Source organism: Magnolia sinica, chromosome 1, assembly GCF_029962835.1.
Source record: "Magnolia sinica isolate HGM2019 chromosome 1, MsV1, whole genome shotgun sequence".
NCBI lineage: Eukaryota > Viridiplantae > Streptophyta > Magnoliopsida > Magnoliales > Magnoliaceae > Magnolia > Magnolia sinica.
In genome coordinates, this window is record NC_080573.1 from 5,456,553 (window position 1) to 5,718,787 (window position 262,235).

The window sequence follows — 262,235 nt, forward strand, 5'->3', positions numbered from 1 at the left end:
TTTGTTTGACTTGGCAATAAATGACGGATTCCGCGATCCATCTCTAAATCTTACAGCGAGCTGCGGTTCCGCAATTCATTGTTGGTTCAAACAAAAGGCCTATGGCTACGGATTATAACCGTAACTATATCCCGGCGGCGGCAACCCTTCTTTTCCTGTGGAATTTTCATTGCTTTTATGGGTCCCATCATGAGGTCTGTGTTATATCCAAACCGTCCATATATTTTTCGAGATCATATTAAAGCTTGAGACAAAAAATAATACAGATCTAACTCTCAAGTGGACCACACTGTAAAAGGCAGTGGGAAATTGCACGTCTACCATTGAAACCCTTTTAGGGGTTACGGAAGTTTTGGATCATTATGAAATTTGTTTTTCCTCTTCATCCAGGTCTTTGTGACCTTACGAATAGATTGGATGGAAAATAAATGTTATGGTGGGCCCTACAAAATTTTTAACGGTGAAAATCCTGCTCTTTGTGGTGTGGTCCAGTTGATATTTGGATACGATTTTTTTTTTTTCTGGATAATGCTCCGAAATGATCTGGAAATATGGATGAACGTTGTGGATATAATAAATACATAACTGTGTGGGGCCCATGTAACGTTGATCACTTTTGAACCGTTCGTACAACTCGGAGTTCGAGGAGCGTCAGCGCTCGACTTCGAGCACCAGCCGATCCGCTGGTAAAAGCAGGGGGCATTTTCGACCTTTGGCAAGTCGTCCGTACAGCTGAGATTCTTGGAAGGGGAAATGAGGTGGGTTTCCTCTCGTACAGCTGAAATTTCTCTTTTTTGAGGAGCATGGTGTTTCCTCAGTCTCTCTCTCTTTGATAAGTTCTAACGTTCAGCTAGTTGTAGATGATAACGTGCACCTACTTGAATTTGGGGCCCACAAATAGCATATTTATGAAATCTAATTCATCTATCAAGGTTGTTACATCATAAAAATAAGATGATCCAAAAACCATGCCTGATCTGATATCATGTGGATCACTTAGAAGAAAACAATGGACAACCACCAAAAGACCTTGATTTCATATGGTGGCCCACATGATTGTTGTATGACAATGATTCTTTGGTCATCGTATTTTCACTACGGACAAATCATATGGGCCAGTTGGATGCTTCAGATATACAATGATGGGACCCACATCTCCCATCTAGTTGCATTTATAATTAGATGTGGATGGGACCTTTCATTTTCATTAGTGGGTGGTGATACTTGGGGCGGTTCATTTTAGCAGGCATTTCGGAAGTACATCAATGGATAGAATTGAACATAAGAGCGTGGCCCACAGAGGCATCCAAGAGGCCTTGAATTTCACTGGAACAGATCTAGTCATGACCAACGGTTCAGATTTTCTCACACGTGGCACTTACAAGTACGCGTGTGAGAAGTGGTTCAATCGCCAGATATCAAACGCACTGAGAAAAAGGGCAGGGCAGCTTTTCTGACTAATGTACGCCAGCTGCATATTAAAAACAAAATGCTGGCATCCAAACACACCTGCAAAGGTTACAGTTTGCTAAGGTGCAGGAATCTGTACATGTGTGGTCCATGGATCAGCGATCCAGACCATTGATAAAATAGGTCCCGTTTCTGATGCTCTGATTATCTAACAGATTGGATGATCCTGACCGTCTGATTAGTGGCACATGAATAGTTTGAAAGATAAAACTACCGTCCACATTCAATTGGACATGGATCAAAGACCGAAGGATAGGATCTTACCATCTAGCCAGGCCCATCGGAGCAAATATCTGTTTCTCCTAAAGGTGGGCCCCACATGTATGGAATCCTTTGCCTCAGCCGACCATATACGGTCGCTGTAGCGGGGAATTTGATTATTGATAACCTGCAGTCGATTGGATGGTAACTTGTGCTATTCCATCTTTCCTTAATCCTATATAATGGTGATTTTGTGGAACATCCGCCAATAAAACGGTGGGCCCACCACCATGGAATCATCTGGCACAAAATCAGGCTGGCCCACTTTTTGGAATCAATGGGAAACCAACGTTCTGATTCATTATATGGGAGTGGCCCAATTAATTAGTCGATCAGCCTCAACTTAGACATGGACGATCTTCATAGTGGAGCCTAACATTTTCATGGTACGGATGTCCTACACAAGTGGTATGTTGTCAGGAAAATTAATTATGGTACAACCACTAGCCAGTAGGTGACCAATTCTACTTTTATTAATAGCGAAAATAAAGTACATACACATGGATCATTTTTCTTTTTCTTTTTTTGGGTTAGCTCGTTAGTACACACCGAAGTCAGTACATACACATGGATCTTGGTACTTAGAAAAATGAAAAAATAAAAACCCATCTGGTCCACTGAAATAAGTGACAGGATCTGTCTGTTCTCTTATGGATTGATGACAAAAAGAAAATAAAAAATACAACTGGGTCTTTGTATTAAGGGACAGTATCTCATCTTTTCTCTGAGCATTGCCAAAACACGTTGAGATTGGAGTCGGAAGGAAAAAATGCCCATTTCCTCCTGACATTCGGTGAAATGACTAGTTTGTTCCTCATGATTTCATTAGGAATGCGGAGAAAGGTTTAGCTTTAACTAATAGCAACACTACCATTGATTTTGGAGATCCATGATCAGTTGAGAAGGGCCCAAGATTAGTGGCTGAGATCTTCAGATATAGAGGGCTTTTTGGATCATTGCCCATAACAATGAACGAGTCAAAGGCGATGACGTTACCTTAGGCTCACTAATTTATGGTGGTGGTAATGGGTCCGGTCAAGTTAGGTCGATGGTAGGTCTAGGCTCTACTCATTAATTATCAAGGACAGATTTCAATTGGGTCAAGGTCAAAATAAGCTAACGGATTCATTTATGGATTGGCTTTGGTGTAAGACGGACCGGACCCTAACCATTTGAAGAATAACTCATCACATCAATAGTTGGTGGAGACGCTGGTTATGTAGGTAGAGAGTAAATCACATGAATAAGCTTTTAAATTTTAAATATAAGTTAATGGTAGAGAGTGTGGTTCAGTCTCACTTGTTACCATTGTTGTTATAAGGAAAAATGGACAGATCAACTATCTGTGGGCTAGGTCAGCACTTCAAACAGTAACAGGTGTGACCCAATTATCCGACCCATGTCTCCTCGACCAAGTGTAGACAAAGGCTGAGCTCGACCTTTGGACATAAGGTTAGGATAAGCGTTAACCAACTATGATATGAAAGAAAAGAACTACTCACCTCATGTCAGCAAGATCTATCTTTTGACGGATACAACCTGACCTCAATCGCATGAACCAGGTCGGCAAGACCCGCCCTCCACGGGATTCAACCTGAACTCTGTTTGATATGTCTATGATCTTAGCCGAAGATCCATGGAATCGGGCCCAATACGACTCTACCCAATATTCTAGCCATGGATCCAGAAAGATCCTCCACCCAAGTAAGGAGTCTACATCCTACTATAATTCATCCCTACCAAAACAGGGAGAGGCCCTACACGCCACTGCTTTTCCTCACCTATAAATAAGAGGACCCTCAATAGTGAAAGGTACGCAAAATCTTTAGCCAAAAACCCCTTACTCAATCAGACTCAGATTCCTCAACCTAACTGTGGCATCGAAGGGTTCCCTACTTTAGCCGGGGTCTCTCCTTTGTTTTCCTCTTGTACTGACACACGAAGGTCCAAGGAAGGCTAACCAGTTTTACGCATCAATAATTGTAATATAAAGATGGATCCTTACTCTTTCTCCAGTGGTAGACTCTTCGGAGTTTCAACAACCGGTCAAGGATTCGAGTATTCGTAGGTGGTGAAATCCCACTACGACATGAGTGTATGGGGGTGTGTGTGCTTGTGCAAAAAAAAAAAAAAGTAATATAAAGGAAAAGGACAATAATTACAAATTAAATTCATTGAGTTCTAAATAATATTTGCATTTGATTGTTGATTTTCATATTCCATTTATTGTTTAAAACCTATAATAATGATATTTTTTATTACTTTAATGTCAAATTATTACTAAAATATATTAATGTTATTGCTTAGATTGAGATTTCTTTATACTATGAAAATTTATAATGACTATAAATTTCATCACTTTTCTTTAAAATACATTTGTATTTGACTAATAATTCTTGTGTTTAATTTTACCATAGTAAATTTGTAAAGATGACACTTTCCCTTTCAATTACTAGAATAATTAGTGAAACAAATAAACCCTTGGAAACTACATTGTTGGATCTTACTAGAGTTTGTGTTGAATGGCAGGCTGCACAAGGTCTAAGTTGGTTAATTTTATATTGACTCAATTTAAACCCTTGTAAAAAGATTGGTCTTGAACTGTTCATGGTACTGGCTCATCCAGAATTGAAATTGAATCAACCGAACTACTACCGTTGTGACTCAGAAAAGATTGTTGCCATGTCCAAGGGCCTATTTATTTCACCGAATGATGATAATACAAGGAAAATGTGCAAAGATAACAAGTTATTTCATGGTCTCCTAAATAACATGTGCATTTGAATGCCAATTCTTATATTTATTTTTTAAAATGTAAAATCATAATAATGAAAATTTTATATTATTTTAATAATATTTTATTATTAAAATATGCTAATTACATTGTTTGAATTTAAAACTTTCATAGCAATATCATGAAAAGTATAATGATTAGCAATTTCATGCTCCTAATACATTTACATTTGACTAATGATTCTCACATGTCATTTTATGGTACTAAAATCATATATATGACGACGCTTCCCTTTTAATTACAGAGTAATTATTGAACCCTTAATTGTTAGTTGGATGGGGCAGGCTGGATGAATGTTAAGCTGGATTCATTTTAGGTTAACCAAAATTAGACCCATTAAAAAGATTGGTTGTGGACAGCTCATGATACCAGCCCATCCAGGACTGAAATTGAATCAACTCACCTGCTTTCTTTCAATGTGACCATGGCTCGAATCCATATCAGGCATGCGTCCATTGCTTGAATCGAAGTCATGGGACCCAATATGAGAGGTCATAGGGACAAAATCAAATTAATTAAAGAATCTTAGCCTTTCTTTATTAGACATTTGCTTCTTGTATTAAAGACCAATGACCATTTTTCCATTTCAACCGTCCACTAGATCTCCATAAGAACTGGTAGGGGTGTACATCAAGTCGAACTCGAACTCAGCTCGGCTCAGTCCTTGAGCTTGATTGGCCAGCTCGGCTCAATTCAGTCAGCAGCTCGGGCCAAGTTTGAGTTAAGATCGAGCCAAGTTCGCCATTGAGACAAACACCTAGACTGTACCTTCAAAATCTCTCTATATGTGAAACAGAAGCAATGGTTTTATATATATTTTATCAGACATCTTCTAAGCGACATAAAAACCAAGATAAAAAAAAAAAGAAAAAAAAGAAAAGAAAAGGGGGTCTTTGTTTCATGTACATGCCTTCCTTACCACCAGCCATACTTTATTAAGTCATTTTATCAAACACTTGGTGAGCAACATCAATGACAAAGTAATCCAGTCACCGAACTATTTCGATCTGAGTTCGATTCGAACCAGATTCGATCACAGTCGAGTCAAGTTGAGCTGGGGCCTGCTCAAACTCGGTTCAAATTTATTTTCGAGCTCGAAAAATCAGCTTGACTCGGCTCAAACTCAGCTTTGAACCGAGTCGAATTGAGCTTTTTCGAGTTGAGCCAAGCGAGCTAACCGAGCTAGCTCGGTTGGTGTACACTCCTATGAACTGGGCCAAAAATTGGTCATTTTAAATAATAGAAGGGGCAAAATTAGTCTTTTCTTCACAGTGAAAATAATAATAATAATAGAAATTGTGACGTGGAAAAGTTCAAAAAAACAGACGGCCCATAAAATCTCACGTGAGAAAGAAATTGGCGGCCATCATCCGATTTTGTCGCGTTTTTTCTAATCGGAAGCCTCCTAACAGATTACCTCAGTCAACTTAAAAGCGGCTTGAAGGCTCCACACGGAGCACACCTGCTGCAACGACGCGTGTGGAATATAAGATACATCCATGTGGTGTGGACCCCACACTTGAAGGAAAGCTGGTTCTTACTGTAGCGGTCAACTCATCAACGAGGTCCCACCGTACAAAACCAATGGACAAAAATTGCTAGCCGTCAATGTAAGCATGTGGCCCACTTGAGCATTTGACCGTACCCTCCATGAGTTGAAGTTTGCGGTGGTGACCTCTCGGTGCCGCGTGGTTCCTGGAAAAGCTCCGTATTCCCACGTGACTATGTATGTGTTGTATCCGCACCGTCCATCTATGTTGTCAGCTTATTTTAGGGCACGAGCCAAGAAAGGAGACAGTTCCGAGTGTCAGGTGGACTATACCACAGGAAGCGATGGTGATTAAATGGCTACCATTAAAGACTTCTTGGTGGCCACAAAAGTTTGGATCAAGCTGATGTTTGTGCTTTCCATTTATCCATATGAACTAATCAACATGTTAGATGGGAAATAAATATTACAGTTGGCCTTAGGAATTTTTTAATGGTGAACGTTTAATCCACACTAATTCCTGTGGTGTGGTCCACTTGACACTTGGATCTACATTATTTTTGGGCTCGTGCCTTATAGTGATATGACAAAATGGATGGAGGGTGTAGATAAAACATATAAATCATGATGGGTCCAGCCCATAGAGCTTTTCCAGCACCCATGATGGTCATGGAGGGGTCACTCCCGAATCCGAGTCCATCATTGACACTCATGGATGTATATGCTCATTGATCAGGTCCATCCATTAGAATCGCTAGTTCTTGGATAGACGATTGCCCTAATTCCAAATTGATTGGACCTCCAAACCATGCGAAGATAGCATATGGTATCCATTAACTGGACGGTTAACATAATTTTAATACCAGTTCATTTCTTGACCGTTGAATTAATGGACACTATAGGCAACCTTTTCAAGGTTCTCATCATCTGATCAATGTGGGTTTTGGGCAGTGGCTGACTTAAGAGGTGGTCATTCTAATCTAAGGCTAGATCATGAGCACTTTAACCGACGGTTCACAAACTTCACTAGCTTGGTGCGAGGTTATGGAGATAAAATCAAATTGATTAAAGCAGTGTAACCTTTCTTTATTATGTTGGAATATTTGGTTGAAATAAATAGACTATTAAAAAAATGAAGAACCAAAAAAGAAAATAAAATTAGAGATAGAAAATTTATATATTTGAGTCGGGGCGTGACCTGAGTCACTCGGCTTGAAATCGAATTTGTACCCTTTGGACAGCGTCCTAAGTGCAACAGGTTTCAAGAGCAATCGATCTCTAGGATACAACGACTATGACCCGGTCCCAATGGTACACTCACTGTACGCGAGCTCGAACCACTTGCAGTTTAATCCAAAAGTGCTGAGTTGACTCAGCAACGAACTCAGCAATCAAAATTTAGAATATCAGAGAGAGTTTTATAAGGGAGGAAAATGATTTTTGTATTTTCAAATATGAATTGGAAGTCTTTATATAGACTCTGAAGTGTATACACCTTTTAGAAAGGGTTAGGTCCGTGTGCTCCGCGCCCACGCCCAGCACGTCCCGGACCTGGCTCGGATCGGCGCGCGCGCGCGTGTGGTCAATGGCATAGATTAGAGCTATTGATATAGCCCCTCACAGGACCAAATTCACATGCCCCTGAATGGGCCTCAAGCCCCAAGGCAACACACCTATCTTATACGTAAAATGTTTTTCTCTGTCAAATCCGAGATAGAACAAAACTCACAACTCAAAAGCATCAAATATTTCAAATATGGAGGGAAACCAAAATATTTATAATTCAATTTCATATAAAATTTGAAACAAAGTGTAGCATATTAGACATTTACTTGACCACCTTTTCATTTCAACCGTCGACTAGATCTCTATGAGAACAGGGGCAAAATTGGTCTTTTCTTCACAGTGAAAATAATAATACTAAATAAAAATTGTGACATGGAAAAGTTCAAAAAGACAGACGGTCCATAAATTCTCACGTGAGAAGCAAACTGGCCGCCGTTAGCAGATTTTGTCGCATCTTAACTACATCGGAAGCCTCCTAACAGGTTACCTCAGTCAACTTAAAGCGGCTCGAAGGCTCGACGCGGGCGAGCACACCTGCTGCACCGACGCGTGTGGAATATAAGATACATCCATGTGGTGGACCCCAGATTTGTAGGAAAGCTGGTGCTTACTGAAGCGGTCAACGGTCCAGACAAAAATTGCCAGCCGTCAATGTACATATGTGGCCCACTTGAGCATTTGATCGTACTGGAGAACTCTCTGTACCGCGTGGGTGCTGTAAAAGCTCACTGTTCCCACCATGACGATGTATGTGTTGTATCCGCACCGTTCATCTATGTTGCCAGCTCATTCTAGGGCAAGAGTCCATAAAGGAGGCAGATCCAAGTGTCAGGTGAACTACACCACAGGAAGCAGGGGTGATTGAATGGCCACCATTAAAAACTTTCTTGGTGGCCACAAAAGTTTGGATCCAGCTGATGTTTGTGTTTTACATTCATCCACGTCTGTTTGACCTAATCAACGGGTTAGATGGCAAATAAATATTACACTAAGCCCTGGAAAGTTTTCAATAGTAGGCGTTTAATCATATCACTATTTCCTGTGGTGTGGTCCAGTTGAGACTTGTATCTACATCATTTTAGGCTCATGCCTTATAGTAAGCTGAGAAAATGAATGGACAGCATGGATAAAACATATACATCATGGTGGGGCCCACATAGCTCTTCCACCACCCATGTTGGTCATGGAGGGGTCACTCCCAAATCGGAGTCGATCATTGAATCTCATGGATGTATATGCTCATTGATCGGGTCCATCCATTAGAATGGTCAGTTCTTGGATAGACGACTATCCATAATCCAAATTGATTGGACCTCCAAACCATGCGAAGATAGCATATTAACTGGACGGTTAATATTATTTTAATACCAGTTCATTTTTTTGACCGTTCAATTAATGGACACTATAGGCAACCTTTTCAAGGTTCTCATCATCTGATCAATGTGGGTTTTGGGCAGTGGCCCACTTAAGAGGTGGTCATTCTAATCTACGGCTGGATCATGAGCACCTTAACCGACGGTTCACAAACTTCACCAACTTGGTGAGGGTCATCAAAACCGTCAGCTAACTTTTCTCATTTGTAAACGATAGAAAAGTAGGTTCTGAGAAAATACTGGGCGCACCGAGTCGGTGCAAACCAAATGCAGGCCACCAAAAATGCTAGCGTGGCTGAAAGATGCAATATCCAAGCCATCGATCAGAAGGGTACCATTATGTAGATTCTCCATCCAAAGAATCAGGTTGGTCCACTAGTCAGGTGGGCCACAATTAACTAACGAAATGTACGGTTGTGAAAAAATCATCCCAAATTTTCTAATGCATGGACTTTACATCTACACAGTGAGGTTCTTCTGATGGATGGCTTGGATATTTCACCTGTCTGCCACGCTGGCCTTATTTTCTATAGCCATCCTTTTTCCATCCCTTGGATGGAATGGCTACGATTACTTAATCATGTCCCTTCATCCACCTGCTTGTATATTAAAAGCAGTGTTATGTATTTATATATGCATGTCTGATGGTTGGCCAATCAGGAACCAATAATCCCAATGTTGTATTCATGTCCATCCAAATTCAGCATCAGCACAACCATTTGATTCCCTGTCCTTCAAGGAGATGAAAATCATATGATCTTGTAAACCTTGTGTATTTGGTGCACTAACACTCTCCCACATAAATCAGACACATAGCATGATCTGGACCATTCATTAGGTGTGTCCCACATTGGATCATCCATGATATACAATAATCTTACTAATTGAAGAACCTTTGCCATTTAATCAGTGACCTACAAATGGGTGGTAGAAAAGAATATTGGAAACAGTCGGCTATGAATGGGAAAGGCCCACCAATCAATGGGCAGGATAGTATAGCCTATGCAATTTTCAGATAATGACCCATCTAAGAGCAGACTGACCCGATTACCGGTCCAGATCATGTGCTGGTATACTACATGTACAATTTTGAGTACAGCAAACTAGATAAGCCATGTGTCCCCACCTTTTTTGAGATGTGTGGCTTATTTTTATTCTTTTTTAAAAAATGAGAATCCAACGTATTTTAATCAAGCATCTATTTGCCTAGGATCATGGACATGAAGCGGGCCACATCTAATGTGGAATGCTTATGGATGGAGGGACATGATTCTAATCCACTGCTTCTTTAACAAATCATTTAAATGGCTGTTGTCAGTGCTGTTTGTTAGATGGGAAACATAGATTTATCAATGCATTGGAATGAATAGACAACACATATATAAGTACAAGAGATTTAAAAAAATCCCAAGTTCTATTATTCTCACACGCATTTATAATCCCACACACGTGTCGTGAACATCAATGTCCCATGTCAGGTGGGTCCCAACGCCTGGAGCCCACGGCCAGAAATCCCTACCGGTCCGGTCGTCAAGCGGGCCATGGTGCACAAAACAAACTTGTGTTTCACAAGGCATGGGTCTTCTGATTATTTATTGGTCTGATTTTAGGGCCATAGCATGCAGGTCGTGGGGCCCAACTGATGGATTGCTTGGATCATGCACATATGGGCCAAATCGATAAGTGTGACCGTGTGTGAGTGGTAATGCATGGATTTCTTGGAGCTATCCAAAATCATATAAAATATGTAAAAAACGGACGCCCGAGTGAAAATTCCAGGCCCGTATTAGACAATTTGGTGGTTGCCAAATAAGATAATGATACCTAAATGTCACGCGGATCTCTTGATTATTAGCGTAGGTCTAACAAAAGAAGGAAGTTGACCGAGAATAAAATAACGCTCCATCTTAGTTGTATTCTTACCATAAGACTCTTGGTTATTGGCATGTATCAAGGTTTCAAAGCTCCTAGTGCTAGTTGCTGATAATGGTAGATTTACATGGACTGTCAGATCAGAATAGAAGTATTTTGGGACAGGTGATCCAATGGTCAGTAATTCTTATCAGTTGCCAGGGGTGGATGGATCCAAAGCTCAAGTGGGCCAGTAGAGATTCAGTGACCAGTGTTGAAACATTAGTATGGATTAATTCGTCAAATTAATATATTTAAAACATTTCAGAAGTTAGTTGACAAACTAGTCGTTCTATATTCACCATTAGTTTTCCAATATTCAAACTTTAGGTTCAGATTTCATATTTAACAAACAGGCTATTAGCATGGTTCACCTAATTATTACACTGGCCTGATATTAAGAAAGGCATCTACAAAGTTACACCCATCTTATTAGTGGCTTGAATATTCTACACGAGTGCTGTGATTCCATGTGTGAGATGCAAATTCCAAAATAGCATTGCCCAACAATGCGAGGACGTGCATTTAGTGATGGTTGGTGATTGCCGTGGGACAATGGCGGACTGGTGGGTCATTTTTTTCCAGTGTGTGATGTTCATGATAGTAATATTCCATAAATCGGCCGCCACGGAGGTGTTGCGGTGGGCGAGCGGTTGTTATCGGCGGGCTGGTGGTTGTTGATGCATGCGACAAGCATGCAATGATGGTTGGTGTTGAGCATGATGGGGAATGGATATGAGCGATTGCCATCCACAAGGACGGTTGCATGGGCCATTGCAGTGGGGCAAAACCAAGCAGGATTGATGGCGAGTTCTGGTAGTTATCTGTGTGGACATACTTTTGCTTTGTGCCATATTGGTCCATGTGTCTAGCTAAACCACTATTAATGAATGAAATTAGTCCTTGTTGGGCCATGTTTGACACATATATATATGTTAGAATAACAAATGTAGTTTCTTTATTTGGGTTTGCTTTGATTTCATGTCTTAGGCACAGGTGAATTGTTTCTGCAAGGCTCTTGTTAAGTAGGTCATATGCGATTATCAGCTTAGATTTGACCATTAAATTGCTTAGATTGAGCAATTCAGTGGGCCTCACAATAATTGTGATTATTACATAAGTTTGAGATAGAATACTTATACCATGGTCTCTATATGTGGTTATTTAGCCAGATATAAAAACCTACATAGTTAAAACTTTATGAGGTAAAACTGTGGTGGGTAAGCTTCTTCAGCTCTCTTTCTTATAAATACATGTATTTTCTTCCCTCAATAATATAAACAGACAAAAAACCATAGTTTCATTGAAAAGTTTTTATAAAAGTGTAAGGTGTAAATGATCTAGAATTACTCTTCATGACATTGCGGCATTAGAAATGCCTTCCAACACGGATAAGCATTTAAGAATACAGTATAAAATCTCCATTAATCATGTATAGACAATTTGCGATTCATTTATTCAACCATTCAATTTACAGGTCCTATATTTTGGTTACACAAAAACCCTATAGAAATGTCTTTCTTCTCATTTAAATTGTTTTCAAACACTACCAGCAAGACAAACATAGCTAAGATTTGAAAAATCTTGCGATAATATTATAAGAAATACGTTATATAATATTATTGCAAGATTTTCAAAATGTCATCAACTTTTAAAATATCATATTTTTATTGCGATATTAACGCAAAAGTTAGTAAAACAAATTAAGGCATTTGCTCTATAAATATGTATATGTGTATTGTTAATTTATTTAATAGTTTCACTAAAAATGGTAAATTATGTTATTTTGTGGACGCCTCTTTATTTTTAACAAGTTTTTAAAAATAAACGTAAAGGTTTATACCAGATCATTTATCTGGAAAGAAATTCATATTTTATTAAGAATTTATAAATCATAACCCCACTCTTATTGAACTTACATTCTAAGTACATTTTCTTAAAATGTTTTCATTAAACTATCTCATGTTTTAAATTAAATTTCATTAAGCTATCTTCCTTTAGATTCTAATGAGAACAATATTAACTGCTTATTATTATTATTATTATTATTATTATAAATGACAAAAGGTCCTGCTAATGAGAATACCCTTTCAACAAACAATGTTCACATGCGGGGACTAGAATGGTCCAATCGATCCTACTTTGGAACTTTGGCTTAAGTACAATGCTCTCTGCAATTTAGCAGATTTTGATTTTAGTTAAGCCACTTGCGCAATTTAATGGGTACTAGCTATCATCTTCTTAGAAAGCATCTTAAAAAAAAAAAAAAAATCTTTCTCTCCCATATTTTCTTCCGAGCAACACATCTCATCGTAGCTAAAGGTGGTGTTCTTGCAAACAACCGAGCACAACGTAAATAGACCTTCAAATCGAAATGGGCACATTCAACCCAAAATTGAGGTAGGTTGCGCCATAGGAAACCATTGGAATGGACACATTCACAATCATTTTTGTGTATGGTTCAAATTGATAGACCCAATCATAACTTGAATGGATTTTAATCTAACCAAGTCCTAAAAGGCCTGACCGGAACCCAACCTGATTTTGTTGTAGGTAAAAAAGTGACCTGGACCCATTAAAATAAGGTTACATCCATCTGATTTTTCTCACACAAGTTTCATACAACACATGTCATAGTTCCTATAATACAAGCCTCAAGGGGTTCACCTTGATGTTCATGTGAAATCTATTTTGTTTATGAATTTTATCTGCTGGTGTTAAGATGAGAGCCCAAAAATGAAATAAATCCAAGACCCAAGTACACTACACCATTAGAAACGAGTCCATTTGAGATATCTCCATGAACCATGAATATGTAAATGAGTTTTCAGTTATAAAAAGAAGGTCAATTTTGTCATTTTCAAAAATATCTCACTTAATCTAACTATCCTTAGAAAAATCTACTAGAAGGTAGCTTAATAAAATTAACTTAACCAGTAGTTCAATAAAAACATTTTTTTAAAAGGTACCAAAATGTAAATCTCATTTTAAAAAATGTAGTATTTTATATAATTCTCTGTTTTGATTTCCATAGATATTTTAAAATTTTGTTACACTAAAATATCCAAATGAATTACAACTAGATTCGGACCATGATGCATGTGCACCCATTCATTTTTTTTTCTCTTTCACCAATTTAAGATTTTTGATTCATGTGTTTGGATGCACTATTGAATTGAATTGACAATATTAGTCCACAAAAGTGGAACTTTTAATTATAAAAATAAAAATAAAAATAAAAAAATCTCCTTAATAATCAAGGGTCTGTTTGGATGCATTAATTGTAAAAATTATTAGAAGAATCACAATGCTAATGAAGTTTCCGAGGATTCAAAACAGTATTAAGTAATCGCATCCATTTCACTCTTGAAAGCATCGCATTCACAACTGCAAGTTGGAGCCCAAACTCTCAATTTGAGTGCTAATTACAATTTCGTTACTCACATTTTATTAGGACATGGCATTGCAATTGAATTTTATAGTGCATCCAAACGTGCTTTGAAATCCGAATTGCCGACCATATACGTGTTATGAAAGCCAAGAGAGCTCATTGATTTTGTCATTTCCTATTGATCAAAATAAAAGTTCGCAATTCAATTCACCTGTGTATCCAAACGCGACCTAAATCATTGTTATTGATGCTCTCTTCATTCTTTTTTGTAAATGGATTTGTGAAGAATGAATTTGAAATTCGGGTGGGTGTGGGTTTGCCCGAGCCCGGCCCATTTATTTCAATCACCTCAATGGGCTGGGACTGTGACAGCCCAGGCCCAAAGCTAGATCACCCAACCCTGGTTAATGAGAGTGGTTTTGTCTGACTCTGGATCAGGGCCCGTTCAGTGGCCCTAATCTGATGAATGGTGGATCTGGCACACGTATGCCACATTGGCACGTATGTTGCAAATTCCAATTCCCCTCACGTGGACTCAAAAGGAATCCACCAGGAAAGTTTACACGTGCCAACAAGTCAAACATGTGAAATTTCAAGGCAATTCATCAGTTGGGGCCAACCCAAACTAGACATGGACCAAAAAGCAGGCCAGACCATTGGTAGGGGTTGAAGGGTTAACCGGGCCTGACCCGACCTCATGAAGCCCCAACCAGGAACACGACCCGACCGACACTCTAACCAAGGGAAACCCGAAATCCTGGCTCAACCGAAGACTGACCCCAACACAACGCAAATTCTGGCTGGGTCAGGTGGGTTCTGGTTGACCCGAACCCGAGTTTTTACTTTTGAACGATCCATTTCTTTTTATCCATGAGACCATTAAATCTTCAAAATGGGCTTCATCTGATGAATTGTCTGGATCTCTCACATGTGTGCCGTGTTGGCACGTGTACGGGAAATATCCCTCTTCGGTATTGAGTATGACGTGTCTACTTTGGCCTTTAGCCTTTAGCCTTTCAGATAAAGAAAGCAGCTGCATGAAAGCGGGGAAAAAGGCGAAAGCAGATAAACACCCTCTCAGCCCATCAGACAGGCACGAGTCACGTGGGCCCACTTACGCCAGAGTATCGCTAATATGCAGCTCGAGTGATAGCAGGCCTATGTGCTTCCCTTCTCACAACATACACGTGGAAAACATGTAAGGTGATCGGGATTGTTGATCTTGTGGCCCACCGTGTTAACAGACTAGCAAAAATTTGCAGCAATTAGGTAATTTTAATCATCTGACTGTTACGATTTTCCGGTTGAATGTCCACCATGCAATTTCAGGCAACGAATAGGGTTCAATGCCCTTTATTTATAAAAATATATAGTATTCACGTGGTGGTCCACCAGACCAACGGTCCAGATCACGACGTTTGCTTTCCAAATATAGCTCGCAGAGGAAGGTGCGCAGTACTTTTATCACGTGAGGTGCTTATTATCTTTCCTCTGGAATTCTCCTGAGACGTAAGACGACAAACGAAGGATCACATCATTGAATGTTTGATTCGCCTCAAAGTAGGCGGACTGCATACCGACCACTCGCTACTGGTTGGTGATATGTGGGCCCCACCATGATGTATGCTTTTTATCCCCTCCGTTTATCGATTTTTCTATATCATTTAAGGACATTATACCTTCACATCTTAGGTGGACCACACCGTAGAAATGAATCACACCGTAAGAAAGATTTGATCAATATGATATTTGAGTTTTCCCTCTATCCGGATCTATGAGCCCCATCACGACGTAACGTATGTGTTCTAACCACATCCATTCGAAGATATCGTTTGAAGGTACGAGCTGGACGGCTTGTTTGATTTTCGAGAGCTTGTGTAATTACTCCTATAAATAGGCAATTATTACTATCTAGTTTGATTTTCAAAGAAATTTTTACTTTGGAATCCGGTTTAAAAGAGTTAATTTAAATTTGTGAACCACAATGCAACAATGTGTATTATGTATCCATTTTGTCCATCCATTTTATCAAAATATTTTGAGGCATGATCCAAAAAATTAGTCAAATCCAACACTCAAGTGGCCCATAACAAAAGAAATAGTGGCTCCTAGAAGTTTTTAACGGTGAGTATTCGATTTCATTTTTCCCATGGCGTGGTCCATTTGAGCTTTGGATATGCCTTATTTTTTGGCTCATGCCATAAATTCAGCTGGCATAAAGAAGAACGGTGTGGATGATCAACACGCATTACAATGTGACCCACGAATATTTTATAGCCTTCTCAGTTTTCATGTCTAAAAAGCCGCTAGTCAAATCAAGCACTAGTAATAGAGTTATAAATATAAGGTGAAATAATTATTTCTCATTTATCGGGTATTTACCACTAAATTGAAAATTCAAATAAACCCTAAGAATAAATTCAATTCAAAGCTCAAGTGGACCCCACCACATAAAATAGTGAGGATTAAATGATAGATATTTGTGTTTTCCCTTAATCTATATCCGTAAACTTATGAACATACTCGATCGCCTGAGGAAGGTTTCAACAGTCCCAACATTTTCTATAAGGGGTCCACTTGCGCTTTGGAACTGCTTCAATTTTTGTCCTCAATGTTTTTTGTAACCGGTCCACCTAAGCTTTAGATTTGTTTCAATTTTTGGCTCATAACTTAAAACGATGTTTCCGAATGAATGAAATGTATAAATATAACACATACATTATGTTGGGGTTCATAGAAATTGGTGCCATCATTTAAGCTAAGAATCCACATCTAAGAGAAGTAATTACTTGAAAAAATCAAGGAAAATTTTTAAAACAATAGACAGGCATCTCTCTTTTTTGGGTTTCATAGAATGCATCCCCTAAGCTAAAAACACAGCAGGTTACATTTAAATTATTATTATTATTACATTTATATTTCTTCACTTATACACATGTATGCACAAACGATTTTCGCTCTCTCCTCTTTTCTTCTCGCCCTTTCCCCTGCTCTATTCTATCTCTCTCACTTCTCTCTTCCTCTCCTACGTACATATCCCAACACCCCATCGCGCTCTTCTTAAATAAGAATTAAATAAGAAAAGGGGAAGGCAGTTGGGGCAAGCGTGCAACACCAGTTGGCACGGTGGACCCCACTAGGTATTGCCCATGCTAACCGGGTGCGGAGTAGCTACTGACAGGTTGAGTAGCGACACTAGCTACTGAAGTGACGTCACCAAGTTCGGTGGGCCCACCATGATGTATGTTTTGTATCCACACCTTCCATTCATTTGGAGAGATCATTTTAGGGCAATATTCAAAGAATGAGTTAAATCCAAATCTCCAATGGACCTAGTATAGAAAACGATGGGACGAGGCCACCATTTAAAACTTTTAAAGGGCACAAAAGTTTTAGATCCAGCTGATATTTGTGTTTTCCCTTATATCATGTCTTTATTAACTTTTGGACAGGTTGGATTTCAAATAAGCATTATGATGGGCTTTACGATAGTTTCAACTGTGGGAATCACTCTCCCCACTGTTTTCTTTAGTGGGGTCCATTATAGATTTTAATTTGCCTCATTCTTTGGTTCATATCCTAAAATGATATCTAAAAATGGATAGACAGTATGAATATAACACATAAATCATTAGTGGGGCCCACAAAACTTGGTGACATCACTTCAGTAGCCGACTCGTTACTCAACGTGTCAGTATCTATTCCGTGTCCCTGCTAGCTGTGTGAGCATACGTGCCCAACAAAACCCACCTAATAAATGGCCACAAGTCAGCGTCCACACCTCTTTCTCTATACTTCTATATGTTCGATCACATCATTTTTCTTAGGACCAAGCATTGATTCATTCACAATAAAAACCAGTTCGCATTGCACAATACACACAAGCTTTCCATAAGAACAAGTGGTTTCAAAATCCCCACAAATTGCATCAAAACATGCCCCATAAACGTTTCTAAATAATCATCCCTTATAATAAATGAATAGAGAGGTTTCTATTTGCTTGAGGTCGGACAATTCATTTAAATTGCCATAAAATCACATTCAATCGTTATTTCCTCTACAAAATTGCATTTCATTCAAAAACAACTAACCTAACCAAGGATCCTTTCTCCTTTCTCTTGCTTTGGTGGAAGACTTTCAAAAGTTTCAACACCCGGTCAAGGGATCGAATATCCGTAAGTGGCGAAATCCCACGGCAGCGTGAGTGTGTGTATAAAAATAATAATAATAACTAACCCATCCAAACACATACACACACCATCGAACTAGGCCGCACTTTCCTCGATCGGTCTTCTCGTGACCCGAATGTAGCAAAAGACCACTGTAAGCGTCGTCGTCGCAAGCGCACCAAGAATCACATATCCCCCAACAACAGGCTTACAACACGGTTGATGATGACCGCCGAATCGCCGGCTTGTAGGTGCTTCTGCAACTTCCCGCTCTCGACTAATTGGTGCACTTGAATTAGAGGGTCCCAACATGGTCTGAACCATTGGTTGAGGTTCGTGTTCCTTGGGCATGGCTAGAGCTGTGAAAATATGAGCCAAAATCAAGCAAAGAAAAAAATGACTGGACATAGGCATGCCTGATGAAATGCTCTGAATGAGGAGAAAACCATAGTCTTGTTATCTTAATATAGGTTGAAATCTATTGACTAGATGATTTTGATAAGCCCACATGTGTGTAGACTTCTGCCCATCTATATGAAAATATATGTGCTAATTTGTAACATGTGTGCGAGATCCTAACTTTCCATCATATAGACCATGTGGGTTAGATATGCCGGATAAAAATCAAGTTCTTTCATTACTCAAGTGGGCCACAACTTGTAAAACAAACGGACGGTTAAAACCTTTTTGGCTAGCCATCCATTTGTTATGTATAATGTGGTCCACGTGAAGACTGAAATAGCTCATTTTTAGAACAGAGGATCTAAACATTGGGCTCCAATTTTATGGAAAGATCAGATCTTTAACACGTGTCACGTATTGGCACATGTGGTTGTGCGTAGATTGGCAAGGCTGGGCGCGCGTGTGGGTTAGCAAACCTGTCGCCGTCTTTCTTTATTTTCGTCGTTAGAGGTGACACGGTCCCGCAGACGATGGAAAGCGTTTCCTTCGTTCAGTTCTCACGTGGATCACATCCATCAAGGCACACATCGAAGGACGTGTGTCGCAGGAAATTCCTGCACTCGGAAGCCAGTGGGGTCCACCGTGATATTTGTGACACATCCACCACGTCCATCCGTTTTTACAGCTCATTTTAGGACACGAGAGCAAAAATGAGTTGGATCCAATACTCAAGTAGGCCAAACTAGAGGAAACAGTGGAGAAAGAAATGCTCACCGTTGAAACTATCTTAGGGTCCAAATTAATGGTTATATGCCATCCAAACCGTTTATAAGGTCAATCCAACAGGGATGAATTGAAAATACACAAAACTTAGCATGATTCAAAACTTGTGGCCCAAGAATGTTTCAATGGTGATTGTTCAATCCCCACTGCTTACTCTCGTGTGGCCCACTTTTGATTTGGATCCTCCTAATTTTTGGTCTGACGTTCTAAAAGGAGCTGGAAAAACGGATGGATGGGGTGGATTTCTCTCAGACGTCATAGTGGACCCCACCTAGCTTCCTATCGCAGGAACTTCTTCTTACACCCTACCCCGGCATTCCCTGTCCCACATCATGTGTACACGTGGCATGCATTCATGTTAATCTAAATCAGATCATCCACATTGTAGATGGTGCATGGCCCATGAATACACTAAAAAACGATATCAAGGGTTAGACTGTACCTACTGAGTATTGAACCACAGACAACTTCCCTTGGCAGCCGTCTATATATGGAGACCAATCTGATGGCCGGTCTTAGCTGATTGGTTGTAGTTTTAGAATATACACTTTAAATACTGTATCTGATAACTTGGACGGCCTAGATGGAAGTATAAATGTGCCAAGTATAGGGAGGATGCATTATTGAGTATGATGTAACGTACCCCAGCCGTCTATCTTCGACGATCAGATGGACGGTTGGTCAACATTCTCTTTCCAGGGTCGCTATTTTTCGGCACTTTATTTACTCTGACGTTCTGACCACAACGTCAAAGGTCTTCTTTTGAAAGTAGGCTCTACTGGACGGGGTCTGGCCAGTGAGGCTGCCACTAGCCAGGTGGCAATTGGTAGGTGCTCTGTGGGCCCACCATGATGTATGTGTTTTATCTACACAGTCCATTCATTTTTTCCAATCATTTTAGGGCTTGATAACAAAAATGAGGCAGATATAAATCACAGGTGGACCACACCACAAGAAAACAGTAGTGATTTAAATTTCCACCATTAAAAATCTCCTAGGGCCCACTGTAGTGTTTATTTGACATCCAACCTGTTGATTAGGTCATACAGACCTCGATAGATGGAAAAAACCAATATCAGCTTGATCCAAAACTTTTGTGGACCCACGAGTTTTTAATGGTCTACATTCAATCAACACTTTCCAATGATGTAGCTCACATGAGATTTGGATATACCTCATTTTTTGCATCATACCTTAAAATGGTATTTAAAAATAGATGGACGGAATGGATGAAACACATACATCATGGTGGACCCCAAAGAGCAACGATCATTAGCCACCTAGCTTGTGGCAGTGTCGCGAGCCAATCCGCGTCCCGGCTCTGCATTGAATGCTTTTACTTCTCGAGCTCCAAGGGAGCGGACCAGGTGTATGCATGTATTCTATATCCACTTCGTCCATCCGTTTTTTCTTATTATTTTAAGATCACCAATCCAAAAATCAAGCAGGTCCAATTCTCAGGTGGACCATACCTTAAGGAAACGTGATGATTGTCCATTAATGGGACATGCAAGTTCATTTGACCTTATCAACAGATTTGATGGGACTGAACGTTACCGAAACATTACAATCGCACTAGGAAGTTTTTAATTGTATGTCCTTCAATCACCGTTGTTTCCTATGGTATGGCCTACCCGAGTTTTGGATGTCTTCATTTTTTTTTTTTTGGTTCAAACAGATGAGCGGCATGGATGTAGAGTACACACGTCAAGGTAGTCTCCACAACAAGGGTTACACATTATCAGGTGAGGCAACCTTCTCGCTGAGGCCCGAGCTGCACCTAATCCACTCCCTGCTCCAAGATAGCAATGGTGTGCGTTGCCAAATCACGGGCAAACTCGTAGCATACATGTTGTTAGAGCTGTACACGAGTTGAATGAGTCGAGCTTGGCACAACTCGACTTCGCTCAGCAGATAGCTAACACCAACTCGAATTCCGCTCGGCTTGTTTGGCTAGTTCAAGACCTTGCAATATTTTTTCAAACACATAAAATGCATCTTCAATTTATGACGGAATGCTAAATAGTGATAACTCTTTACAGATATTTCATCAAATATTCGGCGAGTAAAATCAAAATCAAGATATAAGAGCAGGTTTATAATGTAAAAATTTTTTTGTAGTAATTTGTTTTGTATCCATTCCTTCCTCACCACCAGTTGATCCTGCGGAAAATGTATGCACCATGACAGAACACTTCGTTGAGTCATTTCATCAAACACTCGTGCAAGCAACATCAATATCAAAATAACCGATTCACCGAGTTGATCCGATCCAAGTTGATTTGAGTTGAGGTTCAATCTGAGTCGAGTCGAGCCCAGGTAAGCTCGAACTTGGTTTGAAATTTTTTCAAGCCCCAAAAACCAACTCAACTCGGTCCGAATTCAATTTCAGACCGAGGCAAGTTGAGGCGAGCGAGTTAATCGAGCTAACTCGACTCATGTACAGCTCTACATGCTGTGTACTATTTAGTCAAATCGGTATTGTATTTTATTTTTTAATAAAATAAAAATATTTTTTAAACAAAGGTTTTCAAAATGGTTTTTAAAAAAAATCATTTATCTTGTCCCAAATTACTTGGGGAAGGGAAAAGAAAAGAGAATATAAGTGGGGGTGTGGTGAACCTTACTAATTGGGTAAATCTGAAGGAGCATGGAGGCATACTGCAACATCCTGGATTTTTCACTGTTTGGGATTTTCAAAAATCCTTGAATTTTTTTTATGGAATTAAATTATATTATCACTTATTGACCATTAGCACTCAATGTTAGTTTAAACATGGGTGGAACCAGTAGAGAACCGCACAAGTCCGATTAATCAACCGTAGGAAGCCAATCAATCCGCCCGATCACTTGAACATCAAGTTTAGCCCCACGGTTTACTCACACAAGGCCCAAATCTAACCGACCCATCGCTGACTAATCAAGACAATCATAACTAAATTAAAGATTTAACCGAAGCCGAGTCAGATAAAGCCCGGATCTTGACTAATAGACCAAATCAACCCCGTTACTCTTTTAACCTAAAACCGACGGTTCAGAGTAATCATGACCAAATCTCCACTTTCACTAGTTATAAATAGGCCACACTATGAATATAGTTAATCCAAACCTTAATCATTGTCTACAAAAAATCTCAATACCTAATTTATTCCAAAAATGACCTGATTTTCCGAACAAGCTCTAGACCGCTCACTGGTGGGCCACTAGTTCCAAAACTATAGAATAATGTCCATCATACTGGGCTCGACATCTATCACAGGAGTCGAACCTAGGGATTGTCCAGAACCTCTCAACTTGAGCCAAAAGACGAGTGCATAAGAAATTCAAATACCCTAAAGGAAGAAGTTGAAACTTAAGTGAATTGGGTCGTCCACTCTTATTCAAAGTTGAGAATTTCAGACCATTGGTTTACGACCAAACTTCACACGTGGAGTAAGGATATTTCTCTTCTCATATCCGTATAGCCGCGACCCTGATCGACCATCGGTGACCGTTGAATAGACTTCAAATCATATCTGTCGATCGACGCATTCAAATGGCAGGCCGATCATATCCATACATAAATCATCATTAGGGCTAACTATCTTACGGTGTATATCAATATGTACGCCCCATAGTGGGCCCTAGACGTTAGAAAGGTCCTCCCATAGGGCTAATATAGTAAAAACCTAGCCCTTAGGGCCATTTACACCAAATCTGGCCCCATATAAAGGTTTCATTTGGGCACCCCTCTCCCCATACGAATTTACCCTAGAAGAGAGAAAGAGAGAAAGAGAAGAAAAAAGAGGAGAAAGAGAGATGGAGAGCTTGGAAGCATAAGGGTTTGTGCACATTCACCCTCTCAGCTCCTCTATAACAACATTGTCCTTCATTGGTGTCGATTCAGCAACAATTGAAGGTAAGTATTGAGTTATGTTTATATGTTTAGGTCTTGTGTTTAATCTCTTTCAATTCTTACAAGCTTGTATGTTTATTTACGCATTTCAACGATGATTTCCTAACAACATAACCCTACGGGTGCTGTAAATCGAGCAGTTCGTTACAAGGTACGGGCTATTATCCTTAGGTGGACTAGCACCAATTTTACTATGAGTTTAATGATTATAAATGTTGGGATAATGTGCTTAAGTAATCTAGACAGAACCTAGCCAAGACCCTATATGATAGGTCCCCCTAAATTTCATGAAATGAATAAGTGTTGTTTATTTATTCTTCAACATATTTGGGTTTGATTTTGGTGTGGCGTGTTCATCCTATATATGATTTTACTAAATTCCATAACATGATTTAGTGTTGTTTATTTACTCTTCAACATGATTAGGCTTGATTTGGTATGGTATGTTCATCTTATATGCGATCCTAGTATAACCTTTCTTATGGCATATATGATTGTATAAATTCTTATTGTATGTTTGTCCTATGAATGATGTGTAGCTCTTGTTCTCTTCGTTAATCCCACACAACATACATACACATTTATTTCATATTATTGTTAGTAGTTGCAATTGTAGAAAAATCTAAGTTTTTATGTTTGATGTGTGAGTGCATGACTTCACTTGGATTAGAAGACAAATCCTGAATTGTTGGAATATTATTGAACGTCATCAAATCCCTGGGTTGGTCAAGGAACTGAGGTGGGAGAGGGTGGTCTCGTTGGTAGGACCATCCTACGGCTAAACCAGCGGATTTAGGCGGGTGCGAATGGGCGACAGTAGTTGGACTACATGGGTCGCTTATATTCGATGTTGTTCGTCACGTACTCGCCTGAACCGGCACGATTTAGTTCGCTTACTGACCAACCATGTTTGTTAGCCATGTCTGCTCATGCCTATATAGAACCTGGAACACCCTTCAACCACTGAAGCCTATCGATAACCATTTGAAACCAATCCACTGACTTGAGAGTTGATATGGTGGAATTGGACACTATATCCGAACTGTCGGCCTACGCTGGGGTGATGAGCCTCCCCGTAGTGACCGCGAGCGATCCTTCTTCTCAGCAGTTCCCATGTGCTTGAAATCTGGGATGGGGAACCCGATGAGATCAATGACCGTGGGATCGTGGCCTCGCACATAGATGGGCTTTAGCGTCACAACCAGTTGAGGGCAATGATACGTGGGGTGTACCAGTTTCCTCAATTCTGGATGAACGGAATTAACTAAATACTCGGCTAATATTATTCACGCATCGTATTAGATAGGATTTAGCGACTTGGCAATTGAGGTCGCAATGAGAGAGTGTTGGTCATGAGCGATCATTAGACGAAGTCTCTCGAGGGAGTTTTGTTGCGACGTTATGCATCATATCATAATACATGCATATGCATTAACAAGACTATTTAGGGATCTATAAATGTATATCTTTCATTAAATTCATCATATAATTACTGCCTGTTGTAACTTAATGATAATAGTAACCACTGAGTTAGCTACTCACTTTCACTCTGGGACAGTGTTTTGAAACACCAACTAAACCGTTTACTAGATGCAGGTGAGGCAAAGCTCGACGAGCTGAGCAAGGTGAGCAAGGATAGGGAAGAGGAGCTTCCCTGCTTCCAAACTTTCGGCGGATCCTTCTAGTCTGAATTCAGGCTACCGCAGGATATAGGTCAGGGCTCTGGTCACTTTGGGTCATGTATGGGTGGGACTAGTCCCCTATTTAGATGATTTTGGATTCATGATTTGAATATTTTTATTTTTAGTAGTAATTAATATTGCTTATGACGTACTTATGCTTCATGCCTTGCTAAATTCTCCACTATTTATGAGATCATCCAAATGTAATTAAAATATGAAGCCCATTAGGGCACCCGTGGCACTTGAAAATTTGAGAGTCAAGTTCTTACACAGTCCCATGAAAACCCGGGATGTTACACATATGTGCTTCAGATAGCACCGGAGCACATGCATGCACGAGCACTGTGGTTGTAATATCATTAGTTAACATACTTTGCACTTTGCACATGCGCATTGTGTATCCCTTGTGAAACGGTGCGAAAGTAGGAAAAAGGCTATCAAGTGTGACTAAGAACCTTATATCTAAGGTCGAATTTTATTTATTATTACAGAGATAACCATGGTGCATTAAACAGTCATAATTATGCAAAATTTGTTATATTAAACAGCAACCATATAACGATTATGACTATGAGCCGATGGTTGCATGCAATAGTTAGAAAACGGTCATAAATGGCTAATTTTCCAATAGTAAAAAAACAACCATAAACAGCTAGTTTCCAACATATAAAAACACTCATATTACTTATGACATGAGTCGCAACTCCTAATCCCAGGTACCTATATAAGCAAGGCTTGTTGGGATCATTTCAACAACAACAAAAACAAACATGTCTCCTCTGCTCTCTAGCCTTAAACACATCACTTCTATGGCTCACACATGACTCAGTGAATCAACTCAACATATTACTTTGTGAGTTAACTCAACATCTAAGTCAGTGAGTCAAATCAGAACCCTAACTCAATGAGTTTATAAACTCGATGACAACTTTTTTCTATTCATTCCCATTAAATTAAAACTAAAAGTAAGAATCCGCTAGGTAAACTATGTTGAACGAGTTCATACAAGGATATTCTTGTGATTGCTGCAGCCAAACCCCATTAGGCTTGCTGTATCCTTAGATAATATTTGCCAAGTAGGTGGTTAGCGATCTTAGATAAGAGGGAGCAAATAACACTTTAAAGATAACGTATCCAATATATGCTTCAGCCTCGCTGTTATTAAATTATAATTTAATTAATTTTTTTAATTTTTTAATTATAAAATATTTCAACAATGGATGGTCGCACGGGTTAAGAAAGGCTTATATTTAATCAAATGCGTGCGATTAAGATAATATGAGTGTGGTCTTTACTCATATATTAGTGGTAGATTCACACGACTTTCAACGCGAGGATAAATGCCAGGTAGTCTTAATATATAATCTGTGAGTCTGGATCCTCTGTTATCAGGTCAACAGAGAATTCCTGATACCCTAATTCTCATTGGTCCACGTCACTACTCACTAAAAAAATAAAAATAATAAAAATCAGCTTCGGAAGCCAAACCATTAGGGTAATAGGGATTCTCTGTTGACGTGATAACAGAGGATCCCGACTCATAATCTGTACATACTGCGTCTGACAATTTGGATGGCCTGGATGGAAGTATAAATGTGCCAGGTATTGGGCGGATGCAATGTTGAGTATTGTACAACATACTCCAGCCGTCTATCTTCGACCCTCAGATGGACGGCTGGTAAAAGTAAGCCAGTCAACAATCTCTTTTAGAGTCTTTATTTCTCTACACTTTATGTAGTCTGATGTTCTGACCACAGAATTCAAATCTCTTCTTTTGAATTCATCCTATACGTTGGCTCCACTTCCATTGCATTTCCTTTTCGAGTTCCACAGATATGTTATTGTGTGCGTTGACCACATCTTACAAGACATTAGCAAGCTAAACATAGAACATATAGCATACACGTAGTTCTATCTAGACCATCCAAATCATGTGACCCACTGAGGATGATGTATATCCTGAAAATCAGAGTGATTAGCTAAAATTAACCGTCACTTTCTTACCAGCAAATTCTAACCTCAAATCGATTTCTTTTTAACCGTCCATTCAATGGCCACCATTTAGTTAGTTTGTTAATCCTATTTTTACAGATTATTTCGGGGCATTATATTAATAATGAAGCAGGTCCAAATCTTAGGTGGACCACACCACAGGAAACAGTGGTGATTGATTATTAATAACTTTTTGTGGGCCACAAAAGTTTTGAATCAAGCTGATATTTATGTGGTCCCTTAATCCATGTCTTTGTGACCTTATCAACGTGTTGGATGGAAAATAAACATTCCGGTGACCTCCAAGAAGTTTTTTATGGTGGGTATTCAATCACCACTGTTTCCTTTGGTGTGGTCCACCTAAGATTTGGATTTGCTTCATTTTTGGGCTGAGTATAGGTGTTTTGAGCCCAATGACTAAGGAGAGCAAGACAGGGTTTGAGTTTACATGATAATCATAGTGCGGTCCACCTTTTGGAGGGAGTGGATTTTCTACAGACGTTGCTTGTTTCCCCTTTACTGGTTTAATGGGAATTGCTGTTGTATTTCCTTTCTGTGCCATTTCTTTGTTCCCATCCAGGAGGGATCTCTTAGGAGGGGGAAGTTCCTTCGGCACCACCATGATGTATGTGTTTCATCCATGCTGTTTATCCATTTTTAAAGATAATTTTAGGCTTTAACCCAAAAATGAGAGGGATATAAGTCTTAGTTGGACCACACCACAGGAAAACAATACTGATTGGATATCCACCATTAAAATCCTCCTAAGGCCCACTATACTGTTTATTTGGCATCCAATCTGTTGATTAGGTCATACAGACTTCGTTGAAGGAAAAAAACAAATATCAGCTTGATCCAAAACTTTTATAGGCTCCAAAAAGTTTTTAATGATAGACATAATGTGGTCCACTTAAGATTGGGATATACCTAATTTTTGGTCTCATACCTTAAAATGATCTAAAAAAATAAATGAACGACATGATGAAACACATACATCATGGTGGGGCTCACGGAGCACAGACCACCTGCCATTGGCTGGTGTTAGGGGAGTAGCCAATCCCAGCCAAGGAATTTGTTGTTGTGTTGACGTCACTAAGTTCTATAGTTCTATGTACCTCTCCATGAGATATGTGTAGTTGTCCGTACATTTTGCAGGATTGTTCTAAGGGTTGAGCCCAAAAATAAAATTCTCCGGGAAGCCCGTCTTGAGCTGTCCCTTGTTTGAAAATCTGAATATGAAGGGTCTCTACATCTCTGCTCCAGAACTAAAGAGATTTGTTATAACCAGTTGTTACAATTCCAATGGGTGTGAGATTTCCATCTCCGCGCCGAGTCTCGCATGATATTTATCTGAAAACACCAGCACCAGTCGAGGCAATCATCGATTTTGAATATATGGACGTGCATAATTTATCGGCTTCGAATGGCCGTGATCCATCAAGGCCTTCATATGGAGGGGTTAGACCGGATTAACATCGTTATTGCACAATGATTGCATGTCATGAAATACTTATTTCAACCATCTAATCCCATGTTTGGGATTAAATTCTTGCTATGGGAAAACACTAGATTAAGCAAAATCCTGTTGGGGTTCACTTGTACACATATGTAACTAGAATGTCATGTGTAAATGGTATATATGGATGGACAGCATGGATAAACGCCTGTGTCAATGTGAGGCCCACATGTGTACAGAAATCTCGCATGGACGAGATGCAATTCCATCCCACCTAATCCCAACCTTTCTCATCCTCTCCAAATGCTAGATGGAATTTGCAAGAGACCAAATGCAACTCTGTCCCACCTAATCTCATCTAATTCCCTGCGCCAAACACTCCCTAACATTGTCTAGTAAGTTTCTCAAGGTACTTATTCCTATCTTTACCGTTCATCTAGTGATCCATCTATCCTGGTCACTTCTACTTGGATCCAACAACATGAAAATCAACCTCGTCTGATGACTGCATCCATCCTGCTATTCATAGGGGTCATTTGGCAACTTGGAATCTGTAGACTAGAATTCCCAACTTGAAATTTGCAAGCTAGCTTCTTCTGAGTTGGAAAGGGGGCTTTACTTAGGAATTCAACTGCTAAAGTCTCAAATTCGAGGATGCCAAACACGAGAATTTGGGCTTTGCTTAGAAATCCAATTTCAACAGCCCCACATTCTGGGTTGCCAAACAACCCCTTAAATTGTTGGATGGACTTGATTATTCGATCATATCGACTCCCTGGGCCACTTTGGGGGGCTGTCAATAGGCCGGACAAGTCGATAGGTTTTCGGGTTAAGAGTCGTAGCTAGCTCCATTCAAGCACGGTTCACCGTTGTCAATGAAATCGACAGCGAAAAATGGTCTAAACAAGCAATCTAGCCAAGATAAAATAATTGCAAGTGGGAAGGTTCATCATTTTAGACCATTTTTGTTGAGATTGTATGGTTTCTAGATACCCACACTAGACTGTAATTGAATTGAGCTAGTGATAACCCTTGTATGTGCATTTGATTTGTTTTGAGAGTTGAATCAGACCACTATCTTTGCAGCTGGCCTGGGTTGAAATACTAGGCCAGAGGGCCTGAAATTTAAGCCTGTTAATTCGGCCTAAGAGCCCATCAAGCTGGCCCAGCCCATCCACCCGTTTAAGGCAATTTTGTCAATATCATGCATAGATAGGCTTGCCAAACTAACAGCCTAGACCCTGCACAAAAGAGGGTGACCGGACTCCGGCTTGTGCTAGACTTGGGCCTGCACTATGGGTGATCACCATTGGCTGGGCTCAGGCCTCTTTATTTTTGCCCCTCATGAGCCACGCTGACATGGGCCTGGTTTTTACTTTGCAGGCTAGGCTTGAATGGACCTTGGACCGCCCAGCCCATCGACAGTCCTAAATGGAATCCTAGTTTTATTGGCATCAACTACACTACGTCTGCTGTTATTGGAAACACTTTTTTATGATTCATGAAGATTGTAGGAATCAGTTTCTCTATTGATATCTTACTCTTTGTTTCTTGATTTCATGTGGTTAGTTTCTTGCGACGCACCAATGGCGGTCGCTACAGATGGTAGGAATCACTGTTGACAACGTAAGAAACAATAGGGAATAATATTGGATCAGGCTGATATTTGCAAATTCCCTTCATCCCGGTGAGAATCACCGTATGAACGGGGTGAGGCCTATGCCCACCAAGACCTAGCTAAGGTCAGATGGTCCTTGTCTATCCATTTTGATATATGAATTTTAGGTATGAGCTCAAAAAGAAGGCAAATCGAAGTCTTGAGTGGACCACACCGCAGGAAGCAATGGTTACGATATTATAACCACAATGACACCCACCTTTGATATCTTCCCAGGGCCCATCATAATGTTTATTTGCCGTCCAACCTCTACATAGGTTCACACAGACGTGGACGAAGGCAAAACATAAATATCAGCTTGATCCAAAACTTCCATGGCCCAAATGATGTTTTCAACAGTAGGTGTTCCATCCCCACTGTTTCCTATGGTGTAGTCCACTTGAGCCTTAGATCGGCCTTCTTCTAAGGCTTATGCCTTAAAATGATCTATCAAAATGGATGGACGGCAAGGATAAGACACATACATCAAGGTGGGTCCCATAAAGCCCCTACCAGGACTGTTCATCTCTAGCTAGTTTGGACGGGGTACTACCCAATCGGTGTAGTGTTCAATCCTCTTGAAAGCTTCAATGCTCAGCATCTAATCCCTATCAATGAGCCTTGGATCTGGATCAATTTTCGACTGACGTCCTAACATGAATAGGCAAAAATTAATGAATGTCACATGAACATCTTAGTGGGTCCTAGAGTTTTGTGTTAGTGGTCCATATCTTATCAAAATCAACCTCCGTCCATCCAAACGTGGTCTAGGATGGGATTTTGTCCAATCACCAACCATTTCAATCCAAACACAAGCACATCACAGCTTCAGGGGTACAGGCTAACTCAGTAGGCTTCATCTTACTGAGTAAACTCCGTTGGGCCCACTGTGAATGTATGTGGCTAATCCACACAGTTCATCCAAAATTGAAGCATATATCCAAAGCTCAAGTGGACCCCCACCACAGGAAACAGTGGGGATAATGGAAAATATCTTCCCATGCCTATGTTAAATAGAATATGGAGTGATGTTTGGGTTTCTGATACTCATTATATCATATGCATGTTTTCTCTATTCTTCCTCTCTCAATCTTGCATCCTCCGTGGGATCTTGATATTATCTCTCTTTCTCACATTTCCATTTGTTTTTCACGTACTGTTACTTACATCACTATCTTTGTTAGGTGGAACTTATTGCGTTTTGTTTTCTTTTCATTTTCAGATGTGGTTTTATGATCTATTTGGCAACACCAACCTGCTGTTTGTTGAAACACCAAATTCCATATGAATGGGGCCCATGGTTTGGTGATCCAAATGGTTGAATTGATGAACCCCACTGTAGATGGGGCAACCCCAATCTTTTTGGTCAGTACCCTCCAAAGGTCCTCGTTCTCTTGATAACAGGCCAAAGAATAAAGGGTTGTTAATCAGGTTGGACTTTGGGTCAGTCCATCCACATCACAGCTCGTCATGCCTGGAAAATGCCCGGTCGGACCACTGACGTGGGAGTTAATTGATACTATTGTTTGTTGAAACAGGACTGGTGGATATTTTTTTGTTTTTAACCATGAATAAACGTACAGTAAACCAATATTCAGATAATCAAAATCAGCTTTATTTCCAGTTCATGATACATCAAAACTAATTTGGACAGTTTAATTTGAATTATTTCTATGCCATAATGTTTTCTAAGTAAAGTCTAAGCTCATGATTCATTCATCCCACTTCTAGAGTTTTTCTCCTAATCTTAACTTCTATTTACCAAGCCCAGGCTGTGGCTACTCATTGGGGGATGAGCTGATGCAAACCTAGGCCTAACACATGAGACTGAAGGCTCAATACCAAATAGAGTTGTACTTAGGCTGGTGAGGCCAGTGGGGCCATTAATAGCTCTGCTCATGGCTCTACTTAGATACTTGCTCATGGCTCAGTGGTAAACAGCTTGCATTTCAAAACTAAGGTCATGAACTTGAGTAGCTCATATCATGTATGTGGGTGTAAGTGCATGTAAAAAAAAATAAAAAATTAAAAGACGAAACCCTACTGTTCCTCGTCTACTTAGACATCCAGAACGTAAAAAGTACATCTAAGTGCAACGAGCAGATGGCAAAATGTTGGCTCTATGATCATTTGCATTTAAGCTCATCTCTTCAAATAAACTTACACACACAAACTTCACTTAAATCAACTTACCGTGGGGCCCATTGACAGCCTTAGTCAGCCACCTAAGGGAGCGGATTAGGTGCGGCCTCACCAAAGACGGGGTGGCCCTTACCGTGGGGCTCACCTTCATGTATATATTCAATATCCCTACCATCTATCCGGCTCTTCAATCATTTTAGAGCATGAGCATAAAAATGATGAAGATCCAAATTTCAGGTGGACCATACTAAATGAAACAGTGGTGATTGAGCTCCCTATCATTAAAGACTTGCTACGGCCCACTGTAATGTTTATTTTCCATCCAACCTGTTGATGACGTCATATAAACTTGGATGAAGGAGAAAAAAAATATCAGCTTAATCCAAAACCATCGTAACCCATTAATAGTTAATCACCACTGTTTCCTATGGTATGATCCATCCGAGAATTAGATCTACTTCATTTTTGGGATCATCCTCTAAAATGATCTAGCAAAACAGATGGATAAAGTGAATATAGAATACACACATCAGGGTGGGCCCCACAATCAAGGCCACATCATCTTGGGTAAAGCTGGGGTGGCACGTGCTTCAGGGATGCACGGCGAGGTGGGTCCACCTTGCTTATGAGGAAGACCTGGGCTCAAGTCCTGCAACTAATGATTTCAGCGCGGCTCCGCCTGAAAATGTTAACAATATATGACCCTTATAAACTTGCCATATTTTGCTTTGCTGCAAAAGTGCAACTAGGTGTCTACTATTGTAACACCCCGGATTTTCAGGGGCCGTGTAAGAACTCGGTTCCCGAATTCTCAGGTGTCATGGATGCCCTAATGGGCTTCATATTTTAATTACATTTGGATGATCTCATAAACACTAGATGATTTAGCAATGCATAGAGCATAAATACGTTATAAAGCAGTATCAATTACTACTGAATAAAAAAAATATCCAACCCATGAATCCAAAATCATTTAAATTATAATTATGGGTCGCACAAGGCGTTGCCCAACAAAAGTACAAAAAATGGTACGTCCAAAGGAATGATTCGCCAAGTCCCCTACTTAGCGATACAAGCTCGCCCGTAAAACTAGGGCGAGCCACCCATCAACTGGAAATAGAACAACTCGTCCTCCTCATCCAGACTCATGTCGCATGCTTCTCGTACTCTGCGTCACCTACATCTACTGAAGAGTCTGGTTGGTGTTTTAAAACACCGTCCCAGAGTGGGAGTGAGTGCTATTAATCTTAAGTTATATCAAGCATCAATTATATTATAAATTTAATGAAAGGCAAACATTCATAATCCTTAGTTAATCTTATTAATGCATATACATGACAGATGATATGATGCATGACCTCGCCACAACACTCCCTCGAGCGACTTTGTCTAACGATCGCACATGACCAACACTCCCTCATTGCGACCTCAACTGCCGAGTCGTCAAATCCTAGCTAATGCAATGCATGAATAATGTTAACCGAGTATTTTGTTAGTTTCGTTCATCCAGTAGATTGGAAAAACTGGTACACCCCACGTATCAATACCCTCAACTAGTTACGAGGCCAAGGCCCCTCAACGTACGAGGCCAGGACCCCACGATTCTTGATCCCGTCGGGTTCCCCATCCCCGACTTCAAGCACATAGGGAGTGCTGAGAAAAGGAATCGCTTGCGGTCACTACGGGGAGGCTCGTCGCCCCAACATAGGCCAACAGCTCGGATACAATGTCTCATACCACCATGCCCGGCTCACGAGTCGGTGGATCGGTTTCAGTTTGGTTATCAATGGGTTACAACAGTTGAAGAGTGATCCAGGTTCCATGCATACGTGAGCAGACAAGGTTAACAAACAAGGTTGGTCAGTACGTGAACTAGACCGCGCGGGTTCAGGCGAGTACGTGACGGACGACACTGGGTACAAGCGACTCATGTAGTCCAACTACTGTCGCCCATTCGTATCCACCCAAAACCGTCAGTCTAGCCTTAGGAAAGTCCTACCGGCGAGACCACCTTCTCTCACCTTGGTTTCCTGACCAACCTAGGGATTTGAGGGTAATTAATGACACTTCAATAATTTTGAATTTAACATCTAACATAAGTGGTGTCATACATTCATACTTCAAACATGAATATTCAGATTTTTCTATAAATGCAAATACTAACAATATTACAAGATAAACGTGCATGTGTGTGGTGTGTGTTAGCGAGGAGATCAAGAGCTATACCGTTCATAGCACAATTATGCAATAAGAACTAATGCTAGCATAACATACATTTGGGGGCTTACGCAAGCACATATATATAATAAGGATTAATGTAATATATAAGCTATAGGGGATCATCACAAGGATCAAGCAATAATGAACATGCATCCACCAAACTTATGCCCAATCATGTTGAGGAACAACAAACATGCCATAATCAATCCATATTAATTGAGAAGATCTAAAACATAAGGTCTAGCTTAGGTTTTCTCTAGATTCTTCAAATACATTATCCAACCAATTATAATCATTAGATTTATACTAAAATTGGTATTAGGACACATAAGAATAATAGTCCGCACCTTGTGACGTTTCGCCTAACTCATAGCGCTTCTTGGGTTAGAAAATTGGGGAAAATGATTCTTATATCAATTTAAAAGCAATTAGGTAAGATTCATATAATTTATTTTAGAAAAACCTAGGTTGGGGAGTAGGTTTTGTTTCTTACCTTCCAACCGCAAATGAGGCCGATTCGGTGGAGGGAAATAATCGACGTTAGCGCCTGATTGAAAGGGACCGATGAAGGGGAGCATTAAAGCCTCCCCCACCCTACTCTCTCTTCTTCTCTTCCTCTCTCTCTTCCTCTTTCTCTCTTTCTCTTCTCTAGGGCAAAATCGTATGGGGAGGAGTCCCAAATGAGGCCCTTTTATAATGTCATATTTGGTATAAATGGCCCCAAGGGCTAGGTTTTTACTATACTGGACCTATGAGAGGGTCTTTCTAAGCTCTAGGGCCCACTATAGGGTGTATATATTGACATACACCATAAGATAGTTAACCATAATGATGATCTACGGATGTATATGATCGGCCCGCCATTTGGATGCGACAATCGACAGATATGATTAGAAGTCTTGTTCAATGGTCATCGATAGTCGATCAGGGGCGCGGCTATACGAATATGAGTAGAGAAATATCCTTACTCTATGGGTAAAGTTTGGTCATAAACTGACGGTCCGAAATCCTCAACTTTGCATAAGAGTGGACAGCCCAATTTACTTAAGTTTCAGTTCATTCTTTTAGGGATTTGCACTTCACATGCACTCGTCCTTTAGCTCAAGTTGAGCGGTTCTGGACAACACCCAGGTCCGACTCCCGCGATGAACGTCAAGCCCAATTAGACGGATATTATTATATAGTTTTGGAACTAGTGGCCCACTAACGAACAGTCTAGAGCTTGTTCGAAAAATCGGCGTATTTCTGGAATGAATCTGATAGTGAGATTTCTCGTGGGCCATGATTAGGGTTTGGATTAACTATGTTCATAGTGTGGCCTATTTATAACTAGTGAAAGTGGAGATTTGGTCATGATTACTCTAAACCGTCGATTTTAGGCTAAAAGAGTAATGGGGTTGATTTAGTCTATTATTCAAGATCCGGGCCTTATCTGACTCAGCCCCGGTTAGATCTTTAATTTAGTTATGATTGTCTTGATTAGTTAGCGATAAGTCAGTTAGATTTAGGTCCTATATGAGTAAATAATGGGGCTATACCTGATGTTCAAGTGATCGAATGGATTCGTTAGCTTCCTACGGTTGATTAATCAGACTGGTGTGGTTTTTTACTGATACTACCCTTATATAAACTAGCATTGAGTGTCAATGGTCAGTAAGTGATAATATAAGTTAATTACTAAAAAAAAAATTAAAGGATTTTTAGAAATCCAAAACAATGAAAATCCAGGATGTTACAACTATCTATAAAAGCATTAAATCTCTTTTGAGGCAAGGCTAGTAATGGTTTGATTCGACCCAGCAACAAACCAGCCTAGCCACTTAAAAGATGGGCTTAGTTTGAGATCATTTGGTGTAAGGTAGGGCACAGCCTATTTAATTATATGGGTTTGGCTTAAGTTTGTCCTTTGCCCAAGCTAACCTACCCATGTATCATATAATATTAAGGAAGATGATATTTTCCCTTGTATATATTAGGATGGATATAAAGTTTATATATATATATATATATATATATATATATATATATATATATATATATATATATATATATATATATATATATATATAATGGTCTCCCGCGAACCATCCTGCAGGCTACCTTGGTGCGGTCCAATTCTTGGCCCCACCGTGATGCGTGTCGAACATCTACCCCATCAGTCAGATGCACCATTCCATGGTGGGCCTTGGGCTTGAAAATCAATTCAATCCATGACTTGTGTAGGCTACACCACATACAAAAGTTGAGAGAGGTTACCCTCCCATTAAAACATTCATAATCATTTGTTGGGGAGATGTGGTTCACAAATCCAGACCATCCATTATGTGTGTCCCACTTGGATGAGGGTCAGACCAAGTTTCACATGCATCCAAAATTTTACGTGGGCCCCACCAAGTGTTTTTATATGTTTTAGGCATGTCTTCGCATGATTTTAGATGATATAGCCCACCTGAGTTCCGTATACGGCTGATTTTTGGGATATCCCATAACATAAAGGGGACCCATCAAATGTACGGTGTTGATATTCAACAAGCATCACAGTGGGGCCCACACAGCTCGAACTCATGGGAAGTTCTCATGAGGTCGACAGTGTAGAACCATCTTTGTGTGCGTGTGCGTGTGTGTGTGTGTAGGGAGAGATTACTTTGTTTAAGTGTAATTTTATTTTCATGGGTCATTCTCCTTGTATTTATTGATAGAACGAACATGAGTAGAGTTCAACAACCGTGTGCTTGCTTTTAAATGGCTTTAATTGCTTAAAGGTTTAGCTGGCCGTGTGAAGATGGTGCTATTGTGGTGGCTATGTTCTAGCATTTTAGATGGTCCAAATTGATGCCCATAGATATTTGGGACGAGGCCAAGTAAAATCAATATTTTGGATAAGCTTGGCCCAACGAATTAAAAATCCGGGTATTAATCAATAACATGCCCTAGATGGTGGTGATTCATCCATGGGTAGCCAACTGGTCGTAGCCTTGTGTGACTTGTCTGAGTTGACCCGGAGTTTGTAGAGTCTGATCTGGTTCGGTACCACAAGTTACCCTCCTTGATATCCTATGAGTTGACCCAACTTGACTATGGGACGAGTCGTTTCAAGTCACCGAGTTAGAAAACCATGGATTTATCCACTGACATGTATGAACTCATGTGCACACATGGACATCCATGTGCCATATAAGGCATTGTCTGGTTATGGAAGAACCATCAAAACCATTTAACCTCTCCTTACTGCTTTTAGATAGGTATTTACTTAATCTGGATCCTCCGATTGTTACAAACAAAAATTTCATGTTTATAGCAATGTGATTGAGCTATATTATTTTAAAGGGCGTAGCAATGTTTTTTTTTTTTTTTACACGCACGCATCCCACACACTCACGCTAGCTGAAACTCCTGAGAGTCTACCACCCGAGCAAAAGTAAGGACCCACGACGTAGCAATGTTGTTCTACATTTAATGCAGCAATGCTGGCAATATCATGCCATGCACCGATCATAACAAAGGAAAACAAAAAAAAATCCCTATTCGTAGCAAGTAGAGGATCAGGATTCGTATTTACCATATGTTTTGACCAGCTAGATGAATAAACCTATTTGATTAGTATTAGTTTTGGCTACGTTCTTTACAAAGCAAGATCTAAGTTTTCAGCCGCCGAGGCTAACTAACAATGTGCCATACTTATGGTAGATGAATTATCCCTCCTCAACTAGGCATGCAAACCTGCCGCCATGATCCATCCGTGGAAAAGACCATGTAAGTCTTATTCAATGTTATTAAATTGCCTAAGCGATTGCTTATGCAATTGCACAATCACATAAGTGATCATACAACATTTTTTAATTAAAAATTTATTTTAAAATATACTTTTTTTTGAAAAAATCTGATTTGTTTTTTTCCATGAAGACTTCAATACTCCCATAAATTTTCAAATTTGTTTATGAATACTAGTAAGTATATTACCTGTGCTATCTAAGCTATTAACTAAAAATTAACAACAAATTATCAATAAAAATTAATACATTTATTGATAACTAAAATCTACAAAGTACAAATTACTAATATACTAATTAAAATACTACATGTATTGTCCTCTCTCCCATTGTGGTATATCATCACCATCACCATCGCCGTCGTGGTCATAGTTCTTTTTATTTAACGTACACTTTATTTTCTTATGCTTCTTCGTCATCTATCCGCATAAGTTGCTTATTTACTTCTAATGATCGAGTATCTTCTTCCTATACTACTTCAATTTTAATATTATCATCATCTTTTCCTTGACTACTATGCGTAGGCCTGCTAATACTTGCCCCTCCAGCTTCTCTTTTTCACTATTGAGATTGAGAACCTTTGTTGGGTGTCGATTTATAAGCGATGTCTTCGGCTTAGGCCCATATCAGGGACTTGTCAACAATGAGTGAATCATCTGTCTCCACAAGTCACTCATTATGTGCCTCTAAATCATCTAGGTTGATAGTATCATAGAATTCAAGCTTTTCTCACATAGCTTAGAATCTTTCTCGCAGCCTCTGGTTATACTAGGTGAAGACCAGGTCGTTGAGTTTATTTTGTTCGAGATGATTTTTTCCATGTGAATTTGCATGTCATTAACATTTAGAATATGTAATATTAGTAATTTAGCATTGAAATTTGAAAGTAATTGAACTTTAAATTGTAATTTGTAGACATGGGACCCACATTTTAGATTTTTACTTTCTTTTGTACCATTCATCACCTAGTCCTAAGTATCAATACATTTACGCCATATGTGCATAAGTTTTATTATTATTATTATTTATCTTGCCTACCTATCATCTTATTTTTTTTATTATGGAACGGCCCACCTAATCATCGGCTCCATTTCATTTTTGAAATATTGCCTACCGTGATCCAGTTATGCCTGATGATCGAAGTAGATCATTCTCCTGACTCTTATAGTAGACCCTACCCTGCCGTCACAAGCAGCCCACGCCCATAAATTTTTATAAAATAAAGAAAAGACAAACAAAATGATTTATTTATTTGAATTTGAATTTGAATTTGAGAGAGATAATCAAATCTCTCTCTCTCTCTCTCTCTCTCTCTCTCTCCAGCCCCCAACAACTCTGCCTTCTTAAGGATGGAATGATCAATTTTTTTTTTGTGATTAGAGTAGTGGGCCCCATCATAGTATATATGTTATATATTCACCATCCAAAGTGTTTGGAATGCTAAGCAAGGCCTATGATGAAATCTTATGATAGATCTGAGATCTGTGTGGTCCCGACCAAAGTAGAATAATGAGATTATATGTTGGGTTCTTTTAATCATTGTGAACCCCACATATTTTGTTTGAGACCAAGATTTTTGCCCAGCGATCACTATAAGGGTAATAATCATATGGACAAATAAAATATTACACAGATACTTATAGTGGACCTAGTAATAAATGAGAAAGAAAAAAAATCATTCCCGCATTGAAAGTTGGGTATTACTTTGGGTTTTGGGATTGTGGATACCACCATATTGATGTATGGGTTAGATCCACACCTTTACCAGGGTTTAAACCCATAAATAAACTTAATCCAAATATCAAATGGGTCATGTTTGCTGTTTCAACATGTAACATTACAAAACTCATGAACTAAAAAACAAAGCGAAAGAAAAGTTGAAAAGATCATTTTGACATTGTTCTTTTCAAAATAACAATTGAGATAAAAATACTTTTTACCCATGCTTTCAATCCTATTTACACTTACGCCATCATCACTTTATAAGTATGATTTTCAACTTTTTTATACTAATTCCATAATCACTTCATAAGCATGACCCTTGCTAAGAGTCCAATTAAATCATGTTTATTGTCGTAAATTAAATTATAATTTAAATAATAATACTCGGGTTATGTTTAAACTAAGTAAAAGTTTAGTCACTTTATGCACAGAACATAACTTTTACATATATACTGACTATTTATATGGTGCAGGTAATTACACTTTGTGATCATATGGACATTAAATACATTTGTTTATAGAAACAGGTAAGTGATCCCAACATGTTTCATATTCAATCTGGTTGGTGTATTGACATCAACAAATTATGTGGGTCCCATTATGAGGTATGTATTATATCCCAACTGTCCTTTTATTTGGAGAGCTAATCCTAAGGCTTCAATCGAAAAGTAATACGGATTCAGTGATCAAGTGGACTACACTACAAAAAGTTGTGGGAGATTGAACGTCTACCATTGAAACCCTTTTTGAGGGTCACAAAAGTTTTGGATCAATATTATATGTCTTTTCCTTCTTCATCCAAGTTTGTGTGACCTTTATGAAAATATTGGATGGAAAATAAACACTATGGCGGGCCCTACAAATGTTTTAACGTTGAGAATCATTGTCCTCACTGCTATTTCTGATGTGGTCCACTTTAGATTTGGATACTAATAGATTTTGGTATCATGCTCTAAAATGATCTCACAAAATGGTTGAACAGTGTGGATATAACAAATACATCATTTTGGGCCCATGTCATTTTGATATCCTTTGAACCGGTTGTACAACGGTCCACTATTTCTAGTGCACAAGAATGTTATGTGGGGCCCACAAAGGTGTTTGTGAGAAATTGACCTGTCCATCCGTCTTGAGTATTCATTTTAGGAAATGAGAAAAAAATATGAGGTGGATCCAAAACTCAAGTGGTCACACCATGTGAAATTTTGGAGAAAGAAATTCCTACAATTGAAACCTTCCTAGGCTCCACCTTAATATTTATATGCCATCTAAACGGTTTATGATGTCATTACCACGGGGATGAAGCCAAAATACCAAAAAATTTACTAGACACAAAAATTTTATATCTCCAATAGTATCACAACAATTTACACTGAATCCCCACTATTTCCTCTCGTGTGACCCATTCAAGTTTTGAATACAAATCATTTTTGGTCTCATGTCCTAGAATAAGTTCTCAAAGAGGATTAACGGGGTTGGAATTCTCAAAAACATCGCGTTGGCCCCAAAACTTCCTACTAAAGTCTCTCCCAGAAATCCTCGTCCTTGCAAAACTACACACCAACTATATAGCTGGTGTATCGACATTAGCAAGTTCTGTGGGTCCCATCATGAGTTATGTGTTATATCCAAATCATCCATCTATTTTTTGGTCTCATCTTAAGGCTTGATCCGAAAAGTAAGACAGATATAAAGATCAATTGGACCACACTGCAAAAAGCAGTGGGGATTGAACGTCTACCATTGAAACCCTTTTGGGTCACAGAAGTTTCGGATCAATATGAAATTTGTTTTAACTCTTCATCCATGTAACCCTATTAACAGATTGTATGGAAAATAAACGTTATGGTGGGGCCTATGAATTTTTTAACGGTGAAAATCATCATCCTCGTTGCTATTTTCGGTGTGGTCCATTTCAACTTTAGATATGATTCATTTTTTGTAGAATTCTCTAAAATGATCTCGAAAAATTGATGAATGGTATGGATATAATAAATACATCATTGTGCGACGATGCATCTTTGATGTCTTTTGAACCGTTCGTACAACTGGGAGCTCGAGGAGCATCGGCCCTCGTCTTTGCACGACAAGTATCTGGTCAGGTGTACAGCAGGCGTGTGATACACCAGCCAATCTGCTTCCACACGACACCACCCACACCAGGTATACCTGCCAATATCGCTTCCACCCGCATCCAGCTAGAGACGGACAGTCCTCCGTGCTCAATGGGTCCAACGTGATTTATATACCGTTCATTTTTATTTTTTTTCCATATCATTTTTTAAATATTATAAGAAACGAGGCAGATTTATGGCTTAAGTGAGCCACCGTAAGAAGCAATGTGAATTAGGTACCTATCATTGAAAACTTTTTGAGGCCATAAAAGACTCTGATGAAGCTGATTTTTGTGTTTTTACTTTCATCACTGACTGTGTAACCTAACCTTACAAACATAAGAGGTTAGATGTCAAGTAAGCTTTGCAGCGGACCTCATCAAAGTTTTACCGGTAGTGATTTAATTTCCACTACTTTCTTTGTTGTGGTTGATTTGAGCTTTTAATGTACCTATTTTTTGAAATCACGCTCTAGAATAATACAGAGAAGTGGATAGATGGTGTGGTTCTAACACAAATCATGGTAGGCTTAAAAAAGTGCCACACATTAAAAGTTGATTAGTGTATTATACAAAGAAGAAAATCTCCACCGCAAATGTCAATTTTGGATAATTATTATTATTATTTTTTAAAAAATTCACCAAGTGCATTACGAATAAATTTTCATGATGTCTGTGACAAATCCACTCCGTTTCCTTGTTTTACCACCAAAACACAAGCTCAAGTGTGCCAAACGAATATAAAACACACTTGCCGTTGAAATATTCATAGACTATGACAAATCCAAGCCGTCCATATATTTTCCCGGATCATTTTATGACAGAGGACCACTCTAGAAATGTCTTGGGGCTATCGCGTGGCATATGCTGAGCTTTGGATCTTACTTAGTTTAGGGCGCATACCTTAAAATAAAATGATGGTAATACATATGGATGGGATGGATTTCTCACAAACTACAAGGTTAACCCACGTACTATCAAAAGTAAGGTAGGGAGATTGCCAAGTGCATTAAAATGAGTGCAGTCAGATCAATACTAAAATACATTAACCTATTCATACAAGTACATAACAGCAGACGTTTTATCGTATAAAGCTGAAATTTATAGACGGATTTTGAGAAATAGTTTAAATGACCGAAGTTCTCGGTCCATAGCCGAAAAGGCTGCCGGCCATAGGAAAAATTCCCCAAAATATCGCATACGCAATCGTCTCAGGAGTTAGGCGGCCCAGTGTCCGTCGCCAGCTGAAAATACCGAAAAGCGTCAGGAGGCGTCAAAAATCGATTTCTCTTACTTCCTACACGGCGTCATAGTGCTCCCTCTCTCGTCACTCTCCACCTCGTCCCCACCTCTCTCTCTCTCATCACTATATTGATTGCTCTCTCTCTCTCTCTCTCTCTCTCTCTCTGGATCTGAAATCTGCATCTCCCGATCTGATCCTCCTCAGGTACTCTCAAAATCCCCACATTTCGTTGCAAATCTACTATTTTCTTTTCGATCAAGATCCTAGCTATATTTTCAGATCTGGTAGATCTCTCCTCGACGATTATTAAAACATCTCTCAATTGTAGATTTAGTTTCCGGGTTTCTTCTGCTGGTAATTTCAGCTATGGATTTCATGAAAGTCGTTGATCAAGCGGTCCGAGAAATGTGAGTCTCTGAGAAAGACGTATTTTTCTTAGATTTGTGATTGCGATTGTTTGAACGTCGGAAAATACAGTCTTGATTGGTTTTGGATGCTCTTTTGCAGAAAGAGGGAGGTAAACATGAAAGTCCTCAAGGTTCCCGAGATCGAGCAGAAGGTAGGCGATCTTTTCTTGAAATTTGAAGGCAGCTTGCTGTGGAACTAAATTATTAGCTATGTATGATGAAAATTACATATGTGGATGCATACATATAGTGACGTGTCTGCGTGCGTGCATCCAGGCTATCAATAGCTGGATTTGTGGACCTCTAAAAAAGGCTGGATTTGTGTATCATGTATCTGCCATGCGATCGATGTCTGCTGAGAGCAACTGGTGCAACCAGAAATCATTGGAATGCGATTAAATGGTAAAAGATCTAGCTAATGAGCTAAGATCGATGGCAGCACATGCTGTTCAATGCAACACATGCAAGGGAATGGATATTTTTCTCAAAAGAGAAAGAAAACTTTTATTTGCAAATGACATAATGAGACTGATACAAACCCAAAAGGGGAAGCAAATGGATCAATAAGAAAAGAAAGAGATTGCAAGAAAAGACCCAACAATCCTCTAGCCGAATGCTAGAGATCACGAATGCAAGACTGAGCAAGCTCAACAGTCCTCTAGTCTTGAATTAGAGATCCCCCCAAATACTATAGAGAAAATAAGAAAACTTCATAAAGAGAATTTCATTCAACTTGTCTTATTATTCCATAGGCCTTATTTATAATCAAACCTTACGATTTGTAATAAAAGCTATGAAATCTAAAAATAAGAGAAAATAGGGAAACACCTAAATAATAAAGCATTGTAATTAAGAAAGTGCCTAAATAAGAAGATAAATAAGAACAATCTAAAATTATTCCCTATCTAATAAAAATATATGAAAGAAAGAGGAAATTTCATAGTTTAGAGATTTGAAAGAAAAGCAAAGTAGTGATGGGCTAATAAGGGAATGTGGTCCGTTTCTTGTACACATGTGCGGAGCCTGCACATGTGAGATGTGGGCCTTCTCTTCAAATCTTATCAGTCGGCTTGTGCGGCCATTTGGTTGCATCAGAGACTAAATGACGAAGCGCTGAACAAGTTCTATTTAATTCCTAAAACGAAAGGAATAAAACCCTAATGATAATGGAAGGACTAAAAATACTTTGCTTGCTTATTTTATTGTGGCTTTAAGCGGAGAATCTTGGTCATTACAAGGCTTGAAGGAACACAAACAAAAGCAAATACACTAGTACTTAGGCTAGTAGTAAACTGCGTGCCCAATCCACGTGGTAAGCACATTGGGTTAATGGGCACTTCATCTATGTGTTGGGGCCACCCACCTGATTAGCAAACCTGTGACATATATATATATATATATATATTGAGAAGACATCATCAAAAGTTTTGGAATTATGAAGGCTCAAGAATCTATATGGTGGGCCATGATCAAATCATGATCGGATTTGATCCTGTAGAAGTGTTGTCACATGTGACCTTAGATATCACAAAAGTGTGCTCACCTAATTGCAGTTGCAGGAATCAACTCAATTATGGTGTTTTAAAAAAATAAAATAAAATTCAATAAATGCGACTCAATTATGGTGTTATTTTAATTCAATAAATGGTGATGGCTTCCAAATCTACACCTTGCATGCATGTATATCGGATCTAGACTATCCATATCGCAGGTCTAACTACGAATGGATCATGGCCTTTCAATTGCATTGAGATGAAGTTGGAAAAAAAATTGCATTGAGATGAAGTTCTCAACAATTTGATTTCAAGCCGGCAAAACACCTTTGGGACAAGGTCAACAATTTGATTTCAAGCCAGCAAAACAATTTGATTTCAAGCCGGCAAAACACCTTTCGCTTGGAGGCTGCATCACCCTCATAAAAGCTACCTTGTCTAATCTTCCTTTGTACTTCATGTCACTCTTTAAATGTCCGCTTTCAATGCTCTCAAGAGTCAAGGCTTGAGAAACTGAGACGAGATTTTTTATGACAAGTTGTGGAGGAGAAAAAGAAATTTCATTTGGTTAGTTGGAATGAGGTGTGCAAACCTTATGAAGAGGGAGTAGGCATCAAGGATCTCAAATCCACGAACTTAGCTTTACTCAGGAAATGGCTATGGAGATTCGGAGAGGAAGAGAATGCACTTTGGAAGGTTGTAGTTAAAAGTAAATATGGTTGTTTTGATGGGGAATGGTGGGCTAGGGAGTTGTTGGCTTATAGAGCTTCCAGCATTGTGAAAAGGGGTATCCTCAACAAAGACGGCATTTGTGGGAGGAGTCAGCTTCTCGTTGGGAAATGGTGGTAGAATTTGGTTTGGAAAGATGTTTGGGCTGGGTCTTCTCCATAAAAATAAAATAAAAAATAAAAAAATAAAAACATTCTTAGGATTTATCGCTTGGCCCTGGATCCTTCCATTCTAGTGGCTGACTGCTTCACTCACCATGGCGAGTTGAAGTTGTGGGCCCCCCCTGCAGGTGATTCCTCCGTGATGATGAGGTTGCCAAGTTTGCCGCTCTCCTAGAATGCATCCACCTCTATGATCCTTCTAAAGGTGAATCAGATAGGATGATGTGGATGGCCGATAGTTTTGGCCTTTTGTTGGTGAAGTCTTTTTATTCACTTATACGTGAGAAAGTCTCACAATCCCCCCCCCCCCCCCCCCACAAAAAAGAAGAAGAAGAAGAAGAAGAAGAAGAAAAGAAGAAAAAGAAGAAGAAGTTTGCAGGCTTCGGGTGGCTTGTGGTAACTCATGAGTTAGTTGGATCCTGGTCATTCGGTTGTAGGGCCTGCGTGCTGCCTTAGCCTGCCACATGGGCCTTAAAATCAGCCCACAAATGCATTCTATAACTGCCATAAGTGACCCTGACCCATGCTTAGGCCTGACTTAAATCAGAAAGGTTGTCAGATTGGCCCCTTGCCCTGAAAATAGGCCCAGGCTGGGGTGTGGACCTAAAATTGAGGCATGAACCCAGAAACATGTCAGCCTGACTTGACCGTTATCTGTACACGAGCCTGCATATTGTCTCGGTGCTATGAGGCTGCTGAACTAACTCGAAAAGCATAATGAAACTTCTCTTTCCCTGCCTTTTCACATGAGGATTTGATCACTTCTTGGCAATATAATGTTGCATATGAGGATTTCATCACAACTTCTTGGCTGTATGATGTTGCCTTAAGAATTGTCTGGAAGTGTTCTATTTTTACACCACATTCTTTTTCAGCATCAGTCCCTCTGGTGTCCTCAGAATTCTATACTAAGGAAGTGTGTGATGCAGGAGAAAATTCTCAACAGCAAGGTTTTCAGAGATGCATCAAAATTTAATTTCTCTTGAACTGATCAAAAGTTCTAAATTTACATCCAAAGAAACCATGAATGATCTTAAAAGCCCAAGTCTTGGTAACCAGGAAACGACCCAATTGATGCATGACCAGATTCTTTTATTAGTTGAGCATGCAAAGGACAAGGTATCAGAACCCAGACCAAAAATGTCATCACAATTTACAGCCCACAAACATCAACAATGCACTCATTGTAAGTACTATCTGAAACCATCTTGAGTAGAACTGAATCACATTGAAATTGTTACAGATACACTAAGGCAAATTTTATCTGATAACTTTTTCTAGCTTTGACCACAAATAAGCTTTTCTAGTCACTGGTTCATTGATTGTATAAATTGTTGGCGAGACAACTGTAACTGGTTGATGTAGGACAATTAACCACTTACTCTAAAAGCTCGAACTATTAGAGTATGACAAATTAATCCCTTTATTTCATAACCCAGGCCCCAAATCCATGGGTTAGGTCTCCGGCCGAACCCTCCTCGTGAGCCCCAAGTCCATGGGTTCTGCCTTCTCGTGGGCCCCAAATCCATGGGTTATGCGGGCCACCACCCCAAGTGCCACCCCACTCGAACCCGGTGTGAAAACACTCCCATATTAATCATCCCCGGTGAGGAGTCTCGAACACGAGACCTTCCGCTCTAATACCAATTTGATGCAGGACAATTAACCATTTGCTCTAAAAGCTCGAACCGTTAGAGTATGGTGAATTAATCCATTTATCTTATAGCCCAGGCCCCAAATCCATGGACAAAGTCCTTGGCCGAACCCTCCTTGTGGGCTCCAGGTCCATGGGTTCCGCCCTCTTGTGGGCTCCCCAAATCCATGGGTTCCGCCCTATATGAGCGACCCGCCTCACACAGGCCCCAAATCCATGGGTTATGCGGGCCACCCTCCCCAAATATGCCCCTGCATCCCACAGGCCACCCCACTCGAACCCGGTGTGAAATTGCCCCCGCATTACTGGTCTTCTAGCAAACTCACTAGTCTGATCTTCTTCCATATTCACCACCCCTTTCTCCAACCACACTCCTGATCAAAAGCAAACCATCCCACAAATTTGCCCACCCCAAAGATCCAGACTACAACTTGCTCGCAATCGTCCAACTTTGTTTCTTCTTCAAGCATTACAATGTTCCACATTCACTGTCAAGTCGTTTGTTCTCAGCTTAGGTATTAGATGTGGGTTCATAGACCTTTTCATGAGTTTTTAAGAGTGTTAGATGTGTGGAATGTCATCACTGCTCAAATGTGGTTTCATAATTTGCATTAGTGAAGGTATGGTGAACTTTCATGGGCAGCAAATCTAAAACTTTTGAAGTTTGGTGGTGTTGCACTTGGTTACTTTGTTCTATACTGACTGGCCCATTTGGGGGCATTTTTACATTTGACAGGTTCTTGATGCAACCAGTAATGAACCCTGGGGTCCTCATGGGTCTGCCTTAGCAGAAATTGCACAGGCCACCAAAAAATTGTAATTTCCAACTTCTGTGTTCTTTGAGTTCTATCATGCGCTTAACCATGTAGCTTTACATTCCTCTTGGGTGGCATGACATGCTGCTTATGTTATGAACATGAATTATTGTCATTTTTTTTTTTTTTGTTCTGTTCAGCACTGAATGCCAGATGGTTATGAATGTACTCTGGACAAGATTGACTGATACTGGCCGAAACTGGCGCCATGTTTATAAGGTAAGGCTACTCTTTCGTGCCACTTTCCATGTCTTGCATGTCTATTTTTATCATTATCTTTTATCAGCAACCAAAATTTTTATCAGCAACCAAAATTTTCTTTTATGTGAAAAAAGAATGATATCCATATTTATCAATGCAATGGTCCAGTTCAAAGCTTCTATTCCTTTCTCAGACTTCATTCTTTTCAAGAGTTTATCTCTTGTATATCAACTGTGAGAAACATCTCCCCCTCACAGGCATTGGCTGTAATAGAGTATTTAGTGGCAAATGGATCTGAACGTGCAGTTGATGACATCCTAGAGCACACTTTCCAAATCTCAGTAAGGCTTTTTTTATATTTTGCTAATTGCTGCAGTTTTCAATTCTAGTGACATTGATTGTATTTGTTTTCCTGATTTACTCTTATTTGTGAAGTCAATCTCAGGTTTTGAATATGTTGAGCCTAATGGAAAGGATATGGGAATCAATGTGCGAAAGAAGGTTGAAACCATTTTGGCCCTTTTGAATAGCAAGGATAAAATACAAGAAGTCAGAAACAAAGCTGCTGCAAACCGTGATAAGTGAGCATGTGGAACCCACATTTAGATAGATATTTTATTTGAATTGTCTGTAGTCAATGGATGAGATTCACAGTTGCTGCTCTTTTCAGGTATTTTGGACTGTCCTCAAATGGAATAACTAATAAGTCAAGTTCAGCCTCACATGGTAGTAGCAGTTTCTACCGGGATGACAATTATGGAGGCCTAAGTGGTGCAAGAGAGGGTGAAACATTCAAGGATGGATACAAATCGAGAGACCGATATGGTGATGAAACCGACTGGAATCATGGCGACAGAGATGGCTTCAACAAAGATGGTCATGATAAGTCTCGACCACGAAGCAACCTTAGCAATGAAAGTGAAGGGAGCAACTTGAAGAAGGGATCAACAGGCCACAACAGGTATTTACCCGTGCACTGTTGTTCATGGAGTGTCTTGGTCAATCATCTCGGACATGTTGTGGTTTTCAGATCTTGGATAGAAGTGTGGCAATCCTTTCATGTTTTACCCTTGCCTAAGGATGCTATGCCAAACTGCAATGGAAGCTATTGATGTATTTAATCTAGAACTCTGTGAATATGAAGAGATCTAGAGGTTGTGTTGATTTTGGGTGCTGTGTGAGATAATGTTGCCTGCATGCAATGTTTTAAATATCGTTATCGGGTAATGTATCGCAGCCTTGGGATACGGATACATATCGGTTATCGCATGGGATATATTGGTTATATTGCGTAATGTATCACTGTTGTTGGGGAACATGGGAACATCGGGAAATTGGTTGAATTTTTCATTGAAACTTTAAGGATTGTTGAAAAAGATGTCAATACACACTTAGAAATCAAAACATTACAAAAAAAAAAAAAAAAGTGCACATAATAGGGTTTTCCTTTGTATGGGGTCCTAATACATGCACTGTCCAACCGAACTGATGCAAGTATATTTAAAGTCTAGTCATATAATTTATAAACTGAAGAAGACATGTATGGTAATACAAGCAATACATTCAAAAGCAAAAGAAGAATCACTAGATCAGGTTACATGCATGTTTGATTTTGTGTCTAGATACAAAGATTGGAACTGATTTGCGAGAAATTGAGAAATTTCGATTTTTCTCAATTTTTTGCAACTTGCCCCACTCTCTCAAATTTCAAAATCGCAGCTCCAAATTCATGATTTTTCATAGAAAACATAAAGAATCATAGATTTGTAACAATTTGACAATGATTTAATGTGATTTATAGCACACCAAAAAAAGGATTGAAAATTTTAAAAAAATGCTCATTGGATCGAACAGGTGGGATATATCGGCACTACCTATGCATTTCGTATCGCACATGTGGGATACAAGATATATCGTGGGATATATCGGCAGATATCGTTGATATTTAAAACACTGCCTGCACGTATGAAGTGGAGTTGGTCATAGGAAAAATTTTGCATTAGCCTAGTCTATTGGTGCGCAATATGAGCATGGTAAAATGTGACTTAAGGATGCGTAGTCTATCAGGTATGCTTATCATCAGTTTCTTGAAGCATGAAATCCAGCTGCCCCGTACTACAGGCTGTGAGCATGCATTGGACAGGCAGAACTCACAAGATATTCAATTGTCATACCCAGAGTGAACCAATTGACACGTGGCTTAGCCATGTTCTTGTGCTTGTGTGCTGATTAGCGTTTTTTTTTTTTAATGTTTCTATTTTAACTTGATCAAGGAACACACTATAATGTTTTCCTAATTCCGGTATTTTGCCTGTAATAGGGGTCAAGATGATAACTTTGGTCCTATCCCTTCTTCTCAAACCTCAAGTGCACCCCCAAATGATACTGAGGATGACTTTGATGACTTCGACCCACGGGCATCGTCCACTGCTGGTAAGTGTTCAGCATATATACTATCGTGGAGCAGGGATGTTATCCTCATCTGACTCAAAATTCAGTGCTTTTATGTGCACTTTTCGTTGATCTTCTCTTGTGTCTGTCTATCATCATAGTATATCATCCACGCCTAAGTAAGAATCTTGACAGATGTTATCTTAAAAAAAAAAGAAAAGAATCTTGACAAATGTTTGTTTGAATGAATTTTCTTAAGCTAGCTACCATGCTTATACATACTACTTTTTCACTGAAAAAAAGAGAGAAAAAAATAGAGAACAGTACCTTCTACTGATGATTCTTAGTTATATGAATTTCAATGGATTTCTAAATTAAAGAGATCAAGGACAGGAAGCACAATCTTGAGGTTTAGTAGATAAAAATGGGTAAGGATTTTGCTTTGCCTCAGAAATGGCAAATAGCTGTTTGATTAGTTCACATAGGTAGTGGGACTCACATGTTTGAGAATATGAATGTCCTACCCTTCTTAATTGGCTTGACTACCATGTGACCAATCGAGAGGCAATTTGCCCCTTTTAGTTACTTGTGAGTAGGTATTGACTGGGTTTTCTATTTGCTTGGAACCATCATCACCACCACCACCACCATCATCATCTAAGCCTTATCCCAATTACTTGGGGCTGGCTACATGAATCCTTTTCCTCTATTCCACTCTATAACCTTTAATTAGACCCAGTACTGAAAGACAAGTATCTGGACTCAAGACTTTGAAATCAATCTTTCAATTTTATCCTTCAAAAAATAAAATAAAACAAATCTTTCAGTTTTAGTTCAACTCTCCGAAGCCAATGAAAAGCTCTGCAAATTTTAAAATTATTTGATGCTGCTGAGTTTTATAACTGAAAATTTGACTCAGTGCTTGGGTCTGGCTAGCCTGAGTTATTCAGCCGACTTCTACATCACTAACCAATATTTTGGTTGTCAGTATAAAACAGCCCCCCATTTACCTATTACAATGATTTCAAATTCAACTCTCCTAAGCCAATGAAATGCTCTGCAAATTTAAAAAATATTTGATGCTGCTGAGTTGTAAAGCTGAAATTTTAACTCTGTACTTGGGTCTGGTTAATCTAAGTTAGTAGGCTGAGTTCTATGTCACTAACCAATTTTTTGATTTTAGGTATAAACGCACTTTTACCAATTACAATGATTTGATGTATCTATTGAACAAGATTTGTATGCACCATCTTAATCAAGAAAGTCCAAAAATATTATCCGCTCTAAGTTGTTTGATTGAGCTGATTTGACAGGATCAACTGCTGGAAGATCTAACCAAGTCAATCTATTTGGTGAAAGTTTGATTGGTGACCTCATGGATGCTCCTGTTCCAACCAAAAATACTACCACAAACAGCAATGCCTCGACCGATGTCGATCTGTTTGCAGATGCAACTTTTGTGTCGGCCTCACCTAATGTAGAAGCACACTCTGGTTCTCATACTCAGGTTATTTTCCTTATCACACTTGTCTTAGAGTTCATATAGTGATGTTAGTTCCCCTCTGCATAAAAGAGACCTTTAGCGTGTCATGATGCAGTGTTTGTGTTCTTATCTTCTCTAGCTATTCAGGGGATTAATATTTCTAAGGTCCGTCATATGAAAACCATAAACAAAAAAAGCACAGGCAAAGCACCAATAACCAGCCAATTTCAGCTGTCATGTGGATAGTGTTGTCAAAGTGAGGAAGTGCTGTTGTCCTTTCAGGAACTTACTGCAATACCCAGCATTTGATTAACATCAAATTCAAGAATCTAGGAGTGCTTTCTGGAGGCCCAAAAAAGGGCTGTCAATGGGTACTTGGGTCCTTTTATTCCGAAGTATTAGATCAGATTTAATTGGATCTGGATCCAGATCTCAGTCTGAACTACTAATTAGGCTGCATTCATGACCAACAAGTCATGTCCAACTAGGCATCTAGTCAGGTCAGGCACCCATCAGCTAATGGAATATATTATTTTTTCCCCTTTGTTTCATTCTAGATTTAATTATACTTTATTATTTAAAACCTTATGGAAAATGAGCCCACATCCGGACCCAAACCTGAATCTGGACCTGATTCTAGACTCGAGTTCGTATCAAAACCACATTCCAATTCCTAATTTATGCTCACAAAACTAGACTAGACAGGGCTTTATGTTTTTTTTCTTTTTCAAGGCAGAGAATTATATTAAATAAAATGGGAAAAAAAGAATACTAGCGAAGAACCAGAAAAAGAAAAAGAAAAAAAAACGCAGAAAAGAAACAACCCCTAACCAGGGGCCCAATCCCTGAGAAGTCCTATCAACTGCTGGCTGAACAGACCGAGAAGAGTTTCTGAACCAACAGCCATTTCTCACTCCCCAAATGGTCCACAGACCAGCAAGTAGAGCCATCTTCCACTTGCCTTTTGCGGAACTAACAGGGATGCCATCGTGCCAAGCTAGAAACAGACCTTCCACTGTGCACGGCATCACCCAGGGAATAGAAAAGAAATTCAGAATACCATCCCACAGGTTCCAAGCAAATGGGTAGAGAATGAAAATTGTGATTAACTGATTCAGCGTCTTTCATACAGAGTAGACAGACATTCGGGGGAACATTCTCCTCTGGCGCAAGTTGTCGACAGTCGTCACTGTATTCTTTCCGACAAGCCAAGCAAAGGCAGCTATTATGGCGGAGCTCCATACATCCAGATGTGGCCTGTGAAACCGAAACTAACAAAGGAAGAATTCTGGTGACCAATACAGAGATTTCACCGAGAAAGCTACTGATTGGTCTTTCAGCCAAACCAGAGAGTCAGCCGCACCTGGAGAAGGCGAAATACCCTCTAAATGCTGCAGAAGCAGAATAAATTCTGCTTCTTCATTCTCGTCCAGGATCCGGCTGCAGGGGGGAAACCCAGACACTGTGAGCTCCATTGCCAGAAAAACAGCTTGCAACCGAGATGTTATCGGTGGGGCAGAGGGATGTTAAGGAAATCAGCATGCAGCGGATGGTCCCCAACCCATATTTCATCCCAAAAGCTGCTTCTATCACCACTGCCCAGGGAGAAACTGATTCCCTCCCAGACCTTGTGTTCCATCTGGGGCACCGATTTCCATAAGGATGATGCTCTATACAGAGAAGACAATCTAATTTTCTCCAGCCAAAGGATGATATCTTGTACTTGCCTTTGATAATGGTTCTCCACAGGTTGGTTTCTTTGTTACTGAAGCTCCAAATCCATATGCCTACTGAGGCTTCGTTCATGGCATCCAGTGGTCTGATTCCAGCACCACCTTCCTTGTAAGGTTTACTAGGAAGGTGGAATTTTCTATTGGAAGTTGCTCGCTACCAAAAGAAGTCTCTTCTCAGCTTTTCTAGATAGGGCCTTATGTTATACCAGAATCCATGCAAAGCCGGTTGATGTAGGATGCATGTGTGGATGTCGTGTTTCATAGGAGATTATTCAAAGGACAACTCAAAGCATACAGGTTATGGGCCAAGCCCACTAAACAATAATTTCAGCAAAACAGTTCACTAAACAGTAATTTCAGCAAGCACCCCCACATGCACACGTTCATATAAAGATTAAATCGCGGGATGTCAAGGTTGTCAGAACAACCCCTTAGCACCGAATATCAACAAAATACTCACGGGCAGATTCATACACACATAGAATTTACCATACTCATTCACCACATAAACTATGTTTAGAAGAGATGAAGATCATGTGGGATATGGGGTGGGATAAATCTGTAATTTGAGAATTGAGGGTTGTGGGAGGAAATTGGGAGAGGGTCTAGGGTAGGTTTTATGTGGGAGGCAGGGACATAGGGTGTCGAGGTTTTGGGCGCAATGGATTGAAGGATTTAGGCTAGATAGGATCAAAGAGGTGTTTTTAAAGGAGTAGAAGGAGAAAGAAAGACCATACCTTGCAGAAGATAAACACGTGAGCAAGTCGCACGCCCACAAAAAGATGGAATCTCACCACCTTGCTCCAAGTCTCATGGAGGGTACTTCCAAGTCGCATGGAAGAAAGAAAAGCCTCTCTTTAGAAAACAAACGTGTACTCTTTATTACCCCTAGGGTTGGACGTTTCCCCCGCTTAAATAGAGTTTTACATTAAAAGTAAAATGACCAACATGCCCCTTTTTAAAATCTAGCAAAGTAAGGGCTCATTAAGAAATCCAAACCAACCAAAATGTGCAGAAAAATAACAAAACATAAATGGACACTAAAAACTTAAAAAGGACTGGATCACATGGTGGGCCACCATGTGATCGGACGCGATCCAATGGTCGGATCTCAACCAAAACTCTCAAAAACTATCCTGGCACTCCAAATAATGCAGCCCATGTGCATCTCCCTAGTTTGAGGCCTTCATGATGCTCATCCTATGCACATGGGGTCTTCAAAGTGACCCATGAGCCAGGCCCAAGTAGTGATCACCCAGATAAAGTGTGGGCTGGGTTGGGCCAGGGCCTAAGGCTCTCCTATGGCGACGCTGGTATACTCTGATGTCCCCATCACCGGTTATGTACCTCATATATGTTACCTGTATCTAAACCCTACAGGGCATTCAGTTCCCATAGTTAGGGCTAGAATCTGGATATGGTACACTAGTATCTAACCCAAATACAACCCATTGACAGCCCTACCAAATAAGTTGTTGGAATTTTGCATGAGCTCAGTTTGGAGTGTGGATGTTTTATAAGCTCCTTTTCACAGCTTCTCCAATAGAATTGGATTGGTTAACCCGATTCATTTCATTTCAAGCGGTTTATGGAAACTTTGAAAAAAAAATTGGCACCCCTTTTAGCATGATTTCCTTCAGGAAATGGATGTTTTGGAGAAACCAGACATTCACCTTTCAGATTCAAGAAGCCCTTTAGCTTGCTCATCGAATGCTTCTGCACACTGGATAGATCCATCCCACACTGGATAGATCCATCCAGTGGGAATGGAGACTGATCCACTTAAATTGGTTTTACTTTGGCTTGTTTACTTTATGAGAGATCATTGAATTAATCATGCAAAAATCGGAGAAAATTTTGCCATCTGTTGATGGTCTGAGGGTGGATCATTATACATCCAGGACAGGATGTGCATTTTCTTTCCCTCTGCTTGTCCTCATATTTCCAAGTGATAATTTTATTATTTATCCGTACTTGCATTTTCTATTAGAAAATCATGAATGTTTTCATCAAGGTACTTGATTTTCTTTTTCTTTGAGGATGTTGCTTCTAGGTTTCTGTGACATGAATCATAGATTTTGGCTAATTTAGGGTCCATTTAATCTCTTGCCATTTTCTGAATAAAAGAATGAAGGTGTTTTTGGCTTGACCCTTCAGGAAAAAAAAAAAGGTGTTCTCAGCTTGCTGTTTTGTGTCGTATTTCTTACGTATCTTTTGTCACTTGCAAATCATCTTAGCCTTTCTCACAGAAATTTGGGGTTGGCTTTTCGATGGTAGATAGGCAAAAGTTTTACGATTGGCTGCCCACCAGACATCAACCTTCGTTTCTTATCTGGGCTCTTGGGACAGACCATTACAAGCTTACATTGACACAGCCCATGTACGAAAACAGTCTCACCCCATATTGAACCCCAGTCCTGAGTTGGAAGCAAAGTGAGGTCATGGAGGGGCACTTGCTAAGCCAAACCTCTATGCGTGAAGCACCCACAAACATGAAAGGGCATACTTGAGTAGTAGGCTGGTAAAAAAAATCGGCAAACCCTCTCATGCCTGATTGTCAACACAACTTACATGCCAACATGGCCCTACACACCTTAGCACAATTCTTACACACCACCCAAAAAGTGGACGTTGCGGGCAGTTGATGTTCTAGAGCACGCAGTGCAAGATGAACCTGCGTGGTTATTCATTTTGGAGAAATAGCAGGGATTTGGTCATCTTTTTATTCAAGTTAAAAAAAACTTAATGCTTTCCTCAATGCGAAAATTTCTTCTTGCCCTTTCTGCAGGCTAATGTTGATCTCTTTGCTCAGTCTGCCTTTCCTGCTGCATCGTCTTCAACAATGGACTTTTTTGCTGCACCAGATTCTACCTTGCCAACTGAAACTAAGCCACCTAAGCCTGAGCCCACAAACCCCAACAACATTGATCCATTTGCTGCAATGCCTCTCAACAATTTTGAAGGATCCGACCTCTTTGGTGACTTCACTTCTCATACCGGCCCAGTGTCCACAGAACCACCACAAAATTCTGCCAATGAAGGCCTCAGCATCTCAAATCAGAACATCTCAACACAGTCTAAGACCCCAGCCAAGAAGGATACTTTCCAGGTCAAGTCTGGGATATGGGCAGATTCGCTGAGTCGTGGATTGATCGATCTAAATATAACTGCTCGTAAGTTGATCTACTTCATCATTGAATTATTGCATCACATTACTTTCCTCTATCACCATATGGAATTGTTTGCGTTGTTCATTAAAAATGGTTGATTTTGTCGAATTTGGATCTAACCAACAAATCTCCCTAAATTTTGGTTGTTAGAGAAGTTACCCTTCTAAGTATCCGAACCTTGTGATTACACGCACTAACTGTTTTGCATGCATTAGGCACAATGCTTTGGGGAGAGTGGAACTTGATAGATGCATTGATGGAATTCTTAATTGTGCATAAGAACATGGAATTATCAGAAGGCTTTTACCCTACTAATGGGAAGCACTCAGCTAATGGAAAATGGTCCTGAGAACATCTGAACATTTTCTCTGTACTTTCACAAGGAAAAAATGGAAATAGAAATCCTTAAAGAGTAGTAATCCGACATGGATACTATATCAGACATGCTGATCAAATGTCAAAACATTTACTTGGCCCTTTTGGACCATCCAAAACATTGGAAGCCCTTGCTATTATGAAAATTGTTTGGCTGCCTTTCCACTAAAACCAGAACTAAATTTCACATTGAACACTTCCTCTTGATTTGAACAGACAGTGGAAGAATTGACACATGCTACCTGTCTTGTCCACATACTCAAGCTATAACTGTAAACAAAATGGTATGTTATCATACTTTAAAATGCAAATTAATCATGTTGTGTATGTCTATTTTTCAAAGTATCGTTGCTGTTGCCAAGCTTCTCTCTGAAGGTTACTAGTTCCCAATTGTGATCTACAAATATCCAAGCGTTCATTGTGCGAGCCACTGTAGCTACATACTGGTCATGGAGATGGGAGGATGGATATTCAGCTTGTATCTCTAAGCCTAGCAACTTTGGATTTGAAATGCAGGTGGCAAAGTGCAGTGGCACCTCTAGGCTGTTGCTAGAGCATGCAAGTCGACACATGATTCATGTTCAGGGAGTCGGGAATCGGTGCCTATGAGCTGGCCCCATGTGCAATGTACTAGACAGCTGTTTGGTTTGAGGCAGAATGTTGACCGTTTGGGTGATTAGGGCAAAAGGAAAAGGCCATTGTTTGGCCTGGGTCATCACATTGCTATTTTTATGCCTTGCTTCTTTTTATTGAAGATTCCCTCTCTCTCTTATTGAACCAATGTTTTACTTGATCATCCTCGTCAGTGTGCCGCCATCATCATCTTCAACATTGCCATCATCATAACCATCTTCTTCATCGTCATTGTCATCTTCGTTGCCTTCTTCTTCATCATCGTTGTCGTCATCTTCATTGCCTTCTACATCATCGTCGTTGTCATCTTTATCATAGGCTTATCCCAGCTGTTAGGAGCTGCGTTATGAATCCTATCTTGCCAATATTCCTAAGGGCCAGCTTGGACACACTTGTGCAAAAAGGGGGTTTCCACAAAAGAGGGTTTCAAGTCTATTTTTCTGGTAAACATGATGAAAACCAATTGGTTTGGTTCTTGTCGAGTCGGCATTTTAGTGTCAAATTTGTCGACCAGGATGGTGAAATATGGGTTTTCGAAGTGCATCCTGGTCGATCTCCAAATAAGCAACATACAAGTTTTATTGAAAGAAAAAAAGGAAGAGAAATAACTCTGCGTAAAGGCAATGGAGAGCGATCTCTAATTACCAAAGATGGCTTAAGAACACAATCTTTAGCAGGAGCATCTGCCAATGAATTTGCCTCTTTGGAATTGGAAGCAATACTAAAACGGTAAGGATAAGCTGCAACCCTCACCAAGATTCTTTTAACCAAAAATGATCACTTCCATGGAGCCTTACTTGAGGTGGATGCAAGAAACGACACTCCTTGACTCTCCTACCACCATGAGATCTCTTGAAAAGAAATACCGAACCCGCTTAATCCCCCTTACATCAGCCTCCAACTCTGATGCTCTATTTGAGTCATTCTCGATTAGGCAGTTTCATAGAAATCGATCCTAAAACAAAGCTTGGAGAGGAGATGGGGGTTATCAGAGTTAGGGTGCGAAGGAAAAAGGGGAAGATACTTCCACCCTTCATACATGTTATGGCTGAGGGAAGAAAGCTCCTTCTCCCGATCCAACAAGAAAGGAAAGATGATCTAATCTCTCGTTGGGGTGACATTTGGAGGTCCAAAGGGTTTGAGTCACCGACGGGTGCAGATAGAGAAGATAGAGTTGAAGATGAAGGTGCACGTCTTCCATGCTCTGGAGGAGCACACTCCCTGTGTGTATCAGAGGGTTTGTGTACTACTGGAGCACCAATCCATTCGACAGCCACGTGTCGCGATCTAGAAGGGAGTAGCACATTTGCGAACGGTATAGATATCATCGAGCCACTACAAAGATTATCACCTTATTCGATCGACATGTGTTCGAAGCAGAAGAAAGATATCCTAGCCCTAAGTACACGAATGGCGGAGATGATCCCACGTACGTCAACCGGTTACGGGATTCGAAACGATCGTCAAAACATTGGGGTAGATGGTGAGCCTGGTAGCCTTGTAGGGACGCGTGTCAGCTATCGGGAGGATAGACAGGATCGGGAGCATACGAGCCAGGTGGCTTGGAAGGCACAAACTTCAAAATGCCGGAAGGTTCGAGAGGATCAAATTTCGAAACGTAGGCTCGGATCCTTGGTGTCGGCTCGGGAGGTGAAAAGCAGGCTCAATACGCGATTCGGGTTTGACGTGGAAGCTTCGGACGTTGCAGACACACTTCCCAATATTCAGAGAAATGATGGTACTAAAACGTCGAGGTTCGAGATGGAGACACATGTCTGCGACTTTAATGGTTCGAAATATCATCGCAAGATTTCCTTACCCTTTCTATCTCCGTAGAGAAGGGACCCTACCGACTACAATCGATCCAACCAACCGAGCGAAACATTCACCAATATCATGGTAGGTGATGATCTTTCAAAGTGTGGTAGAGACTTCCACTCCTGGTTTTTGGCATGTGAGATCTCCCCCGCATGCCTGTCACCATTATCCTCGTCCTTTACAGAGGGTCTTTCAGATAGAGGTCTCATTACCCTCTTCTAGGAAGATAATGGAGATTAAATCACAGAAGTAGAACCCCTTCAAATCAAAGTGGGTACAGTCTCAGAAGATATGGGAAGATCTCAACTGGTTAGGACGGATTTTGAAGAACATAGGGCGGAGCTGGTTAACATCATCCAAAAGAAAAAATGGATCAGGGATGTGATGGGTCACGTGGGAAGGGCCATAGGATTATCTTTCGACGACTATCCAGAGGACTTTGTAGCCCTATTTCACTGCATAAAAGCCCGTAGGCGATCACTAATGGCTTCGAGAATTCCAAAAAGGTCCTCCACCAAGCCGATCAACAAGAGGAAGCCTCATAGTATGCAAACGACCCCCAGTTCGTCCAACGGAGTTCGTCGGAATTGCGTCAAAGGAGGATCTCCGAGCAGATCAGTTTCCTAAATGAAGATTATTTCCTGGAATGTTAAAGGGGTGGGATCCAAACATAAAAGAAGGATCATCAATGATATTTGCTGGAGAAGAAAATTAGATGTCATCTGCCTTTAGGAAACCAAGGTCCAGAATTTCACTGATTCTCTGTTAAATACGCTCTGGAAGGAAAAAGATGCGAAGTGGGTCGCTTTAAATGCTATCGGTAATGCTAGAGGAATATTGGTGGCGTGGAAATCTTCATCTTGGTCTCTTCTCCAAACCTGGAATGGAACATTTTCAGTATCGATTGTTCTTAAAGAAATTGCCTCTGATATCACTTGTCTTATTACAACAATTTATGGCCCAAACCAGGAGGACAAAAGGAAAGCATTCTAGGAAGAATTGAATGATGCCAGGCTCAAATTCAGTGGCCCGTGGTGCATAGGGGGTGACTTCAATGTTACGAGATATGCGGCAAATAAATCTAGTGGGGGCAGAGTTACTTCTTCCATGCGCTCTTTCTCACAATGGATCAACGATCAAGAATTGGTGGACCTCCCGCTATCAGGTTACAGATACACATGGTTGAATGGTAGGGCAACTCTGATTCTTGCTAGGTTGGATCGTTTCCTCATCTCGGTTGAGTGGGCCTAAGCCTTTCCTATGGTCTCCCAATCTCTCTTGCCAAGAGCCACCTCAGACCACAGCCCGTTGGTCCTAGATGCTGGGTACGAAAATTGGGGGCCAAAGCTATTCAGATTCGAGATTTGTTGGTTGAAGATCGAAGGTTTTCAGATTATGATCAGGGATTGGTGGACATGGTTCAATGTCGAAGGGTTTGCGGGATACAGGCTATGTACAAAGCTGAGAATGCTCAAGGAGAAGATCAAGGGGTGGAAAAGCAATGAGCTAAGGAAAAGGGAATCGGAAACTTCCCAAATTCTGGCTAAGTTGTAGTCGATTGATTGCATTGCTGAAGATTCTCGGATGTCAGCAGAAACCCGCCTTAGAAGAATTCAGCTTACTCAAAGCTACTCAGCTAGTGTGCTTGAGGATGAAGTCTCTTGGAGACAAAAATCGCGGACTAAAGGAATCAAAGAAGGAGACAAAAAATACTAAGTTCTTTCACAGTATCGCCAGTGCTCGGGCTAGAAGCAGCAGAATCAACAGTCTTTTGGTAAATGGGGTTCGCACAGAGGATAAGCACATTATCTCGGAAGAGGTAGTTCGGTTTTATTCTGATCTCCTCCACAACGAAGGTTGGCATCGTCCCAAGTTAGACTTTGGCCAGTTCGATCGTATCTCTGAAGTGGAAGCCAGGGGCCTTGAAGCGCAGTTCTTGCCTGAAGAAGTCAAGGGGGCAGTGGATGCCCTGGGAGGTGACAAGGCTCCCGGTCTTGATGGATTCCCGATCACTTTCTTTCAAACATTTTGGGAAGTGATAAAGGAAGATGTAATGGCCTTTTTTTCAGAGTTTCGTGCCAGAGGTCGATTATCCACAACTCTAGGGGCATCCTTCATTGTTCTTATTCCTAAGATTTCGGGGGCAGATTCGTTGAAGGATTTTAGGCCGATCAGTCTTTTGGGCAGTTCATATAAGATTCTGGCTAAAGTCTTGGTATCACGATTGAGAGGGGTTCTAGGTAACATTATATCAGATAACCAAAGCGATTTCATCCCGGGAAGGCAAATCATTGATAGTGCTCTTATCGCCTATGAATGTTTGGACTCGAGTCATAGATCGGGATCTAAGGGTCTTCTTTGCAAGCTATATATAGAGAAAGCATATGATCATGTAGATTGGGACTTTCTCCAATACATGATGCATCGGATGGGTTTCGGGTCCAAGTGGAATGGATGGATTAGAGAATGCTTACGGTCTGCCTTCTTCTCGATCCTTCTCAATGGATCCCCGAAAGGCTTCTTTAGCAGTTCGAGAGGCCTTCGGCAAGGAGATCCGTTGTCTCCGTTTTTATTCCTTATCGTCGGGGAAGCTCTATCCAGAGTGTTGAGAAAAGGTCAAGAAGAATGTATTATTAGCGGCTTCAGAGTAAAAAGTATGAACAATTTCATATCCCACATCCAGTTCGCAGACGACACTCTCCTTTTCCGTGAGGCAGATTTTGATAAAATCAACAACATGCAAACCATCATCAGATGTTTTGAGGCTACTTTAGGCCTTAAAGTCAATTTGGAAAAATCAAAGATGCTTGGAGTGAACATGAAGGAGGATGAGCTTCAACAGTTTGCCGAATTCTTTGAATGCTCCATGGGAAATTTTCCGAACACCTTTGTTGGCCTCCCCCTCTATATAGGCAAGCCCCCTAAGCTCTTATGAGACAAAGTTATTGACAGGTTCGAAAGGTATTTACCTAGATGGAAATGCAGATATCTATCGCTTGGTGGTCGGCTCACGTTGATAAAATCAGCGCTATCGAATCTGCCCTCGTATTTCATGTCGCTCTTCAAATGCCCGGCCTCGATTCTGGCTACTCTAGAGAGATTGAGAAGAGATTTTCTATGGCATGGGAAAGAGGAGAAGAAAAAATTCCACCTTGTTCAATAAAAGGTGTGCAAACATGTTTAATTAGGAGCAGGGGTCAAAGATCTAAAACAAATGAACCGGGCCCTACTAGGAAAATGGACCTGGAGGTTGGGCAGAAAATGGGACTCTTTGGAACACGTTAATCAAGTGCAAATATGGTAGTTCAGCAGGAGGATGGTGGACCAAAGACTCCTCAGCCTATCGAGCCTCTTCTCTTTGGAAAGATGTCTTATCTGTCAAAAAAAGAGGTCCTTAAAGGAATCGGATTTCTTGTTGGGAAGGGAGAGCACATTCGGTTCTGGGAAGACATTTGGGTGGGACAAGTGGCCCTAAAAGACAGTTTTCCTAATATATTTTGTCTTGCCCCAAATCGATTCACTTCAGTAGTCGACTGTTACTCCATTAGCGGGGACAGAAGAATATGTGGCTCTTCTGGGGTGCATCAGCAATTGTAATGTAGATCAGTCCGGAGAAGACAGGTTAGTTTCGAGTTTCGACAATTTGGGAAAGTTCTCCACCACGTCCTTATACAGTTCTCTCTGTAGTATTCCTTCCCCCTCGGTAGACTCAATGACACATCACGTGTGGAAGTACAGAGTCCCCCCAAAGATAGTAGTTTTCGGGTGGTTGGTGGGTAAGAAGAAGGTCCTGACAGTAGATGACTAAAGAAAAAAGGTGAATGATAATCACAAATGTCTGCCTGTGTTGCTTGGCTAACGGCTAACGAAGAATCGGTAGATCACCTATTCATTCCCTGCCCCTTCTTCAAGCGGGTTTGGATGGCAACCTTACAGTTGTTCGGTGACCTTCCCTTGGAAAGGAAAAGACTATAGTATGGAGAATGACCCTCTTGGCCATTTGGTGGGCAATATCTCTTATACGTAGGGCTGAAAGTTGGGCGGGTTCAACCCGACCGACCCTTGACCGACCCGACATTGGGTTGGGCTTGGGCAGGATGTATCGGGTTTGGTCTCGGGCTCGGGCCATACAAACGCCAACCTGATAAAACTTGGGTTGGCTCGGGTTGAGGTCTTGGGTTGCCCGACCCAACCCGAACCCGATCAATATACAAGTTCCTTATAAGTTAATTATAATTGAGGGCGGATCATCCGTGTTAAAGGCACAAGAAATCCTAATGCCGTTGGGTTTCATTGGTCCACATCATTTCCAATGACTCAATCTGACAAGATACACCGGATTTCTCTCTTCCAAATAGATTGCTCGATACACAATATGACTTTAAAGGAGTAGTTGTCCTATATTTTAGCTTGTTTGTTTAGAAAAAAAAAATTTACGATAAATAACTACATATATAATTAATAAAATTATAGGTATAAAAAATAAAATTTGTATTGAAAATATAGTAGACTAATGTAATAATGAAAATATTAGCATATATCTACCTGACCAACCCAGCCAACCCGACCGAACCCGATTGGGTTGGGCTCGGGTTGAGAATTCCCAACTTGAGGTTGGGTTGGGTTCGGTTAGGGTTGAGGTATAGGAACCTTGAGTTGGGCTAGGGTTGAGCACCAACCCGACCCAACCTGCCCGACTTTCAGCCCTACTAATACGTCAGGGTCTGTCCGGTGCAGAGTCCAGCATTATATAGTAGAGTGGGCCTCTATCTGTGTTAACTTAGATGGTTGTAATTTGTTTTCTTTAGAAGGGTGATCACCCCGCTACTGCAGCGGTCTGATCTCCTCCCTTCTGTTTGTGTTTTTTTCCTTTTCTCTTTTTAATAAAGAATTTGTTATCTCTCCAAAAAAAAAAAAGAGAGAGAGAGAAGCACAATGTTGCCTCCTAATTGCGCAACACTCTACTCAACACTCCATAGGCAAATTTCCATTTCATCGACCCAGCTCCGGTTCAAAATAAGTTTGTTTGAAACATCATTTTGAATTATAGAACCATCGAAACGAACCAAATTGCTTTGATGAATCTCATTCCTATTAATTTAACTAATGACCTGCCTCTTTAACTTTTCCTAAAACCATCGAAAAATATGACTCACAATGGAAATTGCCAATTTGGTTAATCAAGTTGTGGATATTCAACTTGGACTCATCACAATTATTCCCCAATTTAAGTTACTTGATTTCTCGCAATGACATGCTTCCCCAAAATAAGTAGATAAACTAGGGGCCTGTTTTGGCATACCTCAGAATGAAGTTCAGAGAGACACCCTCCCATGTGCATCTTGGGGAAGTGGAGCCTCTTTCTGCAATGCTCTAAACATGGATGGCATGATGATCTAGATGCTACCGTCCATGAAATGTGCCCTCATATGAGAATCTGGTGATAATGTGCAGGACTTTTTATCATATCATTCTCATTATGGAATTCCGGCACTTTGTCCATTGCCTTCTGGAGAAGACCCAAACAGGCTGTAGTTTTGAAATCAATGGGGGAGTGATGTTTTGTCTGTAACCTAGAAACCCATGATTTTTCTTTCATGGAAATGGTAGCATAGACTTCTGTAGTTCTACTGAGAAAGCTTCTTCTTTTTTTGGGTCTTTGCTTTGAATTCAATGCGCAGCCAAGAAGACATCTCTAGCAGAAATTGGTATCGTCGGCGGGCTGAGTGATGGGACAGATGAGAAGGAAAAGGGCCCATCAACTTCGATATACAGGGGGAGAGCCATGGGCGTTGGATCAGGTATTGGTAGATCAGGGTTTACACCGCCACCAGCAGGAGGAATGGGAATGGGAGGAGATGTGAGCTTCTCAAAACTAGGCCAATATCAGTTTGGAAGCTTCAAATGATTTCTTTTATATATATTTTTTCACAGTCAATTGATTCGGGGTTGTTAAAATCCCTCGAGTGTTTGGTGAGTTCCATGTTATTGTTCTAATATACATTATGCTGGGTTTTGATTACTGTCAAAGGAAGTGCTCGTCTCATCGTCAAATTTTCAATAAAGATGGAAATACTCCTGTGAAGTCTATGAGAAACATACCCTATATATTTTTCTATTTTTAGTAAATCCCAGTTGGTTTCCCCCTTTTTTCATGGGAGTTATTTGACAGTGGCTGTGAATGACCATCGATACACGTGCACTTGGAAATTGTAAAATGTGGCATGCATCAACTCGAATTAAACTGATTAAATTGTGGATCCCACTGTCATGGAGCCATATTACCAAAATCAGATTAGTTGAACAATCTTAAACTCTTATCTATGGACATTTGTTTGTGGAAAGAAAACCTTATAGATATTTTTCACTTTTAAGTGTCCAATGAATGTCTCCAATTTGATGGTGAGAAGACAAAATGAGCGTAATTGTTGTATGTGGATGGAGGTCATAAGAAAAGAATTACTGACCTATGATCTAACTGAAAGTATGGCCCTTGTAGGGTGGAATGACAGAATAAGATTATGTAGCCAACCCTAAGGGCCTGTTTTGATTTTTCAATGCAAGCGTAAATACCCATTAAATGGGTAATTATGACACTTTAATCCATTTGGAAATTTTTGGGAATTTCTGCCTTGGAAACCGGTTCAAAAGTGCTAGTTAAAATTTTTGAACCTCACGGTGACGTATATGACATATCTGTTCATAGATCCAACACTCAAGTGGCTCACACCAAAAGAAACAGTGGCCCTTAGAAGTTTTTAAGGTAAGTGTTCGATTCACTTTTTCCTGTGGTGTGATCCACTAGAGCTTTGGATATGCCTCATTTTTTTCGCTCATGCCATAAATTCAGCTGGCATAATGGATGAACGGTGTGGATAAGCAACATGCATCACTGTGGGACCCACAATTATTTTGCAACCTTTTCAATTTTTTCATCCAAAAAGTTAGCAGTCAAATCAAATACACAGGAAAGAGTGCCACTACGCATTTACACTGCATTTACCACCAAATTAGAAAATCAAACGAGCCCTAAGTTATTGGGATAAGGCTTAGATGATGATGATGTTGTTGTTGATACCAGTTAAATAGAGAATCCCACCAATGTCTATTCAGAGGCAACGTTTGTATCGAGATTGTCACATGTATCGCTGGCTGGGGATATGAAAATGTATGTATGTTGTTGAAATTATTGCTATACCTGGAAATATATTGCTAATTAAGGGAAACATTGGAGAAACATGAAGAAATTATGAAATTTCTTGATGAAAATTCAAAAGATTTTAAAATGCACATATTTGCATATTTTGGAATTAAAAATAAAAAATAAAAAAATTCAAAGATGCATACATAATGAGTTTTTCTTTAATGGGGTCTAAAAGCATTTAACACCGACTCAAGAAAATATTAGAGAAATATGGAAAAAAAAATTGTGAAAATTTCCATTGATATTGTAGAAGATGCTAAAATACACGTTTACATATTTAAGAATCAAAGAAAAGTGAAAAAGATGCAAGAAAGCAGTTGCGCGCACAATACGATCGATGCATGCATACATTTTTTTTTACACCCTCCACCGGGGCAAGAGTAAGGACCCATATGCATGCATACATATATACATATATAAACATGCATTTCCGTACAACCATGCACCTATAAAAAGCATACAAATACGTGCATGAACCATTCATCCATGCATGCGTGCATACACAAACACACAGAGAGACACACATCCATCCATCAATGCATGCATACATATATAAACATCCATTCCATCATACAACCATGCACCCATAAAAAAATTAAAATATTTTTTTTAATAAATAATTTTTTAGCGATATCATTACATTGGCAATATTATCGAAATATTGTTGATACATTGGCGAACACCTAGAAATTACACAGTCGAAAATATTGACGATACAAGCAACATCTGGAATTTACACAATCTAAAATATTGGTGATACATTGGCGATATCAATACATTGGCAATATATCTCCGAAACCTAAAATTCTAATACTACCAGTGTTATTGATATCCCATCTGGCCGAAACCTAATTTTTTTTATACCACCGGTGTTATTGATATCTCAAGTTGGAGACACGAATAATAGCAGGGATATTATCGTTATTGGTCACTTGCGTGCTGAAGCCCTAAAAAGGGTAGGATATTCATCCCAATACCTTGGTGAACCAATCAAAGGGCTATTTGTCCCATTCCTGAGGCAAAGCATAATCCTTACCCATTTTTTTCAACCAAACCTCAAGATTATGCTTCCAGTTCTTGATCTCTTTATTTTAGATCTCCATTGAAAATTATTTAACTAAGAATCATCAAGCGGAACCGTACTCTTTATTTCTTTATTTCTTTTTTCTCTATTTTGAGTGAAAAAGCAATATGTATAAGCAGACATGATAGGCCGTGTATCCTCAAATCATTTTTCATCAATATCATCAAATCACGTTTTACCATACTCATATTGCATAAGAATAGGCTAGGCTAATGAAAAATATAATTTTCCTATGCCCATCTCCACTTCATACGTGCAGGCAACATTATCTTACACCCCTGAAGCACCTAAAATAAACACAATCCCTCTCAATCTGTGCGGGTTTTGCTTCAAATTCTCACAGGTCTAGATTAAATTCATCAATAACTTCCATTTCAGTCTGGTGTAGCGTCCTTAGGCAAGGGTAAAACACAACAAGATTGCCAGACTTCTATCCAAGAGCTGAAAACCACAAGTTCAAGATGATTGACAAAGACGCTCCCATGAACAACAGTGTGCAAGTGTAAATACTTGCAGTGGCATGCTGATCCATTTTCCGAGTTGCACAGCGATCTAGCATCCACAGGGGCTTTTTTACATCTGACAAGTTCTTGTTGAAACAAGAAATGAACCCTGGGGTCTCATGGGTCTGGCTTAGCAGATATTGCACAGGCCACCAAGCTACTTTAGGGCTTTTAACGGTGTATTTGAAGCATATGGGTATTATATTTGACTGGAGTCGCCACTAACCAATTACTTAGATTTCCACGGTCAGCTAAACTCTGTAGAAACCTTAGGAGAAGGAGTCGTTTGATTCCCTGTCCTAAAATGACTCCTAATCTGCGACTGAAAATTCTGGATAAGGGACCACGGTTATAAAGAGGGAAAGTGTTAAGTACCCCTTCTTTGCTCGTACGAGTGTATGGTCTCTACTTCATAGGACAAAACAAAGTATTTGAGATTAGATTGACTCGTGCATTGATGCTGCAAATATGTGTGCAATGCAGTGCCTGCAACAAGCGATGGCCCATGTGAGATAAATCTACCCTAATGCACCACTTGAAGAAGCGGTCAAAGCCTAATCAATCCAAGTTTTTTATGGGCAAGATCTAATATTCCGTGAAGCCGTAGAGCATACACTTGGGCCAACTAGATCAACACGTGGGTTAGAATGGAGAGAATGATGAACGATGTTAATGCAAATATAAATGAAATTGATTAGAGCTGGACGAATGGGTGTATAGGTTTGTAGCAAAGGTTAGCTCGAATGGACCAGATCGACCTCCAGTGACCTAGGCGGCTGAGGTTAGGACTTGGCTAAATTGACATAAGACTAGATGGGTTTCCTCTCTTGCACTCTCCCTCTCCTTGGTGGAAGGATGAGCTAGATCCCACTCTCCTTTGCTCGTTCTTTTCCTCCATAAGCTCACTTGGTGAATGGTGAGTGATTGAAGGTTAAGAGATGGTTTTAAACTGAAATGGGGAGGGGTATTTATAAGTTTATGGTATGGCATTTTGGTTATTTTCAGAAAATCAATGGGTAAAGGAGGCTTCAAAGGTTGGAATTGGTTACTGCTACGTCACGCAATCAGGGTGATTGGATCGAGGGGCAAAGCCGTAATTTTGGCCAAAGGTAAGGGCAACAAGGTTTTTTCCACTTCCAGCGCATTTGCCAAGGAACCTTGCTGAGGTCACCACCCCACCTAACCTCCCTATAAAAGATGAGGCTTGTCCATGGATGGCCCACATTTTTTGTAAAGGGTCATCTAAGGTGACATTCTTCTCCCTGGTCCGCCTAGTTTTGCCTTATTGTGGTCCTAAATACTAATAGGCCTGTGCATGGGCTTGAACTTGGCTTGGATTCAGGCCTGAAGACGGGCTTGATTTTGGGCTAACCAGGTTGACTGGGTTTGACTAGGTTTGAACAGGTTGATTGAATTTGATTGGGTTGACTAAGTTGACTAGGTTTTTAAAAAAAAAATTATTTATTGAAGGTGGAAATCATTCCACCTGATCTTTATTGATGAAAGACTGGGATGCACAGCCATTCGGGCAGGTCCCAACAAAAAGGATCTGTGACTAAGTTGACTGGGTTGTTGTTCCTACTACACTCTAATCAACTTATCAGCCTTGGATGGGGTGTCTACACCCCCAAAAGGCCCATTCGGTATAGAACAAAGTAATTGAATGCAATGCCCCTAAGCTTCGAAATTTTTAGATTTGTTGCCCGTGAAATTCCACTATCTTTGCTAATGCAAGAAGTTCTGAAACCACATCTGAGCAGTGATGACATTCAACACATCTTACACTCTTATCCACGCCTAAAAAGTCTATTAATCTACATCTAATACCTAAGCTGACAAAAAACGACTTGGCAGTGAAAGTGGAACATCATAATGCTGGAAGAAGAAACAAAGTTGGATGATCCCAAGCAAGTGGTAGTCTGGATCTTTGGTCTTCCATTCTAGTTGGGAATGTGGTTGGAGAAAGGGGTGGCGAAGATGGAAGAAGATCAGACCAGTGAGCTTGAAAGGTAGTCTCATCAACAATTTATAGACTCAATGAATTAGTGACTGGAAAAAGCTTATTAGTGGTCGGCGCTAGAAAAATGACAATTTCAATGTGATTCAGTTCTCACTCAAGATAGTTTCAGATAGCACTTACTATGATGATCCAAGAGATCCCTCACTTCATCTGACCTTCCTGTCTGACGAGATCAATGAAACAGGCCTATCAAGAGTTTTACTTCTCCCTCATCGAAACAAAGCAATCTCAGGCTTCTTCTAAGAGGCCAGAATCGTCACAAGCTGAAAGAATAGCAAGATGTGTCATGGAATTTGGAGTAATGCATCATTCTCACCCTTTGTCTCCTTGAACTTCTCTAGAGCTTCAACTCCATGCCTGCGAGTGCCATACGCATCAATAATGTTGGTCCAAGAAACCACATTTTTTCTTACCAATCTGCCTTATTCCTGTCCATGCAAAACATATGAAGCAATTTCAAGCTTCTGGAATTAGCTGCTGCACTTGCCAAGGCTGCTGTTCGCATAAGTCCAGCCTTGTGATTGGATCAGCCCCACTTCATATGTTCCGCACAAAATCAGATCAGTCCACTCATCTGGTCAAGCCGCACTTGAACAACCAATGTGCACATCATCTGTTTTTTTCCGTATGCATGTGTGGCTTTATGAGCAATCCAATCATGATAGATTTGTTCTCAGCATCCAATGGCGACCCAGCTGTCTCCTGCTAAAATCTCCATTTCAGCATTCAACGGAACCCAGCTACTTCCAGCCTCCTTTCTAAGCCCTTTCTCTCTCATTACCCTTCTCAATTCCTCCACAGCTTCCCATCTTCCAACAGCAGCATAAAAGTTCGATAGCAAGACATAATTCCCCGGATTCTCAGGTTCCAGCTCTAATAAACCCTTTGCTGCAAACTCTCCTCTCACAACATCGAGATTAGTTTTACAAGCATTGAGCAGAGCTGCCCAAACTGCTGCATGTTGTTTTGTACTAGTACTCATATCACAGAAGAGATTCCACACTTCATCGATCCGGCCCGCCCGTCCCAGGAGATCAATGAAACAGGCATAATGCTCTGGACCAATATCAAGACTGTACTTCTCCCTTGCCGAAACAATGCAATTCCTTGCTTCTTCCACAAGGCCAGAATGGCCACAAGCTGAAAGAATAGCGAGAAGTGTCACGGAATTTGGAGCAATGCCACTGCTCCCTACAGTAATCTTCTTGAACATCTCCACAGCTTCAACTCCAAGACCGTGAATCCCATACGCATCAATAATGCTGGTCCAAGAAACCACGTTTTTCCTACCAATCCGATCAAAGACCAAATGGGCAGATGTTAACATCCCACATTTTGCATACATGTCCAATAATGCATTACACAATAAGGTATCAGACTCAAACCCCTGACGGATTGCCACGCAATGTATCTGCTTCCCTTTCGACAAATCCAAAAGCTCAGAGCAAGCATCAAGAACACTTGTCAGAGCGATCCTGTTTGGCTGCATCCTTACCAACATCAAGAATACTTCTTCGTACTTCTTATTCCGAACACACCCAGAAAGCAAAGTGTTGTAAGTAGCTTCATCCTTAGTGCAGTTCATTTCATCGAATACTCTGAATGCATTCGCAATGAGACCGCATTTCGAATAGAAATCAACAAGCGCAGTGCTCCAAACGACTGAATTGCAACCTCCAACAACAATTGACAGAGCATGAATCTGCTTGCCTTGCCGAAGAGCTTCTAAAGCAGCACACGCTTTCAGCATTGAGCAGAGCGTGAAATCACTGAATCCTATGCCGTCCTTCTGCATTTCTTGGAAAGCACCTACAGCATCAATTGCTCGGCCATGCCGGATGAGCCCCGATATCATGGCATTCCATGCAACAACATCTCTCGATCTCGTCTCTCTGAAAGCCCGGACTGCATCATCCAAGCTACCGCATTTGGTGTACATATCAACAAGGGCAGTGTTCACAACGGTTTCCAATCCAAGCCCAGTTTTAATCAGCAAAGAATGAGCTTGCCTACCTCGTTGTGCGTCGAACAGTGCAGAACAGGCGCTAAGAACAGGAGTGAATGTATATGTATCAAGGTTGAAGTCTGCACGGTTCATGTGAAGAAAGAGGAGCCACGCGGCATGTGGGTCACCATTGCGGACGTGGGTGGAGATGCGTGCGTTCTGAGAGATGGGGTTTCTGTGAGTCGTTTCGTCGAACAGAAGGTATGCTTCTGTGGAAGGTGTTGTGCTGGTGCATTTATAGGGGTTGAACAGATTAAATAAATGGGAGGCGTTAGTGTACGTTTTAGAGATTTGGAGAATGGGGAGACAAGAGGATAGATTTTGATCTGGGCCGTTGTTGTGGTAAGAGTTGCATCGAAGGAGGGCCCCACTTGCAGTTGAGAATTTAGATGCTTCTATGAAACCCTTGCAGTTGAGAATTTTCTCCAACATCACCCACCTGGGAAGCGGATTGGCTGGTGTACCTCATACCAGCAATACAGCTGCTGTAGGTACGTGTCGTGCGAAGACGAGCACTGACACTCGTCGAGCTCGAGTTGTACGAACGACTCAAATGAGATCAAAGTTACATGGCCCCAACGGGAACGGATTGGCTACTCCCCTGACACCAGCCAATGGCTGATGGTCGGTGCTCTGTGGGCCCCACCATGATGTATGTTTTTCATCCATACTGTCCATCTATTTTTACAGATCATTTTATGCTATTAGACCAAAATTGAGGTATATCCCAATCTCAAGTGGACCACATTACAGGAAACATGGTTGAACGAGCGTTGACCATTAAAAACATTTTGGGGGCCATAAAAGCTTTGGATCAAGCTGATTTTTGTTTTTTCCCTTCATCTGGGCCTTTATGACCTAATCAACAAATTGGATATCAAATAAACAGTACAGTGGGCCTTAGGAGAATTTTAATGGTGGATATCCAATCACTATTGTTTTCATGTGGTGTGGACCACCTGAGATTTATCTACCTCTAATTTTTGGGATCAAGACCTAAAATGATCTTTAAAATTGGATTAACAGAATGGATGAAACACATACATCATGGTAAGGCCCACAGAGCACCGACCACCAGCCACGGGGCTGGTGGCGGGGTAGCCAATCCGTTTCCGGCCCCAACAGTGATGTATTTATTATATCTACACAGTTCATCTATTTTTAGAGATCATTTTAGAACATTGTCCAAAATATGAATCATATCCAAGGATCATCTGGACCATACCATAAATAGCAGTGGAGATGATGATTTTCACTGTTAAACAGTTTGTAGGGCCCACCATAATATTTATTTTACATCCAATCTGTTCATAAGGTCACAAATACCTAAATGAAAAGGAAAAGCAAATTTCATATTGATCCAGAACTTCTATGACCCTATAAAGGATTTGAATGGTAGATGTTTAATCCTTTAACGGTTTTTCCAGTGTGAACCACTTGATAACTAGACTGTCTTATTTTTAGTATCAAGTCTTAATAGGAGTTTGCGAAATGAATGGACAATTTGAATATAACATATACCTCATGATTAAACAAACCAAACTTGCTAACATCAATACAGCAGCTATATAGCTGGTGTGAGGTACACCAGCAATCCGCTTCCACCCACCTCCTAGTTGGTAGAATATAGGCCACAATTTAGACGGTCTGGATTAAGTTATGCCACGTATGCAGTGATGGGCTGCCATACACTACTGTACATATCCTTTCTTGGTCTCCTTACCTTGATAGATTGATCCACACCTATCTGGGGCATCACCTGTAGTGGCTGGTTTATGGTAATCTGGACCATTCACTATGTGGTATGCACCAAGGATGGACCCATACATTAGAAAAGCTCATTGACAGATCGCTAGCACTGCCCAAACAATTGATTATTCTACAGTGCATGTGAGACTTTGATCATTCTCTCTTGATCACCCATTACTGGGCCACACATGGTACAGTTGTCCACAAATGGTTTTTTTTTTAAGGCTATTACGCATCAACTATGCCGCTGAGTAAGCTTAATATATGGAACAGTAAATCATCCCATACATCAATATCATTTTTTAGCAATATTAGCCTCATTCAACTCTTTTGTGGGCTGTAGGGAGTTTTTAATGGTAGGCATTCAATCCCAACTACTTTTGTGGTATGGTCTTGTTGTGGATGTGGCTCATTTTTTGCCTTTTTCATAAAATGATCTCCCAAGATAAATGGATGGTGTGGATGTAACACATACATCATGGTGGGGCCACCAAATTCTGCCTGGTTAATGCACCTCCAACCATCCAAGTTAGTGGACATTCCAATGGATTTTTATGATTTGATAGCTTCATCTATCCAATCCGCTATAACGAGTCATGGGAGTTGATATGCATCTTACACTTTTTTTAAAGACATTTGATACAAAAAAAGGCTTATGTATTTGAGATTTACAACTAATTCCTTTACCCACATCACTTATGCAAGCGGAGTCCTAAAGGCAACATCTGCCTATTCTTGGTCAGCATAGTTTATAGTTGAAACTAGAATGGTTTCTAAACGTTTTCAAACTGACAACTTTCAATCTTGATTAATGAAAACATCTTTGGCAAATGTTTTTACAATGTTCATTTTAATAAAATTTATGTTTATCTAAAATATCCCACGTATGTAGAAAGTCTAAATTGCTACCACCCTTTATGTATCTTAATTGGTTACAGCTAACACAGGATTTATTGATATGTTCAAATTCAAATGACCCAACAGTTAAAATAAGTTAGGTCAATTTAAGCCATTGATCACGTGAGGCCCACTTAATAAAAATCTTACAGCACAACCTACTAGTCATTAGATTCATTAACATCATCATCCACACCTTGCTCGTAAAGTAATTTTTTGAGCTTCACGGTTTCCTCCAAATTCAATTCATAGAGGTGGGCCTAATGTTGATTAGATCATACCAAGGATTGAGACATGCCATCTACCGCAGCCCATCCAATGGTTGGATTCAACAAAGATGTAGCCCTAATCAGTGACCCATGGGCTCCACTTATACAAACTTAAAAGTATCATGTAAGTTAACAGGCTAGGCCTGAGTTTGGCTTCCGCCCGGATTTTGATTTTGCCTAACCCAAGTGGGGCCCGTCAGATGATATAATTCCCTGAATATCAATTCAGCCAATGATGGATCTGCTCATGAACACTCGTTCACCGAAACTCATATTGGGCAGATTGTAACCATTGATTGGAGGTCACAAATTCAATAGTCAATAACCAAATGGTCAGCCACTCAAATTCAGTAGTTGAAATCAGATTACTGAGAACTTCATTTCAGTTCAGTTGAACGGCCATGATCCATTCCTGGTTGGACTAGTGATTTCCATGGTTTGGATTTGAGTACATGTACATGGTGTAGAGTGTAGGAATGATCAGTAAGATGTTCTCAGGGTGCCCCTGATAACCAACGAATGGCAAGTATTTATCCTCGGGTAAATTCTATTTTAATGGGAACTCAATGAGTCGATCCTGCCACACGTCTTACTTTTATTGTTACATGGGGAGTTACCTCACGTATCCCCTATAAATCAGGTTAATTCCAGCGACATCATGACAATAGGCACATGTCAACAAGGTTTTTATTGCATTTTTGTAAATTTAAATGACTTTTTTTTTTTTTTCAGAATATGAAAAACTTTTGATAACTCGACTCAACATATAAAAAATCAAATATTTCACTATCAATTTTCGGAGAGAAAATGAAGAAAATTTGGATTTCTCTATCTTTTTTTTAAAATATATATATTTAAAATATATATATATATTTTCACCCCCTAAATGTTGATAAAAACTTTGGATTTTTTTTTTTTTTCCAATTTCCAACTTCCAAATGTTGATATTTTCAATTCAAATTCATAAAAAATGTATAACAATCATTTGTGATCTAGTGAAATTCATCGCAAGATATGAGATTTAAAAGATTTATTTCAAAATTTTCTTACCTTTTGGGTTCCAACCACTTTGCTATTAAGTGTTGATTTTTCTTATAAATCTAAGATTTTATTCACCAAAAGCCAATAAAAGTGATTGGTATTTACTTCATAACCAAATCATGGGAAAAAACATATAAAAAATATTCTTTAAATATTTTTCTCAATTTTATTTTATTCAAACACGATTTTCACACATTTTTCTCACAATCCCTCCATATTGGCGATAATATAATTGATATCATGGTTACTTGGCAACATGTGTATCAGGACTACAGTGATAATGTCAGACATACATGTGATATTGTGGACATATATAGTTGATACATAGGCATTTTTTATTTTTCATCGTCATCTATATAGCCATTGTAGTCATATTCATATTATCAACGATAATGTTTTTTGATATATATATATATATATATATATATATATATATATATATATATATACACACACACACACACACACAAAGAAACACTCACCTGTGAATCAATTCGTACGTACTACATAAGAACTTTTTTGAGAACCCATCATACGTGATGTGGATACAAAATCTGAACCATTCATGTGAAGCAGCACCTCGTGAAACCCCCTAGGACCAAGTTTTACTTTGATATAAAACTTTGATGGGTCATGAAAAATGAAAACAATTTTCTCCCTTGATTTGCATTTCTCTTTGCTATGGCCCACCATAATTTTAGATCGGGATGAAAATTTGTCACATGGGGTTTCATGGCATTCTACATCACATGGACCGTTCAGATTAGACACCCATGACACATGTGCAAAGGTGCACACGTGCGTAGGTGCGCAGGGGAGCATGACTATATATATATACACATTATTATTTAACAGCTTAAAACATTTAAATTAAGTGTTAGTTTTATATAATATTAGAACAAAATATAATATATTTTTCATTGAAGATATTATTTATAATGTGAGTAAGCACTCATTCACCATTACCTAGTATGTTTGTGTCATCATCTAAATCAAATCAATTGATAGCTTCATCCATGCAGCATAAATGGACGTGAGCTGAAAGAATAGTGACTGGCGTATATTGTCATGTCCCAAATCCGGAGATCGGACTCACGGGAATTCCGATCGCTGAATCTGGTGCCAACGGCCTCCGTAGTACCTCATTTTCAGCTTCTAGCGTCTATACGCCATATTTCGATCCTGAGATCCTATAAGTAGGATTTTCCAACGTACATTTTTTTTTCCTCGTAAGAAACATAATTACGAGTTTTACCCAAATCACAAAGGCAACATCATCATCACATATCCACTAATATAATCATTTGAATACAATGCTGAAAGGGAAATACATATATCGAAAATTAAAGCTCCAAAGGTCTGTTGCATGCTCTAAGCTCAACGTTGTTGCAACCTAACTTCACCTGCACGCATCTATTGTGCATAAACTTATAGAAAGCTTAGTGGGTGGTGAAAGTGTGTGCACAAGGTAAGTGTCAAGTAAGCAATATCAAAGTAATCAAAGTAAGCAGAAATACTGATAAGCCCATAAATCATACAATATCAGAAATACTGGCAAGATCATAGATCATACGATGTCAGAACAATATGAAAACATGCTGATAGGCCCATAAATACCATCAACGTTATTCAGGCTATGCGATGAATAAATATAATAAAAACAATATCATATACTGATGAGGCAATGTAAATCAGCTATGCAATGCAAGGACAGTAAGCCCAATATCAGATGCTGATGATGCAATGCAATATGCGATGCGAATGAAATGACCAAGCTGGAGTGAAGTCGGGATGATAGTACGTAGTATCGCTGGTTATGAGGTCTATCACAAGGGACTTCTATCCAAACCAGTCTCATACCTAAATTTGGATAGTTAGACTCAATGTGGTAAACTCCTGATCTCATGTTAGTTACGCGCCCAACCGAAATCCTTACCGTTACGAAGGTACACAATAATTAGTTGTGCACCACCAACATAAGTGGATAGTGAATGAATAAATATGCAACTCCTACTCGATAAGTCTACATATCAGTACGGTTTCTCTCTGAGATCATCGTCGGGGTTTATTAAATTTTATGCCAGTTTGTCACTCCTATCAAAGCGCACAACTGGGTAAGTGGAAAAGACTCCACTATCTGTCTACTGGTATCGGGCCTGGCTCGTCGATAGCAGACTCATTCCCCAAGCTGGTCAAACTCAACCTAGACATTGCCCCCTCACTCAGACGGGTAAGGTCACACCCCCTCTCAACCGACCACGACACAGTGAGAGACGCGGCCTACTGGTATACGGTCCTCATGCGCTCGTATATATATCCACTCGGTCTCGACGTTGGCCACGAAGGTTTTGGGATTTTCACCCAGGGACATCTATGGCGCCCGTATGCTAGAACCAAACATTTCCAGTGTCCCATTTGGCCATCCACGATATGTCTGTGGAGGCTATGACCCTGATATCACTAGGGCATACAATAGTCATAATCACACAGTGCAGGATGCATGAGTCATATAATCCAGTCATGTATCAATCATGTACATACCATGCGCTCATGTGAGATAACATCCACTTATCAAGGAGTCTCATAACAACCTGTCCAATGACATATGCAATGGTCGACCACATCTCATAACAAACATGCAGATGATGCGTATGGACATGTATCATGATGCCATGCTATCGCATATTCATAATCGGTATTAATAACTGGCATCAACAATCGGCCTCGACAATGTGAACATCTAACCAACATTGCCCCTAAGGAATGACCTACATAGAGCTAAACATATAACATGCCCACGACCTCACACAAAGGCCTAATATATAACACAACGAGCCTTACTCAATGGCCACATATACACAACAGGTGAGCCCTGCTCATGGGCCTCAAATACATGACATGTGGGCCCTACACGTGGGTCTCGAATACATCAAATGGGTCATGCATCATGGGCCTAATACATATCACAATGGGTCTTACCCATAGGCCACGAATACATCACAATGGGTCTTGCCTATGGGCCATGAATACATCACAATGGGTCTTGCCCATGGGCCTCAAATAGATCACAATGGGCCTTATCACATAGGCCTCCTATTCATCACATTAGGCCTTAAACACGGGTTGTATATACATCACACAGGCCGAACACACATCACAATGGGCCTCAACTACGGGTCGCATATTTATCATATAGATCTCGACAATCGGACTTGGCAATCAAAATCGGCCTTGATAATCAGAATCGGCCTCGACATACGGACTCGGCCTCGTCAATCGGCCTCGTCAATCAGATTCGGCCTTGACGATCGGAATCAGTAATCGGTCCTGGCCTTGTCGATCAGACTTGGCCTCGATAATCGAAATCGACGATTGAAATCGGCCTATACAATCAACCTCAATAAAATCGGAATTGGCCTCGATGCTCGGAATTGACAATTGGAATCGGCCTCGACAATCGGAATTGGCCTCGATACTCAGCCTCGACAATCAGAATCGGCCTATGCAATCGGTCTCGACAAATCAGAATCGGCCTCGATACTTGGCCTCGACAATCGGAATCAGTCTCTACAATCGGCTTTCACAAATCGTAATCGGCCTCGACAGTTGGAATCGGCCTATACAATCGGCCTCGATAAATCGGAATCGACCTCGACAAATTGGAATCGGCCTTGATACTCAGCCTCAACAATCGGAATCGACTTATGTAATCGACCTCGATACTCGGCATCGACACTCGGCCTCAACAATCGAAATTAGTTTATACAATCAGCCTCGACAAATCAGAATCGGCCTATACAATCAGCCTCGACAAATCAGAATCGACCTCGATACTCAGCCTCGACAATCGGAATCAGCCTATGCAATCGGTCTTGACAGATCGGAATCGGCCTCGACGGATCGAAATCGGCCTCGATACTCGGCCTCAACAATCGGAATCAACCTATACAATCGGCCTCGACAAATCGGAATCGGCCTCGATACTCGGCCTCGACAAATCGGAATCGGCTTCGGCAATCGGAATCGGCCGAACAAGGCCTAAGGGAAGGTCACAATGTGGACATCTAACCATCATTGCCCATCAATGTGGACATTTAAACAACATTGCTCCCAAGGAGTGGCCCACATAGGGGCAAACATATAGTGGGCCCACGGCCTCGCACAAGGGCCTAATATACATCGTCATGGGCCTCAATTGCATCACATGGGCCGAATCAAATGGGTCGAATTGAATGAGCCAAGTCGAATGGGCTGAATAAAATGGACCGAATCAAGTAGGCCAAGTCGAATGGGTCGAATCAAATGGGCCGATCGAATAGGCCGAATCAAATGGGCCGGTTCAAATGGGCCGAATCAAATGGGCCGAATCAAATGGCCCGATCAAATGGGCCGGTTCAAATGGGCCGAATCGATTGGGTCAATCAAATGGGCCGGTAAAAATGGGTTGAATCAAGTGGGCCAAGTTGAATGGGCCCAAACCAACCACACCATTCATCTATTGCTAGGGATTATTTTAAAGCATTATTTTAAGAAATGAATCATATCCAACGGATCATCTGGACCATACCACACCTAACAGTAGTGATGATGATTTCCACTATTAAATTCCAGTGGGCCCACCATAGCATTTAATTTCCATCGAGTCTGTTCATAAGGTCACAAAGACCCAGGTTTAAAGGAAAACAAATATCATATTGGTTCAAGGCTTCTGTAATCCTAAAAAAGGGATTTCAATGGTAGACTATCATCTCCATTGTTTTCTGTAGTGTGGTCCACCTGATAACTGGATCTGTCTTATTTTTCTTCACAAGCCTTGATGCAAGCTAGCCAAATGGATGGACGGCTTAGATGTATCAGGTACATCAGCAATGGGTCCCACCCATCCAGCGTACTGGACGGGGTGGCAAAGCCCATACATCACGGTGGCCCCACATAATTGGATGGGCTGTAGAGATACAACACATGCATCATTTGGTGGGGCCGTACCTGGCACATTAGATAGATGGACGGTAGGGATATAATACATGCATCCGCCGATGGGAATCCAGTCCCAACCAGGGACAGTGTGGATGAAACCATACATCACGGTGAGTCCCACCGTCCAGACTTTTGGATGGTGAGGATCTCTCCTCTCGTCAGGATATATATTATATAATAAAATATATAAACCATACATACATATATATATATATATATATATATTATATTATAATGTAATATGATATATCATACACACACTTGTGAGTGTGTGAGGGAGAGTGAGGTGCCAGTGTCCAGACTCTCTGGACGCTGGATGGACGGCTTGATGGTGGGTCTGCCTGCACCGTGTGGGCCATCTCCACAAGTGCAGCACATGTAGAGTGGTACCCACTCCCTGCTGTTGCATGATAGGAACGTACATCATGTGGGGTCCACAGATGGACGACGTGATGAAACACATATATCAGTGGACCACACTGTCCTCGGCTGGACGGTGCGGGAAATACATACATTCAAGTGGGCCACGTTGGACGGTCTGGATGAAACATATATACTACGTGGCCCACATGCGTGGGACCCACCAGAAATGAAAGGACGGTTTGGAGATAATACATACCTCGTGTAGGGAACCACAGAGCTTGCTGCGTCATTACAGCAGCTAGGTGCTGCTGGGTCCCATCATCTAGATTGACGGTGAGTAAAATACATGCATTATGCTGGCCCCACAGCACCTACTGACACAAAAGCAGCAGCAGCAGCATGTGGGGCCCATTGATGAACGGTGTTGATATAACGCATACCCATGGTCAGATGGACCCACAGGACACGATGACGTGGCAGCGTGAGGCACTCCGGCCAATCCATGCCCACCATCTATGAATTGGACGGTGGGGGGTGCAACGCACCAATCCAAGGTGGGGTTCACGTCAGTGGGGCCCACCAGCATCGAATCAATATGATATGTGTTTTCCATCGTCCAAGTCGCTGGGCGATCAGTTCAGCAGCACGGTGGACCCTGCCATCTGGACGAACCACGTGGATGTGATACACATCATGGTGGATCCCACATGAGTGGGCCATCCCTGCCATCAATAAAAAGAGAGAAAGAAAGAGAGAGATGAGTGGAAAAGCGGAGGGACCCTGCCATCATGAGCCCCTCTTACAATGCATACATCAAGATGGGTCCCACCACAAGTGGGCCCTCAATCAACGGTTGAGAATCCAAAAAATTAATAATTCACCCACCTATCCTTCTTCTTCCTCCCTAGCCTTCCAATGCACCACCTTCAATGGTGGAGATGACGATCCAGGGGTGGAGATGGGAGATAGGGTGGTAAGGAGTGGGTCACACAAAGCTCTCTCATGGAGCTGGCCTAGTCGTTAGGAGTTCTCGTGGAATTGCTTGGGAGTAATGAGAGAGAGAGGTGTAAGAGAGAGAGGGATGGGTGTGAGATGGGTAATGGGTGATGGATGTGTACTTTGTTGTAAGAGAAAGTTAACTTTGGGGAGAGGTGGTTGTACTTGACATTTGATTGATGGGTTGATGTGACGTGTTGTAGAGATTCTCTCGGTATTTATAACACGCGGTGTTTTCTTCGAACCGAACACGAGTTCATATCTCTTGGCCCAGGTATCGCCTAGGCGTGCGAGACGCAGTGTCGGAACCGCGACGACGGCACGGTCGCTAGGGTACAAGTTTCGGGTCGAGATGACTCTTGAATACGAGACACGACTCAGGGTTGCGCGCAAATGCCGAAAACAGGTCGCAGGTCACCGGAATTTGATCGGGAGGATCGCGGGAGCCTACGGAACGGTACAGGCTAGGATACGGGTCTCACATATATTGTCATGAAAAAGGTAACTAAAGTTGTACATGAGTCGAGTTACCTCGGTCAGCTCATTTAATATACCTCGGCTTGAAATTTGATTCGTACCAAGTTGAGCTAGTTTGAGCTTGCCCAAGCTTGACTCAACTCAAATCGAACCTTAACTTGAATCGATTTGGATAGAATCAATCTAGTGACTCAATTATTTTGATATTGATACTATTCGCTGAGTGTTTGATGAAATGACATCCTATGCGAGATTAACTGGTGGCGAGGAAATAATGGATATGAAACAAATCATTAAAAAAAAACTTTACATCATAAGACTATCTTCATACCTTGATTTCGATGATGCTCGCTGAGTATTTGACGAATACATGTAAAGTATTATTGTTGTTTTGCATTATGTGATAAATTGAAAATGCATCATATGTGTACGAGAAAATGTCATAAAGAGGCTCGGCTTGAACCAACTTGAGCTGTTGATCGAACTGAGCTGATTGGGCCAGACAGGCTCCAAGGACCCAGCTGAGCCAAGTTTGGGCTAGGGTTAGCTATTGGTTAAGTTGAGCCAAGCTGTACCTAGGGGTGTACATCGAACCGGTAGAACCGTGAAATTGGACCAGAACTGACCAAACGGTCCAGTTTGGTCCAGTTTTAGAGTGCACCGGTTCTGGTTCCAAAAATCAAAGAATCGATTACATCGGTTCGATTCTTGATTTGAGGGTATGTAGAACCGAACCGAATCGTGAACTGATTTGTAGAACTGAACCGTAGATCCGATCCGTAGAATCGAACCAGGAACTGAACCAAAAACCCTTTGATTGTTTCCATATTTGACTCATGATTTATGGTTTATAATGCACGATTTGATTGTTTCCATAAAGATATTTTTGTACACCTTATACAATATCTAAACCATTCATTAAATGGATCACAACATGAATGGAGATGGGCTAAATAATAAAATAAAAGATATAATTGGGCTGGATTATAAAAAACCTAGAACCGTGGAACCAATCTAGAACCGAACTGGTTTTAACGGTTTGGTTCCAGTTTGGTTCTAGGGTGCAAACAGTCCGATTTCGGTTTTGAATATCTTAGAACTGTTGGGCGCGGTTCATCTCCAATTTCACCCCAGAATCAGACTGAATTGACCCATGTGCACCCCTAATTGTACCAACTCACACCTTGATCCATAGCTCAAAGTAGTAGACTAAGTGAAAGATACCCCGTTTCAACGCCGAGGTCTTGGTATCGATCCCTAGTGGGGGTGGCTAACAGTGAAGTGTGAACTGACAGTGGGGTGTACTTAAAAAAAAAAAAAAAAAGAAAAAAAAGAGAAAAGAAAAGAAAACTTTACCAGCTCGATAGGGTTAGACTCCTGTAAAGCTGAGTGCGGGACGTTGGCGGAGTCGGTGCCTTCCGTACGACCACGACGTTGCTTATTTATCAACCAACTGGCCCACTGATCAGGTGGGGCCACACTGTACGATGTATAAATAACTGACAACGGTCCGTATCCAACGGACAAATGCAGGTCGCCCGATGATAGGATCGAGTCGATTCTTTGCAATGTAACGTTAGAGACGTTCCAATACTGGCCGGTTCGCACGTGCCTGCTGCGTGTGGACAGGGTTGCACGTGCGGCGAACAAACTTTCCATCCTATAGAAATATCCGACCGCGAAAGGTCGTCCCATTTCCGATTTCGAACTCTCCCGCGGCTTTTTTTCTCTTTCACCTGCAAACTTACTTCGCCAAAACCCTAAACCCTCGAATCTCTCTCTTTGTCCTTTGATGCTTAAACCCTCGAATCACCAGCTTCTCCAAACCTCTCAAATGCCATCCTTCCTCAATCTCAAGTCCGTCCTCAATCTCACCAAATCCATTTCCATCCCCAAATGTTCCCAAATATCCCAAACTCTCCGCGACTTCAGTTCTCCCAATGCCAGACCCTACCATTCCACGAATCCCCGCCATTGCGAAGAATCAAAAGCCGATCTCCAACACCCTGAAGTCTGGACTGGCTTCGATCCCGTCACCAAAGAACTTGTAACGAGACAGATTACCAACAATGGCGAAGATTTAGGCAGCAGAGAAGAAAACCCTAGCTCGGAAAAGCCCATCGTGAAGAAACCCGTCTGGTCTGGTTACAATTCCAATTTGAGGTCAGGAGGGGGTGTGGGGCCCCCACTGAGGAGGACGGGGAAGGTCAAGGTGCATTGGGTGTGCCAGGAGTGTGGAGCATCAGACGGGCAGTGGTGGGGGACGTGCCCGTCTTGCAAGGCCACGGGTTCGTTGAAGCAATTTGCGGACTCGGAGAGGGTCTCTGGGAGCAATAAGACAAGGGTGTCGTGGCTGCCGCGACGTCCAGCTGAGATGCATCCGAGGAGACTGACAGAAGTGAATAAGGGGATAAACAAGTTGGAGTGGAGAATTCCATTGTAAGTTTGTAATTTCAAATAATTCATGTTTAATATTTCCTCTTATGTATGGACCATTATAATCTTTACCATCTTTAATTGGCCCATTATTAATGGTATGTTTGAATATTCATGCAAACTGTTGAGCATGCTTGTGATTTCCACACACAATTCAAATGATATTTTAATCTTTGTTGGTATATCAGTCCTGTTTTGGTGTAAATGTAAAAATGGGAACCATTCCGATGGACGAAGACTATGTTTTTGGCAACTCAAAACGGCTTGTGAAGTGAATTGCTATCTGCTCAGCTGCAAATTCTGAACCACCCTCAATTTTGGGGACATCAAAACACCCTAAATAGCACAGTGAAGTATTTGATGATTGAAACTACAACAATAGCAATGTATGGAAGTCTTATGAATAAATACTCTCCGTCTGACATGACTGGCATGACTTAAGTTAAAATTGGTCTTCAAGCAATTCCTAAGATCCCTATTTATGGAGAAGTTAGTCACGGGTCTTATCCTTCTTGCATACAACTTTGAGGCTGATTTGCCCTCTTAGCATGTTCTTGCCTATATCAAAATCGCATTAAAATCTTGTTGGTCCTCTTTTGGACTTACTTGCCGTGATTTGCCTGATAGCACTAAACCTCATGGAGCTGCCCTGACTTGTATTGAAAGCTGGCCAAGTCAACTTGGTTGAATTTCGAGGTTAGTCCCTCTGTAAAGACTCGCCGGAACTAGGTCCACTTGGTCAACTCAACTTTCTAGATAGTCTAGTTAGGGGGATTTTTACAAAGAATAGTGTTAAAAAAAGGCGTTTTGGAAGTCCTCTTGTTCTTACCTACGTTCTAATAAAAAATAATTGATGGTCTAGTGTGTGATCATCTGACCATCCATGTACATGCATACATCTGTTATACATGTCGCCTACTTGTTCATCATTTTGAATCATTCAAACCATTTACTCCACTCTAGTTAGGGCTTTTAGCAGGCCGGACTTTGGTTGCTCAAATAGATCTGAGGGGATCCCATGCATGAAATTTAAGCCTATTTATTCAAAGCCTGTAGGCTTGGCTCAAGCCCATCCCTGCCCGACTCGTATAGGTAAGGTCATTTCCACAATTTAACTATTGAAATCTAATGATATCCCTAATTCTTCATCCTCTCCATCCCTATCCCCTACCACCACTTGCCCATCACCAGCTCTCTCTCTCTCTCTCACACACACACACTCTCTCTCTCTCTCTCTCTCTCTCTCTCTCTTAGTGTTAGCTAGACACGTGGCATGGGTGCCAGGGCTAAAGTCTCCTAAAGTGTCCAGCACGCCAAAATTCCAAAAACTAGGCACGGGGACACTTCCGTACACAAATGAAAATGGTTTAATTAAATAAAACAATGAAAATATTAAAGATGAAGAAAATGGAAAGAATATTCACATAATTTCAATATTAACAAATTACTAGTACTTTAAACTAACTAATAATTGATCAAACTAACATCAGTTTAAGCTAACAAGAGTAATAGAAACTAATTTCTAGTTACCTTTCAAAAAAGTAAAAAAAGAATAAAAGAAACTAATTGCTAGTGGTTTAAACTACAAGAGTAATGGAAAGTGAACTGGAATCTAGAGAAAACGAGAAGGCCCTCACAGGTAGTTTCTTTAAGAACAAGAGAATGGAGGGAAGCTTGAGGGTTAAGAGTGAGAGATCTTCGGCTTGACTAAAGAAATTTACATAACAAAAAGCTTGTTACATTTTTGGACACCTCACTTAACATACTGGGACACTTTGTCCATGCAAATTTTGAAGTGTTGTGTCATGTCCAGGAGTGTCCAAGTGTCCCCAAGTGTCGGCACTGCAAAATCCTAGAAAGTAGAAGTGTCCAAGGAACATTGCCTTCTCTCTCTCTCTCAATCTCTCTCAACACACTCCCTCCCCTCCCAGATGCCCCTTGGCCGACACCCCCTTTCATTTCTCTCCATGAAAACCCCTCTCTTGTGCCATCAACATGTAATGTAGGTGTTGAGGGCTCGTGCTGTGTGGGATAGTTTTGTGATCCGATTCATTGATATAAGGGGACCCACCATAGATGGGGAGATTGGAAGGCCTAACCCGTCAATCATCAAATGGGCATGTGTCAAAGATCTAGCCACTTATTAAGTAGTGCACACTGTGAACATGCCTTGGACCAAAATTACTTTGGTATGTTGATCAGGCATATGACAATTCTATAAGAATAATGGGCAGTTACTATTAATGTACTTATTTGTGCACCTTGTTTGTCAATCATGTGAGTTATTGTGTTGGGGGGTCGGTTGAGCCCTTGGAAGCTGAAGACCAAAGACATAAGAGGACATGAGCATCAATGAGTAAAGAACAGGTAAATGGGGTGCCTTGGTGACCCTAACCTTGACCCAAAACAACCCTTAGCCTTTAGATGATCCTAACCTATATAGGTAAACCTTGTTTGATCATCTATAACCTTAAGAGCCAAAATTAGAACATGATAAGTAAGGCTAAAAGATGTGCGGACTGCTGTAAAACAAACTGCCCAAACTATAGCCATCGATCGATCTTTTTTTAAGGTAAATCTGAATTTTGGCTGATTGATTGATGACCCTCGGTTGATTGACCGAGGGCAGCACAAATCATCCAACAAGCTTTTCTGGATATAAGCCAGATTTGGCCGATCTATCGACAACTCAGTTGATCAATCGACAATGTTGATTTCTGTCCATTTTTTGACCATTAGAACTTGTTTCCTTTATAAAGGGCATTCAATATTTGGGCATTTGGATGAGTTTTTGGTGCCATAGAAGTTTAAGAGATTCCCCACTCATATCCCACATTATTAGCCTCTAAATCCATAAGATTGGATTCATCTTCTTGATCTTAATCACTCTAAATGAGGATTCCAACATTGATGTTGAAGATGAACTCAATTTTCACCTTGTTCTAGAGTTTAGATTTGAATTAATAGTCAGATTCTTGTCTAAATTCTCTAGGATACCCATCTAGGTGAATCCCTTAGGATTCCAACATTCCCATGTGTTGCAGGAGATTCAACCAACCTCCCATCACATTGGTTTTCCATTAGAGCATCGCATGCAAAGTGTTTGAACTTGTAGCTAAAGCATCGACAAGCATCGACATCAATGATCGGGGGAGCAATTAAGGAGCCTATTCAAGCACGGGAGAGCTTTGAATAAGCGACTCAAGCATGGTGCGTCAAAGGGGCTCAATCCAACAAGTGTCAATTGTAGAGTCCGTTCACACTCCTTCCTTGTGTATGATTGAGTGTAGAGTTTGTAACCCAAACTCACATAGGTTATTGTGTAGGACAGTATTGCCACCAACACGGGTGAGTACGTGTGCAAGTCCTTATGTAGGCCACCGTTATGGGTGTGTTCGTGTGTAAGTCCTTATGTAGGCCACCGACATGAGTGTGTACATGGTTAGTCCTTATGTAGGCCACCGACATGAGTGTGTATATGGTTAGTCCTTATTTAGGCTACCGACATGGGTGTGTATGTGGTTAGTCCTTGTGTAGGCCTTCAATAGGAGTGTACGCTTGTATAGGTTAGAGGTGAACCTTATTTAAAACTTCTGATAGTGAATACTTACACACTTAAGGAGAGTGTGTCCGCGGAGAGTGGAGTAAAGAAACCGTGAAATTGCGTGGAATAAGATACCACGATTATAGCTATAGAATGAATGGTTATGTCTTAGAGGGGAGGTGATTAGGACCAAATAAAATGTATGCATTTTAATACAATTGTTTACATAAACTAATTTCCAATAAAAGCTAAGTAAGGCAATTATTTCTAAGGCTTCCAAGCCAATAGATGGTCCAATCACATAGACTATAATAGATGCGACAATCAAGCAACTAGTCTATAAACATGATAGTGTACATATGTGTGTGGGGTGTGCTATCTATCAACTCCTACCATTAATCTAATCATGCATATATATATATATATATATATATATATATATATATATATATATATGGCCAAGGCATATGATCACGTTGATTGAGATTTTCTTCTCTATATGCTTACTTGTATGGGTTTTGGGGCCAAGTGGAGAAGGTGGATTGTTGCTTGCATCGATTCGGCTCACTTCTCAATTATTCTAAATGGATCCCCTAGAGGCTTTTTTAAAAGCTTGAGAGGGCTGAGGCAGGGGGGATCCCCTGTCCCCTCTTCTCTTCCTTATCGTCGGTGAGGCGCTTTCTAAAATGCTGATCAAAGGGCAGGATCAAGGATCCCTCCGTGGTATTGCGATGCCTGGGTTGTTTGATCCCCTAACTCATATCCAGTTCGCTGACGACACCCTTATTTTCTCTGACTCCTAAGCAGAATGCATCGAGAATCTCCACACTGCCCTGCGCTGTTTTGAAGTGGTCTCTGGCCATAGGATTAATATGAGTAAATCGAAGATGCTTGGAATTAATGTTCCTTCTCAGACTCTCCAGTCTTTTGCAGTCACGCTTGGATGCCATATAGATACGTTTCCAACTTCTTTTGTTGGTCTCCCCCTCTCTGTGGGACCCCCGCCGGAATCTATGCGGGATAAAGTCATCAGCAAGTTCCAAAAGTATCTGGCCACTTGGAAATGCCGATACTTATCTATGGGAGGTCGCCTTACTCTTATTAAAGCAGCCCTTTCTAATCTTCCCCTGTACTTCATGTTGCTGTTCAGATGCCCAGGCCCGGTTCTAAAGTCCATCAACAAAATTAGAAGAGATTTCCTGTGGTTCAGTAAGGAAAACCAGAGGAAAATTCATCTGCTAGAATGAAAGAAAGTATGTAAATTGTTCAGGGAAGGTGGTGCCAATGTTAAAAATTTGAAAGTCATGATGGCGCTACTAGGTAAATGGTCTTGGAGACTAGGCTCTGAAAAGGAGGCCCTCTGGGCCTTGATTATCAAAGGCAAGTATGGCTCTTCCCAAGGTGGATGGTGGCCTAAAGATTCTTCATACTATAAGGCCTCTCATATCTGGAAAGGTATTCTTACAGCTAAGAATCCAGTGATCGAGAATAGCAGCTATGTGTTGGGCAACGACTCTTCTATTCGGTTCTGGGAAGACCTATGAGTAGGGAAAGAACCACTTAAATTTCAATTTCCTCAAATCTATCGGCTTTCTCCCGATAAAGATATCCTCATCAACAGATGCTTCTCTCTCACGCCCACTCAAATTGTTTGGGATATCAGATGTTCCAGAAATCTCAATGACAGCGAATTTAGGGAGTTCACGGCTCTTTAGGACTGCATATCTAATATAATGCCCCATAGCAGCCAGCCTAATAGCCTCGTTTGGAAGTTAGAGAAATCAGGATCCTTTTCCATCTAATCTCTTTACTCCTATATCTATCCTGCGTCATCCCCTTTGCATAACGTTACCCCGTTCATCTGGAAGTACCTAGTTCCTCCTAAGTTCATTTGTTTCAGCTGGTTAGCGGGTCGCAATAGAATCCTTACTATTGACAACCTGTCTAAGAGAGGCATGCAGATTGTTAACATCTGTCTCTGTTGCATGCGCGAGGCAGAGTCCGTGAATCACCTGCTGGTGCATTGTTCTTTCATTTATCAAATCTGGGCAGATTTTGTTCAGAGTTTTTTGGTCAGTTGGTGTGTTCCAGATTCGGCCGCCAATCTCCTGTCTTCTTGGAATGGTCTCAAGCTTGGGAAAGACAAATCTATCATCTGGTGCATGACTATTCTAGCTATCTGGTGGGCCATTTGGGAAGAAAGAAATGAAAGATGTTTCAATGATAATTCTTCTTTTGTTAAGGCAGTGGGATCCAGGGTTAAAAAGATGGTGATCGAATTGGCTACAAACGTCAAAGATTCGTATAATTTAAATCTTAGTTTTTTAGGCTGCTAGGGGCTTTCTGCTATCTTAGCAGATTTGCTTCTCTCTTTTCTCTCCTGTTTCCTTTTTTCTTTCTTTTTTTCTTTTTTCTTTTTTTTGTATCCCTTTTCCTTTTAGTTTAATGATTTTCAGTTTGTTGCCTTTAATATATATATATATATATATATATATATATATATATATATATATATATATATATATATATAAAATTCAACTAAACAATCACATAAACACAATTAAATAAGTGCTCAAATACAATCTGAAACACAAGCATATATAGCGGTTCAGTTTCTCTACTCCACTCTCGGTGGACGCACTCAACCCATGAGTGTACTGGATCTCACTATCGGAGGTTTTAAATCAGGTTCACCTCTAACCTTTACAGCCCTACACAAGGACATAGCGTACATTCCCGTCGGAGGCTCTCGCAAGAGATTAGTTGGTTTTCTATCGGCTAACCAACAGCTTCGGTTCTAGTCCAATGACCTACGTTTACTTCCTTCGGATGCTCCCATAGAGACTAACACGTACGCACCCATGTCCATTGAATTTAGCCATACACAAGAGCCTAGGTCTTACACAAGAATCTGTTGAGTTTGGGTCACGAATTCTTACCCTCAAACCTACACAAGGAAAGAGAGTATGGACTTACTAATTGACATTTGTTTAATTGAGCCTCGTTGATGTGTCGATCTTGAGTCGCTTCTTCAAAACTCTCTCGTGCTTGAATCCGTTACTCAAATGCTCATTCAATCATTGATGCCGATGCGCTTCCAATGCTTCAACTCCAAGATCAAACACCTTGCATGTGATACTTCGATGCACGCTCACTCTGAATGGTCCATTGTGATACATGGTAAGATTCCTTCTCAGTTCATTGACATTCATAGCAATCTCAAGAAACTAAATTTGGTTGCCTGGCTGCCTCTTCATTTGTGCCAAAGATCCATTGCTATATCTCAAAGTGGCAAGCATGCTTCAACCATATTTCTCCATTTCTGTAGTGGATTTAGAAACCATTGTTACATTGATCCACAATTCCACATTCAGCATGCATGCTCCAACCATATTTCTCCATTTCTATAGTTGATTTAGAAACCATTGTTACATTGATCCACATTCAGCATGCATGCCTTTTCTAGAATAACTTAGCTTTGTATACTGTTCAAAGGCATCATCAAATGGGATTTAAAAAATATGAAGGCCCTGAAACAATTGATGCCTGAAATTTTATAGTAAAAATTGATTAATAAGATTGCATGGGGTCAGTGGGCTTTTGATCATTATTTGAAGCAATTAACCAGCCTAGATGGTCTAATGGTGCAGCATTTAGGTTTTGTATGTTAGAAAGTCTTGCCCGGAAATTTGGCTTCCCTTTCCAGTGGTACTAAATATTCTAATTGGTATGCATGATTCTTAGGTTGGGAATCTTTGGAATGGAAGTTGCTAGGGTGCTTGGTGGTGGGCTTGTACCAGGTATACTGTTTGGTTTGTTACATTTTAATTTTAATTTTAATTTCTTATAATTATTCTTTTGTTGATTTTTAGTTGTTTATTGATGCCTTATTCTTTTGAATACTGTCTATTTCATGGTTTGAAAATTATGAACTGAAGATTATATTCCAAATTCACAGTTAAAAAAATCCAAAATTTCATGAGAATTAAATAATTAATGAGTACCCAACTCAAGTTACATGTTATCAAAAGCCTTATTGAATTGTTTAAACTTCCAAATGGATAAATATGACTCACTAGAAATGATAATTCAATCAGGTTATTTGATAGTGATCTTATTGAAATAGAAAATTGGCCAATCTTGACAGGTTCTTTCATAGAGCTATAATAAAATTTTGAGAGTTAGGAAACTCAAGCAAGAGGATTCGAGACAACTGAAAATTATGTTATATATATACATATTTGTAGATAAATGATGATTTAAAAGGAAAAAGAAAAGGAGAGATGGAGGAAGGTGTTCAAATTGGCTGAGTCACATCTGAGTCTGACTAGGCAAGACATTCCACTGTATGGAATTGGCAGAATAATGCCCCTGTCTTTACAATTTAAATCTTAGCAGAATGCTCTACCAGGAGGCTGGCCAAATCTGCATTTCCATAGCAGCTATCCTTTCCCAAGCTAAATAGTGCCCATGGTCCTGGCAAGATCATGTGCCTGTGAACCACTGGAATTGTGATGACATGGCAAATTATTATTTCTTGATGATGGGAATCAAGATGGACAACTTTTTCCAGTTAAGTTCGTCATGTCTGTTCCATTCTAGATGATCAAAGAGCACTTTGAAGTTTGTCCTCTATCAAATGGCAAAGGGATATACCTTGCCAACTTCGGTGTTTTGTCCCATGCTTGTAGTATATTTTTCAGTTGCTCTCACTGGTATCTAGATCTTTAGCTCTCATCATTAAGCTACATACAAAGTTGCAATGTGCAAATTTTGGTTGCATGTAACTTCGTTGTGATTTTATTTTATGGACAAAGTGCAAATCTTTTTGTGTGTGTTTCATTGAGAATTCTTTGAAATGGTAAAAAATGCCAACAATATGAGTTAAACCCGTTCTTTGGATTTTGTTATCAATTTCTGCAAAAGGAGTTGGTTCCCATGTGCCTGGAAATGTTTCCTCGGTCAGTTTGGAGTTGCCCCTGTAGTTGTTTCATACTAATCCCTGAAACTTGTACAGCCAGGGACTTGCATGGGGTAATATGGCCTCTTTTTTTTTCCCCCCTTGACTTGAGTATGTATAGTTTTCAGTTTATTTATGGTTGGCTGAATATACGTGTAATTATCTGTGAATGGGTTACTTCGATTTTTCCTGCTGACTTTGATTTGAGTTCTTTATAGGCTCCTTGGTTTTAGTTGGCGGTGATCCTGGCGTTGGCAAAAGTACCCTATTATTGCAGGTACAGCTTGATTCTCTATATCAATTGTTGAGTATTTAAGTGGGGTTATGTGGCTTGTAGGGCAATGTGTTTATGGATTTTGTTGTGAAGTGTTACTTATGCAAATGAATATTTAAATTTATAGCTGTTAGTAAGTCAGGTTGCTCTTTTTGAAGTGGACATGTCACACTTCTGTCCTACTTAATTTCTATCTGTGCCCTAGGAGTGTTACCGATATATTGGAAAGGTTATAAAGTGATTTTATATGGCATGGGTGGAAGAGAAGCATGAGTTTCACTTGTTAGAGTGGAAGGAGGTGTGTAAGCTACTGGGATTGAGTCAACGGAAGTCATGAAAAAAGCCCTAGTGGAAATAATGGCTATGGAGGTTTAGAGAGGACGATGATGTTTTGGAAGGAAGTGATTGTTTTAGAATAGCCCATGCTTTTCTTTTCTTAACAAAATTTTCAGTATTGTATCAAGTAAAAAAGAAAAAGAAAGTGATTGTTATAAGATATGGTATTCGTGAAGATGGGCAGGTTAATCCCAATTTGTTGCGGCATCGGAGTCAGGGGCGTGGAAATACAAAATGGGCAATATTGCCAAGGGGATCATGTTGGAAATTCGGCGTGGAATGGTAATCAGATTTTTGGAGGATAGCTAGTGTGGCTATAAGTCGTTTGGTAGTTCTTTTTAGTTGTGTTTATTTTCCATCTTTGCGGAAGATGCCAGAGTTATTGGCTGCTATGAGAGGGTTGGTAAAGTTTTTATGCATCATTATCATTATATGTATCACACCCTTGGGATATGGAAACATGTATTGATATCACCAATGATTTTGCAGATACTGGAGTATGTAACACCGTCATTCGGGAAACATTAGGAAAATAGTGATTTTTTTTTTTTTTCTTTTGATGGGTGGAATGGTGGAATTTTTTATTGAAACTTGAAGAGACGGTAAAAAACACATGATTACACACTTTGGACTCAAAATATTACAAAAAACAACTAAGATTATAGGTTTCCATCATACAGGGCTAAAACTGTGTGGTCAGACAAAATGTGTAATTACTTAATATGATTTTAATGCATTAAATACTTTAAAACACCCCCATGAAGTGATCCCCCCAGCCCCACAACGCAAAAAATAAAATAAAAGAATTGGTTTTTTTTTTTTTTTTTTTTTTTTGAATTTATGGAAATTTGCAAATATTAATGCCAGTATCATCAATATATGATAGTTGAAGATATCGTCAACATTATCAATAATAGTGGCGATAACATGTAAACTGTGTATTTACCCAAGTATCTGTATCGCCAAGGTTTGATACAACAATATTGGCCAATTTTATTAATAATATTATCGATGATATTTTGGACACTAGGGTTGGGAAATAAGTCGTTTTGACCACTGTTTAGATTTTTTATTTTTTATTTTTTTGGGAGGGGGGGTTGGTCCTGGGGCTATTAGGAGTGATACTTGATCATTCAAAACATAACATGTGATTGTAGAAGTGGGAGTCTTCTATGCAGTTTTACCAAAAAAATAAAAAGAGCTGGCTAGGTAGTTTCCCATAAAATCCCTATATTGGAAGTTGATGTATGGATGGGTTGGGCTCACCGTACATTGTGGTTATGGGTAGTGAAGGCACTGCTTCTAGGTTCATTGCATTTGGTTGGTTGGTTGGTTGCAAGAAGTGTTAACAGCAATCATCTTAGGAACATGAAATGATAATATTAAATGTGTGCTTTGTGTGTTTGAGTGCTGATCGCAGGTGGAGAATTTTTATGGAATATTTGTCTATTACCATCTGTGTTTCATATGGAAAGAAAGAATAATAACTCTTTTAGCAATAAAAGTGAATCAATCTCCCGGGTGAATGATAGAGTTAGATGCCTTGTCAGCTCTTGGAGGGGCAATTTCGAGAGGGCTGGGGTGAGTGTTTTATTGCTATGCCTTCATTGTTTCTTTTGTGAAGCCTTCAGGCTTCTTTCTTAATAAACATTTTCCAATCAAAACAGAAAATAGTTATCACTGTTAGGTTCATGAATGTATCCTTTTCCTCTCTCTTGATATAGTTAATGATTGAGATGGTTTTGTTTTGAAGATTGCTGCAATTCTTGCCGAAGGACGTGATTTTGAACCAGCTCCAGTAGTATATGTTTCAGGTGAAGAGGTCAGTTTCATTTATATATTTGTTGTCAGAATCTGAACAATATGACATTCCAAACCCCTTGAAAGACTGGAATGGCAAAAAAGGGTTCAAGTAGCCGACCCCACTTAGTTGGGATCAGGTGTTGATGATGATGATGATGAATCTGTTCTGTGGCAACGCCCTTCTAATTTAGTTTCCATACCATTAAAGGTGGTTCCTGGGCTTTTGGACTCACTGATGCCTTTCATTTCCATCTCTTTATTTTCCTTGCGATAAACTTAAAATTGTTTCAATATGTTATGGCAGAGTGTTGAGCAAATTGCAAACAGAGCTGATCGTATGAGAATTGGGACAAATGACCTTTTCTTGTATTCGAGTACAGATGTTGAGGTGCATGCTTTTGAAACTCAGCTTTCTTGTGTGTAGGCTTTGGTTATTGGTCCTACAATCTAATTTTCATTCTTGTGATAAACAGCTTGTTGCTCATAGGGTAGTTCTGTGAATTCTATATTTTAGGATAATGCTGATGCAATGAGTCAAACTCAAGAAAGCATGTCTAATGAACTTTATGATTTTTAATTACATTTCAAGCATTCTTTTGGGGGTAATTCGTTCATCAAATGATTGATATTCTTGGTTTTATTTCAGGACATATTGGAAAAAGCTCAAGGGCTCTCTCCTCGAGCTTTGATTGTGGATTCTATTCAGACTGTTTATTTGAGAGGATTGGATGGAAGTGCTGGAAGTGTTTCACAGGTCGAATTATCTGAAATCGTTATGATCTCTATTTAATTTGAGAAGGAAGATACATATTACAGTTAAAGAAGATTAAAATACATTGATAATCTGAACTTCCTTTAGAGTCTCTCTCTCTCTCTCTCTCTCTCTCTCTCTCTCTAAAAATAATCATTTTTTTGGAAAGATTGCTCAACATGCTAGATATATAGTCGGACTCGTTGTGTCATTGTCAAACACAAATGCATGTTGTTAAGCTTGGTGGCTTGAAAAAGTCGGATTCATGACCTATTCATACAAATAGTGTAAAATATCAACACATTTTTAAATATATATTTTAGTTACTTGTATGTAAGGAAACCCCAGATATAAAAATACTAATTAGCCTAAAATAGGTTATATATTTGTGTGCACACGCATGCGCGTGCATGCGTTACAACAAAACTTGGGCGGAAAAAGCAAATACAACCTGAGAAGCTAAAATAGCTGCTACCCGAATACACTAGACAAAGATGAATTAGGCAGTACCATTAAACAGGAAACCCAACCCGTTATATCAAGATTTGACCTTGTGAACACCTCCCAGATTGATCCACACTTATTCCTAAAGCATCTATTATTCCTTTCCCCTCAAAGGGCCCATAAAATTGCCAGAAAAATGAGGCTTCACAGCATCCTTCTTTCTTAGCTCCTCCATGCCATAAAAAAGGCACCTCAATCGAACCCGACATGACCCATGGAACTTTGAGTAAATCCAGGAATTTCACCCACACTGCCCAAGAAAAATGGCAATGGATCAAAAGATGGTTCACCGACTTAGCGTTGTTGAAGCATATAACACAAACATTTGGAAGCACCATCGCCCTTCTTTGGAGATTGTTTATTGTAAGCACTATGTTCCTCTCCACTAGCCATGCCGCCATCGCGGGGGGAGCACCATAGTACCAAACTTGAGCACTACAACAATTCCTCTTGACCACCTGGGCCCTCTAATTGGCTTAAGGAATAAGCAAATAGAAAATTGATCGGAACCATCCAACCACCAAACCATCTCATCTTTCTCATCAACCATGGGACTAACTCTAGAGTCACGCCAACAACCTAGTGACTTCATCCACTTCCTCTTCCTTCCAGTTCTTTCGACAAGCGGGTGTCCAAACTCCAAACCACCCCACCTCCTGAGATGGAATAACACTAAGCTATGGGGATGTTCATATTTGGAGACAACTGTGCTAACCTTAGAAACTTGGACTGGGACGACCCTTCACCAGTCTAAGCATCCACCCGGAATCAAACCCTCCCAGCATCTACACTACCTTCTTGAATTTTGCCTCCAAACTAGCGACTGCCTTCCATAAGCATGAAGCCCTATATAAAGAGGACCTCATAACCCACCATCCCTCTTCCTGAACCCCGTACTTGCTCACAATAACTTATCTCCTCAAGCTCCCTTCCTCTGTACCAAACCTCCATAAACATTTACCCAAAGAGCAATGTTCATTATTTCCAAATCCCTTGTTCCCACTCCCCCTTCTTCGTACGGCTTGCATACCTCTTCCCATTTCAGTAAGTGGAATTTACGAGCCTCTACTGCACCTTGCCACAGAGAATTTCTCCTTAACCTCTCCAATCTATCCAACACCACTTTTGGACATTTACAGAGGGACATGAAATAAAGTGGCAAATTAAACATGCCCGCTTTGATCAATGTAATTCTACCTTCCAATGAAAGATGCCTACTCTTCCACTTCGAAAGCTTCCTTTCTATCCATACAATCACGTTATCCTAAAAATACTTAGGTGGTTTTCTGGTGCACAGTGGTAAGTCAAGATATTATGAGGACCCTTAGCTACACCCAAAAACCTCCGCCAAACTTGCCGCCTCATCCCTATCCATACCAATCCCCCAAAGCTCACTCTTGCAAATATTAACCCTCAAGCCTGAGACCATTTTAAAGCGCCTCACAATTTTCCTAAGATTATCCATCATTTCCTTATCTGCATCATAGAACAAGATAATATTGTCCGCAAACTAAAGATGAGAAATTTGAACTCTCGCTTCCTCCACATAAAAACATGGAATAAGACCAACAACTTGGCCCCTCTTAAGCATCTTGCTAAGTGCATTAATGATCACTACAAACAAGAATGGAGAGAGCAGATCAACTTGTCGGAGACCTCTCGAAGCTTAAAAAAAATCCGTTGGGAGACCCGTTGACCAATCTTAGATGACCTTAAATATTCTCGCACCCACTTTCTCCATTTCTGCCCGTATCCTTGTTGACCTAGTATGTAGTCAAGAAAATCCTAGTCTCCGTGATTGTAAGCTTTCTCAATATCCAACTTACCGACGATGCCCTTTTTGCCTTTTACTATCCTTGTGTCTCAAATCAATACACACTTGAGCTATAAGAGCATTGCCAAGAATCTATCTATCTACTACAAATGCACCTCTTGAGTATTAGAAACAATGTTTTAAATAGCGGTAGCATGTTGTGTAGTGTTCAACCATCTGTAGCATGCAACATAAATATCGTAGCGTATAGCTTAAGCTACACGATACTTCTATTTTTTAAATTTAAAAATAGGAAAAATATGATAAATAGTAAAAAAATAAAAAATAAAAATAAAAATACTTAACAAATGATTCATATTTTCAGGCATAAGCATGTTCAAACAAGTTATTAATTATCATTTATCAAAAGCTAATCTACATATATAAAGTTATAAAACAAATCAAATAATTATCGCATCAACAACTTTCTAAGCAAACCACTTTAATAATGTCTAATTGAAACCACAAATCACAATTCACAAGCATGAAAAGAAATAAAAATCCCATAGGTTAGAAGTATTAGGTGCAATACAGATGCCATCCATACGAAGAGGGGTTTTCGAAAACCCTCTTTTGAAGCCCTTTTTCATTTTAGTTTTAAAGGTTTTTTAGTGTGTGAGTTTCACACCAACTTTAACAAAGGATCACCACCATTTTAAGTGAAAGTAAACATAACAGGTTGGTTTTAACTTTACATCTATTTATTTTTTATTTTTTATTTTTTAAATTTTTATGATGTGAGTTTTACACAATTTTTTTAAAATAAAACTTAAAAGAAATAAAAAATACATTGTAGCATACGCTGTAAACCTTCACGCTACAAGGGATTTATTCTATTTAGCTACACTACATGGTGCTACACTACTGTTGTGCTACGAACGATATTCGAAACATTGCTTCGAAATAGTATTTCCAGGAACCATTCGAAACCTGGAAGTAAGAATTTTGGCCAAGATCATGTATGGACTTCCTACGAGACTGATTGGCCTAAAATCTTTGAAACATCGCGTGCCTTTGATTTTTGGGATAATGGCTATAAACGATGCTCCAAGATCGCCTCTTTCAAAGAATTCAGTTACAAAGTTCACATCGCCCTTCACCACTTCCCAAAACACTTGAAAAAACACAAGGTAGTCATTAGGACCTGAAGCATCCCCCTGGTCTTTTGAGAGAAGCAATTTTCGATTTCGACATTTGACCAATCAAAATTAGATTATTTATATGGGAAACGATACCCAAAAATAAAAGAGCACGCAAAATCAATTACTTTATGGGCGGGCGATGTCTAGGAGCATCGAACATTCATATCTATTTCAATGCATGTCAACATAGCACAATATCTTGTATTGTTTTGTAGGAAACATAGCATAATATCTGGTATTGTTTTGCGGGTTACTAATTGGTAAAATCTATTAACGAGTAAAAGTGGTGCCACAATATGATAACTAATTTGACTATTTGAAATCACAACAACTCATCATTTTAAACAAATCTCCCTTGACTCTCAACACATGTCTTGATGTAGGACCGATGCATGAACCAAAGAACATGTAAGATCAAGTAGTAGAATTAAGACAATTAACAAAAAAACACAAGCATTGCCATAATCATCACAAATCCCATGAAAACCAAAAGAACATCATGCATAATCCTAGCCTAAGTTACCAACATCGTCATATAAGATCATTAGATAAGAAGAAACTAGGATTTAATGGATGTAGGGACATCCAATTGGCATAGGGTATAGTCTATTTCAAAGTAGAAAACCTACTACAACCTAGGGTAAGAATTAGGGTTTGGGTAATTTGGGAAAGTAGGAAAGTTAGGGATTTAGATTTAGAGTTAGGGTTTCGGGACTGGAAGAAAGGGGTTTAGGAGAATACGAAAGGTTAGGTTGTGAGAATCGAAGAACTTGAAGACAATACCTTGATGGAGGGGAAAAGAGATGGTTATGTGGGGATAAATAGAGACATCGCACCTTCGTTGATGAAGATTAGTCTCGCACCAATTTCCCTTTCAAATCGCATGAAAGCATCTTTAAATCGCATGGAGATGGAAGAAGAAAAAAGTAAGAGCCTTCTCTCTCTCTCTCTCTCTCTCTCTCTTCACAAAACCTAATGAGGGAGAGGGTCACACGCCCACTCTCTTTTTATAGCTTTTAGAAAGTTGAAAAATTACGATTAACACCCTGTTTTGTGAATTTTGACGAAAATAGCCCTAGTCAAACCAAAATCAACTAAAGCACTCATAATGATGTCCAAACATAACATAAACAAAACTAAATCCTATAACGCTGATAAAATCTAAGAAAACTAGTGTGGATAATCCATGATCAATGGCCCGTTCATGTGATCCAACGGTCCAATTGTCACGTCCATTTGATCCAATGGTCTGGATCACTCCATAAACAACCCATGTGCATCTTCCCAGTGTGGGGTCTTCCAGTTGCTCGCACATGCACATGGGGTCTTCAGTACGATCACGAATACTCGCCTAGCCACAGGAAAATCGGTGCTGCTCGCCTCCTCTGATACGTACGCAAGGCTGTACGTGAAGTGATGTCCTCATCATGTCTTATTGTTGACCTCATTTCTTTGAGCATATTAAAGTGGGGATGTTTTGGAATATCTCACATGTTGAAGATTGCTTCCCACGGAAAACCATTGACAATTCATCTAATGTGAAATAATGGGATCATTGTTATACCATATCATCTATTGTGGCCATTTTGCTAAGGGCCTATTTAGTTCACCAATTACCACGATAATATAAAGGAAATGTGCAATGATTACAAATTACTTTACCTGTCTCCTAACAACATTCGCATTTGATTGCCGATTTCTGTGTTTAGTTTCTTTGCACTAAAATCGTATTGATGGCATTTTTACATTACTTTAATGTCAAATCATCACTAAAATACACTGATGTCGCTGTTTGGATTTGAGATTTTCATGATAATGCCATGATTACAAATTCCTTTACCTGTCTCCTAAATACATTTGCATTTGACCGATGATTCTCATGTTTGGTTAGTAGTGATAAAATTATAATGATGCCACTTTTTCTTTCAATTACCTGGGTAATTAGCGAAACAAGCAGACCCCAAAGAAAGTTACTGGAGAAATTATTTCAACTGCTTTCATTTGCTGTTCAGAAGTCCAAGTGGCAAGGCAAGGTAGGATAAAATTAGGAATAACTGCATTCGAGGGATCTTAGAAGTAGCATCAATATTAATGGGGTGAGGGCTCAAAAGGACATGGGTGGAGGTTGTAAGAAAAGACTTTTTGTTTTAACTAATGATATGGTCTGTGATAGAGTGGAATGGCGTAACAGGATTCATGTAGCTGACCTGAATTAGTTGTGATAAGGCTTAGATGGTGTTGCTGGTGGTATTCAAAAGTCCTTCAAGCCTACAAATGTTCAATCGTGGCCATTGTACATTAGCTGTAAAAGAAAAGGTTTATGGATATGGAATCTCCTTTATATTGAGTCTCCTTATGTTGTGGAAGTTCTAGTATGTGAGTGATAGGCATAGTTTGATAGAAAGTCTCAATCCCTTAATATGCTTTTGCAATTTTAAGTGTTGAAGTGAACTGCATGCTGTAGAAATGAGTTGTCCATGTGTTCCCGTTGTGGGAAGCACACAATAGTTCTGCTAAGATGCATTGTGGGGTGTGACTATGTTGACATGTCAGTAATGTGTCAACAGGTTCCTTGCCATTTCATCCAGCTGACTATTTGAGCATGATCTTCCGTGTATGATGCAGCACAACAGAAGAATTGAATTAAAACTGATCAGGATGTTTAGTATAGGTGTTCCAAAAGATGAGTGTGGAGTTATCAAGTTCACCATCTCAGGGTCAGTTGTGTGTGGGCTTTCAAATTGAGCAGAATTATTGGTGATTAAGATTTAGTGGAAGTCCTTAATTGCACGATTCTTCTAACTAGGTGTGGCTCCTGCTTCAAATTGCACTTCGGACTCTCTCTCCTTCTCCCACTTCCCATCTATTTATACTTGAGTTTTTTTGAAACTGATGCTTCTCTGCTCGCACACCCAAATCTGTTGCTGCTTTGCTTCTTCACACTTGGTACAACTATATTGATATCTTTGTGAATTTGGTTAGTGACTGTCTCATTGTTGAGGGTATTCGTCTTTTGCTATTGCTTGGGCTTTTGGGATGCCTTATCTTCCTCTGAATTTAGCATCTTAAATGACCTAAAGATGAGGTCACTTTCTATGGATGTTAAAGAAAATCATGTCCTTAGGAGAGGCTGATTGTATTGGAGATGTCCTTGGTAAGGAAGAGGTTCATAAGTCTTCTCTTTGGTGATTCTTACCCATTGCTTTAATGCATTTTGTATTTTTTCCCTTCTTGTTTCTTTTAATGAAGTAGTTACTGATAAAAAAAAGAAAAAAAGAAGTTGCGTGATCAAGACGATGCTATGCTGTTCTTCTAAGTTTGATCTTTTGTCTCTGTTTATCCTGTCTTTTGCTTAAATTTCTGTTGATTGTAACAGGTGAGAGAGTGCACCTCAGCCTTGTTGCGCTTTGCAAAGCAAACAAGTATACCTGTGCTTTTGGTAAGTTAACATCACATGGAGTCTGCTGATTGATTATTGAATCTCAATGATCTTTTATTGGCTTGTTTATACATTGGATTTGACTATTAAGGATATGATGACATGATACAAGTAGTAAATGAAATACAATTTCCAGTAACTAAACCGTAACGTACTTGGGAGTTTAGGAGAGGAGTGTTCTTTGAAGACTTAATTCTAAACCCACATTCCCGACATCAGGTTTGAACTTTAGTTGCAGGATGCTTCCATTTACCTAACTCTTTCGTTTTGAACTGTGGCTTTGCACTTTCAATTCAGATTCTTGTACGAACTGCAATTATTCTCCTAATGATTCACGCTTCCAACTCCTAGGAACTGCTTTTCCATATATATATATATATATATATATATATATATGACTTTGAGAAAATTTTGGTACTTTACTTTGGCAGTGTGATGGATAATACGTAGGCACTTAGAAATTACTTAGGAATTGCATATGCTGCATACGAGCAATTCAAATTAAAATAAACAAATTTGTTGGTCCCAATTTTGATATATCGTGTACCAAAACTTGCGCTTGCTCAATTACCTGACTATCAGATTTGTGGACATTTATTGAATGGTTAATAGGGAAAACTATCCAGTGGTCATATTTCAACATGCACGTCCAGCAATCAGAGGTTAGGATTGCACAACAATTCTGCTTTTGGGACTATTGAATTATCATCAATGGGTTTCATTATCTGTTTAATTTGAGTTGTATGCTATGTGCACACTTCTTGAGTGTGTGCATATCAAGTGTCATTCACTGCCAGAGTATCAAATAGCCCCCCTATTGCTATTTATCTCCTATATACATGTGGGGGTCACTCTTTTGTCGAAAAAAGATAACAATTCATATAGCCTTTATTTAAGAATCTTAAGATTAATCATATGACTACAAGTTTTTTTTTTTTTTTTTTGATCGGTAACTATTAAGTATTTTTCTTGAACAGTAATATTTAAGAAAATCTAACTTAGCTTATCATTAATAACCAGAGACACTCATTTTACAATATTATATAATATATTTATAATAGATTTATGGAGGAATGCTAATGTCCTCACCTTCATGGGGACATTAGCAGCGTCCTAAAATTTGTTAAGCGATACGTGGCACATCTAATCATCTATCCAAACCGTTCATTCATTTCATGGTGAAAAAAGTAGGCTGGGTTGGATGATCCTATCCATCCAATCAATAGCATGAAAAATGGATATTCAAGATCGAGAGGGAAGAGAAACAAAACAGGTCCAATCATCATCTTGAAACATCTATTGAATAGGTCTCACCATGAATTGCTTATGATTCCAAAGAAGCACTTGGTATGATGATGCTAACCTTAGGATTTATGACTCATAAAAAGGGAATCCTTGTAACGAAGTGCCCACATTTTAAGGGTTAATGTTTTTCAATTGGTTTTCACATAGATTTCCACAGATTGTATGAGTGAATGGACGATTTGGATCGTGGCACATGTCACTTGAAAATTTTGGGGCGTTTTAACCAAAACTTCTGTTGATTGGACTTTGTTCAACTCATCAGTTGTGTTGGTAGCATACTAGTTTATTAAACCTCATTAGCTCCATTAGTCGAACTACATGACATGCGCTTGGGTGCCATGCAGGATTTTGTCATGGGAGAAAAATAGGTTACTAAAGAAGGGAGTGTAAGTCTAACAGGAACAAGCTGACAAATGATTTCAAATGTCATGTGGGAAGAGATTGGAGAGGTCAATCTACTATAAGAAGACAGCATGGGCACTCAATAATGCATAACCATGCACTATGCTTCTCCAGATGGCACTTCACTTCATGGCAATGTGTTGAAAGAGTTTTGTTTAGAATGTAAAGTAAGACTGGGTCAGCGAGTGAATGAGAAAACTACAAGTCCCTTTTGGGGCATCCGTTGTCTATATGAGATGGAGATCATGAATTATATCTCTGACAGAGCAAAAGAAAAATAATATAACAGAAGAATCACTGTTTTTCAATGACAAAAGTGCCCATGAATTACAGTTTTGGCAATTGGCACAACCTTTGAAGCTAGAGTGGGAATGCAATCATTCCCAGCTCATCTCGAAAGAAATGGACTTTCATCCGTCTTCTAGCTGTTTCTGTTCATGATTTGTCCACTGATTTTGTCTGCCATTAGCCCATGAAGGGGTTCACTTCTTTTTGGCGGTTCACCTTAGTGTCATGTGGTTCTTCCCATGTCTTAACATTGGAGAAATTCCAAATTTGGGGCGGTGCTTGAGGCCAGTACCAGGATTATATGTTCTCAAAATCTATGGAAGTTCAACACTAGATTCCAAAATCAATGGCACAAGCCCACCCTCTCTTTGTTTTGTAACATGAGATTGATCACTTCCTTATCTTGTTACCTATAATAGAGAAATCTTGAGACCATGATGTAACAAATGCTCTTCCACTAGAATCTCCATCTTCTCCATCATCAGACACCAAAGGCTTATCTATTCACGTGGTCTCTGAGAATGTCCCAACCTCGATTAACAAAGAGAGGTAGACTTCCTTCCTCTCCATCTGATGCAAGACAATTAACCACTTGCTCTAAAAGCTCGAACTATTAGAGTATGGCGAATTAATCCCTTTATCTCATGGCCCAGGCCCCACATCTCATGGGTTAGGACCTCGGACGAACCTCCCCTTTATCTCATAGCCCAAGCCCCACATCTCATGGGTTAGGACCTCGGCCAAACCTCCCCCCGTGGGCCCCAAATCACATGGGTACCGCCTCACATGGGCTGCCCATCCCGAGTGTGTCCCCGCATCCCACAGGCTACCCCACTCGAGCCCGGTGTGACATGCGCATTAATCACCCCCGGTGAGGAGTCTCGAACACGAGACATCTTCCGTGGGCCCCGCCCACCCTGAGTGTGCCCCGGCATCCTACAGGCGACCCTACTCAAGCCCGGTGTGGAAATGCCCCTGCATTACCATCCCCTGAAGGAGATAAAAAGGATCGCACAAACCCCAATCCCATCACTGATCAATAAGAACATGGAAGCAAACATTTACAGCCTTCTTATGGATTGGTCTAAAATAAATGTCCAGGACATTTTGAATTAGACAAAATACCTAAGCACAATGGCGTAATCCTGCCCCTTTGTGTTACTGCCTCCACATTCGTTAAATATGGTAGAAGAACACTCACGTACCGATGGAGAAAAGAAAAAAAGAAAACCTAAGCTTCTGATTGCCCTAGAAGTCTCATCAACGATCATTATACTTTTATAAGAGTGGTTTCTTGTCAACTAAACATGCCATAGGAGCATTCTGTTTTTTTTTTTTTTTTTTTTTAAAGTGAGGGGAAAAGAGGCCTTGCCTGTTAGAATTGTTATGTTGAGATATGTCCCTGACTTTTTGGTTACATGGTTCATATTCAGCTTCCACTTGACCTTTAAATTGTTTACTGCATATGGATAGATTTAGGTGGAGCAACAATCCTAGAGGCTTTACTTTTCAGGAGTGTATGCCATTTATTTTCCCCTCCATGAATTTGATATTCTTATGAATTCAAATTATAGTCATTGAAGAAGTAATGGTTCTCACTTGAAATCAGGGCTCTCTAATATTTACAATAAAACCATGACAAGTGACAGAAAACCCAAGGCTTGATAGGAAGAACATGCTTACAAGGAAACCAAAAATCACCATCAGGTAACCGATAAATGTTTCCATTAAAGCACTCGCCAAACATGTATCTATATTCAGCGGATGGCTTACCTATACTGATTATATTGCTAGATGGAAGTTTCTATTTGCTAGAGCCTTTTGTGAAAGCGTTCCCAAACAGATATTTGTATTTAGTAGTGCGGTACTCGCTACACTGACTGATTTCAATTGCTGGAATGCCGTTTCCATTTGATTGCCAATCATCTGGTTTTGCTCATGGATGAGGGCATTATCTATATACAAATGATTAGTAGACCTGAGATTGTTTATTTTATTTATTTACTTTTTTTTGGTCTTTTGCATAGTCTGATGTTTATTGGACTTATAGTAGTTTGTCTTGTCATGGATTTAAAAGTTCACTAAGTACATATCACTCACAGTATTCATGTTGCAGCTGCTCATTGTATATGAATGTCTCAGATGTAGCCACACATTATTAGTTTCTTTTTCTCCTTTTCTTCAGATTTTTTGTGCTATATTTAAAGAATTTCATGTCCTCATCTTCTTCACTCATTTCAGATAGGACATGTGACAAAAACTGGAGATATAGCAGGGCCTCGTGTCTTGGAGCACATCGTGGATGCTGTTTTATATATGGAAGTTGGTATCATGTTATTTCGAAGAATCTCTTTCAATATGATTGTTGTCATAGAGAAAATGCATGTTTCTGTGGTTGTGCCCTCAAGGGACCCTAGACTCAGCTGTGCTGTTAACTCTGCTTAATTCAAGACAATAACTGCACAAGAACACAAATTAATGATATTTTATGTTGTGAATTAGGGAGAAGGTTTATTTTGCTATTCGATTTATTATTATTATTTTTTTTAAAACCTAAAAACAAATAGCTTGGTTGTTGCATTTTTAAAATTCAATGCCAATCAATCTGCATATTTATCTTCAGGGATTGCTCCTGCCTGGAGAATTGAGGTTTTGTTTTATCTGACTGTTAATATGTAATAGAAATACATTTGACTGACTGCAAAGCTACATGACATGGGGCTGTGGCCCTTAGAACATAACTAGGGAAGTGCTTCTCCTATATACTCTCAATGCTTGCTTTCCCTTATATACTGATTTCATGTTTGAATTTTATTGGTATGATTTTCCTTATTTGCCAATATATATTGAAATCATAACCTGATTGTATTGTATGAATAATGAAAAGTAAACAATGTTGTAATCATTTTTTTTGCAAACTCTTAATAGTCCACCATTTATTTGCTTCCATATGCATATGGTGATTCTTAGTTGGTTACCAATTCTATAAAGTGTCAGACATTGGTCAAATGGAGCAAGTAGAGACTGGGAAGCAGAATGATGCGCAGATTGTTGGAAGTGAAAGTGTTAACACTATTGGGTGCATATTTCTGGCCATTATACTAATAGCTGCAAAAGATTGTGAGTCACATCTGAGCTTTGAGCCATCATTTAATTAAAAGAAAAAGATCTTCGTCTCATGAAAATTAACGTGTTATATAGGGGTAAGTTGTTCTAGTGGGACGAAATGGCAAAACAGTTTGGGCCTTAGTTGTGGGGACCTTACCTGGATGCTGCTTTTGCTTCGAATCGCGCTTCTGCTCCTGATTTCTAGTTTATTTATTTTATTCTTGCTAACATTTTGAAACGATTGCTTCCAAGCTTCCGTATGTGAATTTGTTGTCACTTTGCTTTGTGCCTCATGCTTTAATCTGGCCATGTTTTCCAGGGGTAATTGGTAGTTTGGTAGTTTTTTAGTTATTGAAGTCCATTCAAGGATAGATTGGTCATTAGAAGGGTCATTGAAATTGTTTTATCATTAATTGGGGTTTTCTGGGCAAATTTTTGTGGCCTTCAGCTATGGTTCCTGGATTTGTATATAGGCTTGGAGTATTGATATTCAGGTGATAAGATATCAGTATGGGAACAGGAGATAGCATGATATGACCGTGGTGTATCTGACTCATCACTGTCATCATCTTAGCCATACTCCTAGCAGTTTGCAGTTGGCTTTTATGATACAACAACAACAGTTTTACAACTGGCTGGCCAACAAATATTAGGCTCCCTCTTTTACTTGGTATATTGGAACTGGCTGTTGTGATTATTTGTCTACTTTTCACAAAATTAATGGTGATTACTGATCCTTCCTCACCCACCCAAATACAATCACCCTTGGAGGGCCCATGTAGGATCACTATTATGTATCTTGAAGGCATAAAATACCAAAATTTGGAAGGATCATTTGTCTATTCTCATATAATCAACTATCAGTACGTTATCGTTCCTCATCAACCACCCAAATACAATCACCCTTACAGGGCCCATGTAGGACCTTATCAGAGCTGCTAAGGTCAACTCCCTCTTATTGGCCCTATTCAAGGTTTTTTTTTTCAACACACACACACAAACTCATCCGCTCCATGAGATTAAGGGTTCCATCATTTCTTCTTTGCTAAGGTTCCTTAGAAAAGTCAGATTCCATACCACCTAGTCCTCTGCATAGTTATAGCACTGATAGACCATAACTTCATTCTCTAAGTGTCACCTGGTACAAGCAAGTTTAGGCAATATTAAAAGGTCTATCACCATGCCAAACATCCTCCTAGAACTGAAGCTGTAAACCGGCCCCAATGTTGAAGGCAATTTCCTTACCAAAGATTTTTTCCACCCCAAAATTTACAATCCACAACCTAGCCACCCTTTAATGTGACAAACCTTGGTATGCCATCCTCCTCATGAGTGTCGTATTTACATGACATCTTTTGCTTCCATGAGCTTCCATCTTTTGACCCAAATCTTCATAACCATTTCCTTGCATATCAACAGCCATATCCTTCAATGATTTAATTGCCACTCGCTCTTGCATTTTCAGCCTACACAAAATTCTTAGTCCATCCAATGGAATTTATGGCTTTCTTCTGTTCCTCTCTAGATATAGTTCCTTTGCGTTCTCTCCAATATGTTTATCATACTTGCATGACTATGGGAAAGGGACATAAAGTAAGCCGGCATGTTGTTCACCAATGATGGTTTTAGCTTTTAACAACGTGACCCTCTTGCAAGGACAGGTGTCCACTTCAACCGGAAAAAAAAGAAAGCGTTTTGCTGGCTTCTTGGAACAAAGAGGGAGACCGATGGTGGGACTGTGATTTGTCAACTCCCCCCAATTTGACTCCTAAATCCTAATAAGTCATCTTTGGGAAGTTTTTCTACCCTGAAACAGCCTCTAAGCACCTCAAAATCTTCTTCAGGTTATTGCTATGGGATGTGTTTGAATCATATAATAGAATCTTGTCATCCAGAAAAAAAATGTCGGTGGGAGACTTGGAAATTAATTTTTTCCACCCTCAATCCACTAAGAACAACTTCCTCTCTAACCTTCTCCAACATTGTGCCAACTGCTAAGGGCCTCGACAGCCACATCAAATAGGAATTGGCTCCTCCTGATTCAGCCCCCAACCATGGTCATAAATATCCATTATGATACTGCTGTATTATGTCCTTATCATATCTTTATCAACCTACTCTGATACGTGATACGAGCGCAAATTTGTTTGCTTCAATACATATATTTGCACACACAGGGGTATCAGCCAATACATGCCGTACTGGTGCTGATATGGGGCTAATACAACTAATATAGGCTGATTTGGCCATGATGGCCCCATTTCAGAAAAAGCTTTCCAACTTCTACTTATATTTCCACTTATTTCTCATGTTAACCATAGAGGAAGTTTAAAAACTCATTTTATACTAAATATAGGCTTAGTTTGGAGATCAAAACACAAGATTTGAGTGATGTTCGATGAATTAAAGTGGAACAGACCATTTTTGGGAAAATTTTGAAGGAAAATAATATCACCTTTTCATTTTTGTATCATCTTTTTATTGTTTTTCAATATAATGGACCCTAATCTATTAATAATGCTTGATTTGTGTCTGATTGGAGCCTATTTGGTTGATATTCAAAATATCAAGCCGACAGACTATTCTTACCAAAGACTGGTTTGATACACCACTGAATCAGTTAAATCGCTTATGCTATGTAGCCTGTAGCTTACACTATATAGCTAGCGTAGCCTTCACTCTACACACCACGTGAAAATAGCTCAATGCTCAATGCTACAGGAAACATTACATAAGCTATGTAGCGTACTCTAATCACTATGTAGCCTATACGCTATGTGATGCAGGACAATTAACCACTTGCTTTAAACGCTCGAACTGATAGAGCATGGTGAATTGATCCCTTTATCTCATAGCCCAGGCCCCACATCGCATGGGTTAGGACCTCGGCCGAACCCCCCTCGCGGGCCCCACATCACATGGGTACTGCCTCATATGAGCCACCCGCCTCATATGGGCTGCCCACCCCAAGTGTGCCCCTGCATCCCACAGGCAACCCCACTTGAGCCCGGTGTGAAAATGCCTCTGCATTACTATGTAGCATACTCTAATCACCATGTAGCCTATACGCTAAGTAGTGTACTCTAATCAGTATGTAGTTTACACCACACATTTCATTAAAACAATCAATTAATATTTTCAATGATTTGTTACATTTTGCTATATTTTACTAAAAATTAGTTAATGTTTTCAATTCTTTTAGTGTCATAATATGAGCAACAATATTAAATAAATTCTGTGGCTATTTTTATTTTTGTATTTACTTTTTGGCCTATATTTCTCATTATTTTAGTTAAAAATCTAGATGCATCGTGGAGCTTATGTTACACTCTACATAGCTTATGCCTCGCACTTCAGAGAGGTGAACACTGCACTGCAGGCAATTTGCTAAAACACTGGATTGAATACATGTTAAAAACATAAAATTGGGATAGATTACAGTGTTTCACAGTTTTTCCTATTTTTGATAAATTTTCAAAAAAAGTTATGAGGAAAAATGGGCCAATACAGTACGATCCCCTTATTGTATCATTTTTAGCGCAATCAATACACCAATACGGTCGGATATTCAAAACCATGCCTTCTACCCCCCTGTAGAGTCCCTTAGGTGTCCTATTGACCAAAACAGGAAAGTATATGGAGTGTGGACTACACATTCCAGTATGTAACTTCTCTATTGATCCCCAAATCCAATCTCAACTTGTAGAATGGGAGTTTCAGTTCACATAATCGTAGGCCTTCTGCGTGTTGTGTTTAGAAATAACCTGACGCCTGAGCTCTCCGTGCCTTGAATTGATATATTCATGAGCGATGAAGGCCCCATCGAGAATCCAAAGAAAGAATGCAATACAACTTGCAAACCGATGAGTTTAAAATATTTTATTTTATTTTTTAATCTTCTCTTTATATGTACATTTGTCAATAGGACTACTCAAGTTTTTCAGTTTGTAATCTATAAGCTATTTATAATTTTGAATTGTACATCATAGTTATGCATTCATCTTACTTCATTTGCAAATGTTTTCCTGGTCTCTTCATGTAGTCCATTAAAAGTTTCTGAGTTCATTGTTTTGGATCCAACCTCACTGTTACATATCATTTTACTTTTTCAGGGTGAGAAGTACTCGTCTCATCGTTTACTGCGATCAGTGAAGAACCGTTTTGGGTCCACCGATGAGGTCTTTAATGCTATGTTTTTTTAAGGCGGTCTCAAGTCCAATGGTTTCCATCCACCCAGAAGATTACTTCCAACATATTATGTGGATATGACATCCAACCCTTCCAATAAGTTGGTCCCACCATGAGGATCACCTAGTGCAAAAATTAGCCACATTTACTGATCAGGTGAACCATACCATAGAAAACAACATCTAGCCATTGATAAATAGAAAAATAGAAGTGTGGTCCTCTCAATGAGAAGATATGTCTGATTTTTACACCTGGTGGTCCACATGATGGGGCCAACCTATTGAATGAGTTGGATGTCGCCCACGCATGAAATGATGGAAGTTATCCACTGGGTGGACTGTTACTTGTAATCCAACCAGCTGAACTTCAGACCACCTCTTTTTTATTAAGCACTGTTCCTTTTTAATGTTCATCCCCATGGCCATGCATGATTTGGTATTTCTCCCTTACACAACCATTTGGATAGGGTTAAAGTAATAATAATTTATATCCCTTTTTTTTTATACTTTAATTATATTCTTGACTTAACCATTGCTTTATGATGTCTTTGAAGGCTGCATTCTGTTACTGTGACTTCATATGCTTTCGAGGTCCTTATAACATGCCATGTGTCTATATTTATTTTCTTCTTTGTAGTTTCTATATATTTGAATCCTCTGTATCAGCAGATCTTTTTGTGTTGCCTCAGTTATATGTTGTTTCTTATTGGTATTGCCTCAGTATATGTTGTGTACTTGTGTTGTTTTTATCAAGACTTCTGTTGTCCAATGCCTTTGTTTTCCTTCTATGATATTCACCAATTTCATTTTTTCCCCCTTTCTGTATGACAATTCATCTATAGGTTCGTATTTCATCTATACTTTACAATTTTTTTTGGCTGAAATCTGAACCTATCAATTCTTCATGATGCAAAAGACAACAGTGACTGACAAGGATTACATTCCATCCTTTCTTTCATATCCTCATCAATCAATCACACATGCCCGCAGACACTCTACTATGTGATGTTGTTTGAGGCCACGTAGGGTAGTAATTTGATCATCTGTGAGGGCTACTGCCCTGGAAGCAGATTGCATCCTGCCCCCACCTGGACAGAAATCGGTCCAGGCAGGGGCTTGTGGGGTCCACCGTGATGAATGGGTTTTATCCATGCCGTTCATCCAGTTTTCCAGATCATTTTAGTACGAGAGGCCAAAAATGAGGGAGATCCATTGCTTAAATAGACCACACCAAAGGAAGCAGCGGCGATAATGATGCCCGCCATTGAAACCTTCGTAGAACCCACCGTGATGTTTATTTGTCATCCAACATGTTCATAATGTCAAATAGACCTGGATGAAGGAAAAATACAAATATCAGCTTGATCCAAAACTAGCGTGGCTCCCAAGAAGTTTTTAATGGTGAGTGTTCAATCCCCACTCTATGGTCCACTTGAGCCTTGAATCTGCCTCATTTTTTGGGTTCATACCCTAAAATGATCTTTCAAAATGGATGGACGGCCTGGATAAAACCCATACATCATGGTGGGCCCTGCAGAGGGGCACGACGCAATCCGCTTCCACTGCCCCCTTGGCTCACTATTCATTATTGTAGCCTAAATTTTGGGTTCAGTTTTTGTAGCGCTTTAGGGTAGTAACTTCTTAATTGTTTTAATTAGTTCCTTTATTAATTTTTGGGGGGATTTTGGAGATTACCATGAAATCTTTCTTTGTGGAATTGGAGTACTATTTATGGGATTTTTTTATTTTTCATTTTATTGAGTAACCCTAGTAGAAGAGATCTAGATGCTTATATCCTAACAAAAATTGATTCAGGAGTATTTCTCCTCTAAGCTGATAAACCCTTTGCATTACCTCTCTAGTTGAAATGTATCCTACAAATGCTCCATCAGATTATCAATAGCCATGGGATCTCTCTTCTACTTGTGTGACTAACAGATTTGTTTCTTTCTTTCAGCTTGGGGTATTTGAAATGTCACAATCTGGACTGCAAGCTGTGTCAAATCCTAGTGAGATGTTCTTGAGTGAAAATTACTCTGATTCTGAGGTTTTGGCTGGACTTGCTGTTGCTGTAATTATTGATGGGTCTCGAACTTTTCTTATTGAGATTCAGGTATTTTTACCAATGCCTCACGCTACTTTATAGCCTGTTTGGAATGTATAAAGACTTCTATCTTGTTTGAGCTCTTGTTTTGCTAGGAGATGATTTCCAGCTCCTTGTTTAATAAGATTATCTAATTAAGTCCATCTTTTCTAGCTTTTTCTTGAGGTAGAAGTAACTTTCTTTTTAATAGATTCACCCACAATGGTGTTTACTAGAATGGCTTCTTTTGGATAGAAGTAAGTGAGAGGATCTGCTGCTATAAAGATTATCTAAGTTATCTAGTATTCAATATGTGTACACGCGGTGCCATGTACAAGATTGGGCCTTTCATCTATTGGACCCTACGATGGCGGTTTTACCCCTGAAATCAGAGAGATTGAGCATTCTGGGCCATTGGATTAGAGGAGTATCAAAAACTACAGATAGGTGTTTTGGGAAAATTGTAACCAGCAGTAAGTAAGAAGAGCCTTCCAGCTGATGGTGGGACATTTAGCTCTTCTCTTTGCCAGGGAGAAGATGTGGGTTCGATCCCTGCTATCCGCCCACGGTAAAGTAATTTAATATGATACGTGATTCAGTATGTGGTGTTATTTTTTGGCATGTGGCTTTCCACAGTAGGGAATGAAGAACAGTCTGGATCTCAAACATAGCTGCCAGTTGTAATGATATTGATTGCTTGATAACTAACTCAGATATCAGCCTTTAGCACTGGATACTTTCTTTAAACTTAAATTCATGATTATGATTTCTTTTCTTACTATAAATTGTATGGAGGAACTAAATCACAAAAGTCTCAAATTTGTTTTGGTGCCCATTTCAATATGCCTGCTGAAACAGTGTCCTGGCATTTGGTTGGCTTGGCGATTCGTTTTGGGAAAAACTGTGACAAAAGTATTAGATAAATGAAAAAAATTGAATAAGTTGCTAAGAAATTGAGAAAAATCTTTGTAACACAAGCTCACATAAACCAATACCATTCATCAAAATCACGTTTAACACCAAAATGAAGGCACATGAATCTAACCAAACTGTGATGAAGCTGCTATGTGAGAGCTTATTAAGTTCAACACATCAAAATGTAACCACTTTCATCTCCTTCATTCCAATTGTAATTTTCATCGTCATTTCCTCGTTTACTTCTCTACTTATGTTGATTGTTAAGGAGATGTCATCCTAGATACTTATGCCTTGACAAAAGCATGTTCTTCACATGCTCATTCTTGCCAGCCTTGGAAATAGAAAATACTTCATTGAAGCTTGAGATTGTAACAGATACTAATGTCTATACCTTTTGATGGAATGGATATGCTCAACACATTCTTGAATCTTCGCTCCTGTTGAAATTGTCATCATCATCCTCTAAGCCTTGTCCCAACTAATTGGGGTTGGCTACATGAATCCTTTTCCTCCATTCCACTCTATCAAGGATCATAATCATGTTTTACTTAACGGTAACGGTGGCAACTGTTATGCGCAGTGTTTTAAATAGCAGTAGCGTGTTGCGCAACATTCAACCCTCTGTAGCGTGTAGTGTAAATAGCGTAGCTTATAGCATAAGCTACATGATACTTCTATTTTTTAATTTAAAAATAGGAAAAATATAATAAATAGTAAGAAAGAAAAACAAACAATATAAAAATGCCTAAAAGATTATTCATTTTTTAAAAAGGTATAAACATGTTCAAACAAGTTATTAATTATCATTTAAAGCCAATCTACATATATAAAGTTACAAACCATATCAAATACTTATCACATCAACAATTTTCTTAGCAAGCCACTTTAATTAATAATATGTCTAATTAAAACAACAAGTCACAACTCACAAGTATGAAAAAGAAATAAAAATCCCACAAGTTAAGAGTATTAAGTAAAATACATATGACATCAATACTAAGATGGGTTTCCGAAAACCCTCTTTCGAAATCCTTTTTCTTTTTAGTTTTAAAGGATTTTTAGTGTGTGAGTTTCACGCCAACTTTAGCAAAGGATCATCACCATTTTTAGTGAAAGTAAACAAAGAAAGGTTTGATTTTTTATTTTTATAAATGCGAGTTTTAGACAATTTTTAACAAACAAAACTTGAGAAAAAAAATAAAACACTGTAGCGTATGCTACAAGCGCTACACGCTATGTAGCTGTAGCTTACACTACAACCTCTGTAGCATACGCTACAGGGGATTTACGCTATTTAGCTACGCTACGTAGCGCTACGGCTACACTATGCTCTGAGCGCTATTTAAAATACTGACACGTTACTATGTCGTCATGGCCGTTACGGAATAAATGCTCCATAATGGTCCGTTACGGGGCCAATATAGGTTTCCTTAGGAAAAAGAAGAAGAAAAAGGTGGGAACGGTATTGTAACGGTAATGGTAGTGGCCGTTACAGCCACTGTTACTGTTATGGAATACCTTGGTCATAACTTCAGTTAGACCATAGGTCATCAAGTCTTTGTTACTATCTCCAACCATGTCCTTTTAAACCTTCCTCTTGCCCTTTTAGAGTCTTCATCTTGCACCTACCGAACTCACTCCTAACTGGCACAGTCTTGGTCTCTGTTGCATATGACCAAACCATCTAAATCTACTTTCCCTCATCTTGTTACCTATTGGTGCGACTCATAAATTCCCTCAAATGTAATCATTTCTAATTCTAACCTTCCTTGTCTTGCCACTCATCCATCTCAACATCCTCATTTCAGTTACATGTCCTATGACGTGCTGAATTTCAGGGAAACCAAATTGAAGTCTTGTCCACCATTAAAATTACAAAAAAAAAAAAAAAAAACAAACTGAAAGTTTCATTCTGCAGAAAGTGAATTTAGCTTCATATTAATTTGTCTGGTACCATCAATTCTTTGCTTAAGCATGACAAGGGTTCTCCACATGGTGCACCTCAAATTGAGGAATATCAATGCATGTATTCTTTCATAGTTCTCTCACTAACTGCTGATCTTGGTTTCAGTTATCTGCTTGTATTCTCTGTATCTTTTCTACAGACTGCTTTTGAAGAATTGGCAGGTTTTTTATGCAGGCGTTGTGTTCATCTGGCTCAATAGATTCAAGGCATGTCAATGGAGTCCCAAAAGGAAGAGCTGACATGATTATTACTGTGAGTGGTTGTTTAGCTAGGGCTTTCAAGAATATGTCCAAATTGTGCTAACAATTTGCCTTTTTTTTTTTCCCAATGCTTTTTCCCTTGTTCCAAATGATTGAGAACTTCTCCAGATGTTGAAGACTAGTAAATGATCATTTCATGCACACCGTTTTCACATGGCCACATGATAATCTCTTTCCAGCTTGCTAGTATTTGTTATATCAGCATATGCATAATTCAAAACCAGGCTGATCAAGTGGGTCTCACTTCCATGATGGTGGCACCTTTTCCAGCACTCAGGAGGCATGTGCAATGAGAGATCTTCTACGGAAGAGGGTGCAACGAAGTCTGGTTATATGGGATGGCTGAACGTCGTTGGATAAGTACTGGGAGGGAATCTGCTTGAGAGTCACGATGATAGTGGCATGCCACTTATCTAACAGTAGATTTGGCAAGAAACTTCTAAAGGCAATTGAGCCAATGTGTGACACTGATGAAGTCCTCCTAATGGTTGAAGTGGGATTTGATATGAAGTGAAGTGCCTGTATTGGTTGACCGGAGCAACCAATAGGGTGTTCTCAAATAGAAGGGACAGTTGAACAGAATTGTTATGAGAAGCACAGTGGCCTCCTGATTTGAATGATCGAAGGAAAATCAGCGTCTTTTATTTCCTTTTTTCCTTCTGCATATTTTCTGATTTGTGGGCATAGAGAATCTCATATGCAGTGCGCGTGGATCAGAAATGATACCCTGGTGGATGAGTACATAATCCCTTGCTGGGGAAGGAGAGGTCTTAAGTCGTCAAATGCGGGCCAGGCTGATTATCTTGAAATATTTTCCAAGCATGCCGAGGACAGAGAGGGCTTGTCTATAATCAAAATGATAATTAATCGAAGCTAGCTGAGGCTGATCTTCATTTCAAATATATAGTCTTGAGCAGTTGATGCACCCTTTTACAGTTCTTTTATTATGTGCCTAGAACTAGTTGCATCAGTTTGTGCTTCTGATTGCCAGGAGAGGCATGTCTCAAATGCTCACCACATTGCATGAGCTGTTGGCATGTAGAGAACTTGAGCAAGGATGTCCAGTGATAGCATGGAATTGATCTGGGCAGTAATCATCTGATCATGATTGGCGCATGCCTCATATTCAGCGTTAGGTTCAAGTTGAGTGGCATGTTTCTCACCTCCATTTACAGTACATGTAGCTTCAACATACCAAGAAGGGAGTTAATGAGCCATTGGGATTACTGCATGATTTGGCTTTTCATGGAATGTAGTTGTTGGTGTAGAGTTTGATGGAGACAAATTGGGATATGCACTGGATTGTTTGTTGCAGGTGTGGGTGACCCCTAGAACCTTACTAGTTAGTCACAAACTAGTGATTTTGATCTCCCTTTCTTTCTTTTAACAAGAACAAAAAACAAAATGAAATTTTATTATATCCAAGAATGAATGGAGTTACACACCCATGAGTGCCTTATAGAAGCTTACATAAAGAAAACCCTATCGATATGCAAAATACATAAAATGCCCTCGCTTATGGTCTGCTGAAACACAGTTTTAAGTGAGGATATTTTAGTCATTTTTATTAGGGAGCGCACCCTTATTTTAAATAAACATAAAACTGATAAAATTAGAAAATAACTCTTGCCATCCCATGCACAATCATGACAAACTTTGAAAATATTTATTCATTTCCGTATCTCTACTCCATATCTATGCAAGGGAGGGGCTAGCATAAAGGATTGTTATGGAGTTAGCATGAAGGATTGTTATGAATATATAGGGAGCATTGTTGGTTGGAATTTCTTGTGTTTTGGAATATAAAGGATGAGGAAACTGAAAGATTAAGGAGCTTATGTGCATGCTAAAAGAGGTATTTTTCCATATAAATTAGGCAAGAAGATTTGGATGGGCATGTCAAATGGTGACTTCTCTTCAGAGCATGGTATTAAAAAAGGTCACAGCTGTTATGTAATGGTGACTGTGGGACCCGTTATGTGATACAGGGCCATAATGCCCATTCTGAAAAGAAAAAGGGCCCGTAATGGGCCTATTCCTCCTTTATTTATTTTTATTTTTATTTTATGGCTACCGTTACTGTTATGGAATACCTTGCTTCAGAGTCTCGATGGTACGGAAAGCTATCAGCAAATCGAGGCCCATTGAGATGACAAGTGGTGCTATCTCCAAGGGGGGTTGCCTCATGGGAAGTGGTCTGCCGTTTCCGGTCGAATGCGATGTTCAAATGCATTATTTGGATCTATAGGTTCTTCATTTCCCTCTCTTTCCAAGTCCTTGCAAAACGGGGGCTGGGTTGAAGGATTGTTATGAATATACAGTAGGCACTATTGTGTGGAATGTGTTATTTCCTAAATCTAAAGTGAAAGATGAAGAGGTTATAGCCATGTGAAAGGAGGTATTCATTGTGTGAATGAGCACCGCAAGATTTGGAAGGGCACCTCAAACAGTGACTTGTCTTTAAACTCTTTTCTCGTTGATCACTTTAGACACCATTGAGTGTTCTCCACATGCAAAGGTGTTAGGGGAATTGCTTAACTCTGAGAATGGAGGACTTTGCTTGGATTCCTTCAGCTAAAGTACACCTCCCAATAACTTGTGAAAGAGACCTAACCTTTTCTAGCATTTACTTTCTTTGGTGAGGAAGAAGTGGAAACAACTGATCTTATTTTCATGCTGTGTCATTTGGGAAAGAACAACTTTTACCTCTTTGGGATTTGCTGGATTTAATATGGCTCTTTCAGAGAGTGAATACAATGTTGGCGGGATAGAATCTTTGCAATTAGAGGTGTCATTGTTTGGAGAATGGTTCTTGATTCCATAATGTGGGTTTGTGGAAATAAAGAAGCCGTAATCCATCAAAAGAAGAGTTGTCTCTTCTAATATGCCTATGGGTTGGCATTTGTGAGACCAGAATTTAATAGGGCACCTAGGATGAATTCCTCCATTATTGGAAAGCGGCCATTATCTTCAGATATAGGATTCCAAGAGTCTAAGCCTCTTGGTCTCCTTCCCTCTCTTGGAATTGCAACTTCTATGGTTGCTTGGCAATCCGGGTTCATCCATGGTGGGATGCATATTGTGAAATAAGAAAGGAGATATCATTTTCTCTTGGTTATGTGGAATGATTGGCTCCAACCTTCTAACCCAGATGCCTCTCCCTATTTGAATCACTCTTCGTACTCGCAATCCTGCTCTCGCTTATGAGCCATTTATACTTGCTAACAGTTTTGAACTCCTACACCCAAACATCTTGCCACTTTCCTTCACGCTATGTGCAACTATATTCCAATGAGACAGAAGCTCTAGCTCTTCATGAGGGCTTGAGCATTTTCAGTCTCTCATTTTTTTTTTTTTTTCTGGGGATTGATGGTTGGGGTCGACTCTGGTTACATTATTAAATGGATGTTTTCTGCGCAGCCAGCACTGTGGAATGTAGCTTTGATTACTTTTCAAAGTTAGAACTCTCGCTTCTTGCTTTAATGGATCTACGTCCAACTATTCCAAGTGATGCAAATGGTATAGCCAATTCCCTCGAGAAAGAGGGAGTGACGAGAGGTCACTCGTTATAGGTGCCTCCTTTTCATGTGTAATTTTTAGCCTTTTCTACTTTTACTAAATCTCAGTTATCACTAAGAAAAAAGGATTTTTAAGACTGAAAAAAGAAGGGAAATTTTAAGAAGAAGAATTTAGAGTTTTAGAGATTACCATTTGTCAATGATGTCAGCATGAATATTGGAGGGGGCGACTCACACCGTTGTGTTCCCCAACTTTCCAAACAGCCTTTTAGCCAGATCTTCTTGCTTGCAATGTGGTTATCAAAAGCTGTTTAGAACTAGAGCAGTATTGTTCACATGCGGAGAATTTGGATTCTCCAACTAGAGTCCTGTGTTGCTTGTTAGTACAGTTCCCTAAATGTTATTACATGGTTCGTTGACATGAATATGCAAATCTCTGACTTTGTAGTAATATCATGTATCCTCGGGTATCTATGAAGGTTAACTTGTCATTGCAGTCAATTTGTTTCTTTTGTCTGTTTCCAGAAAATTCCGATCAGAATCGTATCATAACATTGTAGTATTCATAAATAGGTACATGCTTATTCTTTTTTAAATTCTGTTTGATTTTTGATAATGAAGTACACAACTTTGACTTTGTAGGTTCTTATGAAGCAAGCTGGCCTGAAGCTCCAGAACAGTGTAAGATTGAGTCTGCTCATCTTTTTCCTAGTCTTTCCTTTTATGATCACATTTAATGTTGCAATAATGAGATGATTAGTTTAGCCATCTTCTGTGCTTTTCGTAAAGCCCCCTACTGATTTATTATATTAGTAACAAAAATTTTGATGCTCAAAAAGAAAAGGAGGGACCTATGGGATATACCATTACAAAGGACTGATTCCTTTGCAAGAGAATCTGCCAGGGAATTAGCCTCTTAAGAAACCTCCTTGAACACGACTTGCTTACATCCAACCATAGCCTTAATCTCCTTTATGATACAAGCCCTTTTCAATGGCACAGGGATAGACTTAGGACTCGTTTGTATCATAAGTCGTTTCGCTTTAGCTACTTATTTCTCAAGTAGCTGGTCTCGGTTTCTGCTTATTCAGCATATAAGGGCATGTTTGGATTACCAATTACCATCGTAATGTAATGTAAAACACGTCATTATGACCTTTTGTCATCATTTGGATAGAAGCAGCTTTACCCATTAAGGAGCTGCCCTTTTACTACCATGAAAGACTTGCACATCTTGAGATAAGTATTTTGACTTTCTGTTCTTCATTAAAATCAGCCAAAAAAAAAGAGACCTTTTCAAGCTTCCAAGCCCCCATTCTATGAGGAATACCTACGATCCAACACCCTTCGGAATTGCCATATATGCTACTAGTGACATTCCTCCATGACACTCCAGATTCTTCCCCAAATCTCCATCACCATTTCCTAAGCATAGCTACATTCTTGTCTCAAACTCTTTCAATCCTAGCACCCGCATCCCTCTCGGACTTTTGAACCTTATCCCACTTAACCAGGTGATATTTATTACCTTCTACCTTACCATCCCACAAAAAGTCTCCTCAAAACTTTTTTCGATTCTCCTCATAATCGTGGACGGCATCATGAACAGGAACATGTAGTACACAGATTGTTGAGCACCGATTTAATGAGTTATTCTGATGCCCAGAGAGAGGAGATATCTTCCACTCCAATAATCTATTCTCAATTCTTTCAATGATGGGATTCCACAAGGAAGGCGTGGCAATGATAGAAGATAGCATCTCACTGGTATATGTTGTCTGAGTATGCATATTTGATAAACTTCGTTGCTTGGTTTTCTCTTTGCAGGCCATTTTCTTGAATGTTGTAAGTGGACTGGCTTTGACAGAGACTGGAGGGGATCTTGCAATAGCAGCTGCAATTTGCAGCAGGTATCTGTTCTATTATGTCCTCCAGCTAGGTTACAATGTAGTGCAGTATGATGTCTCACTGTGTCCCATTTTTATTTTTTATTTTTGTGCAAAAAAAATGAATGGATTCTCATCTCCTTTCATATATCAGCTTCCTGGAGTTTCCCATTCCCAATGATGTCGCATTTATTGGAGAGGTCGGGCTTGGTGGTGAGCTTCGCACGGTATGCAAATTTTACCAATCTCTAACTTGGATTTCTAGAGCAAAATTGCTCTGAATAACTTTTGAAACGGCAGTAAATCAATCATGTGGCAATATGAATGGTCCTTTTAAGCCATTTTCCTTGTAACCAATGCAATGTGTCAGTCCAGAGATTGTTGCATTGTGCGGCAAGCTGCATTGTAACTGATTTAGTGGAACCTAAGGCAAGTTTGTCTGCAGAACCTTGTTCCATACTTGCTTAAAACTTAGTCGATACTGGATACATAACACAAATGGATACCAGATGAATAGGTCACTCATTTGGTCCGATCAACCTACACCTGATATGCAAGTGGAGTGTAATGCATGGGTTAGATTGCCTTCAAGCATTGAAATAACTGTTCTCTATCAGGAAGTTGACTAGCTATTTTGACTGCAATTTTTCTCCTATTGGTTTTATTTTGATCATCCATCTTACTCGGGCCCACCTCTTTCTGTTTTCTAAGGTTCCCAGAATGGACAAGAGGGTGATTGCTGTAACTAAGTTGGGGTACAAGAAGTGTGTCATTCCGAAATCGGCAGAGAAAACTCTAACTTCTCTTGATATGGGGGAAACAATGATTGTCGGCTGCAACAATCTGAAAGACGTAATCAACAGAATATTTCGTGCAGACTGAGATATGGTGTTATTTGCTCCCCTGTATGTGTATTACCATAAATCTCTTTAATTTAATGAAGAAGAATGATTGGATAGCATTGTTTTATTATTGAAGATTGAATTGTCCTATAACTAAATATAGCTAAATCCTTTTAGAAGAAATCAATGAGAAAATTTTGGTTGTTTAGTGAAAACCAGGACTGAAAACTAATCACGTACTGGCAAGGCTACCACCTGTGGTTACTGTATCATCTTTCACACCAACATGACACTGGTCTAGGGCATCAGAACCGTGAAAATTTTAGTACCCACCATGTAGATTATCCATTTAAAAAATCAGGCTGATTGACACATTAGGTGGCCGACCACTGCAAGTTGAGTTGGACCCTCAGTTATCCAAAATAGGTCAAGCTGTCTGATGGATTCAATTGGCCTCACTGCTGGAACATTCAATCTCTCCATTTATTTAATTTATTTTTAATATCCGCTGAAAGATTGCTAATGCAATGACCATAGTTGCGTCTGTGACTTTAGGATGATTAGTGCTGATTACCCATCCAAAGACTGGAGATTGAGAAGAGGTAGGGACGAAGATGCTGGCTTAAGGTATGGAGCCTTGCTTGTGACAGCTGATTTAACAAATTCTACAGTTACCAAAATCACTTTACCTTTTTTGAGTAGAGTTGGCCCACTAATCCAGTGGGGCCCATGCTGACAAGGCCATCACATTCATACTTTTTTTTTCTTTTAATTCACTTGTGCCAATGTATTCTGTTGGATGCTGAGCCCTGCAGGTGGGCCCCACCATGAAATTATCTTGCATTGCCTTTTCAATTTTTGATTTATTGGCTGTTCCATCTGATTGAAGATCTCAAGCTTCTTTTTTCTTTTCCCAGTTGACGTGGGCTCTGCATCTCTGCCCTCTATTCATGCCAAAAATCAAGAAGTCGTGATCATATCATCAAGGATACTTGCTGGAGCATGGTCCATCCATGGGTGGCCCAACAGACCAATGATGGGGGGGGGGGGAGGGAACAGTAGTATATATAATCTCAGGTGGAGAATCCCCTTTTATTGTATCAGACGGAGATCATCACGTGCCAAACTTTACACCCTTACACCGCATACTGCATCAGGAAAAAAATAAAAAATAAAAAATCTTTTAATATACTTATTTTGTGTCTCCGAGAAATACAAGCACAAGGTAAAAATACAGTGACATATTATAAAAATACTCTGCTACTGAAAAAGGTAAGAGTTTAACGAAAAGAAAAACATCAATCTCCTCTTTACCACCCATCCTATCTTACCTTCATCCATGCATTTCTCCCCATCCAATAACATTGGCTGTTTAGTCCAGCAACAACCTCGCGCCCATCACATCCACCCACGGTTCAAAAAATATCAACACCTTAATCTTCTCTCAACCAATCAGATGCATTTTGATTATTGAAAATTTAATTGAATGAATCCTACTAACAATCCACACTGAAAAAACTGTTTCATCTCCACCATCAATATCAACAGTCCCAAAAATACAATCAATAGCATGCTTTTGTCAGCATGGATGCTTTTTTTTTCCCCATAAACTATAACAGATTCCTTTCTGTGCAGTAAGAAACAGTTTAGGACGACAGGAAACGTGTTGTAGTAGGTTGTAAAGCGGATCACTTTTTCTAAGACAGATTCCCACTTTAGTGAAGGAATAGACAGAAGATAGGTACATTCAAGCACCTGGTTTGCACTAGGCAACATGAAACCTGGATGGTCAAAATCATCGATCTGGACCGTCCATATTTGCTACATTTTTCGTTGGCCACCATGAAAACTTGTATTGATGAAAGGATGGTAACCTGGGAAACATAAGCCTTGGTTTTGCCAACCCACAGATGGGATCAAAATGGTTTTCTTGCAGACAAGTTATCCAAAGTGGGACGGGTAAATGGACAGTCCAAATTGATGATTCGAGCATCCATGTGTCTAAAAGCTCATGTAGATGATATACGTGCCAGCATGGCACAAACGTGAGAGATCCAATCCATTCATTCCAGGGGAGCCACTCTGTGGATGTGCTGGCTCAAAAATTAGGTCAATTCATTAGTCAGGTGGGCCATTGTTTATTAAAGGAATTCACAGTTGTGAAAAACTTAGCTAAAGTTTTCTAATCTGTCCCACGTGCTAATATCAGGGCCCAAAAATCAGATTGGTTAAGACTGTCCTGACCTCTGATTAGTGGACCTTTTTCTTTTAGAATTTGGACATTAATCATCTATTAAATGTCCAACAATCAGCCATTTAGGATCATACTTTCGGTGTAACATATGGGTTATCCTGGTATTTTGACTTTGGACGGTTCAAATTTGAGGTACATGCACATGGGCATTACATATGAAGTGGTTGTATGATAGTGTTGGTACATGTCAGTAAAGAATTACCAGGGTATTCGATCCGACGCCTTACAATGTAAGTGGGGCTTATGAGTCAGTAATCCAGACAATTGGTCTGTTGCATCCACCATGGAGGGAGTTTTTTTTCTTTTTCTTTTTTTTTTTCTTTTTACACACGCACACACACCCCCACACACTCACGCCACACGCACACACGCACGCCGTGGGATTTCACCACCGTGGGTACTCGAACCCTTGACCCGGTGTTGAAACTCCAGGGACTCTACCACCCGGGTAAGAGTAAGGACCATGTATATATTCCCTCTGATCTTGGGGCATTTTTCAGTTGAATCCGTACCTTTTTTGTATTTCTCTTAATTGAATGGTTACAAATTTACAATCGTCCTTCCATGGTGGGATGCAAAAAACTTGCAGTCTAGATCCTACAACCATGGACCACACTCATAATATGTGGAGTGGACACATGCTCGCACTTGCTCATACGTTATATACACATCAACAAAACAAGGATCATCTTAACCTGGTGTCCAATTTCTTTCCGGTGTATGAGTGCTGTATGAACACACCTTAGTTAGATTTCTGCCTTCTTGGCAGGTTTTCCCAACTACTACTTTTAGAGGTGTGTACGGCCTATACATAGTAATACATCAATTCTAGAAAAGAAAAGATCTTTATAAACTTTACATAACCATTCTCACGGCCTGTTTGGGGGGGTGGATTTGGAAACCCCTGAATTTGGAATCCTCCCGTTTGTGTTTAGCACCCTAGATTCAGAATCCCTTGTCATTCAAAATTACTTGTGCATGGTATATTTACAAGGGTTTGAATTTAATTACTAGTTAATAATAAGCCCCTTGAAATATATACATTGTCCGAAAATGATGAAATTTTAAGTCTCAGATGGGCCACAAGCACATGATCGCATTTGAGTGACTAACCAACAAATTTTAACTGTTAATTTACATGGACAATGTTTAGACAATGCAAATTATCCTATTAAAATAACTATAGTGAAGTAGTTGATAATATGATAGTTATGGGAAATCAGCAATGGGCCATGTCCCCAATAGATTATTAGCATAGGGAAACACATGTGTAAGCAACTCTTAGATGGATCCCCAATTATTTGATGGTGCCAAACTCTCAAATCTTTCCAAATCCATGGTGCCAAAAGACCCCTTAAGATTAAACTTTTCGGGTGAAAAGACACTTAATAATCTTTTGTTTTCACTTTTCTTTTATTCATTCTTTTTTTAAATACCACACGATAAAATATCAAGTATCAACCTTGGATTTCAAACCCCCTCTTTGAGGAGATTTGAAACCCCCAATTATTTGATGGTGCCAAATTCTTGAATCTTTCCAAATCCATGGTGCCAAAAGACCCCTTAAGATTAATCTTCTCGGGTGAAAAGACAATAATCTTTTGTTTTCACTTTTCTTTTATTCATTCTTTTTTAAATACCATATGATAAAATATACTTATGTTTTAGTAGTTAAGATGGTTTTGGAGTTCTCATTTGATTTTTTATTTTTATTTTTGGTCTAGATCAAACAAAAACCTCAACGTTGTGAACCTTGCACGTGTAAAAGAACCATGGGTCACTTCTCGCTCATATTGACGGTGCTGATGAGGAGATAGTATAAGACTTAAATTGGTCAAAGGTGGAAATCACAGTGATAATGTATCTTTACAATGACTCTGGTTCTTTCTGGCCTCACTCTCCCTATTTTAGGAGCTGCCATGAATTCATGCATAAGCTGGCTTGGATGGAGTAGTTTGCATTGAACTGCTTTGCTTCTCCCTGAAAGGCCCCCGGGGTGGGTGGGATCCCTGACCGTGGGGCCCACTGGGATCCAAGCCGTCCATCTGTTTTGAAAACTCACTTTAGAGAATGATCCCAAAAATAAAAATGAAGTAGATCCAAATCTTAGGTAACCCATAATATAGTGGTAATCGACCGTTAAAAACTTAAATGGGCCTTATCAAGCTGATATTAGCTAGTCTCTTCATCTAGCTCTTTGTAACCTTAACAATAGTCCACCTTATCAAATAAACATTCCAGTAGCTCCCATGAAGTTTTTAATGGTGGGGATTTAATTGCAACTGATTCTTGTGATATAGTCCACCTAAGATTTGGATCTACTTCAATTTTTGTTTCATGCCATAAAATGAGCTTTAAAAATTGATGGATGTAACACATGCATAAAATTCTCTACTCTTTCTATTTTAGTTTAGTTGGCATTAGCATATCTTGTGTCACGTGGGCTTACTAGGTTAGGGATTATTGTTTTCATTCTTATTATTAGTTGATTTCAATGAAATTTGAACTTATATTTTAAGTAGCTTCGTCTAACTTGTGTGCCAACTTGGCCTGAAAATGAGTCGGTTCCAATGCTCAACAGGGGGGAATTTGGCATCTTAACCGTCCATTTTCTTGTACAAAATTCTGGATTTGGCTAAGCCTAATACAATCCAGGAAATGGGAATCAACGGTGGAGAGATTCATTGATAATTTAAGAGAAAGTCGGAATTGCAATCTAAGGCTTTTTACATCAGCGTCGACGTAAAAACAGAAAAGCAAAAAATGAAAGAACATGGAGCACATGTTTTTTTTTTTTTTTTTTTTACAATGTGTGTGACCATAAAGCCCATAAGCCCTTCTGCATTTTTCCGCCCCACAGAAACGACAGTTTCTCATATCAACATCACCGACGCTCGCACTCGGGAGGCACGGCAGGAAACCTAGCAGAGTCAGCACAGTAATCGTACACAAGGTGTTTGGCGTGGACCCACATTAGCTGATGGCTCTGATGCACGCTCAGCTCCGACATCATGGGCTCGTCCCACCAATACTTGCGGCCCTCGATGCTGCTGCACCGCCTCGTGTTCTCTCCGGGGGGAGATGATGTAAGGGCTTCGCAGGAGTCGATCTCGAAACCCTTGTAGGATGCGATGAAAGGCGCATGGCTCCAGTCGGTCTTCACGCGCCCGCCCTGTGTGGCCCAGTCGTCTGCGTTCCAGATTGAGCTGTAGACGCCCATGGGCTGGTCTTTCGGGAAGGGCACCCCTTGCTTCTCTTTGTTCGTGTAGACGCGAATCGGCGTCTCGTCCACAAGGAAACTATACAATATACGGAAAGTTGTGTGAGCGCCACAAGACAGAGTAGAACAGGTGATGCGTGGCCCACCTAGGAAAGTGTGGCCCCACACCCGTTCGCACACGTGATAAGCTGACAAGTCCGTGAAGAGAAACATGCTATCTGGAGTGCGGAATCCAGCCGGCCATGGATAGGTGGCTATCATGCGCAGAATGGCTCATGCCATTCTAACATGCGCCGGATAAGGAGGCCCAGCACGTGCACGAACAAATACGAATACGCGATTATGAGCAGGGGACCTGGGGCTCCACCGGCGCATGGTAGCAAACCACATTACTCAGAAACGGAGTGTTTTCGCTCGGCGCATGTTAGTTGTATTGCTAACATGTGCAGGAAAACATGCCAGACACGATTCAATCGGCGCATGGTAGCAATCTACATTACTAGAAATAGAGGGCCGAAGATAAGTAGCTTACACGACTTGTCGCTGGTTCCAGAGGATAGAGTAGGAGTGGAAATCGGTAGTTGGATCGAACCACAGATTCAATCGCTGCTCTCTGTTGCCGACGCCATTAACGTAGATGTTCGTCTGCACCAGATAAGGCTCCCCGGTCGTGTTCCCGAGGAACTCGAAGTCGAACTCGTTGTGATTTGGACCGTCCGATGACATCTGAACGATCATTTAAAAAAAATCCCTCTCCAATTTTAAAAAATATATATGCGCAGTAAACTGCTGTAAACGTCACATTCAATGCATTTCGATAAACAGTGTCTGAAGGCATGACTGCCAGAGATTGTATTAAATGGCGTCCTCATAGCTGTCGATTTCAGTGGCCCTAATCTCATGATATCGGCCTTTCAAGTGGAACACTCAACGTGATATCAACGTTGGTGGAGCTGCGGAATACAATTTCAGCTAGTCATGCGGGCTGTATTTATAGGTTCTTACATAGAAGGCAGTCACAGTTCCAGCAGAGTCTCCTCCAACGAGCTTGATCTGGACTGTGGTTTTCCCAAACATATACTTGCTTTTAGAACCAAATCCAGCACCTGATGAAATCAACGCCACAGATTCATTAAAACAAAGGATAGATAAGAGCAGATAGATAATAAAATACAGGCAGTATCAAATCAGATACAGCAACAGTAGCGGAACACATCAGGAACTAAGAAAAAACAGCTGAAACTGCAGAAATCAGAGGGAAGAAAGGGAGTATCAGAACTCCGAAAACGTCACAGATATCAAATAAGATCAACTGAAAAACAGGATAGATTGATGAAGAAAACAGAGCAAATACATCAGAATAAACGCAGACGAAGCAATAGCAGAAGAAAGGAAAAACATAGAAAACGGAAAAACAGTATCCATGGAAAAAATCATCAAAGAAAAAAATTTTAAAAAAACGGAACAGAATAGAAATCTGAAAATGAAATAGACATCAAAGATGATCGTCTGCCCAAAAAAACAAAAGGCCAGTCCTCAGCAGAAACGATGAAATCAAACAGAGATCGAAGACGATACCAGAGAAGTTATCGAGCTTGAGCTTCAGCAGTTCTCCTTCGTACATCACATGATCCAAGGCCCAGCTCGGCTCAAATAGCTCATCGAAACTCGATGAGCTTCCCAAAGCAGCAACGAAAACTAAGGAGAAGAAAACTGTGAGTTTCAGAGACGAAAATGCAGCAGAAGTGGCCATTAGAAGAGAGGGAGGGGAATTTCGATCTCAGTTTCAGCTCACTTGCAGAAGCTTCTGCTCTCTGCGACCGTCTTATATAGCCACTCGTTTGGCTTCCATGACAAGCTCGGAAATGCCACGCCAGCTGTATGGCCCGTCTTTACTGCCATGTCAGCAGACACATCGGAGTACGGAGCTCGAGGAAAATATCTGAAAGTAGCCGTTGCCACGTCTGCTTAGCTGGCCGCTGCTGGGAGTGTGGGGAACGACCCATGTCCGGTCTCTGTCGAAAAGCTGATGTCAGGTGATTCTCCAATGAGTTATCGACACGTGGCGACTCACAGCTGTTCGAAAGTAGAACAGTTGTCACTCACAGTCGATAGTTAAAAAGCTCAACTCGGGGAACGTTTTCTTTTGAGGTACATGCTACTCAGGCTCCATAACGCTCGATACGCAGGCAATCAGAAATGTACACGTGGCATATAACAATTAAAATCAAAAGATTAGTTTTCTTAGCCCGTAGCCGGCATATCACAATCGCAAGAACAGATTGATAGAAAATCCTAACTTTCGATTCGTGGATGCTTGTGGAAATAGGACCATCATATAAGTTTCATTTTACACCGTCCAATAAATTTCCCTCAATCTAACTTTCTGATGATCAGATAAGATCTGATATTGGGTGCCATTATTTGGCCAGTTTAAGTCGACTAATTGTTCGCTACGTATGCAATTTCTCAAGGCTGTGTATCATCCACCATACGCTCCCAGAGTATCAAAGATTTAATATCAGCTTTTACTTTTGCTGACGACACACAAGCCAGCTGGCGGAAAGCATCCTCCTCACTTTCGGGTTTTCTTTTTAAATTAAGGACGTGACTCAGTGACCGGTCCCTCATGCTATCGAACGGAACACGTGTCGGATATCCGTGTAAATGAAACACACGTGAGAGATCTGACCCATTCATCAGATACACAGTAGCCTAAGAATCCAATGTAAGAAAAAAAAGTACTTTATTTAACAAGTCTCCAGGATAAAATGTTTACGATAAAAAATGGACGGCTAAAGAAAATATTCAAGGCTGAAAGTTCAACATACATGAATCTCTACTTATTACAATAAAAATTTCGACCTATGAGATTGTTATGTTGTGTCCTACCATATGAATGATTCAGATCACTGCCACGTGTTTCGTTAGCAATGATCTCTGGCACGTATTCCGGTCCACTCACATGAGGGGCCGCTCACTGAGTCAAGAGACTTTATTTTAATAGTTTATAGGCGTCTTCGAAAGTCGGGCCGAATTATTCCGGTTTTATGGTGTCCAGTGTCCACAGTATATAGTGACGAACGGGACGCTCCGGCATTATTGTGCATCTTACCCTGTTTTTAATCCCGACCGTTGGTGTGCAGAGACCCATAGTAGATGAGACTACATCTTACAATCTACGAATTTTGAAAGTTCACCTACACAATAATGGTTGAGAACCAACGTTGAATAGGTCCATGTTTTTAATAGAATCCTAATAATGATCATAGAACTCTCCATCCACAGTGGGCCTCAACAGATGAACGGTATGGATTACGAAATCACGCAATCTATTTGTCAGATTTAAAAACCCGAGTATACTGAGCTTATATGAACGCAAGTATCATATGAATCAGTGACGCCCACGCACCTCGAGAGGCTAAAATGAATGAGAGCGAATTAGGTGCGGCCCCGGGCCCACTGAACACGATACGGCCCTGATGGAGGGGTCCACTTTGATGTATGTCTAATTAATCCATGCCGTCCATCTGTTTTGGCGTATTAATTTCCATATGAGATTGAAAACGAAGCAGCTCTAAATTTCAGACTTACCAACACTACAGGAAACAGAGTTGTACGACCATTAAAAATTTTAATAGGCGGCAACAAGTTTGAATCAAGCTGATATTTGTTTCTTCTCTTCATCTAAGTCTCTGTGATCTTATAACCAGATTGGATTGAAAATAAGCAAATAAACATTATGTTGAGCCCTAATGGTGAGTGTTTGATCATCGATGTTTCCTGTAATGTAGTCCACCAGAGATTTAGATCTGCTTATTTTAATATTACAAGGACTAAATATATCTGTAAGAACAGATGGACGGCGTGGATATACTACATATACATCAAGTTGGCCCCACGGCCAGGGTCGCACCGTGTTGGGTTTGGCAGGTGCCGCACCTAATCCGTTCCCAAAATGAATGGCCAAAAAAAAAAAAAAGAAGAAAAAAAGCAGACCCAATAAAATAACCTCTTCATTTTTCAGGAAAGATTGACCACAACACCCCTTTAAGCAGCTGACCCCTTGGGGGAAACGAGTTAACTTGCACGAAATCTACACCGTCCATCAGGTACAATAGCCCTTATCTCGCCTTCGTTTCAAAACAAGAGGCTGATTTTTCCCTCAGGTGGGCCATCCCATAAAATATATACCCAAAACTCTGTTTTTATTTAATTCTTTCATCCTGTTGAGACAAACCAGATGAAGGGGTTGGATGGCTTACAAAAACACCACGGTGAGCTCCACATAAACTAATGGTTGGCGTTCTATCCCATCTAATTCTCATGTTGTGGCCACATCATTTTCAGGATCAATGGTTAACATAAGGCAACGTACCTGATGGACGGAATGGATCTCACGAAAGTTCCACTAACGCGGCAGCCAGTTTGCGAAAATAACCCCATCCGTCTCCAGCGCAAGGTACCCTAGTTCTCACATGAATTAACGCCTGCACAGAAAAAGGACACAGGAGACCCTGGCTAGCGCAGGGGACCCTCCGATGCCCAAGTGAGGCCTCGACTCGGGGTCTTAAAGTATTGAAAAGTCTTTTGGAGGAATTTGTTTTCGTACCTCTCAAGGTGAGGGCCCCCCCTTTTATAGCTGCTGGGGCATTTAATCGTACGAGGATTCTCTTCCTGGTATTGTGCGCGAGATCTTCTCCCGGGATCACGGAATCTTCTCCTGGGATCACGGAAACAGGATCGTGCCCGTCTCATGCCTTCATCCGATCCCGTGAGCTTCGGGATCGGGAATCTTATCCCAAGACATCCGGAGTGCGGCTTCATCTTGTGACGGTCGATCCGATAAAGAGGTCCGCCCGAAGCATGCCCGAGACACTGACGACCCTGCCGACCCGTCGGGGCCGACTCAACCTTTGCCTCGGTCTAGCGAATAACTCCTCGGATTTGACACATCCTTTGGTGGCCCGAGGCATTTAGTCCGAGTCTGCGGACTTGTATGTTTTGTCCCCAACAGTAAGCCCCCTTACTCCGAGTGTTTTCATATGACACTGAGGAGTAGCGAGTGCTGAGTCGGTTCATAACTTAGTCCGAGACGAGAAGTAGTCGTTAAGCGCATTCATTGAGACCTTTGATGGGGGACGGTTCAGCTTCTGACATCGTATGCGCCGTCAGCTATCAAATCGCAGGTCCCGCCAATGAGGATTGGACACGTAGTAAAGCTATTATTGTTGCTAGTCGGCGTGCTCCACGTGTCGAGTGGGGGAATCGATGCAGGCGTCGAATCATTTCCCCATTAATGTCTCCGCCGTAGGGCGACCTTATAAAACGTCAGGGGTCCCACACTTCGAACTTTTACTGCTCTTGCCATTCTCGCTCTGCGTTTTCTCTGGGATTTGCGTAGCCTTTCATCTCCTTCCTTTCTTCTCTCTTTATCGTCGGCACTTCTTTCCGCCACTGTTCCTTTCTCTCCGGTGAGTTTCTCCTTCCTCTTTATTACATAATAATAATGGCGGATAGGAGTTCTCGACGCCCCCAGGGGGGAGTTTCCGGCGACGACGGCGAAGCGCAACGTTTGTGGACCGTTGCGGAATCGCCCTCATTACTAACGGAGATAGCAGCGGATGCCAACGCTGCTTGTATGCTTGAGAGAGTCACCGACGATCAAGCGGAGCGCTTCCGTCGTTCCTTCCCTTGGCGGGTCATCCTTATTAACCCGCCCGGGGAGGCCCAACTTACCAAGGGACATGGAGGAAGATGAAGAGGAAGAAGATGAAATTTTAATCGCCGGAGGAACCCCGACCGATTCCTGGCGATGAATCGGCGCAGCCGAGTCGAAGGGGAAGAATCGGGGAAGATTTAAGCGGTCCGGTTCCTTCAGTCTTGACTGAGGCGGACTTGGACAGAATCCGAGTCGGGTATCATATCCCCGAGTCGGTCATCACGTATCTTCCTCGCCCGAATGACCTGCCAGATCACCCTCCTGCTGGGGCAGTCGCAATTTACCAAGTATCGATGCAGTGCGGCTTGCGTCTGCCCCTTCAGACCATCGTTCGGGGAGTTTTATCTCGCATACAGATTGGCCCGGGGCAGATAGTCCCGAATGGGTGGAGGAACTTACTCGGATGTGCGGTGTTGTGGGCTGAGATGGAACAGCCACCGCTCACAGTCGACGAGTTTCTCCACCTGTACCAAGTGCGGGTAAATCCGAACTACCCTGGCTTCTACGTCTTTGCTGCTTGGCGAGGCGGAGGCGGTTCCCTGATAACCGACCCTGCCACTTCCAACAAACATTGGAAAGAGCGTTGGTTCTGGGCATGTGGTCGATGGGAGACGGACGAGTCCGGGTCTTGCGAGGCTCGTGTCCCTCGGACATTTCAGAGAGCAGGTGACTTGGGTCTTCTCTCCCTCGCCCTTTTTCATTTTTTTTTTTTTTTTTTTTTTTTTGTATTAAGGACTTGTGTTTGGCGAATAAGAAGCCGAAGCTCGGCAGCACTGCCTCGGCTCGGATCAAAGAGTTGAAGTCGTTGGATCCGAGGGACAGGTCTTGGAAGGTGCTTCTTCAGCCGGAGCGCCTTCACCTTGCAGGTCTGGACTCGGAAGTTACAGGTAATTAAGAACGAATCTTCTGAATTTTTCAAATTTCCGCCGACTTACTTCGCCTTGCTCTCCCCCTCCTTTTTTTTTGTTTTTGCAGATCTGCCGAAGCTCGTCCCAACCTAAGGATTGTCCCCGAACCGGAGATGACTGGAGCTCGTCCTGCCCTTAGGCCAGTCACGAAGTTGAAGGCTCCTCCACGGTCAGTTCTTCTTTCAGAGCCTCGGCCACCGAAGAGGCAAAGGGTGCCGCGGAAGGAGAAAGAGCCAGCGAGCTCTTCTGCCCCTCCGGTCGTCGTGATTCCCGACCGCGACGAAAGGGCGGAAGAGACGGCGATTGCTGCTTCGGATCCTCAGGCGGCACAAGACTCGGCACGCGTTGAGACGACGGTGCCGAGTCGGGAAGAAGAGACCGGGGCCCCGACCTCAAGGGGGGAGGAAGAGACGAGGACTGCGTCCTCCCGAGGGGAAGAGACGAACCAGGAGGGGCCGTCAATCCTGCAACAAGTGGTGTCGGGGATGGTTCCTTGGGCCCTGGCCCATGGGTGTGAAAGAGAGTTCGTGAAACTGTACAACGCCCCGTCATCGCAGACCGTCAGCCACGCTGCCCGGATGCTTTTTGAACTCGCTCCTTGCTTAATCAAGGCCAGCAAGGAGCTATCCTCAACTCATCGGCTGCAGGCTCTTCTGTCTGAGGCCGAGATCCGGGTCGGCGTCCTGACAGGCGAGGCGTCTCTTGCTCGGAAAGCTGCCGAAGACGCGAGGGCAGAGGCGGCTTCTTCCAGAAGGGCCCTGGACGAAGCGAAGGCAGAGGTCGCTCAGGCACTGGTTCGACTCTCCAAAGCCGAAGAGGAGAATCAGCGAGTTCTGGCAGTCCATGCTTCGTGCGCGGATGACTTAGCTCGGGCTAAGCTTGAGGCGGCGGAGCGCATTCAGCAGGCCGAGGAGAAGACTCGGGAGGCCGAGACGGCTAGGGACCAGGCCGTCCAAGCATTCCTTGAGTCGGCCGAGTTTGAGGACGAGAGGGATCGCCTGTTCCAGAGCGGATATCTGGAATGCGTCAAGGATATAAAGAAGTCTTTTCCTGACCTTGACCTTTCAGAAATCGAAGGCGGGGCAGCCTCAGAATCCGAGAATCCGGACGCCGCCGCTGAAGACACAACTGCCGGGGACGGGGCCGACGCATGAAGACTTTGGTTTTTTTTTTTTTTTTTTTTATATGTAAATATTTTTTTTGCTCCGATGTATTCGGTTGCTTTTGTACTTACACGTATTCGGACGAATGAAAAAGCATGTCTTTAAACATCAAATAGTAAGCTAAGGATAGTAGACCTTGAGGTGTTCAGCGTTCCATGGATGAGGCAATGACTGTCCGTTTAGGTCTTCCAGCCGATATGTTCCTGGTCTAATGGTGCCCGAGACGATATAGGGTCCTTCCCAATTGGGTCCCAGTGTACCCGACCCAAACTCCTTAGTGTTGGAAAACACTTTCCGAAGAACCATATCTCCCCTTCGGAATCTTCTAATCTTAACTCGGGTATTGTAGAACCGAGTCACTTGTCGTTGTCGAGCCTCCGTGCGCAGCCTCGCCCTTTCCCTTTGTTCGTCCAGAAGGTCGAGTCCGAGTGCAAGGAGTTCTTCATTCTCTTCTGCATTGAATAAGGTGATTCGAGCCGAAGGTAATCCGATTTCGACGGGAGTGACTGCTTCCGAGCCGTAAGCGAGTGAAAACGGGGTTTCTCCTGTGGCCGTTCGGGTTGTAGTTCGGTAAGCCCAAAGAATTTTCGGGAGCTCTTCGGCCCATGCTCCTTTGGCCCGGCCAAGCTTGGTCCGAAGATGTTGCTTGATAATCTTGTTAACTGCCTCGACTTGTCCGTTGGTTTGAGGGTGATGCGGTGATGAATAAATATTCCTGATCCCGAGGTTCTTGCACATCTCACGAAAGCTCCTATTATCAAATTGCCTTCCATTGTCTATGACAATGGTACGGGGTACTCCGAATCGGCAGATAATGTTTTTCCATACAAACTCGGTGATCTTCTGCTCGGTTTTTCTGGCCATTGGTTCTGCCTCGGCCCATTTCGTAAAATAGTCCACTGCTACCACCTCAAAGTTGGTCTGCCCTTTTCCAATCGGGAGCGTTCATATGAGGTCGATGCCCCATTGTGCGAAAGGCCAGGGACCAGTCATCGGCGTCAGTGCCTCGGGTGCTTGCCTCGGAATTGCCGCAAACCGTTGGCATCTGTCGCATTTTTGAACGAGCTCACGAGCGTCGTGTTGGATAGTGGGCCAGTAGTATCCCTGTCGTAAGACCTTGTAGGCGAGGGATCGCCCTCCAGAGTGGTTTCCGCAGATTCCTTCATGAATTTCCCGTAACACATAGTTTGCCTCGGTGGGCACAGGAGGGGGCGTAGTATCCTTTCTTATAAAGGGTCCCGTTGAGTATGGTGTAACAGGAAGCTCGGATCTAATTCGTCGGGCCTCGGTGCGATCTTCGGGCAACTCCCTTGACGAAGGAATTGGCGGATTGGATCAATCCCAGGATGGTTCCAGTCGATTGTATTGACGGCCGCTAATTGGCTCGTCTATACTTGGTTTATCGACGTATTCGACGGGGACGGACCTGGGTATATCGTTTCTTCGGTAGGCGAGCTTTGCTAGCAAATCGGCTTTGCTGTTTTCCGCACGAGGTATCCGAGTTACACGACAGAATTGAAATCTGTTGATAAGTTCTTTCGCTTTCTCCATGTAAGCCCTTAGCCGGTCTTTCCGTGTCTGGTATACACCGGTAACTTGGTTAACAACCAACTGAGAGTCGCTGAAAACGCTTAGGTGCGTGACCTCCATGCTAGCGGCGAGTCGGAGGCCGAGTAGCAACGCTTCATATTCCGCCGTATTGTTCGACGCTTGAAATCCAAGTCGTAAGGCATACTGTATATAGGTGTGATCGGGGGTTTCCAGCCCCACTGGCCTTCGAGTTGGAAGAACCGTCGACATACAGATTCCATGGAATAGGGCAAGGGGAAGCGGTCGAGGCGGGCACTGCATCGACCTTCGGCGTATCGTTCACTGAGAGTTCGGTTGAAGGTGTTCCTTCGGCGATAAAATCAGCTACGGCTTGCCCTTTGATTGCTGCCTTTGGTCGGTATTGAATATCAAACTCACTCAGCTCGATAGCCCATTTGGTGAGTCGGCCGGAAGCTTCTGGTTTTTGCAGTACCTGGCGGAGCGGAAGGTCGGTCATTACAATGATGGTGTGGGCATGGAAATACGGCCTAAGCCGCCGAGATGAAGTTATTAAAGCCAAGGCAACTTTCTCCAAGCTTGGGTATCTTGTTTCTGCCGGCAGTAATGCTTTGCTGACATAGTAAACCGGCAGTTGCTTTCCTTCAGAGTCTCGTATCAGGAGCAACGACTCCCCTGGTTCGGGTTTTGATAAGAGAGGTGCAGAACCGAGATATGATTTTAATTGCTGGAATGCTGCTTCACACTCTTCCGTCCAACCCATCGCTTGTCTCCCTTTCAATTGATTGAAGAAAGGGAGACATTTATCCGTAGCTCTGGACAGGAACCGATTGAGTGCTGCGACTCGTCCGGCTAATCTTTGGGCGTCCTTAATGGTTTTGGGGGATTCCATATCAATCAGAGCCTTTATCTTCTCAGGGTTTGCCTCTATTCCTCGCTGACTGACTAAGAAACCGAGGAATTTTCCGGAGCCTACTCCAAAAGCACATTTACTTGGATTCAGCTTCATCCGGAACTTCCGTAGGATTAGAAACATTTCTTCCAAATCATTCACATGATCCGCCGCGTGTATGCTCTTGACAAGCATGTCGTCGATGTATACCTCCATGGTTCGGCCTATAAGTCGAGCAAAAATTTTGTTAACTAACCTTTGATAAGTTGCACCGGCATTCTTCAGACCAAATGGCATCACTCGGTAACACTAAAGGCCTTTGTCGGTGACAAAGGTAGTTTTTGATTTATCTGTTTGATGCATTACAATTTGATTATATCCCGAATAAGCATCCATGAAGCTAAGGAGCTCATGTCCGGCTGTGCTATCTACTAGCTGGTCTATCCTCGGAAGCGGAAAGCTATCTTTGGGGCGGGCTTTATTCAAGTCGGTATAATCAAGACAGACGCGCCAGTTCCCGTGGGACTTCTTCACAAGCACGACATTCGCGACCCACTCTGGATAGTGTATTTCTTCTATGAAATTAGCCTGTAGTAGTTTGTTGACTTCTTTCTCGATGATGGCGTATCGTTCAGGGCCAAGCGGTCGTCGCTTCTGTCGGATTCGGTCGATATGACGGATCGACGTTAAGTCGGTGAGTCACCACGGAGGGGTCGATCCCTTGCATATCTTCATGATTCCAAGCGAATACGTCGGCGTACTCTCGGAGCAAGGCGATCAGCTTTTCTCTCAAAGGGGACTGCAGAGATGAGCCAATTCGCACTGTCTTGGATCCATCTGTTTCGACTAAGGCGATTGAGACAAGATCTTCGACCGGCTGTCCTCGTTCATAATTCTCGACCCGAGGGTCCAACGATTCGATTGTTAATATGTTGGTCGGATTCTTGTCGGCGGCTCCTTTTACAGCTATCATGTAACATCGCCTTGCGTCTTGCTGGTCTCCCTTAACAATTCCGACTCCTGACTCGGTCGGGACTTTCATTGTAAGATGGTATGTGGATACCACTGCCTGGAGGAGACTCAATGAAGGTCGGCCGAGTATCGCATTGTATACCGAGGGTTGATCGACGACCAGGAAGTCAATCATCATCGTCGTCTGATGTGGAGCATTGCCAGCAGTGAGTGGTAATGAGACAGTTCCTTCAGGCAGCACCTGTCCTCCGAAAAAATCGATCAACGGCGTCCGAACTGGGCGCAGTGTGGATCGTTCGATCCCCATTTTGTCGAACGCCTGGGTAAATAACACGTCTGCAGATGACCCCGTATCGACTAGTATACGAAACACCTTTCGGTTAGCGATAGTCAGGGTGACAATCAATGCGTCATCGTGGGGGTGATAGATGCCTCGGGCATCTTCTTCTGTGAACGAGATGCAATATCTTTCTCTTTTCTTCTCATTTGATGGCCGATCTATAATCATGAGCTCGGACTGAGGCTGACTAAGTTTTCGTGCGTGATTCCTTCGCGCGTTGTTTGAGTCGCCCCCACATTGTGGACCGCCGATAATCGTCCGGATTTCTTCCATAGGCTGACTCTCGGTCGGGCGCGCCTCAGATACCCCAGCTTTGACCATATGTTCTCTGAGTCGGCCGTCTTTTATGAGTCTTTCGATCTCTTCTTTTAAGTGACGGCAATCACTTGTGTTATGCCCGTGATCGCGATGATAATGACAGTACTTATCCTTATCCCGCCGATTAGGATTACTCCTGAGCTGACTGCGCCAGCTATCAAAGCCTTCGTTTTTTATTTCCATCAGTACCTCTTCCCGAGTCTTATTCAGGGGAGTATATGTGGAAAATTTTCGATCCGGCCGTTTTCCTGACCTTCGCTCGTCACGTGCTTGATCCTCTTTGCGTTTCCTTCCCCCGGTCGAGTCGGCTTCTTTTCTGGCCGACTCTTTGGCCGAGGTTTTGGTTTCACGCAGGATTCGCGCTTCCTCAGCGTTGGCATATTTATCGGACCGTGACATAAATTCTGCCAGAGTATCGGGCGGAGTTTTGTCTAGAGATGCCAGGAATGGCTTATCCCTAACTCCTTGCATGAGTGCATTGAGGGCCGTTTCTTCCGAATGTTTTCGAACTTGAAGGGATTCGAAATTAAAACGCTTGATGTAATCTTTCAATAGCTCTCCCTGCTTCTTATGTTATTCAGATGTGCAGGGGGCTTTAATTTTTTCTTTCCGCCGATGAAGTTGGTGAGGAAGGCGTTGCTTAGCTCAACGAATGAACTGATGGATTTTGGCTTCAGCTGTTTGAACCACAGTCGAGCTACATCAGTCAATGTAAGAGAAAAGGCCCGACACATTACTGCATCCGAGGCATCATGGAGTTCCATATAGGTTCTGAAGCACTCAATATGCTCGGTCGGGTCAGTCTTGCCGGTGAAAGGAGTGATTTGAGGTAATCGAAACCTCTCGGGCAATCGGGCTTTCATTACCGAGTCCACAAAGGGGGACGCTTTCGCTTCGGACCCGGTTGAATATACATTCCGGCCGTGCTTTATGTCTGCCATCTCTTTTGCCATCTCTTCCCGCACTTCTTTTTTGAAATTTTGAATGTCGGCTTTCCAAGGTTTGCTGCTTTCTGCCGTGCCTTCCATGGAAGGGCGATTGCGCCTTCTTCGTTCTATTTCGTGCCGAAGATCAGTCGGGGGGAGGGAGGCGTTGGCTGACTGCGCTGGAGATGGTTCTGACCCGCCTTGGGGTTGGCTCGGCCGGAAAGACTGCGGCGCAGAAGGTTGAGGATCAACCGCCGCCGTCGGTACGCGCGCCGTCTCCCCTTGAGGATGCGGGAGTGGTTGCATTTGCTGCTGATACATTAGTTCCAGCATCTCTTCATCGTATTCATATCGGAACGGATTTCTTGAACCTCCTTGTCCAACCGCCCATCGTCGCGACCCCGCTGATTGTTGCTTGTTCCGGTCGCCCCTCGTCGGCGGTTGTTAGGTGCGTTCTGGGCTGGGGGAACGGCGATTGGACCGGGTGGCCCTGTAATCGCGTTCTCATTCAAATCTTCTTCTGGGACCGTCCTTCTAGTCATCACCATTGGACTCAATATAGAGGTACGGGATGGCTTTTTGCACGTTCCCACAGACGCAATTATCTGGTTCGTCCTCCTGGATCCTTGTATGCCTGCACCGAAAAAGGACAAAGGAGACCCTGGCTAGCGCAGGGGACCCTCCGATGCCAAAGTCAGGCCTGGACTCGGGGTCTTAAAGTATTGAAAAGTCTTTTGGAGGAATTTGTTTTCGTACCTCTCAAGGTGAGGGCCCCCCCTTCTTTTATAGCTGCTGGGGCATTTAATCGTACGAGGATTCTCTTCCTGGTATTGTGCGCGAGATCTTCTCATGGGATCACGGAATCTTCTCCTGGGATCACGGAAACAGGATCGTGCCCGTCTCATGCCTTCATCCGATCCCGTGAGCTTCGGGATCGGGAATCTTATCCCAAGACATCCGGAGTGCGGCTTCATCTTGTGACGGTCGATCCGATAAAGAGGTCCGCCCGAAGCATGCCCGAGACACGACGACCCTACCGACCCGTCGGGGCCGACTCAACCTTTGCCTCGGTCTAGCGAATAACTCCTCGGATTTGACACATCCTTTGGTGGCCCGAGGCATTTAGTCCGAGTCTGCGGACTTGTATGTTTTGTCCCCAACAAACATCATAGTCCAGCGCAAGGTACCCTAGTTCTTACATGAATTAACGCGTTGATGGTACGGATGCCATCTTAACCGTTCAATAGGTAATCGAATAGTGATGTGGCAGAATAACAAGTGAAGGGACACCCGAGGGTAGTACCCAAACCGAATGGAGAGGACAACCTTGATGAATTTATTGTATATCCACGCCGTCCATCATTTTTTTCATCTCAATTTAAAACGGTAGTTCAAAAATTAATCGGATCTAAATCTTAATTGCACCACCCCACTGGTAATAGTAGCGAATGACCTCTAGAAACTTTTTCTGGACCATAGAAGTATTGGATCAAGATTATCTTTATATTTTCCCTTCATCTACATCTGATTTACCTTATCAACAGCTTGGATGGAAAATAAACATTCCGTATTTGCTTAAGGTGGGCGCTGCAATGTTTTAAATGGTGGGCGTTCAATCAACATTGATACCTCTGGTGTGGTCCATATTATATTTGGATCTGATTAATTTTTTGATAAAACGTCCAAAACTAGTGTGAAAAGTGTATGGACGGCATGGATATCAACAAATCATCAAGGTGGGCTCCACGGAAAGGGTAACACCTATTCCGATCCCGGTGGTTCCACCGTAATTACAAATTGCCTTACCCGGACTCGGATTCGGCGCTGACACTGACACCACCCGTACCCACCTCCACAGTGGTCGGTGCTGGAAAGCTCTGTGGGCTCCACCATGATGTGATTTTCTTATCAAATCCGTCCATCCACTTTTTGAGCTCCTATTAGGATCTGAGCCAAAAAATGAGTCAGATCGAAATCTAATTTGGACCACGCCATAGGAAACAGTGGTGATTGATTTCTTACCGTTAAAAACTTTCTCCGGCCTACTGCAATGTTTATTAGCCATCTAATCTATTGATAAGGTCACACAGCCTTTTACTAAGGGAAAACATAAATATCAGCTTGGTACAAACTTTTGTGGCCCTTGGGGTGTTTTTAACGGTGGGCATTCAATCACGACTCTTTCCAACGGTGTGGTTCACATGAGAATTATATCTGTCTCATTTTTGAGTTCAGGACTAATATAAGCTCGCAACATTGATGGACGGAATGGATAGAACACATACAATATGGTGGGGCCCACGGAGCTTTTCCTTCACTAACCAGTACCGAGGTGGGTACTGGCAGTGACACTACCGAATCCGAGTCGTATCGGGACCCGTGATGTAAAATATAAAATGATGATGATCGCACTACCGAATCCGAGTCACATTGGGACCCTTGATTTAAAATATAAAATGATGATGATCGAGCTGATTTGGATTCGGGATTTTCAATGCAATGCAATCGGAAAAGTACAAATGATTACAAATTTTTTTCTGTTTGGTTTGGCAGCCGTGAAATTATAATCATGACAATTTCTCTTCACATTACCGGGTAATTGGCCAACCAAACAGGCCGTCGGTTGGGAATCTTGGCTTTGAGGGTTGACGTGTTTTCATGTCAGCCGTCTATTAAATGTCCACCAATCCGCCAGCTACAAAGTTAGGTCAAATTGATACATGCCGACGCGGATTGCTCTGTGGGCCCCATCATGATGTATGTATTTTATCCACGCCGTTCATCCATTTTCGCAGATCATTTTATTGAGAAATTGATTTAGATCCAAAAATCATGTGGACCACACCACTGTTTACGCCTACCATTAAAAACTATTTTGGGGCCGCAAAAGTTTTGGACGAAGCTGATATTCGTGTCTTCCCTTCATCGAGGTCCTTTTTACCCAATCAACGGGTTGGATTGAAAGTAAACATTACAGTGGGCCTTAGGAAGCTTTTAATGATGCGCGTTCATTAACCACTGTTTTCTTTCGGTGTGGTACGACAGAGATATGGACCTATCTCTTTTTTTTCAGCTCATTACGTAGAATGACAGGGAAAAATAGATGGACGGAGGGGATAAAATACATGTCATGGTGGGGCCCACATAGCACTGTCCGGTAGCCATCTTGCTACTGGCAGCGTCAGTAGGCAATCTGCGTCCGTGCATGCCACTAGTTGATATGTGAGTGCATGCGTATGAATCGTCAGTGCTGCCAGAGTAAGTTCCTCCGTGCTACTGCATTTCCATCAGTACTGCCGGAGTAAGTTCCTCCCTGCTGACATCATTTTGCATGATTTTGCAACCGTCCAGTGCCGAATTAGTGGCTGAGAAGTGCCACACATGTAAAGAAGGCAAGCATGTAGGTGACCTAGACGCTCATCAGCTGATCCCAATGTGTGGGTGCAACGTATTAAAAATCCACCCCACATTATTATAAAGGTGAGCCACAGCCGTACAAAGAGAAATTGGTCGAGGTTCCAAATTCCATCGAGATCTGTTGCCCACCTGATGATCAGATAGGCTTGGTTTTAGAGATGACATATCAACATGGTGTGGCCCACCTGATGAGCGGCTTCAATCTAGTCCACATTAGTTTCGTTCGGATGAGTTCTATGGACAGCTGATCTGATGGATCCAAATGTCTATAGATAGTGCCATATAGTGAGCTGCATCAGCTGAACGGTCTGGATCTTCAAGCCATGGCTCCAACTGGACCCCACACAAGACTCGAGGATGAGGATAATATCCTCGGGTCCAGGATCATATAATTCCTCCGGTGCCGCTGACTCATTATCCCACCATCGCCATTAAAAAAAATGGCAAAGAAATATAATCTTGTCGCCATACATTGAACACGTGTCCTACTAACGAGTCTTGCTTAAAATACTTAGCACGTGTGCTAATCCAACTGTCCAAATCATGGCCCATTGTGGATGGACCTACACATGGGCGGAAAATGATAAATCTCAGCCGTCGAATTACACTCGATTTATTTTGTTTGTGGGCCACTTTCAACTATCCTCTCAGTATCCACCATTCGAATAGTTGTGATCGGCCTGCTCAATTTGATTTTGGGACAACGGTCCATTCAATGTGGGGCCCGCATATTCGACGTTTTAACGGTTGCCGTGCACTGTATGCCACATATACGTGGTGGATGAGTTATCGCCAGTTCAATGAATTGGGTAATAAATGGACACTATTCCCACATCACTGAAAAAAATATCGTGATATTTTAGAGAGAAATCAACTAAACTCTCGCAAATCGAGATGTTTTTTTAAAATAAAGGAGCTATTTTTCGGGAATTTATAGAACATTATCCCGATATTAACGAGAAATTATTGAAAATTTAAAACATATTTATTAATTATCAATGTATTATATTTTTATCGAGATTTTCCGCGAAAAACTCAAAATCTGAAAATATCCCGAGAGATTCCCGAGAACGAGATTTGCCCCAATGCCCCGGATTGGAGGGTACGATGGTCCTTAGAATTTTTGGTCCAGTTCGTCGGACGCCATTTTCCTGCAACACCTGTTATTCATGGTTCCTATAGCTCAGAGATGTGTGGAGCCTGCCGCTATGTTCTTGTGATATCCGCTCCGTCCATCAGTTATGCTAGCTCGTTAAGATGTAGGGTAAAAAAATGAACGGACTCAACACTCAAGTGGACCACACCACAAGAAACAGTAGAGACCACCATTGAAAACTTCATGGGACCCACAGAAGATTTACATCACGATTATATTCCGGTTTTCAATTCATCCTGGTGGTAAACACCTTATGAATGGATTGGATGGCATATAAACATCACAGTGGGCCTGGAAAGGTTTCAACGATGGGTGTTTACTTTCCTACTCTTTCATTTGGTGTAGCCGATTTTCGAGTTGTATCTATCTCATTTTTGGAACCACACGTAAATATAAGATGAAGAATATGATGAACGGAGCGGATTTCACGCGAGTATATCAGTGGACCCTACAAATCTGTGGGTATTAGGAACTCATCCAATTCGTACTCTGTCAACATGGCTTTCTATGCCCCTCCTTACCGAATACCTATAAAAGCCTTTTTATTCCAGCTTTTTTGATAAAATATTTAAAAAGTGTACTATCTTATAGCAGAATGCTAAAGAATTGTGGCGTTATGACAAATACAGGGTGTAAATATCAGCACCAAAGAGAAGTTCGTACCATCATTATTGGTGTCCCGCCTGCTGTCATTTACCTCCGCGGCTCTGCCAGAAGTTTTGGTACGTTGGAAGAGTAAGTATATTCATACACATTCACTTCGAGTATGCACACGTGGAATTCTTACATCACAATCTAAACCGTTAAAATAGTAGTATCCACTGTCCACGTAACATAACTAACAATGCTATTGGTTGGAACATTTTAACATATATCTATACGATTGGACAAATGTATGCCACATGTACAGTTGATTTGTGGAGATGGCCATAATCTTTCATTCTACGAAATGTTTTTTTTCAACGGTAGAGTCGGGAGAATGGACGCGGATCGTCTGTGCTACTGTTGTCGGAAGCTGTGTGGCCCACAGAAATACCCGTGACAAATCCACTCCGTCCATCCGTTTTTAAAGAGAACAGTAGGTTAAGACTCTAAGAATCAGTTTGATCCACAGCTCATCTGGGCCACATCGAAGAATAAAGTGGGAACGGAAACGTCTACCATTGAAACCTTCTTTGAGCTGACTATGATGTTTAAATGTCATCCAAACCGTTCATACGGTTATTAACAGTCAGATAAACTGTAGGCACAAATATTAAATTGATAGAGAACTTCTGTGGCCCACATAAGTTTTTAATCTTCGTGATTTTTAGATTCCTGCCGTACCCCTACTGTGGTCTTACAAAACTTATGGACGAAGTAGATTTTATAACGGTCATATCTGTAGGCCCCATACAGTTTCCCCCACAACAGGGGCACCGGAATATGTCAGTGCCCGGGGGCAGAGGCAATATGGTTCCAGGAAGACTAGCGTCTGAAAATATCTTAATCGTACTATATTTTGCCGGAGTGTGGCCTGCCATAAGCGCTGGCAGTTACTTTACACGTGGCATGCATTTATTTCAATCTAAAGCGTCGGAACCATGGGCCCACTGATGATGGTTATCATATACCGTCCAAAAACCATTGATGGATAATGAGTAATGGTGGACCATGGTGGGCCATGGTCTGACAGGGCATGGGTCACTCGTCATTTTCTCACGTTTTCAGCAAAACGGAGCAGCTGTGAGCCTGTGAGTGCATGATTTCTTGCCGGTACGTGCTACTTTTAACCCCTTTACATGAGAGGTTTGTTACAATACATCCACACCTACTGCTATGGTATACATTAGACAGTACCCGTTGGATCTGGAGTCATATTCCAATGATCCAAACCGTTTAAATAATTTTAATCACTTTTGATAGGGTAAAAAAATAAAAAAACAAAAGAGAATATTATCTTAGGATATTTCGACATTACCGTTCGACTCTTAAGTTGGACGGTCTCTTAAAAATTCTGAAAAATCAGTTGATTGAAATTTCCTAAAATGGTTTTTTTTTTTTTTTTGTGTGGCCACCATCAGTAATGAGGACAATTATATAAACGGTTTGAATCATTGGAAAACATAATAATCCAGATCGAGCGGCTAAACTATTGCAATATGTGGGTATGCACACCAACAAACCTATTTACGGGAACCGTAATCAAAAGAAGATTTCAGAGAATCGAATTCGCGGTTTGGCGTCCGCTATGGGAAAGTGAATGTTACTGAGGAAATTGATACTCTGGCAGAGTGCGAGGACCGTACGCGTGTACAATCCACACGTATGGCATGGTACAATAAAATAAACCGTTCAAATTGTGGGATCCACATTGGATGGGCTATCTTTAAAAAGTGATTGACTTTGAATCATCCAACGCATCTGTTATTGGACAATTTTTATCATTTTGGACGTTGGATCATTTCAGGGGAATCCATTGGATGGTTTGGATCTTCGGTTCAGTTTAATCTTATATGACTCATATGTGGTTAGATCATCTATTTTAACGGTTTGGATTGGAGTAGAGTGTAAGCCACGTGCATGTGGATAGGACGTAAGCGTACGTCAGTGCAAATGTCTTCTCGGAAAGGACGCTTCTTCTTTCCATCGTTAATGGGAAATGAATTCAAAATAGTGTAGATTTTATACATCGAGGATGGATGAACAAGTGTCCATACACTCCCTCTATGCTCGCCTCACCAATTTTCACCGATGCACGCGTATTGAATCTACGCCGTTCAGCAAGCCCCGTGCTATAGTTGGCTATAACTGAACGGTTAAATCAGTAGATGGGATGATCATAACCATTCAAAATCCGGCGGTTGTGTTATTGATCCAAACCATTATTACAATGGGTCCCACCATAGATGAACCGTACACCGAGAAATCCAAGCCATGAGAAATAGACCATCTGTGGCCCAATTTAGCAACTGTGCCCCCGCGAGTACAAGCACCGTACATCTATGTTCAATGGATAGGATTTGCGATGGATGCGACGCACTAAGATGGGATGTGTTTCGTTGGTTGTTCCATCTAAACAAGCTAACGGAACTAATTTGGATGGCTGGGATCGTCAACGGTGTGTTTGGATGGGACCACAAGATGGACACTGTCCATACACAAGACCCGATGATGCAGAGCTGGAGAGTGGACGGTTATTCATCTATGTTCAATGGATAGGATTTGTGACGTCCGCTACTCTCGATTTTCCACGTAACCTTCTCTGGCACGTGACCTAAGCTTGGAATTTTGCGGAGACAAGGTATAACGACGGCGGTTCACGGAAAAGATGAAAGCACGTGACCCTTCCCATGCATATTTCTAATACGTAGTAATAAGGGCCACGTGACTATAGTGGTCATCCGTATCATACTATCCACACGTGCCACTGTGGCAAGCGTAGCAGTGATCCAGGTCTCTCATTCTGTGGATCTTATGATGTATGCCAGGTGGGCCAAAATCCAATCCGGTATAGTCATTTCGCAGGATACCTCTGTATGATATAATTGGACGGTTAGATGGAAATACAACGGTCCGGATTTTTTGTACCGACATTCGATCACATAGCTGCATCTGTTTCGTGCCACTGTGTATGAATCAGTGCGGCCAACCTAATGAACGGTCCAGATATTTACGCACGTGCTAAATTGGCACGTGCGGGTCGAGTTGCCATACACGGCGACTTGAGCGAGTAGAGACAGCACTGCTAAAAAACAAAACAGAGCGAAATTGGAAGATACAAGAATTGAGGCTTTGAACATGTAATCCAGACCGATGAGCTTGTGTGTCCCACCATTGATGGTTAAGAAGAGAAAGTAAAAATAAAAATAAAAAATCACAACGAATTAAAGAAAAATAGTCCAAAGACTGATGGTTGTGATTTTCTAATATGTGAAATTCTCGGGACGTGGTCCATCAATGTTCGAACTCAAGAGCGACGGTCTTCATGGTTGAAAATGGACCCCACTCGTCAGAGTGAAAACTCGCGTATGTATCTAATTTACGTTTGAGAAAAACTTTGATACTCTGGCAGAGTATGAATGATTATATAAGCGCACTTAAAAATTAATTAAATTTTGTAGTACATTCGAAATTAAACCGTCCAAATTACTTGATCCACTTTAGATATCCCAGAAGCAAATTTTATATATATATATATTTTAGGCAACTATTAGATTGGTGGATATTTATTTGACGGTAAAATTGAAAAATAACCATTGGTCTTATTGAAACAAACAAGTGTCCATGAATTGAGGTTGGGTTTGTTCAGGCAATCTGATTTTTTGGATTCTAAATTAACGGGAGAGATTATTTCATAATCCATTCGATTGGGTTTGAATTTATACGAAGTGTAACATTTGTAAGTGCCTGCATATCAAGCGTCTTACACAGCCAGAGTATCAAATATTTCCCTGGTTGATCCCACCGCACAGCTATGTCGGTTAACCTCTAATACAACATGCGCGGGGTCCACCGCGAAGGGTTCATGACATTCGGTCTATCCATCGTGTGGCCCCCTCATGCCATCCAGTCCTTTCACAGGATGCAGTACATATGGACAAACATATACCCAAAATATCAGGCCATTCCAAAACTCGCTGTGGGCCACCCCACGTAATTTTAGATATTTAAGGCATGATTTTATAATGTCCGTTCCCGCATGGTTTTTGGATTTTCCTGAGGACGGACATTATAAAATCATGCCCGAAATATCTAAAATCACGTGGTGTGGCCCACGTGAGTTTTGGAATGGCCTGATATTTTGGGTATCTGTTTGTCCAGATGTGCTGCATCCTGTGAAAGGACAGGATGGCATATACGGAATACAATAGAACTCCACACAATCATAAATAGGGGGAGCATGATGGACGGATAGGATATCATGCATACATTAAGGTGGACCCACACATCACCTCTTAGGTTAAGCCCAACGTACAAAGCTTTTGCAGCTGATTGGCCTCCGGAATTATAGGCCTCAGAAAATGGACAGTCGTACATGAGGGGACCTTGCACGGGCATCCTCGGCTCATTTACATCACAGTACGTCGGGTCACATCATCAGCCGTCCATTGATTACAGTGGCGGGCCACACGGATAACCTAATTTGTCTGACTGACATGCCAGGTGAACTTGCCCATTGGATTCGGACGCGGATTGGGTACCAACCCCACCAGCACCTAGCTGGAGGGGGAGCGGTTTAGGTGAGATGACTAACTGTGGGGCTCACAGTGATGTATGTGCCTTAAATCCACACCGTCCACCATTTTGAAAGCTCATTTAAAGGATGGACCCAAAAAAATTGAAATTGACTCAGATGTTAGGTGGAACACACCGCAGGAAAAAGTTATGATTGAATCTTTACCATTAAAAACTTCATGGATTCCACGGGACTGCATGTTTTGAATCATGCCCTAAAATGACTGCGGGGCCTACAGTCAGGAGTCCACCCACCATAGTGGATCCAGCGTCTCGCCTAATCCTCTCCCTAGCTAGAGGCGGACGGTCATTACATGGCTCTGAGTGGCAGACGGTGATGTGTGTGTTTTATCTACGTTGTCCATGCACTTTTGACACGTCATTTTATAACATGAGCCAAAAAATGGAGCAAATGGGCCCTAGCCGTTCAAAACTTCTTAAAGGCCACGTGTTTTGAATGAAGCTGATATGTATGTTTTCCCTTCGTCAAAGTCTATGTCACCTTATGAAGGTTTTATATACCTTATAAACATGTTAGAAAACAAATAAACAACACAACGGTGGGCATCATTGCCTCCATTGTTTGGTGTGGTGTGGTCCACCTACCTTCTTTTTAGGATCTTGCCCTAATATGTCAAACTAAGTGGATAGATAAAACAAATGCATCACGGTCTACCCAAAAGGGCCACTATCAGGACTGTACGTCTCCAATTAAACCCCGGTGGGGATGGTACCTCGATACCCCGTCAGGCCAGGCCATGACACCATTTTATTAGCCCACCGGACACCATTTCAGATAAGGTCTACCGAACCATGTCTCACGGGCCAATAAAATGTTGCCATGTCACAGTCTAATGAAACTCAGTGTTACCACTATTGCGAGTGTTCGTTTTGCCTCTGTCGTGGCTCGGGATCCAGCGTCTGTCACTGGCCCACTAAGACCCAGAGCCTGAGTAAATAAATGATTACAACCGTCCACGTTGTAACTCTTATCCCATATGGACCAACCATAAGAAATATACACTAATGAATGAGTGTGACCATCTTTGTTTTAGAGATGAATTTACAACAGTTGAAAAGAAATTCGTGGGCTCTCATTCAATTAGAATCATGATTGAAGCGTGATATTCGCGGTACGGTTGAGAATATGGACAGTTCAAATCATCCGGAGTGTGGGGCTCGGTGGGTGGTGATTGGACATATCAGAGTGTGGGCCCCAGTGGGTGGCGACAGGCTGGATACTGAGTCGTGACAGGAAAGCTCAGTCCAAAATAGAACTTGAAAACCATGCATGTTGCATGGATTTCATTTCTTGTAAGGAGGTAGTATGCAATGGGGCTGTAACTTGGATTTGGGTCAACCCAAACCCGACTGACAAGACCTGAATTCGGGTTTGGTTGGGTCCAGTTGTTAAGGTCCTCAGGTTGACAAATGCGAACATGATTGAATGTGGGTTGGGTTAGGTGAATAATCACATGTGTTTAGGTGGTTAGGTTGAATACATAGGACTTTGGGTTGGGTTCGGCTTCGGCACAGTAGGTTTCATCGGATCGAGTAAACTCTGTAAGCCCCAACGGGAATGTATGTGGTTTATCCGCACCGTCCATCCGTTTTTCCAGCTTATTTTAAGGGTTGAGCCCAAAATTGAAGCGTATCCAAAGCTCTAGTGGATCACACCATAGGAAAGAGTAGGAATAATGATTTCACAGTTGAAACCTTCCTAGGCCCCACATTGATAGTTATTTGTCATCCAACACAAAGATCACAAATATCAGCTTGATCTAAAACTTCCATGTCCCCAAGAAAATTTCAACGGTAGAAGCTCAATCCACATTGTTTCCTCTGGTGTGGTCCACTTGAGCTTTGGGAAATGCTTCATTTTTGCGCTCATGCCCTAAAATTACCTGGTAAAAGTATAGATGGAGTGGATAAAATACATGAATCAGAGTAGGCCCCACAGAGTTTACTTAGTACGCAATCCGATTCCTAGTATGCAATGATGGGCCGAAAGTTTTGTAAAAGCAGGGCACATGTAGAGGTGGGCAACTTGGGCCCGATCCGATGGATTCGACCTGATCAGACCCGACTCGGTACCGTTCTGAACAGAATCGACGGTCTGATCGGGCCTGATCGATTCTAATCGTCCAGATCTGATAGTTTTTCGGGTCGAATCTGGATAGGCCCTGTTCCGAACCGACCCGACCCGAAAACCCGATCCGAACCGTATATATTAGTGTGTGTGTGTGTGTGTGTGTGTACTTTTACCGCCTAGGCTTTAGGTTCGGTGCCAAAAAATCCTGCCCAATGTACACTTGAGCCTCTTTGTCTTTCTCTATATCTGTGATTTTCTCTTCATTTCTGTTGAAGAAGAAAGGTAGCTAGATGTTCTGTAGATCAAATCCTTTTCTTTTAGCCGTTGAGTTTTGGAGCTTGAATTTCTCTGTTGGAAGAGAGAAAGAGGGAAAGAGAAAGTGGACTGCGGACAGACAGGGAGACTGGAGAGTGCGCGAATAGCTGGACAAACATGGAGATAAAAAATAAACGGCAGAAACTAGTGAGAGATGATACAGATGACGAGGTATGTTTTATATCCAAACTGTCCATTCATTTGGCGATCTCATTTTAAGGCTGGAGACAAAAAATAAGACAGATCTAACCATCAACTGGACCACACTGCAAAAACTAGTGGGAGATTAAACGTTTACCATTGAAACCCTTTTCAGGGTCACAGAAGTTTTGGATAATATAAAATTGGTTTTTCCTCTTCATTCAGGTACGTGTGACCTTAATGAAATTTATTTTTCCTTTTTAATCAGGTACTTGTGACCTTATGAAGATTGGATGTAAAATAAACGTTATGGTGGGCCTATAAATTTTTTAATGGTGAAAATCATTATCTCTGCCACTATTTATGGTGTGGTCCAGATGATCTTTGGTTATGATTCATTTTTTGGATAATGCGCTAAAATGATCTCTAAAAATAGATGAATGGTGTAGAAATAATACATACATCACTATGGGGCCCATGTAACTTTGATCTCCTTTGAACCGTTCTCACAACTCAGAGCTTGAGGAGCGTCCGTGCTGTCTTCGCACGACATGTGCCTAGAGTAGCTAGACAGCTGGTGCTAGCTACGGGCTAGCTACAACCTACAAACAACTTTACTTTTACAAAGCTTCTTCAAGAAGCTATGTGCGGGTGTAAAGCTTCTTTAAGAAGCTATATTTTTTTTATCTCTCTGAGTAAACCATGTGGGGCCCATCTTGAACTTTTTAGTTGATCCACACCGCCCATCTTGAATCCCTAACTGTGGTTGATTTGTTGTTGTTCTTGCATTTTTATTTTTTTTGGTCTTGAATCTGGTGTTCTGTGCATAATTCTAGTTGATTTCTCAAGTTCCTGCATGATCTTAACTCCAATTCTGTTGTTGGCATGCATTTATTCATAGCATTGATTTGGTTTTGGAAGGATTTGACGAAAACCCAGATACATAATGTGTCTTTCCATGATTGTACGTTATTGCTGTGTCTATTGTGTAGTTCAATCTCAGATCTGTAATGAATTACCATTCTCAGACCTGTTGAGTTGTTTGTTTTCAATCTATGTAGCATCTCCACTGTAATGCATCACATGTCTAGGGAAATTGGATTTATTTATCTAGTGGGCTTGTACATCAACAATAAACATGATTTGACAATCAAAACGAATGTAGGGTACTCAGCCACTTGTTCTTGCTCAACTTTCTTTTAATGAAGCAAGGTCCTACTTCCATGACTTAAGGGTAACAGTTAAGTTTGACCGCTGTGATTTTTAGTGTTCATCTATTTTGATAGATATCCACACCGTTCATTTGTTTTGACAGGTATCCACGCCGTTCATCTATTTTGATAGCTCCCCTAAAATGAGGCATGTCCAAATCTACGGTGGACCACACCACAGTAAACAATGGTTGTTGAATGGCTACCATTAAAAGTTTCATGGGGCCACCGAATGTTTATTGTTCGGCAATCCGATCCGACTTAGTTTTCCTAATTGAGTCGGACTCGGATCGGTTCACACCAACACATGTTCGGGTCGGACCGAGTTAGCTGACTCAGACTCGGTCCCGGTTCTGTCTGAGTTCGGGTTGAGCCATGTAAAATCCGGACCTGGTCGGGTTGGGCCAAATCCAAGTCGACTCGATCCGATGCCTAGCTCTAGGCACATGGTTCCGTGATCCAGACCATTGGGCCCCACCAATCGCGATGCCAACGTATTCTATCCTTCTACTTCGATTTCACATGAACTGTGCTGCATTTTCTTTCTTAACCGCCGCCTATGTACACTGTCCACTACTTGGAAGTGCTGGAATTTTTCCAGTTAGGGCAATATTTGGCGTATGGACCATCCATGGCGGATCCCATCATATCAACGGTTCAGATCTTACAATCATGGGCCGCAAATAGTAGAATGTGAAAACCCAAGTGTGTTGTCGATATCCCCGGATGAAGATAGTATGTACTACTAAGGAAAGTGGGCTCCACTTGTTTTAGCCATATATATATATATATATATAGATGGTGAAAGCATGTGGGACCCTCTTCCCCCACCCGTGTCCCAGTTCTTTCCTGTGTTTGTTTCACGGACGGAGAACGTTCGGAGCTGCTTAGAATCTGTTGTCGCGAAAATGACAAAATCAGGTAGGACGATTTGGAAGCGGATTGCGTATTGAGCTCCACCATGATTTATATACTTTATCTGCTCCATCCATCTATTTTAAGAGATAATTTTAGGGCTTGAACCAAAAAATGAGGCATATCCAATATTCAAATGGACCACATCACAGGAAACAGTTGAATTGAACATCTACCGTTGAAAATTTCTTTAGGGCAACAGAAGTTTTGGATCAAGCTTATAGTTTTTGTTTTCCCTTCATCCATGTGTTTATAATCTCATGAGCATTGTGGATGACAAATAAACATCACTGAGGATCCTTAGGAAGGTTTCAATGGTGGAAATCATTATCCCCACTGTTTCCGTTGGTATGATCCACTTGATCCTTAGATATGCTTCAATTTTGGGTTCAACCCCTTAAATTAGTTGGAAAAACGGATGGACGGCGTGGATAGACCACATACATTCAAGGTGGGCGGGCCCAACTGAGTTAATTCAGTACAATAAAAGCGTACTGAGTAACTCAGTACGCAATCCGATTTGGGACGATTTAAGGGTGCGGCTTCGGTGGATGCCCGGATCCACCTAGGTGGGTGGGACCACCGACTGTGGATGGAGCACACCGTGATGTATGTGACTACATCCACGCCGTCCATCCTTATTGAAAGCTCATTTTAGGGCATGATGCAAAAAAAGCAGATACAAATCTCAGATGGATGATAGTACAGGTAACAGTGGTCATTGACCATTACAACCATCTCGTGGGTCACAAAAGCTTTTGATCAAGATTATATTTGTGTGGTCTCTTCATTTAAGGTCTCTGTAACCTTATCAACAGGTTGGATGGCAAATAAACATTCCGGTTGAATCCATGAAGTTTTTAATGGTGGGGATTCAATCATGACTGTTTCCTGTGTGGTCCATCAAATATTTGGGTCAGCTTCATTTTTGGGATCATGTCTTAAAATGAACGGTCAAAATGATTGGACCGTGTAGATTTAAGGCACGTGCGTCACTGTGAGTCCCACTGTCAGGGGTCGCACCCACCTCGGATCCACCGAAGCCGCGCCCACGATTTAATTGAGGATAGATGGAAGAGTGGGACCCACAGAAGGTCACATGCTTATCACACGTGTCCCAGGGTGCGTTTTGAAACGCCACGCCTACACAGGGCCAGGCCGTGGCTGAGATGAACCGAGACGATTCTTAATCTGTTGAAGAGGACATTCACTGCACACGTGCCAACCTATATAACACGATGAGTTCTCATCCACCCATCAGCTGGGGCTCAACATGAAGAAGCATGGCCTGAAAATCAGGCTGGCTCACTCATAAATACCATACAAAATGGACCACTGATTCCTTCTTTCTTTCTTTTCTTTTTTCTTTTTTCAAAAGAATCTGCACCACACACTGTGGCCAACATGATCAATGGCTTGGATGTTCAATACGTGTGCCACATGAAGAAAGCCAGCTTAGAAGATGATGAAATTCAACCAAGTAGCAACAAAATCAAGTTACAATATCATCAAGCAAAATTTCAACAATACAAAGAAGCAGAGAAGATTATACGAGTGCTTACAGTTTGTAAGATGTGAGGCCCATGGTGCAGTGATCCACATCTACACCATTGGTCTTCTGGGCCCCACTGTAGAAGGACCTCGCCAATATCTCCTCTATATAATAATCCTAACCTTCCAATTTGGGCAGGTAGGCGGTTAATAATAGAAATACAGAAACAGGCCACACTGAACAAAGGCCCAATGTTAGTGGTCAGGAGCTTCGAACCTGGGAGACTTGCTCGGCCAATCAATCTACAGTGATTGATGGTTGTGTGGTGATGGGGCATCAGACCAACGGTCTGGATCAATGAACCAATCACCCCAATCGAACAAACTAATAACCAAAGGATGGTATTGCATATACCCTTGAATGGCGATTTTCAGTTATAGGAGAATCTGCTTTCCTTAACCACGCTTGCTGCCACAGAAGAAGGTATGTTGTAGGCGGGCGCCGTGCTTCCAACATGGTGAAAGGTTTCTGAAGGGGCCTGAAATAAAACCCAAGGAGTTTAGTTCAGATCTGCTGTGAGAAGGGGAGAGAAATTTATGGATCGTTCTACGTATCCCTGATTAGCAGGGGGCATTAGTCAGGTGATAATTGGCACATGCAAGGTGAGACAGTGGATCTGGACAGTCCATCTAATGCATCCCACCTGTTAAAAATCAAATGTATCGACTCACCCTAGTCATACGTACATTGGTGTTACAGACAGGGAAAAAATTGAAAATAAGTGATGGTCGACACCAGAGGTAATTCTGATCCTAGATCATTGAGATTTTGAACCATGAGCTGTGTATGGACAAGACCCACTGGATTGATGGTCTAGGTCCACCACCTCTCTCTCTCTCTCTCTCTCTCTATATATATATATATATATATATATATATATATATAAAGTAGATTGTACACTATGTTGCACATTGGATGTATTATACTATGTTTGGGCCAAGAGTTAGTACAGGATGTTTGGGTTTCCATTTTTTACAAGTGTGCCTACAGTTCGACCATTCAACTTTAAAATGATGGAGCTCAGCATAGACAGTTAAATGCACCGAAAATGACCCAGATTGGAAGATCCCAGCTATAGAATATTTGGTGTATGGGCCAACAACATCAAGTCAGGTAAAACCAATGGTTTGGATGACTGAATATCTGGCCACACCTGTACAAACTCAAAACCCCAAAGGTACTGTACAAACTGTTGGACATATGTTACCTCTTCTCTTTTTTGGGTTAGCTTGTTAGTACACACCCACGTCAGTACACACACTCCATGTTGGACATATGTTACTTAAATAACCTGAACATTGGCATATTGATAGTAATGTGGGCTATACATGCGTTAGAATTTCAGTTTGTGGAATTACAAGATCCTCAACACAGCGCTATGCACTGTATTTGCAGCTGTTCAGTTGTATGAGTAGGGGTCCATGATGAGTGATCCATACCATTGACCTGTTGAATCTCACTGTTGATGATCCATAGGATGATGTCATCTATAAGACAATCTTGACCTTTCATTTTGTGTGGCCTGCAAATATACAGCCAATACAGGAGCTAAAGAAAGGCTCAGGATTCGCTAGGATCCTCTCATCTAGGAGATTCTGAGGCATGGTCCATCCACAGTACGACAGCCCAGGCACTGTGCATATTGTCAGTTGAGGATCTTACAGTTGATCTTCCCATTGGGGGTGATGGGTCCTTTTATTCATCATTGTCCCTAAACCTCAGTGTGGAATTCCAAGATCAGAGCTACAGAAGTAAAGACAAGGATTCGAGTTTATTTTCACAAGTCCATTTTTCTAAATACGAAGCCAATATCACAAGACCAACCTGCAGTTTTAGCATACCAAGAAAATGGGAAAACTGAGTTTTGCATGGTTTGAACACTTGTGTTAAAATAAGCTAAAGGCCAAAGGAATTCAGTGTTTATGTTCTGATAGATTAGTTAGATTAGAGATAAGTCATAGGTAAATGTGTGAGATCTGGGCAGTTCATCAAGGTGGACATGTCTGTGTGTTGTGGCCCAAATCAGGCCAGCCAAATCATCAGGTAGCAACTTGTGCATGAAAAGAAATGAATGGTCGAAAGGAATTAACCAGCGTTCCCCAGTCGACCTACGCATGTGGGCTACCAGATGACAGGGTTATATTGGCACACATGGCAGAGTAGTATTCTGAAATCAACTACAGTGACTAGCAGCTCTTTAATAATAAACTATAGTTCTGGGGATGTTTCTTTTGTTTTCATGAAAGATCTTAGCCAAACATGTGCACTCAAGTGGGTGATATCTATTTGTTTGACAATAAATACCAGAGTGCATATTACCTAAGATACTCGGAATCATCCAAATAAGTGTTGTAGCCATATACAATGCTTCAGTATTAATTGTAGACGTTTGCTCATCCCACACATGCATGATGCAGCTCTCCTCTACATGTCCCCACACGTTCCAACCTGGCACATGTGCGAGGACTAAACCAGTCCATCAAGTGGGCCCAACTCTGTAGATGACATGGCCCAAGAATTAGCATTCTTCCTTATCAATTTGGGAGCACCAGTATGTTGAATCTGGACAATCAGCATGACTTTTTTATTGTCTGTTTCATATATCGTGGCCAACCTGATTAACCATCCTGATTCTTGGGCCAGAGCAACTACAATCTGGGACCCTCTGATGGACGCTTTCATCTTGCATGTGTGCCACATTGGCACATGTGGGAGGCACTTATGCGACTGTGCTAGACATGCGTGTGGGACAAGAAAAGATTTAAAAAAAAGTGATAAAACAAATGCAATTTCCTTTTTTCTTTTTTATTTTTTGAAACAGTAAATTTATTCCGAAAAGGCTAGGGGCTGAAAAAACAGAAAACAGAGAAACAAGAGAGAGAAAATGAAAAAACAAATTTTAGAGATTATCATTGTAAGTAGAGGACCATATTGAAAAAACAAATGCAATTTCGGCTTCCCAAAAGAAAGAAAACACATTTCCATGTGCTGAAGTACAGGATTCAGAGATTATCATTGTAAGCCTTCTAATTTTTTTTCAGGATTCAGAACTTGAATAATTTTTTTTAAAAAAGTGCATTTTCCACAATTTCCTAAATAAGGGTGGCTCAGCAGTCATCACCATACATGTGTACATCAATCCAGACCATCCAACCCCAAATTGCAGGTTACACTGTGGACGGAGCATATTATAAAATCACACACAGATGATTCTATCCATGCAATTAGTGGCCATCAAATAGATGGTTTAAAATAATAATAAAAAAAACAATTGTCCAAATTCAATGGATGATATCATATGGCCATCCACAGTGGGGTCCACAATTTGAATGTTCTGGATTGTCAAGTACGTATGCAACATATACAATGACATCACACCACCATTAGAAGTGAAGGAATAGTGAGGGAAGATCCACTGGTTAATCTTATAGCCTAAAACATCAAGATAGTAGAGGCACATGAGTTTCAACAGTCATGTACAAACACAATTGTACGAAAGTAGGTGAAAAAAATAACTGCTTACAAATTGCATACCTCAGCGCATGCCGAAGATCTCTTCGGGAGGATCGTAAACATGCCGATCTGGAAACATCTCCTCAAAATCTTGTTTGACTCTGTTTCTCAACAGCGGATGTGGGAGGAGCCCCTTTAACAAGATCCTGAATGGCAGTTCCTCTGGCGGGTCTGGCGATTTCTTCATATCCTCATAAATATTCATGGCATCAGCAGGTGAGCCATATTTCAAGAATCCCCTGATTACTTCAGCATATGTCTGAGAATCAGGAAACAGATCCTCTTTCCTCATACTCTCCCACACTTGCATTGCATCTTCCATACGTTTAGTCTTTGCTAATGCAATGATCAAATCCTTGTAGAGAAAGACATCAGGCTTATACCAATCTTCCTTTTGAATTACTCTAAACATCTGAAAACCCAAAAATTTGTTACTTGTTAATAAGATCAAGTCCGATTCTCTTAATCATCCCAAATACAATATAGCAAGAACTAGTCAAGAAACAAGGGTTTAATCAGGTGCTAGGCAAATTACCACAAATACAGTGCTACAGTACATGGATTTAAGTGGTTTGGAATGAATTACCACGGGATTGAAATTGGTGAGAATCACACCGTTTCGGTCCATATCGTTTCATTCCAGTAAGTTTTGCTCCCATGTTGTTCTGTTTATCTGTACCGTTTTGGACTAAAACCTATACGACTTGGATGATACCGAGTAATATTTGGATAATTTATAAATCATGTTGTACATACGCACATTTACCTCAAATCTAAACCACCCAAATACTGGGAGCCACTACAGATCACTCATATCCCTAAAATTGGGTTGATTGAACGTTCCAAATCCCTAATGAATAGACATTTGTTTGTTGAATTTGGACCACTGGCTACTTCTTGCTTTCAGCGTCATTTTTAGGTCATACTATTGATGGTTTTGGATTAAAGGAACATGCAATGTGTAAGTGGGGGGGTTGTACCGCTGGAATGTAGTAGTGGTACAACAGCCAGCATCCCATTATTCAGCATTATAGAATGGAAAAACTGAGCATTTGGGGCTGCCGCTCATGAAAGCCTGCAAGGAGACTATTCTGGGTGAATGTTACCTAAATCACCAAACCTCCTACATTTCTATCTGAACGTACGACTAGATTATGGGTCATCTACTATCCACATTGTTATTTTTACCCAACCAAAATCATGGTTCTCTTTTAGTGTTCATTACATCATAACTTAAATTTATATTTTAGAATGCAAATACTTTGATTTATGCAATAGCATGCATATAGTATAAAATATTGTACTACACATGCATGAATTATAATAATAACATTCATCATTGCATATATAAATCATATTAACTTGTACATGAAACTATATTGCAAATACTTAGTGGAAATACTAAGGGACCTATATGATCCAACACCTATCATACAGCATGTTGAAGGAAGTAGCGTACCAGATAATGGTTCCTGTACCATGTGCTGGAGCAATCCACAATTCAGGCAACGTTGTTCGAGGTTGTACCTCAAGAGAGCAGGCATTATAACCAACTCGGCCATTCCTTAGGGTGGATTTGGAAGTTGCCGCATTTAATAGATCCAAGTCAGAGATGGACAATAATAGAAACTTGGGAAGGAGAGAACGAAACCTTGAACACTAACCTAGATCCCTGAATTCCAACCTAATATCCTCCAGAAGAACTTAAATCAGGAAAACAAACAAGATGTGCAAAGAGGAAATATACAACTATCAGCCAAACTAGAAGTGTTTTAGGTTGGGCCATAGTAAGGTTGTGCCAGCATCACTCCATATGGGCGGGACCCACTTTGAAACCAGACCTTAAGCACAGACCAAAGGATCTGAAATTTTCAAAAAGTAAGTATCGATTGAAAAGGCACGGCTCGACCTCCAAGATGATCCTTGAAAAAAAATATAAAAAGAAAGAAAAAGAAGAAGAAAAGGGGGAAAATTTTTTAAGGAGAACAAAAAGAAGAAACTGGAAGAAAAACACCTGAACTAAAAGTCAACCTTCACTTGAAAAAAGAACCTTGGAATAAAAATCCAAAATCAATTCCCCTTCCATAATATTTGTACAATCTTTAAAACCAGAAAATTAATAATCTTTTTTATCAAGAAAAAGTAGTAATTTATACTTTTTCCTTTTTCTTTTTCTTTTTCTTTTCTTCTTCTTCTTCTTCTTCTTCTTCTTCTTCTTCTTTTTTTTTTTTGAAAGGTAAAACTAATAATTCATTCATAAAGCCATTTGACCAGTTTGATGAGAAAACAAATGTCAAGGATATGTTTGGGTGTACAATTTGATTCATATTGTGATGATTAAGCTGCAATGAAGTGGAAGTCAATATGTTCAAAAAAAAAAAAAAAAGTGGGTGTCAATTGCCATGACATATTTATGAGTAGGAATGCTAGTTATATTGCAATTAATTTTGTTTCAATTCCAAGTTAAAATGAACAAAATCAGAGATTGGGTCATCTATTCACTTGAAAGGACTAACCTAACTTTAACATTAAACTTTGTTGTGGCTCATTTCTCGGTCTAGGTCAATTTTGCATCCAAATACATTACGGTATAAGCTAAAAAGACAAACCAAGAGATTAAACATCAAATTTACTTTTGTCAAAAAAAAAAAAACAAAAACAAAAACAAAAATGTAGCACGGTCCACCCTTTTGTGCTATCTATATTAAGGTTCAAAATACCATCTGGATATATCATCTTGTTGTATGAATTTATTGTGATACAATCCCAATATCATACCAATATTTTTTATATTCTGAATCTTGGTATGATATTGAATTCCATTAAAAGCATCTGAGGAATATATCGATGCATTCTGGTGCATAGCATTTGTATCAGAATGCACCAACTCATTCTGATATGATGCATTTTTATAGGGACATATTGTAAATACAAACAGTTAAAAATGATGCCTTATGGCACAAATCCAAATTCAAATACAGACGTTGCATTGCATCAGAGGATGAATTTATCATAATACATTCATGATACAAAAGGAGCATTCTGATATTTTGAACCCTGATATAAAATATAAAATAAAAACCCAACAATCTATTGAGGAAAGGATGGAGTAGAGTGATTGTTCCCCACCATTTTCTCAGCTTCCACCTTACACATTGCATCCATGTACAGAATTCATAGACCATCCAAATCATGGGCCCACGACATGGATGGATCATGGACCGGAAACAACACCGATCAGACAATCTTAACTACCTGATTTGGCCAATTGAGATTTGCACGGATAACAATTTAGTTTAACCGTCCATTAGATAGTAACCAATTTGATGGCTAGGATCATTCCATCATTGAGATTTCGAAGCTAGACTCCATCCACAATAGGCTCCATGAATTTCTCCATGAAGACCGTAGTACATGTATTCCACTAGCTTAACGGATAAATCACCGCCATTGAATACCACAGGCCCACAAGCAAATAGTCTCTTTATTTCAAAAACCCAATTCCAGAAATTGCAAAAAACAAATAAATAAATGAAATCAGAAACATCTCAGAAAATGCATCAGAACGAAAAGTTCGAACATCAAAATCCTACCTTGAGCGCCAACATCACCTCCTCCTGCCTTTCAAACTCATTCAAGACAGCAATCATGTCCATCTTCAGCAGCCTCTTGACGTGAGATTTCACGAACTTCTCGAGCTTTTCTTCATCGTCTTTGAATCTCTTCAAGCCCAAAATCACGAACAAAGCTTCCTTTCCTATCATCTTCTTTCCTTTCCAAAGCGGCCCCCTCGGCCTCCCATCGTGATAGAAACGCCTGAAATCGGATGTGGGTCCATTTGGATGGATTTCGTGATTTGGGCATTGAGATTTGATGGGATTGGATGGAGAATGTGATATCAGGGATTGGAGGATTGATGGAGAGAAAATGGGGATTTTTGATCGAGTGAAGAAGGCTCGAATCGCCATTGAAGGCGTGAGAATAGAAGCATTTCCACTGCTAAAACCCTCTCTTCTGTCCCTAAAACCCGGGAGCGGATTAGGTGTTATGCGGGTAACACCTTAGTGGGTGTTACTGTGGGGCCCACCTTGATGGTTTTATGTATATCCACTCCGTACATACGTTTTCTCATAAAATATTAGGATGTCACATAAAAAATGAAAAAAATATAATACTTATATGGACCACACCAAATAAAACATTTTTGATTGAACGTCCACCATTAAAAACTTCCTAAGGCTTACCGTTATGTTTACTTTCCCTCCAACATGTTGACAAGGTGAAGCAGATCTGTATGAAGGAAAATTAAAAATATCAACTTGATCCAAAACATTTGTGGCCCACAAAAAGATTTTAATGGTCATTCGCCGCTGTTTCCAGTGGTGTTGTCCACCTTAGATTTGGATCTGGTTAAATTTTTATATCACTCACTAGAATGATCTGAAAAAACAGATGGACGGTATGGATATACAAAAAATTCATCAATATGATCCCAACACGGTAAGGGTAACAACTAATCCGTTCCCACTAAAACCCTCTACCATCTTGCGCGCGGATTCGGTGAGGGCAGGGTAATCGCTGGGTGAGACCCTGACTGTGGGGCCCACCTTCATGTATCTGTTATATATCCACACCGTACATCCGTTTATACAGATCATTTTAGGGCATGAGTCCAAAAATGAAGTAGATCCAAATCTAAGGTGGACCACACCACAAAAAACAGTGGTAATTGAACGACCACCATTAAAAATTTCTTGGGCCCACCGTAATGTTTATTTTCCATCCAATCCAACCCGTTGATAAGTTCACACCGGCCTGGATGAAGGGAAAACACAGTTATCAGCTTGGATCGCGCTCACAACAAGGTTGACGATGGGTAGGGTACCTGACCAGAGCCACCATTGGGCTGGGCTTGGACCCACTTAGCTTGGCTTGTGGCTAGGTTAGGCCGACATGCATGTGATGTAAGGCTGTCAACGAGCAGGGCCTGGGGTAGGTTTTGGCCCCGATTTTGAACTGTTTCGGGCCGGGCCATCAGGCAGAGCTGGTTTAAAATTCTGATTTTTCAGGCCTGAGCCCAGCCCATTGACACCACTACATGCATGACCTGATCAATGTTTGGGTTAGGCACCTGCTCAGGTCACTTTAGCTTGTCCAATCCCAGCCCAACATTATATTATGTCTTTATTAGGTAATCTATCCATCTTGAATATAGACTGTTGATTTCATTCCTCTAAATTATCTAATATTTTGTGCACGTGTGGTCCACATGAACAATTGATAGATTATAGATTAGGAACAAGGAGTGGATTAGGCGTTACCCTTACCATAGAGCCCACCTTGATGTTTTGTTGTATATTCATGTCTTCGAATTGTTTCTCCAGTCTATTTGAGGATGTGGTCTCAAATATTAAGTAGATCCAAATCTCAGGTGGACCAAACCACAGGAAAAAGTGTTGATTGAGTGCCTTACCATTAACAATTTCAATGACCCATTGTAAGAATTTCTTAATATTTATTTGCCATCCAACCCGTTAATAGTATCAAGAAGATCTGGATGAAGGGAAAATACTGAGATCAGCTTAATCCAAAAATTATGTGGCCACAAAAAGTTTTTAATGATTATTCATGACTGTTTCTAGTGGTATGGTTCACTTGAGATTTGAATTTTCTTAATGTTTGGGATTGCATCCTAAAATAAGATTAAAAAAAATGGATGGATGGTGGGGATATACAACAAATGCATCAAGGTGGGCCCACACAGCAAGGGTAACAGGTTATCCTCGCTTGGGAACATTCAAGTGGAAAATAGAAAGTTTACCAAGTTTTTTCGGGCCAGGTCGAGTTGGATTTGACTCAACCAATCTTTTCAAGCTTGGAATTGGCCCATTGTGGTAGGCCCATCTTGGGTTTTGGTCTTAAGTGTCATGCCTAGCCCAAGCCTAACATGGCCCAGCCCATTGCCTCCCCTAATGGATAGGGCTGCTTTTGCACTTCATTGCTCAGCAACCCATGTGCCTTTCTTTTAAGAATTCAAATCCTCAGCTTATCACAAGCAGAAAAATCTTATTTTTATGTATTGTGATTGGTACAGATCATGATTGACATTGTTAGCATTGTTGCATTAAATGCAGTGTGTAATGATGTGGCCCAATAAAATTGCATTAACCAGGATTTTCTAGCATATAGCAAGCAGAGGATCCGGATTCTTCTTTTAAGCAGTGGATTCATGCACTTGCTCTAAGAATGCATGTGTGTCAATCCACAATGTGGAAATTGTGGCCCTTTAAAGATGGATCATAAATCCAATTTATAGTAATTGGACAACCAAAAGTCCAGTAGGTGCCCATAATTTAATGGGTGGCCAAAGCATAATGGTTGGCAAAAGTATATGGCATTTCCGGACATTCCATGTCATTTTGGCACACGTCACATGTATATGCGATCAAGACCGTTAAGTTGGTATTTCCAATATTGAGTCATCCATGGTCCAAAAATCACAATGTTTGTGTGACTGAAATCCTTTAATCATTAACATATAAGCGAACATTAGAAGACAGAAACCAGCAATGACTCCACTCATTTGTTAGATTATGAATGTCAAACTCGTTAAGATGGAGCCCATAGATGTCTGGTTGGGTCGTCATTGACATATTCCAAGCATGCAATATGGAGAAACAAAAATGCATGCCCACGTAGCGAGTGCCTGGATGGAAGAGGAGATTGTTTTCTATTCAAAAATAGTCCTTAAATTCATAAGAGAATTTTTTAAAAATAATATTATTAATTGAAGTTTATTTACAAAGCCCTTCTATTTGTAACATTTCTAAAATAGTAAAGTTTTCTAAAATAATAAACAAATTCTAAACAAATTTGACTTTTTTTTCCTTCCATCATCTAAAAAAGGATTGGAAGTGGGCTCTGCAAACAATAAAATATTTTAAAATACAAAAATCAAAAGTCACTAAAATATGTTAAATTTTTTAACTTAAAATCTAAAAATAATCTCTTAAACAAGTTGTTTTAAAAAAGTACAGGCATTGCTAGCATATAGAGTTCATTGATGGCTTTCCAACAATATATTATATATGTAAAACAGATGACTAATTAGAAAAGTTATGACCATTGGAAGTTATAATCGTATTTAAGTTGTTTTTATCTAATCAAGGCATCTCAGAACTAAATTTGTGTGATCCTGATTCTTTATCGAGTCATCCTTTCCTCATCTTACATCAGTCTCCTATATTATTGTGCATGTGAATGGATGAATGCAACCCCTATTATACATTTCACCAAGTACCTTAAAATGAAGGTTTGTTCAATAAACATTGTGATTAATTTAGAATTAAACAATGTTAGTATTGTGTTAATAGGGGACGCTTAGGTGATACAAGAGAAATTTTGTATTAAAAAGAGAAGAAAAAAAAAAAAGAAAAGGAAAAAGACTTTTGCTAAAATAAATCTCGATGATTGCAATATGATATGTCGTGACTTTAGCCTTTGAATCAAAGTTATCTTCCAATGATCCCAGCCGTTTATGATAAATATCACTTCATATGGTGGAAAAATTATAAATGATAGCTCACAATTGAATTATTTTAATTTTTGATAATATGACTCTTTTCCTTTAAACATGACCATAACCTTTTTATAATCAATAGGTTGGGATATTCAAATTGAAATTTTTTTAGGGCATCTCCTATCTAAGGAAAGTTTATCAAATAAACTATTCAAATCATTGAAAAGGCCCAAATCCAGTTGTTAGATTCTCAATGCATCTTATTATAGTACATAAAAATAAATTCGAGCAAACCTCTAGGAAGAATTGCTTACATATCAGTACTCGAGGCTTTATTTGAGTTATGTTAAATGCATTGACTAAATGGCATAGCTAATTAATTTTTTAATTGATCTGATTCTTTGACCTTTGATATGCCTTGACAGGCACAAACCCATAACACCATGAAGATTGAACTAAGTTTATTGATAAAGATAGACAGGGTAAGTTTTTGAGTAGCAACATTTTCCAGGCATCTATGGAACAAAATCAAATTTTGAAGAGGTTGTTGCAAATTCTCACACCAATGCTACATTATTTGCAATCCACACATAAAAATATATGGTTTGCAAATAACTACATTGATAATTCATCATTACCGCAAATACCTACATTTCATTAGTTTTTCTTAACTTTAGAGATAACCATTACAAAATGAAGAAGACGCCCATATGAAAAATACTACAAAGTTCATCTCTATGAGAAGAGCATAAACCCTTTAATTTTCTTAGAACATGGCATATAATAATTTTAATGGAGATTTTCTTTTTGAGATGCACATAGATAAAGAGAGTGAGAAGTTCCAAACTAAGGCATCTTCGTCATTTTTTAAAAATATGCCAAAAAAGTTAATAGTTATTCAAAAAATTTACTAAAAGTAGATGACTGCAATAACCATGAATTTAATTAGTTATTTACAAACTTATTATTTAAGTGATTATTTGCAAATGGGGCCATATCAATCATTTTGGTCTAAAACAACCCTACTCAGGCTTGGCACTCTAATACATGATGATGATCAAACTGCCCCTCTAGTTAGAATTTCCACATTCAACATGGATTGAGAATTTCTATCAACCGTTGTGCCATTACAGAAGTGCTACAGTCCTCGGTGTCATGATATACCATTGAATGGTGAAATGAGCCATATCTCACCACCTATGATGTATTATCAGCTTGAGGAATCCACAGCCCCTAGCTCCCCTTGGATTTACTGTTTGACAACTTTAATTTTGAGACATGTGGATCACCTAATCCTGCCTTATTGTATATCAAACAAAGCATGCCTTACTGGCTATAAAGTCCCACCAATCGTGATTTCATGTTACATCCAAACACATATTGAACTAATTATAGTTATTTAATTGGACAATGTGTCCCAAACGCAAGCTACAAGTAGCTTATTTCACCATGATGGGAGGACTTGAGTATAAACAATGGAAAGTTATTAGACACAAGGGAGTTATATGATATGTGTGGCCTAAATCTTTGTATGGTTTACATAAATTTTCAATTTCAACAAGTATGTCCATGGTTTGGTAACCCAGAAATTAGTTTATTTTGTTCCAACATGGATGACTATATCTTAAAAATCTCTTCAACAGGACAATATATAATTTTCTATTTACAGCCTACATGTAGACCATTAACAAAAGAAGTACAACAAAGGTCAAAATTCTAATGAAAATGACCTAGATATTGTGATCTTCCAATTTGGGAGATTTTTAGGGCATGCCTCATCCATGTAGGATTCAAAAGACCAATATTTTAGATCATAGAACCATGGTTTTACCATTCACTGAAAGTAAAACTCATGTATGCTATGCGAAGCATCGTCACACATATTACCGTGATTTTTAAAATCTCACCATTTTTCTGGGTGAAAAATTGATGAAATGATATATATAAATATACACACATACATACATATATAGATATATAAAATTTTCAAGCTAGTACTTTGAGATTTTATAATCTTAGCATGTTTTATTTTTATTTTTTATAAATTGATTAGAAGTATATAAAAAAATCAACTTATACCATTGCATATTTGAAAATTTAAAACCATTCATTAATTTACAACAAAAAAATTTGCAATTTTTATTTTTAGCAATTTTTTTCCTTTGTTACACGAGAAAAACATATATATCATGAGAGAAATTGTCGAGAACAAGATTTGTCACTATGGTGAAAAGATGGTAAAAATGTATCACATAAGTATTCATAAACCATACCTAAAGAAATTAAAATAAAGCCCAAAGGACCATCAAGACATACAAAAACCAAAATATCTTTGTTCCATTTCAAAAGGATTGTTCCCAACAAAATGGCAAACCAAAATGTAGACCATTAAACCATGTTGTCAAAATTGAAGGCATGAGTCTACCATGACTTGGAAAATATTGCAAAAACTCTCACATGGAATTTTATAATATATCAATAATACGCTGACAATCTTAGATAATAAATTCTCCGACATAACTAACTTGGTCGTGATAGATGATTTCCCAACTTTTGTTCCCATGGATAACTTATGGGCTGTTATATCAATCTTATGGGTAAAAATAGTACTTAATTCTTAATTAATAAAAATATAATAAATTGAAAGATATATAGGAAGGGAGATGTATAAAAATGGTAGCAATGACAGCTTTCTTCATTAGCCTAATTGTATGTAACCATTTGCATGAGGCATTCCTTCACTTGTTCTGCTTTTAATATTTCCAATTCTCTCCCCTGCAATCATGTGAAAAATAGGATAAATAAAATAAATTTCGATGATGATAATTGCTTTTAAGATCCAAGCATGGCTCGGTATCCCGTTGGAGATTGCATCAAACGATTCCCGCATTTAACAATGCATGCTATGAATTGTGAAGTTTGGACATGAACATTTTAGGTGATTTTGGTACTGATATTGGCGGTCCATTTATAATGCACCTGATATTTTTTAAACCATGATTTTGAATCAAGAATCATAGATGAGCTCAATGAATATTAAAATCCAATTAAAAAAACATGAGTAATAACATGAAGTGTTTGAGGTTATTCTTACCTGTACAGAAATTGTATTCAAAACAACACCTTTGAATGTAGTAGCATTGATGCTTGTCACCTCTAAGCCAAGATAAGCCAATTTCTCCATCAGTTTTGTAAACCCACCTTGCCTTTCCTCACATACTATCTTTATGTTGAACTTATTAAGATCTATGGTACTCACCACAACCTCTACCTATATGTAATTAGGAATGAAAATTTAAAATCAAACTCTTATAAGAATGCTTATAAAAAATTAGTACATAAACTCGGTTTATATGCCATCTCTACCATCTACTTGATGGAAACCACCAGATTAACCACGGCCTAAGGGAGTGTTTGGGTGACACTAAAATGGTGTTTCAATGCATTTTTCTCTTGATCACTATGTGATCACTTGTCGGAAGTATGTGCCATAGCCCAAATAATCATGCTAATTTGGTAATTAGGTAGACTAACATATGTATTACAATAGTGGCAAGTTAAAGAATTCCACATTCGAAAAACCGTATTTAGCCCTCATAATGATTTGATTGACCTGATTTTCAAGCCATGGCACATAGATGGTGTTGCCCACTCAATGAGTGGCCAAGATCATGCACATACATGCTACATTGGCACGTGCAAGGCAACATTGTAAGTAGGCCTTTTAGGTATGATCCCTCAGTCATGTTAATGAGAAAAACCAAAAAAATAAAAAATTAAAAATCATCCACCATCTCAAGATAGATGGCATGCCTTGCATTTTTCGGTCATTTGCACCGACTCCTCCAAGCAGCTTGTGCTTGCGACAATCGTTGGTTTATCTCTCTCTTCGTTGGTAATTTCCACAAGCTCATTTTGGAGACTCTCCACTTCCATCTTTAGCGCCTTAATGTAATCATATGCGTCGTCAATGATAGTTGCTTTATTCATCTAATATGAGAGAAAAGACTAATAAGAAACAATTGAGTTTGAATACAAAAATCAATAATCTAAGGGTGTGTTTGGGTGGACAGCTGAAATTTATCATGAACGTTATGTTCATTCAAGGGACATTACCAAATCGTAATGCTTTCCAGAACTAATAAGGAAGAAGTAGCCCTCAAATTGCCATTATGTTAGTTTTAAGACCAACTTGAAAGGAACCTAATGGCAATGACAACCCAAGTCATGAATGGTAAAAGAAGGTTCTTGCAATTCAACAATATCTGATTCACCAAATTACTAGTTATTGCTATTTAATTCGATAGTGCATCCAAACGCAACATAAGAAAACCCAAAAAGTAAAAGGTCTTTTTATAAGGAAACATAGAAGCTAGGCTAATAAAAACAACAAAATGCCCCCCAAAAAAAAGAAGAGAGAGTAACGTTTACTAGCAAAACTAGACGCTTGTTTGGCTGCCACTTAAAAAAGAGTCTAATTTCAGTTGATGATAATTATACATTAGAGATTTCTTTCCGGAAAGGATTAAAATATTCTCAATAACCAACAATCACGATCTCTAAAATATTATGATTAACTAAAATGAAATGAACTCATTTTTTAAGTGGCACACAAGCAAACGGGCTGGAAAGCTAAGCTAACATAAGAGAATCATTAGTGTTAGAGAACCCATAAAATATTGATTTTAATAAGAAAAAACAAGCTAAGATAATAAAATCATTAACGTGGGAAAAGACCCAAATGGGAAATGAAATTCATGGGTTTGCCTTTGTAATGTTTGGGACCAATGCACGTAGAGCATAGAGCCTTGAATTGAGCTTATTCCTTCTATTCCTCTCAGCTACCAGGTTCTTGGACTTGTACTGGACCTTTGGCTCGGCACCATATTCCATCCTGTCCTGACTACCCAACTTGGAATTGCATTTGAATTTGCGCCAAAACCTGATATTTATGTAGGAGGAACGTTCACATCCAGCCGGTTGGATGTTAACTTAACGTCCAACCGGCTGATGACTCCCAACCTTTCATGTTTGTGTAAAATCCAATCCATCTAATAGGTTGGCCCCACCAAAAGGATCATCCAGTGTGAAAAAAATCCACACATTCTACTATCTAGATGGGGGTATGCCATGGAAAACAATGATAACCATAGATATAATAAAGAAATGTTGGTGTGGCCCAGTAAATAGGCAGATTAGTCTGATTTTTTCCTAAGGTGATCTTTGTATTGGTGTCAACATTTTGGACAGGTTGGATTTATCACTAACATGACATGTTGAAAATTATCAGCTGATTGGATGGTAAACAAGCAGTCCAACAGGTTGGATGTGAGCATGAGATTCTCTTAGTAGGATTGGTTGGTTTGGCCGTACACAGGAGTGCAGAGAAGCATGAGGGTGTTGTGCCTTGGAGCGTGAATTTTATGGGAACGGATTGGCTACTCCCCCTGACACCAGCCCTGTGGCTGGTGTTCGGTGGTCTGTGGGCCCCACCATGATGTATGTGTTTCATCCATTCCGTTCATCCATTTTTAAAGATCATTTTAGGGCTTCATCCTAAAAATAAGAGGGATATAAATCTTAGGTGGACCACACCACAGGAAAACAATAGTGATTGGATATCCATCATTTAAATCCTCCTAAGGCCCACTGTACTGTTTATCTGACATCCAATCTGTTGATTAGGTCATAAAGACCCAGATGAAGGGAAAAAACAAAGATCAGCTTGATCCAATACTTTTATGGCCCCCAAAAAGTTTTTAATGGTCGACGTTCATTCAACACTGTTTCCTGTAATGTGGTCCACTTGAGATTGGGATATATCTCATTTTTTGTGTAATATCATAAAATGATCTATAAAAATAGATGGACGGCATGGATGAAACACATACATCATGGTGGGGCCCACAGACCACCGAACACCAGCCATTGGCTGGTGGCAGGGGAGTAGCCAATCCGTTTCCGAATTTTATGGGTAGCCTTGGAGTGAGGATGAAGTGGGGCCCTGGTGCAGCGATCTGGACAATTGATATGGTGGGCCCCACATTGGATGGACAGTGCAGAGAAGTTCCCCCATATTGGAATTTGCAAGATCCTAACAAAACTGTCGCCTTTTTTCTAGGTTGAATTTGAACCGTCGATAATTTTGGGGCATGAATCATCCATTGTAGGGTACGATTGGATCATTGGTCTGGATCACCGAATCATGGGTCCTTCAAGTACAAACCAGTGGCATGAGGATGCTAAACGCCTCCTCTGTTGGGAGGATCATATGATCCCTCTGGAGCTGGTACTTTTGCAGCTTGTATTATCAGACGGAAAGTACAGATTGTTAGAAAGATACGTGCGGAGTTATTTAATACTCCGGCTGCCAATGACGCTTGATATACATGTTCTTGGAAATACTGGTTAAAATTTCAAAGTCAATTAGGCTAAATTGTGGAGCCCATTGCTGCTTAGCTGCAGTCCAAAAATAAGATTGGCTAAACAATTCTAACTATTGATTGGTGGACACTTGTTTTGTTGAAATATAGTATCATGTGATTTTTTTTTATATGGCTAAGTAGTAGACCACCCTATGGGTTTCAAGTACCAATGTGGTGTGTGTGAGTGTGAGGGTATGTAAACAAAAGGATCATTAGACATTTTTTTAGTTTTAACTGATTAATAAATGTCCACTAATCCGATGGTAGGATGATCAAATACCCCTAATTTTTAGCTCGCAATGCATATAAACAGGTGGTCATAATTTAGACAGTTTAATTTGAGTTACTGCTAGTATGTAATTTTAAAAGTAATTTATAAGGCATGCGTATCATCATCTTTTGTTGCTTGAGGAGCAAGGTTCTTCTTTGAATTTTTACCCTGAGTATATCCATTGTTTAGTGGTAGCTTAGCTATAGTATTGCTTTTCAAAACATTAATATATATATATATATATATATATATATATATATATATATATATATATATATATATATATATATATACACACTAAAGTATATAATAATGTACACTTTTTCTCATACAAAAATGCTCATAATTATTGTTTTCAATTTTCTATGCACTTCTACTTTTTTTTTTTATTATTCCCTAACAGATTGTCAGTAGAAACTTTCATTCTAGAAAAATGATTTTTTTTTTTCTTCTTACCTATTATGTTGAATTAAGCTTGTTTCCGGAATAAAGTGAGAGAAAATTAGATGCAAAATAATTACAAACATTTCACTGTTAAAAAATGTGCTATACTTTTTTTTATAAGATTTTGCTTAGCTGGATCTTTTGCTTTAAAAAATAGATAGACGGAAAGATAATAAAGAAAAAAAGAGAGTCAACTTTTAGAAAACAGATTTCTAAATTGGTCTACTTAGAAGAAATTGACAAAAAATAGGAGAGAAATAAAAGAGTCAACTTTAAAAAGATATGTTATTTTTCTTTCTTTAAAGCATTGGGCTTAAATTAATGTTTTGTCATGTCACGTCCCAAATTCAGAAATCGGGCTCATAAAATTTACGATTGTCGAATTCGGTGCCGACAGCCTCCGTAGTACCCCATTCTCGGCTTCTAGCATCCATACACCAAATTCCGATCCTGGGATCTTACAAGGAGGACTTTTTCTTTCCAATGTACATTTAGCTCGTAATAAGCATAACCACAAGTATACCAAAATCACAAAGGCAACAACATCATCATCACATATCCACTAATATAAACTTTGAATGCAATGCTGAAAGGGAAATACATATGTCCAAATAAATTCAACGCTCCAGAAGACAGCTACACTCTCCATGCTCAATGTCGATGCAACCTAACATCACTTGCACGCATCTATCGTACATAAACTTATAGAAAGCTTAGAGAGTGGTGTAAGTGTCAAGTATCCAATATAATGTCATAATCATACAATACTGGAAATACTGTTAATCCATAAATCGAACAATATCAGAATAAGCAGAAATACTGACAAGATCATGAATTATTAGATTAAGTAGAAATACTGATAAGATCATAAATTATACGATAATAGATTAAGCGAAAATACTGACAAGTTCATGAGTCATACAATATCAGAGTACGCAATACAGATCAGCTATGCAAATGAAGAGTCATAGACAGCCAATTATCAGATGCCCAGGATGCAATGCAATATATACTTCCTGATGAGTTCACAAATACGTCAGCCGTATCTAGACCATATAAATGCAGAAACACGGTAACCCAAAATGTCATATGCTGCGAATGTAATGCGATATGTGGTGCGAATGGAATGACCATGCTGGATTGTGAAGTCGGGATGATGGTACGTAGTATCACAAGCTATGGGGCCCATCACAAGGGACTTCTATCCAAACCAGTCCCATACCTAAATTTGGATAGTCAGACTCAATGTAGTAAACTCCTGATCTTAGGTTAGTCATGCGCCCTAACCAAAATCCTAACCATTGTGAAGGCATACATAACAAATTGTTGTGCACCACCAGCTCGAGTAGATAGTAAATGAACCAATGAATGAGTATGCAATGCCTACTCAATAAGTCCACATATCACTACTGTTCATCTCTAGGATCATCACCAGGGTCTATTACACTCTACGCTAGCTTACCGTCCCTATCCGAGCGCACAACTAGGTAAGTGGAAGAGACCTCACTATCCACTTGCCAATATTAGGCTCGACTTATTGATAGCGGACTCATTCCTCAAGCTAGTCAAACTCAACCTAGACATTTCCCTCTCACTCATGCAGGTAAGGTCACACCCCTTCCAACCGACCACGACATAGTGGGAGACGCAGCCTACTGGTATATGGCCCTCATGCGCTCATATATATCCACTCAGTTTCGACGTTGGGGCGTCTCCTAGCTACGGAGGTTTAAAAATTTTCACCCAGAGTCATTTATGACAGCCCAATGCTAGAACAGATTTCTGGCGTCTCATCTGGCCATCCATGATATGCCTGTGGAGGCTATGGCTCTGATGTCGCTAGGACGTATAGTAATCACAATGCAAGATTCATGAATCATACAATCTAGTCATGCATAAATCCTGCGCATACTGTGCGGTCATGTGAGACAATCTCCGCCTATCAGGGAGTGTCATAACAACCTACTCAATGATATATACAATGGTCAACCACATCTCATATCAAACATGCAGATGATGCGTATGGGCATGTATCATGATGCTATGCTGCTGTCACATATTCATAATCGGTATCAATAACCGACATCAACAATCGGCCTTGACAAATTGGACATTTAACCAATGTTGTCTCCAAGGAATGGCCCGCATAGAACCTAACATATAATGGACCCATGGCCTCGCACAAGGGCCTAATATACAACACCATGGACCTCACTCAAGAGTTTAATATACATCACGATGAGCCTCTCACATGGGCCTAATATACAACACAACGGGCTTCATCGCCTGGCCCTCAAATGCACCACAATGGGCCTCATCACATAGGCTTCACATACATTAGATAGGGCTCAAATGCATCAAGCCGAAGTCGAATGCTCATTATAATGAGCCTCAAATACGGGCCGCATATACATCACAATGGGCCTCTACAATCGGCCACGATAGTCGAAATTGATCGATAATTGGTCTCGATAATCAAAATCGATAATCGGCCTATATACATGGCGGGATCCATATATGAACGGCTAATCAAATCATAATATAAAGATCGGCTCTCAGCCGTGGTTATATCAAATCCGATAACACGGAGCCCTCCGTCTATGGCGAATGGGGCCCACTTATTTGGGTTAGCCCACTAAGAGAATGGTGTGAATGAGACTAATAAGGCTTACGGGAAGGTCACAATGAGGGCATTTAATCATCATTGACTATTAATGTGGACATCTAACCAACATTGCTCCTAAGGAGTGGCCTACATAAAGGATCATACACAACATAACGGCTACACATACATCACATTGGGCCTCATTCATGGGCCTCTCATGTATCACGTTGGGCTTCATAGAAGGGCCTTGAACGTATCACAATGAGCCATGCCCATGGGCCTCAAATACACCTAAATGGGACACATCAACGGGTCGCACCAATAGGCCTCATAAACGCCGAGTGGGCCGCATCAACGGGTCACACCAATAGGTCTCACAAACGCTGAGTGGGCCGCATCAACGAGCCGCACTAATACACATCAAGGTGGGCCTTAGGGGTGGGCCACAAATGTATCCAGGTGAGCCATAAAAACATCATATTGGGCCTCAATAAAAAGGCCACAAACACATAACAGGTGGGCCCTGCATATGATCCCTCAAATACACCACATGAGCCATATAAACATCAAGTGGGCCGCATTACATGGGCCTCATATACAACATGTCAGGCCTCATGGACGGGCTACAAATCCCTCGAGGTAGGCCTCGTGGATGGCCATAAATACATCAAGGTGGGCCTCATGGATGGCTACAAATACATCAAGGTGGGCCTCATCACATGGGCCGCACCAAAATCATTTCAATAGTTGTAGGTATAACATGTGTATCACTGCACACTATCATTCCATGGGGCACATGGCCCACTAACGATGATTAGCACTATCCAAACATTACCTAGGTAAATCAACACCATCCAAGCATTGTCCAAGTAATTCGGCACCATCCAAATGTTGTCCATGCAAATCAACACATCAAACATTGTCCAGCACCGTCCAGATACGTGAACGGTGTGGATTACAAAACATACATCACGATGGATCTTTCAACAGATGGACGACATGGATGGCGTAGTCAAAAATACTTTTCATCATGGTGGATTTCCACATGGTGGGCCATCCCACTGGTGCACGTGCTGATAGTGTGGATGAAACAGTGCTCACATGGGTCCCATTGTCACACGTGTCACATGTGTGTACAACACATAACACAAGGTGGGGTCCCACGTCGATTGGATGGACGGTGTACCAAATGATCAGGCCCACAAAACTTACAGAGTTAATACATATGGATGGTGCTGCTATAGAATATGTACCGCAAGGTAGCCCCACCTTACACATGTAGCACATGTGGGTGGGCCCCACACGTGCCAAAAGGATAGATGGCTAGGGATATAGGATATTACCTCGAAGTGGGATCCACCGTCCACGTGGTTGGACGGTGCAGATCTCAAGTACCTTGTGGTGGGCCACAAGACATGCTGACGTCGTACATCAGCTATTAGCTGGTGTGAGGCTCTTCAGCCAATCAGTTGCAGCAGGTGGGTCTCATGTGGGGCTCACTAGATGTCTATATAGTACTTATATATTGAATATTATATAACATATTATTTTAACACACACACACACACACACACACACACACATATATATATTTATTTATTTTTTGAAAGGATGCAGCGTCCAACATCTATTCTGGACGGACAGTGTGGATTAAATCCATACATCACGGCTGGCTCCACGTGCACTACGTGAATGCAAGGTACATACATCAAAGTTGGCCCATGCCCTACACGTACAACACATGCAGGGTGGCCCTACGGATGGACAGTCTGGAAATAACACAGGCCTCATGATCAGACCCTACGGCGGACATCAATACAGCAGCTATATAGTTGCTGTATACCAGCCAATACGTTTCAAAGAGGTGGGTCCCACGTGGGGCCCACCTTAACATTTATTTTCGATCCAAGCCATTGATAAGGTCACATAGATCCGGATAAAGAGGAAAAACAAATTTCATAACGATCCAAAACTTCTGTGGCCCAAATAGGGTCTCAATGGCAAACGTTCACTCCTACTGTTTCCTGTGACGTGGACCACCTGAGCTCCACATATGGCTAATTTTTGGGAGGGGGCTTACTGCCCTAAGGCCCATCAAATGCACAGGGTTGATGTTTCACACACATCACAGTGGGTGCCACGGATGGGACCCACGTCCCTGCCCCCCCTTCACGACCCAATCCAGCAGGACGCTGCTGCGCGTCCTGTGGTCGTTGCAGCAACAACGCCTGCTGCATTACTTTTTTTTTTATTTTTGTATTTTCTTGGGATTCTCATAGGTGGGGCCCCGCATTAGGAGAATCTACCCCATCCACTGGCTCTTATGGCTCAAGACAAGCCAAACAAACCCAATATCAGAGGTATTTTAGTGTATAGGAACATTAAGGTGGATTTCAACGGTAGAAAATACTGTTTTTTATGCTACGGCCTGCCAGAAAGTCGGATTGGCCTCATTTTTCGGCTCAATGCCTAAAATAATCTGGGGAATGGGACGGACGGCGTGGATTAAATCCATACATCAAGGTGGGGCTTGCATGAGCAGCCCACCTCAAGGCTTTGGAACAAACTATAATATATATATATATATATATATATATATATATATATATATATATATATATATATATATATATATATATATATATATATATATTCCCCGTAGTACACCCCATCGTCAGTGCACACTTCCTTGTCTAGCCACGTCCAGCGTCCCTGGATGCTAAACGGTGTGAAAATAATGCAGCATCATGGTGGGTCCCACATGAACGTGGCCCACCATGCAGGTATATACACACACACACATATATATATTAATATAATATAAATTTATCATATATATTTCAGTCCAGCAGGTGGGACTTCCCACCATCCCAACAGTAGACGGCAGACTCCCTGAAATGTGGTGGGCCACATCGTCTGATGGATATAATAGATTTAACACAATTCGGTGGGGCCCACTACATTCTAGGGGGAGGATAAAGAGAGAGAGGGAGAGAAGCGCCCATCTCTAGATCAACTCCTTCTTTAATCCTTTGGGTCCTCAAGCCTTCTAGGATCCTTTTCGACGGTGGAGATGGGCTTAATGGCAGGATTGAAGGGGATCTAAGGTGAAAGAGGGCTGGCCATGGAGATGGGTTGGGACGTCCATGGCTCTTGCAAAGGTTGGAGAATAAGGAAGAAAGAGGAGGGAGAGAGAGATAAGAGAGAGAAGTTATTATGACTTGTCATAATGGTGTAAGGCCATCACTAATGCTTAGGTAAGGTTAGATGTTAACTTTTGGGAAAAGAGGAGGGAATGATTACCTAGCACATCACCCCATGATGACTTAGAAAATTGTGTCATTGCAATAGGTGGGTCTTGCAACGTGCAGTCAATAGTCATTACAATGCGCGGGCCATAACTAGTGATATGAGCATCGCATTGACGCACGAGACGCGACGTTGGAACCATGACGACAATGCGGTCATGACGGTACAAGTTTCGACTCGAGTCGACTCAGATGTACTGGCCACGACTCAAGATCGCGCGCAAATGCCGATAAAAGATCGCTGGTCACTGGAATTCGACTGGAAGGACCACGGAAGCCTACGGAAAGATATAGTTTAGGACACGGGTCTTACATGTCAAGAGTTGGAATTTGGTTCAACTTTTAAATGATTAAACGGTATTTAAATGGGATGATTCTAAAGTCACTCAAAAGTTTATTAAATTATATTTACGATGAATTTAAAATTGTCCTAATTCGATTTATAACAAGAGAATTATTAGCGTTTACAAACTGTGATCATTGTTTCATGCAAATAATGATATAGCATTTGGTAAAGAGAAGAAAATAAAGAACTCATTTTCATGAGGTAGAAGTTTCTATCAAAGAATTTGCCAAATGGTAATGATAAAATAAGATATATGCATATAAATTTTTAAAAAAGAAGAAACTCATGGATCTGGTTAAATTTTTATATCACTCACTAGAATGATCTGAAAAAACAGATGGACGGTATGGATATACAAAAAATTCATCAATATGATCCCAACACGGTAAGGGTAACAACTAATCCGTTCCCACTAAAACCCTCTACCATCTTGCGCGCGGATTCGGTGAGGGCAGGGTAATCGCTGGGTGAGACCCTGACTGTGGGGCCCACCTTCATGTATCTGTTATATATCCACACCGTACATCCGTTTATACAGATCATTTTAGGGCATGAGTCCAAAAATGAAGTAGATCCAAATCTAAGGTGGACCACACCACAAAAAACAGTGGTAATTGAACGACCACCATTAAAAATTTCTTGGGCCCACCGTAATGTTTATTTTCCATCCAATCCAACCCGTTGATAAGTTCACACCGGCCTGGATGAAGGGAAAACACAGTTATCAGCTTGGATCGCGCTCACAACAAGGTTGACGATGGGTAGGGTACCTGACCAGAGCCACCATTGGGCTGGGCTTGGACCCACTTAGCTTGGCTTGTGGCTAGGTTAGGCCGACATGCATGTGATGTAAGGCTGTCAACGAGCAGGGCCTGGGGTAGGTTTTGGCCCCGATTTTGAACTGTTTCGGGCCGGGCCATCAGGCAGAGCTGGTTTAAAATTCTGATTTTTCAGGCCTGAGCCCAGCCCATTGACACCACTACATGCATGACCTGATCAATGTTTGGGTTAGGCACCTGCTCAGGTCACTTTAGCTTGTCCAATCCCAGCCCAACATTATATTATGTCTTTATTAGGTAATCTATCCATCTTGAATATAGACTGTTGATTTCATTCCTCTAAATTATCTAATATTTTGTGCACGTGTGGTCCACATGAACAATTGATAGATTATAGATTAGGAACAAGGAGTGGATTAGGCGTTACCCTTACCATAGAGCCCACCTTGATGTTTTGTTGTATATTCATGTCTTCGAATTGTTTCTCCAGTCTATTTGAGGATGTGGTCTCAAATATTAAGTAGATCCAAATCTCAGGTGGACCAAACCACAGGAAAAAGTGTTGATTGAGTGCCTTACCATTAACAATTTCAATGACCCATTGTAAGAATTTCTTAATATTTATTTGCCATCCAACCCGTTAATAGTATCAAGAAGATCTGGATGAAGGGAAAATACTGAGATCAGCTTAATCCAAAAATTATGTGGCCACAAAAAGTTTTTAATGATTATTCATGACTGTTTCTAGTGGTATGGTTCACTTGAGATTTGAATTTTCTTAATGTTTGGGATTGCATCCTAAAATAAGATTAAAAAAAATGGATGGATGGTGGGGATATACAACAAATGCATCAAGGTGGGCCCACACAGCAAGGGTAACAGGTTATCCTCGCTTGGGAACATTCAAGTGGAAAATAGAAAGTTTACCAAGTTTTTTCGGGCCAGGTCGAGTTGGATTTGACTCAACCAATCTTTTCAAGCTTGGAATTGGCCCATTGTGGTAGGCCCATCTTGGGTTTTGGTCTTAAGTGTCATGCCTAGCCCAAGCCTAACATGGCCCAGCCCATTGCCTCCCCTAATGGATAGGGCTGCTTTTGCACTTCATTGCTCAGCAACCCATGTGCCTTTCTTTTAAGAATTCAAATCCTCAGCTTATCACAAGCAGAAAAATCTTATTTTTATGTATTGTGATTGGTACAGATCATGATTGACATTGTTAGCATTGTTGCATTAAATGCAGTGTGTAATGATGTGGCCCAATAAAATTGCATTAACCAGGATTTTCTAGCATATAGCAAGCAGAGGATCCGGATTCTTCTTTTAAGCAGTGGATTCATGCACTTGCTCTAAGAATGCATGTGTGTCAATCCACAATGTGGAAATTGTGGCCCTTTAAAGATGGATCATAAATCCAATTTATAGTAATTGGACAACCAAAAGTCCAGTAGGTGCCCATAATTTAATGGGTGGCCAAAGCATAATGGTTGGCAAAAGTATATGGCATTTCCGGACATTCCATGTCATTTTGGCACACGTCACATGTATATGCGATCAAGACCGTTAAGTTGGTATTTCCAATATTGAGTCATCCATGGTCCAAAAATCACAATGTTTGTGTGACTGAAATCCTTTAATCATTAACATATAAGCGAACATTAGAAGACAGAAACCAGCAATGACTCCACTCATTTGTTAGATTATGAATGTCAAACTCGTTAAGATGGAGCCCATAGATGTCTGGTTGGGTCGTCATTGACATATTCCAAGCATGCAATATGGAGAAACAAAAATGCATGCCCACGTAGCGAGTGCCTGGATGGAAGAGGAGATTGTTTTCTATTCAAAAATAGTCCTTAAATTCATAAGAGAATTTTTTAAAAATAATATTATTAATTGAAGTTTATTTACAAAGCCCTTCTATTTGTAACATTTCTAAAATAGTAAAGTTTTCTAAAATAATAAACAAATTCTAAACAAATTTGACTTTTTTTTCCTTCCATCATCTAAAAAAGGATTGGAAGTGGGCTCTGCAAACAATAAAATATTTTAAAATACAAAAATCAAAAGTCACTAAAATATGTTAAATTTTTTAACTTAAAATCTAAAAATAATCTCTTAAACAAGTTGTTTTAAAAAAGTACAGGCATTGCTAGCATATAGAGTTCATTGATGGCTTTCCAACAATATATTATATATGTAAAACAGATGACTAATTAGAAAAGTTATGACCATTGGAAGTTATAATCGTATTTAAGTTGTTTTTATCTAATCAAGGCATCTCAGAACTAAATTTGTGTGATCCTGATTCTTTATCGAGTCATCCTTTCCTCATCTTACATCAGTCTCCTATATTATTGTGCATGTGAATGGATGAATGCAACCCCTATTATACATTTCACCAAGTACCTTAAAATGAAGGTTTGTTCAATAAACATTGTGATTAATTTAGAATTAAACAATGTTAGTATTGTGTTAATAGGGGACGCTTAGGTGATACAAGAGAAATTTTGTATTAAAAAGAGAAGAAAAAAAAAAAAGAAAAGGAAAAAGACTTTTGCTAAAATAAATCTCGATGATTGCAATATGATATGTCGTGACTTTAGCCTTTGAATCAAAGTTATCTTCCAATGATCCCAGCCGTTTATGATAAATATCACTTCATATGGTGGAAAAATTATAAATGATAGCTCACAATTGAATTATTTTAATTTTTGATAATATGACTCTTTTCCTTTAAACATGACCATAACCTTTTTATAATCAATAGGTTGGGATATTCAAATTGAAATTTTTTTAGGGCATCTCCTATCTAAGGAAAGTTTATCAAATAAACTATTCAAATCATTGAAAAGGCCCAAATCCAGTTGTTAGATTCTCAATGCATCTTATTATAGTACATAAAAATAAATTCGAGCAAACCTCTAGGAAGAATTGCTTACATATCAGTACTCGAGGCTTTATTTGAGTTATGTTAAATGCATTGACTAAATGGCATAGCTAATTAATTTTTTAATTGATCTGATTCTTTGACCTTTGATATGCCTTGACAGGCACAAACCCATAACACCATGAAGATTGAACTAAGTTTATTGATAAAGATAGACAGGGTAAGTTTTTGAGTAGCAACATTTTCCAGGCATCTATGGAACAAAATCAAATTTTGAAGAGGTTGTTGCAAATTCTCACACCAATGCTACATTATTTGCAATCCACACATAAAAATATATGGTTTGCAAATAACTACATTGATAATTCATCATTACCGCAAATACCTACATTTCATTAGTTTTTCTTAACTTTAGAGATAACCATTACAAAATGAAGAAGACGCCCATATGAAAAATACTACAAAGTTCATCTCTATGAGAAGAGCATAAACCCTTTAATTTTCTTAGAACATGGCATATAATAATTTTAATGGAGATTTTCTTTTTGAGATGCACATAGATAAAGAGAGTGAGAAGTTCCAAACTAAGGCATCTTCGTCATTTTTTAAAAATATGCCAAAAAAGTTAATAGTTATTCAAAAAATTTACTAAAAGTAGATGACTGCAATAACCATGAATTTAATTAGTTATTTACAAACTTATTATTTAAGTGATTATTTGCAAATGGGGCCATATCAATCATTTTGGTCTAAAACAACCCTACTCAGGCTTGGCACTCTAATACATGATGATGATCAAACTGCCCCTCTAGTTAGAATTTCCACATTCAACATGGATTGAGAATTTCTATCAACCGTTGTGCCATTACAGAAGTGCTACAGTCCTCGGTGTCATGATATACCATTGAATGGTGAAATGAGCCATATCTCACCACCTATGATGTATTATCAGCTTGAGGAATCCACAGCCCCTAGCTCCCCTTGGATTTACTGTTTGACAACTTTAATTTTGAGACATGTGGATCACCTAATCCTGCCTTATTGTATATCAAACAAAGCATGCCTTACTGGCTATAAAGTCCCACCAATCGTGATTTCATGTTACATCCAAACACATATTGAACTAATTATAGTTATTTAATTGGACAATGTGTCCCAAACGCAAGCTACAAGTAGCTTATTTCACCATGATGGGAGGACTTGAGTATAAACAATGGAAAGTTATTAGACACAAGGGAGTTATATGATATGTGTGGCCTAAATCTTTGTATGGTTTACATAAATTTTCAATTTCAACAAGTATGTCCATGGTTTGGTAACCCAGAAATTAGTTTATTTTGTTCCAACATGGATGACTATATCTTAAAAATCTCTTCAACAGGACAATATATAATTTTCTATTTACAGCCTACATGTAGACCATTAACAAAAGAAGTACAACAAAGGTCAAAATTCTAATGAAAATGACCTAGATATTGTGATCTTCCAATTTGGGAGATTTTTAGGGCATGCCTCATCCATGTAGGATTCAAAAGACCAATATTTTAGATCATAGAACCATGGTTTTACCATTCACTGAAAGTAAAACTCATGTATGCTATGCGAAGCATCGTCACACATATTACCGTGATTTTTAAAATCTCACCATTTTTCTGGGTGAAAAATTGATGAAATGATATATATAAATATACACACATACATACATATATAGATATATAAAATTTTCAAGCTAGTACTTTGAGATTTTATAATCTTAGCATGTTTTATTTTTATTTTTTATAAATTGATTAGAAGTATATAAAAAAATCAACTTATACCATTGCATATTTGAAAATTTAAAACCATTCATTAATTTACAACAAAAAAATTTGCAATTTTTATTTTTAGCAATTTTTTTCCTTTGTTACACGAGAAAAACATATATATCATGAGAGAAATTGTCGAGAACAAGATTTGTCACTATGGTGAAAAGATGGTAAAAATGTATCACATAAGTATTCATAAACCATACCTAAAGAAATTAAAATAAAGCCCAAAGGACCATCAAGACATACAAAAACCAAAATATCTTTGTTCCATTTCAAAAGGATTGTTCCCAACAAAATGGCAAACCAAAATGTAGACCATTAAACCATGTTGTCAAAATTGAAGGCATGAGTCTACCATGACTTGGAAAATATTGCAAAAACTCTCACATGGAATTTTATAATATATCAATAATACGCTGACAATCTTAGATAATAAATTCTCCGACATAACTAACTTGGTCGTGATAGATGATTTCCCAACTTTTGTTCCCATGGATAACTTATGGGCTGTTATATCAATCTTATGGGTAAAAATAGTACTTAATTCTTAATTAATAAAAATATAATAAATTGAAAGATATATAGGAAGGGAGATGTATAAAAATGGTAGCAATGACAGCTTTCTTCATTAGCCTAATTGTATGTAACCATTTGCATGAGGCATTCCTTCACTTGTTCTGCTTTTAATATTTCCAATTCTCTCCCCTGCAATCATGTGAAAAATAGGATAAATAAAATAAATTTCGATGATGATAATTGCTTTTAAGATCCAAGCATGGCTCGGTATCCCGTTGGAGATTGCATCAAACGATTCCCGCATTTAACAATGCATGCTATGAATTGTGAAGTTTGGACATGAACATTTTAGGTGATTTTGGTACTGATATTGGCGGTCCATTTATAATGCACCTGATATTTTTTAAACCATGATTTTGAATCAAGAATCATAGATGAGCTCAATGAATATTAAAATCCAATTAAAAAAACATGAGTAATAACATGAAGTGTTTGAGGTTATTCTTACCTGTACAGAAATTGTATTCAAAACAACACCTTTGAATGTAGTAGCATTGATGCTTGTCACCTCTAAGCCAAGATAAGCCAATTTCTCCATCAGTTTTGTAAACCCACCTTGCCTTTCCTCACATACTATCTTTATGTTGAACTTATTAAGATCTATGGTACTCACCACAACCTCTACCTATATGTAATTAGGAATGAAAATTTAAAATCAAACTCTTATAAGAATGCTTATAAAAAATTAGTACATAAACTCGGTTTATATGCCATCTCTACCATCTACTTGATGGAAACCACCAGATTAACCACGGCCTAAGGGAGTGTTTGGGTGACACTAAAATGGTGTTTCAATGCATTTTTCTCTTGATCACTATGTGATCACTTGTCGGAAGTATGTGCCATAGCCCAAATAATCATGCTAATTTGGTAATTAGGTAGACTAACATATGTATTACAATAGTGGCAAGTTAAAGAATTCCACATTCGAAAAACCGTATTTAGCCCTCATAATGATTTGATTGACCTGATTTTCAAGCCATGGCACATAGATGGTGTTGCCCACTCAATGAGTGGCCAAGATCATGCACATACATGCTACATTGGCACGTGCAAGGCAACATTGTAAGTAGGCCTTTTAGGTATGATCCCTCAGTCATGTTAATGAGAAAAACCAAAAAAATAAAAAATTAAAAATCATCCACCATCTCAAGATAGATGGCATGCCTTGCATTTTTCGGTCATTTGCACCGACTCCTCCAAGCAGCTTGTGCTTGCGACAATCGTTGGTTTATCTCTCTCTTCGTTGGTAATTTCCACAAGCTCATTTTGGAGACTCTCCACTTCCATCTTTAGCGCCTTAATGTAATCATATGCGTCGTCAATGATAGTTGCTTTATTCATCTAATATGAGAGAAAAGACTAATAAGAAACAATTGAGTTTGAATACAAAAATCAATAATCTAAGGGTGTGTTTGGGTGGACAGCTGAAATTTATCATGAACGTTATGTTCATTCAAGGGACATTACCAAATCGTAATGCTTTCCAGAACTAATAAGGAAGAAGTAGCCCTCAAATTGCCATTATGTTAGTTTTAAGACCAACTTGAAAGGAACCTAATGGCAATGACAACCCAAGTCATGAATGGTAAAAGAAGGTTCTTGCAATTCAACAATATCTGATTCACCAAATTACTAGTTATTGCTATTTAATTCGATAGTGCATCCAAACGCAACATAAGAAAACCCAAAAAGTAAAAGGTCTTTTTATAAGGAAACATAGAAGCTAGGCTAATAAAAACAACAAAATGCCCCCCAAAAAAAAGAAGAGAGAGTAACGTTTACTAGCAAAACTAGACGCTTGTTTGGCTGCCACTTAAAAAAGAGTCTAATTTCAGTTGATGATAATTATACATTAGAGATTTCTTTCCGGAAAGGATTAAAATATTCTCAATAACCAACAATCACGATCTCTAAAATATTATGATTAACTAAAATGAAATGAACTCATTTTTTAAGTGGCACACAAGCAAACGGGCTGGAAAGCTAAGCTAACATAAGAGAATCATTAGTGTTAGAGAACCCATAAAATATTGATTTTAATAAGAAAAAACAAGCTAAGATAATAAAATCATTAACGTGGGAAAAGACCCAAATGGGAAATGAAATTCATGGGTTTGCCTTTGTAATGTTTGGGACCAATGCACGTAGAGCATAGAGCCTTGAATTGAGCTTATTCCTTCTATTCCTCTCAGCTACCAGGTTCTTGGACTTGTACTGGACCTTTGGCTCGGCACCATATTCCATCCTGTCCTGACTACCCAACTTGGAATTGCATTTGAATTTGCGCCAAAACCTGATATTTATGTAGGAGGAACGTTCACATCCAGCCGGTTGGATGTTAACTTAACGTCCAACCGGCTGATGACTCCCAACCTTTCATGTTTGTGTAAAATCCAATCCATCTAATAGGTTGGCCCCACCAAAAGGATCATCCAGTGTGAAAAAAATCCACACATTCTACTATCTAGATGGGGGTATGCCATGGAAAACAATGATAACCATAGATATAATAAAGAAATGTTGGTGTGGCCCAGTAAATAGGCAGATTAGTCTGATTTTTTCCTAAGGTGATCTTTGTATTGGTGTCAACATTTTGGACAGGTTGGATTTATCACTAACATGACATGTTGAAAATTATCAGCTGATTGGATGGTAAACAAGCAGTCCAACAGGTTGGATGTGAGCATGAGATTCTCTTAGTAGGATTGGTTGGTTTGGCCGTACACAGGAGTGCAGAGAAGCATGAGGGTGTTGTGCCTTGGAGCGTGAATTTTATGGGAACGGATTGGCTACTCCCCCTGACACCAGCCCTGTGGCTGGTGTTCGGTGGTCTGTGGGCCCCACCATGATGTATGTGTTTCATCCATTCCGTTCATCCATTTTTAAAGATCATTTTAGGGCTTCATCCTAAAAATAAGGGATATAAATCTTAGGTGGACCACACCACAGGAAAACAATAGTGATTGGATATCCATCATTTAAATCCTCCTAAGGCCCACTGTACTTTTTATCTGACATCTAATCTGTTGATTAGGTCATAAAGACCCAGATGAAGGGAAAAAACAAAGATCAGCTTGATCCAATACTTTTATGGCCCCCAAAAAGTTTTTAATGGTCGAGGTTCATTCAACACTGTTTCCTGTAATGTGGTCCACTTAAGATTGGGATATACCTCATTTTTCTTAATACCATAAAATAATCTATAAAAATAGATGGACGGCATGGATGAAACACATACATCATGGTGGGGCCCACAGACCACCAAGCACCAGCCATTGGCTGGTGGCGGGGGAGTAGCCAATCCGTTTCCGAATTTTATGGGTAGCCTTGGAGTGAGGATGAAGTGGGGCCCTGGTGCAGCGATCTGGACAATTGATATGGTGGGCCCCACATTGGATGGACAGTGCAGAGAAGTTCCCCCATATTGGAATTTGCAAGATCCTAACAAAACTGTCGCCTTTTTTCTAGGTTGAATTTGAACCGTCGATAATTTTGGGGCATGAATCATCCATTGTAGGGTACGATTGGATCATTGGTCTGGATCACCGAATCATGGGTCCTTCAAGTACAAACCAGTGGCATGAGGATGCTAAACGCCTCCTCTGTTGGGAGGATCATATGATCCCTCTGGAGCTGGTACTTTTGCAGCTTGTATTATCAGACGGAAAGTACAGATTGTTAGAAAGATACGTGCGGAGTTATTTAATACTCCGGCTGCCAATGACGCTTGATATACATGTTCTTGGAAATACTGGTTAAAATTTCAAAGTCAATTAGGCTAAATTGTGGAGCCCATTGCTGCTTAGCTGCAGTCCAAAAATAAGATTGGCTAAACAATTCTAACTATTGATTGGTGGACACTTGTTTTGTTGAAATATAGTATCATGTGATTTTTTTTTATATGGCTAAGTAGTAGACCACCCTATGGGTTTCAAGTACCAATGTGGTGTGTGTGAGTGTGAGGGTATGTAAACAAAAGGATCATTAGACATTTTTTTAGTTTTAACTGATTAATAAATGTCCACTAATCCGATGGTAGGATGATCAAATACCCCTAATTTTTAGCTCGCAATGCATATAAACAGGTGGTCATAATTTAGACAGTTTAATTTGAGTTACTGCTAGTATGTAATTTTAAAAGTAATTTATAAGGCATGCGTATCATCATCTTTTGTTGCTTGAGGAGCAAGGTTCTTCTTTGAATTTTTACCCTGAGTATATCCATTGTTTAGTGGTAGCTTAGCTATAGTATTGCTTTTCAAAACATTAATATATATATATATATATATATATATATATATATATATATATATATACACACTAAAGTATATAATAATGTACACTTTTTCTCATACAAAAATGCTCATAATTATTGTTTTCAATTTTCTATGCACTTCTACTTTTTTTTTTTATTATTCCCTAACAGATTGTCAGTAGAAACTTTCATTCTAGAAAAATGATTTTTTTTTTTCTTCTTACCTATTATGTTGAATTAAGCTTGTTTCCGGAATAAAGTGAGAGAAAATTAGATGCAAAATAATTACAAACATTTCACTGTTAAAAAATGTGCTATACTTTTTTTTATAAGATTTTGCTTAGCTGGATCTTTTGCTTTAAAAAATAGATAGACGGAAAGATAATAAAGAAAAAAAGAGAGTCAACTTTTAGAAAACAGATTTCTAAATTGGTCTACTTAGAAGAAATTGACAAAAAATAGGAGAGAAATAAAAGAGTCAACTTTAAAAAGATATGTTATTTTTCTTTCTTTAAAGCATTGGGCTTAAATTAATGTTTTGTCATGTCACGTCCCAAATTCAGAAATCGGGCTCATAAAATTTACGATTGTCGAATTCGGTGCCGACAGCCTCCGTAGTACCCCATTCTCGGCTTCTAGCATCCATACACCAAATTCCGATCCTGGGATCTTACAAGGAGGACTTTTTCTTTCCAATGTACATTTAGCTCGTAATAAGCATAACCACAAGTATACCAAAATCACAAAGGCAACAACATCATCATCACATATCCACTAATATAAACTTTGAATGCAATGCTGAAAGGGAAATACATATGTCCAAATAAATTCAACGCTCCAGAAGACAGCTACACTCTCCATGCTCAATGTCGATGCAACCTAACATCACTTGCACGCATCTATCGTACATAAACTTATAGAAAGCTTAGAGAGTGGTGTAAGTGTCAAGTATCCAATATAATGTCATAATCATACAATACTGGAAATACTGTTAATCCATAAATCGAACAATATCAGAATAAGCAGAAATACTGACAAGATCATGAATTATTAGATTAAGTAGAAATACTGATAAGATCATAAATTATACGATAATAGATTAAGCGAAAATACTGACAAGTTCATGAGTCATACAATATCAGAGTACGCAATACAGATCAGCTATGCAAATGAAGAGTCATAGACAGCCAATTATCAGATGCCCAGGATGCAATGCAATATATACTTCCTGATGAGTTCACAAATACGTCAGCCGTATCTAGACCATATAAATGCAGAAACACGGTAACCTAAAATGCTATATGCCGCGGATGTCATGCAATGTGCGGTGCGAATGGAATGACCATACTGGAGTGTGAAGTCGGGATGATAGTACGTAGTATCGCGGGCTATGGGGTCCATCACAAGAGACTTCTATCCAAACCAGTCCCATACCTAAATTTGGATAGTCAGACTCAATATGGTAAACTCTTGATCTTACGTTAGTCGCGCGCCCTAATCGAAATCCTGGCCATTATGAAGGTACACATAATAAATAGTTGCGCACCACCAGCCCGAGTAGATAGTGAGTGAATGAATGAGTATGTAACTCCTGCTCAATAAGTCCACATATCAGTACAGTTCCTCTATAGAATCATCACTGAGGTCTATTACACTCTACGTCAGCTTGTCGTCCCTATCCGAGCGCACAACTAGGTAAGTGGAAGAGACCTCACTATCCACCTGCCAATATCGGGCCCGACTCGTCGATAGCGGACCCATTCCTCAAGCTGGTCAAACTCAATCTAGATATTGCCCCCTCACTTAGGCGGGTAAGGTCACACCCCCTCCCAACCGACCATGATACAGTGGGAGACGCGGCCTACTGGTATACGGCCCACATGCGCTCATATACATCCACTCGGTCTCGACGTTGGGGCATCCTTTGGTACCAAGAGGGTTTAAAAATTTTCACCCAGGGTCATTTATGACAGCCCAATGCTAGAACAGATTTCTGGCGTCTCATCTGGCCATCCATGATATGCCTGTGGAGGCTATGGCTCTGATGTCGCTAGGACGTATAGTAATCACAATACAAGATGCATGAGTCATACAATCCAGTCATGCATCAATCCTACGCATACCGTGCGCTCATGTGAGATAACCTCTGCCTATAAAAGAGTCTCATAACAACCTGCCCAATGACATATGCAATGGTCAACTACATCTCATGATAAACATGCAGATGATGCGTATGGGCATGTATCATGATGCTATGCTGTCACATATTCATAATCGGTATCAATAACCGACATCAACAATCGGCCTTGACAAATTGGACATTTAACCAATGTTGTCTCCAAGGAATGGCCCGCATAGAACCTAACATATAATGGACCCATGGCCTCGCACAAGGGCCTAATATACAACACCATGGACCTCACTCAAGAGTTTAATATACATCACGATGAGCCTCTCACATGGGCCTAATATACAACACAACGGGCTTCATCGCCTGGCCCTCAAATGCACCACAATGGGCCTCATCACATAGGCTTCACATACATTAGATAGGGCTCAAATGCATCAAGCCGAAGTCGAATGCTCATTATAATGAGCCTCAAATACGGGCCGCATATACATCACAATGGGCCTCTACAATCGGCCACGATAGTCGAAATTGATCGATAATTGGTCTCGATAATCAAAATCGATAATCGGCCTATATACATGGCGGGATCCATATATGAACGGCTAATCAAATCATAATATAAAGATCGGCTCTCAGCCGTGGTTATATCAAATCCGATAACACGGAGCCCTCCGTCTATGGCGAATGGGGCCCACTTATTTGGGTTAGCCCACTAAGAGAATGGTGTGAATGAGACTAATAAGGCTTACGGGAAGGTCACAATGAGGGCATTTAATCATCATTGACTATTAATGTGGACATCTAACCAACATTGCTCCTAAGGAGTGGCCTACATAAAGGATCATACACAACATAACGGCTACACATACATCACATTGGGCCTCATTCATGGGCCTCTCATGTATCACGTTGGGCTTCATAGAAGGGCCTTGAACGTATCACAATGAGCCATGCCCATGGGCCTCAAATACACCTAAATGGGACACATCAACGGGTCGCACCAATAGGCCTCATAAACGCCGAGTGGGCCGCATCAACGGGTCACACCAATAGGTCTCACAAACGCTGAGTGGGCCGCATCAACGAGCCGCACTAATACACATCAAGGTGGGCCTTAGGGGTGGGCCACAAATGTATCCAGGTGAGCCATAAAAACATCATATTGGGCCTCAATAAAAAGGCCACAAACACATAACAGGTGGGCCCTGCATATGATCCCTCAAATACACCACATGAGCCATATAAACATCAAGTGGGCCGCATTACATGGGCCTCATATACAACATGTCAGGCCTCATGGACGGGCTACAAATCCCTCGAGGTAGGCCTCGTGGATGGCCATAAATACATCAAGGTGGGCCTCATGGATGGCTACAAATACATCAAGGTGGGCCTCATCACATGGGCCGCACCAAAATCATTTCAATAGTTGTAGGTATAACATGTGTATCACTGCACACTATCATTCCATGGGGCACATGGCCCACTAACGATGATTAGCACTATCCAAACATTACCTAGGTAAATCAACACCATCCAAGCATTGTCCAAGTAATTCGGCACCATCCAAATGTTGTCCATGCAAATCAACACATCAAACATTGTCCAGCACCGTCCAGATACGTGAACGGTGTGGATTACAAAACATACATCACGATGGATCTTTCAACAGATGGACGACATGGATGGCGTAGTCAAAAATACTTTTCATCATGGTGGATTTCCACATGGTGGGCCATCCCACTGGTGCACGTGCTGATAGTGTGGATGAAACAGTGCTCACATGGGTCCCATTGTCACACGTGTCACATGTGTGTACAACACATAACACAAGGTGGGGTCCCACGTCGATTGGATGGACGGTGTACCAAATGATCAGGCCCACAAAACTTACAGAGTTAATACATATGGATGGTGCTGCTATAGAATATGTACCGCAAGGTAGCCCCACCTTACACATGTAGCACATGTGGGTGGGCCCCACACGTGCCAAAAGGATAGATGGCTAGGGATATAGGATATTACCTCGAAGTGGGATCCACCGTCCACGTGGTTGGACGGTGCAGATCTCAAGTACCTTGTGGTGGGCCACAAGACATGCTGACGTCGTACATCAGCTATTAGCTGGTGTGAGGCTCTTCAGCCAATCAGTTGCAGCAGGTGGGTCTCATGTGGGGCTCACTAGATGTCTATATAGTACTTATATATTGAATATTATATAACATATTATTTTAACACACACACACACACACACACACACACACATATATATATTTATTTATTTTTTGAAAGGATGCAGCGTCCAACATCTATTCTGGACGGACAGTGTGGATTAAATCCATACATCACGGCTGGCTCCACGTGCACTACGTGAATGCAAGGTACATACATCAAAGTTGGCCCATGCCCTACACGTACAACACATGCAGGGTGGCCCTACGGATGGACAGTCTGGAAATAACACAGGCCTCATGATCAGACCCTACGGCGGACATCAATACAGCAGCTATATAGTTGCTGTATACCAGCCAATACGTTTCAAAGAGGTGGGTCCCACGTGGGGCCCACCTTAACATTTATTTTCGATCCAAGCCATTGATAAGGTCACATAGATCCGGATAAAGAGGAAAAACAAATTTCATAACGATCCAAAACTTCTGTGGCCCAAATAGGGTCTCAATGGCAAACGTTCACTCCTACTGTTTCCTGTGACGTGGACCACCTGAGCTCCACATATGGCTAATTTTTGGGAGGGGGCTTACTGCCCTAAGGCCCATCAAATGCACAGGGTTGATGTTTCACACACATCACAGTGGGTGCCACGGATGGGACCCACGTCCCTGCCCCCCCTTCACGACCCAATCCAGCAGGACGCTGCTGCGCGTCCTGTGGTCGTTGCAGCAACAACGCCTGCTGCATTACTTTTTTTTTTATTTTTGTATTTTCTTGGGATTCTCATAGGTGGGGCCCCGCATTAGGAGAATCTACCCCATCCACTGGCTCTTATGGCTCAAGACAAGCCAAACAAACCCAATATCAGAGGTATTTTAGTGTATAGGAACATTAAGGTGGATTTCAACGGTAGAAAATACTGTTTTTTATGCTACGGCCTGCCAGAAAGTCGGATTGGCCTCATTTTTCTACTCAATGCCTAAAATGACTGGGGAATGGGACGGACGGCGTGGATTAAATCCATACATCAAGGTGAGGCTTGCATGAGCAGCCCACCTCAAGGCTTTGGAACAAACTATAATATATATATATATATATATATATATATATATATATATATATATATATATATATATATATATATATATATATATATATTCCTGCTGCTGTAGTACACCCCACCGTCAACGCACACTTCGTTATCTAGCCACGTCCAGCGTCCCTGAACGCTAGACGGTGTGGAAACAACACAGCATCATGGTGGGTCCCACATGGACGTGGCCCACCATGCAGGTATATATACATATATATATTAATATAATATAAATATATAATATATATTTCAGTCCAGCGGGTGAGACTTCCCATCGTCCCAATAGTAGACAACAGATCTCCCTGAAATGTGGTGGGCCACACTGTCTGATGGATGGAGTAGATTTAACACAATTTGTTAGGGCCCACTTCATTCTAGGGGGAGGATAAAGAGAGAGAGGGAGAGAAGCGCCCATCTCTAGATCAACTCCTTCTTTAATCCTTTGGGTCCTCAAGCCTTCTAGGATCCTTTTCGACGGTGGAGATGGGCTTCTAATGGCAGGATTGAAGGGGATCTAAGGTGAAAGAGGGCTGGCCATGGAGATGGGTTGGGACGTCCATGGCTCTTGCAAAGGTTGGAGAATAAGGAAGAAAGAGGAGGGAGAGAGAGATAAGAGAGAGAAGTTATTATGACTTGTCATAATGGTGTAAGGCCATCACTAATGCTTAGGTAAGGTTAGATGTTAACTTTTGGGAAAAGAGGAGGGAATGATTACCTAGCACATCACCCCATGATGACTTAGAAAATTGTGTCATTGCAATAGGTGGGTCTTGCAACGTGCAGTCAATAGTCATTACAATGCGCGGGCCATAACTAGTGATATGAGCATCGCATTGACGCACGAGACGCGACGTTGGAACCATGACGACAATGCGGTCATGACGGTACAAGTTTCGACTCGAGTCGACTCAGATGTACTGGCCACGACTCAAGATCGCGCGCAAATGCCGATAAAAGATCGCTGGTCACTGGAATTCGACTGGAAGGACCACGGAAGCCTACGGAAAGATATAGTTTAGGACACGGGTCTTACATGTCAAGAGTTGGAATTTGGTTCAACTTTTAAATGATTAAACGGTATTTAAATGGGATGATTCTAAAGTCACTCAAAAGTTTATTAAATTATATTTACGATGAATTTAAAATTGTCCTAATTCGATTTATAACAAGAGAATTATTAGCGTTTACAAACTGTGATCATTGTTTCATGCAAATAATGATATAGCATTTGGTAAAGAGAAGAAAATAAAGAACTCATTTTCATGAGGTAGAAGTTTCTATCAAAGAATTTGCCAAATGGTAATGATAAAATAAGATATATGCATATAAATTTTTAAAAAAGAAGAAACTCATGGATATTTTAATCTAAAAATAGTGTATAACACATTCCAAAGTAAAGAAATAAGTTTTGAAAAGAAATCTGATGGTCATGCTCCCACGAAATGGTAGGTGTGCTTGGAGTAAAAACTATTGATCTAGTGGGCCCCACGGTTGATGGCCAATGAAGAATAGATCCCCATATTGGAATTTGCACCACTCTAGCAACCTTCTTTTCTTTCTTTCTTAAAAAAATAAAAAAAATAAAAATAAAAATAAAAAATAAAATAATAATAAATAAAAAAAAAAAAAATCTGTTAACATTGAACATCACGAAATCATTGATGGTAGGGCCCATCAGATAATTTGTCTAGATAGTTGAATCAGGGGCCTGCAAGTACACTACAAACCGGTAGCCCAAGGATACTAAACGCGTCCTTAGTCGGAGGATCATGTGATCCACACACGTCTGTACTTGAGGCTTGGCAGTTTTTATTGTTAGCCAAAGAACAGATTTTTGTTATAACAAGATTCTCCTCTTAAGAGGTATTCCGTACGCCGCGACGAACCCATCTGGTTCATCGTTTGTGATCATATCTGCATGTGACTGTAGAATTAGGGAATTTAGTTCATCCATTTGGTGGGTCTTGCTATAGATGGCCCAGGGTACAAACATCTAACTGATTGGACAGGCTACACATCCAATTGATGGACTTGTACCTTCAACCAACGGCCGAGACGTGACCGATGGGATCCATCAAGCAGATGATCGTTGCTCTGTACGATCATGAAGATCACCAATCCAGACCGTCCACAAGCTGACCATTGCATGAAATGGGCTTGCATCTGATGATCCTGAGCACACAATTTATGGCCTACACAAGAGGGCGCTTAGTAACAAAATGAGCCATGATCTAAATTCAATGGGCCCGGAGTCCTCAGTGGGTATTCAATCCTCTTTCATGTGGCCTACTTGAGATTTGGATCTCCCTCTTATTTGAGCTCTTGTCCCTAAATGAGCTAACGAAATAGATGGCCGGAGTGGATATAACACAAACATCACATTAATGGTCCTATAGAGCTTTGGATTAGAGGGTAGCTATATAACCTGAGCTACCAGCAAGCCATGTCCTTGAGATCCACCTGGTCCATCTAGTCCACTGACAAATGTTTACTCTAAAACCCAAAAATAATAATGATCTGAAATTCAGATGGGCCACACTAAAGGAAACAGCTGAGATAAACACAACAACATAACTTGTGTATGCGACCTACTATTGTGTTAATAAAATTCTTAACAAATATATATAACTCTATTGAAATAACTATCTATGATATAATATGTAGAATTATACATGAGTATCATATGCTTTAACATCTTCATAAAAAAGAGAAGCTCTCATAATGATGGTTGATTAAATAAGTCAAAGAGTACTTATTTCAAGTGGTACATTTAAGCAAGTTAGATTAAACTATCTAAATTATACCTTCAAGTTTGATGTATCATGAACAAAAAAGTTATGTTTATTTGATCATCTGATCATCAGATTGTTGCATATCTATTTGATGGTTAAAAATGAAAATATAGAATTATTGTAGATTTAGACGGTTAAAATTGAGAAGTATTAAATTGTCCTAATTTAACAACCAAGTGCCTAGAATCATAGGCTCATGATCACTTAACCAATCTATTTTCAGACTATGACCTACGGACGGTGAGTCCCATGATTTATTCAGCTTATTTTATTTAATATACGTTACTTGTACATTTTCTAAATGCCCGTGTATCAAGTGTCATACCCTACCAGACTATCAAATAATTCTCCAATTAAAAAAAAAAATAATAATAAAAAAAACATAAAGAGAGGAACTTACCTCAGGCTCCTTGGGGACACAGGGCTGGAAGATTCAGGCTTCAGCCAGCTTTACCTACCTTGCAGGACATAAAAATGAGTTGTATGCTCTTGCAGATTGTGATAGATGATACGCAGGCACATAAAAATCATTTAAAAGTCAAATACTTGCAAGCTAGTAGGAGGCATTAAACTGTCAAATATTATTTAAAATTTGCATCCATGGCACACAAGTAAGAGGCATTAAACTATCCAAATTAATATTTTCCACTTTTCCTACTTAGATGTATCATGAAATAAAGATTACACTCATTTAATTATCTGACTATTGGATCAATGGACATTCATCGGATGGTTAAAAGTGAAAATATCACAAACAAGTGTCCAAGATTCACAAGCCAGCTTATTCAATTTTATGCGACTAAATATTCTCATGTCTACATTTTCTGAGTGCCTGGATATACAAAAACTGTAATACTCTGGATGGTTTAATGGATGATATACAAGCACTTGAAAATTGCCATGGCATACAATTTGTGAAATTAAACTGTCCAAATTATGGTACCCAATGTAGATATATTGTGAATAAAAAATTAAGCTCATTTGACTATCTTACTTTCACATTGACGGAAATTTATTGGATGGATAAAAATTGAAAAGCATCTAATATCTTATTTGCACAAACAAAGTGTGCATGAATCAGAGGATAAAATTGCTCAACCACTCCGATTTTGATCTAGGGATAGTAGGATGTATAATTTAATTGCTTTTATTTATTTATTTATTTATTAATATTTTTTGTAATAAGTAAGGTTTATAACCTAAGAAAACTAGGGATATGTTGATATATTTCATATAAAATAAAAATTAATTAATGTTTTTAAATTCAAATTAGTAGTATTTTTTGAAATCAAATTTCATTGTTAATGCTTAATGTTTCTCCTTTGTTTCATCAAGGTCACTTACGATTGCAACTTTTTAATTAGGAGAAAGGTATGACATCAACCACAATAAGAAAACGATCACAATTCACAACAACTTCAATAGAAAAAGAAACATAGGTTATTTTTCTTTACTCTCTTCGTCCTAGGGATATAAAAGTACTTCAAAGCTGAGTAGTGTGGGGAGTTTGATTAAATTGCGATTTGTGCACTTTAGGTAGGGGTGAGGGGTGTCAATGGGCCTACTAAAATCAAAATTTTAAATAAGCAGGACTTAAAATAGTTCAAAATCTAGGCTAAAACTAACCTCAGACCCGCCTTGTTGGCAATCTAAGCTGAGCATTGTATCATGGAGATAACACATTGATGAACTCACTGCACCAGTCCAGAAAAAAAAAAATGATAGGCACTGATTATTTAAAAGGGAAAGACTATTTTCACGCCTATCTGCAGAAAAATTTACAAATTCTCTCCTTTTTGCAACTATTCCAAGCATACCTCGATTATTTTCTATATATATTTTTATATTTAGTCCAGTTCATTTTCTGTGTTTTTTCCAACCGGACGATACTCTCCGCTAACAAGCCGGTGACTAGGTTTCATTTGAGTAGATGCATGTCATGATCACAATTTCAGAATATCCGCGTATCAAGTGTCACAGGCAGCATGAGTACATAAGATCAATCCCTAAACCCTAGACAGAGTCTCTGCGAATCAAGCGCATCACGGTTAGCAACAACTCAAAATCTCAGACATGCCATCTCCCGGCCGCTTTATCTCCCTCAAAAACCCTAAACCCCTCCCTCCTCTCTCTCACCTTTTCTCCTCTCCGTCTCCGTCTCTGTCATCTCCTCCGTCATCTGCTTCTCCATCTCCGTCTTCGTTATCTCCTCCACCTCTGAAATCCATTGTCGATGACCTCTTCCAAGAAGCCAACCTCCAAGCCCTCGTCCAGAAATTCAAATCCTCATCCCAATGCCACCGCTTCCGCAGCAAGCACCGCATCTACTCCGTCACCGTCCGCCGTCTCGCCTCCGCCAATCTACACGACTCCATCGCCGACATCCTCAACCACCAGAAGCAATTCCCTGAAATATCAACCGAAGGTTTCGCGGTCCGCCTCATCTCTCTCTATGGCCAATCCCACATGTTTGACCACGCCCGCAACCTGTTTGACGAATTGCCCCAGTTAAACTGCCCCCGCACTGTCAAATCCTTCAACGCCCTCTTAACTGCCGCTCTCAATTCCAAGCTCTTCCATAAAGTTACGGAGCTCTTCGATACCCTGCCGCCTGAGATCTCGGTAAAACCTGATGTTTTCTCCTATAATATCTTGATTCAGGCGTTTTGCAAGATGGGTTCTTTTGGCTCTGCTGTTTCAGTGCTGGACATGATGGAGATGAATGGGGTGAAACCGGATTTGGTTACTTTCAATAGTCTTTTAAATGGGTTTTACACAGGGAGTCAGTTTTCGGATGCGGAGAAGATTTGGACGAAAATGGAAGAGTATAATTGTGTTCCAAATATTATTAGTTACAATGAAAGATTGAGAGGGTTGGTTTTGGAGGGGAAGACAGAGGAGGCTGTTAAGTTGGTTGGTGAGTTGGGGAGTCGGGGGCTGAAACCCAGCATATTCAGTTTCAATTCATTGATTAAAGGATATTGCAATGATGGGAACTTAGAGGAGGCAAAGAGGATTTTCAGTGAGCTAGTGAATAATGATTGTGTACCGAATCGGTGGACGTTTGAGATTCTAATTCCTCGTGTCTGTGAGAAGGGGGATTTGAATTGGGCGGTGAAGGTGTGTAAGGAGGGTATGCATCGGCGGCGTTCTGTCGATGTGGGGGTTATTCAGGTTGTGGTTGATGCATTGGTTAGGGAGTCAAGGGTGGAAGATGCAAAGAAGCTTGTGGAATTTGGGGTGTCCACAGGTTATGCCGCTTGGTCTGGTTTGAAATTGCCATCTGGGGATGAATGAGATTGCATTCTTGTATGAACTTGTTAGTCACTTGTTTCTGATTGGTTGAATTCAGCACATATTATATTGATGATATTTTGTGTTTAACTTTGGGGTGTATTTTATGAATTGCAACATTTGTACTTCATGTTTCCTTTTCTTTTCTGCTGCAATTGTGATGTACCTCTCATTTTGTGGTCGGAAATGAAATGCTTGCCTTATGGTCTGTTTGACGCCCTCCAACCTGTGGATTTTCGTACCTGCATCTTCTCTCATTGTGAATTGCAGGGTGGATGTTCCTACCCTTTTTCATAGTCAAATTTGAAGACGGGTAAAATTAGCCTAGTCATGCATGGCACAGGAGTTTGTCCAGGAAGGCCATCAGTTTAGTGTGCATTGGAGCACTTGCAAGTATTTTTTTTCTGGTTAGAAATAATGCAATTCTCTTCTGTTAGGCATTTTAGGTGGTGTGCATTTTGCTGATTTTTGTCAATTGCTTCCTGATTTCCAGAAACACAAATTTTTTTTCATGCTGCTTGTATTTCTGGTGGAAAAGCTCCATTCAGGTCATCAATTTCTGATAGCATCTGAATATGTGTCATGGTTTCAGGATTTATAGCCTGCAGTTCTTTGTTGTATTTGATTCAGCCAACAAGGATTTCATCTAATGCCACTGACTGATGCTGTTTCTGCATTCTTATGTTGGATTATGTAATATTGTCCCAAGTTATTGTAATGTTCAAATTTTTTAGTACATTACTAATGTTGCTAATATATTTCTTGCCAACTCAATTTTTGAAAATGGAAAAAAAAAAGGTATTAGAAGGGATGATTTTCTCATTTAGAAAAAAAGTATCTCCTTAATTCATCATCTATGATTTTAGAGGACCTGATTTGTAACGCAAAGTTGTGTTTTCTGATGAATACAGTTTCATCTGATGCAACATATAATATTCACGTTTTTTATGGATTCATACATCGGAGGCTATATTCATACCAAGGTATGTGTAAATGCTCAATTGCTTGAGTTTAATTGGAGAGGATACTCTTGCCACATGTTCAATATTTTCTGTCAATGTTGACACAGTGTTATTAGAATTTACTGGACCTGTTCATGTGTAGTTTATTTGCTACGTATGAGTTAAAAAATGCCAATGCTTATGCATGTTTCTTTCCCCATAATGTTGTCAGAAAACGTTAAATGTCTTTCTGTGAACAAAGGGAATTCCTTGTTTCAAAAATGTGGTTTGTGTCATTAATAGGAAAAAAGAAGCGCCTTAGGCCGAGTGCTTCCATCTTGAGCAATGGGGGAGCATGGTATTCCACGGGAGAGGTTGAAATCGTGGCGCACGATATCATTCGTGTGATAGGCGCACATTATAATCAGGGTTTCCTTTGGCCGCTTGGTTGCATGAGTTGCAATTAGAGCGAGGGTATTGCCCGACATTCCGTTGCACATATTTTATAAGGGGTGTGACTTTTGAGCTTTTTTCATAGTGGTTATGATCCATTTATTGGAACATTGAGATCACGGATTCTAACTATCCTAACCAAGGTGTTCCGTATCCGTTACGTTACGGCCGTAAAGGCCTATACGTATAGGTAATGGCCATGGCCCATGACTGTTACGTGACACGGGGGCGAAAAGTTGCAGCTAGTTTTCTGAAACTGTATCGGCTGTTACAGACTTACAGGGGCCATATAGGCCGTTATGTAGCATAACACCGTTATCCCTGTAAGCCGTAACAGTCGAAAAACGACCATTTTTTTTTTTTCCTATTTAAATTCATTTTTCTCATCATTTTTTCACTTTTCTTATTCCAAAAACTTTTATAGATTATTCTACTATATATTTAGATCACTTTAACTATATTTTTTAGGATTAAAACCGCAGATTGAAGCGATTTGGATGAATATAAACTTCGATGGTCATTTTTACAAAAATAAATAAAAAGTGGTATTTATGCCTTTTTTTCTTTTCGATTTCTAGTTTTAATGCTCAATTGTGATGTGTAAATATTAGAGAAACATAATCATGTTTACAAATTCACCAGGCAACCAGATACGACACTCTCACCGAAGAGTGGATTGCTACGCTATCATAAACATGTCCAAAACAAAAAATCAATACATATTTGGAATGTTTACATTATTCTGTATTTTCTAAATATTTTTCAAAACTTTTCAGGGAATTTTTTTTTCCAACTGTTACAAGGGTTATAACGGTCATTATGCCACCATATCGGTAATGGTGGTGACCGTTACGGCCACCGTTACCGATACATAATACCTTGATCCTAGCTTAGCCACCAAAGAAAAGGAAAAATAGAGAAGGAAAAGACACCTATCATATCCAAGAGATTTTCTAATCCCACATGCATATGTTTGAGCCACCAAAAGAAAAAAAAAAGAGAGAGAGAGAAGAAAATCTCAACTATCATATCCAAGACATGTTCTAATCCCACATGCGTATATAGCCCACCCTCTACGAGCCATCACACAAATATAGATGGCACACTTGTGCACGTTGGAGCCATCCATCAGGTTCAATTCTCTAGCACAAAAGTCAGGCAAGTCCACTCATCAGGCGGATTTATTTTCATTTTTACTTCACTAAAAGCAAACAAAAGAAAAAAAAAAAAAAAAAAAAACTGGCCGAAGGCAGATACAAATGGAAAGAAAAAAAGGCCAGGCAAACAGGGGGCCGAAACCTAGAAACAACATCCATCCCTCTATGGGATATGTCTAGCCAAAGTGGGGCCTTGATACAGTCAGATTGTTGTTGTAGTCTCAACCTGGCTCATCCCAACCTTGCCAAGTTCCACTTATCAAGTGGATTAGCATGTACTTCGTCTCTTTTCTCTATTAGTAGTTGTTTAGGACATGTTGGCAATTCTTGCTTTTGTTATTAAGTGCGTTATAGTCGTTGTTGTATTTATGACTTAAAATAAAACAAAAGAGGGGGCGTGAACCCTAATCACCATTCTCTCTCTCTCTCTCTCTCTCTCTCTCTCTCTCTCTCTCTCTCTCTCATGCTCCTTCCTTTATTCCTCTTTCCTCCTCTCTGTTTCTCAATCACGTCCACATGGTATCAGATCGTGATTGATCTGGGCATCATTTTGTTCCTTCATCTTCACCATTTCTTCCCTTTTCTTTCCTCTTTTATTGTTTTGAGGTGAAAATTTGAAGTCAATAGGGGCTGGTCCACTCGAATCTATCTCAATCATTGTATGGTGGGCTGTATGATCGTGTCCCGTGCATGTGTGATGCCACTTTCATATGGATTCATTGTGATGGACAAAAGTGGAGCATCATGCGCCTGTGGTCAGATTTATGATCATATTTGAGGTTGATCATGGCATCCTCTATAAGCGGAATGGCTGTTTTCTTGTGGAAAGATATTCTTATCAGATTGGGTTGGTTCTCCATTTGGCAGATGGTCTACTACTGGTTACTGTACTTACATAGGTGGTAATCTAGTTACATGGAAGAGTAAGAAGCAAAGTGTAATGGCTTGTTCAAATGCTGAGGTTGAATGCAATGCAATGGCTCGTGCAGTGTATGAACTGATTTGGCTGAGAATGTTAATGTGTGGGACTGGATCTATGGTTGATACTCCTATGAGGTTGTATTGTGATAAGCAAATAGCTTCTCATATTACGAACAACCCTGTCTATCATGAGAGAACCATGCACATTGAGATTGACTGCCACTTCGTCATGGAGAATGTTGCTAACAAGGAAATTTGCATGCCCTTTGTCAAGTCCTAAGATCAATTGGTAGATATGTTCATAAAAATCCCGGGTTTTACTTAGGTAGATCGTCTCTTTGTCAAGCAGTGCATTCATGATATATATGCTCCAACTTGAGGGAGAGTATTATGGCCATCTCTTATTCATTGGACTCACTATCCTTGGTACCTAGTCTTTTCTCTATTACTAGTTATTTAGGACATGTTGGGAATTCTTACTTTTGTTATTAAGGGTGTTATGGTCAATATTGTATTTACGACTTAAAATTAAACAAAAGAGAGAGGGGGCGTGAACCGTAATCTTTATTCTCTCTCCCTCCTCTTTTCCTCCTCTCTCTCTTTCTCAGTCATGTCCACAGTACAAAACAAAATGGATGGCTAAGTGATTTTTTTTTTTTTTTCATTCTGCCCACTTGTTTCTTATGTTATGCTGTTGTAGTTTGCTTGACGAGTGGCCTGCTTCATTTCAGCATGCCGCCTGGGCCCAGGGCATCTCCAACAGATTTGCTGATCGCTGTAGTATCTTCTAACACAAACATCTAGTATGAACTTTCTGCTTCTGGCTTTGCAGGTTGTTTCCCACAAGATGCACGACAAAATGAACTCCTTGTTTCATAAATGTTTCTTATCATTGATAATAAGAAAGAAGCCCTTGGGCCAAGAAGTTTGTCGAGCAATGGATTGGCGTGGTATTCCATTGGAGAGGTTGCAATTGTGTCACGTGAGATTAGTTGTACATTGACACAGGTAATGTTGGCCACTCTGTTGCTATAAGTAATAAGTGTCATGGTCAGAGTGAGGGAATTGCCTTATGTTCCTTGAGCTTTCCGATGGTAGGTACTATGGATTATAAATTTTGGTCTATATGCGATGATTCTCATGCTATATCGGGGATGCATCTATATTATGCATAAAGCGAGTAACTTTTGGTCATTTTGCTGCTCAATTAGTCATTCAGAGGTGATTTTAATAGGAAAAAGGATGTAACCCTTCAACCGAACTGACAACATTTTTGTCCTTTCCATTTGTTCATGTGAGTGTACCAATCCATGTTTCCTCCTATTTGCGTATAGCCCACAACAATGAAGTATGCTAGGGAGCACCCACTGTGATGACCGTGTCACGTCCACTCTGTTCATCTATTCTGCCAGCTCATGATAGGAGGTCATCCCCAAAACACGGTAGACCTAAAACTCAATTGGAACATAGCAATGGGAAAAGTGGGGATGAGTCATTCACCATTGAAACCATCACGTGCGTGTAGCTGCACCCTTAACTTCCATTGCTCTCCTTCTCTCTCCAGTCCCTTACTCTCTCCACATGCTTTGGACGTGACATACCCCTTAGTGCGTATAACTTGTGGCATGGTAAAAAATATGCTTAGTGCTAGGTGCTATACTATACATTGCATCCGATGATGTTTTAAACCATGATTCAAATGCATCAACCATCATGAATCATACATCAGCTCAACAGATACAAACATCATCATCATCATCATCATCAAAGTCACATCCCAACTAATTGGGGTTGGCTACACGATTCCTATTCCAAATGCCCTAGTCTGGAATGCCACATTATTATGACTCATGATGAAAATTATGCAAAAGTTTCACACCCGCTGTCAACCTAACACAACCCTCCTTTATCATGGCTTGGGACCAGCAATGGGCACACAAAACTCCCACTGGCGCTCTCAATGATTAATGTAATTAGATGTGAACATCCAATTCAAAAATCATTAGAAACGCATTAAGCTTTTAACATATTTTATCTTACCCATGCAGAAACTGTTTCTAAAACCACACTTTTGGATGCAGTTGGTGATTGTCACCTCTAAACTCATGGTCTTCATCAGTTTTCTGAACCCACCTTGCCCTTCTTTACATACTATTGTCAAGAAATTTTCACATACAATGGACCCCATACAACACTTCCTTTCCTGCCAATGCGCCACTTGTTTGCGATGCTCAAGCATGGCAATGAGCAGGAGGCTGCCCAAAGATCACTAGGATGGCCCGTTCATCAAGTGGTCTGCGTATGGTCCACCGTCTCATGTATCTGACGTTCCACTAAAGTGATGCGTCAGGGAAAATAAAGGCATTGTTAAGGTTTCCAGAAATGAACATCTCATCATCTTTAAATTGAACTGAATAACATCTACAGTAATCACCCCAACCTTAACTGATTAGGGCCGTCCCATCGACAATACCCTTGGGGCATGAACCATCCTTTGTGCTATCATCTGATCATTGGTCTGGATCAGTGAGTCATCGGTCATGCTAGTACAAACTGATGGCCAAAGGATCCTAATATGTCATTGGTGGTGGATCGCATGGCCCCTCTGGGGTCTGGACTGAGAGCCTTACAGTTTGTATTCAGAGAAGATTCTCCTTCGAATAGGTACTCGTTCACCATAATGAACCCATCTCGGTTCAGTGTGTGGGTAACCACCAGTACGTGTGGCTACAGAACTGTCAAATCCAAATCATCCATTTGGTGGGCCATAGCTTAACTGGCCCATGATACAATCACCTCACTGTTTGGAAAAGTTATTTGTCCAGTCAGGCTTGCCCACTTTTTTAATGTCGACAAATGATCCTTTTTATTTTTACCATACTTTTGAAGGCTACCGATCAAACAGTTCCTGATTCTTGTAGTTTTTTTTTTTTTTTCTGTATCATCCATTATGCATGGAAAATGGACTTACCCTGCACCTGCCACAACAGAACTGCAGAATATGTGGGATTCATCTTCTTGGGTCTTGGCTACACAATGTATGGATTGCCTGAAAACCAAAGACAGGTTAATCTGGTTCCGCATGCAGATGAATCCAACCTGTATCCTTCGGTGGTCAGCATCATGAATGGATAAGCTCTTAGAAAGCTGAGATGCAAAACTTTCGATGCTCTGTTTGGAGGACTTGTTTATTTGGCTGCTTCATAACCTTAGAGAGATCTCCATCGAAATGGATAGATGCTGCAAGACTGATTGCAGAAGCTACCATTTATAACTAGAGCAAAATTACAGTTAGTTTAGAGGAAGATCCTGGCCTAAAAACATTGTTTGGCAGGTGATCTTGGACATTGTGCATCTAAAGCTGCTGTTCTCAAAATATCATGATACTCCTGCTAGCTGCCTTTTCAACACTGATTAGGACCTTTCAGACAGCAATCTGCCAAGAAGAATTAGAAGACTAATCAACCATCCTTTGAAATTATTGTAATTCTTGTTAGTTATGGTGAAGCTATGGTGGTTATCATTGCTCGCATCCCAGAATATTCTTCATCCTCTGGAATGACGCAGGTCAGACCCTTCCTGCAAATAAGGGGAGGCTAAACACAACAAATTCCTTGTATCAGGTCTTTCTTAGGGTGCTTCAATTCTGCAAAAAACATAATTGGGAGCAGCTCTATCAACATCAGAACCAATTCAGCTCAAATTATCCATGCAATATCTGATCCAAAATGGGCCGCTTGTGATGATTTCTCAGCCATTAAGCTAAGGATGGATACATAAGCTCGGTGCAGCCTATCAGACTATGCAAACTAGATTTAATGATTGGTCGACCAATTAAGCATGGACTTCCGAGAGCTGGACCTATTGGCTGGTAATAAAAATCAATCTTGCCTTTTTAATGTAATTAGGTTCTCTACCTTTTTTGTTGCTTGTAATTTTGGATTTTCACCTCTTGGCTGGAAATAAAAATCTTAGTTTTCAAAAAATAAAATAAAATCCATTTATGAGGTACACCAGAAGGATTCATCAATTTGACAACCAAACAGTTGTATTAAAAAAAAAATCAAAAGGTTGGGAATCTACTTTACACACTACTGGTTGTAGGTGATCCATTGTCTTCCCAACATTTTCAAATGAGAACTGATTACCTACGACCGGTTATAGGCTAGTTATATGGATGACCCAATTTTAAACATTCAAAATTTTCAGAGTGGACTGGTTTCACTATGATTGGACTGTTGTAAACATCAAACAAATGGGCCTTTCCTCAATTGGAGCAGTTGATTTTTTTTTTTTTAAAAAAAAAAAATAAAAAAATAATCTTTTCTAGTGTGTATTTGGATGGCCACCAAATCAAGGGCTAGAATCCTCCATAATATTTTGATTTTTGGACCATTGGCCATTCAGTGTTGGGAATATGAAATGGAGAGTTCAGACATGTTTTTAAGGGAAAGAATAGAACAGATGCTTGGAGGGCTTAAAAAATGGGTTGTACCGACCACCACTCTCGTCTGCTTTGCAAAATCACATTTTGAAATATCAATCGAGAACAAGTCACCTACAAGGTCGTACCATATAAAGTGGATAGATTGCTTAAAGCCCTGTACCACTCTTTATGGTGCGAGGGCCTATAGGTGATCAGTTCTCTGATTATGGGGATTTGGATCATCTCCAACTTTTGTGGAGTAAGCTTGCTCTACAAATGTTACTGGTGGGGCCTATCAAGAAGGGCTGCCAAGCTATGAAAGTGGGACGCCTCAAAAATCAAATCAACTAAAAGGCATGATTTTGGAGGTTTTTGGTTGGTGGTTCACTGTTTTCTGTGATCTGACCCACGTAATTACATATGCCTGCTTTTTTAAAGAAATCTCATCATCATGGTGACTCAATGTACAGCTTGGATCGTAGGTCACAAGAAAATAACATGGTTGGCTAAGCCATAGAAAATAATGGACAACCAGCCAAAAGCCTCTTATTCACCTGGTGGATCAAGTGATGATTGAAATGGATTGATTTTTGAGGCATCCCAATTTCGTTGGGGGTGACCCTTCTATAGGGGTTGGATGCCATGAAAAATCATGGTGGGCTCCACGCACAAGAGCTGTATAATAAGTTTATTCTACAAACACTTTAGATGATCCAGCCTCTATTTATTATTTTCAAATTGCTCCCATTTGAGAATTAATGATTTCCTATATGCAATCATACCATCAGTTCTGCCAATGTGCTGCTTGTGTAGAAAATCTGTCCCCTGAAGATCACTCTCTTGAAAATCAGGCCGATCTGCTCACTAGGTGGGTCACACAATCTGACTTTCTGTTTCCCATTGATTCCAACAATGTGACCCACCTGATGAGCAGACTTGTCCAATCCTTCCAAGGTGAGATCTTCGTGGTGGGGCCTATAGGTGGCATTCTGGCTGAAATGATAGTATGCTATCACTAAGTTGTGGTACCTTGCCTATAGGTGATCAGTTCTCCCCTCATGTTGTGACATTCCAAGAGTTAAAACAAAGATAGACATTTTCAAGGGTGTAAAAGAAACTAGTTATAGCTACTGCTACAATCCGTTCTTGGTGATCTCGTGTTATTTCACACGCCCTTGCAACCCTCTATTTTCTTGTGCATGTGTGGCCTACCTAATCCGCCTGTTACCTGATGAGGTACGCAACCCCATGGGTGCATCTTCTATGATTTTCTAATTTGTGTAACTACTTGGGCCACTTGATGTGTGATCTAAGGGTTTAAATGTGCTGGTGTCAGGTCTAAGGGGGCCCCATTTGAGATTTGTATAAGAATTTCAGACTAGACTCAGCTCATTATAATTTGCGTCCAGGTCCATGTAAAAAACTACATACCTCATTTTTTTAATGTGTCACATCTGTTTATGGGAGCACCCATACATGACTCATTTAGTAGGTATAAAATTAGAATTGAATTTTCACACATATAATGTTCAAAACTATGCAATTGATGATAGCTATCAATTTTGATGGTAATGCAAATTTAGGCGGTGTTTGGATTGTAGGTTATTTCAAATAAGCTACTTATGCCTCAAGTAATGTATCTTAGTTTCTACTTAATAAACTGAAGTGATTTTATCACTTTTAAATAAAAAAAATTATTTATAATTGTTCATGAACCAAACTTATGTCAAATAAGATACTTATCTGTTGCTGCAAGTAGAAAAAGTTAAAACTTATTTGGTAGTATCCAAATGGGTCATTAGTGGTGTAATTGGATAGTCAGCTTAGTCCAATAAATGTGATTCTTTGTAGATGGATTCATTATTTGCACAGGCTACTAGGATATCAAAAAAACAAAAAAAAGCATATACCCAAAAGGAGGGAAAAAAGCCTCACGTGGTTAATCAATGTTTTATTATAAATTTGGAAAAGATTATTTTAGCATGACTTGACTTGGACCCATTTAAAACTGGCTCTAGCCAGGGCACATCAGGTTAATTTTGGATTCAACCTCATTCATATAATAGTTTAGTTGAACTTTTAAAGTAAGCCGTGTTCTCGAAATTTTGGATCCACACTCACTAATTATCAAGTTGGTTTAATGATCCTTAGCCCTAGTGCCATCTGCTCTTAATGAGTGAGTTCAATCTTGTTGGTAGTGCCACATCAGCAGCATGCAGTGACCTTACCTACGAACATGAATTGCCATTATGGTTTAACAAAAAAGCACCATGTGCTCAAAGCTATAACCACAACTTTTATAGGGTCCACCATAATGTCTGTGTTATATTTACTTCATACATTTGCTGTCTTAACTCATTTAGAATATATGTTAAATGTAAAATAAATTAAAACCAAAGCGAGGTCACATTATAAAAATCAATGGGATGAAAATGTACACCACGGTAATTATGTGCCATTTAGCCTCATCAAAGGTAATCCTCTCCTCGAGGGGAAAACACAAATATAAGCTTTCAATCCTCATTAGTTCTTGTGGTTTGGCCTACTCAAGTTTTAAATGTGCTTGATTTTTTAGATTAAAACCTAATAGAAAATGGGGTAATTGAACGGATAGAGTGTATATAACACAGATGTCATGATGGGCTCCACATAGATTGGTGGACTCATTTCCCTTATCTGCTGACCCGAATTGCTACGCCCCCATGAAAAGGCAAGACCTACCTGTGTCAGATGTCAGCCCACAGTGAAAGTTGAATGCGATTTGACCAGTGACCCCAACTCTAGCCAGCTACCATGTGAGCTAATGACCCAACACCAGCCATCTAACTTGTGTCAAAATTCACTGAACAGTGATGTGTGTATTTTATTTAGGTCTTTCATCCATTTCGTTAGCCCTAAAATGAAGTTGATTTAAAACTTAAGTGAGCGTGCTTTTTTATAAAAAAAACTGTGGAGATTGGAGGCTGGGATCAAATTGATATTTGTGTTTTACTTTCATTCAAGTCCACGTGACCTAATCAAATTGATATTGATGTAATCTTATAAAGTTTTTAATGTTGGAAGTTCAATCAACATTGGTGTTTTCTGTGGTGTGGTCCACTGGAGATTTGGATTGATCATCTATGGCAGGAAAGATAAGAGGCATATAAGGCACACGAGTTGGAAATCAGGGCCATTCATCGCAAAAAAAGGTGGCCCCACGTTCACACGTAGACGAAAATGGACAGTCTGAAAAGAAAAGAGGATCAATGGTCCACGTACCCAACTTGGACATCGGGGCAGCTAACGCGTCCAAATTTTAGTTGGATCAGTCGATTCTAGGGCCACGAAATGTACAGGTGTTTCCCACGGATGAACGGTTCGGATCTCGCAAACTCGAGGTCGAATGGCTTCCGCCCAAAACCCTAGAAACCTTACCGTCTCTCTCTCTCTCTCTCCCGCTTCGCCTAAAACTAAAAACCCAACCGTTGCTCTCAGCCTCCTCTTCCGCTCTCTCTCAAAATCGGAGAAATGCCATGTCTCTCGCGGCTTCTCCGCCTCAAACACCGTAATCCCCTCCCTCTCTCCCGCGTTTTCTCCTCTCCTTCTCCGTCTCCGTCTCCGTCTCCGTCTCCGTCTCCGTCATCTCTGACTGCGTCATCTCCTTCTCCGTCTCCGTCTCCGTCTCCGCCTCCGTCATCTCCTTCTCGTCCTTCTGTTAAATCCATCCTCAAAGACCTCTTCGAAGAAACTGACCTCCAAAACCTAGTCCGGAAATTCAAATCCTCCTCCCAATCATACCGCTTCCGCTGCAAGCACCGCATCTACTCCGTCACAGTCCGCCGCCTGGCTTCCGCCGGCCTACACGACTCCATTGCTGACATCCTCGATCACCAGAAGCATTTCCCCGATATCTCCACCGAAGGTTTCGCGGTCCGCCTCATTGCCCTCAATGGTGAATCCGGCATGTTCGACCACGCCCGCGACCTGTTCGACGAATTGCCCCAGTTGAACTGCCCCCGCACTACCAAATCCTTCAACGCCCTCTTAACCGCTGCCCTCGATTCCCAGCTCTTCTCAAAAGTTCCGGAACTTTTTGACACTCTACCCTCTAAAATCTCCGTAAAGCCTGATGTTTTCTCTTATAGTATTTTGATTCAGGCATGGTGTAAAATGGGTTCTTTGGATTCTGCTGTTTCGGCATTGGAAATAATGGAGTTGAATGGGGTGAGACCGAGTTTGATTACGTTTAATCTTCTTTTAAATGGGCTTTACACAGGGAGTCGGTTTTCAGATGCGGAGAAGCTTTGGTTTAAAATGGAAGAGTATAACTGTGTTCCCGATATTATCAGTTATAATGAGAGATTGAGAGGGCTGGTTTTGGAGGGGAAGACGGAGGAGGCTGTTAAGTTGGTTGGTGAGTTTGGGAATCGTGGGTTGAAACCTAATGTTTTTAGTTTCAATTCATTGATTAAAGGGTATTGCAATGATGGAAACTTAGAGGAGGCAAAGAGGGTCTTAAGCGAGTTGGTGAAGAACGATTGTGCCCCGAATCGGCGGACATTTGAGACTCTAATTCCTTGTGCATGTGAGAAGGGGGATTTAGATTTGGCAGTGAAGTTGTGTAAGGAGTGTATGAATCGGCGGTGTTTTGTTGATGTGCAGATTGTGCAGAGTGTGGTTGATGCGTTGGTTAGGGAGTCAAGGGTCAAAGATGCCAAGAAGCTTGTGGAGCTTGGGGTGTCGAGTGGTTTGCGGCCTCAGTCTGGCTTGAAATTGCCGTCTGGGATTGAATGATGTTGCATTCCCTATATTAACTTGTAAGTTGATTCTGATTGGTTAAACTCAGCTCATATTATATGGATGATTGTGATGATCTTTTGTGTTTACTTGTAGTGTATGTGTCATGAATTGCTATATTTTTACTGCTTCTCTTTACTTGCTCTGCTGGCATTGTGATATAACCATGCATTTCTGGGTCAGCCATGGAATGATTGCATTATGGCCTGTTTGGACGTCCTCCAGTCTGTGGATTGGTGGATTGACATGTTCCCTCGTCTTGAATTGTAGAAGTGAATGTTCGGTTGGACCATGACAATGGTGCTTAGATGTTCTGCATTATCATTCTGTCCTTGCTTTTTCCTTACCTGAATGTGCCCATGGGTAAAGTTAACTTACTCATGTGTCAACACATGACTTCGCCTAAAATGGCCATCAGCATGCATTTGAATTCTTGACAAAATCAGTTTTTGGTCAGATATTCAAGTTGCTTTCGATATCTTGGGTTGATATTCATGAGAGTGGAGAGATTGAGAAGGAAGTTGCCCATAGAATTCAAGTTGTGTGGGTCATCGACCCATATAATCTACACAGTTTGAATGTGTTCTTGTTTGAACTCCATTTTTTTTTCCTTTTGAAGAATTGTAGTCCAAAATTATGTTTTCTGATGGCTACAGTTTTGTCCGATACTAACATATAATATTGGTGTTGTTTTTTCATGCCAAGGTACAAGTGAATGTTCAATTGGTTGAGTTTAATTGGAGAGAATATACTCTTGCTACATGTTCGACATTTTCTATCAATTTTTAGAGTGTTATCACTGTCGACTAAACATGTACTTATATGTATATATGTATACTTCTTTCCCACATAATGTTTTCAGAAGATATGGAATATGCCTCTGAATGGTGGAATTCCTTGTTTCAAAAAATATGTTTCCTGTCATTAATAGGAAAAAAAAATAGCGCCTTAGGCCGAGCGCTTCCTCCTTGAGCAATGGGGTGGCGTGGTATTCCACGGGAGAGGTTGAAATCGTGGCGCACGATATTATTCGTGTGATGGGCGCAGATTAACATCAGGTTTTCCTTCGACCGCTTAGCTGCTATGAGTTGCAGTGAGAGTGAGGGTGTTGCCTGACATTCCATTGCAGTTATTTTGAGTGAACGAACAGTTCAAATTGACGCTAGGTCACCCCTTGCACCATTTAAAAGGTTTGGGGACATTGCCATTATCCCCATGAAGTTGGGGACATTAGCAAAACTCTCTCTTGCACATGAATTTTCTAATGCAAATTTTGTCACCACAATGTGGTGCAAACGGTTTGTTATGTGCCACACCAACACATGTTGATGAAATCCACTCCTACCATTAGACATGCCCTCCCTTATTTGGCCATGAGAGCCAATCCAAAAGTGTGCATATATGCCAACCAATCCATTGATTGGCATATACGCACACTTGTGGGCCCACCATGTTGTGTACTATATGCCAACCAATCCATTGATCTGCAACATCTGTCCAAGATAATTGCGAACCTGAAAAATGACACCATTTTGAAACATGAATGGGACCCAATGAGAATCAACGGTGGGAGTCTCCTCCCAACTATTTCTGCTCATGTGGCCCAGCTGAGCCATGGATCAGCCTCAATTTTGAGCACATGGCTAAACGAAGGGAGGTGTGCATGATGGTCAAAGGTGTGCATCAACACATCAATGTGGGGTCCACAACCGTTTGCACCACATTATGGAGAAAACGTTTCCATTAGATAATTTCACACACACACACACACACACACATGTATTTCCCACTCAAAATGTCTCCCTGTGAACAAAGGAATTCCCTATTCCGTAAATTGTGGTTGTTCATTCTTGTCATTAAGAGTAGAAAAGAAGCGCCTTAGGCCGAGCGCTTCCTCCTTGAGCAATGGGGTGGCGTGGTATTCCACGGGAGAGGTTGAAATCGTGGCGCATGATATGATTCGTGTGATGGGCGCACATTAACATCTGGGTTTCCTTTGGCCGCTTAGCTGTTATGATTTGCAGTCAGAGCGAGGGTATGACCCGACATTACGTCACACTTATTTTATAAGGGGTTTGAGCTTTTTCCATAGCCCAAAGCTGCATGACAAATATAGTTGAGATTTTGAAAGCCTTGCGATAGTTATGCGAGAATTCAATTAAACGCTATTACCGCGATATTTCAAAATATCAGTATTTTTTAATTTTCATGATTTTATTGTGAATTATCCTTATATTAACGTGAAAATTGTTTAAAATTTAATCTTCGAAAAAAGAAAAAAGTTTAAAATTTTAACTAATTCATTATATAATTATATATTGAAAATTTAAAGTTATTTATTAATCTATAAAAAAAATATATTTTTTAATTTTTTTGCAAGATTTTTCTGGTAATATCTTGAGAGATATTTCAAAAATTGAAATTCTCCTGAGAAAGATCACAAGTCAATACTAGCTTAGCCACCAAAAGGAAGAAAAAAAAGAAAGGAAAAGGGACCTATTGCAACCAAGAGCTTAACTTATCCCACATGCATATACAATTCATCCCTTGAAAAGCCATTACATTGCACAAGTGTCGATGTCTGATCGGTCTATCAGGTGGGCTCAACTTCTTAGATTCGGTAACCCAAAATCAGGCCATTCCAGTCATCGGGTGGGTGGATCACAACGTACAAAACAAAATGGATGATTAACTCATTTTTAGCTGATGATTTGTTTTTTTATACTGGAGCACACCTGATGAATGAGCCTTGTTGGTCTGCATGGCACATGACATTCTGCATGGTGTGATTTACATGTTGGATATCATGGATAGATGTTCACTGACCATGCCAGTTGTTGATGCTTACAGTTTCTTTTAACACAAACATCTATTACTCCTTTTGTTATTATGCATTTTATCTGGGAGTATGTGATCACACTTTATTCATGACAAAGTTCTGTGAATGTTCAACCGGTTATTTTAGTTGGAACAGTGTATGCTCCTACTTAAAAGTGAAAGAGGCTTCCAATAGGGCTCCCATAGTGCACCAACCTCAAGGAAATCAAAAGAGAAGGGGGATGGATTGATGGGTTCAAATAGGAGATTAAAGCTTCAAGTCATATGCCTCGTACCTCACTTCAATGCTTATAACATATAAAGGTAAAAGTAGGGCCAATTTTTCCTTCCTTGGACATTTCTATTAATTTAAGGGTCTGTTTGGTGGCAGGGTGGAAAATATTGTGGTTGGTACCAATGTTTTGAAATCTGGGCATACCTGACCCCTTTCTGTGAGCGGTTTCCTGCAAACTGGTCCAGTCAGGTTCAGCTGGGTTGATACGCAATGGCCATGTGTAATTGAATTTAGTTAGTTAAATAATATAAGTGGCTTGATAATAAATGTGTGTATGCAATGAATGTCATGTTTGTTTAAAATGGAGGAGGCTGTAGGTTCAAACCTGTTAGACCCATCTCGGCCAAGTTGATCTTTGTGTCCTGAGTGGTTGGAGCCGACTCTAGCCTGACTCGGATAGCCAAACTAGTTAGACCGGGTGGTTTGACCTGACCTATTATGTTGCTAGGTTCTAGTCCAAATGTCTGAGTTCATTTGTCTTTGAAAATTTAGTGTAAAAGGTACAATCATTCTACTTATTACTTTTCTTTCTTTTATCCTTTAATGTTAGAAATATTAGGGCCTGTTTTGGTAAAGTAACGTAAATGAGTCAATATCAAGGTGTTCCGTAACTTTAACGGAGGCCGTAACGGCCACCACCGTTACCTTTACGATATGGGGCACAACGGCTGTTAGGGCCCCGTAACGGCCTTTACGGTCCCGTAATGGCCGTTACGGTCTCTCTTATTTATTTATTTATTGAAAACCCCCCTGAAAAACTTGTATCTGCCCCGTAATGTTGATTAAAAAGTATGAAAAACCTATATTACGGCTATTATAGCCGTTACGACCCCGTAATGTGTAACGGTTGCCACTATTACATTTACGTAACGACCTTTATGGCCCAGTAACGGCCTTTACGGCACACCGTGGTCATTATTACTATTTCATAAAGTTTGTTTAACACATATTACGGCACATATGTCGTGGGTCAAATGCAAATGTAAGAGGGTCAAATGTAGATGTAATAGGAGACGGAAAGAAATTTGTAATCGTTAGAAATTTAAATTGTATTGCAGTGGAAACTCCACTCCAAACTCCAAAATTACTTTATTTTGATGTTGATTTGACATTGAAGTAATGCAAAATTGCCATCATTACATTTTTACTATGATAAACCCAACAATGTAATTGGTGTCATTATTGTGGTCTAATACAATTGATGTCACAAAACAAGTAATTTGAAATCATGCCAATTTCCTCTGTTGTTGTAATTGGTAATACAAACAGGCCCTCAGGTTGCAAAGGAAACAAATTTCACTAATTCTAAAAGGTTTTAATATCAAGGTTTGTTTTCACAAAGAAAAAAGTTGTAAAGAAAAAGCTATAATGATTGCAACTGATAAAAGGTATCACTTGCATGGTTCTAAGACTCGGATGAGTCCTGTGTGACTCGTCTGCGTTGACTTGGACTTGGTCGAGCCCAATCCAGTTCGTCGCAACAAGTCACCCCAGACTCAGCCGAGTCTAGCTGATTCACCTCTGACTCGGTTGAGTCGCGACTTGACTCAACACAGATGAATTGGTCCAAGTCGCCAAGTCATTTTACCACGATCATCAGTGCAGTATCTTTTGTATCCTACTACCAAACAAACCTTGCAAGTATTATATCTTAGTAACTAAGTTACGGGTTTTATAGATTCTTTATTTTCTCACTTATTTTCTTGTCACTGCTTTTTAATACTACCTTCAGTTGTGCCCCAGCTATAGGGTCACACTCATCAGTAAACGTATCTTTACTGTCTTGAAGGATTTGGTACTCGTGGGTCATATTTTTGTTGTATAGACCATTGGTTTGATGGTCCCTACTTTCAAAGGGGCATGCCTCATTTTTTTATTTTAAGGATACCAGATTCCCAATCCTTTGATCAATGGCAATTAGGCAGCTGAAGAAGATACCATATGAGAATAGTCCACATTCAACAAAAATAGACCGCTTACCACAGGGTTGGTATTTGTGAAATTAGATCATACTTGGGAAATCTCCTATCTACGACAGGGCCCATCAAGTCAATGGTCTTTGATCTTTGAACCATACCTGCTTGTATGGAATCCTGGACATCGGTAAACTGTACATTTGCTGATGAGCAGTATGGACATTGCCTTCTTATTAGTTCATCTTTATTGTTTCCTTAGCAGTGCAATTCAGTAGGAATAGATTGATGAGATAAAGATGAATCTTATTTTGGTTTTTCATGAGAAACTCTAAGATCTTTGGCATAAAAGCATGAATAGTTCTGTAATTTGCCAATCCATGTCTGTCGGTCGCTTGATTCGTGTTCAAACTATTGATCTAATGGGCCAGAGGAACAAAATATAAACTAAGACACCAAAACGGCGCTGATCCCCTATTCACAACTATAAAACGTACGAACTAAATCTATTAAAATGGTCGTATAACTACAACATAAAGAACCATAAGTCAGTCATCCATATAAAATAAAACATGAAGTTATTTCAAATTATATTATTTTGCAAACAATTTACCTATGAAAATGTATATTAAAACTATTGATCTAATGGGCCAGAGGAACAAAATATAAACCAAGACACCGAAACGGTGTTGATCCCCTATTTGCAACTACAAAACGTACGAACTAAATCTATTAAAATGGTTGGGATAACCACAACATAAAGAACCATAAGTAAGTTATCCATATAAAATAAAACATGAAGTTATTTCAAATTGTATTATTTTGCAAACAATTTACCTATGGAAATGTATATTAAAATTATGTATAATAATTAATAGACTATGTTTACTTGTTTTCAAAAAATAATGCAGCTAAAAATTATCATCATTATTAAAACTTGTTGCTCTCTTCGATTCTTGAAAGAGGTTGTCTCTGTGTTATCAATATCGTCACCATCAATGATGAACACAGTAGATAGAGCTGTGTCACCTATGGAAGGTTGGTACACAAAATTTTAACAACAGATTAAATATGAGAGTTTGTAATTGAGAGATTGTATTTAAAATTTATTAAAATTAAAATTAAAATTAATTTAAGTTCATTTACCATGTACTTAAAATTAATCCTTGTGCTATCAATCTATATACAACCTCTGGGTGCATAAAATTCCGATACTAATCAAATACTCTACTGCTTGTGCTAAATAATGTTAGTTGTTCTTTCAAGAGATAACAACAATTTATTAAAGAAGTGCACAAAAGAATACAAACTACACTACAGCTCAAAGAAAGACGAAAGATTTATAGATTTAACTTCTTTTACATAAGTAGCCCAACCCACCAAATTCCACTTAAATCTCTAAAATGTCACATGCCATCTGAGCTGGATAGGATGCTTGGGTGCATTATACTTCCAACAATCCAAGATGTTGGAAGGGTTACATGATCTAAACCATTGTTTAAAGGGTATACAACTTCATCTAAATACATCTCCATGGTTGATTTTATTTATACATGTTGACTTTTGTACCAACCCAAAATGAAGTTGTCTAGCTTGTACAAAAATAGATCATGACTCTTTTTCACACTCTCTGTTGGTGGAAGTATAATGTGTACGGGTACTCCATTGTAGTTCAAATGGCTCATGACATTTTAGGGATTTATTTGTCGACTGTTGCATGTAAGAAAGCATTTAATCAAATGCAATAGTGGATACATAAATCATTAAGATGTCACGAGCCATATGAGCTAGATAGGGTACACTGGTGCATTATACTTCCAACAATCCAAGATTCTGAAAGAGTCATGATCTGAACCATTTTGTACAGGCCTGACAGCTTCATCTAAATACATCTCCATGTCTGACTTTATTAGTACATGTTTGACTTTGTACCAACCCAACACGAAGTTGTTCAACCTGTACGAAAATAGTTTAGATTATGACTCTTTTGACACCTTAGGATGGTGCAAGTATGATGCACCCGAGTACCCTTTCATGGTTTAGATCATTGCATTTAAGAAATCATTAACGTATGTGGTAGAATACTTGATCGGGTATCGGAGTTATATGCGCACGGAGACTCTGCATGGATTGATTTATGCAGAAGATTGGTTGACGAAGGAAATAAAAGGTGGACTAAAATTAATTTTTAATAATTTTAAGTATAATTTTATTAATTCAAACTTTTGTATTAAATCTATTGTTGATCTTTTCTATTCATATTAAATCTAATGTTGACTTTTTCTGTGTAGCACAGTCTCTGCATTATCTATATGTGATTTGGCCTTTTCTACAATGTCTTCTGTTATTGATGACGACGACGGCGACTTGATGACATGGGGACAGTTTTTCTTTTAAGAATCAAAGAGAGCATCAAGTCATTATGATGGTAATAAATATCAGTTTTATCTTTTTTTTTTAAAAAAAAATTTATTTAATTTTTTTAATTTTAAGTACATAATATATCGTCTATTAATTGTTATAGAAAAATTTTTGATATGCATTTTCATCATTAAATTGTTTGGGAAATAATACAAATTGAAATAATTCATTTGTTTTACAAGGATGGATTTCTTGTGGATTTTTTCTTTTTGGTGTTGGCTCTCTCATTTTGTTGGATTTCGTTCGTACCTTTTTGTTGTTGTGAATGTCGGGATCTCCATTATTTCTATTTCTAGCTTATATTTTGTCTTGCATCGAGAAAGAAGTGAAGGTTGATGCAATTTTTTTTTTTTTTTTTGGAGTTAGTGGCCTGATACATGATTAGTTACTGTTTGTTTATTTGGTTAACTGTTTGTTTGTTCAACATGTGCTTTAAGTCGTTAGGTTTTTGTTAATTTAGTTGGGGGTTCCAACCTATGGCTCAGTAATAGACTGTGTGTTTTAACACCGAACTGTCTTGGGTTCGAGTGCCCATGTGGGGTGTGTTTAAAAATTCAAAAAAGTTTTGTTAATTTAGTCTTATATGCTTGTTGTAACCATGAAATCATTTAATATTAGGTCTTTGTAGAGTGTTTGTGGTTTCATTTTTTTTTTTTTTTTTTTTTCTATTCTTTTTTCTCTAGCATATTGTCACAAATTTACACTGGATGTCTCATAAAACTGAGAAATATTATTATTATTTATTGATAATTTATCGTTGAGTGAAGTAAGCTAGCTTTGAGCACTTTCTTGCATACATCTTTCTACTGTTATGCTAGTCTGGATGAATGGGCAGGCAATTAGGTAAGATATACTTTAAATTAGGACTGTCTATGGGCCGGGTCAGATCAAATCAATATTTTGAATAAGCCCGGGCTGACCAGGAGCCTGAGGCCCGGCAGTTGCCAGGCCTTCTCCAAATTAGTGCTTGCTGTATTTGGACTTTAGCAGTGGACTTCCGTACCACTATATACTATTGGTAATTTGTTAGACAACTGAATTTTAGGATGGCATTGCATTTTTAGGATAATTAGAACTTTTTCATTGTGTGGCTGAGTTTGTTAGGTACTCTCTTCAGAGGATTATGTCACTTCTAGAGATTGGTTGCATAGCATTGCTTGAATAGCTTGGACTTTCCATGTGTAGGTTGCATTTGTACCGGCTGAAGCGATACTCATTGCATCCTAGAAAATGGAAGATGACTGTTATAAAACAAAAGGGAGGGAAAGTGGGATTCAGAAGGGAGTGGTCTGGCAAATCTGTAAGGTGGGCGGGCTACGGCATGTTTCCAAGCGGCTTCTTTGTCCCTTCTCTCTGTGTATGTGTTCGGCATGCGCTTGTGTATGTCTATGGCTTTTTGGGCTATGTTTTCATCATAAATTTGTATCTTTTCAGTCACATTTCGTTGGATATAAGTTGGAAATTTGTATCTTTTCAGTCACATTTCGTTGGATATAAGTTGGATATATATATATATATATATATATATATATATATATATTGGGATAATGGATTGGAGAGATCTTCTTGGTGGATAAGCTGCTGTTTTATGTTGTTTTTATTGTAGCTGTTGGACTCCCTCCCTGCCTCCCACTGGAACCAGACCTGACCCTGACCCGAACACTATTCAGATCCAAAGGTGAAACTAGACCTGGTGTCCCAACTGGTTGGGTATGGTTAAATCTGGGCCAGCCCTATGAGCAATCACTTTCAGTGGAGTATGGTTACATGTGCGTGGTTTTCAGTGGACCGAGAGAAGTGTTTTTCCTCTCTGCCCATCATATGTTGGAACTGTATGGGCCCACTGAGATGTTCGAGTGCCCTCCAACCTGGTCATTAGATACGCGTTTCATATTCAGCCTAGATCTCAAAATTCAGCCTGTTGTGTAACTCAGGTGGGCACATCTAAGTAGAAACTTCCAGATGGAATTGTGTATGTGCCATTCAACCCATTCTTCCGGTGTGCCCTATCAGGATGAAGGGACATACCAGTGGCGTCTAAACTAAGTTTTGGGAATGATTGTGGTGCCCCAACTAAGTTTTGGATTAGGATGGTTCTTGGGTGGGCCCCACAGCTCAAACATATGATAATTACTGGAAGATGATTGCGTAATGAGTAAACTGTGGGGCCCACAGTGGATGTATGCCTTATCAATGCCATTCATTTTTTCAGCTCATTTTATGGTGTGAGCCCAAAATTGAAGCACATCCACATCCAAAGCTCATGTGGACCGCACCAAAGGAAACAGTGGATAATGATGTCCACCATTGAAACCTTCTTAGGGCCCACAGTATTATTTATTTGTTATCCAACTTGTTCATAAGGTTACACGGACATGGATGAAGGAAAACACAAATATCAGCTTCATGTGGATGTCTTGAGAGTGTCAAGATATGTTTCTTCTCTATTAAAATTAAAGTAGTTTGGTTGTTCGACTTACACTTTCACCGTGATGTATTGGGAGTGTTGGGCAAAACTGAAAGATCTTGTTTTTTATTTAAATTTTTTGTTTGTATGTGTTGGAGTCCCGGGCATGCTATATTTGCTAATTTTGTTGTATTATCTTTGTGGCTTGTATAATTCGCATTTTGTGCGATCACAACTATTAGAATTGTGCCTTCGAGGCGTGACACACATAAATGCTATATTTGCTAATTTTGTTGTATTATCTTTGTGGCTTGTATAATTCCCATTTTGTGCGATCAAAACTATGGGAATTGTGCTTTCGAGGCGTGACACACATAAAGAAAGGTTCTATCAATGTCCCTTTCTACTATATTTTCTGAATCATGAAGTTTTCAAGACATTACTTAGATAGCACCATTATATCAAAGTTTTTTGAGAGCTACGGGCAACCAAAGGTGCATCTCATATATACGATGATTAAACCATTATATGTTATAACATGAATCATCCATTTCCTAAACATTGACATGTAATCAGGATCATCCAATCAAAGTGAGTTTTGGTTGAGGTTCCAAATGAAAGATGGATCCCAACTGATAAAGGGTTAGATGACGAATATGAAATCTCCTAGTATAATAAATATGGACCATCTATTTCCTATCAGTTGATGTGATAGTTAGGATCATTTTGTATTAAAGAGGTTTATTAGAGAGATGGGAATCAATGATAGGCCCATGTTATAGGTAATGTAGATCAATTACTCTAATTGATATGGATTGTGAATCTTTCTAGCTATTGATTAGATGGTTAGGATCAACCGATCAAAGTGGCTCTTAAGAGGGAAGAGTAATCAAAGATAGGCCCACCATGATTAACAATCTAGATCAATGATTCGAACTTCTCTATTATAATCTTGATGGATCATCCATTTCATGGATCAAATAGTTAGAATAATCTAATTAAAGTGATTTTTAAAATGGATTAGCAAATCCCATATGATGGGATGGTCCAGATCATGAATATTAGAGAGGGGTTATTTAAAAGTAGTGCCACATGATGGACAATGTTAGAGGTTTCAAAGTATACTAGATACGGATCATGCATTTCCTAACCATTGATATGATGGTCTGCATTAATTATCTGATTAAAGTGATCTTTTAACAGTAATCCACAACAAAAGGTGGGCCCCACTTGATGGTCAGTCTAGATTAAATACGTACTTTCGATTTTCTATCTGATGACTGGGTGGTTAAGATCCTTATATTTAATTAATTTTTAAAGCATCAATTATAGGCATTTTTAAGTGAATGGCCGAACATTTCTCTGATATAATCGGCATGGACCATTTGTTTTAAATGTGGGATGCATGGCTTAAATTCATTATTTAACCATATCTATATTATATTTGATTTTGACCATTAATTTTGATGGACCATTGTTTGGATTATTTTGCATAATCTAATCCTAAATAAGTGATTTCAAATACTAGGAATCTCTCTCCTATTTAAACTTAAATAGTGCAGCCAAATGAATTTGTTAATTAATGAACTTGGCTCGAAATCTGCTCGACCTTGGCTCGGACTCGGATGAGCCAAGCACAAGCTGCTATTCCGAGCTCGAAGGCCGAGCCGAACCCAACACAAGCTGGGGCTCGAGCAGTTTGAGTCGAGCACGAGCTGGACAATACTCGGATCAGCTTGACTCGACTCGACTTGTGTACACCTCTATGAATTGGTGATTGTGCAGCGTAGACATCCATGGTGACCCGATCATGACGGGATTTGATTAGGTAACGTCCTGCGCTGTGAGACGGACGTAGATCGCTTGCGATGAAGAGGCCACTCAGAAGCTAGGAGTGGTCCACTGTGACGTTTGTGAAAAATCCACCCCATTCATCCGTTTTTTAAAGCTCATTTTAGGCCATGAGGGAAAAAATGATGCCGATGGAAAACTCAAGTGGACCACATGAAAGGGCTTGAGGAAGGTTTTAATGGCTAGGCATTTATTTCCCGTGCAACAGATCTAGCATGTTTTGATAAACGGATCAGATTGACCAACGGCTTTCATTCAAACATCATATCCATTTATCGAATAGTGATAATCGTACATCTGATCCAATTTCCCAAGTAATCAGGTCATCCTATCGGTCCTACGACGTGATTTCGATAGCCGAGGGTGATCCATATGTACAACTTGGTCTCATGGACTACCATTTCACATCGTCCAGCGGCATCATGACCAATTCTATTTCCGTGATTTGATTCCGATCGAAATCACGTGGCGGTACTTAGTTTTTCCAATAAATACCTCTCAAAGTACTCGCATCGAACGCACAAAAGCTTGGAAATGGCTGGCTTGATAAACTCCCTTCTCTCACCATCTCCACCAACGGCTCGTCTTCAACTTCAGAAATGGTGCCACCCTTCTTCACTTGGCCACTCATGGAGGAGAAATCTCACCGTCCATACTCAAGCAAGCTCTCATACCTTACATCCAAACTACAACTTATTCAACTCTCTCCCTCATGAACGCATGGTATTTCTCTAGCACTGATATACATATATATGAAATGGTTCTAGGCGGTGGAGCTCATGAGAACTTCCCGTGAGGTTGAGCTGTGTGAGCCCCACTGTGATGTGTGTTGAATATCAACACCGTACATTTGATGGGTCCCCTTTAGGTAATGGGATATCCCAAAAATCAGCCGTGTACAGAACTCAGGTGATCCATACCATCTAAAATCAGACACATTGGACAAGTGGGGCCCACTTCTTCGTGATCCGGACTGTTGATATGATAAGTCCTGACGGGCTATAGGGGGATCTTAGAAATCAATCCCCTAACCAAATAATCATGACCGTTCGACTGGTAATCAATGGACCACATTCGATAGAATAAAACCGAAGATTGGATGGAACATGAGTTCCCTATCTGCATAATTTTGGTTGCATGATCTACCAACGCTGGGGCCCATGAAATCAATGGTCTAGATAACTAAGTTACTGGGCCCACTTATTACTATTCAAGGCTCGAGGATACTTATATATATCCTCTGGCACCATAAATTTCTCGTGGGCCCAGTCATTATCAGCTTCCCAGATTTACAGCTCCTTCCCACTAAATGCAACACATTTTTGTGTAATAAGCACATCATGTGTGTCAGTAACATGTGAGAATAAATCAGTTGGTGGGGGCAATACAGGTTGACGCTGACTCGCTCTGTGGCCCCACCATTGTATATGTTTCATCCACTCCGTCCATCCATTTTTCCAGCTCATATATTTTAGGGCATGTTCCCAAAAAATGAGGCAGATCCAAATATCAGGTGGACCATACCACAGAAAACAGTGGTGATTGAACGGACACCATTAAAAACTTCCTGGGGCCACAAAAGATTTAGACCATTACAGTGGTCCGTAGGAAGTTTTTAATGGTGGGCGTTCAATCACCACTACTTCCGCTGGTGTGGTCCACCTGAGATTTGGATCTGCCTCATTTTTGGGTTATTCCTCTAAAATGAGCTGTCATAATGGATGGACGGCATGGATAAAACAGACACATCATGGTGGGCCCTACAGATTTTCCATACACCATCTGTTTGTAACTTTCTTGGCCGCTTTATACAAGGTTAGTAACTCAGTTGCGTGACTTTCTCGACACTCAAAACTCAAAACCGGAAGCTGAGTGATGCATTTTCCACCTAGACGTATGCATTCATGCTGTTTTCTTGATTGTTACAGAAATGGTGGGGATTCCTAAGTAGGTTTGGACGGTCAAGATCATCGCTCCATGTAACCAACTGGGACCCAAGCTCTCTTTCTAACCTCTCTCTCATTGTTTTGTTTTTGTTCCTTACATAGGCCCCAGCCTCCCACCCCGACACCAACACCACACGGATTGAAGAATTGAAGGAAGAAGCCGCAAAGAAATTAATTAAAGAACCGTATGATCCAACCGCTACAATGAAATTGATCGATACGCTTCAACGGTTGGGAATTGCTTACCATTTCCAAGAGGAGATCAGTGCATTTTTTGACCTTTTTTCCAACAGCAAAGATGACCACGACCTCTTCCTCACATCTCTTGCCTTTAGACTGCTAAGACAACATTCATACAACGTGCCACCCAGTACGTGCGCTGTCTCGTTCTGTTTCGTGCACACGTGCTGCGAAGAATCCACCTGGCTGCACTTTTCAGTGATCTGGACCGCTCATCTGAAGAGTCCTAAGGTGGATGGGACAGTCTACAGAAATAAACTAATGGGACAGTACTAGCCGTCTGATTTTCCATTTTGAATGTGGACCGGTTGAGCATTTTTCCACCGTCCATTCGAAGATCACAGGCAGGACAGCTTCCTACTGTACCGTGACCCATCCATGGTAGGCAGAGATGCGTTGTCTGGGTTGACCTCAGCCGTGCATAAGCCTTATCTACTATCCTATCAATTCACTGGCCCATGTTCATCTCTTGGACATTTCAGATCCTGAAAATCACATATCTTAAGTTCCTAACCCTCTGATCAGTCGAATCTTCGTGGACCCATCCATTACTTATGTCTTTCATCGAAAAATATGCAAATGATCAGACGGTTAACAACATTAAACTGCCAAACCATTTTAGGCCAATGGTTATGTACACTCGAGCTTTTAGTCTGTACAAGTGGGTCCCACAATTCATTGATCCAAACCGTTCTCTGATATGCCTCACCATGGATAACCTATGCACCAAAATTCCTTCATCTTAGAAGATCCTTGGTACAAAATAATAGGCTTTTGGATGCCTTTAAAGTTGCGTAAGTTTTAGATAATGTTTGGATGTAATTATGACTTACAATCAATAATTCACTTAAACGATATTTGGATTTATTTATTATTTTTTATAAAATTTTTAATTTCCTCTTTTTTTACACAAGCACCCAACACACCCTAGTGGGATTTCACCACCTATGGGTATCCAACCCAAGATCTGGTGTTGATACTCCTCGGAGTCTACCACTGAGATAAGGACTCAAATCCAAGTTACTTAAATTACTTATATTTCAAGTAGCTTATCTTGATTTTTACTTATTAAACTAGAGTGATTAGATAACTTTTTAAAAAAATTACTTATAGTTGATCATAAACCAAACTTATCTAAAAAAAGTTACCTTGCTGTTGCTTTCAATAGAAAAAGTAACTTATTTGATGGTACCCAAATGGACCCTTATTATGAACCATGGCTTGTAAGCCACTCATAGATAAAATTTGTATTTAAAATATGAGAAAGATATGTGTTTTGATTTATATATAAGAGATAACTTATAAGTCACTTCCAAATATATAATATTAAATTAAACATAAAAGTCACTTTTAGGTGATAGTCACTTATAACTTAAAAATTCATGGAATTGTATTCTCCTATCCGTTAGCCACCTATGGGATTTTAGTTGCATGAGCCATCCCTAATTCAGATAACTGAACCAGGGCCCCACTAGCACAACTTGGTGTTTGTGGAAAGAGACCATGCACCACTGGTTTAAACAGCCACAATTTGACCCGACTAGTAAGGGCTGAATCGGCGCCATCCACCTATATTAGAGGTGACTCAGGGTATCAAACCAGATATGTTTGGACTGAGTCTGAGTCGACTCAACGAGTCTTGTCAGACTTGTCCGAGTCTTAAAACTATGCATGCACCCCACAGGCCATACCTAGTTTCTGATTGCTGCAGATTGGAATATGTTGCCAAACAGGTGTATTTCAAAAATTCATGGACAAAGAAGGGAAATTCAAGGAGTCCTTAAGGAAAGACACTTGGGGGTTGTTGAGTCTCTATGAAGCTTCCTACTTGGGTAGAGATGGCGAAGACATACTATCAGAAGCCATGGAATTCTCAAAGGGGCACCTTAAAACATCAGTCCTAAGTTCAAAAGGGCACCTTGTTAGAGAAATTATGCATTCCTTGGAGCTTCCTAGACACAAGAGGATGGTAAGGTTGGAAGCTAGGAGTTACATTGAGGAGTATAGCAAGGAAAATGGAAGGGACTCAGGTCTCCTAGAACTAGCAGCTTTGGATTTCAACATGGTCCAATCACTACACCTAAGGGAGTTGGATGAGATACTAAGGTAATCCCGTGTTTGTAAGGATCGATGGCTCAATTCGACTTGTTTGAGTTGACTCGGTTTGTTTTGCACTTGGTTGTCCGTTTGTTCATTCAACGATTGCCTGTGTTAAATCTGGTCTAGGTGGTGGAGGGAGTTGGGTCTTGTAGAGAAGCTGAGCTTCGCTCGAGATCGGCCATTAGAGTGCTACCTGTGGACCGTGGGGATGTTCTGGGAGCCCCACTTCTCGAAGTGCCGGATCGAACTGACCAAAGCCATTGCTATCTTGCTAGTCGTTGATGACATGTATGACAGCTATGGACCGTTGGATGAACTAGTCCTCTTCACCAATGCAATTCAAAGGTTAGTAATTTGATTCATGATTAACGACATCCTATCATCAATCTACATTCTTAGTCGAACAAGTGGGACCCATGGTTTAATAGTCTGGATCGCTCATCTGATGACCGTGAAAATTCTAACGACGCATGGCTTGCATGTTTTGAACGGTCGTTTTTTTGGGATTTCTGTAGATGGGATCTTGGTGCGATGGAGCACCTTCCTGAGTACATGAAAATATGTTACATGGCCTTGTACAACACAACCAATGAGACAGGCTACAGAGTCCTCAAAGAACATGGTTGGAGTATCACACACCACCTAAGAAGAACGGTACATACTCTTCCAATTTCTCCTTCTATCCATCTCTCTTTCTTTTCAAGTATTTAGAAATTCAGATAGCTTTGTTGTAGTTGTCGTTATCGTTGTTGTTGTTGCTGTGGTTGTGGTTGTAGTGGTTAGATATATTTGATGCATTTCTAGTGGAAGCAAAATGGTGTAGCAAGGGATATGTGCCCACACTAGAAGATTATCTAGAGAATGGAGTGACCACTGGTGGGACATACATGGCATTAGTCCATGCTTTCTTTCTCATAGGGCAAGATATGACCGTTGAAAGTGTGGACTTCCTTGATCCCTATCCCAAGATCTTCTCTTGCTCGGGGCGGATCCTTCGACTTTGGGATGATCTAGGAACATCAAGGGTGAGTATGATCAGTTACCAATCTTCGGGTCTGGTCTGATTCTCAATTGGATTCAATTACAATTATCCAATTCAATAAAGTGGAAGTGGAAACAAATGAAGGAGGATTAATTTCGATCTAAATTGGGTAGGACTTGCATTGTGACGGACCATTATTGCTAATTGAAATGTTGTAACCTACCCACTCCTTGATTATTTGTTTTAAGAATTGGATTATTGCAATTTAGTTCCACTGAGCATCCAAACATGGCCCTAGTCATTCGAACTAAGCGTAGAGTGACCTAAATGCTAAATGCGGATCAAACACTATGTGGCTCGATGATGTGTCCAGGACGAGCAAGAACGCGGCGATGTTGCTTCAAGCATGGAATGTTACATGCGAGAGAACGGTGTTTCTTCAGACGAGAATGCCCGAAAACATGTTCGGCGATTAATTCATAACTTATGGCAGGAGCTCAACGGGGAATTGCTTGCTCAGACTCCAATTCCTTCAGCCATAACAGAAGCTTGCCTAAACCTCTCCAGAACTGCCCAAATCATTTATCAGCATGGAGATGATGATAGACTTTTTGGGGTGGAAGATCACATCCAGTCGTTGATCGTCAAGCCTATTATGCTTCATGATATCTTCATTGGGCCTGAGTCGGCCTTTCACATCGAATGAGAATCTAACACATGGGCTCATGACAACCTTGAATTTGAAATTTTGTCTTTTGTTTTTTGAAATCAACCACAGAAATTTCAAAGTAACATCTTACAGATGTGGCACTTCTTTTGTGTACTTAACTGTCTTTATACAGTGAATGATGATGGTTGTTTCCTGCTGGAAACAATTCTAACTGGCGTTGGCAATGGGCGAGGTTTGGGCCGGCCAACACTTCAGACCTGAGTCTCGAGTCCCGTCTGGGCTTACCACAGCAAGCCCAAATCTGAATAGGAAAGTTTGGATGGGCATAAGCCCAGCTGAAAAATTGATAAATTCCCTGTTTCCCATGTGCAAGTATGGGTGTAGTGTCAAATAAAGGTAGATTGAACTCTATCTTTACGGGCTCGCTAGAAGGTCTAGGTCTCTTAAGATTAGACGGTTTAGATCAGGCTGATTAGGTGGACAAGTGTATAATCTTAATTAGATAGATGTTTAGTGTAAGTATAAAGTTACGTTCGTTTTGATATATTGGTCACAGATCATGATTGAGTACGTTCATGATATTTTACGGTTAGATTTAGAATATATTAAAAGTGAACTGTTGGTTTTGTTAGTATACTTGACTAGAGTGCAAGTTTACCCGAAGATATATACCTATTTACACAAAATTACTGATCACTACATAAGTTAATGGTTCATACGGATAGATTTGTATCGTGGAATTGACGGATCGTCTATACATTAATAATGGAGATTCAACACAATAATCTTAACGCGTAACTGATTAGGAAGACATCCCGATGTCTCATTGTTGCCGACATAAATTTTGATCTTCTGCACCTCACATCCTTAGGAGAACCTTCAATGGAACTAGGGTTTTATCTTTTGTGTTGATGATGGGACCAAAACATCTATATATATATATATATATATATATATATATATATATAGAGGAAAGAAGGCTAGAAGCTTACTCATCACACTTCTCCCTCTAGGGTCTCTACACCGTAGGTTTTTATATTTAGCTTAATAACTGAGTATAGGGACAACGGTTCAAGCGTCTCACCCCAAACTTATTTACAATTATCACAACTGAAGTGAGGCCCACTGAATCGTTTAATCTGAATAATCCAATGGTCAGATCTGAACCAATGATCATGTGTGACCCACTTGATAAGAGTCTTACACATACTAGATAGATCGATTATGCATCTCAATAACCACAATTAACTTAGATATAATAATTGATGCATGGATGTATGCAAGTATGCTTCAACGAATGCAAGTGTACACATATGCATATATACACATATATACTAAAATCTCAAGTCATTAGCAATATTGCATTGAAAGAGTAGAGTTATGTTGGATTGACATGGCCCTGAGTTTTTCAATCTTTACTGAATTTATAAAGGTGTAAGACGGAAGTAGGAGAATTGTATTCAAAATCAATCTCTATGATCTTCTCTGGATTAACTAGCCGATTGAAAAGGTCACCACTAACTAAAAAGTGATCATTTGCATTCCCTTTAAGTCACTATATGGAGCTTATGGCTTCTCTTGTTTAATTTATCACAGTGTCTTTGTGACAACTTTTACTCAAATTCTTTCGGATGTTACTATCTCCTTCTGTCCATGTCAAATGTAAGATCACGCCTTGATTTTTATTATGGTGGTGATGCAATTTGTCATGTTCTTATTCATTAGATCTAGCGATGTTAGATCTAGTGTAAATACAAGGACGGTGATTTTTGCTCCCTTTGCCTAACATAAGGTGACATACTTGATAGTGGGAATGGATATATATATATATATATATATATATATAGAAGTATTATTTTACTTCTATAAAGAAATTAAAGACAAGAGAAATAGGGGAAGTTATTTGTTACTATCGCAAACTAAGCAGGCGCTCGTATTCTTGCATTAAGATTAACTCAATTTAAACTGTCCAAATCTCAGGATATCGTAATGGGTCAAGATAAAAAAATCTGGCTGATTGAACGATTCAAGACTGATTAGTTTAGTGGGCATTTGTGGACAAGTGAATCTTCACTATTCAAACGTTAAGGAAATAAAATAAGTTAGGTTTCCACTTCATGATCCATCTAAATTTGAGACCACCATGTGAACCGTGCAATTGTAGTTTTTTATGTAAAATTTGCAATTTCTGATGCTTGCACATCAACCATTCGATGCGGATGGGCTATTGACAGTAGAGGTGGGCATCGAGTCGAGTCGAACTAGATTGGGTCCAACTTGACTTGATCTGATTTTTCAAGAACCTGACCCGAACTCGATCTAATTCAGACCGAGTCCAGCAGGGCTGACTCAATCCGATCTGAATCTTTGCTAGCCTGACCTGAACCGAGTCCGACTCGGTCTGGAAAATTGAATTGAGTTAGATCGAGTTGAGTCTAGGGGGAGAGAGGGAGAGAAAGGAGAAGAGAAAGAAGGAAATGTGGGAAACCGGGAGAGAAAGAAGGAGAGAAAGGAGGAGAGAAGATGGGAGAGGAGGGAAATCGGGAGAGAAAGGAGGAGAGATGGGTGGGTAAGGCGCCTCCTTCGGGTAGAGAAAGAGGGGTTAAGGTTTGATCGGATTTTGGATTGGATCGGTCCGGATTGACCACGATCCCAACTTGATCTGATGTACAATCGGATCTGAGTAGTCCTACTCGATCCGCGCTGATCCAGGCCTTCTGTTCGGTTTGGATCCATCGGATTGGGTCAGATTCGCCGAATCGGATCCATCGGATCGGGTCGGATTCGCCAGATCGGATCGGATTCTGCCTAGCTCTAATTGACAGGTTGAGTAGCGAGAATGCTAATGAATTGACGTCACCAAGTTCTGTGGGCCCCATCATGATTTATGTTTTGTATTCACTCCGTTCATCCATATGGAGAGATCATTTTAGGGTAATATCCAAAGAATGAGTCACATCCAAAGCTCCGGTGAACCCCACCACAGAAAACTGTGGGGAGAACGATGCCATCATTAAAAACTTCTAAAGGCCACAAAAGTTTTCGATCAAGCTGATATTTGTGTTTTCCCTTCTTTGATGTCTTTGTTAACTCTTGAATAGGTTGGATTTCGAAAAAACATCATGGTGGGCCTTAGGAAAGTTTCAACAGTGGGCATCAATCTCCCTGTTATTTTCTATGGTGGGGTCCACTAAAGCTTTGGATCTGCCTCATTCTTTGGCTAATACCTTAAAATGATATCTCCAAGTGGATGGACGCTGTGGATACAACACATACATCATAGTGGGTCCACAGAACTTGGTGACGTCACTTTAGTAGCAAGTCTCACTACTCAACCTGTCAGTATCTAATCTGTGTCGCCCACCATTGTACTCACAATCGTAATAAAGCTCTTCACAAGAAAAGTGAAGAAAGCTAGCCTATCAGAACAGACATCAATTAATTGGGACGCGGATTTCCTGTGGAAGGTGGGGACCACCGACATGCTTTTGGGAAATCTACCCCGTCCATTTGATTTTAGAGATCATTTTAGGACATGTAAAGAAAACGAAGGTGTATCCAAAACTTAAGTGGGCCACACGAGAGGAAGCAGTGGAGATTCAGTGAGAATCGTTGAAAAATTCTTATGGCCATAAATGTTTTGTCTCAGACTAATTTTGGTGTATTTTCACTTCATCCTGGTGGTAATGACCTTATAAACGGTTTGGATGCCATATACACATCAAGCTGGAGCTCCGAAAGGTTTCAACGGTAGGCATTTCTTTCTCTAAATTTTTCTCTTATGTGACCCACTTGAGTTTTGTATCCACCTCACTTTTGGCATAATGTACTAAAATGGGCTCTCAAAATGGATGGACGTGGTGGATTTCTCTCAAACATCTTAGTGGGCTGAACTTCTTGCCCAAAGGCTAGAGCTGGGTACTGGACCGATTCGATCCTCTCTCTCTCTCTCTCTCTCTCTCTCTCTCTCTCTCTATATATATATATATATATATATATATATATATATATATATATATATATATATATATATATATATATATATATATATATTTACCTACACGCACCCAGCAACCCGAACCCTAAATCCCTAAATCCCTCTTTCTCTTTCTCTACCCGAACGAGTGCCACACCCATCTCGATCCCTAAGCCAAGAGACAGACAACACATCCACCCATCATGTATGGCATCGTTAAAAGCTTTTAGTACATCGGTGGAAGTAGTGCAGTAAGAGTAAGGTATACTCCAACACACCTTGTACTTTGCCAGTCGAGCCTTAGGTGCACCACCTTTGGTAGTCCCTTTGCCGAGCCCTTTGTAGCTTACATTCTCTACAGTGGCTGATGTGTAGGTACCATGGCCAAATCCATCCCTTGGGGAAAGTAGTCAACTCCAGTAATATTAAGCTTCTTTCCCAATTTCGCTTGCAATCCTTTAATATACCATTAGGCTCCGATTAGCTTCCTATTGTAGTTGGTAGAATTGAAATGTTCGCCTCGCTCATAGACACCCTTCCAATGAGATGGCACTGGTCCCAGTCCTTTATCGTTAAAAGTTTCCGACTCTGGCTAGGTCGGACTTAATTTCTTTCTTTAAAAAAATAAAAATTTAGAATTTTTTTAAATTAAAAAAAAAAACATCAGGACCGATCCAAACCGTACTCAATCTAATCCGACTCGATTTCCCTAACTGAGTCGAACTCAGATCAGATTAGGCCCGCAGGTGTTGAGGGTCAAATATTGCATATTGGACCCTAGTTATTACCTGAATTTACAAATATGATATTGTTTAACGGCCTATTTTAATCGTGTTTGTGCTACGAGGTGAATTTAGGAGTCTGGACTAAAAACGGGTATTAAAAGCATGGATTTAACACTCTAAAATCACCAAGGTAAGATACGGACCCCAGGGGGCCAAGATCGAAGAATATACAAGCCAGATATCCGAGTAAATCAAGTGATTGGGTCCAAAGGGGCCTGAAAGTCGTCCAGAATGTTCATAGGGTTCCCACTATTTGTTCGGCTCAAAACTTTATATCTAGCCTGATGACTATAAGTTAACCGTACACGTCGAATTTTAGCCATTGGATCCTTATGAAAGTGATCCAACGGTTAGATCAGCCCATGAATTATCGATTTGGGGCCCACCTGATATCTGGATATGCTTTAATTTTGGTTTCAACTCATTAAATGAGCTAACAAAACGGATGGACGGAGCGGATGTCTCATATGCATCAAAGTGGGACCCACTTTATATGGTTCATGTGCATAACACATACATTGGAAGAGCACCAAACTTCAAGAAATGCACGCTCACAGATACTTTTTTTGAAAAATTTAAAAACTCACCAGCGGATGCACCGCGTCCGTCGATTTTGAGTAGTGGGGCCCACCCATCATCCATTCGGATGATATGGACCATCCATTGCGTCTAAAGGGGGGCAAGACCCTCGCCTAGCTTTCTTTTTTGACCTAATCACGTGTATGTACGTGGATTGTCAGAAAACGCAGGATGGACGGCGAATTGATTTTATACAGTCGACCACACCAAAACTCGACCAAAACTACTCTTTTTTGACTAGTTTTTCATCAGGAATCCAATGAACGGGGTGAATTTCTCCTTTACAAACATTCAAAGGCCCACCGTGCATCCCAATGTAAGTTTTTACGTAGGAAGACTGTCCGAACGCACACGGCTACTGTGGGCCGTTGTGCGACCATGATCATGGTCGGTTGGATGATCTGAACCGTTCAGACGACACACCAAGGTGTCTTTACCTCAACCATGAAGTCAGAATGGGTTTCTTGAACATTCATCCACCGCAAATGCACTTCAAACGCAAGAAGATTCGTCTTTTTCTTGCTGCACACGCAACCTTCTCCACAACAAACCGACCTGCGGACGGCTATAAAAGAGAAGATCAAGAGAGAGGGATGGGTATCTGGAAGGTGGGAGCAAGGACGTGCATGTGAAGGGCTGAAGTTCTTCTTTCCTTAGTTTGGTTAAGGTTTTTTTTATGCTTTTAGTTAAGGGATTTTAGTTAATCGTATCTATGGTTGGCTAAACCTCTTAGCTAGGGCTAAGAGGTGAAGCTTGTAGTGAGATAAGAGATTTTTTGTTTATGTCTTTTGTTTAAACTGAACAGATTTTTATTCTAGTTTGATTATAAGGAATGCTTTTAGTTTTTAATAGTTTGTTGTGATTTAAATTACAATAGATTTGCGATAGCTTTGAGTATTTCCTTTTCATTATTATGATTATGAAGATAGGAAACCCTGTTGTTCACCATCGCCCTTAGACATGGTTGGATGATGGAATTCTTCTTAACATTCATACATCTCTTAGATTGGTTGTGGATTGGTTAAATTCTGTTGTGTATTTTGTCTCATGAGCATGGTTTGGTGATGGAATCAATTCTAATTTTCATACATCTTATCTCTTGAAAACTGGATCAAAGGAAGTTCAGATATGAATTTTAATGAATTATCTTCCAACTAGATGAAGATGAGACTCTAAATTCAGTTGTATTTATGAATCAAGCATAGATCTCCCTGATCCCTACAAGTGGATCCTTGGCACCCTAGTCTCCCACATTTGAATTTCACAAATTTTAATTTATTAAATTTACAATTATTCCTTTCATTTTACTTGATTTACATTACATCTTTTTCTAGTTCTAGTTTTAGTTACTTTCAGAATACGTACAAGGTTCAGTCCCTGTGGATTCGACCTCGGTCTTACCGAGATTATTACTATATCACAACCCTATACTTGGGGTGTGAACAGCAGAGCACCGTATCGGATCGAGTCAGATGACCCCAACTCGTCCGAGATCAGATCGAGTTTGGGTCAGGCCATGGAAATTTTGGATCAAGTCGAGTTGGATCCAATCCGGTCCGACTTGACTCGATGCCCAGCTCTACCAAAGGCTTTAGTAGGAAATCCGCGTCGACTTGATTCTTACAACTGCGGCTATTCATAGTCCATTAATGAAACAGATTGGCTACTACCCCTACCACTAGCCAATGGCTACTCATCGGTGCACTGTGGACCCCAACATGATGTATGTATCTCATCCATGCCGTCCATCTAATAATTTTATAGTATGAACCCAAAACGGAGGTAAATCAAAATCTTAAGTGGGCCACACAATGTTGATTGAACTCTCACCATTAAAAACTTCTCTACAAAAGTTTTAGATCAAGCTTATAATTGTATTTTGCCTTCATCCAGGTCTATATGACCTAACCTACAGGTTGGATGTCAACTAAACATTACAGTGACCTAGGAGGTTTTTAATGGTAGACATTGAATCACTACTATTTTCCCATCTTGTGGTTCACCTGAGATTTTAATCTACCTCAATTATATCATAATTTATTAAAATAATGTGTAAAAATGGATGGACGCTGTGGATAAAACATATAGATTATGATGGGCCCACATAGCACCGACTACTGGCCACCTAGCTACCAGCAGCCTCACTAGCCCAACCGCTTCCGCCATTAACACCAGGAGCGTACCAAGTAACTTAGTACGCTTGGTAAATTCAGTGGGGGTCAACCGTGAATTATATATTTTATCCATTCCGTCCATCCATTTTAACGGATAATTTTAGAGCTTTAGCCTAAAAATTAATATATCCAAACCTCAAGTGGATCACAGAAGCAGTGTGAATTTAACGTCTACTGTTGAAAATTTCCTGGGATCCACGGAGAGTTTTGGATCAAGCTTGTATTTGTGTTTCCCTTCATCCATATCCGTGTGATCTTATCAATGTTGGATGAGAAGTAAACATTACTATGGGCCCTAGAAAGGTTTTAACTGTGAAAATCATTATTCCAATTGTTTCTTATGGTATGGTCTATTTGATTTTTGGGTATGCTTAAATTTTAAGCTCAACTCGGAAAATGATGAAAAAAAATGGATGGATGGTAGGGATAAATCACATACATTCACGGTGAGCCCAATGGAGTTTACTCAGCCCGATAAGCATAACGAGTAATCCGATTTCCAACACCCACTCAGCTGGGAAGCAGATTGGCTGCTGTGCCACACACCAGCTATATAGTTGGTGCATTGACGCCAGCAAGTTCTGTGGGTCCCATGATGAGGTATGTGTTATATCCAAACTGTCCATCTATTTTTCGAGCTCACCGTAAGTGTTGAAATGAAAAAAGAGACAGATCTAATGATCAAGTGAACTACACTGAAAAAAGTAGTTGGGGATTGAACGTCTACCATTGAAACCATTTTTGGGTTCACAGAAGTTTTGGATCAATATAAAATTTGTTTTTTCTCTTCATGTAGGTCTTAGTGACCTTGCGAATAAATTGGATGGAAAATAAAAGTTATTGTAGGCTCTATGAAATTTTTAACAGTGAAAATCATTAGTCTGATCCAGTTGATCTTTAGATATGATTTATTTCTTTGGATATAAAATGGTCTAGAAAAATGGATGAACAGTATGAATATAATAAATAAATCATTATGGGTGTATATAAGCTTGATCTCCTTTCAACTGTTCGCGTAACTCAGAGTTTGAGAAGCGTCAGCGCTCGTCTTCCCACGACACGATACCTACAGCAGCAGTTCTGCGAAGCTGTGATGAGGTATCATTTTGAAGGACCATAGTGGGTGAAGAGGGCCCACCAACTTTTAAAAGGCTGTCAGTTAATCGCCTATGGCAGGCGGGCCAATGAATTAACTCCACATCACATCACGGAATTGATTTCGTCCTTGGTGAGCCAAAATGACTGGATTTGATTGAATCTTTTATGTCAATATACGCCTGGGCCCAACAGATACTCCACCCAACCGCTTTTAAACTTGCTTTGCATGCTATGTCAGACAGCAGTACATGATCCAATAAGCCCTAGAATGTTGGGTCTTGAGATGTGTACATCAGTCAAACAGAGTTGAGATTGGCACAGCTCGATTGGGCCCAACTCGGCTACTAGCTAACCCGACCTTAAATTCAGCTCGGGTAGGTCCTTCATCCTGACTAGCCAGCTTGGCTTGGTTCAATCAGCAGGTCGGGCCAATTTGAACCAAGTTCGAGTCAAGGTCAAGCTGAGTTCACTTGTGTATTATTTTCACAAACACATGGACTGCACCTTCAAAGTTTCACTGTGTGTAAAATAGCAGCAACGGTTTTACATGTATTTCATCTAACACCAATGTAACATCAAAATCAAGAAAAAAAGGTATTTGTTTCATATACATACCTTTCTTACCACTAGGGGTTTATATCGAGTCGAACCGAGTCGAGCTGGTCTCAGCTTGAACTCGGCTTGGCCACTGGTTGACCTCAGCTCGAACTTAGCTCGGCTCAATTCTCGAGCTTGATTGGCCAGCTCGGCTCGGTTTGGTCAGCAGCTGGGGTCGAGTTCAAGCCAAGATCGAGCTAAATTCGCCATTGAGGCATTTCTACGAACACCTGAACTACAACTTCAAAATCACACTGTTTTACAAACAGAGGCAATGGTTTTACAGGTATTTTATCAAACACCTTCTAAGCAACATAAAAACTAAGAAAAACAAAGAGAAAAAGGGTATTTATTTCATATACATACCTTCCTTGCCACCAGCCACATTTCATTGAGTTACTTTATCAAACAGTTGGTGTGCAACATCAATGGCAAAGTAACCGAATCACCGAATTGGATGTGAGTTCAATTCGAGCTAGATTTGATCCGAGTTGAGTTGAGTTGGGGCCTGCTCGAACTCGGCTCAAACTCATTTTCGAGCTCAAAAAATTAGCTCGAATCAGCTTCGAATCTCGCTTTTTTAAGTTGAATCGAGCGAGCTAACCGGGCTAGCTCGGTTCGTGTACACCCCTAGTAACCACCAGCCAACACTTCATTGGGTCATTTCATCAAACACTTGGTGAGCAACATCAATATCGAAGTAACCGAGTCACCGAATTGATTTGATCCGAGTTCGATTTGAGCTCGGGTAAGCTCGAACTCTGTTCGAAAATTTTTTGAGCTCAAAATATCAGCTCGAACTCAATCAAACCAAGTCGAATCGAGCATTTTCGAGTTGAGCCGAGCGAGCTAACCAAGCTAACTCGGTTCATATACATCCCCATAGGCCAGAATAACTTAATGTGGCTGAATTTAATTGGACCACCAACTATTATTAGAGTTGAGGTCTAGTACAGTGGGTAACAACTCTCAAACATGCTTTACATGTACCATCTCCGAAATTGTTCCAGCAAATCCTGTGCCGGTGGTGGCAGGTTCACCACTCAATCAACGATGGGTGCCATTGAAAAAAGAGAATGAAATTATAGGGCCCCACCTTGACCATCATTCTTGTCCACTAATGTTAGGAGGTGATCCTAAAACAGCGGCCAATCCAAAACAAATGTGGGCCGCTACAAAGAATGGTGACTTAATCACCAGAGATATCCCTAGTGACCCGACGTGGTGATTGGTCACCAGGCAATCCACTTCCATAGCAGCCTGATCAATAACTACAGTGTCCAAAGAATCATAGGTGTCCACATCCCCATAGTTTCCTGTGGCGTGGCCCACTCAAATTTTCTCCTCATTTTTGAGCTCATATCTTAACAGGATCCAGGGAAAATGATGGACGGAGTGGATGTTGTTACACACATCACAGTGGGCCCCACAAAGCTTTTTGTTTCAAGGGTTGCGAGACTGGTTGGCGTCCCATCAGACCACGCTGGAGCACCAAATATTGTAGTGACTGGGATCTCAGCCACCCCTACTACGTGGACCGATCTTGAGTGATCAGTGCAAAAGATCTAACGGACCATATTGACCAACGGCTTTCATTCAAATATCAGAATCCATTAATGGGATGGTGATCATCGTTCATCTTATACAATTTCCCACGTCAGGGCAACCTATTGGTTCTACCATATGATTTCGATCGCCGATGGTGGTCCATATGTAGCACGGAGGTCTCATGGACTACAATTTCAGATAGTCCAGCAGCTTACCAAAGGGTTGGTGGACAAATGCTATTTTCGTAATTTCCTGAAAATCACGTGGCGGTTTACAATGCTTTCCCAACAAATTCGAACATACAAGCTTAGAAATGGCTGCCTTGAGAAGCTCCCTTCTCTCACCATCAACGGCTGTTATTCAACTTGCCAAAAGGGGCCAACTCTCTTCACTTGGCCACTTTGGACGAGTGGGGCCCACCGCATGGTGATCCAGACTGTTGATCTGATGACTCCTGACGGGCTATATCTGGGATCCTAGAAATCCCATTACCGAACAATCATGACCGTTCAACTGGAAATCAACGGACCATATTTGATATAATAAAACCAAAGATCGGTTATAACATGAGTTATCCATCTGCACAATTTTGGAGGCATGATCTACCGACGCTGGGGCCCATGAAATCAATGGTCTAGATAACTAAGTTACCGGGCCCACTTATCACTATTCAAGGCTGGAGGATACTTGTATATCCTCTGACAACATAAATTTCTCGGGGGCCCAGTCATTATCACCTTACCAGATTTGCAGAATGCAACACGTTTTTGTGTAATGGGTACATCATGGGTGTCAGCATGTGAAAATAAATCAGCTGGTGGGCCACCTGCATCAGTCACATGGGCAATACAGGTTGACGCTGACTCGCTTAGTGGGCCCCACCATGTATGTGTTTCATCCACTCCGTCCATCCATTTTTCCAGCTCATTTTAGGGCATGATCCCCAAAAATGAGGCAGATCCAAATCTCAGGTGGACCACACTACAGGAAACAGTGGTGATTGAATGGACACCATTAAAAACTTCCTTGGGCCACAAAAGTTTTGGACGAAGCTGTTATTTGTGTTAACCCTTCATCCAGGTCCTGTGTGACCTAATCAACTGGTTGGATGGCAAATAAACATTATAGTGGACCGTAGGAAGTTTTTAATGGTGGGCGTTCAATCATCACTACTTCCGCTGGTGTGGTCCACATGAGATTTGGATCTGCCTCATTTCTGGGTTCGAACTCTAAAATGAGCTGTCATAATGGATGGACGGCATGGATAAAACACATACATCATGGTGGACCCCACAGATTTTCCTTACACCATCTATTTGTAACTTTCTTGGCCGCTTTAGGCAAGGTTAGCGATTCAGTTGCGCGACTTTCCCGACACTCATAACTCAAAACTGGAAGCTGAGTGATGCATTTTTCACCTAAACATGCATTCATGCTGTTTTCCTGATTGTTACAGAGTGGCGGGGCTTCCTAAGTAGGTTTGGACGGTCAAGATCATCGCTCCATGCAACCGACTGGGACCCAAGCTCTCTTTCTGATATATCTCATTGTTTTGTTTTTGTTACTTGCATAGGCCCCAGCCTCCCACCCCGACAGCTACACCACACGGATTGAAGAATTGAAGGAAGAAGCCGCAAAGAAATTAAATGAAGAAGCGTATGATCCAACGGCTACAATGAAATTGATCGATACACTTCAACGGCTGGGAATTGCTTACCATTTCCAAGAGGAGATCAGTGCAAATTTGGACCGTTTTTCCAACAGCAAAGATGGCCACGACCTCTTCCTCACCTCTCTTGTCTTTAGATTGCTAAGACAACGTTCATACAACATGCCACCCAGTACGTACGTGCGCTGTCTCGTTCTGTTTCATGCACGTGTTGCGAACAATATTCTATGTTGAGCCCACTTGGCTACACTGTTCGGTGATCTGGACCGCTCATCTGGAGAGTCCTACGGTGGATGGGACACGCTACAGAGATAAACTGATGAGACAGTACTAGCCGTCTGATTTTCCATTTTGAATATGGACCGGTTGAGAGAAGGACAGCTGCCTACTGTACCGTGGCCCATCCATGGGGCAGAGTTGAATTGTCTGGTTTGATCTCGTCTTTCCATAAGCCTTATATACTGTCCTATCAATGCACTGGCCCCTGGTCATCTCTTGGATGTGCCAGATCCTGAAAACCACGTATCTTAAGTTCCTAACCGTCCGATCATTAGAATCTTTGTGGACCGTGGATCATTACTCATCTCTTTCATCCAAAAATATACAAATGATGAGACGGTTAACAACATTCAACAACCGATCAATTTTTAGGCCAATCGTTCAACGGTTCAGATAACTGAACCATGACCCCACTAGCACAACTTGGAGGATGCTGAAACAGCTCATGTACGAATGGTTTAGGGCCTGTTTGGATCCTTAGTACGACGGTAACGTGATATGGTAGAAAACTTACATCAGTACACTCTCATTGATTGAGCTGTCACATCAGTAAATCTTTATAATAATGCGGAGGCTTGGATTGGTGAGGGCCTATTGATGCGGCAGAAATATAGATATCGGAAACGCCTGCCTGCGAACCAGTTCGTACCTCTTACTAACCAACTTTCTTGAGAACCCATTATACGTGATGTGGATCCAAAATCTGAACCGTTCATGTGAAGCAACACCTCGTGAAACCTCCCAGGACGAAGTTTTACTTTGATCTAGAACTTTGATGGGTCATGAAAAATTAAAACAGTTTCCTCCCTTGATTTGCATTTCTCTTTGTTATGGCCCACCAGAATTTTAGATCAGGGTGAAAATTTCTCACATGACGTTTCATGTGATTCCGCATCACATGGACCGTTCAGATTAGACACTCATGACACGTGTGCAAAGGTGTGCACGTGCATAGGTGCACAGGGGAGCATGACTCTATATATATATATATATATATATATATATATATATATATATATATATATATATATATATATATACACACACACACTGTTAATCGAGAGCCATTCATGAGATGTCATTTTATGGAATAACACAAAACATAAATCCAATGTAGAAATGAAGTACGTTGAAAGCCCGCCATTGAAAACTTGTCGGGTCCACAGAAGTGTTGGATCAAGTTAATTTTTTTCTCCTCATTCAGTCCACATGACCTTATGAGTAAATGGGATGGCAAATAAATATCATGGTAGATATTAGGAAGGTATCAACAGTGGATGTTATTGTCTTCACTGCTTTCTATGATGTGGCCCACTTGGGCTTTGGATTTGCCTCATTTTTAGAGTCTTGCCCTAAAATTATAATGCAAAATGTATGGATGGTGTGGATATAACACATAATAAAGAATTTATATATGTGTATATAACCACGTTACTTATTTTACATGCATATCCACGTGGACATGGAGCTGTGAGAGTGGCTTAGGGCACCACGAATACCTCATTTTACTTCCATTTACCGTGGTAATGATAATCATTACACATTTACAATACATTAGGGCTGTAATTGCTAATCCAAACAGGCCCTTGAAAAATCACAATTTGACTCGACTAGTTCAGCCCTTAGTCCCAAACTCTCACGCACGCCGAAGTGGGATTTCACCACCTATGGGATTCGAACCCAAGACCTCGTGTTGAAACTCCTCAGAGTCTGCTACTCGGGCAAGGACTGAAACGCAGTCAAGGTTGAATTGGTGTGATCCGCCGATGTTAGAGGTGACTTCGGGTACAAAACCAGTTATGTTTGGACCGAGTCTGAGTTGACTCAACGAGTCGCGATAGACTTGTCCGTGTCTTAAAACTATGCTAGTCTCTGATTACTACAGATTGGAATTTGTTGCCAAACAGGTGTATTCCAAAAATTCATGGACAAAGAAGGGAAATTCAAGGAGTCCTTGAGGAAAGACACTTGGGGGATGTTGAGTCTCTATGAAGCTTCCTACTTGGGTAGAAATGGTGAGGACATACTATCAGAAGCCATGGAATTCTCAAAGGGACACCTTAAAACATCAGTCCTAAGTTCAAAAGGACACCTTGTTAGAGAAATTAGGCATGGGTTGGAGCTTCCTAGACACATGAGGATGGTAAGGTTGGAAGCTAGGAGTTACATTGATCAGGAGTATAGCAAGGAAAATGAAAGGGACTCAGGCCTTCTAGAACTAGCAACTTTGGATTTCAACATGGTCCAATCACTGCACCTAAGGGAGTTGGAAGAGATACTAAGGTAAGCCCATGTTTTTAAGGATCGACGGTTCAATTTGACTTGTTCGAGTTGACTAGGTTTGTTTTACACTTGATGTCTGTTTGTTCAACGATGGCCTGTGTAAATCTGGTTTAGGTGGTGGAGGGAGTTGGGTCTTGTAGAGAAGCTGAGCTTCGCTCGAGATCGGCCGATCAAATATATCTAATATATCTAACCACTACGACCACAAAGACAGTGGGGCCTTGTACAACACAACCAATGAGACAGGCTACAGAGTCCTCAAAGAACATGGTTGGAGTATCACACACCACCTAAGAAGAACGGTACATACTCTTCCAATTTCTCCTTCTATCCATCTCTCTCTTTCTTTTCAAGTATTTAGAAATTCAGATAGCTTTGTTGTAGTTGTCGTTATCGTTGTTGTTGTTGCTGTGGTTGTGGTTGTAGTGGTTAGATATATTTGATGCATTTCTAGTGGAAGCAAAATGGTGTAGAAAGGGATATGTGCCCACACTAGAAGATTATCTAGAGAATGGAGTGACTACTGGTGGGACATACATGGCATTGGTCCATGCTTTCTTTCTCATTGGACAAGATCTGACCGTTGAGAGTGTGGACTTCCTTGATCCCTATCCCAAGATCTTCTCTTGCTCAGGCCGGATCCTTCGACTCTGGGATGATCTAGGAACATCAAGGGTGAGTATGATCAGTTACCAATCTTCAGGGCAGTTTGGAAACTAATTAATTGGATTCAATTGCAATTATCTAATTCAATAAAGTGGAAACAAATGAGGAGGGTTTAGTTTGGGTCCAAATTGGCGGTGCATGGGCCATTACGAATTAAAATGGCATAATCCACCCACTTTGATTATTTGTTCCATATCAAATAGGATTATTGCAATTTAGCTCAATTAAGCATCCAAACATGGCTCTAGTTATTTGAATTAAGCTTACGGCATCCAAACATGGCTCTAGTTATTCGAATTAAGCTTACGGCATCCAAACATGGCTCGATGACATGTCCAGGACGAGCAAGAACGCGGCGATGTTGCTTCAAGCATCGAATGCTACATGCGAGAGAACGATATTTCTTCAGACGAGGAAGCATGAAAACATGTTCGGAGATTCATTCATAACTTATGGTAAGAGCTCAACGGGGAATTGCTCGCTCGGACTCCAGTTCCTCCACCCATAATGGAAGCTTGTCTAAACGTCTCAAGAACTGCCAAAATAATTTATCAGCATGGAGATGGAGATAGACTTTCTGGGGTTGAAGACCACATCCACTCGTTGATCATCAAGCCCATTAAGCTCCATGACTCTTCATTGGGCCCTAATCAGCTTTTATTGTCGAATGAGAATCTGACATGTGGCATCTGACCACTTTGATTTTGAAATGTTAGCTTCTGGTTTTTGAAATAAACGGACAGCTAAATTTCATAGTAGCATCTCACAAAAAAGGGACTTCTTGTGTACTAAATGACTTTATACAGCGGATGATTGGAATGACTTTATACAGTGGATGATTGTTGTTTTGTGCTTAATTCTCCTGGAATGTTAGTTAACTTAGTCTATGGCCCGTTTGGATGACGCCCTCACTCAGTCCTGCACTTAAGACCCAAGGCCCAAGCATAGCATGGGCTTAGCACAACAAGCTCAAGTCCGAGCCCTATAAGTTTGTCTGGTCAAGGCTCAACCTGAGCCAGCCCAATCTAAAAATTGATAAACTCATTATTTCATAGTTAAAAGTTCCTAGTTTATCCATTAATCAAGTGGACCACAGATGCTCAAGGAAGAAGATCATATTTTAGATGAATGAAACCAACAAAGAAATCAATCTCAGAGTGGAAACCCATATTAGGAAGTGAGAACTTCTTGAAGTCATTTATCCATCTCTATTAGTTCACTCTTCTTTCATAGGAGCCCCCACAACTCCCTGGCTATATAAGATCGGATGAGGGCAATCTTAGGTGACAAGGTTTAAATTAGGAGCATAATCATTCCAATATTTGAAGATTGTTTGAAGTTTCAAAAGTAGGTCCAATGTTGGTGATAGCAAATCTACTGCAGTTTATTGTTACTTTTGTTACCATAGGAAACACAGGATTTTGGAGAATTTTTCTTGATTATTACTATTATTTATCAATTTTTAAATCTAGCTTTATCCCAAATGCGGTTTATATATAAACTTACAAGGTTTATACAAGGATATATATATATATATATATATATATATATATATATATATATATATATATATATATATATATATATATGTGGAAGAAATATACATATAAGTTATTTAATTTGGAATAATGGTTATCAACCCCCTCAAACTGATGTAGGCGATCAACCAGCAATAATTAAGTAGAAATTAAGATAAGCTACTTGAAGCATAAGTAACTTATCATCCAAACCGACCCTCAGGGTCCATTTGGATACCACCAAATAAGTTTCTGTTTCTACTTACACTAGTAAAAAAGTGACTTATTTCATATACGTAAGTTTAGTTTATAATTAGTTAGTTATTAGTAATGTTTTTTAAAGTAAAAATACATAATCAATTCAATTAATTTTTTTAAGCTTTTCTACTTTTAGTCGTTGTAAGTGAGGCATCATGAGAGCTGAAAGAGAGGAGAGGCTAATAAGTACGGTGTTTGCTAAACATATTTATCTTCTTACAAGTAGCTTATCTTAAGCAACTTATGATCCAAACCGGGCGCTCGGCTTGACGATAACAATCAATTATAATTACTCTTTTTTTTTTTTGGTTTTGTTTTGTTTTGTTTTTTTTTGTTTTTGTTTTTTTTACACACACACACACCCCACACACTCACACCATGGTGGGATTTCACCACCTATGGGTACTTGAACCCTTGACCAGGTGTTGAAAAACTCTTAACAATCAATTATAATTACTCATCTAACCAGGTAGGCATTGAGGTACATAGAGTCACTAGATCGGTATACTTGCCTCACACCTTCCATGACGGGCCAAACTGATAGATAGAATTAATATCACCAAGACATTATAGTGGACCCCACGTATCACGCCGGTAATAATTAATCACGCAGCACATCGAACACGGCACACCCAACTTTTTATTACCCCACCATAGAAGGTCCGTATATGAAAATAATGTTGTCAGTGTCTTAAATCTGAAAATTCTTTTCGTGCATGACCGGTCGTAGGACTAGCTTGACCGGTCGAGGGAGCTGTACGACAGGTCGTGGCCCGCTTGATTCAAAGTCTAGAGAGCTTAGTTTTTTGGTGTTCGGGATGCTCGACCGGTCGAAGGGATGTCACGACCGGTCGAGGGGGTCCCTCGACCAGTCGTGGCCATCCTTCGACCAGTCGTGGTCACACAGATTCGTTTCCGTATTTGATGCGGACTGCGAATTTCTGTGTCGCCTTTCGCAAGGGTGCGAAAAGGAGGTTTTCTAAACTATAAATAGGGGTCCCTAGGGCTATTCTAAGATATACAAAAGCTTTCTAAAAGGTTTTCAAGAGTTATAGGGTTATCAAAGGGTGTAGCAAGGGTGAGATTCGAGGTTGTTCGAATCGAGTAAGTCCTCTCTCTTGTAATTTATATTTCATAATGGATCTCTGCCGTTTTGTGCCGTGGTTTTTTCCCACAAGGGTTTTTCACGTTAAAACTTTGTGTTCTTCTGTGATTGCTTGTTACTATTGAATTACTATCATAGATCTAGATCTGTGTGATTTCGCAGCACAAATCCCCAACAAGTGGTATCAGAGCAATCGTTGGGGCACATATCGGAATCTGTAGGATTAGTAATAATGGGAAACGACAAGTTTAATATTGAGAAGTACTCGGGTAAAAATAATTTTGAGTTATGGAAGGTTAAGATGATTAGCCTGTTAACCAAGCAAGGTGAGATTAAGGCTCTTAAGGAGCGAAAATCTACCATGAAAGATAATGAATGAGAAAACCTTGATAGTAATACTTTAGCCTCTATCCGTTTATGTCTCATGGATGAAGTTCTCTATAATATTTTGAGGGAGAAAACTGTGGATAGTTTGTGGGCGAAGTTAGAGAACATCTATGCAAAGAAGTCCTCTGAAAATCGCCTACACTTGAAGCTACAATGTTATACCTTTAAGATGACAGAGGGTGGAGATCTAAAAGCTCATATTAGCAACTTTAATAAATTAATGTGCAAATTGCTGGATATGAAGGAAGTGGTCAAAGATGAGGAACATGTATGTATATTATTGAATTCTCTTCCTGCTTCATATAAGTCTTTCAGGGACACGATGTGCACCACAAATAAAACCCTAAGTGTTGACACCGTTATCTCAGCCCTTCAAGGGAAGGCTATGAGAAAGCTAAACGACGACATGGGGACATCTTCCGATGCACTGATTACGAGGGGTAGAGATTCTGAGCGAGGTATAGGATCCTCAAGGCCTAGATCCAAATCCAAGGGCAAGGGCAAAAGAAAATTAAAGTGTTGGAATTGTGAGTTGTCTGGACACATGAAAAAAGATTGTAGAAATCCTAAAATGAAGAAAGAAAATTCAGCGACTTCTTCCAAGGAGGCTAATGTGGTCACATCTGATGAAGAATCAAGTGGTAGTAATATTCTGTTTGTTTCCATGATTGGTCACTTACACGACAATCATAAAGACGAGTGGATACTTGACACAGGAGCATCTTATCACATGACTCCTCATCGAAGTTGGTTCGCCAGTTATAAGGAATGCGATGGTGGACAGGTTTTTATGGGCAATGATAATGCCTGTAATGTTGTGGCTATTGGCACAGTAAGTATCAGGATATTTGATGTGATGGAGCGTTCCTTGACTGACGTCAGACATGTTCTCGATATGAAGAAAAGTTTGATTTCTCTCGGTACACTCGAGGCTATAGGGTGCAAGTTCACCGGTATTGATGGTGTCCTTAAAGTTTCAAAAGGGGCACTTGTGGTTATGAGAGCGCAGAGGCACGGAAACCTTGACATGGTGATTGGGAGCACTTCGGTAGGTGGAGCGGCAGCAGCTATTATAGACTCCACGTCTCTACGTATGTGGCATGCTCGTCTGGGTCACATGAGCGAGCGAGTCATGAAGATACTTTCTGATCGATGTTTGATTCCAGTTTTTAAGAATTCTGATTTAGATATATGCGAGCATTGTATATATGGTAAACAATCTAGATTGTCTTTTAAATCTAGAAAACATGTTTGTAAAGGAGTGCTTGATTATGTGCACTCTGACGTATGGGGGCCATCGCTAGAAGTTTCCTTTGGGGGTTGTCATCGTTTGTTTCATTCATTGACGATTACTCTAGGAAAGTTTGGGTCTACTTCATGAAACGTAAATCCGAAGTTTTCACCATATTCAAGCAATAGAAGGCAATGGTGGAAATAAAGTCAAGGTGAAAGGTTTTAAGGACTGACAATGGTGGAGAATTTACTTCCACTGAGTTTAACGAGTATTGTAAGGATGAAGGGATCATTAGGCACAACACAGTGCGCCACACCCCCGAGTAAAACGGTATGGCTGAGCGAATGAATCGGACTCTCCTGGAGAGGGCCAGATGCATGTTAAGTAATGCTGTGTTGGGCAAGGACCTATGGACTGAGGCCGTTAATACGGCTTGTCATTTGGTGAACTGGTTTCCTTCAACGGCAATTGAATGTAAAATCTCAGAGGAAGTATGGATGGTCAGAAAATCGATTACTCAGTTCTACGCATATTTGGTTGTGAGGCTTACTCTCATGTACCGTCAGTTGACTCGATTTTACGTACATGATAATGCTTAATGATATTTTAATTATGTTTTTATAATATAATCGGGAGCTAGACCATAACTCAGCCAAAAACGTAGAGAACCAAGATATTTACATGCTTCCGAGGAAATCAAGCCATTCACGTTAAAGAGGCCCAAAATTAAGAATGCAAGATCACATAGTGCTCACCATCTGATTGGCCCAAAGCGCATTACCCAAAAAGTATATATTTATTGGTTATGACATTGGTGTGAAAGGTTACAGGTTATTCGACAAGGTTACACGTAAGGTCATCACTAGTCGTGACGTCAGATTCGATGAAAGCTCCCTATTTCGCAAGAATAATCAAAAGGAGTAAGATGAACCAGAAAAGGTGATCGTAGACGTCCAGATTAACTCAGATGATACTCAGGCAGAGACAGATGCAAAGACAGAGGTATATGATCAGGTGGAGCAGCCACCTGTGAGAAGGAATCCACCGCATAATTGCAGGTTACCGACAAGATATAGGGATGACTCTAATATTGCATATGCCCTCATTACAGATGAAGGGGACCCGTTTACTATTCAGGAGGCTCTTGATGAGTCTGCTGCAGAATTAATTATCTTCCAACGAGATGAAGATGGGACTCGAAGTCAAAGCATAAGATCTCCCGATCTCTACAAGTGGATCCTCCGAATCCCTAGTTTCCTACCTCTAAATTTCTTAAGTTTTACATTAATATTTCACCATTATTCCTCAAATTCATTCGATTTAGATTTCATCTTAATCTAGTTTTAATTCTACCTAGTTTCAGAGTTTATTACCTCATCACAACCTTATACTTGGTGCAAAAAATATATATTTATTGGTTATGACATTGCTGCAGAAAAGTGGAAGGCGGCTATGGACGATGAGATGAACTCGTTGCACAAAAATCACACATGAGAGCTGATGGAGCTTCCTATGGGTCGAAAAGCGATCGGATGCAAGTGGTTATTCAAAAGAAAACATGATAGATATAAAACAAGGTTGTTAGCGAAGGGTTATGCTCAGAAAGAAGGAATCAACTTTACAGAGATATTCGCGCCAGTGGTTAAACAAGTATCTATCAGATTCGTGTTGGCGCTGGTTGCCCAATATGATATCGAGTTGGAACAGATGGATGTGAAGATTGCATTCCTGCACGGGGAATTGGAAGAGTAGATTTACATGAAGCAACCGGAAGGCTACGAAGTTGAAGGGGCAGAGAAAAAAGTTTGCAGGTTAATGAGGTCATTGTACAGCCTGAAATAATCGCCTAGGCAGTGGTATAAAAAATTTGATTCTTTCATGATGAGTCAGAAATTTACTCGGAGTGAATACGATCACTGTATCTATTACAAGACACTGAGTGATGGAAAGTTCATCATCCTAGTATTGTATGTTGATGATATGTTGATTGCCTATCATGATATGTCTGAAACCAACGTACTGAAAACTCAGTTATCAGGGACATTCGAGATGAAAGATCTGGGGGCTGCAAAGAGGGTTCTCGGCATAGATATTCATAGAGACAGGAAGAAGAGTAGATTTTGGTTATCACAGGCAGAATACCTAAAAAAGGTATTAATCAAATATGGGATGGATCAGGCAAAGCCGGTGAGTATTCCCCACGCTACTTATTTCAAGCTTTCCTGAGAACAATGTCTTAAATCCAATAAAAAAAAGCAGGTTATATCTCATGTGCTCTATTCAAATGCGGTTGGCAGTTTAATGTATGTCATAGTCTGTACGAGACCAGATATTTCACAAGCAGTTGGTGTTGTGAGCAGATATATGTCAAACCCCGGCAAGCAGCATTGGGAAGTAGTGAAATGGCTACTTCGATAAATTCGAGGTACGAAAGACTACATCTTAACTTTTGAAAAGACAGGAACAAACTTGGTAGGGTATGTGGATTATGACTACACAGGCAGTATAGATTCCAAGAAGTCTACTTTAGGATACTCGTTTGTACTAGCGGGTGGAGTAATTAGTTGGATGTTGAAGCTTCAGTCTGTGGTGACTTTTTCTACGATCGAAGCAGAATATATGACAGTGACGGAAGCGTTTAAAGAAAGTGTTTGGCTCAGAGGCATGATAAATCAATTGAGACTTCAGCAGGAAGCCGTGTCGGTTAACTGTAATAGCGAGAGCGCTATTAATTTGGCTAAAAATTTTGTTTATCACTCACGTACTAAACACATTGATGTTTGTCACCACTTTATTCGATAAGTGCTTGAGGAAGGAGGCGTTACACTAGAAAAGATTCACACCAGTGTGAATCTAGCAGACATGTTCACTAAGGTCGTTCCTACAGAGAAGTTTAAGTTTTGTACAACTTCTCTTGGCTTGGTGATGGCGTAAAAGAAGGATGGAGTGTGCACGAGAAGCATTGATTGAAGCTATGATGCAATACAGAAATAAGAAAAGAGGTCAAGAAGCTACACGCTTGAAGATTGAAGACATGGTGGAGATTGTTGTCAGATGTCTTAAATCTGAAAATTCTTTTCATGCACGACCGGTTGTAAGACTAGCTTGACCGGTCGAGGGAGCTGTACGACCGGTCGTGGCCCGCTCGACTCAAAGTCCAGCGAGCTTAGTTTTTTTTGTGTCCAGGATGCTCGACTGGTCGAAGGGATGTCACGACCGATCGAGGGGGTCCTCTCTCTTGTAATTTATATTTCATAGTGGATCTCTGTCGCTTTGTGCCGTGGTTTTTTTCCCGCAAGGGTTTTCCATGTTAAAACTTTGTGTTCTTCTGTGATTGCTTGTTACTATTGAATTACTATCCTATATCTAGATCTGTGTGATTCCGCAGTACAAATCCCCAACAAATAATAAGTGGTTCTGGAGAAATAATTTAAAAGCAACAGTTTTCGGTTCATAAACTAAATGATGGTTTATTGAAAAATTCCAACTTTTTATTACCCCACCATACGATAAATGCTTCTTGAGCCAATGAATCTGTTAGTTCAATTACAAACCTAGAGTTTGGAATTTTTTCTATCAATATCCAATGTAAATTCATGAATTTGATGAGTTAATGGATTTGCCAACTTTCCATTGTAACCATTCCATCATCCATGGGTTGGAAAAAGGATGGCCGTCGAAAAATAAGAATGAGTTGGATAATCCAATCATTGCAATTTTTGCATGGTCGTCCATGGAATGTTTTCTGGACTTACTGGACGGTTCAGATCAATCAATTGGGCTGTCCAAGTGACCCACTCCAACTAGGAGCACCATAACTTACAGTGCTCTGAGATCACACGGTTGAAACCAAAGGCCCACTCAGGGCCCACCGAAGCAGCTGCCATGGTTGATTTTCCTTCGTTGTATAGTTAGTCAATAAGGACATTTCATGAAGTGGGCCATCATACTGTTGACTGTTCGCATTGGAAGAATCAGTCCAATGATGCGACCCTACGTGTCCAAATCGCCCCCTTCAAGTTGGCCATGGAAGTCAAATGGGTAAATAGTCCATATTCAAAAATCCATGCTAGTCTGTTATTTGAATTACTAGTGTCTGCAGTCACCATAGTTGTTGTACATGGGCCATCCACAGAAAGACCCACCAGGATGGATGGTTCAGTTTCAAGAACTATCCAATTAAACGTGGGATGTATGGCTTAAATTCATTATTCAACCATATTTATATTTTATTTTATTTTGACCATTAATTTTAATAGACATTGTATTATTTGCATATTCTAAGTGATCCATGAAATTTCAAATGCATGAATTGATTATTTTCATACATCCAAAGAGACCTAATCCGTACCATCTTTGGTTGGAAAATCTAATAATAATCCAACCAGTGGCCTGTAAATAGCTGTGTAGGAATTAAGGATGGAACAGCTGTCCACGCTTCACATGAAAATGACAAGAGGATGTGGGTACGTATACGAAACTATTAATGGTGGGGCCCATTAGATAGAGATGGACTGAAAGTCGTATCCATCTTCTACCTGCTTTAACTCAATAAATAAATGATATCATATATCTTCCGGACAGAGGGATAAATTGCATTATTTAAAGCCTTACCAAAATGCATTGTATCCATCATAGCTCAATAAAAACATAGACGGCTGCTATTTTGTTTTTAGGGGCTTTTAAACTAAATCCGATGGGGATGAAATTAGGACTACAAAAATGGGACACTATGTAGGTCCTAACTTAATCCAATTCGATCACCAGTTGCCAAACACAATATTTTTGGTGTAGGTCCCGAAAGCCGGTCCCATCTTTGATTTAGGTGAACCATATGATTGAAAACAGTGAAGCGATGCCCACCCTCCAAATTCTTTCCTTTGGTGTGAGTGTGTGACCCACCAAGTAGTTTTCAATAGTAGGCATTTAATCTCCACAATTTTCTTTAGTGTGCTCTCCTAGCGATTTGGATCTTAATTATATATGACCTCGTGCATTAAAATGAGTTGGAAAATCAAATGAATGGTGTGGATAAAACACATGCATCAAGGTGAGCCCCACAGAGCTTGGCCACGTATGGACACTGGGTGATAGGCTCCTCGAATTTTCGTACATGTGAAAAAAAAATTATGGGATGGACACCTAAGCCCACCCCTTGATGTGTTGTGAAATCAACTCCGCTTATATACTGTGTAATCTCATGCTAGTCCTATGTCTAAAAAATCAGCCTGACCCATGATTTATATGGGCTACAGCAAAAGAAACAGTTGGGGGAGATACGTTCACCGTTGATTATTTTCTCACGACACAAAGAAAAGAGGAAAACTCCGATACTCTTGCAGTCTGT

The 262,235-nt window shown here is 40.2% G+C and overlaps 10 protein-coding genes and 1 pseudogene across 23 annotated transcripts; 6 read left to right on the forward strand and 5 right to left on the reverse strand.

Annotated features, from left to right (window-relative positions):
- Positions 1 to 43,547: 43,547 nt before the first annotated feature.
- Positions 43,548 to 66,707, forward strand: LOC131237544 (clathrin interactor EPSIN 1-like). Of its 3 annotated transcripts, none has more exons than XM_058235373.1 (12): positions 43,548 to 43,705; positions 43,830 to 43,908; positions 44,009 to 44,060; positions 48,682 to 48,761; positions 48,901 to 48,979; positions 49,219 to 49,302; positions 49,397 to 49,542; positions 49,632 to 49,922; positions 51,282 to 51,394; positions 52,666 to 52,859; positions 57,381 to 57,741; positions 66,246 to 66,707. In XM_058235373.1, the coding sequence occupies exons 2-12, from the start codon at positions 43,868 to 43,870 to the stop codon at positions 66,470 to 66,472; spliced, it is 1,668 nt and encodes a 555-aa protein (XP_058091356.1). In that variant the 5' UTR covers positions 43,548 to 43,705; positions 43,830 to 43,867; the 3' UTR covers positions 66,473 to 66,707. The 3 variants fall into 3 exon arrangements, with proteins under 3 accessions (XP_058091356.1, XP_058091347.1, XP_058091364.1); XM_058235364.1 differs by having other exon boundaries at positions 43,550 to 43,705; positions 57,357 to 57,741; XM_058235381.1 differs by lacking the exons at positions 43,548 to 43,705; positions 43,830 to 43,908; positions 44,009 to 44,060 and having other exon boundaries at positions 48,691 to 48,761; positions 49,155 to 49,302; positions 57,357 to 57,741.
- A 4,650-nt stretch (positions 66,708 to 71,357) lies between these two features.
- Positions 71,358 to 75,379, reverse strand: LOC131237558 (pentatricopeptide repeat-containing protein At5g66500, mitochondrial-like). 2 transcript variants are annotated; one of them, XM_058235398.1, is made up of 3 exons: positions 74,990 to 75,379; positions 72,761 to 73,819; positions 71,358 to 72,661 (listed from the first exon to the last, which is right to left on the reverse strand). In XM_058235398.1, the coding sequence occupies exons 2-3, from the start codon at positions 73,810 to 73,812 to the stop codon at positions 72,049 to 72,051; spliced, it is 1,665 nt and encodes a 554-aa protein (XP_058091381.1). In that variant the 5' UTR covers positions 73,813 to 73,819; positions 74,990 to 75,379; the 3' UTR covers positions 71,358 to 72,048. The 2 variants fall into 2 exon arrangements, with proteins under 2 accessions (XP_058091381.1, XP_058091377.1); XM_058235394.1 differs by having other exon boundaries at positions 71,358 to 73,819; positions 74,990 to 75,377.
- Positions 75,380 to 85,786: 10,407 nt separating this feature from the next.
- Positions 85,787 to 127,029, forward strand: LOC131237572 (uncharacterized). Of its 4 annotated transcripts, XR_009167319.1 has the most exons (17): positions 85,787 to 86,588; positions 93,874 to 93,929; positions 95,308 to 95,366; positions 97,453 to 97,521; positions 97,807 to 97,890; positions 98,149 to 98,256; positions 105,089 to 105,151; positions 109,388 to 109,468; positions 114,367 to 114,432; positions 116,399 to 116,554; positions 119,583 to 119,660; positions 123,829 to 123,867; positions 125,014 to 125,096; positions 125,227 to 125,299; positions 125,784 to 125,977; positions 126,470 to 126,541; positions 126,832 to 127,029. XR_009167319.1 is itself a non-coding variant. In XM_058235432.1 (16 exons), exons 1-15 carry the CDS (start codon positions 85,942 to 85,944, stop codon positions 125,952 to 125,954), a joined length of 1,833 nt encoding a protein of 610 aa, XP_058091415.1. In that variant the 5' UTR covers positions 85,787 to 85,941; the 3' UTR covers positions 125,955 to 125,977; positions 126,832 to 127,028. The 4 variants fall into 4 exon arrangements, 3 of the variants coding, with proteins under 3 accessions (XP_058091415.1, XP_058091406.1, XP_058091393.1); XM_058235432.1 differs by lacking the exon at positions 126,470 to 126,541 and having other exon boundaries at positions 126,832 to 127,028; XM_058235423.1 differs by lacking the exon at positions 126,832 to 127,029 and having other exon boundaries at positions 126,470 to 126,713.
- A 3,827-nt stretch (positions 127,030 to 130,856) lies between these two features.
- On the reverse strand, positions 130,857 to 157,518 carry LOC131237589 (xyloglucan endotransglucosylase protein 6). The gene is made up of 5 exons (XM_058235445.1): positions 157,508 to 157,518; positions 132,967 to 133,171; positions 132,394 to 132,494; positions 131,921 to 132,114; positions 130,857 to 131,467 (listed from the first exon to the last, which is right to left on the reverse strand). The coding sequence occupies exons 2-5, from the start codon at positions 133,139 to 133,141 to the stop codon at positions 131,053 to 131,055; spliced, it is 885 nt and encodes a 294-aa protein (XP_058091428.1). The 5' UTR covers positions 133,142 to 133,171; positions 157,508 to 157,518; the 3' UTR covers positions 130,857 to 131,052.
- A 2,564-nt stretch (positions 157,519 to 160,082) lies between these two features.
- On the reverse strand, positions 160,083 to 167,736 carry LOC131237596 (protein THYLAKOID ASSEMBLY 8-like, chloroplastic). The gene is made up of 3 exons (XM_058235456.1): positions 167,300 to 167,736; positions 163,728 to 164,118; positions 160,083 to 160,671 (listed from the first exon to the last, which is right to left on the reverse strand). The coding sequence occupies exons 1-2, from the start codon at positions 167,672 to 167,674 to the stop codon at positions 163,729 to 163,731; spliced, it is 765 nt and encodes a 254-aa protein (XP_058091439.1). The 5' UTR covers positions 167,675 to 167,736; the 3' UTR covers positions 160,083 to 160,671; position 163,728.
- A 5,951-nt stretch (positions 167,737 to 173,687) lies between these two features.
- On the reverse strand, positions 173,688 to 175,635 carry LOC131246047 (transcription factor ABORTED MICROSPORES-like). The gene is made up of 3 exons (XM_058246241.1): positions 175,039 to 175,635; positions 174,320 to 174,496; positions 173,688 to 174,000 (listed from the first exon to the last, which is right to left on the reverse strand). The coding sequence occupies exons 1-3, from the start codon at positions 175,213 to 175,215 to the stop codon at positions 173,929 to 173,931; spliced, it is 426 nt and encodes a 141-aa protein (XP_058102224.1). The 5' UTR covers positions 175,216 to 175,635; the 3' UTR covers positions 173,688 to 173,928.
- A 14,855-nt stretch (positions 175,636 to 190,490) lies between these two features.
- Positions 190,491 to 192,438, reverse strand: LOC131246680 (transcription factor ABORTED MICROSPORES-like). The gene is made up of 3 exons (XM_058247388.1): positions 191,842 to 192,438; positions 191,123 to 191,299; positions 190,491 to 190,803 (listed from the first exon to the last, which is right to left on the reverse strand). Exons 1-3 carry the CDS (start codon positions 192,016 to 192,018, stop codon positions 190,732 to 190,734), a joined length of 426 nt encoding a protein of 141 aa, XP_058103371.1. The 5' UTR covers positions 192,019 to 192,438; the 3' UTR covers positions 190,491 to 190,731.
- A 12,496-nt stretch (positions 192,439 to 204,934) lies between these two features.
- LOC131237602 (small ribosomal subunit protein mS78 (rPPR3a)-like) lies at positions 204,935 to 213,897 on the forward strand. Of its 5 annotated transcripts, none has more exons than XM_058235493.1 (4): positions 204,935 to 207,107; positions 207,326 to 207,397; positions 210,719 to 210,894; positions 212,877 to 213,897. In XM_058235493.1, the coding sequence occupies exon 1, from the start codon at positions 205,194 to 205,196 to the stop codon at positions 206,415 to 206,417; it is 1,224 nt and encodes a 407-aa protein (XP_058091476.1). In that variant the 5' UTR covers positions 204,935 to 205,193; the 3' UTR covers positions 206,418 to 207,107; positions 207,326 to 207,397; positions 210,719 to 210,894; positions 212,877 to 213,897. The 5 variants fall into 5 exon arrangements, with proteins under 5 accessions (XP_058091476.1, XP_058091460.1, XP_058091467.1 ...); XM_058235477.1 differs by having other exon boundaries at positions 204,935 to 206,439; XM_058235484.1 differs by having other exon boundaries at positions 204,935 to 206,439; positions 213,221 to 213,897.
- A 3,842-nt stretch (positions 213,898 to 217,739) lies between these two features.
- Positions 217,740 to 227,976, forward strand: LOC131237623 (small ribosomal subunit protein mS79 (rPPR3b)-like). Of its 4 annotated transcripts, none has more exons than XR_009167344.1 (4): positions 217,740 to 219,111; positions 222,048 to 222,232; positions 226,413 to 226,544; positions 227,642 to 227,976. XR_009167344.1 is itself a non-coding variant. In XM_058235516.1 (2 exons), the coding sequence occupies exon 1, from the start codon at positions 217,823 to 217,825 to the stop codon at positions 219,086 to 219,088; it is 1,266 nt and encodes a 421-aa protein (XP_058091499.1). In that variant the 5' UTR covers positions 217,740 to 217,822; the 3' UTR covers positions 219,089 to 219,111; positions 227,723 to 227,976. The 4 variants fall into 4 exon arrangements, 1 of the variants encoding a protein (XP_058091499.1); XR_009167337.1 differs by having other exon boundaries at positions 227,723 to 227,976; XR_009167340.1 differs by lacking the exon at positions 222,048 to 222,232 and having other exon boundaries at positions 227,723 to 227,976.
- A 3,327-nt stretch (positions 227,977 to 231,303) lies between these two features.
- On the forward strand, positions 231,304 to 236,911 carry LOC131237638 (probable terpene synthase 11). The gene is made up of 7 exons (XM_058235527.1): positions 231,304 to 231,518; positions 232,844 to 233,111; positions 234,715 to 235,087; positions 235,208 to 235,426; positions 235,597 to 235,735; positions 235,858 to 236,106; positions 236,437 to 236,911. The coding sequence occupies exons 1-7, from the start codon at positions 231,330 to 231,332 to the stop codon at positions 236,767 to 236,769; spliced, it is 1,770 nt and encodes a 589-aa protein (XP_058091510.1). The 5' UTR covers positions 231,304 to 231,329; the 3' UTR covers positions 236,770 to 236,911.
- A 10,892-nt stretch (positions 236,912 to 247,803) lies between these two features.
- LOC131224910 (probable terpene synthase 11) lies at positions 247,804 to 253,180 on the forward strand (annotated as a pseudogene).
- The last annotated feature ends 9,055 nt before the right edge of the window (positions 253,181 to 262,235 follow it).

What these genes read in the sequence shown, in the direction of transcription:
- LOC131237596 (XM_058235456.1), bottom strand. Translation starts at nt 167,674, where the DNA reads ATGGCGATTCGAGCCTTCTTCACTCGATCAAAAATCCCCATTTTCTCT. An exon ending in AGGTGATGTTGGCGCTCAAG is followed by an intron (nt 164,119 to 167,299) that starts GTAGGATTTTGA and finishes TTGGGTTTTCAG; the next exon opens with ATGTTTAGAGTAATTCAAAA.
- LOC131237572 (XM_058235432.1), top strand. Translation starts at nt 85,942, where the DNA reads ATGCTTAAACCCTCGAATCACCAGCTTCTCCAAACCTCTCAAATGCCA. An exon ending in AAAGTACCCTATTATTGCAG is followed by an intron (nt 95,367 to 97,452) that starts GTACAGCTTGAT and finishes TTTGTTTTGAAG; the next exon opens with ATTGCTGCAATTCTTGCCGA. An exon ending in GCAGCTGCAATTTGCAGCAG is followed by an intron (nt 125,097 to 125,226) that starts GTATCTGTTCTA and finishes TTCATATATCAG; the next exon opens with CTTCCTGGAGTTTCCCATTC.
- LOC131237623 (XM_058235516.1), top strand. Translation starts at nt 217,823, where the DNA reads ATGCCATGTCTCTCGCGGCTTCTCCGCCTCAAACACCGTAATCCCCTC.
- LOC131237638 (XM_058235527.1), top strand. Translation starts at nt 231,330, where the DNA reads ATGGCTGGCTTGATAAACTCCCTTCTCTCACCATCTCCACCAACGGCT. An exon ending in TTCATACAACGTGCCACCCA is followed by an intron (nt 233,112 to 234,714) that starts GTACGTGCGCTG and finishes GTTGCCAAACAG; the next exon opens with GTGTATTTCAAAAATTCATG. An exon ending in GAGTTGGATGAGATACTAAG is followed by an intron (nt 235,088 to 235,207) that starts GTAATCCCGTGT and finishes AATCTGGTCTAG; the next exon opens with GTGGTGGAGGGAGTTGGGTC.
- LOC131237589 (XM_058235445.1), bottom strand. Translation starts at nt 133,141, where the DNA reads ATGGCCACTTCTGCTGCATTTTCGTCTCTGAAACTCACAGTTTTCTTC. An exon ending in CAAGCTCGATAACTTCTCTG is followed by an intron (nt 132,495 to 132,966) that starts GTATCGTCTTCG and finishes TGATTTCATCAG; the next exon opens with GTGCTGGATTTGGTTCTAAA. An exon ending in GAACTGTGACTGCCTTCTAT is followed by an intron (nt 132,115 to 132,393) that starts GTAAGAACCTAT and finishes ATGATCGTTCAG; the next exon opens with ATGTCATCGGACGGTCCAAA.
- LOC131246680 (XM_058247388.1), bottom strand. Translation starts at nt 192,018, where the DNA reads ATGAATAAAGCAACTATCATTGACGACGCATATGATTACATTAAGGCG. An exon ending in AAATGACCGAAAAATGCAAG is followed by an intron (nt 191,300 to 191,841) that starts GCATGCCATCTA and finishes AATTACATATAG; the next exon opens with GTAGAGGTTGTGGTGAGTAC. An exon ending in TGAATACAATTTCTGTACAG is followed by an intron (nt 190,804 to 191,122) that starts GTAAGAATAACC and finishes ACATGATTGCAG; the next exon opens with GGGAGAGAATTGGAAATATT.
- LOC131237544 (XM_058235364.1), top strand. Translation starts at nt 43,868, where the DNA reads ATGGATTTCATGAAAGTCGTTGATCAAGCGGTCCGAGAAAT. An exon ending in AGCACACTTTCCAAATCTCA is followed by an intron (nt 49,303 to 49,396) that starts GTAAGGCTTTTT and finishes TTATTTGTGAAG; the next exon opens with TCAATCTCAGGTTTTGAATA. An exon ending in GCTGCTGCAAACCGTGATAA is followed by an intron (nt 49,543 to 49,631) that starts GTGAGCATGTGG and finishes TGCTCTTTTCAG; the next exon opens with GTATTTTGGACTGTCCTCAA.
- LOC131237558 (XM_058235394.1), bottom strand. Translation starts at nt 73,812, where the DNA reads ATGTTGGAGAAAATTCTCAACTGCAAGGGTTTCATAGAAGCATCTAAA.
- LOC131246047 (XM_058246241.1), bottom strand. Translation starts at nt 175,215, where the DNA reads ATGAATAAAGCAACTATCATTGACGACGCATATGATTACATTAAGGCG. An exon ending in AAATGACCGAAAAATGCAAG is followed by an intron (nt 174,497 to 175,038) that starts GCATGCCATCTA and finishes AATTACATATAG; the next exon opens with GTAGAGGTTGTGGTGAGTAC. An exon ending in TGAATACAATTTCTGTACAG is followed by an intron (nt 174,001 to 174,319) that starts GTAAGAATAACC and finishes ACATGATTGCAG; the next exon opens with GGGAGAGAATTGGAAATATT.
- LOC131237602 (XM_058235493.1), top strand. Translation starts at nt 205,194, where the DNA reads ATGCCATCTCCCGGCCGCTTTATCTCCCTCAAAAACCCTAAACCCCTC.